Source organism: Erinaceus europaeus, chromosome X (assembly GCF_950295315.1).
Source record: "Erinaceus europaeus chromosome X, mEriEur2.1, whole genome shotgun sequence".
Lineage (NCBI taxonomy): Eukaryota > Metazoa > Chordata > Mammalia > Eulipotyphla > Erinaceidae > Erinaceus > Erinaceus europaeus.
In genome coordinates, this window is record NC_080185.1 from 91254187 (window position 1) to 91542544 (window position 288358).

Below are 288358 nucleotides of genomic sequence, written 5' to 3' on the forward strand. Positions count from 1 at the left end.
TTACAGTAATCAGATATCAGAGACATGTCTTTCGTGAGTGTTTCCTCGAGGATGTTGAACTTGGATGCCTGAGTTGCACAGCAGATGTCATCGGCGTAGATGAACTTCCTTGAAGAAGTTTCTGGGAGGTCATTGGTGGCCTGATAGTGACTAAAGAGTCATCGTTAAAAGTATGCCAGTCTCTTGCCCTTATTCAGCTTTTGCAATCCTTGCTTTGATAAGGTTAGCTTTGGAGTGAGTGAGAGAACTGTAATAGGAAGTAGGTGAGGAAGGTATCTAAGTCTAATTAGACACTATTTCATTAGGAACTTTATACTGACTCACTGCAGACTATTGTGTACTTTTGCTTTCAGGTATATATTTTGCCCTAGTTTATGGATACATGTGAACATATGCTCTATCTCATGGGACGTGGTCTATATCTAGGTTTTTGGACTTTGTTAGGAAGTGAACCTCCTGGAATGGAATTAGAGAATACTATGAAAGGAAAGGTCTCACCTGAGTATTGAGGCTGACCGGTTGACATTCCACACCTGACGTCTCTGGGCACAGTCTGAAGTGAAGCATGCTGAGGTGGTACACGTTGCATTGATTAGGTTGGGATTGGCAGATGCAATATCATTTGGTATGAATTGAGAGAAGCATGCAGGAAAGTGAGCCCCACTCTAGAGGTTCTAGTACTGGGGGAAATATAGGCTCTATAGAGGAAATGTGAGGTTCCTGCTGTCTTAGGGTTTAAGAAGAGAATAGATAGTTATTGCTATCATCACATTATTGGGCAATTGGGTTAACTTTGAAATATCCCTTTGTTAGGATTTGCTGTGTCATATGCAACATCACCATAATTTATGTCCTTTGACATTATTTGTATATAGCTGTGCCACCGGTTGCTTCTGTTTTCCCTGGTCTAAGCATTTAAGAGAGTCAACATATCAAAGACTCAGCTTATGTATTAAAAAGACTCAGTCTGTGCTTTTAAAAGTTTGAGACATTCAATCAGTTTTTCCCCTTTAACAACTTAATGTTGTTTCCTCCCCTTTCCATGCCCAAGCTTACCTGTATGTATTTTCATTTGTACCCACTTGCAAATTAGAAAAAAGGGCTCTGCTCTCCATTTTTCCCCTATTTTGCTTACCTTGTTTCTAAAGGATCCAGGAGTCTATAAAATAATCATTGTTGTATTTATATAGATGCTATCGTTTATGTGTCTTTGCAACAACCGGTCTTGTTTTATTTCAAATCTTCTCAAGAGAATCTTGAAATATTTTTAGGATTTTTAAAAGCAAACTTGGTATTTGGGGGGGGATGATAGTATTTTGTCGTTTTGTGAATTGAAAAATGCTCAAATACAGAGGAAAATTTTTCTTTATATTTGGGCAAGACTTTATTTGTGACCTGCACATGCATTTACTGAAGATGCTTTCTTTTAAAGACAAGATAGGGTGAAGATATCAACAGGAGGGATATACTGCATTGAAGCAAAGAAAGGACTCTGGGAAAGGAGGGAGATGAGGGAGGGGGTAAAGAGAAACTTGTGATCCTATTGCAAGATAATGGAAAAAAACCTAAGTTGTGCTTGAGTGTCCTGCAGATAACTTTCACAGGGAGATGAGAGATTGTACCCAGGTGTCAACAACTACACTGTAAACCACTAATCCCGAAAAAAATAATAAAAAAGGATATGCGGGGGCCGGGCGGTAGCGCGGGGGGTTAAGCACACATAGTGCAAAGTGCAAGGACGGATGTAAGGATCCTGACTCCCCACCGGCGGCGGGGGATCGCTTCACAAGTGGTGAAGCAAGTCTGCAGGTGTCTATCTTTCTCTCCCCCTCTCTATCTTGCCCTCTTCTCTTGATTTCTCTCTGTCTATCCAACAATGACAACAGCAATAATAATTACAACAACAACGATAAACAACAAGGGCAACAAAAGGGAAAAAATAGCCTCCAGGAGCAGTGGATTTGTAGTGCAGGTATGGAGACCCAGCAATAACCCTGGAGACACAAAAAAATAATATGCTATGGGGGGCTGGGTTAAGCAGGTTAAGCGCACATGGCGCAAAGCGCAAGAAACCTAGTTCTAGCCCCCAGCTTTCCACCAGCAGGTGGGTCACTTCACAAACGGCGAAGAAGGTCTGCAGGTATCTATCTTTCTCTCCTCCTGTCTTCCCCTCCTGTCTCGATTTCTCTCTGTCCTATCCAACAAGAACAACAGCTATATCAACAATAATCACAACAAGTGCAACAATAAGGGCAACAAAATGGTAAAGATTGCCTCCAGGAGCCGTGGATTCATGCTGGAACCGAGCCCTAATGATAACCCTGGAGGCAAAAAACAAAAAAAAAAGCAAGAAAAATGATATTCTATGAAAAAAGAAAATATCAACAGGAAAAAATTTAAATACTATAAAGTCTTCTGCCAGGATGGATGATGGGATGGGAGGGGCTAAGCTGAGTTGAAAAAAGAAGCATGGCTGATGACAGCCAGCAGGTGGCAGCAGGGGGCCATTTCAGGAGAATTCTATAACCTGGCAAGGCCCTCAATGGACTTGCGCTGCTGGGGTTTTGGGTGGGTCTAGGAACCAGCATTTGTGAAAGTTGTTAGAGGGTATGATATGGTTTCCAGAAGAAAAAGAAACAGTGGCAACCCATCCCCAGAATTCCAGGATTTGAATTTGTGTAAAATGAAGGGAAGGCCGGCAAGATGACTCACCTAGGAGGGTTTCTGCCTTGTCCTGTTCAAGACTCAAGTTTGAGTCCTCAGCCCTCCACTGCAATGGGGGAAGCTTCAGAGGCTGTGGTGTCTTTCTTTCTTTCTTTCTTCCTTTCTTTCTTTCTTTCTTTCTTTCTTTCTTTCTTTCTTTCTGTCTTTCTTCCTTTCTTTCCTTTCTTTCCTTTCTTTCTCTCTCTTTATTTCTTTTCTTTTCTTTATTTTTTTAAAAGATAGATCCAGAGTATAGAGAGACAGTGAGAGAGTATTACACTGAAGTTTCCTTCAGTGCAGTAGGGGCTGGGCTTGAACTTGGGTTGCACACATGGCAAAGTAGTGAACTATCCAAGTGAGCTATTTTGTGGCCCTCTGGTGTCTCTCTCTCTCAAAAAGCCAGTCTGAAGTGATGATACCGCAGCAATGACAAAATAAATAAATAAGTAATAGTACCATATTATAAAGTTCAAACTTCATTGTTCCCACCATAAAAACGAAATGACAGTTCCGTGGTAAAGCCTTAGACTCTCAACCATGAAGTCCTAAATTCAATCCCTGGTAGCACATGTACCAGAATGATGTCTGGTTCTTTCTCTCTCTCCTATCTTTCTCATGAATACATAAATTCTTTGAAAAAAAATGAAATGACGGGACAACAGTGGTGCACCTGGTTAAATGCACATATCATCCACCATGCCCAAGGACCCAGGTTGGAAGCCCTGCTCCCCACTTGCAAGGGAGGTTCACTTCATAAGTGGTGAAGTAGGTCTGAAGTTGTGTATCTTTCTTTCTCTCTCTCTCTCAATTTCTCTCTCTCAATTTCTTTTTAGCCAACCTAATAAAAATTAGGGGGAAAAAAAGAAAGGAAAAAATGGCTGCCGAGAATGGTGGATTTGTAGTGCTGGTACCAAGCCATAGCTAATAACCTTGGTGGCAATAAAATAGAAACGAAGAAAGGACCATTTTTGGATGGTAATAGAAGTGTTAGCTAGTGCTGTGGTGCTAATCATAACGTACTATAGAAATATACCCAATTGGGAGTCGGGCAGTAGTGCAGCGGGTTAAGTGCAGGTGGTGCAAAGCGCAAGGACCAGCATAAGGATCCCGGTTCGAGCCCCCGGATCCCCACCTGCCCGGGAATCGCTTCACAAGTGGTGAAGTAGGTCTGCAGGTGTCTATCTTTCTCTCCCCCTTTCTCTTCCCCTCCTCTTTCCATTTCTCTCTGTCCTATCCAACAACAACAACAATAAAACAACAAGGTCAACAAAAAGGTAAAAAAAAAAATAACTAAATATTTAAAAAAATATTTTTTTTATTAAAAAAGGAAATATACCAAATCAAGGGGCTGCGTGGTGGCGCATCTGGTTGAGCACACATATTACAATGTGTAAGGATCCAGATTCGAACCCCTGGTCCCCATCTGCAGGAGGAAAGCTTTGCGAGTGGTGAAGTAGTGCTGCAGATATTTCTCTGTCTCTTTTCCTCTCTGTCACCCTCTGATTTCTGGCTGTCTCTATCCAATAAATAAAGATAATAAAAAAATTTTAAAAAAGAAATACACTCAATCAACACAATGACCACCTTGAACTTATAGAACATTACATTCAATCGTATCTCAATAAAAACAAACCCAGAACTGGGGGAGGTTTACAAGGAACAGAGATCCATACAAGACTAAGTGGGGAAGCGGGGCCGCAGAATAAAGTCATAGAAGAAAGAGTGAAGGAGTCGAGCAGTAGTGCAGCGGGTTGAGCGCAGGTGGCACAAAGCACAAGGACCAGAGTAAGGATCCCGGTTCGAGCCCCTGGCTCCCCACCTGCAGGGGAGTCGCTTCACAGGCGGTGAAGTAGGTCTGCAGGTGTCTATCTTTCTCTCCCCCTCTCTGTCTGTTCCTCCTCTCTCCATTTCTCTCTATTCTATCTAACAATGATGACACCAATAACAACAATAATTACAACAATAAAACAACAAGGGCAATAAAAGGGAATAAAATAATAAACAAATAAGTAAAAGATGTTCCTTTGGGGGAAAAAAAAAGAAAGAGTGAGAGGAGAGTCAGTCTGTGACAGAAAGGTGACAACGTAGAATAGGAAGCAGGAAAGAGTGTGGCCATTTCTGTGTGAGCTGAAGGTGCTCCTGATTTTTAAGATCTCAGCGAGTAAGTGGAAGCAAGCCACATATTCACTGATGGATGAGTAGCTAAAGAAAATGTAGTAGATTTAAACAACGGAATATTATTCAGCCTTTAGGAGGCAGAGCATTGGGGGTCGGGCAGTAGCAGAGCCGGTTAAGTGCACATGGCACAAATCTCAAGGACCAGTGTAAGGATCCCGGTTCGAGCCCCTGGCTCCCCACCTGCGGCAGCGGGGGTCGCTTCACAGGCGGTGAGGTAGGTCTGCAGGTGTCTATCTGTCTCTCCACCTCTCTTTCTTCCCTTCCTTTCTCAGTTTCTCTCTGTCCTATCCAACGACAACAATAACAACAACAATGATAAACAACAAGGGCAACAAAATAGGAAAAAAATGGCCTCCAGGAGCAGTGGATTCGTGGTGCAGGCACCCAGCCCCAGCAATAACCCTAGATGCAAAAAAAAAAAAAAAAGCAGAACATTCTTTTTAAAATTTCTTTAAAAAATTATCTTTATTTATTGGCTAGAGATAGCCAGAAACTAAGAGGGGAGAGGGAGATAGAGAGGGAAAGAGAAAGGGGGACACCTGCAGCCCCCCTTCACTACTCCATCAGGGTCTTGAACCTAGGTTCTTGTGCATTGTAACAAGTGTGCTCAGCCAGGTGTGTATCACCTGGCCCCAAGGCAGAACATTCTGTCACATGCTATCGCATGAATAAACCTTGAGGACATCATGCTAAGTGAGCTAGGTCACAAAAAGACAAATACTGTGTGACTGCGCTAATATGAAATATCTACAGTAGTCAAACATTCATAAGAGACAGAAAAGACAACAGCGGTTGCCAGGGCCTGGAGGGACGAGAAGTTGTTGAATGGGATTAGTATTTGCAAGATGATCAAAACTCTGGAGGTTGGTTGTATAGCAATGTGAATATATTTAACACGACTGAGCTGTTCTTTTAAAATAATTAAGGTGGTGTGAGAATGGCCTACATCAACTAAACAGGGAATGATAAGTATTGACGAGGATGTGTAGAAAAACTAACTCCCGGGAGTCAGGCGTTAGCGCAGCGGGTTAAGCGCATGTGGCGTGAAGCGCAAGGACCGGCGTAAGGATCCTGGTTCAAGCCCCTGGCTCCCCACCTGCAGGGAAGTCGCTTCACAGGCAGTGAAGCAGGTCTGCAGGTGTCTATCTCTCTCTCCTCCTCTCTGTTTTCCCCTCCTGTCTCCATTTCTCTCTGTCCTATCCAGTAACGACATCAATAACAACAACAACAACAACTATGACATCAATAACAACAACTACTACAGTAACAATAAAAAAGACAACAAGGGCAACAAAAGGGAAAACAAACAAACAAATAAAAATAAAAGAAAAATTCTCTTCCACTCTATATGGGAATGCAAACTGGGTGCAGCCTGTATGGAAGATAGTATGGAGAATCCTTAAATGAGTAAAAATGGAAATACATTGTGATCCAGCAATACCACTTCAAGATATATGTCCAAAGACATGAAAACACTAATTTGAGGGGACATATACACCTCTGTGTTCATAGCTGTACTATTCACTATAGCCAAAGTGTAGAGGCAACCTTAATGTCTATCAACAGATGACTGGATAAAGAAGTTATTTGATGAGGGGCCAGGCATGGCACACCTAGTTTAAGTGTACACATGACAGTGCACAAGGACCCAGGTTCAAGCCCCTGGTCCCGACCTGCAGGGGGAAAAGCTTCATAAGTGGTGAAGCAAGACTGCAGGTGTCTCTCTATCTCTTTCCCTCTCTACCTCCTGCTCCCATCTCAATTTCTCTCTGTCTCTATCCAATAATAAATAAAAACTATATACATAATTAATAATTTAAAAAGAAAAAAACAAGTTATTCGATGGATGACTATTCTGCTCTCCAAAAAGATGACATTGTGTCCTTAGGGACAGAATGGATGGATCTGGAGGTGATTACGCTTAGTAAAGTAACTAAGGAGGTGAAAGACAAGTATCAGATAATTTCTTTTTTTTAAATTTATTTCTTTATTGAGGAATTAATGTTTTACATTCAACAGTAAATACAATAGTTTGTTCATGAATAACATTCCCCAGTTTCCCATTTAACAATACAACCCCCACTATGTCATTTATCATCCTTCATGGACCTGTATTCTCCCCACCCACCCACCCCAGAGTCTTTTACTTTGGTGCGATATGCCAATTACATTTCAGGTTCTACTTGTGTTTTTGTTTATCAGATAATTTCGATCATACGTGGAATACAGTGAACTGAAACACATGAACTTGCGAAAAAGAAAAAAGAAAGGATTGGGATTGGTGTGTTGTTTCAAAACAAAGGACTGGGGAGGGGAGCAGATAGAAATGACATTAGGGTCCTGCTGTATGGTGATGGAAAAGGACCTAGATTAGGGAAGACAGGTTTTTGCAGACACCTATCTTTAGAGAGGAGATGAGAAGTTGTACCCATGTGTCAACAACTGTACTCAAAATCACTACTACCCCTTCAGCAATAAAGTGATTTTTAAAAAGAAAAGAGAGAAAACAAACAAACAAGTTAAATTGTCTCCAAGACTTTATGAGAACTATGGAGGTTATCAGAAGGCGTGGACCCATAGAAATTTGGTGGTGGGAGTTGGGTGGTAGTGCAGAGGGTTAAGCACAGGTGACGCCAAGCAGCGCAAGGACCGGTTTAAGGATCCCCGTTCGAGCCCCCGGCTCCCTACCTGCAGGGAAGTCACTTCACAGGCGGTGAAGCTGGTCTGCAGGTGTCTATCTTTCGCTCCCCATCTCTGTCTTTCCTTCCTCTCTCTGTCCTATCTAACAACGACGACATCAATAACAACAACAATAATAACTACAACAACAATAAAAAAACAACAAGGGCAACAAAAGGGAAAATAAATATAAATTAAAAAAAAACTCTCTAAATAAAAAAAGAACTTCAGTGGTGGATGTAGTGTTAACTATTGATACCCCACCCCTGTAATTTTCTAATCCTTGAAACCATTATCAAATCACTAATAAATGTATATTAAGTTAAAATATGACTAAGGTGGTAGCTTAAGGTTACAACCCTTTATTAGGAGTTATAGGTCATTTCAAGAAAGGTGGTGGGACAGAATGTGCTATCCAGTTGATAGAAAGCTAATACTAATCAGGAAAGTTTGAATCACCTGGGAGTGTGCCTGCTTGGATGTGCCTGCAACCCAAATTCAAGCCCTTTGTGGGGGAAGCTTCAGTGATGTTCTCTCTCTCTCTCTCTCTCTCTCTCTCTCTCTCTCTCTCTCTCTTTCCTTTGATCTGAAAAAAAGTCAGTCCAGAACAGTGAGGTCCAGAACACAACAAAAATAGGAAAGAATAATAAAATGAAAAAGGGAAGGGAATTAATGGACAGGACAGTTCTAGCAAATGTTAGTTAATCAAGACCAACTTAAGCCTTTTTGTTTGTTTGTTTTAGATATATTAGTTATTACACTTACGGTAACCACAATGCAAAAAAAAAATTAACTGGTCCTGTGGAACTTACACAGGTCTATTGTGAAAACACCTTTCCTTGTCAACTCGTCTTGGAGTGGGGTGGGTTTGAAGCTTAGGATAAATGGGCGGTTGCATGACAGGTGTGTAAAAGAAGGCAGGGATGTACACAGTTGTATGAGGTTCACCACATTCACCCCCATGCCGTTGCACCCAAAACACCTCTCTACCTGTTCCCCTTACATCCCTTCCCCATTCCCTTTGACTGCTACCATAGTTTTCACAGGATCTAAGCACTGATTTTGCTATTCTTTACTTTTGCAAGGTTGTTTGCTTTAGCTCTCTCTATCCCACATATGAGTGTGAACATCTGGTGGTTGTAATTCACCTCTATTTATTTGACTTAGCATAATAGTCTCCAGTTCCATTCATTTATTATTAATTATTATTATAGTCGTTGTTGGATAGGACAGAGAGAAATGGAGAGAGGAAGGGAGGACAGAGAGGAGGAGAGAAAGATAGACACCTGCAGACCTGCTTCACCACTTGTGAAGTGACTCCCCTGCAGGTGGGGAGCCGGGGGCTCAAACTGGGATTCTTACACCTGTCCTTGCGCTTTGCACCATGTGTGCTTAACTCGATGCACTACTACCCGACTCCCTTATTTTATCTCAAATGCTACACTATCATCTTTTTAACTGCAGAGAAAATTTCCACTGAGTATAAGCCACAAACTCTTTATCCTGTCATCTGTTGATGGGAAGTTAGATTGCCTTCATACTTTGACTACTGTGAAGAATGCAGCTAACATAACATAGGGGTGCATATATCCTTTCAAATTAGTGTTTTCATTGTCTTTCGAATATAAGCCTAGGAGTGATGTTGATGGATCACAATGTAATTCTATATTTGTTTAAGGACTCTGTGTTTTTCCATAGGGGCTGAACCAGCATTCACATCTACAGTATTAACAGAGTTCCTCCCCCTCCCCATATCCTTACCAAGAAATTTTCCATTCTTTTTTTAACATGATGTTATTTTTTAATTCATTCATCATTATCATTATTTGCCACCAGGGTCACTGAGGCCCTTGATGCCTGCACAGTGACTCCACCGTTCCCAGTGGCCCTTCCCCCGCCTTTTTTTTTTATAATTTTTATTAGTGATTTGATAATGATCAACAAGATTGTAAGACAACAGGGGCACAATTCCACACAGTTCCCACCACCAGAGTTCTGTGTTCCATCCCCTCCATTGGAAGCTTCCCTATATATATATATATATTTTTTTTGCTTCCAGGGTTATTGCACAAATCCACTGCTCCTGGCATCCTTTTTAAAAAATTTTACTGGATAAGACAGAGAGAAGTTAAGAGAAGAGGGGGAGATAGGGAGAAAGACAGTCACCTTCAGACTTGCTTCTCCACTTGTGAAGTGTCCCCCTTGCAGGTGGGGAGCTAGGGGCTTGAACAGGGATTGTTGTAGAGGATGAGGGAGAGGGAGAGAGAGGGAGAGGGAGAGGGAGAGGGAGAGGGAGAGGGAGAGGGAGAGGGAGAGGGAGAGGGAGGGAGAGGGAGAGGGAGAGGGAGAGAGAGAGAGGGAGAGAGAGAGAGGGAGAGAGAGAGAGGGAGAGAGAGGGAAAGGGAGAGGGAGGGAGAGGGAGAGGGAGAGGGAGAGAAAGAAGGAGAAACACCTGTAGCACTACTTCACCACTCATGAAACTTCCCCCTGCAGGTGGGGGACTGGGAACTTGGAGCTGGGACTTCGCATGTAGCAGCATATGTGCTCTACCAGGTGAGCCACTGCCCAGCCCCTTGTTCCAATCTTTTTTTTTATCACTTTATTGGAGGATTAATGGTTTACAGTCAACAGTAAAATGCAAGTTAGTACATGCATAACATTTCCCAGTTTTCCACATAACAATTCAACCCCCACTACATCCTCCTCTGCCATTATGATCCAGGGCCTGAACCCTTACCCCTACTCCAGAGTCTTTTACTTTCTTTTTTAATTAATTAATTAATTAATTTATCCATCCACTTTTGTTGTCCTTGTTGAGTCTTCTACTTTTGTACAATACACCAACTCCAGTCCAAGTTCTGCTTAGTGTTTTCTCTTCTGATCTTGTTTTTTCAACTTCTGCCTGTGAGTGAGATCATCCCATATCCATCCTTCTGTCTCTGACTGATCTCACTTAACATGATTTCTTCAAGCTCCATCCAGGATGGAGCAAAGAAGGTGAATTCACCATTTTTAATAGCTGAGTAATATTCCATTGTGTATATATACCACAACTTACTCAGCCACTCATCTGTTGCTTCCTGGGTTGCTTCCTGGTTTTGGCTATTACAAATTGTGCTGCTATGAATATAGGTATACACGGATCTTTTTGGATGGTTGTGTTTGGTTCCTCAGGATATATCCCCAGGAGAGGAATTGCAGGGTCAGAGGGTAGGCCCATTTCTAGCCCTCTGGGAGTTCTCCAGACTTCTCTCCACAGGGGTTGAACTAACTGACATTCCCACCAGCAGTGTAGGGGGGTTCCTTTGTCCCCACACCCTCTCCAGCATTTGCTGCTGTTACATTTTCTGATGTATGACATTCTCACAGGAGTCAAGTGGTATCTCATTGTTGTCTTTATTGGCATTTCTCATAACTAAGTCATAAAGGCATGTGTAGCCTGCAAGTCAGTTTGTGATGGACTCTATCATGTGCCTCCCAGATATCCCTGTACCCCCCCCCCCGCCCCAGGAAGAACTAATTGGCCCAGTTGCCAGGTGTGCTTCAATGGACAGACTTCAGCTGTCAGCCCATTCAGAAATTGCTTTGGTTGCAAACTGCTTTGTCCAAGGTCACAGCCTCAAATCCAATGATGGATGGATACAGGTATATATCGCCTTATCATTTCTATCCAGCACACTGAGGAGTCATTTGATTTCTATTGCTTCCTCATGGTCAAGGTTGCTGGATCTGTTTTGCAGCTTGACCTTTCTCTGTTTCTCTGTGTCTACTTCTTCCTTTCTTTCTGCCCCAGGTGTTGTGTGGTTTTTGTTTTATTTTTATTTTTATTATCTTTATTTATTGGATAGAAACAGCCAGAAATCAAGACAGTACGGGGAGCTATGGAGAGAGACAGAGAGACACCTGCAGCCCTGCTTTACCACTCGCAAAGCTTTCCCCCTGCAGGTGGGGCCTGAGGTGTTGTTTTGTAAGGCCGGTCTTTCATAAACAGCCTGCACGCTAATCAGTCTCAGAGTCTGCTTCTTAGGGAACTCAGCATGTGACATGTGGCTGACTCAGCTTCACCTCCACATTATCTCCTTTTCCACTTTACCCTTGCTGGGGTCCACAAGTCTGGGCCTCTCATGCACTCTCTTCATGCTTTATCTCCATTAAGCCAAGGTCTGACCTAGCTTTAATCTCTACTTGGCTTTTTGTTTCATGGTTTTGAACTTGGAATCCTATCCTATGCTTCAGCCTTTAGTATGGCTTTAGTATACCCTTTGGGCATGCTCAGCAAGGAACATGGTGTTCATCAACATTAAGTACTGTACACATGGCCAATAATTGAGTGTGAATGGCTATGAGAAGAAGCCAATCTTTTTTTATAATTTTATTTTTATTTATTTCTTTACTTAAAATTTTTTTAAACATCTTTCCCTTTATTGGGGGATTAATGTTTTTTAATATTTATTTATTTATTCCCTTTTGTTGTCCTTATTGTTTCATTGTTGTAGTTATTATTGTTGTTGTTGTTGTTGGATAGGACAAAGAGAAATGGAGAGAGGAGGGGAAGATAGAGAGGGGTAGAGAAAGACTGATACCTGCAGACCTGCTTCAATGCCTGTGAAGTGACTCCCCTGCAGGTGGGGTGTCAGGGGCTCGAACGAGGATCCTTACTCCGGTCCTTGCAGGGGATTAATGTTTTACAGTCACCAGTAAATACAATAGTTTGTACATGCATAACATTTCTTTCTTTTTTAATATTTATTTATTTATTCCCTTTTGTTGCCTTGTTGTTTTATTGTTGTAGCTATTATTGTTGTCATCATTGTTGGATAGGACAGAGAGAAATGGAGACAGGAGGGGAAGACAGAGAGGGGGAGAGAAAGATAGACACCTGCAGACCTGCTTCACTGCCTGTCAAGCAACTCCCCTGCAGGTGGGGAGCCGGGACTCAAACCGGGATCCTTAATGCCGGTCCTTGCGCTTTGCACCACATGGGCTACCATTCGACTCCCCAACATTTATTTCTTTACGTTTAATGTTATTTTATTTGATAGGACAGAGAGAAATTTAGAAGGAAGAAGATAGTGAAGGACAGAGACAGAGAGACACCTGCAGACCTGCCTTTTCATTAGTGAAGCTTTCCCCCTGCAAATGGGGGCCTGGGGCTTGAACCCAGGCCCTTATGCACTGTAATGTGTGCACTTAACCATGTGTGCCACCACTCAGCCCCAATCTTAATGGTTTAGACTGCTTTAGGCTGCATGTAGCCAATGGTTTGGCTCACATGGAAGGCAAGAACATAGTTGCAAGGGGGAGCTCAGGCTCAATGTGTGTGCTCAACTGGGGAGCATACCCAGTTGAGCACACACATTGTCATGTGCTAGGACCTGAGTTCAAGCCCTCAGTTCTCACCTGCAGGGGGGAAGCTTCATGAATGGTGAAGCAGGTATTTAGGTATCTAGGTTTATCTCTCCCTCTTTATTTCTATTTCCCCTTTCCATTTCTCTTTGTTTTATCAAATAAAAAGAGTAAAAATAGCAGGGGTAGATAGCATAATGGTTATGCAAAGAGACTCTCCTGCCTGAGGCTCCAAAGTCCCAGGTTCAGTCCTCTGCACCACTATAAGCCAGAGCTGAGCAGTGCTCTGGTAAATAAAAAAAAATAATAATAAGAGTAAAAAATAAAATAAAGTAAAATAAAATAAAATAAAATAGGGAGTTGGGCGGTAGCGCAGCGGGTTAAACGCATGTGGCACAAAGTGCCAGGACCGGTATAAGGGTTCCGGTTCGAGCTCCTGGCTCCCCACCTGCAAGGGAGTCACTTCACAAGCGGTGAAGCAGGTCTGCAGGTGTCTATCTTTCTCTCCCCCTCTCTGTCTTCTCCTCCTGTCTCTATCTCTCTCTGTCCTATCCAACAATGACACCAGTAATAACTACAACAATAAAACAACAAGGGTAACAAAAGGGAATAAATAAATAAATAAATAAATACCAAAAAAATTTTAAAAAATAAACTAAAATGAAATAAATGGCTTCTAGGAGTGGTGGTTTAATCAAGCAGGCACCAGCCCCCAGTGATAACTCTGATGGCACTGATGAAACAAAACCAAAACCAAACAAATAGCATTTTTCTACATATGGCTGTCTAATTCTGCCAACATCACTTGTTAAAGAGACTTTCTTTTCCCCAATGGGCAGGCTTGGCCCCTTTGTCATACATGAGGTGTCTGTACATGTATGGATTGAGTTCTGGGCTCTCTATCCTATTCCATTGGTCCATATGACCATGTTTGTTCCAGTACCACACTGTTTTGATCACTACTGCTTTGTAGTATAACCTGAAGTTGGGTATTGTGATGCCTCCATTTTTCTTCTTTTTCCTTAGGAGTGTTTTTGCTATTTGTGGTTTTTGAGAGTTTCACAAAAATTTTTGAATAATCTGTTCAATTTCCTTTAAATATATCATTGGGATTTTAATAGGGATTGCATTGAATCTATAGATTGCTTTTGGCAAAATTTCCATTTTAATGATATTTATTCTCCCAATCCATGAACAGGGGATGTTCTTCCATTTCTCTGTGTCATCCTCTATTTTTTTTTAACAGTATCTTATAATTTTCCTTGAAAAGTTACTTTACATCCTTTGTTAGATTTATTCCTAGATATTTGATCTCCTTGGGTTCAATTGTGAATGGTATTGCTTCCTTCAGCTTCATAGCTTCTGACCTATCTTTTGCATAAAGAAATGCCATGGAGTTATGGGTACTGATTTTGTAGCCTGCTACTTTACTGATTTTATTGATGATTTCCTATAGTTTCTTGGCAGAGTTTCTGGGGTCTTCTAGGTATACCAACATATCATCTGCGAATAATGAGACTTCAACTTCATCCTTTCTAATTTGGATTCCTTTGATATCTCTTTCTTGTCTGATTGCTATGGCAAGGACTTCTAGGACTATGTTGAATAAAAATGGTGAGAGTGGGCACCCTTGTCTATTTCCTGATTTTAGGGGAAAAGCTTTCAACTTTCCCCCACTGACTATGATGTTAGCCATGGGTTTATCATTATTGCCTTTATTATGTTAAGGAGTTTTCCTTCCATTCCCAGTTTCTCAAGGGCCTTTGTCATAAATGAGTGTTGTACCTTGTCGAGTGCTTTTTCTGCATCGATTGATAGAATCCTGTGATTTTTATCTTTCCTTTTGCTGATATAGTGGATTACATTTACTGACTTAGGGATGTTGAACCATCCCAGTTTCCCAGGGATGAATCCCACCTGATCTTGATGGATTATTCTCTTAATATGTTGTTGTATTTGATTAGCCAAGATTTTGTTGAGGATCTTTGCATTGATATTCATCAGGGATATAGGTCTATAGTTTTCTTTTTTGGTGGGGTCCTTTCCTGCTTTGGGGATCAGGGTGATGTTAGCCTCATAGAATGTATTTGGGAGTGTTCCCTCTTCTTCTATTTTCTGGAAGAGTTTGAGGAGGATGGGTGTTAGTTCTTCTTTGAATGTTTTGTAAAATTTATTAATATAGCCATGAGGACCCGGGCTTTTGTTCTTGGGTAGGCTTTTGATTACTGTTTCCATTTCTTTACTAGTGATTGGTCTGTTAAGTTTATCTACTTCCTCTTGTGTCAAGGTTGGTAGTGGGTATGACTCTAAGAATGTGTCCATTTCTTCTAAGTTGTCAAATTTGGTTCCATACAGGTGTCCATAATATTCTTGCATAATCTATTGAATCTCTACCTCATCTGTTGTAATATCTCCTCTTTCATTTTTGAGTGATTTTACCATAGCATTCTCTCATTTTCTCTTGGTGATTGTAGCTAGTGGCTTATCTATTTTATTTATCCTTTCAAAGAACCAGCTCTTGGTTTCATTAATCTTCCTAATGGTCTTCTTGTTTTCTAATTCATTGATTTCTGCTCTGATTTTGACTATTTCCTGTCTCCTGCTGACTGTTGGTTCTTTTTGTTGCTCCACTTTTAGTTGATTGAGGTGGGTTGTTAGATGGTTTACTAGTGATTTCTCCTGTTTGTTGATGTGGGCCTGGATTGCTATAAACTTCCCTCTCAGCACTGTTTTTGCTACATCCCATAGGGTCTGGTAGCTGGTTTCTTCATTTACATTGGTATCGTGATAATTCTTAATTTTTTTTTTTATCTCTTCAATGACCCATTTATTGTTTAGAAGCATATTGTTTAGTCTCCAGGCTCTGGGGAAATTTCCTTTTTTGGATGATTTCTAGTTTCATGCCTTCATGGTCTGAGAAGATGCATTTTATAATTTTAGTATTTACATATCTGTTTAGACTGTCTTTGTGGCCCAGCATATGGTCAATCCTTGTAAATGTTCCGTGTGTATTTGACAAGAATGTGTATCCATTATTTTGGGGATGGAAAGTTCTGTATATACCTATTAGATCCATTTCATTTATGGTTTCAAGTTCGTTATTTCTCTATTGATTTTTTGTCCAGATGTTCTGTCTCTTGCTGTGAGTGGTGTATTGAAATCTCCTACTATTATGGTGTTGCTATCAATGTCTCCCTTGAATTCAGTAAGTGTTTGTTTTATATATTTGAGTGCTCCTAAGTTGGGGGCATATATATTAATGATGGTTATATCTTCTTGTTGGATTGATTCTTTAACCATTATGTAATGCCCTTCTCTATCTTTTTTTTTTTTGTCCTTCTATTTGATTACTTTCTTTGCCTGAAAGTCTATTTTATCAAAGAATAGGATAGCTGTCCCTGCCCTTTTTGTGAGTTATTAGCTTGGAACATCTTGCTCCAACCTCTTTTATTCAGCTTCCGTTTATCTTTTCTTTGGACGTGTGTTTCCTGAAGTCATATAATGGATGGATCCTGTTCTTTAATCCATTTAGCTACCTTGAGTCTTTTGACAGGTGAATTTAGGCCAGTCACATTTAAGGTGATTATTAATATATGTGGTTTACTTATGTCCATTCTGATTTTTGTTTTGAGTTTATTTTAAATTTTTGAGTCTTTTCCCATTCGTTTCTATATAACCTATTGTGTGGATGAGTTTCTGTAGTGAATTCCTCACTGATTTTTCTTGTGTTTTCTGTAAATTTCTGTTCCCTGTTTTGTTTTGTGGTTACCATGTGTGTAATAACTAGCATTGTGTATCTAGAAAAGTCTTTTTTTTTTTTTTCCTCCAGGGTTATTGCTGGGCTCGGTGCCTGCACCATGAATCCACCGCTCCTGGAGGCCATTTTTCCCCCTTTTTGTTGCCCTAGTTGTTGCAGCCTCGTTGCGGTTATTATTGCCATTGTTGACGTTGCTTTGTTGTTGGATAGGACAGAGAAATGGAGAGAGGAGGGGAAGACAGAGAGAGAGGGGAGAGAAAGATAGACACCTGCAGACCTGCTTCACCGCCCGTGAAGCGACTCCCCTGCAGGTGGGGAGCCGGGGGCTCGAACCGGGATCCTTACGCCGGTCCTTGTGCTTTGCGCCACATGCGCTTAACCCACTGCGCCACCGCCCGACTCCCAGAAAAGTCTTTTTTAAGTTGATCTTGATTAGCAAATATTTAATAGGGTTTCTTAGTCTTTGAATTCCCTCCCCTATTTGTTTGTTGTTCTTTCCTATTTTATTGTGTTTTTGTTTCTAGTCTACTGCTGTTCCCCTCGCTGAGAACATGTGCTCCTTTGCTTCCTCCTTCCCTGTAAGGCTCCGTTCAGTATTTCTTGTAAGGTGGGGTTGATTGTAGCAAATTCCTTTAGTTTCTGAATATTTGGGAATACCTTTGAACGATAATTTTGCAGGATACAAAATTTATGGCTGAAATTCCCTTTCCTTTAGTGCCTTGAATATGTCATTCCATTCTCTCCTTGCCTCTAGGGTTTGTGAAGAAAAATCTGATGAGAGTCTGATATTTCTCCCTTTGTATGTAACTTCTTTCCTTTCCCTAGCAGCTTGCAAAATTTTCTTCTTGTCGTTGAGTTTTGATAATTTTAAAATAATGTGCCTTGGTGTTGGTTGTTCTGGATTTGTGAACCTGGGTGATCGATCTGCCTCCAAAATAGGTATGTTCTTAGGATTGTCTAGGTGAGGGAAATTTTCATCTAAAATTTCTCTTGAAAATTACCTCTGGACCTTTAACCCTGTCTACTTCCTCAGGTCAAATATATAACTCATATATTCGACCTTTTTATGGAGTCTGCAATTTCATAGTGAGTAGCTTTATTCTTTCTAAACCTTTCCTTTCCCTCATCTTTCTTTGAATTGAAAAGTGGGCTTATTGTGTCTTCTAGATTGGAAATTCTTTCTTCTGCATATGTGAGTCTGTTTCTTAAGCTTTGTACCTGAGTTTGAACTGCACTGAAGGTGTCTTTTAGTCCTTGCAGTTCTGTTTGAAACTTTTCCTCCATGCTGCTTAACTGCTTGATGAACTCTGCTTTGACTTCTTCTTTCAAGCTTTGTAGCTTCTTATCGAATTCCAAAGTAAAGTGCTCTTTCAACTCTTGCTTATATTCATGTAGAGTTCTCAGAAGCTTTCTATAGTCTGTCTCTGATAGACTCTCTGCATCTGGAATTTCTTGGATTTTGTCTGATTTACTTCTCTCTGTGTGATGTGGCATGCTATTTAACTATCTACCTCTTTGCTTTTCTTCTTCTTCTTCTAGCGTTTGCCCTTCTTCTGTAGCCAGTCAACAGCGTCAGGTTGAGCCTGATGTAAAGTTTCGAGACCTCCTTTGAATCTGGAGAGGTGGCAGTCGTTGACTATGTGGGTCATAGTCTGTCTGTAGCCGCAGGGGCAGTTCGGGTCGTCTCTGGCTCCCCAGCGATGGAACATAGCGGCGCACCGGCCATGGCCTGTTCGGTAGCGATTGAGGAGGGCCCGATCATAACGTGCTAGGTCAAAGCCGGGTTGACGCTTGCAGGGGTCTGTGATGAGGTGTTTGTTCTTTACCTCAGCTGACTGCCAACTCTGTTTCCAAGAGTCTGGAACAGAGAAGTTCAGTGTAGGTGTAGGGGACCAGATTGGGTGACGAGACGTCAAGCGTTGGACAGGGTGGGCGAAGATATCCGCGTATATTGGCAGGTCCGGTCGAGCGTAGACGTGGGAAATGAACTTAGATGATGCCACATCCCGAGGAATATCTGGCAGGGCGATGTTGCTAAGAACTGGCAGCCATGGAACCGGGGTGGAATGGATGGTTCCAGAAATTATCCTCATGGAGGAATATAATTTGGAATCGACCAAGTGGACATGGGGGCTACGGAACCATACTGGGGCACAGTATTCTGCAGTGGAATAGCATAATGCCAGAGAGGATGATTGTAGTGTGGAAGTGCTTGCGCCCCATGAGGAGCTGGCCAGTCTTGCAATGATGTGATTCCTCGCGCCCACCTTTGCTGCAGTTTTTATGAGATGTTCGTGAAATGACAGGGTGCGATCGAGAGTAACGCCAGGGTAGACTGGCTGGGCTTCATGCCGGATTCTCGTACCGCCAAGCTGCACATTAAGCTCACGCGAGGCCAAGGCATGGTGTAGATGGAAAACAGATGATACCGTTTTTGCAGTGCTAGGGATTAGTCGCCATTTTTTACAGTAATCAGATATCAGAGACATGTCTTTCGTGAGCGTTTCCTCGAGGATGTCGAACTTGGATGCCTGAGTTGCACAGCAGATGTCATCGGTGTAGATGAACTTCCTTGAAGAAGTTTCTGGGAGGTCATTGCTGTAAATATTAAATAGCGTAGGAGCCAGAACAGAGCCCTGGGGGAGGCCACTTGAGACAAGTCTCCATCTGCTAGACTTGTCACCCAGATGCACCCGGAATCTTCTGTTTTGGAGAAGAAATGATGTAGTGTTGGCCACCCATGGAGGCAGGCATCTTGAGATCTTGACTAGGAGACCACGGTGTCATAGGCTGCTGTGAGATCAACAAAGACAGCACCCGTCTTTAAATTCTTCTGGAATCCATTTTCAATGTAAGTTGAGAGGGCCAGGGCTTGTTCGCAGGTAGATCTTCCTGGGCGGAAACCAGCTTGGGCGGGTGATAGGAATTTCTCTGTAAGAGGAGAAATTCGTGACAGGAGCAGCCTCTCAAGGAGTTTGTAACACACGGAGAGGAGAGAAATTGGTCTATAGCTAGCGGCCAGTGTTGGGTCTTTCTTTGGTTTCAAAACTGCTATTATCTTCATACGACGCCAAATTTTGGGCATAGATTCAGATTCCAAGATGTGGGACAGGAATGAAGCGAGCCACTTCTTTGCCGCGGGGCCCAAGTTAAGAATGAGTTCTGGGGTGATGCTATCATAGCCAGCAGCTGTTCCCGGTTTAACCCTCTTCAAAGCGTCTTCCAGTTCAGACAGTGTAAAGGGAGAGAGTTTTGGAGATGGACAAGATAAACGGAAGTGGGATGACTACTCAAGGGAAATTTCTCTTTCGCATGTATGGTGTTGGTTATTGTTGGCCAGCAGGTGGTGCTGTTGTGGTCTTTGCTTTCCATTTATTTGAATCTGCAGCAGTGGGTGGGGGGAGGGGTGTTTTGGGCTAGCTTATGGGCTGAGTTTTGTCTTTTTCTTAAACTCAGACTGAGAAAAAACAAAAGTGAACACTCACAAAAAATAATAAAAATTTAAAACCCTGAGTCGAAGATTGAGAGGTTTTAAGCTCCAGTTTCTTTTCTTTTTTTTTAACTTTATTTTTCCCTTTTGTTGCCCTTGTTTTATCATTGTTGTTGTTGTTATTACTGTCGTTGTTGTTGGAGAGGAGAGAAATGTAGAGAGGAGGGGAAGACAGAGGGGGTGAGAAAGATAGACATCTGCAGACTTTCTTCACCGCCTCTGTAGCGAATCTCCTGGAGGTGGGGAAGCCAGGGCTTGAACTGGGATCCTGATGCTGGTCTCTGCACTTTCTGCCATGTGCACTTAACCCGTTGCGTCACCGCCCAACTCCCCCAATTTCTTTTCTTCTGGGGAGTCTGATAACTATGTTACTGTCCAAGATGGCGCGGGTCAGTGCCAAATGCCATCCGCCAGAGCTCTCGTTTTGACTGACTGTGTCTTCCAGCCCACTCCCATTTCCCCAACCGCACTTGCTGACACTCACCTGAGGCTGTGGATTTTTTTCAGCTGTAGATTGTGTGTCCAATTTGACCTCTTGTTGTGTACAACAGTTGTATCAGGGAGAGTGACCTTCTCGTGGTGCATCCCGTGAGTACCCATTCATTGGGGAAACTGACGATCTTTTCTAGCCGACTGAATCCACATGGATCCCAGTCACTTTCAAAGCCAGCAACAAGCAGCTCCTGACAGCTTTCAACCTGACCTGTTGACTGACTACGGAAGAAGGGCAAACACTAGAAGAAGAAGGGAGAGTGACGGTCTGACTGCAGCTACTTCATAAACCATGCCTCCCGGAGGTCCTCATTTTGTCCTGCTTTATATCTTACTGCTTTTCACATATCAAGATGCCATCATGATTCCATCCTGACTTCCCTGGGCATATGGCCTCACCAATATGTCCCAGATCCTCACCTCTCCAGAGTTCTACCCCACTAGGGAAAGATAGAAACAGGTTGAAGGTATGGATCGACATGCCAATGCCCATGTCCAGAGGAGAAGAAATTATAGAAGCCGGAACTCCCATTTTCTGAACCCCAGAAGAATGTTGGTCCATACTCCCAGAGAGGGAGAAATGTTAGGGGAAGATGACCAGAGGACTCTGAACTCCAACTCCACCAGGACCCAGAGAGGGAAGAAGAAAAGAGGAAGGACAATTGGAAGTAGTAATAGGTGTGGGTTTGACTTGGAAGGTAAGAGAGGTCAGGACCATAGGGAAAAAAATGGGCAAATATATATGACTATAGACAGACAGTAATAGAAATAATAGTCAGCCCATATCAGCAACCTTGGGAGAACTACTATAGCTTCCAATGGAGGGAATGGGGATACAGACCTCTGTTGATAGAAATGGTGTAGTATTATACTCCTGTTATCTTATAATTTTGTAAATCAATATCAAGTCACTAATAAAATAAAAAAGAGAATAGCAGTCCTTCAACAGGGAATGGATAAGTCATTTTATAGTTATACAATAGAATAGTTAGTTCTCATCATTAAAAGGAAATAGGGAGTCAGGCGGTAGCGCAGCAAGTTAAGCGCACATGGCAGGAAGCACAAGGACTGGCTCAAGGATTCCCGTTTGAGCCCCCGGCTCCCCACCTGCAGGGGAGTTGCTTCACAGGTGGTGAAGCAGGTCTGCAGGTTTCTATCTTTCTCACCCCCTCTTAATCTCCCCGTCCTCTCTCCATTTCTCTCTGTCCTATCTAACAACACCACCACCAACAACAATAAAAAAAACCTAAAAAATAAAAGGAAATAAACTCCATAAGTGGTGAAACAGGTCTGCAGGTGTCTATCTTTCTCTCCCCCTCTCTGTCTTCCCCTTCTCTCTCAATTTCTCTCTGTCCTATACAACAACAGCAATAATAATAACAAGGGCAACAAAATGAGAAAAATGGCCACAGGAGTAGTGGACTCATAGTGCAAGCACCGAGTCCCAGAGATAACCCTGGAGGCAAAAAAAAAGGAAATAAACTCAATTCATAATATATTTAAAAAAAACAGGAAGTTAGTATAGACATATACACAGCTAGGAATCACTAGTGGGTTTTTTTGTTTGTTTGTTTGTTTGTTTTTTTTTATGACAGAGGGAAATGTTTGGTTCCAGATGCCTGAAAGGATTGCACTAATAGATACAGGGCTGTAAATAGTACATCTTAGAGAAACTCACACCTGAGCTTCTGGAAACTTAGCAATTTGGTGACAGAGTCCAGCGAAGATCAGAGCACTCAGACATAATGACAGCTAAGATCAGAACTCTCAGACCTACTCATAGCCCTTATTTCTCACTTTCATCTTGGTAAGGTCAACTCAGCCTGGGCTGAGAACATCCAAGCACTTATGGCTATGAGAATGGAATGAAAGACAGTGACCCAGACGTCTCTGGGCGCCATAGACTCGAGGTGGTCCTAGGGAAATGTGTTAAGGAGGGCAACAAGATAAAAATGATGTCCAGGATGATGACAGAGGTCATAAATAAGCTGAGACCAGGACAAGTACAAGAAACTAGGCCCAGAACTTTGGTGGTGGGTATGGTGCAGAACTATGCCTTGTACTCTTATCATCTTGTAAATCACTATTAACTGCAGATTAAAAAAATGGCTTAAAAAAACTAGCCCCAGTTAAGGGCCAGGCGGTGTGGCACACTTGGTTAAGCGCTTATGCTATAGTGTACAAGGATCCAGGTTCAAGCCCCTGGTCCCACCTGCAGGGGGAAAGCTTCACAAGTGGTAAAGCAGGGCTGCAGGTGTCTCTCTGTCTCTCTCCATCTCTATCTCCTCCTCCCTTCAATTTCTCTCTCTGTCTCTATCCAATAATAAATAAATAAGTAAAATTAGAACAACTAGCCCCAGAGACAACAATAACAACAACAAAGTAAAAATAAAGAGAAGATTCTAAGTGGCAGAGCAGCTTCGTGTGTCGTTCAACCTCCCTTTGTAATTCCCCATCCCCACCCGCACACATAGGTGGTTTACTTCTAATCCATATCATTTTAAATATTTTATTTATTTACTTTTAATGACAGAGAGACACACAGAGAAAGATACACATAGAGAGCTACCAGAACTCTGCACATCTCTGACTTATGGTGGTGCTGGAGATCGTACCTGGGACTTTGGAGCCTCAGGCATGAAAGTCTTTTGCAGAACCACTCTGCTGTCTCCCCAGCCCGTCATTTTATATATCTATCTATCCTGCCTATTGCCTCGTGGAGGGTTTCCAGAATTGTCCTTCTTTGTAGATAATATGGTGACTAATACCCTGGAGTCATGTGGGATTTGTCCTGGGAATTTAAGGCTGATTCAATATTCGAAATCAATCAGTGGATTATATCATATTACCAAAAGAACAACAAGAACAACAAAAAAAAAAACCATGGTTATCTGAGATTCAGCTAACTGATGCAGAAAGACATTTGACAGAATTCAACAGCTGTGCATGAAAAATAAAGAACCTCTTTGAAAAATGGGGATACGAGCTATTCTTATAACCTGCCAAAGAGGTCATGCTCATGCACAAAACCCAGGGAGCTTACATTACACCGAGTAGTGACAGTCTGAATGCTTTCCCCTGGGAGTGGGAGCAAGGAAAGAAAGCTCACTTTCCTCCTGCAACTTAGAATTATATATATTTCTTCCAAATTCAGCGCAGAGACCTTACCACCGTTGCCATGGGATTGGTTTCAGGCTGAGTGTAGGAGACTCAGAGTTTGAATTTTTTTAAAAATAATTTCATTAGGGAGATAATGATTTATAAGGTAACTGTTGTCACGAATGTACAATGCCTTATGTCCCCATAAGTGTGTGCATACCACTCCCACCACCAATTTAAATCCTTCATCATCATACACTGGAGCCCCAGTGCATTCTTTACTTCCTCCAGTGTCCCTTGCCCCCGCTAGAGTCCTCAACTTTGCTGAAATAAACCACCACTAGTCTGTGTTAACCCCTGTGCAGTCTCTCTCTCTCTCTCTCTCTGTCTCTCTCTCTCTCCTTCTTTCTCTTGTTTTAAAGATTTACTTATTTTACTTGATGGGACAGAGAGAAATTGAAAGGGGAAGAGGAGGTAGAGAAGAAGGAGAGAGAGAGAGAGAGGAGGAGAGGAGAGGAGAGGAGGGAAGGGAAGGGAAGGGAAGGGAAAGGAAAAGGGGAAGGGGGAGGGGGAGAGGGAGAGGGAGAGGGAGAGAGAGCTGAAGCACTTCTTCAACACTTGCACGTGTGAGGCACTGGGTTCGATGCTGGATACTGCATGAAAAGAGTGGAGAGATCTCCACAGGATATGGCCGAGACATGGACTCACTGTGGTTCTCACTGCCAGGGAGTCGGCAAAAGGGAAGCTAGACAGAGACAGACAGAAAGAAGAGTGACAGAGAGGAAAAGAGGATAGTGGTCAAACTGGGAACAGCTGCAAGCTAGAAGGGTCCTGCAACCATATATACCTTTCCAGGACTCCTGAGGTGGGTGCAGAGGGAACCCCGCACACATAGCCAACCCCAGCCTCCTTGTGCCCCTGCCCCCCCCACCACACTCATCTCCCCAAATCAGGAAGCCACACATGACACCCTTTAGGAAGCAAAACAGAAGCAGCTACTATTTTTGAAAAAGTCTTTTTTAATACCTTTGAGAGAAACAGAGAGATATCTGCAGTACTTTCTTTACCACTTGTGAAGCTTTCCCCCTGCAGGTGGAGAGCAGAGGCTCGAACCTGGGTCATAGCTCATGGTAATGTGAACACTTAATCAGGTGCACCACCACCCGGCCCCTGTATAGCATCTTTTAAGGGATGTTTTATTAGGTTATAAAATCATAAAGAAGAGCAAGAAAGCATTTCCATAAATGTCAGAGTAGTACTTACTTCCGGAAGGGGGCTGAGAAAAAGAGTAGGAACACATAGCAGGGGTGACTATTATGTCTTGTGTCTTGATCAAGGTGGTTGGTTACAAAGAAATGTCCCTTTTTGAGAACCCTCTCCACCCCACACACACTTTATTTGTGGGCTAATGGTTTCCTGCACATCTTCTGACACAGAGGTGCAATCTTTCATCTCTCCATGATTGGCTTGAAGTTCATCCAAGATATGACAAAGGAGATAACTTCATTGTTTTTAATAACTGCATAGTATTCTATTGTGTATATATATACAGCATAATTTTCTTAGCCAACCATTTTTTTTTGTTGGGCATCTGAGTTGCTTCCAAATTTGGATTCGTTGTGATTTTCAATAGAGTTCAATATTTTTGATGATTATTATTGTTGTTATTTTACCAGAGCACTGCTTAGCTCTGGCTTATGGTGGTGCAGGGGATTGAACCTGAGACATTGGAGCCTCAGACATGAGAGTCTCTTTTCATAATTGGGTTGATTTTTTAGGGTAAGTGGAAATAGAATTTCCTTTTAATTTTTTAAAATACTTATTTATTTTCCCTTTTGTTGCCCTTGTTGTCTTTTTCAAATTGTTGTTGTTATTAATTTCATCATTGTTAGATAGGACAGATAAAAATGGAGAGAGGAGGGGAAGACAGAGAGGAGGAGAGAAAGATAGACACCTGCAGACCTGCTTCACCGCCCAGGAAGCAACACTCCCTGCACATGGGGAGCCAGAGGCTCGAACTGGGATCCTTCAGCTGGTCCTTGCACTTCACACCACGTGCACATAACCTGCTGTGCTATTGCCCAACTCCCCGAATTTCCATTTATCCCTTAACCCGAAACACCCATAGTCCATCACTGTGGATAGCCACTGCAGAGTGGCACATTTGTTAAAATAGATGAACCAACTCTGACATGATTATCACCCAAAGTCCAGAGTTTGCATTAGGATTCACTCTTGGTGTCTTGCATATAATGGGCTTAGACAAATGTATAGTGACATATTCCCAAAGTAGTTGAATTGTCCTCAACATTCTCTGTGCACTTACTTCTCCTTCCCTCCCCCTCTAACCCTTAGCAATCATTGGTATTATTATTGTTATTATTATTATTTTACTGGCTCCGTATTTTCACCTTTTTCTAAAATGTCATGTAATTGGAATCATCATTTGCAGCCTTTCAGATTGCCTTCTTCTTTTCAGTTATTGTTTTCTCTGGCATTTCCCCATCCCTGGCTGACTTTTCCAGATAGAGAGATAGGAAAAGCAGCGGGGGGGGGGGAGGGAGAGAGGGAAAGGCATCACAGCATTGTTGCTTTCTCTATTGCCATAGGTGCTGGACTTGAACCTGGGTTACGTGGATGGTAAAGTGAACACACTCTTCAGGGGATTGATTTTGCTGGCCCCAGTATGGTTTCTTTCACTTAGTTGTAAAGGTGTAAGCCTCCTCTGTGCATTCTTCTGGCTGATAGCTCATTTCATTTTAGCATTGAAAAATAGTCTGTTGCCTGGAGGTGCCACTGCTTATTAATCCATTCCATTTTGGTTCCTTCCAAGTTTCAGAGATAATATATAAGGCTTCTATAAACATTTTTTAATTCATTTATTTTCCCTTTTGTTGACCTTGTTGTTTTTATTGTTGTTATTGATGATGTCGTCATCGTTGTTGGATAGGACAGAGAGAAATGGAGAGAGGAGGGGAAGACAGAGTGGGAGAGAGAGACACCTGTAGACCTGCTTCACCGCCTGTGAAGCGACTCCCCTGCAGGTGGGGAGCCGGGGGCTCGAACCGGGATCCTTCCACCAGTCCTTGTGCTTTGCACCACCTGCGCTTAACCCGCTGTGCTACTGCCTGACTCCCGGTTTCTATAAACATTTATATGTACGATAATATGTGGGTACAGAAGCATGTTTCCTTTTTTTCCCCCACCAAGGTTGTTGTTGGGACTAGATGCCTGTATGATGGATGACTACTGGATTCTGGAAGCCCCTTCCTTCTTTCCTTTCTTCCTTCTTTCTAATTTCTTTCTCTTTTTTTCCCTGATAGAGATCAAGAGAAATGGAGAGGAAGAGAGAAGCACTGCTCCATTGCTTGTGAAGCTTCCCTCCTGCAAGTGGGGACCAGGAGCTTGAACCTGGGTCTTTGAGCATGGTAACCTGTGCACTCTACCAGGTGAGCTACCACCCCCAGGAGTTTGCTTCTTAACCAGTTGATGAAATTCATATTTGTCTATTTCAGTGAAACATATTCCAGTAAGATAATACATAGAAATCATAGTACTTGACTTATAATAAAGGGTTTAAAATGCTTGTCAGGATTAACATTATTTACACTCGTCTTTAAAAAATGAATCTGGAAACCATTTCCAGCAAGAGGCCAGACCAGAGTCAAATGCCACACGCAGGCCTTTTTACACATTGTTTCTGCTAACAACCTATTTCCACTTGTCTGAAAGATAAGAGTCCGTTACGGTGCAAAAGCTTTATTGTGCCTCAGCAAGTACTTCCTTAAATGTACTTCCCTAGCCGTGTGCTCCTTGTTCCCTCTCTCCCTCTAAGTCATGAACAATGCAGACATCTTCATGCATTCAACAAGTTGGCTGAGTATAATCTCAAGCACCGTTTTAGAGCATTTGATAAGAGTTTTCTTTTAGACACTTCAACTGACTCTCACATTGCCAGGCTTGAACACAGCCTCTTCTCTCTTTCTCCCTCTCTCTTTCTCTCTCTCTCCCCTTCCTTCCTTCCCTCCTTTCTTTTAACCTTATTTTTTTTTAATGAAAGAGAGATACAAAAAGACCAGAATGGTGATCAGCTCTTGATTATGGTGGTGCTGGGGATTGAATCCAGGACCTCAGAGCCTCCTACATGAAAGTCTTTTTGTGAAACTGTTATGCTGTCTCCCCAGTCCCTCTTTAAGATATTTTATTTTGATTTATTTTGGATAGAGCCAGAAATTAAGAGGGAAGGAGTAGATAGATAGATAGATAGATAGATAGATAGATAGATAGATAGATAGATAGGAGAGAATTCTGTAGGACTTCATGAAGCTTTTCTTCTGCAAGTGGACTTTGAACTAGGATCCTTGTAACATATGTGCTCAGCTGCATGTGCCATCACTTGGCCCTATTTTTTTTTTTTTTTGCCAGAGCACTGCTCAGCTCTGGCTTATGGTGGAATGTGTGTGGGTGAACCTAGGACTCAGGTATGAGTTTTTGTAGAACCATTATGCTGTCTTCCTACCCCTGAACTCCCTTTTATTCTCAAAGATATGTACCCTTCCTATGTTTGAGATTGTGAAAGGCTGTGGATGTTAGGGCTGCATATTGACAACTGAGAAATGAAGGTTTGCTTCTCTTGGGCTTGGTTGTACTTGCTGTGTGCAAACATTGCTAGGCTTGCCCTGCACAATTCTCATTCCTGGAGTCCATTGTCTGCTTCAGTTTCTGTGTGTCCCACTTCTATGTTCATGCCTACTCTCAAGGCCAAGGACAATAGATGTTTACTGAGGGTTGTTCCCTCTCCACAGTCCTTCTATATGCTCCAGTAATATCTCCTTGACCTACGCACATGAACTTCCTGGTGAAGAAACTATACATCATAAGAGGATGTTGCATATAGTTCCACTTAGCCTTTTTGGCATCCAGGTTTTATTTTTCTTCTTCAAAGTTGAATAATTTTAATAGAAAACATCTTAAATAGGGAGTCAGGCAGTAGTGCAGCGGGTTAAGTGCACGTGGCGCTAAGCCCTAGGACCGGCGTAAGAATCTGGGTTCAAGCCCCTGGCTCCCCACCTGCAAGGGAGTCGCTTCACAGGCAGTGAAACAGGTCTGCAGGTGTCTTTCTCTCCCCCCTTTGTCTTCCCCTCCTCTCCTCCTCTCTCCATTTCTCTCTGTCCTATCCAACAACGACGACAACAATGATCTAACAACAACAATAATAACTACAACAACAATGAAGAACAACAAGGGCAACAAAAAGGGAAAATAAATAATTTTTTAAAAAAGTTGTTAATACTATTCTGCAAATGTCTCTTGTCATTGGACCAGTATATATTCAATCATTTCTGAGTGTCTTGAAAATAGACTATTCTCTTATATACACTATGCATAATGCTTCATATGTGGTAGGTACTCCCGAAATACTTCAGCTAAGTAGCATCCAATTAAAACAGTCCCAGTCTGGGGGTTGGGTGGTGGCTCACTCAGTACATTTTCATGAGAGAAGACCTGGGTTGGGTTCAAATCCCTGGCCCTCATCTATACGAGGGGAGCTTCATGAATAGCGAAGTAGTACTGCAGGTGTTCCCTGCCCCTCTGTCTTTCTCTTTTCCTTTCTCTCCAAATAAATGGCCCCTGAAAACAGTGGAGCAGGCACCAAACCCCAGTGATAACCCTGGTGGCAAGAAAAACAAAAAGATATCCCTAGTCTCAATAACTTACTAATTTAAAACTTATAATTTAAATAAATTACTTAAATAATTTATCTTTACCACAGTGCAGGCTTTTTTTTTTTTTTTTTTTTTTTTTACCAAGCTTTTATCTGAATAAGGTTAGAAATGACTCAGGAGTAATTTGGGGAACACCTCTGAGTATCCTTTCACAAATCTCTGGCTGCATCCCCTGTTTTTCATATGGCAAATTATCCTTTCCCACCCCAATTTCCTCAGTGTTGAACATTGTGCCCCCAGCCTAAACCAAATCAGAATCCTCTTCCTCCACTGATAGGAGATTTCTTCAGAACTGGGCACATGATCTAGCCAGACCCACTTAGTGTGAACTTTGGCAAACGCTAGAAGAAGAAGTGTGAACTTCCAGCTTTCTGGAAATGCTAGGATGAATAAAGATGCTTCCTTCGTGGTCCAGGAGGGGGCACAATGGATAAAGCACTGGATTCTCAACCATGAGGTCCTGAGTTCAATCCCCAGCAGCATATGTACCAGAGTGATGTCTGGTTCTTTTACTCTCTGCCTATCTTTCTCATAAATAATTAAATAAATTATTTTTCTTTAAAAGACACTTCCTTTCATTTCCTGAATATCAAATTGGAAGTTACTGGCCAGTGTGATAGCTCACCTGGGCAGTGCACCTGCTTAGTCATGCATGTTACCCAGGTTCTAGCCAACCCCACCACCACCACATTGGAAGAAGCTTTGGTGGTGTGTTCTTTGCTTCTCTTACTCTATTTATCTGAAATCAAGTCAGCCTAGAGTAGTGACGTTCCACTGACAACCAAAAAAGTTGAAAGTTACCTTTTTGCCTTGAGGTTGCCTTTTAAAATTTTATTTGGGGGGGTTAATAGTTTACAATATAGTCTTCAACAGATAGGTACAATCTCTCATCTCCCTTTGATTGGTGTCTAGGAGACACAACAGGACCTCAGTGCCCCTTCCTCCTGTCCTTTTCCCTCCTTCCCCAGAGTCCTTTGCTTTGGTGTAAGATGACACGCCCAGTCCAAGTTTCGACTCATGTTCTCCCTTATTTTGTCCTTTGTTCTTAAGTTCCACTTATACATGAGATCATTTGGTATCGGTCTATTTCTGGCTTGTCTCACTCAATATGATACCTTTAAGTTCTGACCATGATATTGAGGTTCCCTTTTATGAATGAGCCAACATAAAAACATGAGCAAAACTGTACTGAGTTATAGGAAATGGGACTTGATTATATCTTTGAGCCTCTGCATTCCTATGTCTGGCCATGCCTGAAGCCAGGTCTATCATTGGTCAGTTGAGAAGGTATTTTGTGTATATGTGGTATGTATGTCACAGAGAAAAGAGGGAGGGAGACAAGGAGAGAGAGAGAGAGAGAGAGAGAGAATAGTACCAAAGCTTCCTTCAATCCTTCAATGAGCTGGGGGCTGGGTTCGAACCTGGGTCATGCACATGGCAAAGCAGTGCACTATCTAAAGTGAGCTATTTTGCCCAGTCCCTACTGTTCAGTTTATTTATGAGTGGGCAGAATGATCATGAAGCAGACCTGACAAAGCCTCTGCCAACCTAGTAGGAATCCCTAGATCAAGTAACTCTGTCAGAGTTCAGGTGTCAAGGTAGGCGTTTATACCTCTGCCTTGCTCTGTCCTTGGTTGTGGATTCAGAAAGGGTCACTTCATCAGAGGAGTCCTTTTACGCCTGCAGCAGCACCAGAAGAAGTTGTCAACTGCAGTGTATTGATGACTGTCCTCCCTATAGCTGCAGGGAGTCCTTTAAGGTGACCAGGGAGAGGCTCATTTCCGTGCCTAGCACAGTTACATAAGCACCATTACCTTTATTATTGCTATTATGAACAACGAATTGGAGCTGAATTGCCAGCCACTTGCAGCTAAAAGAGCTCAAATTAATATGGTGATTATTGTGATAGCTGAACCCCCACTGTGATGTGATGGAGGCAATTCTCTCTGACTCAAAGAGTACTATTTATTTATTATTTATTTTTTATTTTTTAATTTATTTTTATTTAAGAAAGGATAAATTGACAAAACCATAGGATAGGAGGGGTACAACTCCACATAATTCCCTCCACCCAATCTCCATATCCCATCCCCTCCCCTGATAGCCTTCCCATTCTCTATCTCTCTGGGAGTATGGACCCAGGGTCATTGTGGGTTGCAGAAGGTGGAAGGTCTGGCTTCCGTAATTACTTCCCTGCTGAACATGGGCGTTGACTGGTCGATCCATACTCCCAGTCTACCTCTCTCTTTCCCTAGTAGGGTGGGGCTCTGAGGAAGTGGAGCTCCAGTACACATTGATGGGGTCGTCTGTCCAGGGAAATCTGGTCAGTATCTTGCTGGCATCTGGAACCTGGTGGCTGAAAAGAGAGTTAACATACAAAGCCAAACAAATTGTTGAACAACCATGGACCTAAAGACTGGAATAGTGGAGATGAAGTGTTGGGAGGTATTCCCTGCATGCTCTCGTGTACTTCTGCTTTCAGGTATATATTTTTCCCCTAGTTTATGGGCACGTGTGAACCTATGCTCTATCTCAGGGGACCTGGACTGTATCTAGGTTTGGGGACTTTTTTAGGGAGTGGAACACCTGGAATGGAATTAGAGAATACTATGAAAGGAAAGGTCTCACCCAAGTGATGAAGCTGAAAGGTTGTCATTCCACACCTGAAGTCTCTGGTCACACTCTGAAGTGAAGCATGCTGGGGTGGCACTCGTTGCGTTGATTAGGTTGCGATCCGCGGATGCAATATTATTTGATTTGAATTGAGAGCAGCATGCAGAAAAGTGGGCCCCACCCTAAGCTTCCAGGACTGGGGGAAATATAGGCTCTATATAGTGGAAATGTGAGGTTCCTGTTGTCTTAGGGTTCAAGAAGACAATGGATAGTTATTGTTATCGTCACATTATTTGGTGATAGGGTTAACTTTGGAAAGTCCCTTTGTTAGGGTTTGGGTTATAATACCCAGCATCTTGTATATAGCTGTGCTGTCGATTGCTTCTGTTCTCCCTGGTCTAGGCTTTTGGGAGAGACAACATATCAAAGACAGCCTATGTATTAAAAAGACTCAGTCTGTGTTTTAAGAAGCTCTAGACATATGATCAATTTTTCCCCTCTCATATTAATTAAATAGTGGCTTATATGTTTACACTTTAATAGGATTGTACATAAACACCACTCCCACCACCAAAAGACTGTGTCCCCCCATCCCCACCACCCACCCCCCGCCCCACCCACCCCTCTGCCGCGCCGGGAAGCCCAATGGCCACCCTCCCCTTCACCACAGTGTTTTTACATTGGTGCCCTGCTATTTATTTATTTTTAAAAATTTATTTTTCCTTTTAAAATTTTCTTTTTTGTTGCCACCAGGGTTATCAGTGGAGCTCAGTGAATCCATTGCTCCAAGTGGTCATTTTTCCCTTTTTTCTTTTCTGTCTCTCTTTTTTTCTTTGTTAGATAGGACAGAAAGAAATTGACAGAGGAGAGGAAGAGAGAGAGAGAGAGAGAGAGAGAGAGAGAAAGAAACATATAAACCACAGTAAGACTTCATAAGAACTCTGGTGGTTATTATTGGGAAGATGAGAACAAAGAACTTTGGTAGTGCGTGAGTTATGCAACTATATACCCTGTGACCACTTTACAATCTTGTAAACCACTGTTAATCAAAAGTAAATTAAAATATCTAAAATAAAAGGGGCAGGAGGTGGGCACATATTACCATGTGCAAGGACCAGGGTTCAAGCCAGCACTCCTCACCTATGGGTGGGGGGGAGGGTCATAAGTGGTGAAGGAGGTGTGCAGGTGTTTTTCTTTCTTTGTTGTGAAAACTATGGTGGTTATCATGAGGATGGAGAGGGTCACCAAGTGTTGGTAGTGGAATTATAGCCCTGTAATATTCTTGTAAAGAACTGTTAAACCACTAACAAAAAATAAAGTAAATCAATGTATAACAGTCCTCATTAGGTAAATGGCATTTAATGTAACCTTTATTATCAACAATTTTTTTAGAGTTTTTTTTATTTATAAAATGGAAACACTAACAAGTCTATAGGATAAGAGGGGTACAATTCCACACAATTCTCACCACCAAAACTCCATATCCATTCCCCTCCCTTGATAGATTTCCTATTCTTTAACCTTCTGGGAGTATGGACCCAGGATCATTGTGGGGTGTAGAAGGTAGGAGGTCTGGCTTCTGTAACTGTTCCTCGGCTGAACATGGGCCGTTCAGCCCATGGGTCCATACTCCCAGCCTGTCTCTCTCTTTCCCTAGTGGGGTAGGGATCTGGGGAGGCAGGACTCCAAGTCACATGGTGGGGTCCTCTTCCCAAGGAAGTTGGGTTGGCATCATGGTATCATTTGGAACCTGGTGGCTGAAAAAGAGTTAAGATATAATGCAGAACAAATTGTTGACTAATCATGAATCTAAAGGCATGAATGAACATTGCAGATGAAGTTTGGGGTCTCCGTTTTGGAAAAACTAGTAAGTCTGTTTTAGGTATATTCCAGCATATTACTAGTTTTTTGCCTGCACCACGAATCCACTGCTCCTGACGGCCATCTTCTTTTTCCCTGTTGTTGTTATTGGATAGGACAGAGAGAAACTGAGAGAGGAGGGGAAGACAAAGAGGAGAAGAGAAAGACATCTGCAGACCTGCTTCACAACTTGTGAAGTGACCCACCTGTAGGTGGAGATCTGGGGGGCTCAAGCCGGGATCCTTGTGCAGGTCCTTTTTTTTTTTTTTTAAATTTATTTATAAAAAGGAAACATTGACAAAACCATAGGATAAGAGGCGTACAACTTCGCACTTTGCACTCAGTGTGGCCCCGCTTGGCCCCCCTGCAATGACTGATTTTAAATTACTCAAGATGCAAACATTTTTTTCTCAGAATATATCAAAGTTGATTAAAATGTAATCTTTATGGGCTGGGCAGTGGGTTAAGCACACATGGTGTGAAGTACAAGGACCAGAGAAAGGATCCTGGTTCAAGCCCCCAGCTCTCCACATGCGGGGGGGGGGTGGTGGTCATTTCACAAGCGGTGAAGCAGGTCTGTAGGTGTCTATCTTTCTCTTCCCCCTCTGTCTTCCCCTTCTTGCTCACTTTCTCTCTGTCCTATCCAACAACAACAATAACAGCAATAACAATGGGGAAAAAATGGCCACCAGAAGCAGTGGATTCATAGTGCAGGCACCGAGCCCCAGTGATAACCCTGGAGGAAAAAAGAAAAAGATTAAAAACATGTAATCTTCTCCTATCATGAATTTTATATTGTACGTTTCACTGAAATACAAAAGAAAGAAGTCCACTCTCTGGAGATTTGCTCTTTTTGTATCTCTAAAACTAGTTTTATTATTTTTTTCTCTAAGGGTGATGATGTCATGCTTGATCCCATTAGATGATTTGGATATAAATGTCCTCTTATTTCTTTGTAGAGAGTTGAGAATATGAGGTCATAGTTCATCCTATTATTCCTTTTCGCATTAAAATTTATAATGTGATTTCACAAACACATCTCAATAAACCCTTACTTCATTGCTGTAGCAGAGCTTGGACAGGAATAGTTCTTTTCGCTATATGAACTCTTCCTCCAGGGGCAACTATGTATAAATGTGGATGGATAGTTGTAGAGAAGATGGTTGGCCCATGTTTAAAACTTTAGGGGAACTGTGGTGGATTGCAGTGGGGAGAGTGAAGATTCAGAACTCTGGTGGTGGGAATGGTGTGGATTCAAACCCCTGTCGACATGTAATTCTGTAATATAAAGATATTAATAAATTAAAAAAGAAAAATAAAGTCTTTCTCCCACTCCTATCTATAAGCATCATAGTTGGGTTATTTTGGAAAATGCTCTGCTAGATTTTAGGGCAAATTGAACCAGAATAGGGTTTAAAGTATTTTTTGTTTTATTTTGCTATGCAATCAGAACCCATTTTAAAGATGTGGAATTTTTTTTTTGCCTCCAGGTTATTGCTGGGGCTCAATGCCTGCACCATGAATCCACTGCTCCTGGAGACCCTTTTTTCCCCCTTTTGTTGCCCTTGTTGCTGTAGCCTTGTTGTGGTTATTATTGTTGTTGATGATGTTGTTCGTTGTTGGATAGGACGGAGAGAAATGGAGAGAGCAGGGGAAGACAGAGAGGAGGAGAGAAAGACAAGACACCTGCAGACCTGCTTCACCGCCTGTGAAGCGACTTCCCTTCAGGTGGGGAGCCAGGGGCTCGAACCATAATCCTTACGACGGTCCTTGCACTTTGCACCATGTGCGCTTAACCCGCTGCGCTACCACCTGACCCCCAGATGTAGAATTTTTTTCCTTTATTATTTTATTGGGGGAGTTAATGGTTTACATGATAGTTATTGACACATGGGTACAATTTCTCATTGTCTCATGATAGGTGTCTACAGGACACTCTCACCCCCAGCTTAGATCCATTGCCACCATCATGCACCAGGACCCCAAAGAACTCTGTCCCCAAGTCCCCTTTCTGCCTTCTGAGATACAGGAATTTTCTTACTGTAACGCACACACACACACACACACACACACACACACACACACACACACACAGTGTCAACTCGAGTTGATTTGCATTTCTTGATCATCAGTAATGTTGAACATTTGTTTCATGTTGGCTCTTTGTATCTATTATTTGAAAAAATGTTTACACAGGTTCTTTGCCCATTTTTTTAAATCAGAATGCTTTTCTTGACTATTGATTAGTGTCTCATATATTTTGGGTAGTTAACCTTTATCCTATAGACATTTCGCAAATATTTTCTCCTCTACATAGATTGTATTTCGTTTTGTTATTGCTTTCTTGTGTTGTGAAGAAGCTAATTTTTAGTTTGATGTGCTCCTTGCTGACTCATCTGTGAACACCTAGAAGCAAAGAAATGTGCCTTTTACAAATTAGTCTCTAACAGCCTAACAGAGTAGAGCACATGGCATCAGCATATGTTTAACAAATGTTAGTTACAATAAAATTCTGTAATTGTCTGCCTCCACATCTTCCCAACTCTGTGTATTTATTTTTTTCATGTTTGTCATGCTCTCCTCTAAGAAAATTTTCCCAAGATTAAATTATAGCATCCAGTAAGGTTCACCTTAAAATCACCTTTCAGTGAAAGATTCTTCCATTATGCCAGTTAGAACTAATCTGTCCATCCTTCAAATGTATTTATATGTAGCTCATTTGGAACTTTGGTTGTTATGTTGCCCAATGTCTGAACCCCTTACCTCTGTTGCTTATCTTCTAATTAAAAATATCTATTATTGGTTTACAATACTGTAAGGTTTTTGTAGTGTAGTTTTACACACAAACATATGTTCCTGTGCCATTAGATGGACCTTTCATCCTATCTCTCCTCCACCCTCATTCCCTCTGATAACCACCATAATTTCATGGAGTCTACAAGTTAGATTGCTGGGGAATTACGCAGATGCAGTCTTTGCCCTCAGGCTACTGCCACTTCCCCGAGTGTTATACAGTATTCTCAAGTACTTTTCCCAACCTATCCTGTCCTTTGACACGTCACTCCTGGCTGTTGCCCTATAAACAGCCCTCCTACTTTCTCTCTCTCTCTCTCTCTCTCTCTCTCTCTCTCTCTCTCCCCTCTCTCTCTCTCTCTCTCTCTCTCTTGGTTTTTCACCTGGGTGACGAAAGGGTGGTGCGTGTAGCGGGGCCAGCCATTTTTGGCTAGCTCCACGTGGCCCGAACCACTGCACTCAACCCTGAGGTGCCCGCTTGAATAAAGAATTGTGTTCCCTCTCCGCCCAGATTTTCTTTCCCTCTCTCCACCGTGTCCCGCCGCTGTAAAACGACATTAGATTAATCATGATTTCTGTCAATATTATTATTACAGCTTCCTTTGTATTAGTTATCTATATACCACATGAGTGAAATGACCCAGTTGTCGTCTTTTACTTCTTTTTTAAAAGATTTTATTTATTTATTAATAAGAAAGATAGGAGGAGAGAGAAAGAGCCAGATATCACTCTGGTGCATGTGCTGTTAGGGATTGAACTCAGGACCTCATGCTTGAGAGTCCAGTGCTTTATCCACTGCGCTACCTCCTGGACCACTGTCTTTGACTTCTTTACTTACTTCATTTAACGTAGTTTCTTCCTGTTTTACTAATTTTTGTCCTAAACATTCAGTGCCATCTTTTTTAGTGACTGGATAGCTTTCCACTGGGTATATACCACATAGCATCATATCCAGTTATCTGTTGAAGGGCATTTAGGTTGATTCCATATATTAGTTATATATATAACTAATATATAAAACTATATATATTAGTTATATATATAACTATATATATTAGTTATATATATAATATATATTAGTTATATATATAACTATATATATATATAACTAATATATTCCATATATTAGTTATTACTCTCGATCGCACTCTGTCATTTCACGAACATCTCATAAAAACTGCAGCAAAGGTGGGCGCGAGGAATCACATCATTGCAAGACTGGCCAGCTCCTCATGGGGCGCGAGCGCTTCCACACTACGATCATCATCTCTGGCATTATGCTATTCCACTGCAGAATACTGTGCCCCAGTATGGTTCCGTAGCCCCCATGTCCACTTGGTCGATTCCAAATTATATTGCTCCATGAGGATAATTTCTGGAACCATCCGTTCCACCCCGGTTCCATGGCTGCCAGTTCTTAGCAACATTGCCCCGCCAGATATTCGTCGGGATGCGGCATCAACTAAGTTCATTTCCCACGTCTACGCTCGACCGGACCTGCCAATATACGCGGATATCTTCGCCCACCCTGTCCAACGCTTGACGTCTCGTCACCCAATCTGGTTTCCTACGCCTACACTGAACTTCTCTGTTCCAGTCTCTTGGAAACAGAGTTGGCAGTCAGCTGAGGTAAAGAACAAACACCTCATCACAGACCCCTGCAAGCGTCAACCCGGCTTTGACCTAGCACGTTATGATCGGGCCCTCCTCAATCGCTACCGAACAGGCCATGGCCGGTGCGCCGCTATGTTCCATCGCTGGGGAGCCAGAGACGACCCGAACTGCCCCTGCGGCTCCAGACAGACTATGACCCACATAGTCAACGACTGCCACCTCTCCAGATTCAAAGGAGGGCTCGAAACTTTACATCAGGCTCAACCTGACGCTGTTGACTGGCTACGGAAGAAGGGCAAACGCTAGAAGAAGAAGTTATTGTGAGTAGTACAGCTGTGAACAGAACGGTGCATATGTCCTTTCAAATTCAAGTTTTATGTCTTTTTGGCATATGCCTAGGAGTGATGTTGCTGGATCATAAGGCATTTCTATTTTTATTTCTTTAATGACCTTTGAAAAAAATAGAAGCAAACTGTCAATGAGATTTTCAAAGTAAGGCAAATTTCCAAACAATTTGGTTATAACAATAACTATCTATTGCCTTCTTAAATCCGAAGACAGCAGGAACCTTCCCCTTTCTCTATAAAACCCATATTTCTCCCAGTCCTGGAACCTCTGGGGTGGGGCTCACTTTCCTGCATGCTTCTCTCAATTGACAGTGCATCTGCTGAGTTCAACCTAATCAATGCAACCAGTACCACCTCGGCATGTTTCACTTCAGACTGTGTCCAGAGACAGCAGGTGTGGAATGTCAACCCTTCAGCTTCATTACTCTGGTGAGACCTTTCCTAGTTCATAGAACTCCTTAGTTCCATTACAGGTGGTGCACTTTCTAACAAAGTCTCAGAAACTAGATATAGATCAGGGCCCATGAGATAGAGCACATCTGCACATGTATCCATAAGGTAGGGGAAACTATAGACCTTAAAGAAAAAGTGCACAATAGTTTGCAGTGAGTCGATAAGTGCAGCAAGTAAGTAGAGAGACCTAAAACAGACACCATAAATTATCTAATCAAAGAGTTTCTACTTAGACCTAGATACTCTCCTCATCTACTTCCTATTTCACTTCCCTCAATCACTTCAAGGTTAACATTGTCAGACAAAGTAAGGACTACAAAAGCTGGATAAGGACAAGAGACTGGCACACTTTAATGATGGCCCTTTTGGTCACCCTATCACCCAGACCAGGGAATCCTGTGGTCCCCACACAGACATGATGGACCTAGACCTCTAACAGATCCTTATCTCCTTTGTCAGTTGTCATCTCCATCAGGAATATCATAGTGTACCCCTTTGTAGGCCCCTGTAGGACCTTGCCCCCTCTAAGGATCAACAGTGGGGGGGGGAGGCAGCCCCATTCTCTGAGGGGAGGTTGGGCCAGTGTGCCATGCCACTCAAGGAAGATGGGTCCTGAAATTAGTGCAGCCTAGAATGTTCCTAGCCATGACCACAGAATGTGAGCTCAGACCTGCAGGTATTACACAGATTCCTGCGACAAATGTGGGCCCCAGATCAAATCAATGAGGTTTACAGTTAACAATATTTATATATTCTTCCCATATTTAGGAGCTACTCTCTTCCCTACTCCAGCTTTCTAGTCCTATCCCCAACTCTGACACCATCTTCCCAGACAATACCATTAGTCCACCTGCATGTTAATCTTTGCTCAGGCAAAGATTAATAAAGTCATGAGCCCCTTGGAATATACCTAAAATAGACCTACTAGCTTTTTCCACAATGGAGACCCCAAATCTCATCTGCTATATTCTTACTTTTAGGTTTCTAATTATTAAACACTTTGTTCTGCTTTATATCTTGGTGCTTTTTTGGCCGCCAAGTTGCTGATGCTACCATGACGCCAACCTGACATCCCTGGGCAGAAGACCTCGCCAATGTGTCCTGGACACCACCCCCTCCAGAGCCCTACCCACCGGGGAAAGAGAAAGACAGGCTGGGAGTGTGGACCTGCCAGCGTACATGTTCAGCAGAGAAGCAATTGCAGAGGCCAGACCTTCCACCTTCTGCACCTCATGGTGATCCTGGGTCCATGCTCCCAGAGGGCTAAAGAACAGGAAAGCTTTCAAGGGATGGGATGGGAAACAGAACTCTGGGAATTGTGGAATCGTATCCCTCTTATTTTATGGTCTTGTCAATATTTCCATTTTTAAAAACTTATTTATTTTTATTATTAAAAATATACCAAGGAACTTTTTTTTAAACCTGAGTGCTTACTCTGTCATCTTAATATCACTTATAGTCCTCGATTGCTATCTGTTTAATAATTAGTTATTTTTCCAAACTTCACTTTTAAATATCTCAATAAATTTTCATAAATATTTTTTTTAAAAAAAATGAGCCAAGTTGGAAAAAGGACTAGAAAACTGGATCAGGGAAGAGAGTAGCTCCCAAATATGGGAGTAATATATAAATATTGTTAACTGTAAACCCCATTGAGTTGATGTGGGGTCCATAGTCAGCACAGGAGCTCATGTAATCTCTGCATCCCTGTAGGTCTGAGCTCGCATTCTGTGGTCATGGCTAGAAACATTCCAGGCTGCACTAATTTCAGGACCCATCTTCCTCTAATTTCAGGACCCGTCTTCCTCAGGTGGTAGGTAGAGTATGTTGTCTGAACTCCCATTGGAGAATGGAACATTCCTTACCCTTGTTGATCCACATTGAGGGCAAGGTCCTATGGGGGCCCACAAAAGGGTCCATTGTGTTTTTCCTGATGGAGAAAACCAGTGACAGTGGCGAGAGGGATCTGTTAAGAGGTGTAGGCCTATCATGTCTGTGTGGGAATCCCAGGTTTCCCAAGTAGGGCCTCACGTGATGGGGTGGCCTAGTAGTGACTAAAGAGTCATCATTAAAGTCTGCCAGTCTCTTGCCATTATTCAGCTTTGGTAGACCTTAGTTTTTCTAACAAGGTTAGCTTTGGAGTGATGGAGGGGTGTGTAATAGGAGATAGGTGAGGAGGATACTTTATGGTGTCTTTTTGGGTCTTTTTAAAAAAAATATATTTTTCTTTCTCTCCCTTTCTCTGTCTTCCCCGCCTCTCTCCATTTCTCTCTGTCCTATCCAACAATGAACGACATCAACAATAACAATAATTACCACAACAAGACTACAGCAACAAGGGCAACAAAAGGGGGGAAAATAGCCTCTAGGAGCAGTGGATTCATGGTACAGGCACTGAGCCCCAGCAGTAACCCTGGAGGCAAAAAAAAAAATTATTCATTCCCTTTTGTTGCCCTTGTTGTATTATTGTTGTTGTTATTGATGTCATCATTGTTGGATAGGACAGAGAGAAATGGAGAGAGGAGGGGAAGACAGAGAGAAGGAGAGAAAGATAGACACCTGCAGACCTGTTTCACCACCTGTGAAGTGACTCCCCTGCAGGTGGGGAGCCGGGTGCTTGAACCGGGATCTTTGAGCTAGTCCTTACACTTTGTGCCATGTACACTTAACCCGCTGTGCTACTGCCCGACTCCCTTTTTGGATCTTTCTACTTGCTTGCTTCATTTATTGGCTAACTGCAAACTATTGTGCACTTTTGCTTTTAGGTATATTTTCCCCCAACTTGTGGGTACATAAATGTGTGCATATACCCTATCTCATGGGCCTTGGACTATATCTAGATTTTGAGGTTTTTTTGTTAAGAAATGTACCACCCAAAATGGAATTAAGGAGTCCTATGAGCTAGGAAAGGTCTCACCAGAGTAATGTCCCTGAAGGGTTGACATTCCACACTTGCTGTCTCCTGACACAGTCCAAAGTGAAGCATGCTAAAGGTGGTACTGGTTGCATTGATTTGGTTAGGATCAGCAGATGCAGTATCAGTTGGTATGGATTGGAAGAAGCATGCAGGAAAGTGAGCCCCTCCCTAGAGGTTCCAGGACTGGGAGAAATATGGGTTTTATAGAGAAGGGGGAAGGTTCCTGCTGTCTTAAGGTTTGAGAAGGTAATAAATAGTTATTGCCATAGCCAAATTATTTAGCAATTGGGTTAACTTTGAAAATCCCATTGTTAGGATTTGCTAGACCAGACCAGACCTCACCATCATCTGTGTCCTTTTGTTTATTTATTTTTATTTACTTTCTTTAATTTTTTTTTTTTTACCAGAACACTGCTCAGTTCTGGCTTATAGTGATGCTGGGGATTGAAGCTCAGACCTCAGAGCCTCAGGATTGAAAGGCTGTTTCATAACCTGTATGCTGTCTCCCCAGCCCATTATTTATTTATTTTTTTGCCTCCAGGGTCATTATTGGGGCTTGGCTCCTGTACTGCCAATCCACTGTTCCTGGAGGCCATTCCTTTCCGCTTTTTTTGCCCCTTGTTGTTATTGTTGCCATTGATATTGTTGCTGCCAGATAGGACAGAGAGCAATTGAGAGAGGAGGGGAAGACTGAAAGGGGGAGAGAAAGAGGCCTGCAGACCTGCTTCACCTTTTGTGAAGCAACCAGCCCCCCACAGGTGGGAGCTGGGGGCTCGAACCGGGATCCCTGCACTGGTCCTTGTTCTTCATGCCATGTGTGCTTAACCCACTGTGCTACTGCCCGGCTTTTGAGGACTATAAATTTTGATTAGTGCAGTTGAGTAACTGAAAACATAAGTTTATTTGTTTTTAATTAGTTCAAATAATAACATACTGCTACAACATCACTAGACTAATAATACCATCTGGGAATGTTATCAAGGGTAGTGTTTTCCCCCCCTCTATTTTCTGATAGAGACAAAGACAAATGGAGGGGAGAGACAGAAAGAAAGTTATCTGGAATGCTTCTCCACTGCTCATAACACCCTCCCCCCTGCAAGTTAGGACTGGGGACTTGATTCCAGGGCTTTGTGCATGCTAATGTGTGCACTTTACCAGCTGTGTCATCACCTTGTCCCAAACAAGCTCTTTGGGAAAGGGAGAGGGAAAGGAAGAGGGAGAGGGAGAGGGAGAGGGAGAGGGAGAGGGAGAGGGAGAGGGAGAGGGAGAGGGAGAGGGAGGGGTAGAAAGGTAAGGGAAAGGGAGGGGTAGAAAGGTAAGGGAGAGGGAGAAAGTAAGGGAGTCTGCAACCATTATATCTGCTTTTTGGCAGGACAAAGGAAGATGATAAAGAAGGGAAATTAGAAATCATTAGTATGTCTGAGAGCTGTTCTCAGTTGTAATGGATATTGATAAAGAAATGTAGTTTTAGCTTCTATGGTAGAGGTAGGCAAAAAAAAAAAAAAGAGCTTGGGTCAACCCATCTAAAATATCTGTCTCAACACCAAAGCTTCCCGAACCCTCGTGAATTACTGAGAATCTAAACATGTGCTTAAAGAAAAATAGCTGATTAGGTAGCAAGAGGACAGGCAGACTGTTGGAAGTTCCCCCAGGTGTTGCCCAGTTAAAAGGGATTGTGCCCATGATCAGTTCAGAAATCAGTGGGACTTAAGCACAGAAAAAAAAAAAAAAAAAGCTGACGCATCTAAAATGTTACAGATAATATGTAGAAGTTGAGAGTCTCGGGAGTTGGGCGGTAGTGCAGCTGGTTAAGTGCACATGGTGTGAAGCGCAAGGACCGGGGTAAGGATCCTGGTTCGAGCCCCTGGCTCCCCACCTGAAGGGGAGTCGCTTCACAGGCGATGAAGCAGGTCTGCAGGTGTCTATCTTTTTCTTCCCCCTCTGTCTTCCCCTCCTCTCTCCATTTCTCTCTGTCTTATCCAACAACGAACGACATCAACAATAACAATAATAACCACAACAAGGCTACAACAACAAGGGCAACAAAAGGGGGGGAAATGGCCTCCGGGAGCAGTGGATTCATGGTGCGGGCACTGAGCCCCAGCAATAATCCTGGAGGCAAAAAAACAAAGAAGTTGAGAGTCTCACCTTACTAGGGAAAGATAGAAATAGGATTGACCTGTCTATGCCCATGTCCAGCAGAGAAGCAATTATAGAAGCCAGACCTTCCACATTCTGTACCCCATAAAGATCTTTGGTCCATACTCCCAGAGGGGTAAAGAATAGGGAATGGAGGGCATGGGATGCAGAACTCTGGTGGTGAGAACTGTATGGAACTGTATCTTTATGCCACAATCTTGTTGATCATTATTAAATCACTAATAGGAAAAAAAAAAGTTGAGTCTCATCCTTGGTTGAGTAGTTGGAGAAGTTTTAGAAATTCTAAAACCTGTTGCCCTGATCAATTAATTTATTCCTGGGGTAGGAGAGGGTGAAGTACAGCTAAGGTTGAAGACTGAGTTGTGGTACATACTGCTGCATAACAAAGTACTCGGAGACTTTATGCCTTAAAACAACCTTCACTTTCTTAGGGTTTTCTGTAATGAGTGTTCTCTTCCATGTGGCATTGAGAGCAATTACTCCATGATGTCCAGTAAGCAGATGGTCTGATGTAGTTAGTCTAAAATGCGTGGTCTACTCAAGTGTCTGGCATCTTGATAGAAATAATTCAGTTCATGGCATGTAACAGATAAAATGGCAAAAATCAAATATGAAGAGGGGTTTCTGAAGACTGCTAGAGAAAATCAGAGTCATCTATCTATAAGGGAAATCCTATGAGAATATCAGCTGATAGTCTGTAGAGATATGGAAACACTGAAAACTAGAAATAACTGGCTAACTATATATTCAAATTTTTGAATGGAAAAGAATTCCACTTAGGACTGGAGAGGATAGCATGATGGTCATGCAAGTGACTTTTATGCCTGAGGCTTTGAAACCCCAAGTCCAGTCATCAGAATCACTATAAGTAAAAGCTGAGCTCTAGTTGATCTGTCTGTCTTTCTCTCTGTATCTCTCTCAAATAAATAAATAAATAAATAAATATTGAAAAATTATTATTTATTTTCCCCTTTTTTGTTGGCCTTGTTGTTTTATTGTTGTAGTTATTATTGTTGTTGATGTCGTTGTTGGATAGGACAGAGAGAAATGGAGAGAGGAGGGGAAGACAGAGAGGGGAAGAGAAAGACACCCGCAGACCTGCTTCACCGCCTGTGAAGCGACGCCCCTGCAGGTAGGGAGCCAGAGGCTCGAACCCGCATCCTTATGCCGGTCCTTGCACTTTGCGGTTTGCTTAACCCACTGCACTACTGCCTGACTCCCATAAAAATTGAAAATATTCAAAGACTTTAACCCCAGAATAATTTACCCTACTAGGTTATCTGTGAGGTTTGAAGGAGGGAATAAGAGCTTTTCAGACAAGCAACAGCTAAAATAATTGATTGCCACTAAATCAGAACCATTGATATAAGAAATAGTAAACAGGATTTATATAAAACAAAAATATAGAATGACCTCACTCATAGGGGGTGAGCCAACAAAACAAGAAAAATGAAATCCTTTGAAGATTGGACTCAGACTACAGTTAACAAAGGGAAAGGTAGGGGAAGGTGTGTGTGTGTGTGTTTGTGTGTGTGTGTGTAAATGGTCCAATGGACTTTGGTAGAGGGCTATTGGTACTTTGGGGAGGGGTGGTGGTGGATAATGTATCTTGCTTGAAGAGGTGAGATATTGATCTTATGAAACATTTATAGACTTGTAAACCAAGGTTACCTCAGAAACAAGATGAAACTATTATTTATAAAAAGAACAGTGATTCTCACACTTTAATCTGCATTTGAATATCCTAAGGGTTCCTATTTAAACATATGTTCTGATGTAGAGGTCTGAAATAGAATCTAAGTTTCTTTAGGTAGATATGCATTCTACTGGTTTTTCAAATCACATTTTTGAGTTGTAGGGATGTATGGGAATTCAGTCCTCAAGCTGGTCAGCTTTACTTTCTTACCACAAATACAGTTACTCAGAATATGCTTCTTGCTATGTTTGTGAATGTGTGCACTATAAATAATAATGGTTGTTAGAAAGGAATCCTCCCACCCCCCGGGCCAGATGGTGGGGTACCTGGTTGAGTGCACATGTTATGAATGCACAAGGACCCAGGTTTGGGCACCCAGTCCCCGCCTGCAGGGGGAAAGCTTCATGAATGGTGAAGCAGGGCTGCAGGTGTCTCTCTGTCTCTCACTTTCTCTATCTCCCCCTCCCCTCTGAATTTCTCTCTGTCTCTATCTAATAAATAAATCAATAAAAATAATACAAATTTTTTAAAGAAAAAAAGAATCCCTCCCCCGCCAAATTAGCTGTTTTCCAATGGATCCATTACCTTCTTTCTCATGTAGAAACCAGGAAGAAGATGGACATAGGAAAGATTTGGCTCAAACAAAGCTCTATTATTCATTATGCTTAAGCACAAAAGACTACAGTCTTGAGCTGGAGGTCCCAAGAAACAGTCCACCTAGGAATGTTGAGAGGTCCAGGTTCTGTAGGGCTAGAGACGGAGGGGGATCTTAGGGGAGGGACAGGATGCTGTTAAAGGATGAAGGGGTGAGGTGGTATCTTAGTGTTGTCTTAATTTGCATTTCTCTGACAATCAGTGACCTAGAGCAGTTTTTCATATGTTTGTTAGCCTTTTGGATCTCCTCTGTGGTTCATTTCCTCTGCCCATTTTTGGATGGGGTCATTTGCTTTTTTGCGGCTAAGTTTGCTGAGCTCTTTATATATTTTGGTGATTAGTTTCTTGTCTGATGTCTGGCATGTGAAGATCTTCTCCCATTCTGTGAGGGGTCTCTCTGTTTGTTTAATAGTTTCTTTGGATGTGCAGAAGCTTTTCAATTTGATGTAGTCCCATTGGTTTGTTTCTGCTTTGGTCTTCCTTGCAATTGGGTTTGATTCATCAAAGATGTCCTTGAGGTGTAGATGGGAAAGTGTTTTACCAATGTTTTCCTCTAAGTATTTGATTGTTTCTGGTCTGACATCTAGGTCTTTGATCCATTTGGAGTTGATTTTTGTTTCTGGTGAGATAAAGTGGTTCAATTTCATTCTTCTGCATGTTTCAACCCAGTTTTCCCAGCACCATTTATTGAAGAGAGCCTCCTTCTTCCATTTAATCCTTTGGGCCCCCTTATCAAAGATTAGATGCCCATAGGTGTTGGGATTTACTTCTGGGCTTTCAATTCTGTTCCACTGGTCTGTGTGCCTATTTTTGTTCCAGTACCATGCTGTTTTGATGATGATGGCTTTATAATATAGTTTAAGGTCTGGGAGTGTGATGCCTCCATTTCTGTTTCTTTTCCTTAGGATGGTTTTGGCAATTCTAGATGTTTTCAGGTTCCAGATAAATGATTGTAGTGTTTGTTCTATTCTCTTAAAGAAGCTTGGTGGAACTTTGATGGGTATTGCATTAAATTTGTATATGGCTCTGGGGAGAATGTTCATTTTGATGATATTTATTCTTCCAATCCATGAGCATGGGATATCTTTCCATTTCTTGGTATCAGTTTCTATCTCCTTGAGTAGCGACTCATAGTTTTCAGCATACAAGTCTTTCACTTCTTTGGTCAACTTTATTCCTAGGTATTTGATTGATTTTGCTGAAACAGTAAATGGGAGTGATTTCTGGATGTCTTCTTCTTCAGATTTAGTGTTTGCATAAAGAAATGCCACTGATTTTTGTACATTGATTTTGTAGCCTGATACCTTGCTATATTGCCTAACAACTTCCAGTAATTTTCTACTGGATTCTTTAGGTCTTACATCAAAAAGGACAGCATCAACAAATGCTGGAGAGGATGTGGGGACAGAGGAACCCTTTTACATTGCTGGTGGGAATGTAAATTGGTACAGCCTCTGTGGAGAGCAGTCTGGAAAACTCTCAGAAGGCTAGACATGGACCTTCCATATGACCCAATAATTCCTCTCCTGGGGTTATACCCCAAGGACTCCATAACACCCAACTAAAAAGAGGTGTGTACTCCTATGTTCATAGCAGCACAATTCATAATAGCTAAAACCTGGAAGCAACCCAGGTGCCCAACAACAGATGAATGGCTGAGAAAGCTGTGGTATATATACACAATGGAATACTATGCAGCTATCAAGAACAATGAACCCACCTTCTCTGACCCATCTTGGACAGAGCTAGAAGGAATTATGTTAAGTGAACTAAGTCAGAAAGTTAAAGATGAGTATGGGATGATCCCACTCATCAACAGAAGCTGACTTAGAAGATCTGAAAGGGAAACTAAAAGCAGGACCTGATCAAATTGTAAGTAGGGCACCAAAGTAAAAACCCAGTGGTGAGGGGTAGACATGTAGCTTCCTGGGCCAGTGGGGGGTGGGAATGGGCGGGAGGGATGGGTCACGGTCCTTTGGTGATGGGAATGGTGTTTATGTACACTCCTAGCAAAATGTAGACATATAAATCAGTAGTTAATTAATATGAGAGGGGGAAATCAATTGTATGTCTCAAAGGTTCTCAAAAGACAAACTGAATCTTTTTAATAGATAGGCTACGTATTTGATATGCGGACTCTCTCAAAAGCCTAGACCAAGTAGATTAGAAGCTTCCAATAGCACAGCTATATACAAGATACTGGGTACTGTACAGCAAACCATAACAAAGGGACTTTTCAAAGTTAACCCAATTAACAAATAATGTGATGATAATATTAACTATTGATTGTCTTTTTGAACCCTAAGACAGCAGGAACCTCACATCTTCACTATAGAGCCCCTACTTCCCCCAGTCCTGGCACCCTTGGATAGGGCTCACTTTCCCGTATGCATCTCCCAATCCATACCAAATAATATTGCATCCGCCGATCACAACCTAACCAAAGCAACGATTGCCATCTCAACATGCTTCACCTCAGAGTGTATCCATAGACTTCACGTGTGGAATGACAACCCTTCAGCTTCATTACTCGGGTGAGACCTTTCCTTTTATAGTACACTCTAATTTCATCTCAGGTAGTTCACTTTCTAACAAAGTCCCATAACCTAGACATACACCAGTTTCTGTGAGAGAGAGCGTATGTGCACACGTATCCATAAACTACTGCAAAATATATACCTGAAAGCAGGATTACACTAGAGTTTGCAGTGAGTACCTCCCTAACACTTCCTCTCCACTATTCCAAACTTGGGATCCATGATTGCTCAACAAATTGTTTGGCTTTGTATGTTAACTCTCTTTTCAATCACCAGGTTCCAGATGCCACCAGGATGCTGGCTAGGCTTCCCTGGATTGAAGACCCCACCAATGTGTCCTGGAGCTCAGCTTCCCCAGAGACACACCTTAATAGGGAAAGAGAGAGGCAGACTGGGAGTATGGACCAACCAGTCAACGCCCATGTTCAGCGGGGAAGCAATTACAGAAGCCAGACCCTCTACCTTCTGCAACCCTCAACGACCCTGGGTCCATGCTCCCAGAGGGCTAGAGAATGGGAAGGCTATCATGGGAGAGGGTGGGTTATGGGGATTGGGTGGTGGGAATTGTGTGGAGTTGTACCCCTCCTACCTTATGCTTTTGTTCACTAATCCTTTCTTAAATAAAAAATTTAAAAATTAAAAAAAAAAAAAGGATGAAGGGTTCCAATCATAAGATTATCTCTCTGGTGCTGGTGGTCAGTGGATTCAATTTGACCTTTTACATTGTGGAAAACAAAATATTCTTGTGCAAGGCCTGCATTTGTAGGTGTTCATGCTGGACGTCACAGACTTCCCCCAAGGACATTTCTTATTCTCTGCTCTCCACGTGCAGTACACAGTGAGAACATTTCCTTCCTAGTTGTTATAGCTAAGTAGACATAATATGAGAGAGCCAGAAGTGAAGGGCACAGAGAGGGTTGGTATGGCAAAGCAGAGATAGCTGGGAAGCCTCTAACTGAAGGCCAGGACTAGGGCATGATGACTTAAGTTCAAAATTGAAGTGCTTGGTTAGAAAAAAAAAATCAAAATATCAAATCAGGCTCAAGTAATGAGCAAAGAAATAGCAATTTGATTTTCAGCAAGAACCTGTGATTTTCTTAAACAGTCTCTATGGTTTAACTGAATTTTTTGTTTGTTTCTTTGTTTTGTTTTTAATGCTTGCTAGGGTCTTGTGCCTGATTGATTCCATTGCTCCTTAGTGGACTTGATTTTCCTTTAAAAAAATTAAAAAGAGAGAGACAGAAATAGAGAGAAAGAAATAGAGAGAGATGTAGAGACTCTTATCACTGTCCCACCATTAGTAAAATTCATAGAGCTCCCCTTATGTATGGTATTACATTTTGGTACTGGGAGTTTAAACCTGGATTCTTGTAACTGGTAAAGTGTGTGCTCTGCTAAGTGACCTATCTCCTATTCTCTGAATCCTTTTTTTTTTCTTCCAGGTTTATCACTGGGGCTGGGTGTGGGCATTATGAATCCACTGCTCCTGGTGGCCATTTTTTTCTATTTTATTGGATAGGACAGAGAAAAATTGAAAAGAGGGGGAGAGACGGGGAGAGAGAGAGAGAGGCAGGCACCTGCAGACCCGCTTTGAAGTGTTCTCCCTACATGTGGGGAGCCAGGTGCTGGAACCTGGATGCTGTGGGTCCTTGCACTTAGTAGTATGTGTGCTTAACTAGGTGTACCACTGCCTTGCCTCCCAACCGCACCCTCCCCAAATCCATTTTTAAAAGCAAAATGTATTTATTTAATGAGACAGAAGTGGGAGGAAGAGATAGAGAGAAACAGACCAGAATACCTCTCCAGCCATATGAGATGCCAGAGATCAAACCTTATTAAGTAGATCACTACTTATTCAGTGAACTCCCCAGTCACTAGCAGAATACTTTTTGTATATATTTTAGGACCCGGATCACCTGTAAGAACTGGGTTCTGATTCTGGATTTACCACCTATCACGTGTACAAGACGTGTACAACCTCTTCAAGGTTGCCTCAGGTGTAAAAATTAGGTGAATGTGGTCCGGGAGATGGTGCACTGGATAACGCACTGGACTCTCAAGCATGAGGTCCTGAGTTCAGTCTCTGGCAGCACATGTACCAGAGTGATATCTGGTTCTTTCGCTCTCCTCCTATCTTTCTCATGAATAAATAAATACAATATATATTTTTTAAATTTGGTGAATGCATATCTTCCTGAAATCCTCTTATAACTCAAACTGACCACGATCCAGTTTCAAAGAAGAGTCATTTTTTTCCCATTCTAAGTGTAACTCAAATATGAGGCCAACGAGACAATATAGTATATCTTTAGGGCATTTGGCCTGGTTTGCCCTTCTGTTTCAGGAGTTCCCACTACCCCAGTGAGAAGCACCTACCATAACCTTAATCCTGGTCAGAATTCTTCCAAGTCAGTCATAAGCCTTCCCGCCCCACCCCCACACACACACATCCCCGGCTCTTCTCTTGGAGAGTTCAGTCATAGACACATAGGTGAGACATTGAATGAGGACACTGAAATTTGACAGGGACAACCATTCCTCCAATAAAAAACATTTGATCCCAGGGGCCGGGCAGTAGCATAGCGAGTTATTAAGCACATGGAATGAAGTGCAAGGGCCAACATAAGGGTCCCAATTTGAGCAACCCCCTGCCCCCGGCTCCCCACCTGCAGGGAGGTCGCTTCACAGGCAGTGAAGCTGGTCTGCAGGTGTCTATCTTTCTCTCCCCCTCTGTCTTCCCCTCTTCTCTCTTTTTTAAAATAATTTTTTATCTTTATTTATTTATTGGATAGAGACAGCCAGAAATTGAGAGGAGAGGGGGAGATAGAAATAAGGAGACAGAGAGACACCTGCAGCCCTGCTCCACCACTCGTGAAGCTTTCCCCTTGCAGGTGGGGACCAGGGGCTTGAACCCAGGACTTTGCGCACTATAATATGTGCACTCAACCAGGTGCACCACCACCTGGCCCTTTGCCTTCCTTTTTCAATTTCTCTCTGTCCTATCCAACAACAACAACAATAACAATAATGGTAACAGAATGGAAAAAAATGGCCTCCAGGAGCAGTGGATTTGTAGTGCTGGCACCGAGCCCTAGCGATAGCCCTGGAGGAAAAAGAATAAATAAATAAACTAAAAAATAAAATAAAATAAAATAAAATAAAACAAAACATTTAATCCCCATGACAGAAATCATATACTGGAGAGTTTGGCTTCTGCTGTGATCATGCTGTATAACAAGCAATCCCCACATTCACTGGCTTATACAGGATTTGTTTTCACTTGAAGGTCTCAGTAATCCACTATGTATAACTATCACAACTTTTGACTTTCTTAGCCACTCATTCTGTTAGGGTTCATCTGGGTTGCTTCTAGGTTTGGCCAATTTACAAATTGTTCTGCTATGAACATAGGTACAGAGATCTCTTCAGATGGGTATATTTCTTTTCCAGCATATTCACAATGTTGTGTAACCATCGCTATCTAATCCCAAGACATTTCCATCATCTCAAAAGGGAAATCCTGATTCCATTAAGCAGTTGCTCCCCAGTCCCCCAACCCTACTCCCCAGTCCCTGGTAACCACCAATCTGAATTCTGTCTCGATGGATTTACCTATTCTGCATGTTTTGTCTGAATGGAACCATACCATATGTGACCTTTTGTGTTTGGCTTCTTTCGTTTCTCACATAATGTTTTCCAAGTTCATCCATTTGTGGCATGCATCAGCACTTCATTCCTTTCCCGTAGCTGACTATGAAAGGAGAATCCTCTTAGAAGAGGCAGTGCTCTCTCTCCTTGTCACATAAATAGTGGCTCCAGCAAAAAAAAAAAAAATCAGTTAGTTGCCCTTTAATTGGATATAATGTTCTGGAACTGTCTTGCTGAGGCATTCACTGGTTTAAGTACCAAGATGCTGGCAGAAGTACCCTTCTTCATAGCCCACTGGTGCTTAATTTTCTTTTGATGCCTCCCTATGCCCTGGCCAAACTCACAACTGTATTAAACCAGCTGTATTAAGCCTTGCCTCTTGTTTTCCCAGCCTTTTTTTGCAGGCAGAGGTGGCTACATAAGCTCTGGGCACTAAGACCCTAGCAGAAATCTGCTGGGTCCCAGGAAGCTTTTGCCTTTGATAAAAGAGAGAGGCCTTAGGGGGGCCTCTTCCTGCTCTGGCACTAGCCCTGATGAGTAGAGTTGAACTTCTTGCCTCTTTCAATCATAAAGGCTCTGTGGAGATGTGCTCCTTACATCTGAAAGGCACTGGGCCTGCACTAGAAGTTTCCTATTGTGAGGACTCAAGCGAACATGATAAACTCCAAATTGTTACAGCCATTGAGAGGCAGATTTTTCTTGCTATTTCAATAGAACCTAAAGAAATTAGGAGGTTGGGTAGTGGCGCACCTGGTTAAGCACATATTACTATGTGCCATGACCAGGGTTCGAGCCCTCTGCTCCTCACCTGCGGGGGGGGGGGTATGTTTCAGGAGCAGTGAAGCATACCTGAAGGTGTCTTTCTCTCTCTCTATCTCCCCCTCCTCTACTCTGCTAACTAATAAAATAGAAAGAAAAAAATGAAGAAAAAATGGCTGCTAGGAGCAGTGGATTTGTAGTGCTAGCACCAAGCCCCAGAGATAACCCTGGTGACAAAACAAACAATTAAACAAAAAACAACTAGGCATAGGGGCTGGATGGTGGCATACCTGCCCAGTCTCTTTTGGCTAGGAAAAGTCTTGTTTTGAAAATAGGAAATAACAGACATAGTACAATGTGGAGGTGGGAAGATCCCAAATCTCCCCCCTTTACCTGACTGTTCCTCCTCCTCCTCCTCCTCCTTCTTCTTTCTTCTTCTTCTTCTTCTCCTTCTCTTTCTCCTTCTCCTTCTCCTCCTCCTCCTCCTCCTCCTCCTTCTCCTTCTTCTTCTCCTTCTTCTTCTCATCCTCCTCCTCCTTCTCCTCCTCCTTCTCCTTCTCCTTCTTCTTCTCCTCCTCCTCCTCCTCTTCCTCTTCCTCCTTCTCCTCTTCCTCCTCCTCCTCCTCCTCCTCCCCCCTTTTAAAATCCCTTTTAAAGGTTTCCAGATTTCTGCTGCTTGCTAGCAGACTAGTCTGTTCAATGTCCTCATGGGAATGACTTCATTGTTTTCAGGTGTGAGGGCTGGTGGGTTGGCACTCCCTAGAGGTGGTCCATTTAATTTCTTCTTGGAAGTGCTCTTTTCCTAGGGTTCATTCAATGTGAATTGCTTGTTCTTTTCCCAGGTGCCTAGGTAGTGTTGGAAACACCAGTTTCCAGGCCTCAGGGCTGGCTTCTCTTATGCCTGTCACCTTCCAGATGTGGAGTTTGGAAATGCCAGTTCCCAGGTCTGCATGCTGACCTTCTCAGTTATCCTACTTATAGAAAACAGATTTATTTTTCTTTTTTCTTGTCTTTTTTTTCCTTTTGTCTCTCCCTCCCTCCCTTCCTTTAGATATAGATAGAGAAAGCAGGAATGAAGAGATAGAGACCACAATACTGAAGCTTCCCTTCGATGTGGGCTCAAAGCTGAGCTGGGCCAGAAAATATATTTCTAACAAGCCTGTTGAATTCCTTCAAAGGGATCAGCTCTCCCATATATTTCATGGGCAAGTCTACAGTCGCTATGAGAAGAAGGATGACGTCTGTGAATGAGACAGTTAAGGTAGATCCTCGCTAACGTCTGATTAGAGCCTGAGGCAGGATTGTGTTAAAATGGCTACTAGGGAGCCGGGTGGTAGCGCAGCAGGTTAAGCGCAGGTGGCACAAAATGCAAGGACCGGCGTAAGGATCCCGGTTCGAGCCCCCAGCTCCTCACCTGCAGGGGAGTCACTTCACAGACGGTGAAGCAGGTCTGCAGATGTCTGTCTTTCTCTCCCCCTCTCTGTCTTCCCCTCCTCTCTCCATTTCTCTCTGTCCTATCCAGCAATGGCGACATCAGTAACAGCAACAATAATAGCTACAACAATAAAAAAAAAAAAAACAAGGGCAACAAAAGAGAATAAATAAATATTTTTAAAAATGGTTACTAAATCATGGACTGATATTCGATGTGGTGTAATGGCAACTGTGCCCAGGTCTTCTTCCTGCTCCTCTTGCCTTAAGGAAGAGTTCAACCATTTATACCTATGGTAGTCAACACATTTGATGAAATTCTCCAGGGCCTGTTTGACCTTGACTGTCATCAACTCATAGAGTGGTGCACTGCAGTGCAAGCCCTGGATGGGAGCCCACATTTGGAGAATGATAAAAGGAGTTTAAAATGTGCAATACCCACATTTTGCTTAGTGTAGCGAGACAGGCAAAGGCAGTTAGAAGGAACCAACTTGAAGTTTTAATAAAAGCTGTAAGGAGTATCTTGAGCTCACTATAGGCTCTTTAAATATTTATTATTGTTATTATTATTATTATTATTATTATTATTATTATTATTATTTTGCTCCCAGGGTTATTGCTGGGGCTCAGTGCCAGCACTGCAAATACACTGCTCCTGGTGGCAGTCTTTTTTTTTTTCATTGTTGTTGTTGCTGTTACTGCTGTTGTTGTTGGATAGAACAGATTTGAGAGGGGAAGGAAAGACAGAGAGGGGGAGAGAAAGATAGACACCTGCAGACCTGCTTCAGCACTTGTGAGGCAGATACTTCCTGCAGGTGGGGAACCTGGGGGAATCCTTGTGCCAATCCTTGTGCGCTTAACCTGGTGTGTTACTGTCTGGCTCCCCTTTTATTATTATTTTAAAGCATCATGGTAGTAAGGGTATTTCACTCAGTACCTGCTTAAATCTCTCCAGATTATTGTAAGAGAGTGCAAAAATGAATCTCGGGGCTTCCTGGGGCTTTACTTAAATGACTCACATTTAGAGTAATCTCAATGTGTATAATGAGAAGTATAAGATAAAACTATGAGTGCCTAGAAATGACTTTGCTTTTCTTCAGAGAATCTGAGTAGAGTTTATATTTTGAAATAGAACTGGGAGGAATTTTTGACTTTTTAAACAAAGGCTAAAGCAGTCTGATTTGGAGGATAATCAAAATCATCGCAATAACACCCTGATGTTTTCTTTTACATTTAAAAATACCTTTTATTTAATTTGGATCATGTCATAGGTTGATAGCATTCGATGCAGAAATGGCTATTGTTCTAAGTCACTCTGTGGTGATTTGTGATGCAGCAGTAGAAAATGAAGGTGGGGGAGCTGGGTGGTAGCGCAGTGGGTTAAGCACAGGTGGCGCAAAGCGCAAGGACCGGCTTAAGGATCCTGGTTCGAGCCCCTGGCTCCCCACCTGCAGAGGAGTCGCTTCACAGGCAGTGAAGAAGGTCTGCAGGAGTTTTTCTCTCCCCTTCTCTGTCTTCCCCCTCCTTTCTCCATTTCTCTCTGTCCTATCCAACAACGACTACAAAAAAAAAAAAAAACAAGGGCAACAAAAGGGAATAAATAAATAAATATTTTTAAAAAAGAAAATGAAGATGGAATCATGTTAAATGAAATACACTCCAAAAGTGAAGGACGAATACTGGATGACCTCACTCATTAGTGGGACTTCAGGAACAAAGAAACAGAAAATACAGTCTGCTGTTGAATCCAGCCAGCCAGTTTGAAAAGTGCAGTTCTATTTTTCATTTATAAAATATCAGCTTGGTTCCTCTTCCTCTTTTCTTTTTCATTTTGCTACCAGGCTTATTGCTCCATTTCTGGCATTTATTTTGTCCTTTCTTTCTCCCTCCCTTTCTCCCTCCTCCCCTCCCTCCCTCCCTTCCTTTCTTTCTGGTAGCCTTTTAGCCCCCTTCCTTTCTTCCTTCCTTCCTTCCTTCCTTCCTTCCTTCCTTCCTTCCTTCCTTCCTTCCTTCCTTCCTTCCTCCTTCCTCCCCTCCCTCCTTTTCTTCCACTCTTTCTTCCTTCGTTTGTTCTAAAAGGTGAGAGACAGAGGTAAGTAGAGAGGGAGAGAGTGAGGGAGCATGTGACAGAAATGTAGAGACAGCTGCAGCACCACTTCACTGCTTGTGAAGCTTCCTCCTTGCAGGTAGGAAGTGGGGGGCTTGAACCCAGGTCCTTGAGCATAGTCACTTGTGTGCTCAACCAGGTGAGCCACTACCTGTCCCCTGGCTCTTTTTTTAGCCTATGCCTTTGCTGAAACTTCCAATCTTTCTATTCGTGTCAAATTTGTTTGCTTTTTCTTGTTAGAACATTTTTCTAACAGCGTTGCTTTAAAATATTTTAAAGATAATTACAACATCTGTTGTGTATGACATCTCAACAGTGGTGTTAACTCACTGCTTCTTTCCCATTTGAGATTTTTCATGTTTTTTACATGCAAGACATTTTGGGGTTGTATCCTGGACATTTTCATATTATGTTATGAGACCTTGTGATGGTTGAATCCTGTGGAAGGATGTTTATATTTTTGCTTAAGCTAGCAGTCAGACTTGATTTGGTTCAGATCACACGTTCTGATCTTTCTTTTTAGGGATCATGGCTCTTAAGTCAACTTTTTTTTTTTTTTGCCTCCACGGTTATCACTGGGGCTCACCTGCTCTACAAATCCACTTCTCCTGAAGGCGATTTTTTCCATTTTGTTGCCCTTGTTGTTATTATTATTGTTATAGCTGTTGTTGTTTCATAGGACAGAGAGAAACTGAAAGAGGGGAAGACAGAGAGGGGAAGAGACAGATAGACATCTACAGACCTGCTTCACTACTTGTGAAGTGACCACCCTGCAGGTGGGGAGCCAGGGGCTCAAACCGGGATTTTTTTTTTAATTTTTTAAAAATTTATTTTAAAAAGGAGATATTAACAAAACCATAGAATAAGAGGGGTACAACTCCACACAATTCCTACCACCAGATCTCCGTATCCTAAACCCTCCCCTGATAGCTTTCCTATTCTGTATCCCAAACCGGGGTTCTTATGCCAATCATTACAGTTTGTTCCATGTGCGCTTAACCCACTGTGCTACCACCCAGCCCCCCTACGTCAACTTTTAATTAATTTTAGTTAGTTTTTTTTTTTTTTTGCCACCAGGGTGTAATGGTTCTTGGTGCCTGCACAATGATCCCACTTCTCCCAATGGCCATTTATTTTTTTCTTTCTTCCTTTCTTTCTCTGTTTCTTTCTTTCTTTATTCTTTCTTTCTTCCTTTCGTTCTTTCTTTCTTTCTTTCTCTTGTTCTTTCAACAGAGATACAGAAATAGAGAGGGAAAGAGCTAACTCACTTAAAAAAAAAAACTTTTTTCAGTGCTATTTAATCTGTTCCATATGTGTTTTATCCAGTGATTAGTCTAGGATCTTGGTCGTGAACTGCTTTTTCAATTAGTTATGACAGTCACTGTTATGCTGTTTACAGTCAGATCCATGGGCAGGTCCTTGAATCAGGTTCTTTGGGAACCTAGGAGTTCATAAACAATTTCATGAAGTTGTCTTCCCAATCTTCTCCCTGTCTACATGCTCCCTGGTTCTCTGCAGCTTCTCAAGAGTTTCCTTTTGAACCTTGAGGAAGAAATCTGAGTCTTTATTTACTCCTTCCTGCTGTCAACTTTCTCTATCTCTGCCATGTCTCAAATCAGGCAGTAAGAGGAAAGAGAAAAAAAATTATATGTCTTTTAATTTTTTCCCATTTTTAATTATTCTTCTTTATTTGATAGGGCAGAGAGAAGTTGAGAAGGGGAATGAGACAGACAGAGAGAGTGAGAGAGAGAGAGAGAGAGAGAGAGAGATACTTGCAGCACTGCTCCACTGCTTATGAAGCTTCTTCCATGCAGGTGGGAACTGGGAGCCTGAACCTGGATCCCTGTACATAGTAATGTATGCACTCAATCAGGTGTGCCACCACCTTCTCCCTAAAAAATTACATGTTAATGTGAATTTGTCTCTCAGTGTTTGGGGGCCATATCCAGGGCAGTCAGAGAAGGGTCTCCCTATGCTCAGCATTTTAGATACTTGACAACGTTGCTTCCTCCATTGTTGTTGACTCAGATGTCATAGAGGGTTTGCCTATTGCCCCAGGTGTAAGAATGGAAAAAAGAACAGTGGCATATTTCCCCCACTTCCTCTGAATGTTATTTTATGTTTTTCTTAGTGTTCACTATGTCCATGTCTGTTTCTTTGAATTCAAGTTGTTGTTGTTGTTTTTAGATTCCATATGTGAGATCAAATGGCATAACTCTTTCCCTGTCTGACTTATTTCACTTAGCACAAGGCCCTTGAGGTTCAGTTATGCTGTTGCAAATAGTTACATGATGTTCAATGGTTTATCTGTGTGTTTATCTCTGCCTGCCTATCTATCTATCTATCTATCTATCTATCTATCTATCCATCATCTATCCATCCATCTATCTATCTATCTATCTATCTATCTACCTATCTATCCTGCAATCCACCAATAATAGGCACTTAACGTCCACCTCTTAACTATTATGAACAGTGCTACAGTGAACACGGGAATCAGATATGTCCCTTGAGAACCTATTTTAATTTCCTTTGAATATATACCCTGACGTGGACATGTTGGATCATATGGTAGAGCTATTTAAAAATGTTTGAGGAGTCTCCAGCACTACGAATCCACTGCTCTCGATGGCCATTTTTTCTTTTTAATCTTTTCCTTTTATTTTATTTGATAGTACAGAGAGAAATTGAGAGGGCAGGAGAGGCATAGAGGGAGAGAGAATGACACCTATAGACTTGCTTCATTGTTTGTGAAGTGGGGTGCAGGAGCTTGAACTCAGGTCCTTGAGCATGGTGACATGCATTCAGTCTAGTATGCCATCATAAGATTATGTATGTTTTAAGGTTACAGTATCACAACTCTTCCAGATATGTGTCATTTGTTACACCACGACCACCACCAAAATATCAATATCTCGTCACCAGAGTCTCCAAACTCCCTCCACCCCTGTAACTTTCCCTCCCACACCTTCCCAATTTAATAGCCTCTGTTTGAAGGATTTGTTCTCATTTGACTTTGTCCCTTCCCTTGTTTGCTTTCTTCATCTGCCACATATGAGCAAGATCATTCAGTATTCCAACTCCTCATTTAGGGCTGTGGTTTCCTCATTGATTTTCTGTCTAGTTGATCTGCCTATTGATAAAGAGCAAATGGCCAAGTCCCCTCCCACTATTTTGCTGCCCTCACTGTCTCTTTTCAGCTCTGTTAGTAGTTGCTTTATCTATCTTGATACTCCTTTCTTTGGAGCATCTGCGAATGAGTATAACACTACCTTGATGAACTGATCTCTCAATCATTATTCTTTGCTTCTGGTTCCCTATTTTAGATTGGATTCTATTTTGTCTGACATGAGCATGGCTGTCTTTGCCTTTTTTTTTTTTTTTTTTTTTGCTTTTTCTTAAATTTTTTTTTAATTGGATAGAGACAGAGAGAAATTGAGAGGGATGGGGTAGAGAGGGAGAGAGATACCTATAGCCTTGCTTCACCACTCATGAAACTTTCCTCTTGTAGGTGGGGAACAGGATCTTGAACCGGGGTCCTTACGCACTGTAATGTGAGTGTTTAACCAGCTGCGCCACCATCTGGCCCCTCTTTGCCTTTTTTTTCTAGGGTGCCCATTTACCTGTATGACTGTCATCCAACCTCTTAGTGTGAGCCCGTGTTTACTGTTGAAGGGCAAGTGAGTCATCATCTGCTTCACATCTAGAGGTTTTTTTTTTTTTGTTTTGTTTTGTTTTTGCCTCCAGGGTTATTGCCGGGGCTCGGCGCCTGCAACACAAACCCACTGCTCCTAGAGACCATTTTCCCCCTTTTGTTTTATCATTGTTGCGGTTATTATTATTGTTGTTGCTGTCATTGGATAGGACAAAGATAAATTGAGAGAGGAGGGGAAGACAGAAAGGGGGAGAGAAAGACAGACACCTGCAGACCTGCTTCACCACCTGTGAAGCGACTCCCCTGCAGCTGGGGAGCCGGGGGGCTCCAACTGGGATCACTACTGGTCCTTGCGCTTTGTGCCCCGTGCACTTAACCCTCTGTGCTATCCTTGGACTCCCCACATCTAGAGTTCTATGCTTAAAGCCTAAATTAAATTGAAAGCAAGTCCCAAGTTTACTAAGAGTCCCTGATATTACTTTACTCCTCTTTTTACTAGTGATTTAATAATGATCGACAAGGTTGTGGTATAAGAAGGGTACAGTTCCATACAATCCCCTCCACTGGAAGGTTCCCCATTCTTTATCCCCCTGGGAATATGGACCAAAGATGTCAATGGGGTGCAGAAGATGAGAGGTCTGGCTTCTGTAATTGCTTCTCCACTGGAGCTGGACATTGACAGATCAATCCATACCTACAGCCTGTATTCCTCTTTTTTATGTTTTTGCCTATCTTACTTCTTCTGAATGGGGGAGTTCTTTTTCGTTTATATAAGTCTCTTTAGTGTTCCTTGTATTGCTTTTAAAAGTCAACATTTATATATTTTATTTTTTTTCTTTATGGGGGGGTTAGTGTATGATGATAGTACAGTTGTTGATACATGGGTAAAATTTCTTATCTTCCCAAGATAGGTGTTTGAGAACACTCTCTCATCCCCAACTGAGGTCATTTCCCATTTTGTCTTTCTTGACACTGTTCCATTATCATAAGTATAGGATCATAGACTTGGGGTGCTGGCATCTTAAAATAACTCCCTGCTCCCCAGAAAAATGTCCTGTACCTTAGAAATCTCTTCTCAGGGGCTGAGTGTTGTTGCATCTGGTTAAACATAAGTACCTGCACAAGGAAGGACACACTAAGAATCTGGGTTCGAGCCCCCAGCTCCCCACCTGCAGGGGGGAACACTTCACTGGTGGTGAAACACGTCTGCAGGTGTTTTTCTCTCTCCATCTCCCCCTTCTTCTCTTAATTTCTCTCTGTCCTACCAAATAAAATGAAAAAAAGAATGGCCACCAGAAGCAGCGAATTTGTAGTACTGAGCCCCAGCAATAACCCTGAAAGGGAATAATAATAATAAAAAAAAATCTCTTACCCAATCTAAATTTTTTTTCCTTGTGGGGAGGTTCATGTAGTGGGGCTTCTTTCTTGGTGAGGAGTTATCCGTGTCTTCTCTCTGCCTGGATTCTGTCCTTTTGTCCTTTGCCAAAGTTTTGGCGAATCATTAGTAGTTCTGGCTATCATTAGTAGGTTCCAGGTCCATTTCTGTGTTGGTGGTGCCAATTTTTGGGGGATTTTTAATGTGATTATGGATGGAGGTAAAGACAGGTTCTCCCTAGTCCACCCTCTCTTTGCCTCCTGTCTTTTCGATGCTAGTCGTTCTAATAAGCATGAGGTCCCCTCTTGTCTAGATATTTAAATTAAAATTCACATCCCCAAAAGTGAAAAGAGGGCCAGTAAAATAGCTCACTTGGATAGTGTGCTACTTTTCCATGTGTGTGACCCAGGCATGAGCCTGGCTCCCAAATAGCTTTCCTATCTAATGTAATGTTGATCTTATTATTATTGTATTATTATTTTAGTTAAGCATTGCTCTCCTCTTAAAAATGCCAATTCTGGGAGTCAGGTGGTAGTGCAGCGGGTTAAGCACAGGTCGTGCAAAGCGCAAGGACCAGGTGTAAGGATCTCTGTTCGAGCTCCCGGTTCAAGCCCCCGGCTTCCCACCTGCAGGGGAGTTGCTTCACAGGCGGTGAAGCAGGTCTTCACGTGTCTGTCTTTCTCTCCCCCTCTCTGTCTTCCCCTCCTCTCTCCATTTCTCTCTGTCCTATCCAACAATGATGACATCAACAACAATAAGAATTACAATAACAATAAAAACAAGGGCAACAAAAGGGAAATAAATAAATATTAAAAAATCTTTTTTAAAAAAGCCAATTCTTCAAACCCTCTCTGGGAATATATTCCCTATCCACACCTATGTTCATACCAGCACAATTTGTAATAGCTTAAACTTGGAAGCAACCCAGATGCCCAGTGAGTGGCTAAGAAAGTTGAAAGTTGTAGTAGATATATACAGTGGAATACTATGCAGCTATTAAAATGACGAACTCATCTCCTTTGCCACATCTTGGATGGAGCTTGGAGCTTGGAGGTATCATGTTAAATGAAGTAAGCCAAAAAGAGAAGGACAAATGTCGATGATCTCATTCACAAGTGGAACTTAAGAAAGAAAAAAGAACAGAAGGGGAAAAGACAAAGTGAAACTGGGACTGGGTGTGGTATATTGCAGCAAAGTAAAGACACTGGTGAAGGATAGGGATGGGGTGGGATGGAGTGTCATTGGGGTCCCAATGATCATGGTGGAACATGACCTAAGTTGGGGAAGAGAGTGCATTATAGACACCTCTCATGGGAAGATTAAAAGTTGTACCTATGTGTCAGCAATTGTTCTACAGGCCATACACTTCCCCAAGAAAATGTGTGTCCCTGTGTGTGAGGGGGTGGGGAAGGAATGCCTACTCCTCTGGGAGAGAAAACACAGACAAGTTGGTTCAGATTTCAGAGTGGTTTACCAAACATTGATGAGCACAGTACTAGGCCCTGGAAAGCCAGTGGTAGTAACTTGGCCTCTCATTTTCTTCCTTTTACCAGAAGAACAACATGGGTAGGAAGTTCAAGTTCTTGAGTATTTGTCCCAAGAGGCTTTATTCTCTAGAGTCCTCTTTACAATATTATTTCAGAGATGGGCCTGGTTCTGAAAATCACTTGAAGACTCCCTGAGTTCTCAGAAAGTTAACATAGAAGTGCCTCAAGAGTAATCTAACCCAGTTCCCTGCCTGACCACCTACTGCTTATCTACCTAGAATGGTAAGTGTTCTGTTCCTTCTGATTCAACCTTCTTCTCCAAGAGAGCTAATTACACTGCCCAGAATAAGAAGTCAGTCTTATTTCCCAAGTTGTAAAGGAGCTATTTTAACACCCTCTCCCCACCCTAACCTCATTTTGCCACACTAGCTAGAGCAGAAGTTTGAGTGAAACCTGGCAGATTCTGGGAACCCTCACAGAGTTGGCAGTCTGAGGGATGTGGAAAGGCGTAGGGGGCTGAAGTGGTTTCAAGGCTCCTAGCTTCCCCCAGAGCCCTCTTCTTTGCTGGGCCCAGGGCAGCTACAAATAGGCCTGAGCCCCAACACTTCCCGTGGCCCCAGAAACAGAGATCGCAGAAAGAGAGAGCCAATCCTAGCGGATGCTCCTGCCAGACACAGGGGCCCTCTGGCGTCCGTTCAGGAAGCTCAGCAGCGACTGCCCAGGGATGGGCGCGGGACCCCAGACTGTCTGGCCAGGTGTGCCGGGACCCAGACAGGAGCGCCAGTGGCAAAGAAAGAGCAATGAGGCCAGAGCCGTTGAGCTTTCGGGCGGACGACTCGGTCCGGCCCTCCGGCTTGGCTGGAGGCGCGGCAGTGGCTGCCAGCGGAACAGGTGCGCGAGCGTGGGGGGGGGGGGGGCGGTGCTTGGGGATCCTGCGCACTGCGCGCGCCCCTCCCCCCGCCCCGCGCGAGGCTCCCAGCGCAGCCCCCGCCCCGGTGCGCGCGCGGGAGGAGGAGGAGGAGGAGCTGTGGCGTTCACAACCACTCGGGCAGGTCGGCGCCGCTGGGAAGCAGCAGACGGTGCGGGCTATAGTAGGTCCCTGCGTAGAGGTGCGGGCAGCCCTGAGGCCATGGAGCCGGGTGACGCTGCACGCCTTGGCCCGGGGCGGGTGACCCGGGCGCTGCCACCGCGGATGTGGCTGCTGCTGCTACTGGTGGGTTGGGGGCTGTCTGCTGGGGCCTTGGCCTCATCTTCTGGGGCGGCGGCGGCGGACAGCAGCGCCATGGAGGAGCTGGCCACGGAGAAGGAGGCAGAGGAGAGCCACCGGCAGGACAGCGTGAGCCTGCTCACCTTCATCCTGCTGCTCACGCTCACCATCCTCACCATCTGGCTCTTCAAGCACCGCCGGGTGCGCTTCCTGCACGAGACCGGGCTGGCCATGATCTATGGTGAGCACTCCCTCCCCGGGGCCCATCGCAGCCCGACACCCCTCTGGCTACGCGCTCCCCCTCGGCCCTGGCCCAGCATGGTGCTTTCATTTCTTTTCCGTTTCCCTGCTGCGACGCTGCTGGTTCCCAAGGTCAACTGTCTGTATTTTAGGAGGTGGGGGAGTGGCGGTGGTGGTGGTGATCATCATCTAAAAGAATTCTACCTTAGCGCTACGTTTCTTCTTGGGAAAAGTGGAGAAATGAAAAACACAGAGGTGGCTCGATTCTGCCCACCCTGCTGTACCCCACTTCTGCCCAGCATCTCGCCCTCGGTCTTCCACCCCAGAGTAGCTCAACAGGATGTGCATATGTGTGCACCTGTGTGTGTGACTTCCCTGGGGACCTCGCCATCTCCCCCCTTTCCCCAGGAAGCACCATCCCAGTGAAGCCTTGGACTAGGGTTGAGGGGTTCTGGGCTTGGGTGTGGGCTGGACGGGCCTAGTGGATGCAACATTCATGGTTAGCCCGCGGGGTGGGGCGCCCACTTTTGAGATCGGGGTTGTAGGGGCTCTCATTAATCTTCAGATCTGAGCTTGAAGTGCTGCGAAGAAGTGCTCCCCCACAATGCGGGGCCTAGTGGGAGGTGGCACACTCTTCCCGCCCTTCTGTCCGGGTGGGAAGTTTTACTTGTTTTATCCAAGTGAAGATATATACATACACATACACACATACATATGTACATACGTATTCATATATATATTCACCCCTGATTGTATCCTGCATGCGACTTTGAAGACACGTTTCTGAGCATATGAAGAGGGAAAGTAATGACTGATTCTGGCTGGACTCAGCCTTCTTTTGTTGTGACAAAAGGTAGGTTGGTGGATGTCACCATCCTCTGGATTTGATGGCATCCGGGAACAATGGTCAGTACAAATATGTTACCTAGTCTCAATCCGAATCACCCTTCTTCCTTCACCTGTGACTCCAGCCTCCCCACTCCCCATAACTACAGCTGGAATCCAGTATTTCTATTAAAAAAATCAGTCAGGGGCTGGGGGCTGGGTTGTGGTACACCTGGTAGTATGCACATAATAGAGCAAGCAGGGACTTGGGGTCAAGCTTCCAGTCCCCAGCTGCAGGGGAGAAGCTTTACTAGTGGTGAAGCAGTGTTGTCAATGTCTCTCTCTCTCTCTCCTCTCTCTCTCTCTCTCCTCTCTCTCCTTTCTCTCCTCTCTCTCTCTCTCTCTTTCTCTCTCTCTTGTTCCCTACCCCCACATTCCCTCTCAACTTCTCTCATTCCTATCAAATAAATAAATAAAAATAAAATGGAAATTCAGTACAGCAGAGTTAAGGCCCAAGTTGGTGTCTTCCTATGAAAAAAATACATGAGCCCGCTTCATGACTTGCCAGTAGGGAACAATTACTCCTTCGCTTATAATGGACAGAGCTCTCCATTCAATTTCCATTCAGGGCTCACTGATAGAGGAATGGAAAGCAAGCACCTTAATTTTTAATGTGAAAATTACCCTGGGCCTTGCTTCCATGGTTCTTGCTTGGTCACTGACAAGTCCCGAGATTCAAGGCAACCCAGTCATATCAGGCCCCAATGTTCTCCTGGAACACTCCAGCTTTGAAAGAGGTAGTGGCCCAAATAGATCTTAAATTGAAACGGTCAGTGTCACACTGAGTTTGGTCATTGCGAATTATAGGTGTAGACACAAACTTTGGCCTCCATACCTGTCAGTCTGGAGCTCTGTGATTGGTTTCACTGGGTGGGGGAGGGGGGGAGGGGAGGGGGGAGGACAGATGACTGACAAATGACAGGGATTCCGGTAAACAAGAAGATTCCCTAAACAGAGACCAGAGACCGGGGACTTGAAATAAATCATCTGAGCCATAATGCAAATCAAGATTGCTTTTATATATAGCCATGAAAATCTTTTTGTTTTAGCCCCTAGCATCAGTTCGTTAAAGTCCAGTCCAAAAGACTTTCAGAAGGTAGATTCGATGTTCAAGTGTATGGACAATAAACAGATTTAGAAATATGTTTTCTGAGGAGTACTCTATGTTCTTAGAAGTTCAATCACCTTTTCTCTTAAGGCTTAAAAGCAGCAGTGGAATTTTCCTTCCCCGATAGGTACTTCTGAAATGCATCTTAACCTCTTAGTCACTGGGGCCCGTTTCATTTTGCATTACTGAAATCTGGTTGAACTGATGACACTTGTTCAGAAACAACTGAAACAAGTTGTTTCAACAAGTACCGCCTCATAGAATTCTGTGCAGTTTTTGTTCTTTGGGTTTTCATGTTGCTTTGAAATGTAGTAGGAAATTTAGTTTGTCGACGTGTGATGGCCTCGCTTATGCCAAATATTCACATTTTGCCTGTAACTGAGAAAAGATTGCTCTCTTCCAGAGATATTTTCTCTCCTGTTTCAAGACTCCCCCAATCTGAATCAAATGTCAGTTGATTCTCTAATTACTATGTCAACTGAAGAAGATTGCAGTAGGGATTCTGGACAAAAAAAATCTTTGCACATTTATGTGGATAGAGTGTAGGTTTCAGAGCTGCTCTTTCTTAATAGTAAGAAATCAGTTTTCACTTCTTAACAGGAACAGAGGAAGTGAGTAACTGTCCAGTTGCATCTGAGTAACACAGGATGAAAAGACCCAAGGAAACATGTGCCAAGTAGCTGCTGTGTGTGGGTGTCTGAGGCAAACAGTTTGATTTGTAGGTATCTGTGGAAGGGTTCCACAGAAGATTTCAAGGTTGTTAGAATTTTTGACAATTCAGAAAGTACATGCACATTTTAAAACATCTGATTTCCGTCTTTTTTTTTTTTTTGGTATTTCAGTGACATTTTAATCTGAGAGAAATGACTATCATATTTTCAATGAGTTGTGATGTGCTCAGTAATGTACAGCAATGTCTGTAATCATAATAGTGAAATGAACTGTGATATGTGTCTAGTTGTATCTGTGTTTATATTTGTTGGCATAGTCATCAGATGTCTCTAGGAGGACATGTAATAGAGTAGTAAGTAACATTGATTTCCTTGTAGGAGAGGAGCTAGGTGCCTGTGATGCGGGGTCAGGGACTAGAGACACACACTGACCCTTTTGTACTTTCTGATGTTTGAACTATGGACATGAAGTGCATGCATTCAGTAGGCTTTCTGATTCCATTGGCAAGTCTTCCCCAAATCATCCAATTTGACGCTTAATTCTCCGGAGGGACATCACAGTATGCCGTCAGGTTTTGTTCCCTTTCAATCATTTACCTGCACCCATGGAATTTGGAGTTGCCCTGGTTGCCTGAGTAAGAGACAAAATAGGGAAAGGGAAAGAGATACCCCTTCCCTTTAACCCCTCATCCCCACAGAAGAGCTGCTGTGTTATAAGAAGCAGTGCACACAGATCCTGTGCTTGCTTGCTTGCTTGAACGCAGATGAGCTCAGTTAGGATCAGAAGAGGCGCTGGGGATGCTTAGCATTATAATTAGGAAGATGCAGTTCTGAGTACTCCTCCCAGGCAGTGACAAAGCAGCCCCCGCCCCCGCCCCCGCCCAGACAATGCCATGGGGGTGGGGTGGGGGATACATGACAACAGTGGCAGTGGCAGCAACGGGCAAGGCGCTTGCCTGGTACTAGTCTAACCTGTTTCATCAGGGCAGGGAGTTCCCAGCTGCCCAACTCTGGACATCTTTAAGTGACACCCTATAGTGACTGGGCCCAACAGGGCTGTGTAGCAGAAACAACCAGTGTTTGAGGCAGGAAATGGTGTGTGTGTGTGTGTGTGTGAAGGGAGGTAAACACTGGCAGTTAACTGTGGTTGTCTGCCACATGTCCAGGAGTTCCACCCCCCCCCAGTGTTTTTGTGAAAAGGGATGTGGGTCCAAAAATATCTAGCTCTGCCCCACTAGCCTGTCATCTGCTACCTGCTCCCTACTCCCCCCTGAACCCCTCCTTCTCTGCCCCCTGCACATGCTGTGTTCCAATGCTATACCTGTCAGACCACCCCAGCCTTCTGTTTCTGTTTCTGTGGACTGTGGGCTCCTTGCTGCTTTGTTGGAGTTTTATCATGGGCTCCAGACAGAGGCCGAGGGTAGGGGTGGGTGGGTGAGAGTTCACAGGCAAAGCCTGAAAAGGGGAAATGTGATCCTCTGTAGCCTCAGGCAGTTCATGTTGGAGTCTGTGAGCACATGTTTGGGAACAGCCCTTCTGATTCTGGTCCTCTGGGAATCCTCCCTTTGTGAGAGGCCTCTCACTTTTGGCCCCAGGTTGGATTGGTTTCATTCCTGTAGTCTCATTTTGGTACCCTACTCCCTGGGTTCAAATGGTACTAACACCCTGGTACTAATGAAGCTGTAAGATTGGAGTTGTTGTCTGTTAACCTCCTACTTCCCTCTTTTTTTTTTTGACACCAGGATTATAGCTGGGGCTTGGTGCCTGCAGGATGAATCCATGACATCCGGTGGCCGTTTTTTTCTTTTTTTCTTCCTTTCTTTTATTTGATAAAGAGACAGAGAGAAATTGAGAGATTTAGAGGAGATAGAGTGGAGAAAGAGAGACACTTGCAGACCTGTTTCACCACTCGTGAAGTGTTGTCTGCTTTACAGATGGGGACCAGGGGCTTAAACTTGTGTCCTTGCACTTGGTAATGTACGTGCCACCACACAGCCCCCTATTTGGAGACCTTCTTTTCCCTTTTTCAAACATGAAGACCATGGGACTCACTTTGCAGGGTTATTTTTCACTTTTGTTGAGAGATGGTGACATTCAAACACAGTATAGGGCCCTCAAACACTTGGTATATGTATTCGTTTCCCCTTTCACTTGGGGATGTGGTTCTTTGACAAACTTGGCTATTTGAACCTCAGGAAAGGTCTGCTGTAAGTTACAGCATGCAGTAGGATGCTGTGTGTGGGAATGAGAATTGCCTTTTTTTTTTTGGGTGGTCTATTTGTTAATAACTAAAAAACAAACAAAAACTCATCCAAAAATGGGGAGAGGATATGAACAAAATATTCACTACAGAAGAGATCCAAAAGGCCAATAAACACATAAAAAAATGCTCCAAGTCATTGCTTGTCAGAGAAATGCAAATAAAGACAACAGTGAGATATCACTTCATTCCTGTGAGAATGTCATACATCAGAAAAGGTAACAGCAGCAAATTCTGGAGAGGTTGTGGGGACAAAGGAACCCCCCTGCATTGCTGGTGGGAATGCCAGTTGGTCCAACCTCTGTGGAGAGCAGTCTGGAGATCTCTCAGAAGGCTAGAAATGGACCTATCCTAGGACCCTGCAATTCCTCTCTTGGGGATATATCCTAAGGAACCCAGCACACCCATCCAAAAAGATTTGTGTATTCCTGTTTTCATAGCAGCACAATTTGTAATAGCCAAAACCTGGAAGCAACCCAGGTGTCCAACAACAGATGAGTGGCTGAGCAGGTTGTGATCTATATACACAATGGAATACTATTCAGCTATTAAAAATGGTGATTTCACCGTTTTCAGCCGATCTTACATGGGGCTTGAAGGAATCATGTTAAGTGAGGTAAGTCAGAAACAGAAGGATGAATATGGGATGATCTTACTCTAGACAGAAGTTGAAAAACAAGATCAGAAGGGAAGGCACAAAGCAGAACTTGGACTGGAGTTGGTATATTGCACCAAAGTAAAAGACTCTGGGGTGGGATGGGGGGAAGGTTCTGGTCCTGGAACATGATGGCAGAGGGGGGCCTAGTGGGGGTTGAATTGTTATGTGGAAATCTGGGAAATGTTACACATGTACAAACCATTGTATTTACTGTCAGCTGTAAAATGTTATCCCCCCAGAAATTTAAATAAATTAAAAAACAACCCTGGTTAAGTGCAGGTGGCGCACAGCACAAGGACCTGTGTAAGGATCCCGGTTCAAGCCCCAGGCTCTCCACCTGCACGGGAGTTGCTTCACAGGTGGTGAAGCAGGTCTGCAGGTGTCTGTCTTTCTCTCCACCTCTGTCTTCCCCTCCTCTCTCCATTTCTCTCTGTCCTATCCAAAAATGACGACATCAATAACAACAACAATAATAACTACAACAACAATAACAAGTACAACAAAAGGGAAAATAACTAAATTAAAAAAAAAACGCACAAAACTCAGACATGGCAGCACATTCCTACTGTGGAATCCTATGCAGCAGGTAAAAGACTGTCTGTAGTGTTGTGGGGTAGATAGGCACTGAACAGTATGTATAGTATTATTTCACTTAATCTTTAGAAAAAATATATTCATTTATATGCAATGTGTGCTTCTCTGGAAGGGTCTACAAGCTTATCAGTGATAGGGCTGGTCACTTGTCATGTGTGTGACCCAGATGTGAGCTCGGCCCAGAGCACACTGGAGAAAACTTTGGTGCTATAGTCTTCTCTCTCTTTCTCTCTCTCCCTCTCTCCCTCCCTCCCTCTCTCCCTCTCTCCCTCTCTCCCTCTCTCCTTCCCTCTCTCTCTCTCCCTCTCTCCCTCCCTCCCTCCCTCTCTCCCTCTCTCCTTCCCTCTCTCTCTCTCTCCTTCTCTCCTTCTCTCCTTCTCTCCCTCTCTCCCTCTCCCTCTCCCTCTCCCTCTTTCCCTCTCCTTCTCCCTCTCCCTCTCCCTCTCCCTCTCCCTCTCCCTCTCCCTCTCCCTCTCCCTCTCCCTCTCCCTCTCCCTCTCCCTCTCCCTCTCCCTCTCCCTGACTCTGCCTTCCCTGTCTGAAAAACAAATACCCTTAGTAGTGAGGATCCTTTGGAAGAAGGACCAGTTGTTGGGGGAGAGGAAGAAGAGTTGTTGCTTTTTCCATTTTAACTCTTCCAAAACTTTCTGTAACACCGACACATTCCTTTTGCAATTGGAGGACTGTTTTATTTTTCCCCACGTTGAATTAAACACTGCTTTAAAATAAGATAAACTTCACTTTTATGCATTAGACATGGGAAATGACAGGTACTTGGATAACATTTTTCTTGGATGTTAAGGCGTTCCTTTTAAGGGAATTGTTGGATATAACATTTTTATTAGTGATTTAATAATAATTGACAAGATTGTGGTTTATGAGGGGCACAATTCCATATAATTCCCACCACCAGAGTTCCATACCCCTTCCATTGGAAGGTTTGCTTTTCTTTATCCCTCTGGGAGTATGGACCAAAGATCTTTATGGGGTGCAGAGGGTCTGGCTTCTGTAATTGCTTCTCCGCTGGACATAGACATTGGCAGGTCGATCCCCAGCCTGTTTCTGTCTTTCCCTTCTGGGGTAGGGCTCTGGGGAATTGGGGTTCCAGGACACATTGGTGAGGTGGTCTGTCCAGGGAAGTCAGGTTGGCGTCATGGTAGCATCTGTAACTTGGTGGCTGAAAAGCACCAAGATATAAAGCAGAACAGATTGTTTAATAATCAGGAACCTAAAGGCAAAAGTATAGCACATGACATTTGGGGTCTTCATGATGGAAGGAGCTAGGAAGTCTAGTTTAGGTCTATTCCAAGGGGCCTATGGCTTTACTATTTTTTGACTGAGTCCAACAGCTAACATGCAGGTGGGCTAGGAGTATTGTCTGGGAAGATGTCAGAGTTGAGGAGGATATAAAATTAAAAAAATTATAAATGGGGCTGGCAAAATATAGCTCGTTTGAATAGTGCACCTGCTTTGCCACGCACATAATGCAGGTTGGATCCCAGTCCTATTGCACTGGAGGAAGCTTAAGTGTTGTGCTGTGTTCTCCCTCTCTCTCTCTCTCTCTCCTCCCTCCTTCCCTCCCTCCTACCCTCCCTCTCCCTCTCTCATTCTCTCTCTCTCCCCCCTCACCCCCTCTCTCCCTCTCTCCCTCCCACACTCCTTCTCCCTCTCTCCGTCCCACCCTCCCTCTCCCTCTCTCATTCTTTCTCTCCCCCCTCACCCCTCCCTCTCTCCCTCTCTCCCTCTCTCCCTCTCTCCCTCTCTCCCTCTCTCCCTCTCTCCCTCTCTCCCTCTCTCCCTTTCTCCTCCTTCTCCCTCTCCCTCTCTCATATCTGGAAAAGTCATCCCAGAGTTGTGAAACCCTGGTTGCAACATCAACAATAACATTTTAAGTGGCCTTTGGCCACTTCTGTTGGACAGAACCTTATCATAATACCACTTCTATCTGGAAGGGAGGCCTAGCAGTGTAGTGTAGCTGAAGAAAAAGAAACAAGTTTGGGCCAAAAGTTAACCAATTTCCAATGCAGTGATTGGTCATGCATAACCATGAAAAGAAAAATCATAGGGTTTGTGTATGCAGGTCTTTTGTTGTTTACTTGTTTGCTTCTTTTCAGAGCACTTCTCAATTTATGATGATGATGGGGGTGGGGGGGGGCGGGGGGATTGAACTTGGGACCTCAGAGCCTCAGGCATGAAAGTCATTTTGCACAACCATTACACTATCTCCTTAGCCCATGGGCAGTTTTTCTTCTTGTTGGAAAGCTGATTTTCTTACTTTTTAAAAAAATTATCTTTATTTATTTATTGGATAGAAACAGCCAGAAATTGAGGGGGAAGGGAGTGGTAGAGAGGGAGAGGGACAGAGAGACCTGCAGCCCTGCTTCAACACCTACAAAGCTTTCCCCCTGTAGGTGGGAACCAGCAGCTTCAACCTGGGTCTTTGCGCTCTATAACATGTGTGCTCAACCAGGTGCACCACCACCTGGCCCCTGATTTTCTTATTTTAAGTACTATAGTTTGAAGAGTGTGTTCATCTTGGGTTTACTATATTGTTTCATTAGGCATATCAGTACCATCTGGGAGCTTGTTAGAGCTAGCAGACCTTGCTCTGTCCAGACTGACATATTAGAATGTCTTGTAGTGGGGCCCAGAACTCTATTTTAGTGCTTTGTCAGCTTTTCTTTTATATACTGAAGTTTGGAACTTATAATTGCATTAACCAGATTGCTTGTAATTATTACTTTTTATTACTTATTTTAAATAGAGACAGAAATTGAGAGGGAAGGGGGAGATAGAGTGAAAGAGAGACATGCGGCACTGCTTCCCTTCTTTTTAGGTTTCCCCCCCCCCACTGCAGGGTGGGGTCTGTGGGCTTGAACCCAGATCCTTGCACATAGTGCCATGAGCGTCTAACCAGGTGTACCACCACTCGGCTCCTATTGCATGTAATTAAATCATTGCAGGAAATAGTGTTGGGCACCTGCTGTCATAGTCAGGCGCTGTCTTGAGAGCTTTGCATGCTTCCAATCACTCACCTTGTGCCATTTTGACAGATAGGGAAATTGAAAGTTAGATTTTACTACATCATTTGTTTAGGACCACATGCTTCATGTTGGTAAGTGGGGATATGCCGAAGGCTGACTTGAAGCTTCCCAGAGGATAAAGCAAAGTAAGTGACCTTTTTAATTGGTATATTTATTTTATTTTACCAGAGCACTGCTCAGCTCCTAAGCACTCATAAGCACTGCTTATGGTGATGTGGGGGATTGAACCTGGGACCTGGGAGCCTCAGGCATGAGAGCCTGTTTGTATAACCCATTATGCTGTTTCTCCCAACCCTGACCTTTCATTGTTAACTGGGACTTTGGCACCAAATTCCAGCAGACTACTGCAAGGAATGGGGCTGACTAATTAGAAAGACTCAATATTTCTAGGGTGGGTTGACCAGGAGTCTTTGAACTCAATTGGGGCCAAAATGTCTGCTGCATTTCACCGCCAAAGCTAACTGCTACCGTTCTCTGTTGATACGTGTTAAGGACTATGATATATTGTTTGGGTTCTCTCACAATTTACATATTGAAATTCTAACCCCCTCAATGCAATGATACTGGGAAATATGAAGTTTAGGTCCCCATAAATGGGACTAATGTCTTCATAAAAGAGAGCCCAGAGGATGAGCTTTCCACCTGTGAGGCTACAGAGAAGCAGTAGCTTATACCCAGAGGACTCTCACTTATACCCAGAGGAGGAAACAGTCATGCTCTTCCCCTGACCATTTTGTTTTTAATACTTCATTCTTTATTGCCACCGGTGTTATCACTGAAGCTCATTGGCTGCAGAACAAATCCACTGCTCCTGGTTGCCATTTTTCCTTTTTAATCTTTCTTTTTTATTCTACAGGACAGGGAGAAATTGAGAAGGGAGGGAGAGACAGAGAAAGACATCTGCCAACTTACTTCACTGCTTGTGAAACTTGCCCCCTACAAGTGGGGGTGGGACCCTCACGCATGGTAATGTGTACACTTACCGAGTGTGCCACCACCTGGCCCTACTACCCTGATCTTGTACTTTACTAGGATACATTACAAAGTAGACTCCATGCAGTCAGGACTGTCTTTTGTTTGCTGATATCTTGCCAAGCATCACTCTGGTACACGTGCTGCTGGGGATTGAATGCAGGACCTCATGCTTGAGTGTCCAATGCTTTATCCACTATGCCACCTCCCAGACCACACACTTTTTCATAGCAGCACAACTTACTTATTTATTTATTTGTTGATTAATTTATTGGGGGATTAATGTTTTATAGTTGACAGTAAATACAGTAGTTTGTACATGCATAACATTTCTCATTTTTCCACACAACAGTACAACCCCCACTAGGTCCTCTGCCATCTTGTTCAAGGACCTGAACTCTCCCCCCTCACCCACTCCAGTCTTTTACTTTGGTGTAATACACCAACTCCAGTCCAAGTTCTAATTAGTATTTTTCTCTTCTGATCTTGTTTTTCAACTTCTGCCTGTGAATTAGATCATCCTATATTCACCCTTCTGTTTCTGACTTATTTCACTTAACATGATTACTTTTTTTTTAAGTTCATAAAAATAGTTTATTTTAAAAATTATTTTTCCATATGTATTTAAATATCTTTATTTATTATTGAATAGAGACAGAGAGAAATCAAGAGTGGGGAAGACAGAAAGAGACAGAGACATCTGCAGCCCTGCTTCACCACTCATGAAACCTTTCCCCTGTAGGCGGGGATCAGGAGCTTGAACCTGGGTCCTTGAACACTGCAATGTGTGTGCTTAACCAAGTGAGCCACCTCCTGGCCCCTAGTTTAAAGACTTCCTAAGACTTTAACATATTTTTAGATATACCAAGCAATCTGTGTACTCAGTATATTTTAACCCATGATGGAAGTTGCTCAAGATTATCATATTCATATATATATATATATATATATATATTCATTCAACTGAGTAAAGATGGGGAAAGCATCAACCTGAAGCTTAAAGTACTACATAATTGAATTTTCCCCCCAAGTATCTGAAGTGAAACTTTAATATAAATACAACTCCACAAAGTTTACAAAGATATACATATATCTATATATTATATAGATATAGATATAGATATCAACTAACTTACATCTAAAGGAATCATCTAGTACTTTGTGAGTTTTGAAATCTAGCTCCATAACTTTTTTCAAAAAGACCTCTTCCATATAATATAAAAAGTCTACATTTCTCTAGAAATACATACATTCACCTAGTAGTAAGACCCAAAATGAGAACTACTATCTCCAGAAGAAGAAGACAGAGGCGGTGGTGGGGAGGAGGGGGGGGTAAGGAGTAGGGTGAGAACAACAGGTGAGGTGCCGTGTTTGGTGCAGCCCAGCCCATATTTGCAGGTGGGGGGAGGGGGAGGAGGGAGAGTGGGGAGTGAAAAGCCATGCACGTCATACATTGGAGGAGGAAAGGGATACTGTGGCAGGAAAGGATTATCTTGTCTGCGTGGTGGATATCCGAAAGTGTCATGAGGTGCCATATGTCCTAGGTTATGAAACTGTGGGGGTGGGGGTGGGGGCCTGCCCTGGTGAGGCCGAGGGTATCTACCCCAGGAACTGCCCGGGGTGAAGTTTCTTGTGAAATCCTCTTGAATGTTCTGACATGGAGCCCTGAGCATTCCAGTTCTGATGGACTTCTGCAAAATCTGCACCTGGTTCACTGAAATGCGGCTTGGGTTTTTTCCGCCCCTGACCCTGAGATTTCTTCTTCTGTTTAGCTTCTTTTTCTTTTTCATCATCACTAAAATCTAAAGCATCTGATGGTGGTTCCTGATCATTCTTCCATGATGCATCTGACCCCTTTTCCTGATTAAGTCTTTCCGTGAATATATACTGAGTGAAGTCTTTCATTGATGGAGCAAAAAACATAGTGTCACTTATTTTAATACCTTTACTCTCAATGTGCTCTGAAGAACTGAACTGTAACACATAAAATGGATGCGCAAGAGGTCCAAATATCTCAAATATCTATAAGAAGGAAAAGAAAGAAAGAAAGAAAGAAAGAAAGAAAGAAAGAAAGAAAGAAAGAAAAAGGTCTCTTACAACATATGAAACATCTTGAGAGGTTATTGCTAAGATGACAGACTGATAATTGGTTTTGAAATGTCTTGAGAAGTTTATTTTTTTAAGAAAGGAGACATTAACAAAACCATAGGGTAAGAGGGGTACAGTTCCACACAATTCCCACCACCCGATCTCCATATCCCATCCCATCCCCTGATAGCTTTCCCATTCTCTGTCCCTCTGGGAGTATGGACTCAAGGTCGTTGTTGGTTGCAGAAGATGAGAGGTCTGGATTCTGTAATTGCTTCCACCCTGAACATGGGCGTTGAGTGGTCAATCCATACTCCCAGTCTGCCTCTCTCTTTCCCTATAGTAGGGTGGGTCTCTGGGGAAGCGGAGCTCCAGGACACATTGGTGGGGTCGTCTGTCCAGGGAAGTCTGGTCAGCATCTTGCTGGCATCTGGAACCTGGTGGCTGAAAAGAGAGTTAACATACAAAGCCAAACAAATTGTTGAACTTAACATGATTTCTTCAAGCTCCATCCAAGATGGGCTGAGGAATGGTGAAATCACCATTTTTACTCTGAAAATGACCCCTAGTTCCAGTTTATCTGTCTCTTCATTTATCTCCCTTAATTCTTTATTGATTTTTCTCCCTGGGTCATCTGTCAAGTTGAGAGAGTGGGGTTTTGAAGTCCCCTACTATTACTGTAATATATCGCTGTAGCTCTTTCAGTAGATGCTTGATGTATTTAGATTGGCTCTCCTTGGGTGCATAGATGTTGATAATCATTAAGTCCTCTTGATGGATTGATCCTCTGAGCACTAAGTAATGTCCATCCCTATTTTTTAAAATTTTATTTATTATAAGGTCTATCATGTCACATATGAGCATAGCTGTTCCTGCCCTTTTTTGTGGTTATTCGCTTGTATGGTAGTTTTCCATTCTTTCACTATGAGCCTGTGTTTGTCTTGTTGAGTTAGGTAGGATTCCTGCAGACAACTGTCGCTTTCTGCAGTGGCGGCGGGACGCAGAAAAAGGAGGTGGAGCAGCAAGGGAACACAATCTTTTATTTGCGCAGGGACCTCAGGGTTTGGGTGGGAATGCAGCAGTTGGGGCCATGTGGAGCTAGCCAACATGGCTGCCTGCACTGCACCCTTCTGTCACCGAGGTGAAAAGCGGGCAAGAGAGCGAGGGGCGGAAGAAGAAGGGCTTTTATGGGAATAGCTCTCGTGAGAATAAGAAGGGGGAGGAGTAACCATAGCATTCCAGGGTAGGATAATAACTTTCACAGGAATGGGAAGGGGGGGCAGTAACCAAAGCACTCCAACTATCGCGGGGAATTGACAATGCCCTGAGGGCACAATATGGCAGAACAGGCGCTCCGAGAATGTCCCAACTCTCGCGGGAACTAGCAATAGCCTTAGGGGACAACATGGCAGATGTGACTGCATCTGCACAATTTCCCAGCAGACAACATATGGTTGGATTGTGTTTTCTGATTCATCTTCCTATTCTGTGCCTTTTAGTAGGTGAATTCAGGCCACTGACATTTATTGATATTATAGATTGATGATATTTTAATGCCATTCCTGTAGATGTTCAGAGTGTTCTGATATATGGCATGTTTATGATGATCTGATGGTTTATAGGAGACCTTTCAGAGCTTCTTTTGGGGCAGGCTTGGTGATATTTGATTCCTTCAACTTTCACTTGTCAGACAATGTTTTTATGCCTCTAGCTAGTCTGAATGACAGTCTAGCAGGATACAGTAGTCTTGGTTGAAAGCCTTTCTCATTGAGCACTCAATAAATATCTTGTCATTCTCTTCTGGCCTGTAGTGTTTGTGTGGAGAAATCTGCTGCTAATCTTATGGGTTATCCTCTGTAAGTGACTCTTTGTTTTTCTCTTGCAGCCTTGAGGATCCTTTCTTTATCCTTATTCCTTTCCATTCTGAATATGATATGTCTTGGTGTCTTTAAGTCTGGGTTAATTCTGTTTGAGACCCTCTGGGCTTCTTGAACCTTTATGTCTTTTATGTTGTCTAGACTAGGGAAATTCTCATCTATTATGTCCTGTAGAATGCTTTCTTCCTCTTCCTCTTTTTCTTCCTATGGTAGGCCTATAATATACATATTTTTTCTTTTGAAGTCATCCCATATATCTCTGTTGTTGTTTTCAGTATCTCTTAATCTCTTTTCAAGATCTCTTACATCTTTCTTTGTTTTCTCTAATGCATCCTCAATCTTGCTAATTCTGTTTTCAGCCTCATCTATTCTATTCTCTCTCCCCTCTGTTGTTTTCTGTAGCTCAGCTATTTTGTTACCCTGTTCTGATACTGTTTTATCAGTTTTTATTTACTGTTATACTGTTTTTATTTAGCTCAGCTATTTCAGCTTTCAGCTCTCTAATTACCTTGAGATAGTGCTTTTCTTCAGAGTCTCATTTGTTGTTTCTGCATTTCTGGTGATAATTCTTTCAAACTCTTTCCTCACTCCTGTGACTAATTCCTCAATTAGTAATTGGATATTGATCTCATTCTTCTGAGCTTCTACCTTTGGGGTTTTTTAGCTGGGCTTTTGTCTTGGTTCATTTCTACAATGTTTCTCCTTGTTTTAACCATTATTATAGTATGTTATGAGGTCCTTCTCTCAGCACTTTTCAGTCCACTGATCACTCTTGCCTGGATTGCCTTGTGTCTAAGTAAGGTACTTAAAGAGTTCACAGTTGTACAAATTAACAGTTGTTTCAATGTTGTCAATGTTATCTCAATCCCTGAGTTGGAGCACAGTGGCTATAAAAGCCTCTTTTGTTCTTTTTCTTCCCTGTAGGCTATGGTAGCCTGAGGGCTTTTAAACTATAAATAGGATTTTTAGCTTAATCACTCACTCCTGACCAAGTAATAAAGCAGAGGAGAGGAGAGATAGCACAGTAGTTATGCAAAGAGACTCCCACACCCCAAGGATCCAAAGCTCTGGGCTCAGTTCAGGTGCTCTACCAAGCCAGGCAGCACTGCTGGGCCCTGTGAGTTTCTAAACAAGTCCCATTTATAGTCTGTAGGTTCTGAGGCAATTATTCACCATGTTCTCATCAGGAGAACAATGTCAAAGGCTCCCACTATACAACCTCACTGCTAGACCACCAGGGTGTAGATCTCCTGAGTTTCCTGCCCCCTGATGCCAGCACAGGGTCTCTCCACTCCTGCTCCAGCCTCGGAAGGCAGTAGCAATGGAGACTCACAGTTGCATTTGGTGAGTCTTAGGGGAGTCCTCTCCTCCCTTCAGCAGTCTTTTTGTTGCTAAAACTAATTGGAGGTGGCTCCTCAACTGGCAACTGCCAGACTGTTACAAGCAGCTCAGGAGTAGATATGGGCTTTAGCCCCAGTAATCTCTCCTTAGGCTCCTCTCTGTGCACGAGCCACATGTGTTTTCACTCACTGGTGACTTGATGGGTTCCCAAAGTAGTCCCAGTCTCGTCTTGTTGCAGTCTCAGATGATCTTCGATATTCCTTATTTTTTAGAGAAGTTTCTCAACTGGGTAGAGCTGGAGGTCTGGGCAGAGTTGTGGTCTCTAGATGCTCTGGCAATTTGGTGGGTTCACGCCACGTACACTTAACCTGCTGCACTACTGCCCAACTCCCTATGAGTACAATTTTATATCTCTGCTTCATGTATGTTTCTATACCATGCCCTCCACCAAAGTACTAATAGCCTTCTACCAAAATTTACTAGACTCTCTCCACCCTTATGATCCTGTTTCCCTTCCCCCTTTGACTTCAGTTCTGCCATCTGAGTCTTGGGGCTTGTTTTCCTTTGACTCAATTCCCTTACTTTACTTTTCTATCTCCCCTACATAAGTGTGGATCATCAGGTATTTGTCCTGCTCCCTCTGAGTTAGATATATTATTAGAAAATCCTCTCCAGTCTGAATGACAGTCTGGCAGGGCAGAGTTTCTTGGCTTGATAGAATTTCTCATTGATTCCTCGGTATATATATATATATATATATGTGTGTGTATATATATATATATATATATATATATATATATATATATATATTGAGATCTATGCACACCTATGCTCATAGAAGCAGTTTTTTTATTTTACCAGAGCACTGCACAGCTCTGGCTTATAGGTGGTGTTGGGTATTGAACCTGGGACCTCGGAGTCTCAGGAAGAGAATCTATTTGCATAACCATTATGCTGTTTCCCCCACCTTGCAGCACAGTTGATAATAACCCAAACCTGGAAACAACCCAGGTCCATTACAGATGAATAGCTAAGAGAGTTGTGGTTTATATACAGAAATGGAATACTACTTAGCTGTTAAGAATGTTCACGTCGGGGACAGGTGGTGGTGCACCTGGTTAAGCACTCATATTATAATGTGCAAGGACGCAGGTTCAGGCCCCTGGTCCCCATCTGCAGGGGAAAAGCTTCACAAGTGGTGAAGCAAGGCTACAGTTGTCTCTCTGTCTCTCTCCCTATCTCCCCCTCCCTCCTCAGTGTCTCTCTGTCTCTATTCAATAATAAAATAAGTAAAAATAATTAAAAAATAATGTTGAAGTCATCGTTGCTTCATTTTGGATTGAGCTTGAAGGAATCTTGCTAAGTAAGATAAGTTAAAGTGAGGAGGATGAATACCAGATGACCTCATTCACAGGTGGAACTTCAGAAACAAGGACAGAAAGGAAAGACACAAAGTAAAACTTGAACTGGCTTTAGTGTATTGCACCAAAGGAAAGGACTCTGGGGAAGGAGGGCAGGGATGGGACGGAGAGGGCTTTGGGATCCTGGTGCCTGATGGTGGAAAAGGACTTAAGTTGAGGGCGAGTGTTTTGCAGACACCTATCACGGGGAGATGAGAAATTGTACCCATGTGTTAACACCTGTACCGTAAGCCATTAGCCCCCCCCCAATAAAATGATATATAAAAAGAAAATCGTCTCCATATCTACCCACACTGTCAAAAAAGGTAAGATCTCATTCTTTCTCATAGCTGAGTAGTATCCCATCATGTGCATATACTGCAACTTCTCGATCCACTTGCCTATTATTGGGTACTTGCGTTGATCCCATATACTGGCCATTGTAAGCAGCGCTGTAGTGAACATAGGTGTGAATGTATCTTTTTCAATCAGTATTTATGTGTTCTTTGGGTAGATACCTAGGAGTGGAATTGCTGAATCGTATACGTGATAGTACAATTTCTAATTTCCCAAGAAACCTTAATACTGTTTTCCATTGGAGCTGAACTGCTTTATATTCCCACCAGCAGTAGAAAATCTAATCTGACAATTTTGCCTTTTGCTGAGGTGTTTCTGTTCATTTACATTTTATATGATTATTAAAATGGCTATTTTGATTTTTTTATTTGTTCTTTGCTTCCTTTCCCTAACTTTTTGACCGCTATTTCAAAATGGTCAGAATTGTTGATTGACTATCCAACAACGACGACATTAACAACAATAAAACAACAAGGGCAACAAAAGGGAATAAATAAATATTAAAAAAAGAATCCTTGATTGGATATGGATACTAATAGAATTTCCAAATTGTCTACGCATGTATGATTAACATTTTCAAATAATTATGACTAATATAATTTGCATGTCCTAATTTTTAAAAATATCTTTATTTGATAGAGACAGATAGATATCTAGAGAATGGGGAGATAAAGAGGAGGAGACAGAGAGACGCTTACAGACCTGCTTCACCGCTTGCTTGAACCTGGGTCCTTGCACATTTTAACATATGTGCTCAACCAAGTGCACCACCACCCAGCCCCGCTTGTCCTGCTTTTTAAACAGTTCATCCATTCTTCACAGGAAAAGGTTGCATATAAGACCCAACTCTTGAAAACTAATAAACCTTCTGGCTTCAATTCAGAGATGTAAACTATAGAGCTCCCATCCTTACATCTAGAAAACATCTGGACAAATTTCAGAGGAATGACTTTAATTGAACCCAACAGAAAATTGAGGTTTCAGGGCAAACAACAGATTCCAAAATCAGGAGCGAGATAGGGGGTCACTGAAGGAAGAAACATGGACCAAGCGTATGTTTACCTCTGAATATCACAGAAACCAATGAGACAAAACTAGAACATCTTAATTGCTACAGGTTGGGGGGTGGTCACTGGTGTTGAAAGTCTTCAGCCTCCTCACCAGGTGCTCCCAGGAAAGCTTAGAGAGAATTTTTTTAATTAATTAATTAAAAAAGGAGATTCTTAAGAGAGTTTCTCCCAGATGCTGCCTGGAAGAGAAAAATACAACCACTGCCCCAATCCTCTCAGTATTGTCTCCTTTCATCTGTTGCTTTATAGGAAGAAGGGTAGCAAAACCTTAGGGCACTGATGGAATCCACTGTAGCAGGGTAAGGAGAACTGGAAAAATATAGAAGCTCTAATCCCGGGGGAAGAAAGTAAGTAACCCCTTGCCGATGCCAGAATTACCTTTGAAGGACAATCTGGAATGCTTCCGGAGGCTACTACCCCAATACCCAGACTTACAGGGCTTGCCGGATATTGAGGGTTATTTGCCTCCCCCCCAAGACTAGGCTAACAAACATCAAGTACAAAACATAAATAATAGACATACTAAAGCGGAATCATAAAAAATGCTTATCAAGACCTAGGGAAAGTAGAAAAAGAAGAAGAAAAAAAGAGAACACACCAGATAGAAAAGTCAATAAGAAGTACAAAACGAATCCCACCATATCAGATAATATTTTAATTATGGTATGTATGTATTTAAAAAGACACAACTGTGTGCTATCTATAAGAAACCCCACTTTAGGTAGAGAGATTCAAAGTAAAAAGGAAGGTTTAAAAATGCACCAAGTAAAGGGGGTTTTAAAAAAAATGCACTAATTAGGGGCCGGGTTGTGGTTCACCTGGTTGAGCGCACATGCTACAGTGCACAAGGACCCAGGTTCAAGCCCCCGATCCCCACCTGTAGAGGGAAAGCTTTGCGAATGGTGAAGCAAGACTGCAAGGTGTCTTTCTGTCTCTCTCTCTCTCTCTCCCTATCACCCCCTTCCCTCTAGATTTCTGCCTGTCTCTATCCAATAAATAAATAAAAACAATTAAAAAATGCACTAAGTAAACTAAACAAAAGAAAGCTGGAGCAGCTCTAATAAATTCAGTTGGAGTAGATTTCATAGCAAGGACGAGTAGGAACTTTATATCTGCAGAATCAGTTTGCCTCTGCGATTAATGTAAAATAATTATAGGACTGGTATCCCATTGCCTTTGTCATATTTGATTGGAAGCAAGTGAGAGTCCTAGCCACCAAATTGTAGGCAGTCCTCTCATTGTGTTAGCTTGATATATAATTAATTTGTTAGCATGGTTTATTTTCAAAGCACCACTCTAGTTAACATGGTTCACATTTCTAGAACCATGAGCTATTAACTGCGTGGAAACAAATGCACACCGAGGCCCTCGACCAGTCATGTTTTGGGTTGTCAGAAGAGTCAAGATGCATTTTCACAAAGAAAAACATATATCATGACTTTCCCCAAAACCCAGAGATTTTTTTCTTTTTCTTTTATTTTACTTATATTTTGATATTACAGAATTACATGTCGACAGGGGTTTGAATGCACACCATTCCCACCACCAGAGTTCTGAATCTTCACTCTCCCCACTGCAATCCACCACAGTTCCCCTAAAGTTTTAAACATGGGCCAACCATCTTTACAACTATCCATCCACATTTATACATAGTTGACCTTTCTTTTCCTGATTAACTCCTCTCTTTCTCTCTAAGCCACTCATGACATTGTAGCTACTTCCGAATGTCCCTTTCTTTTTCCTTCTCTCTCTGGGTGCTGATGGAGCTGGAGTGCAGAGTCCTCTTATCTTCATCCTATCACTTCTCCCCCACTGGGAGTATGGATCAAGGTTCTTTATGGGGAGCAGAAGGTAGGAAGGAGTTCTGGCTTCTGTAGCTGCTTCTCCACTGAGCATGGGTGTTGACAGGTCGATCTATACCCTCAGTCGGGGTGGAATCATGGTAGCATCTGTAACTTGGTGTCTGGAAGGTGGCATGACCTAAGTTGAGACAAGATGGTTAATGAACAGGAACCAAAATATAGGATCAGAGCAGATGAGATTAGGGATTTGGGGGTAGAAGAAAACTAGGAGAACCATTTTAGGCGTGTTCCTAGGGACATACAACTATAGTAGTGTTGCTTGAGTTTGGTAGCTAGCCTGAGGTTGGATGAGAATATTGTCTGAGAGAATGGTGTCAGAGTGGAGAAAAGGGCTAGAAAGTTGGATTAGGGAAGGGAGTAGCTCCCATTCTTATAAAAAAAAATCATGGCTAAAATGGACTATTTAACCCCATCCGCCTGCTCCAGGGCCCATATGTAAATACATATTTATATTTAGTGTCAGAGCCTGTGTAACCTCTACGTCCCTATTGGTCTGAGCTTATAGCTCATGGTCATATCAGAGGAACATTGCAGGCTGCACTCATTTCAGGACCAATTTTTTTCAAGTGGCAGGCAAGATACCCCCAGCCTCCCTTCGGAGACTGCCACCCAGTAATTTTTTCAAAGTTTTTTTTTTTCTTTTTATCATTGGGGCTAAGTGCCAGCATTATGAATCCACTGCTCCTGCAGGCCATTTTTTTTTTCATTTTATTAAATAGGACAGAGAGAAATTGAGAGAAAGATAGACATCTGCGGACCTGCTTCACCGCTTATGAAGTGACCTGCTGCACATAGGGAGCCGGGGGCTTGAACCAGTATCCTTGAGCAAGTCATCCTTGTACTTTGTACTATGTGCACTTAACCCGGTGTGTCACCACCCCTCCCCCCCAAGGTTTCTTCATGATTGGCCACCATTCATCTGTCATTCAATTTAGATACAGAGAGCAGGGCATATAGTTCTGTTGTCTCCTTGCCTCCCTGTGAGAAGCCCAAGTGACATTTTATCAAAATGGAGAACTGAAAGAGGAAATTGGCCAGTAACGATGAAAGGAATTACAGCAAAGAACTAAAAAACGATAATACTGAAAGACATCTGTAGGTAGAAGTGTTCATGCCCTTGCAGTCCTCTGAGAAACTGTAGATAATAGATCCAGAAGGACTTGGTGAAAGGAGACATGTTGATATAAATCAGCTAAGTGGTTGTAACAGAAAGGATTATGATATCTCAGGGGAAGTGGTGCCAACAACAATAACAACAACAAAAAATCTTCAAATTGAAGTAACTCTTAGAGACATCTCAAGATACTGAAAGTGCTAAGGAGTGAAAGTAGAGACTCGTCCTAACCTAGAAAAGATTGTGACAAGTTGGTCACAAAACACAGAAGAAAAAGATGTGCAGTCTGTATTGTAAGTTAATTGTTAAATGATCGGGGGGAGAGACACTCTTCAAAACCTCCTTCACAGTTAAGCGCACATGATGCGAAGCACAAGGACCGGCAGAAGGATTCCAATTCGAGCTTCCAGCTCCCCACCTTCAGGGGGGTTGCTTCACAGGTGGTGAAGTAGGTCTGTAGGTGTGTCTTTCTTTCCACCTGTCTTCCCCTCCTCTCTGGATTTCTCTCTGTCCTATCCAACAACTACAGCAATAACAACAACAATAAACAAGGGCAACAAAAAGGAAAAAAAATAGCCTTCAAGATCAGTGGATCTGTAGTCCCAGTGATAGTCCTGGAGGCAAAAAAAAAAAAAAAACCCTCCTTCACAAGTTAACCAAGAAACACACATTTCAATCCTCAGTATTTATGATATTGAAAATGACGATGTGATGTACTAAATAGATATTCATTTTCTACCTTCATTTCCTTTTAAATTTATGTTTGAGTGTAAGGGTATTTAATGCCTTTGATACATTTTTTTTTTTTTTTTACCAGAGCACTGATCAGCTCTGGCTTACGGTGGTAGGGAGGATTGAACCTGGGACTTCAAAGCCTCAGGCACAAGAGTCTCTTTACATAACCATTATGTTATCTCCCCACCCCTTTTGATACAGTTTTTTAAGTACAATTATATTTTCCCATTGATTATTGAGATCACTTTTCATGCTTTCAGCTTGCACAGTAATTTGAGGTCTTCACTGCCATACAGGTCTGTCTTGTACAGTGATTTAAAACATGGATAAACCTCAAGAACATGTAAAATGAAAGCAGCCATGCAGAAAAGGCCACCTACCATGTGATTCATTTATGTGATTTTTAAAATATTTATTTATTTTCCCTTTTGTTGCCCTTGCTGTTTTTTAATTGTTGTTGTAGTTATTATTGTTGTTGTTATTGATGTCATCATTGTTAGATAGGACAGAGAGAAATGAAAAGAGGAGGGGAAGACAGAGAGGGGGAGAGAAAGACACCTGCAGACCTGCTTCACCGCCTGTGAAGGGACTCCCCTGCAGGTGGGGAGCCGGAGGCTTGAACCCGCATCCTTACACTGGTCGTTGATCTTCCTGCCATGTGCGCTTAACCTGCTGCGCCACACCCAGTTCCCAAATATATATATGTATTTAAAATGAAGTAAATAAAGTGTAGAAACAAAGCCTAATAAGTAGGCAGAGAACTGACACAGTAGTACAGCTCCTGGACTTGGAAGCATTAGGTCTTGAGCTTGATTGCCAGCACGGGGAACAGATTTGGAAAGTGATAGACAGTATTTTAGCTGGAGCATGCTGACTAGACATGCTTGTAAAGGAGACTCTGAGGGGCCACGTGCGCTTAACCCTCTGCGCTACCTCCCGACTTCCAGTTTTCTAATTTTTATAGCCCCAGTGTCTGTGACTAGAAGATAGCTCACTTGGTAGAGCATGCATCTTATTAGGAACAAGCTCCTGGGTAGTACAAGGTTCTTAGGAGTACTATGGACAGTGCCAGGGGGAATTCCAAAAATGGTGCACTGGTACTAGGGTGCCTCTCTCTCTCTCTCTTAGTGCGGTGAAAATTGGGGGGGGGCTGGGCTGTGGTGCACTTAGTTGAGTACAGGCGTTACCATGCTCAAGGACCCTGGTTCAATAACCCTCTCCTACCCCCTGCAAGGGGGCTACATCAAGCAGTGAGACAGGTCTGCAGATATCTTTATGTATCTACCTGTCTGTCTGTCTATCCGTCCATCTGTCTCTATCTTTATCTCTATTTGTGTGTATGAGTGATATGATTCCATCATCTTTGTCTCAGTTAACCTCACAACTTTTATAACCACACATTCCTCCCTTCCATGCCACTCTGGGGGTTATGGAATCAGGTCCTATTGCAGACCGTGCATGAATTTGATTGAGGGTCTTCAATTTTAGCTCCAGCTCATGTGCTAGTTATCTCATCTGTTTAGTTGAGTCGGTCTTTGTCCCTTCCTCTGACTCATTTAACTGTTGCACAAGGCCTTACAAATCTATTAGAATGAAGATGTATATATACCACAACTTACTCAACCACTCATCTGTTGTTGGATACCAACGTTGCTTCCAAGTTTTGGCTGTTACAAGTGTGCTGCTATGAACATACGTATACATACATCTTTTTGGATGGGTGTGTTTGGTTTCTTAGGATACATCTCCAGAAGAAGGACTGCTGGGTCATAGAGTAGGTCTATTTTAGCCTTCTGAAAGTTTTCTAGACTGCTTTCCATAGGAGCTGGACTAATTTACATTCTTACTAGCAATGCAGGAGGGTTCCATTGCCCCCACAACCTCTCCAGCATTTGTTGTTACTATCCTTTCTGATTTATGACATTCTCCCAGGAATGAAGTGGTATCTTGTTGTTGTCTTCATTTGCATTTTCTCTGACCATCAATGACTTGGAGCATTTTTTCATATGTCTGTTGGCCTTTTGGATCTCTTATTTGGTGTATATCCTGTTCATATATTCTCCACATTTGTGGATGGGATCATTTGATTTTTTGTTGTTGTTGCTGAGTTTGGTGAGTTCTTTGTTTACTTTAGTTACTAGTCTCTTGTCTGATATATGGCATGTAAAGATTTTCTCCCATTCTGTAAGGAGTCTCTTTGTTTGGGTGATAGTTTCTTTCTTTTGCTGTACAGAAGCTTTTCAATTTGTTGTAGTCCCATGGGTTTATTTTTGATTTTTCTTCCTTGCAACTGGATTTGTATCAGTGAAGATGCCTATAAAATTTAGATGGAAAAGAAAGCTGCCAATATTTTCCTCTAAGTATTTGACAGTTTCTGGTCTAATGTACAAGTCTTTGATCCATTTGGAGTTTACTTTTGTGTGTGGTGAAATGTAGTGGCTCAGTTTCATTCTTCTGCATGTTTCAACCTAGTTTTTCCAACACCATTTGTTGAAGAGACTCTCTTTTCTCCATTTAATAGTTTGGGCCCCCTTGTCAAAACTTAGATGACCATAGGCATGGGGACTTTATGTATCTTTCTTTCTTTTTTTCAAAAATTTTCAAATCATTAAGTGGTATCTTTATTCTTTTAAATATGCATATCTTTTAAAATCTCTGCCAAGTAATCTCTAATAACTTGTTAGTCTTTGTAACTAGTTTTATTTATTTATTTTAAATTTTTTTATTTATAAAAAGGAAACACTGACAAAAAACCATAGGATAAGAGGGGTACAACTCGACACAATTCCCACCACCAGAACTCCATATCCCATCCTCTCCCCCTGATAGCTTTCCTATCTATGTCTATTTCTATCTCCTCCTCTCTCAGTTTCTCTTTGTCCTACTTAATAAAATAGAATGAAAAAAGGGGGGAGGAAATGGTTATTGGGTGTGGTGAATTCATAGCTCTGGCACTGAGCCCCAGCAATAACCCTGGTGGGAAAAAAATGAAAAGAGGTGAAAATTGACCCAAGGAGGCTGCCCAGTCACAGTATCACACATGGGCAAGATCCTAGTTCATTTCCCTAGAGTCACATAAAAAGAAAGCTCCAATGTCCAGATGACAGTGAAGCCACATGAAATGTTCAAGATGACATGTTTCATCCATGTCAGTCTTATCTCCAGAGGAGGAAGCAGCAGCCCCCAATTACGATCCCCAGAGGAATCATAAAGTTAATTTCCTAATAACTTTTCCACAGAGGTTATCACAACAGTCCTTATGGGTAGGATATGTGACACTGTATAAAAAAGTCAACAGGTTTCACTCATGTGGAATCTAGAGATCTGATACACATGAACTTGAAAAAAAAAACAAAACTGAAGCAAACAAACTGTTTCTAAGACTTGCGAGAACAATAGTGGTTTTCTTTGGGAGGTGGAAAGTGGGAACACAACTCTGGTGGTGAGCGTGGTATAGAACTCTACATTGCAATCTTATAATCTTGTAGCCTACTATTAATTACAAATAAAAAATTAAGTCAAAGAATATTCAAGTATTCAATATATGACTTAGCTGTATAAAAATTATGATTGTACTTACTTGAGCCTCTCCATGAAAAGGTAGGTACCTATTATTAACAAATGGTATTATGGTATGGAGACAGTTCACCTGGTAGAGCACACACCTTACCAAGTGCAAGGCTATGGGTTCAAGTCCCAGCACCACATGTGAGCACCCCAGCAGTGTATGGTGAAGCAATGTTGTGGTGTCTCTTTTCTGGATGTCTTTCTAACTCTCCTGCTCCTGTGCCCTGTCTCAAAATAAAGAGCTATGTATAAGAAGACCAATGAGTGGGAGTCGGGCGGTAGCGCAGTGGGTTAAGCGCATGTGGCGCACAGTGCAAGGACCGACTGAAAGATCCCGGTTCGAGCCCCTGCTCCCCACCTGCAGGGGCGTCTCATCACAGGCGGTGAAGCAGGTCTGCAGGTATCTATCTTTCTCTCCCCCTCTCTGTCTTCCCCTCCTCTCTCTGTCCTATCCAACAACGACAACATCAGTAAAAACAATAATTACAACAACAACAACAAAAGAATAAAGGTAGTTAAAAAAAAAGAAGGCCAATTAGTATAAATCAGGGGTATCCCAAAATATGACTTAGGCAGGAATCAGCTGTAGTGTTCAGAAACAACAAAACTTCTCCTGTAGTGTCCTTTTTGTTATTATTTAAGTATTAGTGATCAAAGAACACGTGGATATAGGATGCCATCAGAGGTAGCCATCATGACAATGTGAGTAATAAAAATAAGGCAAACCTTATACATCTACTAAGTTTATTTGTAACCCAGAATAAAAATTGCCTTAAAAATATTTTACACATAGAAATTCTACTAGTCCCTTGAGCAATGTAGTCATCCTTATTATTGTAAGAATGAAATGACTAATGACTGTGAGCGCCATTAACTTTATAATAAAAAAAAACAGTTGACTTATTAAGAATGTGTTGAGATGGACACACAAAAAGTACAAACCATCAAGGGAAAACTCATAAGCTGGATCAACATGTAAAACTCCTGCACTTTTGCTCTTCAAAAGATACTGTTAAGGAAATGAAAAAAAGATAAACCATAGATGGGGAGAAAACACTGCAAAATTACTTCTCTGATAAAGGATCTGTACCCAGAAAATATTGAAAAACTATCACAATAAGAAAGCAGAAAGAGAAGATTAAAAAATGGGCCCAGATCTGAACACATCACTGAAGATTTAAGTATAAGAAAAGATGACCAGCATCATTAGTCACTAGGGATATGCAAATTAAAATAATAAGATACTACTTCACGTAAAAAAAAAAAAAGGCCCAACTTAAAAATTCCCCAAAACAGGGAATTGGGCGGTAGCGCAGCCAGCAGGTTAAGCGCACATGGTGCAAAGTGCAAGGACCAGCATAAGGATCCCAGTTCGAGTCCCTGGCTCCCCACCTGAAGGGGAGTCGCTTCACAGGCAGTGAAGCAGGTCTGCAGTTGTCAAAAAAAAAAAAAATACAAAAATTCCCTAAAACAAAAGTTGTCAGGATGTGGAACCATTAGAAATCTTATCAAATGCTTCTGAGAAAAGGAAACTGTCAGTCCCTTTGAAAAAAGGTTGCCAGATTTGTATAAAGTTAAGCACACACTTACCATGCAACCCAGAAAATCATCTCACTTTTGGTTATTTATCCAACAGAAATGCAAATACATGCCCACAGAAAGATGTGTGGGCAAATGTTCATAGCAGCTTTATTTTTAATACCCTACACTGAAAAACAGCCTACATGTTCAGTGAATGGTGAGTGTGTGAGTAAGTAAACTGTGAGACGTGCATATGTGGACTACTACTCAGTAATAAAGAGGGACACCTGCTAGGATAACTGAGATGAATCACAAAAGCATTATGCAAAAAGAAAGAATCCAACCAAAGAGGGTTGCCTAATATCTGACTTCATTCACATGAAGATTCAGAAAAGGTGAAACTGTAAGGATGGAAAAGAGAGCACCCATTGCCAAAGCCTAGGATGGATGGAGGGCGTGGTATATGGAAGGGACATGAAGATTTTTTTGAGATATGTATTTTTTTTTTTTTTTGCCGCCAGAGTTATCTCTGGGGTCTTGGTGCCTGTGCTACGAATCCACTCCTGGAGGCCATTTTTGCTATTTTATAGGGTAGAACAAAGAAAAATTGAGAGGGGAGGAGGAGATAGAGAGGGAGAGAAAGATAGACACCTGCAGACCTGCTTCACTGCTTGTGAAGCGGCTTTCCACAACTGAGGGGGTGGGGTGGGGGGCTTGAACTGGGATCATTGTGCAGGTCCTTGTGTTTCGTACTATGTGAGCTTAACCCAGTGTGGTACTGTTCGACCACCCGGTTGCGCAATGTTCTATATCTTGATCTGAGTGATAATCATACAAATATATACACATGCCAAGACTCATTGAACAATGAATTTAAAAGGTGTGAGTTTTGCTATATGTAAATGTCACATCAATAAACCTGTTTTTTATTTAATTTCTTATTTATAAAAAGGAAACATTGACTAAACCACAAGATAAGAGGGGTGCAACTTCACACAATTCCCACCACCAGAACTCCGTATCCCATCCCCTCCCCTGATAGATTTCCTATTCTTTAACCCTCTGGGAGTATGGACCCAGGGTCATTGTGGGATGCAGAAGGTGGAAGGCCTGGCTTCTGTAATTGCTTCCCCGCTGAACATGGGTGTTGACAGGTCGATCCATACTCCCAGTGTGTCTCTCTCTTTCCCTAGTGGGGAAAGGCTCTGGGGAAGCAGAGCTCAGGACACATTGGTGGGGTTGTCTGTCCAGGGAAGTCTGGTTGGCATCCTGCTAGTATCTGGAACCTGGTGTCTGAAAAGAGAGTTAACATACAAAGCTGAACAAATTGTTGACCAGTCATGGACCTAAAGGTTGGAATAGTGCAGATGAAGAGTTGGGGGGTCCTCCATTTTGTAAACAGCTAGTAGACATATTTTAGCTATATTCCAAAGGCCTTGTAGCTATACTAGTTTTGTTTTGTTTTGTTTTTTTGCCTGAGCTTGAAATCTGATATGCAGGTGGATCCTAATTATTGTCTGGGGAGGTGGTGTCATGACTGGCAGAAGGACCAGAAAGCTGGATCAATGTAAACTTGTTTTTTAAAAGTATTTTAAGAAACACAGAGCTAGAGTCAGTAAATAATTGTTGAATTAATTAATCAGTGAAGAGTGCAATGGCTAATAGTTTTTTTTTTCCTTAATAACTTAAGAAAAATAATATATTGGGCTAACAGGTATTTAAATTTCAAGTAACAAATTCTAGTCTTCCCAGAACTGCTTGAGGCATTAACATTCAAAACAGTGAAAAGCAGGCTTCCAGAGTTTCATTTAATTTCTAGTGATCTCTTTGGTATCACTCACACAATCAAACGAACTTCCACAGGACCTAGCAGCTAATAGTACTGATAAATCACACACAGTGGTGCCAAACTTCAAACATATGACTGACATTTTTTAATAAAGTTGCAGAAATAATGTGACCTTCAATAGAATCCCAGACCTATTTAATTCAGAAGTTCATTCTAAGTTGGTGATAAAAATTTCATATTATTTTAGTATTAGCTGCTACAGTAGGGCAGTATCCATCAAAACCCATGTCAGGAAAAGTCTGGGTTCACCCTTCTCTGCCTTCAAGCACATATGACCAATCCACCGTCACTGATACTTACACTAGAAACTCTTGTCCACTTTCAGGACTTTGATGTTTCACATTAATTTCAGGATTGCTCATTACAAGGCAAAATAGATTTAGAAAAAGGCACTTAATGATTTTTCAGGAAATAGTCTAAGCTATGAAAATGAGAGCAAGGGAAAAATGAAAAAGAATATCACTCAACACATTTAAAAGAAAAGAAATACAGAAACCATGGGGTTGAAAGATGCAATGAACAATGAAGCCTCATTTATAATAGTAACACAAATATGAATCAACCTAGGGAAATGGGAAACAAGAAATGTGCAAGACTTAAGAGAAAAACTAAAGACTACACCTGGGGGGGTCTGGCGTGGTGCACCTGGTTGAGTGCACACATTACAGTGCACAAGGAGCTGGGTTCAAGCCCCCAGTCCCCACCTGTAGAGGGAAAGCTTCATAAGAGGTGAAACTACTGCAAGTCTCTCTTTCTCTCTCCCCCCTCTGCCCCCCCTTCCCTCTTGATTTCTGTCACTATAATCAATCAACAACCAATCAACCAATCAAATGTTTAACTAAAAGAAGTAGGCTTGAAGAACACAAGCCTTGAGAAATGCAAAGGGAAAGGCGATCCTTGAATAGGATGTCAAGATCTTCATGAATGATTCTTCCTGGCTAGGAGACAGCTCACCCAGTAGACCACATACTTTATCATTCATGACCATATGGGCTTGGCCCGCCAGCCACCAAGTGGGAGCACTATGCAAAGGGGGGAAGCTTTTTTTTTTTTTTTAAAAAAATTATTTATAAAAAGGAAACACTGACAAAAACTATAGGATAAGAGGGGTACAACTCCACACAATTCCCACCACCAGAACTCTGTATCCCATCCCCTCCCCTGATAGATTTCCTATTCTTTAACCCTCTGGGAGTATGGACCCAAGGTCATTGTGGGATGCAGAAGGTTGAAGGTCTGGCTTCTGTAATTGCTTCCCCGCTGAATATGGGTGTTGATAGGTTGATCCATACTCCCAGCCTGTCTCTCTCTTTCCCTAGTGGGGCGGGTTTCTGGGGAATTGGAGCTCCAGGACACATTGGTGGGGTTGTCTGTCCAGGGAAGTCTGGTTGGCATCATGCTAGCATCTGGAACCTGGTGGCTGAAATGAGAGTTAACATATATAGCCAAACAAGTTGTTGACTAATCATGAACCTAAAGGCTGGAGTATTCTTTATCCCTCTCGGAGTATGGATCCAGGATCATTAATGGGGTGCAGAAGGTGGAAGGTCCGGCTTCTGTAATTGCTTCCCCGCTGAACATGGGTGTTGACAGGTCGATCCATACTCCTAACCTGTCTCTCTTGTTCCCTAATGGGTCAGGGCTCTGGGGAAGCAGGGCTACAGGACACATTGGTGGGGTCATCTGTCCAGGGAAGTCCTGTTGGCATCATGCTAACATCTGGAACCTGGTGCCTGAAAAAAAGAGTTAACATATAGAGCTGTTGTTTTCACGGGCTATGTTGTTTTCGCCGGGCTGACTTCACGGGCGGGTAACAGACGACCAGGGACTCATGATTGAGCTGTAGGCAGTATCTCTTTCTTCATGCAAGACACAGCACAATCTAAGCCGAGCTAAGCTAAACTCTACTAAAACGAACAATGTTGTCTTTATATATACTTCCCAAGTAGGGCGTGAACAGGATGTGACATAGAGAGGGTGGAGAGAAAAGTGACTGGTGAAAATCAGAGTGTGACAAGGAGAGGGGGCAGAGCAAAAACATATCATGAAACAGTGGGGATTGAACCAATGCCCTGGAGGGAGGGTGGTGCTTGTTAACAGCGGTTATGTAAATAGAATGAAGTGGTTATGTAAATAGAATAGTGTTAAGCAGGGGGGGATTTAAACCAAATGAAACAGAAGGGGTTTTTAAAAGCATACCAACACAGAGCCAAACAAATTGTTGACTAATCATAAACCTAAAGGCTAGAAAAGTTCATATGAAGAGTTGGGGGGAGGTCTCCATTTTGTAGATAGTTAGTAGTCCTATTTTAGTTATATTCCAACAAGCCCATGACTATACTAATTTTTTTTCTGAGCCTCACATCTTATATACAGGTGGATCTAAGTTATTGTCTGGGTAATATGATGTCATGGCTGGAAAAAGGACCAAAAAGTTGGATCATGGAAGAGAGTAGCTCCCAAATATGGGAAAAATATATAAATATTATTGACTGTAAACACCATCAATTTGATCTGATCCGGGGCCCATATTCAGCTGAAGAGTCTATGACCTCTGCATCCCTATAGATCTGAGCTCACATTTGCTTAACCAGTTGTGGAGCAGTGCTATGGTGTCTCTCTTTTTCTGTCCCTCTTGGTCTCTCACCCTCTTTCTGGAAAAAAGAAAGAAAGAAACGAAGGAAGGAAGGAAGGAAGGAAGGAAATGAAAAGAAAGTAAGGATGGACGAAGGAACAAAGGAAGGAAGGGAGACCGGGGAAGAAAGAAAAAAGGGAGTCGGGTGGTAGCACAGCGGGTTAAGCGCCAGGACCAGCGTAAGGATCCTAGTTCAAGCCCCCGGCTCCCCATCTGCAGGGGAGTCACTTCACAGGCGGTGAAGCAGGTCTGCAGGTGTCTCTCTCTCCCCCTCGGTCTTCCCCTCCTCTCTCCATTTCTCTGTCCTATCCAACAACGAGGGCATCAACAGTAATAACTACAACAATAAAACAACAAGGGCAACAAAAAGGACATAAATAATATTTTAAAAAAGAAAGAAAGGAAGGAAGGAAGGAGGGAAGGAAGGAAGGAAGGGTCTAGCAAGAGAGGTGGAACTACATAGGTATAAAGTCCCGCAGGGAAAAAAAAATACATGATTTTTGTTACACTGACTCAAATTCAACATTATTACAATAAACGTTATCAATAGGCCTAAGGGAGTACAGTGGAGGTAGCACTAGACTCTCAAGCATGAGGTCCCAAGTCCAATCTCTGACATCTCCGTGTGCCAGAATGATGTTCCAGGTCTCCCTCCCCCTCCCCCCTCTCCCACCTCCTCTCCTCTCTTTCCCCTCCTCTCCCCTTCTCCTCTCCTTCTCTCCACCTCACTTCCTCTTCTCCTCACTTCCTCTCCTCCAGAGTCTTTTGCTATGTTGTTGGTTGTGATGGAGCCGGAAATGCTCAAACAGCTGCACCAGATTATGTTCCAGGGCAGTTTGCAGGGAGCAGACTCCGTACATGGCATATAGGTGAGGGTACTATAGGCTTTGATTAGTAGCCCTGTCCTACCGCCAGTGAAGGCCTGGCCTGCACTCATAGAACCTCATAGCACATCTGGTGAGCCCATTTGCTACAAAGACCACTGTTGCTTAACATTCATGGGGTTAGGAGGTGTGTATTTCCTTCTCCCCCAGATAACCACTGCCGGCTCTCAGCTCCCATCCACCTGCCATCTCCAGCTTTGTCTGTGTGGCAGAGTCGGGGAGTTCATCTCAGGAGGCAGTGCCTGCAAGGTCTGAGCAGTGGAAATGCGCACAGGGCTCTCTAAAAAATTCACATATGACTACTTCTCCTCCTCTCCCCCCTCGTCTTCCTCCTCCTCCCCTCCTCCTCTTCTCCTCTTCCTCCTCCTTCTCTTCTTCCCTTCCTCCACCCCTCCTCCTCCTCCTCCCCTTCTCCTTTTCATTCCCTTCTCCTCCTCGCCTCCTCCTTCTTCTGTTTGTCCATCTGCTTTTTGTTTTTGTCTTTTCTTGGGAGAATTTGTTGTTGTTAATGGCATTGGCTGCCCTGCCCAGGTCCTTTAGTCATAGTGAAGGAAGTAAACGGTTCCTTTTCAAAGAAGATGAGCCTTTACAATACACGGGTTATTCTATTACCTATGACAGGAAATCACTGTTATGGGCAGTGATTAATTTAGGCTTTGAATTTTTTTTAATTTTATTATTCTTTCTTTTTCTCAGCGGGCAAATTGATCGTGCTTTCTGTTCTTTGCTGCAGAGCAGTGATGTGCTCGCTCCATTGGCACTGTCAGCACCGTTGCTTTATCACAGCCTTCCAGCTCTCTCACACTGCTGGCTGAGCAGGTGCTACTGAAAGCCATCGATCGAGTTGTTGACTTTCTCATTATCACATTCTGTACAGAGTAAGGCATGGCATGTCCCACTCTCTGGCTGAAGCTGTGAGTGACAATTGGCTCCATGTAGTGACCTGAAATGACAGAAGGCAACCTGCTTAGCAAAGAAGAATCCTGTGGATGTTTCTCCTGTACCTCGCTGTGAGCTCACAAAACTTGCGGAGAGCATCTGGGAAATTGCTGTTCTTTCGTGACAATGGCCCACAAACACAAAGAGGGGAAAACCATGTCATATAAAGCCTCATAAACCTTAGGCCAGAGAAATAGTTTACTGGGTAGGGTGTGTGATTTGCCATGCATGTGACCTTGGTTTAAATTCTAGCCCCACCTTGAAGGTGCTATGGCACCAGAGGAAGATCTGGTTCTATAATGTTTCTCCCTCTCTATGTCTTTCTCTCTGAATGAAAATGCAGCCTGGAGTGAGGTCTCAGTTCTACAAACAAAAGTAAAAAAGGAAAGAAAAAGAAATGCAGTTCTGACATTCTCAAATCCCCTACTTGAAATTCTTTTTTAATGGTTTTACTCTGAAAGGACTTTGTGATCAATATCCATCTCTTATTTGCTTGCTTTTCTTTAAAACTCCAGTTCTGGGGAAGCAATTACAAAAGCCAGACCTTCCACCCTCTGCAACCCACAACGACCCTGGATCCATACTCCCAGAGAGATAGAGAATGAGAAGGCTATCGGGAGGGGGTGGGATGTGGAGATCGGGTTATGGGAATTGTGCGGAATTGTACCCCTCTCATTCTATGGTTTTGTTAATGTCTCCTTTCTTAAATAATTTAAAAAAATAGAAAAATAAAACAACTCCAGTTCTGGAGGCCAGGCAGTAGCACAGTGGGTTAAATGCACATGGCACAAAGCGCAAGGACTGGCATAAGGATGCCAGTTCAAGCCCCTGGCTCCCCACCTACGGGGGGGGGGCGTCACTTCACAATCGGTGAAGCAGGTCTGCAGGTGTCTATCTTTCTCTCCTCTCGGTCTTCCCCTCTCTCTGTCCTATCTAACAATGACAGAAATAACAATAATAATAACAATAGATAACAAGGGCAACAAAAGAGAAAAATAGCCTACAGGAGCAGTGGATTTGAGTGCAGATACTGAACCCCAGCAATAACCCTGGAGACAAAAGCAAAAGCAAAACCTAGTTCTTTTTCTTTTTTTAAAATATTTATTTATTTTCCCACTTTATTGCTGTTGTAGTAGTTGTTGTTATTGATGTTGTTGTTATTAAATAGGACAGAGAGAAATGGAGAGTTAAAGGGAAGACAAAGAGGGGAAGAGAAAGATAGACACCTGTAGACCTGCTTCACCACCTGTGAAGTGACCCCCCTGCAGATGGGGAACCAGGGGCTCAAACCGGGATCCTTACACCGGTTCGCACCGTGTGCACTTAACCCACTGTGCTACCACCCAACTCCCCAGTTCTTTTTTTTTTATTTAAGTGATTTACTGACATATCATTGGTTTATAACATTAAAAAATCTTTAGGTCCTCATAACATTACATAGATTTCAGATGTACATTGTTAAAACTTGACCCCCGAATACACTGTATTATGATCCTCACTATAAGTTTAGTTTTCATCTACCAATTATAATATACCCTTTAACCTGGTTTATCTACTCCACCCCTTCCCCTCCAAGTAACCACCATTCTTTTGTCATTCCCAAGGGTACAATTTTGCGACTTTGGTTTTATTCTGTTATATTTCACTGAGTATAATACTCTCTAGGTCCATTCATGATACAAATAGCAAGATTTATTTTTTTCCCTTATAGCTGAGTAGTGTTACATTGTGTGTGTGTGTGTGTGTGTGTGTGTGTATCACATCAGTTTTTTTTCCCCTCATCAGGATTATCATTGGGGCTTGGTGCCATGCCTGCACTACGGACCAATGCACCCGGCAACCATTTCTTTCCATTTTATTTGATAGGACAGAGAAAAATTGAGAGGGGAGTAGAAGATAGAGAGGGGGAGAGAAAGATGGACACCTATAGACCTGCTTCACCACTTGCGAAGCAACCCCCCTGCAGGTGGGGAGCCAGGGGCTTGAACTGGCATCCTTGTGCAGGCAGGTCCTTGCGCTTCATAGTATGTATGCTTAACCCAGTGTGCTACCGCCTGGCCCCCTATATATACCATCTTCTTTATACACTCCTCCATCTTTGGGTGCTTGGGCTATTTCTAAATCTTGGCTGTTGAAAATAATGCTACAGTGAACATATGGATGCTTGTTTATTTCTGAATTTGTGTTTTTGTTCTGAATGAATACCTAGAAGTAGAGTAAACTGGATAGTATGTGGTTGCTATTGTCTTGATTTTTTTGGAGGCGCCTCCATACTAATTTCCATAATGGTTGTATCAGCCTGCACCCCCATCAGTAGTGTATGAGTGTACCCTTTTCTCCACCCTCATCAATTCTTGTTTTTCTGGTCTTTTTGGTAATAGCCATTCATAGTCTGAATTCACAGTTCAAACAGCACAGGATCATCAAAATTGATTTTCAGCTTATGAACACTTAAAACTAGAGGAAGAAACCCATGCTTATTCTGACAGTTGTGTAGTTAGCAGTTCAAGCCGTGAAGTTATGGGTTGACCAAGGATGTGAGAAGCAAACTGGGAAATAGTCTTTTTTTTTTTTCCCTCCATGGTTATCACTGGGGCTTGGTGCCTGCACTACAAATCCACTGCTCCTGGAGGCTATTCCCCCATATGTATTGCCTTTTTTGTTGTTATTATTGTTATTGTTGTTGTTGTTGTTGGATAGGACAGAGAGAAATGGTGAGAGGAGGGGGAGAGAAAGATAGATACCTGAAGACCTGCTTCAACACTTGTGAATCGACCTCCCCTGCAGGTGAGGAGCTGGGAGCTTGAACCGAGATCCTTACGCCAGTCCTTGCACTTTGTGCCATGTGCACTTAACCCACTGCACTATGGCCCAGCCCCAGAAATAGTCCTTTTAATAGTGACAGTCACCAACTTCACTAACTGCAGTTCACAGTGTATAAATACCTCTTTACTTTGATTACCTATTTATTGACTACTCATCCCTAGTGACATTAGACCATCAGGTTCGTAAAAGCAAGGTTCCTGATCACCTTGTTCATTGTTGCTCAAATACTGGTTTTGTGAAAGTCACCATAGTCTTTGGTGGGTTCGTGCTGATGCCTGGTGGGGAGAGTCTCTTCTCAACTCGGACCTTCACTTTGGAATCCAAGTTATGTTATGATAGTTGTGATACTAATAAAAAAAAAACCTATTGGATTTGAAGATGAATTTGGGAGACTGAAATTTGAAACAAACCCATTTATTTCTTGAAGTAGATGATATTTTAAAAAAACTATTTATTTATTTATTTATTTTCCCTTTTGTTGCCCTTGTTGTTTTATTGTTGTAGTTATTATTGTTGTTGTTATTGATGTCGTCATTGTTAGATAGGACAGAGAGAAATGGAGAGAGGAGGGGAAGACAGAGAGGAGGAGAGAAAGATAGACACCTGCAGACCTGCTTCACCGCCTGTGAAGTGACTCCCCTACAGGTGGGGAGCCAGGGGCTGGAGCCGCCGGCCTTTGCGCTTTGCACCATGTGTGCTTAACCCGCTATACTACCGCCCGACTCCCAAGTAGATGATATTTTTAAGGGAAGAATTTGCTTCTAGCTTTGGAGACCAGAGAAACCAGAGACTGAGGGGTGGGGTGGGGTGGGGTGGGGTGGGGTGGGGTGGGGTGGGCCCTCCCCCACCCTCCCCTCCCCTCCCCACCCCACCGCTCCCCAGTCTCCTATTCTCTTGGAGCTTTGATTTCTATCTAGGGTAACATGACCAGGGCAAGTATTTGCAACTTTGACAATTCTACTCTTCTGTCAGCTGATTGGAATAGTAAAGGGAAAACCCATCTTGGAAACACTTGTGTTCTCTTTGCCATTCTGGAGAACTATTAATAAAGCCTCTTTCTGACTGTTCTTGTTCAATGATTTAATGCTGTAAGTGAAGATTCTTACCTATCGGGGCACTTGAATCTAAGCAGGCTATGTTATTAATCTACATTGAGAATCAAAATTATTGTCTCCCATATATGAGACCCTGGGTTTGATCCTCAGCATCCAAAAAAAGAGTTAAGAGTAAAGATCATTTTCTGGAACTTTGTAACATCAACTCAAATTTAAATCAATTTAAATCTTCAAATAGAATCATAAAGATAACCAGCGGTAAGAAAAATATTTTAAGCCATTTCTTTAATGTTAGATATAGTGGGCTGTTGGAAAAGTCATGACATATTTTTGCTTTGAAAAACACAGACAAAGTGTCATGACTTCTCCAAACAGCCTGATATTTGGGCCACAGGTTATTGTTTTGTGGCAATGCTGCTTTGGAGTCCATTGTCCTTTCTTAAAGTTTTGTTTGTTTGTTTGTTTGTTTGTTTATTTAGAGAGTGAAGCCAGAGCACCTGCTGTGGCTTAGGCAATTCCATGAATCAAACCTGAGGCCTCATGCATGCAAGTTCTTCACTCACTCTACTGCTGAGCTAGCTATAGTCCTTTGCTCTTAAATATCTTTTTTTTGGGGGGGTGAGGGAGATTATGAGTAAGACCAGAGCAGTGCTTCATCATTTATTATTGTCTTTCTTTAAAAAAAAATTTTGGGGGGGGAGTCGGGCTGTATGTAGCACAGCGGGTTAAGCGCAGGTGGCGCTAAGCTCAAGGACCGGCGTCAGGATCCCGATTCGAGCCCCCGGCTCCCCACCTGCAGGGGAGTCGCTTCACAGGCAGTGAAGCAGGTCTGCAGGTGTCTGTCTTTCTCTCACCCTCTCTGTCTTCCCCTCCTCTCTCCATTTCTCTCTGTCCTATCCAACAACAACGACATCAATAATCACTACAACAATAAAACCACAAGGGCAACAAAAGGGAATAAATAAATAAAATAAAATAAATTAATAAATTTTTTTTTTATTGTGAGAAGTACTGAGATAAAGTTAGAGATATCAGAACACTGCTTAGCTCTAGCTTATGGTGGTACGGGGGGCAGGAGGGGTTGAACTTGGGACTTTGAAAGCTCAGGCATGAAAGTTGTTTTGCATAAGTATTATGCTATCTTCCCTGCCCCCATTGTTGTCTTTCTAGTTGTTATGAGGTTATGGGCATCAAGGACAGAACCCAGGGTCTCATGCATATAAGGCATGCACTCTTTCATTGAGTCACCTCCCTGACCCCTGAAATTCTCTCTTCTTGAGTTGGGATTTCCTTGAACTATTATAGGTATAGTTCACTTTCGATATGTAGTCAGGTGATGCTTTCTCATTCTTTGGAGAGATTTTACTCAGTGAATTGATGATATAGTCTTGGCAGTCTAGATGCATATGTGGTCTTTTCAGAGATCACCAAGATTTGTTTGGACTTCCATCAGTTGACATCCCCCCTCTCCTTTTCTTTTTTTAAATTTTATCTATTTATTCCCTTTTGTTGCCCTTGTTGCTTTATTGTTGTAATTATTATTGTTGTCTGTCTTCATTGTTGGATAGGACAGAGAAATGGAGAGAGGAGGGGAAGACAGAGAGTAGGAGAGAAAGATAGACACCTGCAGACCTACTTCACTGCTTGTGAAGCGACTCCGCTGTAGGTGGGGAGCCAGGGCTCGAACCAGGATCCTTATGCCGGTCCTTGCGCTTTGCGCCACCTGCGCTTAACCCGCTGCGCTACAGCCCAACTCCCATATTACTTGTTCTTAAAAAAGAAAAAGTCGTGGCTGGAAAAAGGACCAGAAAGCTGGATCAGGGAAGACAGTAGCTCCCTAATATGAGAAAGGGGTATAAATATTGTTGACTGCCCCAGACAATAACTTGGATACACTGGCATATCAGATTTTAGGCTCGGGCAAAAAGAAAAAGAAAAAGAAAAAAAAACAAACTAGTATAGTCACAGGCCCTTTGGAATTTAACTAAAATATGCCTACTAGCTATCTACAAAATAGATATACTCTTCATCTGCACTATTCCAGCCCTTAGGTCCATGATTGTTCAACAGTTTGTTTGGCTTTGTATGTTAACTCTTTTATCAACCACCAGGTTCCAGATGCTAGCATGATGCCAACCAGACTTCCCTGGACAGACAACCCCACCAGTGTGTCCTGGAGCTCTGCTTCCCCAGAGCCCTTCCCCACTAGGGAAAGAGAGAGACAGGCTGGGAGTATGGATTGACCTGTGAACACCCATGCTCAGCGGGGAAGCAATTACAGAAGCCAGACCTTCCACCTTCTGCATCCCACAATGACCTTGGGTCCATACTCCCAGAGGGATAAAGAATAGGAAATCTATCAGGGGAGGGGATGGGATACGGAGTTCTGGTGGTGGGAGTTGTGTGTACCCCTTCTTATCCTATGGTTTAGTCAATGTTTCCTTTTTATAAATAAAAAATTTTAAAAAAAAGAAGCAAGAAAAAGTTGAAATGTCAGGAAATGAGAGACAACATAGTGTTATTTTGCCCTCCAATATCTCACCTCTAGAATTATCTTAATAGTATGAAACTAACATTATGTTTTTAGTTTTCACTGAGGACTACTTATATGTGAAATACCTTAACATTTTAGAGAAGAATGATATTAAGGCTGCTACTGATCTTAGTGACCTCCTTACTTCCAATTTCTACATAAGCCTAAGGCAGATTCTTCTTAGAAACCAGGATCAAAAATATACTTTATTCTCTTTTTAAATTACCTTTCAACCTTTAGGCTAAAATGGGAGAAATCATGTTTTATCTCATATTTTCCATTTCCCCATGTCAGTTAAGTTTTAATGTTGTTCTCTTTGGTATTTTTTTTATTTCATGAATTGATGAGTACTATTTTTGTACTTTTGATGAGTACCTTTTAATTATAAGCACTATTCTGTTACACACCTATAAAATGATTTATCTATTCTCTATTGAAGGATATCTGTGTTATTTTTTAATTTTGTTAGTGACTTAATATTGATTCACAAAATTATAAGATAACACTGGTATAACTCTGCACGGTTTCCACCATCAGCGTTTTGTGTCCCCATTTCCTCCATTGGAAGCTACGGTGAGGTTCTCTCAAGGTTGCAGACTATTATTTTTATTACTGTCTGTCTATGCTTATATATATTTGTCCATTTTTTCCCAATGGTCCTGACCTCTCTTGCCTTCCAAGTCACACCCACACCTATTACTACTTCCAAATGTCCTTCTTCTTTTCCTCTTCCTTCTCTGGGTTCTGATGGAATTGGAATTCGGAGCCCTCTGGTCATCTTTCCCTAACATTTCTCCCCCTCTGGGAGTATGGACCAAAGTTCTTCTTGGGGTGCAGAAGGTGGGAGTTCTGGCTTCTGTAATTGCTTCTTCTCTGGACATGGGCATTGGCATGTCGATCCATACCCCCAGCCTGTTTCTGTTTTTCCCTAGTGGCATAGGGCTCTGTAGAGGTGAGGTTCTGGGACACATTGGTGAGGTCATATGCCCAGGGAAGTCAGGATGGGATCATGATAACATCTGCAACTTAATGGCTGAAAGGCAGTAAGATATAAAGCAGGACAAAATGATTAATGAACAGGAACCAAAAAGTAGGAATAGAGAAGATGAGAATAAGGATCATAGATGAAAAAAATGAGGAAGTATTTTTTGCAGTTTTTCCTTCAGTTTGATAGCTGACATGGAGGTGGACAAAAATATTGTCTGGGAAGATGGTGTCAGAGGTGAGAATAGAGCTAGAAAGTTGGATTAGGGCAGAGTAGCTCCCAAACCTGAAGACAAATCTATGAATAAAATGCACTGTTTACCCCTATCCACCTGACCCAAGGCCCATATCTATTCATATTTAGTATAGGAGCCTGTGTAACCTCTGAGTCCCTGTCGGTCTGAGCTTACAGTTCTTGGTCACAGCTGAGAACATTCTAGGCTGTACTCATTTCAGGACCAGTCTCCCTTGAGTGGCAGAGTAGGATGACCCAGCTTCCTTCTGGGCATTGCTACTTTATAGTGTGGGCAAGATCCCAGAGAGGCCCATGAGAGGACTTATGCTGACGTTCCTGATGGAAGTGAGTAGTGATGGTGAAGAGAGAGATCTATTAAAGGTCTAGGTCTTCAGGAAATTTTTTTAATGGCTTTTCTCCTAGTCTTAGTGTGCTCATTGATGTTTTAACTGGATTTGTATTTTCACTTTATTTCACTTTATTCAGCTGGATAACAATTTAACGTGTGGCTCTAAGGACAACAAAGGTTTTGAATGACTCTAAGTCTATATTTCAGAAGATGACAATTTAGACTTCTTTGACTAGTATTTTTAAAAATAATTTTATGGAGAGTAATGGTTTATAGTACAGTTGTTGACACATGGTTAAATTTTCATCTCCCGGTGATAGATATTTTTCACCCCCAACTAAGTCCTTCTCCACCATCATGCACTAGGCATCATTTTGAGTCAGATAAGCCATAAAGAGAAGGACAAATACCAGATAATCTCACTTAGAGGGGAACTTAAACAAGTACAGAAAGGGAAAACACAAAGTGAAAATTAGACTGGGTGGGGTGTATTGCTGCAAAGCAAAGGACTCTGGGGAATGAGGGGGGAGAGAGGTGGTAGAGAAGACTTGAACAGCATTGCCCCAGCAGTAACCCTGATGACAGTAAAAAATTAAATTAAAACATAAAAAACATCATTACCTCAGCATCTAGTGAGTGAATAATTGGCAACAGGGAGCCATTTCTGGGCTTATTTCCATCTGTTATAAGGTAGGTGCTCAAAAAATAAGCATACCAAAACCAACCAAACAAAAGCATACCTCCCACCCACTGTTATTGAAAGACCATTCTCATAAGGCCCAGAAATGTTACCTTTGCCCATTAGCCATTTGACTGTGTGTTGTGCATCTACTACTCTGCACAGGAGCACTGCCTTAGGAGTCAGAAGCCACAGAGCTGGGTCACACTCTCCAGTTTTCCCCACCCTGTACTTGACAGACCATTTAATCTTTCGCTTTGGGGATCCTTGTTTATAAAATAAAACCACTAAGTGCACTGCCTGCTGTAGGATGCTTTGGACAGGAATAAAATCAAGTCCATATGTGTAAAGACCTCTCAAGGTAAAAATACAGGGCCAGGCTGGGTCTTCTGCACAACATATGCCAGTGTTGGGTGGTGCTCTGGTCATTCTGTCTGTCCTTCTGTGTCACAAAAGTAAATAAATACATGGTCTAGAAGGTGGCACAGTGGATAAAGCATTGGACTCTCGAGCATGAGGTCTCATCTCAAATTCAATCCCCAGCTATACATGTAGCAGAGTGATGTCTGGTTCTTCCTCTCTGCCTTATGTTCTTCATGAATAAAGAAATACAATCTTAAAAAAAATCTTCAGTACTAAATGCACTGTATGTAACATTTGTCATTCATTCTTAACCAGGGATGATGTCATCTTTCCTAAATTTTGTTGTTGTTATTATTATTGTTATTATCATTACTAGAACAATGTTCAGCTTTGGCTTATGGTGGTGTAGGGAATTAAACTTAGGACTTTGAAGCCTCAGGCATGAAAGTCTTTTTGCAGAACCATTATGCTATCTCTCCTACCCCTTCTCTAAAATTTCACTAGATTTAGATCTAACCTTATGTCCCTGGAATCACATTTTTTTAAAGCTAACTTTTTTTCCTTTAAAAATTTTTTTTCCTTGTATTTATTTATTTTCCCTTTTGTTGCCCTTGTTTAACATTGTTGTGGTTATTGATGTTGTTGTTGTTGAATAGGACAAGAGAGAAATGAAGAGAAGAGAGGAAGACAGAGAGGGGGAGAGAAAGATATAGACACCTGCAGACCTGCTTCACCGCCTGTGAAGTGACTCCCCTGCAGGTGGGGAGCCGGGGGCTCGAAGCAGGATCCTTATGCCGGTCCTTGCGCTTTGTGCCACATGCGCTTAACCTGCTGTGCCACCACCCGACTCCCTGGAATCACTTTTTTACAGTGCTGAAGACTTAGAAGGAACTCAGGAAATATTGGTACGAACTTGTGGTCCATAAGTATACAGGCAGCAATGAATTCTATCCCTTCATATTGGTGGTGGTGGTGGGGTCCTTGTACAGTACAGGACATAAGATTGTTGGGGAGCTTCTGTTTGGCCAAATTGTAGAGGTTAGCCTGTGTTGAGGGGAGGTCTAGGGAATTAATGCAGTACACAAGATATTTGTAAAGCTGAGTAAAAATTTACTTCTAATTCACTTGTTGTCTAGAAGGCATCAGGACCTAGTAGGAAGGACTCTGGCTTTGGAATTGAACTACATACATTTGAATCTTAATTGTGGGGGGCCAGGCATTGGTGAAACTGGTTAAGCACACATGTTACAGTGCGCAAGGACCCAGGTTCAAGGCCCTGGCCCTCACCTGCAGGGGAAAGCTTCACGAGTGGTGAAGTAGGCCTGCAGATATTTCTCTGACTCTTTATCTCTCCCCCTCTCAATCTCTCCCTGTCTCTATTCAATAATAAGTAAATAATAAATGATTTTTTTAATGAGAGAAAGAACAAAAGGGGGAAAGAGAATCTTAATTGTACAGTTTATGTGACCAGGCAGCTGTGTGGCATTGGGAAAGTTTATTGCTTTTGAGGATGCAGTTTCCTTAAATGTAAAGTGGTGCTCATAATCTACCAGATAATATTGTGGCGACAGTTAAGATAGCATCAAAAAGTCAAGCCTTTTTTCAGACTCAAGAAATAAGTATTTCTTGGTCTGAACTGATTGGAAATGATTACAGACTAAAATGGATTTATTTTTTTCTGTTTGGAGAACATTACTTAAAGTATTAAGAAGAAGCAGACATTAGGACCTGCTTCTTACTGTAACTATAGCTTCAGAAAGAGAAAAAAAATAGAAAAAAAATCTAAACTAAAATACAAGTGAAAACAAAAAGAAAGAGACTATATTTAGGTGGTTTACAGTCATGAGAGAACCCACAGAGATAACCAAGATTTTTTCACTTCTCCAAAATGGTTTGAAATCCAGAGTTAATTATAGGAAAGAGCAAAAGCCCCCTGAGGGTACGAGTCACTAATAAGAGCTTCAAAAGTACCTGACCATAGACGTGTCACCAATCTCTGGGAAGAACCAGCCTTTCCTGAGAGTGGCTTGGTTGTCATGGATACCACTCACCCTGAGGCAGGAAACTCATTGATTTGAACCTGATCCTCTGCTGAAAAATCCCCCCACACCCCCATCCTGAGGCAAGAAGCCCACACTGCCATGAAACTGACCCTCTGCTGACATAGAAATTGCAACATTGAGGAAACCTCCTGGGAAAAAAAAGGAGAAAAAAAAAATTCTGTGTGGTTGCTGAAGAGGTTATCCTTTCTTGCTAATTGAATCTCAGAGAATGGCTCTTGTGGCAGATTTGTCTAAGAGTTAGGGTTCAGCAGACATTTATTTCTCTTAACTGCTGCATTTCCTTTTATCTGATGCTGCAAAAACAAATGGAGCACAGTGTTTCCTTTTGGTTACAAGACACCCAGAATATGTAACACTTGAGTATACTAACAGTAAGTCCAAGAGGGCTATACATTTAATTCCTCCTTCTGTGTAGTCTAGTCTTACTGGCTTCTGTTTTAATTGGCTTGCTGTAGGGTACCTTCAAGGCTCTGCCAAACAAGCAGACTGTATCAGAGAGTGATTCCTATAGTTTAGCATTAAGCTCATTTCACATTTGCTCTGATGTGATCTAAAAGTATTATAAGATAGTATATGTTCAGAAGACCTAGGTGTCTAGCAGCAGGGAATTGGTTTCAATAAATATGATGCCTTTGTAGATACCACATTTAGAATTTAGATGCTGAACACTAAAGTACATCTGTCACATGAGCCTTTATAAGTTGCAGAACATACAACTGGACAGGGATGAACTTGTATGTTTCAAGCAAGTAGCTCTCAAAAACATACTCTTTTGTTTTTTAATATTTTATTTATTTATTCCCTTTTGTTGCCCTTGTTGTTTTATTGTTGTAGTTATTATTGTTGCTGTTGATTTCGTCATTGTTGGATAGGACAGAGAGAAATGGAGAGAGGAGGGGAAGACAGAGAGAGGGAGAGAAAGATATATACCTGCAGCCCTGCTTCACCGCCTGTGAAGTGACTCCTCCCCTGCAGTTGGGGAGCCGGGGCTCGGACCTGGATCGTTCGTTTCACACCATGTGCGCTTAACCCGTTGTGCTACCTCGGGACTCCCGAAAACATATTCTTAAGTGGGAAGTGAAGGGGGTGCATACTGACTTTCTTCTGTAAACATAGCAGAAAATACTACTCCCCCCATATCTGCTTTCTGTATCTTCCTTAATAATAGAATTTTATAAGTTAGAAATGACTTCTCAGGGCCCCAGTGGTGGTGCAACGGGTTAATCTCACATATTAGGAAGTAAAAGGACCTGAGCAAGGATTCCAGTTCGAGCCCTGGCTTCCCATCTGCAGGGGTGTCGCTTCACAAGTGGTAAAGCAGGTCTGCAGATGTCTTTCTCTCTCCCTCTCTGTCTTCCCCTCCCATCTCAATTTCTCTGTCCTATCAAAAAAAAATTGAAAAAGTGGCCACAGGAGCAGTGGATTCATAGTGTAGGCACCAAGCCCCAGCGATAACCCTAGAGGAAAAAAGAAAAAAAAAATAGAAATGACTTCCCAGCGAGGAAACTTCCTTTTTAAGCCCCTCTTGTAGCCTTTTCTTCTATGTTCTCCATCCTTTATCCCTGAAATGTGGGCCTGATGCTGGGGGGGAGGAACACCCCATGAATAGTAGAGCAGTCAGACCTGGGGAGAAACCAGGGAGGACCTATATTTCAGAAGAGAAATAATGAACTTCTTTAATGTTTAAGCCACTACCACTCGGTTTTTGTCCCAGCAGCAGAATGCAATTTCCTGGTTCTACATGATACTGTTTATTCAAGCCAAACAAAGCTTGATGGGCGCACTTAACCACAAAGCCTTGAGCTGGCTATAGATGGTAGTGAGTGGTGTCTCCTTCCCCCCAAGGCAGAGGGGAAGCCACTGGAGTAGGGAGGGGGAGACAGCAGTGAGCCATAGGGGCTCCACTCTCTCTAGTCATGGCCAAGTAAGTCTGCTAATTCAGCAAAGAATGCCATGTCTATATGTCTGAGAATTTTTGTGACGGCTTATGCTAAGCTGTTTTCTGATGCCCCCTCCTCCCACTGAAGCATATCTTATTGTTTCAATAGTTTTCACACTGATTTATAGTAAATATTATAAAATGTCAGGAATGGAGCTTCATAGTTAACATTTCTTTACTTGGGGGATTAGTGTTTTACAGTCAACGGTAAAACACATTAGTTTGTACATGTGTAACACTTCTCAGTTTGCCACATAACAATTCAACCCCCTCTAGGTCCTCCTCTGCCATCATGTTCCTGGACCTGAACCCCCCACCCCACCCCAGAATCTTTTACTTTGGTGCAGTACACCAAACTCAGTCTAAGTTCTTTGTTGTGTTTTCTTATTTTTTTCAGAGTCTCTCTCTCTCTCTTATTGTTAATGATTTAATACTGATAGGCAAGACTTAGGATAAGAGGGGCACAATTCACACAACTCCGACCACCAGGAACTTCACACTTCTCTCTGTGTACAAATCTTACCACACCCACCACCACAAATCTAGTTTTACCTCACTGTCAAATATATATATATATATATAATTTTTAAAAAACCTTCTAGTCTTTCCTCCTACTCTTTCCCTTCCTTCCCTTAACCATCATAATTTTCACAGCATCTGAGAGTCTTCATTTTTTTTTTGCCAGTTCATTTAAAGAAGCTGAGGGAATCTCTCTCTCTCTTTCTGTCTCTCTGTCTCATATGTGTGCCTGTACACATGAGCCCACATAGTCTTTAAATAGAACACTACTCTCCAGTTTGAAAAGATAAAATCAGCCCTTTTTGGCCTAAAATGGATAGAGCGAACAAGTGAAAGACATTTTCCAAATGGTTTCTGTCATGTGTGGAACATAGAACAAATGATTTGATGACTTTAAACAGTGACTTTGACCCCAGTATGAAGTACCAGGATTAGGAGAAAAACAGGAGGATTATGAGATAACTTTAAAACACCTGTGGGCCATCGCTGCATTACAGGAGTGAGCAGTGAAATAGAGATGGAAGAAGAGCTGTCGGTGCAGTTGGATGCTAAGAACTACAACACTGGAGTTGTCAGGGACACACCGCTGGCTGCAGGAGGCACACAGGTAGTGTGTACATTGGCCCAGACTCCAGCTAATGACAGAGCTGGCTCAAAAGCTGAAATGATCAGCAGCCCGAGTCTGCCCGTCTCTGTCTCTGTCTCTTTCTCTCTCTCTCTCTCCATCTTGCCAGGCTCAAAGCACCCACACTGAAACCGGAGCAACAGTTTATTCATGTGTGACTAAGGAATGAACAGCAGAGCGTTATCTCTGTGTAGTCAAGCAGCAGGGGACCCTGAATTTGTCACTGGAAACTTGCTTAGCGAGGATAGAACAATAAGAGAGGCAAACGATTGTGACGTGCTTATAGAGAGACTGGAACAGGCTGATGGCCCTGTCTCTGTGGTAGAGAATAACTTTGAGAATAACTTTGACTGGGTTCTCTCCAAAAGCCAGTGCTTGCATGGATGATCATACTGCCTGATTTTTAGAGGGTTTCTTCTCTTTTTATTTGAGAGATTTGACATGTCATTATTGTATACATTTAAAGTGTGCCATGTGTTATTTTGACACTTTACCACATCCGGTTATGGTTGTCGTATTGCATATAGTGCAAGGTTCTGGTCTGTGTTCAACATACTGGCTATTACATTTTAAATTATTTTTATTTATTTATTTTTTTATTGCCTCCAGGGTTATCACTGCAGCTCAGTACCAGCACTACCAATCCACTGCTCCTTGTGGCCATTTTTTCCCCCTATTTTATTAGATAGGATAGAGAGAAATTCAGAGAGGAAGGGGAGATAGAGAGGGAGAGAGAAAGATAAACACCTGTAGACCTGTTCACTGTTCGTCGCCCCTGCAGGTAGGGAGCAGGTCCTCAAACCCAGATCCTTGTGTGGGTCCTTGTGTATAGTACTATGTGTGCTTAACTGGGTGTGCCACCATGTGACTCCTAGGACATTTTTATTGCCACCAAGGTTATTGTTGGGGCTCAGTACTGCTGGCCATTTTTTCTTTTTTTTTTTTTCTTCCTCTATTTTTATTAGCAGGGCAGAAAGAAATTGAAAGAGGAGGGGGAGAGATAGAGGGAAAGGAAAAAAAGAGACACTGCCAGACACACTCCACTGCTTGTAAATCATCTCCCCCCATCCCCCCCGCAAGTGGGGAGCAGGGGCTTGAACCTGGGTCCTTGAGCATGGTGACATGTGCACTCAACTGAGTGTGTCAGTGCTCAGCCCCTGTATTTCTATGGTGATTTTAGTACTCACTACAATATTATATCCTTAAGTGTTATCACATCAGCCTGATTACCACTATTTCACACTCTTTGGAGATTTTTTTTGTTTGCTTTTTAATTTCACATGTAAGTGACATCATGTCTTTTTTATTCCCTCCGTTTTTAAGGAAGTAACTCACCGACAGTCACCAGACTCGTCTACCACAGTAGAGGTAGGCCTCAAAGTTGGATTTTTTAAAGCATTTCTTTTTTTAATTTTATTTTTAAATCTTTATTTGTTTATTGGACAGAGAGAGCCAGAAATCGAGAGGGAAGGGGTGATAGAGCAGGAGAGAGACAGAGAGACACCCGCAGCCCTGCTTCAACACTTGCAAAGCTTTCCCTCTGCAGGTGGGGACTGGGGACTTGAACCCGGATCCTTGTACATTGTAACATGTGCACTCAACCAGGTGTGCCACTACCCGGCCCCCAAAGCTGGATTTAAAAAAAGTAATACATTTTAGGGAAGGGGTGGTAGCGCAGCGGGATAAGTACACATGGCACAAAGCATAAGGACTTGCATAAGGATCCTGGTTCGAGCCCCTGGCTCCCCACCTGCGGGGGGGGGGGGTCGCTTCATAAGCGGTAGAGCAGGTCTGCAGGTGTCTGTTTCTCCCCTTCTGTGTCTTCTCCTCTCTCAATTTCTCTCTGTCCTATCCAACAACAACAACAGCTATGACAACAATAACAACAAGGGCAATAAAATGGGAAAAATGGCCTCCAGGAGCAGTGAATTTGTAGTGCAGGCACCGAGCCCCAGCAACAACCCTGGAGACAAAAAGTAAATAAATTTTATTTTTTATTTGATAGAATAGAGAAAACTTGAGGGAGGAATAGAGAGGGATAGAAAAAGAGACACCTGCATCTCTGCTTTACCACTTGTGAAGCTTCCCCCTTGCAGGTTGGGGCTTGGGGCTTGAACCCAGGTCCTTGCTTGATAACGTAGAGCTGTACCAGTTGTGCCACTGTCTGGCCTGGTATCATTTTCTGACTTACCTTGTATAACATAACATGTTAAAGGCCCACCTATGCCAGTGCAAATGGCTGGATATTCTTCCTGATGCTGAATACTATTCCATTGTATTATATACACCACATTTTCCCACAGATGACTTTTTTTTTGCCTCCAGGGTTATTGCTGGGGCTCAGTGCCTGCACTACGAATCCACTGCTTCTGGAGGCCATTTTTTCTCATTTGGTTGCCCTTATTGTAGTTGTTATAGCTGTTGTTGTTGGATAGGACAGAGAGAAATCAAGAGAGGAAGGGGAAATAGAAGGGGAGAGAGAAAGATAGATGCCTGCAGACCTGCTTCACCACCTGTGAAGCGAACCCCCTGCAGGTGGGGAGTTGGGGGCTCGAGCCGGGATCTTTACACCAGCCCTTGCTTTGTGCCATGTGCACTTAACCCACTGCGCTACCGCCCAGCCCCCTCCCCATCCACTTCTTGACGGGCACTTGGGTTGTATCTTGGTTATTGTGAGTAGTGCTGTGATGAACGTACGCAGGTGCATTTATCTCATTGCATTCTCATTATTGTTTTTCTGTGTATTTCTACAAGTGGAATAACAAGGTCACACTACACTACAGATCCATTGTAATAAAATCAGTATGGTGCTCTGCTTATAGAGCTCACCTGGAAGGATGCTTTCTTCACCAGGAACATAACCAATGGAGCCGAATAGAGAGTTCAAAACTAAGTCCCAACATTTGTGGTCAACTAATATTTGACAGTTAATACTCCCAATGGGGAGAGGATAGTTTCTTCAAGAAGAGATGCTGCAAAAACTAGAGAAACACAGGCAGAACACTGAGATTATTCTATTTCATCCCATTCACAAAAATTAATTTAAAATGGATTGAAGGGACATATGCAGCCTTATGTTCATAGCTGCATTATTCCCATCAACAGATGACTGGTTAAATAAGTTATGGGATATATATATATTCCATGGAATACTACTCTGTAATAAAAAGAAAAGATGGTATTGTGTCCTTTGGGACAAAATGGATAGAAATGGAGGTGAGTATGTTTTAGCAAAGTAAGTAAAAAGATGAAAGACAACTACCAGATGGTTTCACTTATACATGGAATCTAGAGATCTGATACATAGGAACTTCGGGGGGGGAGAAAAAAAGAAACCCACAAACTTCTAAGCCTGGTGAGAACTCTGGTGGTTATCTTTGGGAGGTGGGAGGGTGGGGATACAGGACACTGGTGGTGGGTGTGATGTGGAGCTATATACATTGTAATCTTATAATCTTGCAACCTACTATTCGTCACAAATTAAAATGAAAAAGTAAATATTTAAACAATCTAAAAAATAGATCAAAGAAGAGACTGAGAGATAACTCACCCAGCAGATCATGCACCTTCTCATGTATGAGGTCCTGGGTTCAAGTCCTGGTAGCACATGCAAGTGACATGGACAACACAGAGAGCTGCATGAATGGTGCATGAATGGTGCTGGAATGGTGCTGGAGTGGTGCTGAGATGTCTTTCTTCACCTCTGTCTTCCTTTCACTCTCTCCTCTCTCTCTAAATAAAAGTTGTAAAAATCTTGGGCCTGGGAGGCCCGTCAGTGGTAATGCACATGCAAGAAATCCTAAGCTTATTTCCTAGCGCTGCATTGAAAATGAGTCTTTCTTTCTTTCTTTCTTTCTTTCTTTCTTTCTTTCTTTCTTTCTTTCTTTCTTTCTTTCTCTTTCTCTCTCTCTTTCTCTCTGTCTCTCTCCCTCTCTCCCTCTCTCCCTCGATTTCTCTGTCTCTATCAAATATATAAATAAATATATTAAAAACAAAAAATAAAAGTGATTATCTGATAAAATAACACATACAGAACCCTAAATACCCAAGAGAAGGCAACTGAAAAATAGACCTTCCTTTGTTATTTTTTTCCCCATTGCATTGCTCAGCTCCGGTTTATGGTGGTGCAGGGGATTGAACCTGAGACTTGGGAGCCTCAGGCATGAGAGTCTGTGTGCATAACTATTATGCTGTCTCCCCAACCCAACTTCCTTTGTTCCTAAATGGTAATTTATCCCATCTTCTTTGGAAGCAAATGCTCTTTATTATTTGGGTCATTTACACACACACACACACACACACACACACACACACACACACACACACACACACACACACCCCTCCACTGCTCGTGAAGATCTGCGATTTCATGTTTGCTCCCATGTCATGAACCCAGATCTTTGTGCATGGTAAAGTGTGAGCTCTATTGGGTGAGCTCTCTCCAGATACCAGCACCTTCTGCTTCTAAAACTTGTGTTCCCACTGGACAATCTCACTTCTGTAAAATGATAACCGGATCTTAGCAATCATGTAATCACAAACCATTGGTGTTATCTTCTTTTTTTTTTGGACAGGGACAGATAAATTGAGAGAAGATAGGGAGATAGAGAGGAGGAGAGACAGAGAGACCCCCACAGTCCTGCTCCACCATTAATGAAGCTTCCCCCCCCCTCAAGTAGGGACCAGGGGCTTGAACCTGGGCTCTTATGCATTCCAGTGTACTCTACCAGTTGTGCCATCACCTGGCCCTGCATCTTTTGTTTCTCTTAGTCCAGTTTTCTCATCTACATCTTCTCAGTGACAATATTCCTTTGCCACTTTCTTTATGGTATACTTTACAGCAGCTTCTCCATTACTGCTGCACTAGATTTCCGTCAGCACCCAGTTTCTATGGGCAGGTGACATTGTTAACCCACTAAGCATTCGCCTGCCTGATGATTCCTCTGGAATCACGAGCATCTGAGGGATGTCCAGTGGAATCTTTATCTGGTGCTTCTTATATATTATTCTCTCTCTCTCTCTCTTCCTCTCTCTTCCCCCCTCCTCCCTGTCATCATTGGGCTGACTTTTTCAGATAGAGACAGAAACAAAGACACACACACACACACACACACACACACACACACACACACACACACACACACACACACACACACACTATAGTTACCAAAGTTTCCTTCAATGTGGTGGGAACTGAGCTCAGACCTGGGCTGAGCACATGGCAAAGCAGCACACTATCCAAGTGAGTGATTTTTGCCAGACCACTACAGTCCACTTTCAACTGGATTATTTATGGCCTCGCAGAGGACAGGAATCATTGTATACTGTTTCTGGCATATCTCCTTTAGTGTTTTACACATTCTTATGCGAGAGGGTGTTCTCAACGTATACTCGTTAAATGATGAGATGAATGGTATTTTTGTCTAAGTAATTGAGACATGGATATATATATATATATATATATATATATATATATATATATATACTTTTAAAACAAGCAACATGGGAAAAGTATCTGGCAGAGAATATAGCAGCAAGAAGATGAGAAGATAATCTGGTATATTTATGATGGTCCGTCACCTTCTTTTCATTGAAATATCTTTTTTAAAAAAAAATTATCCCTATTTGATAGAGGCAGCTAGAAATTGAGAAGGAAGGGGGTGATAGAGAGGGAGAGAGACATAGAGACACCTGCAGCCCTGCTTCACCACTCATGAAGCTTTCCCTCTGCAGGTGGGGACCAGGGGCTTGAACCTGGGTCCTTGCACACCGTAACATATGCACTCAACCAGGTGAACCACCACCCGGCCCCTCATTGAAATATCTTTCCTGACTCTATGACAGGAACACTACTTTTGCTCTTCTCTCCTTTGTTTTCCTCCTTAGTACTTACACTACTTCGTTCGCTTAATCTTGCTTTTAAGACACTCCCCCCTTTACTAGAATGTAAGCCTTATAAGATAAAGATTTTTGTCACCATATTGAATGCTGTATATCCAGTGCCTGGCCATGTGCTAACCTGTTGAATAAACACCTGTTGAATGTATTAACCTGGTGAGTTACCAGCTGTGTGTCACCATTAGATCAACAGCTATCACCACTCTTCGATGTCTCTTTGATTAGTTCAGTGTTAGTGAGAGGCACAAGGGAGGAAGAAACAGTCAACACAGTTCACGGTGCTAGAAAAAGAGACCTTGGCTTCCCATGAATGGCAACAGGCACAGTCTCCAAACACTTCCTGCTTGCATTTTGCTTGCATGTCTGTAGTACCTTTAGTAAATGTGATTTGTGCGTTTTGTTGTTCTTGCCACAGAGTATGTCATTTCCCACAACTTAATCTCTCCTCCGTTTATGTCTGTTTGAATGCCTTTGCTTGGGTGCTGTCACTCTGATACTGAGACGACCAGTAGATTTGAATTTGAGTTGAAGATAGATTAGTTAATCTCACAGAGGGAAGTTCTGTTTTGTGGCCACATTTGACCCATCCAGTCAGTCAGCTACTGTGAATAGATGAGCCTTGGGTCCTGTCTTGTGTGGGGGGAGGTCTGGTAGGCTGGAGCATAACTGTAAATGCATGCTTTGTCATGGGTGTTAACCGTTCACCACGTTAAGAGTGCTATAGTGTCAGGGGAACTGTGGTTTCTCTCTCTTGCTCTTTTGTTTGATCTGAATGAATATGTGACCCTCGAGCAGTGAAATCATGCATGTTCAAGGCAACACACACACACACACACACACACACACACACACACACACACACACACACGTATCAGGAAAACCTCAGGACTTAATAAGCATGAAGAGATCAATAGATTGTGCTTTGCTGAGGAGTGGAGGCTTTTGTTGTGCTATGGTGAAGAGCCATCAGAAGACTTTGAGTGAGGCAGAAATGTTTTATTTCCCATGTTTTGTCCTCAGGGTGGTTTTGAGAGAGACTGCTGAGGAGTGAACAAGTGGATGCTGGGAGGCTAAGGAGACAGGAAAATAAGTTTCTATGAGATGAATGGCTGCCACTGTGTAGAAATAGATAATGGCCTTGTGTGTGGGTGAATTAGACAAGGGTGACTCACAGGTTGCCAACTCTCATGAAGACAAGGAATAGGGAAGAGAAAAACGGTTCATAGGGAGGTGTGTTGCCTGTGTTACCTCTCAGACCTGTTGAATTAGAGATCTCAGGGAGATGTTGAGCAGATATTTGGATATAGAGTTCTGGAATACAGGAGAGATTGCCATTTTAAGACCATGAATTGTATGACTGTTTATGTTTTTTGTTATGGCTGCTTTGGAACACATGGAAGTCCAAACAACAACATTATAATATTGTGATTTTTTAATACTGTGTACAGTGGGAGTCTTGTTTTCTGGTACAAAACTACTAAAAACTTTGGAATTTCCAAAGGTGAGATCACTAAAGGCATCTTGATGTTCATCATGACCCCTTTTCCACCACACCTGACTTAATTTTAGTGCGGTAACTTTTGGAAAGCACCTAAGGATGGGGCTGGTTGCCAGAGAAACCAGCCACATGATTAGAGCATTGGCACTTCAGTCCATTAATATATTTAGGATATATATATATATATATTCCAATAATATATATTAATGATTTATCAGTGTCCTACAGAATTATAAGATTTCAAGAGTGTTTTTTAAAATTTTTTTATATTTATTTATTCCCTTTTGTTGCACTTGTTTTATTGTTGTAGTTATTGTTGTTATTGATGTCATTGTTGGATAGGACAGAGAGAAATGGAGAGAGGAGGTGAAGACAGAGAGGGGGAGAGAAAGATAGACACCTGCAGACCTGCTTCACTGCCTGTGAAGCGACTCCCCTGCAGGTGGGGAACCAGGAGCTGGAACTGGGATCCTTCCACTGCTCCTTTTGCTTTGCGTCTCATGCGCTTAACCAGCTGTGCTACCGCCCGACTCCCAGGTTATTCATTTATTATGGGAGAAGACAGAAAGGGGGAAAGACAGACAAAGTATTGCTCAGTTCTGGTATAAGGAGGTGCTAGAGATTGAACCCGCAACCTACTTAATATGTTATTGTCTTGCACACTGGGTTGAGTTAAATGCAGTGAGAAATGATATTTTATTCTTTGCTGAGTGTGGGTTTCTTGTGTCATTAATACTGATTCTGGTTGTTGGCTTTGGATACTTCCCAGAGAGCAATTTCATGACTCAAGAAATGGCAGCAAAACCACCAAAATTATAATCTTTCCAGATACTGTCTTGCGTGCCTGTCACCAAACCCAGACACAGATTGCAGGGGGTGGAGAAGGCGCTATGGTCAGAGTTTAGGGAACTGACACATCCACGTGTGGATAATCTGTTATTGGTCATCAAATGACAGTCTGTGATTTCATTCTTTCAGTAAGAATTTATTCAGTGACGGCCACACTTCTGACACTGTGCTAGATTCAGCTGAGCTCCTGGTCTCATGGAGAGAACAGACAGGCAGGAGCAGTTGTGTTGGCACCAGAGACACAGAGGAAGGAAGAGTCGCTTCATGACAAAGGTGATGTAGTGTAAGTGGGCAGACGAGTAGGAACTGAATAGTTAGACAGGAAAGTGCTGGGTGGGATCTGAGGGAGACCTGACAGCATGGAGCACATGTACCAAAAGCTGATTGGTAGGAAATGGTGTGTATGCATATAGATAAATAACACCTGGTACAAAATTCAGAGGTTTCACCAAAGAAAACTAAGTGCAGTGACCCTCTCTTCCAGCCATTCAGATCCCCTTCCTATAGATAGCTGTGGTTATACTTCCTTGCATATATCCTTCTAGACAGTTTGCATTTATAAACTTAAAATATGTTTTTGTGCCTATATTGTATAACTTATTCTGCTTATTGTTTATTATAATTATAATTATAATAATAATTATTATTATTATTTTGCCACCAGGGTTATCTCTGGAATTTGGTGCCTGCACTACAAATCCCCTGCTCCTGGAGGCCATTCCCTCCCCCACCCATTTTGTTGCCCTTGTTGTTGTTATTGTCATTGTTGTTATTGGATAGGACAGAGAGAAATGGAGAGGAGGGGAAGACGGAGAGGGGGAGAGAAAAATAGATACTTGCAGACCTGCTTCACTCCTTGTGAAGTAACACCACCACCACCCCCCCCCCGCAGGTGGGGAGCCAGGGGCTTGAACTGTAATCCGTATGCTGGTCCTTGAGCTTCACGCCATATGAACTTGACCTGCTCTACTACCACCCAGCCCTCCCTTTTTTTTTCCTTTCACTTCATGCACAGTATATACATTGTTGCATTCTTTTTACTTTAATGACTATAGACTTTGTGATATGAAGGATCCACAATTCATTTAGCCAGTATCCTTAGGATGAGACACTTAGTCCTTTTATAGGACTAACAAATCATCCATCCCACAAAGTACATTGGGCAATAGTCACAGACTGCAGAACCGAGGACTATAAATATATCTGCTTCTTAGTTCCTATTCTGTTAACAAACAAAAAGTCAGGTATACTTGGAAAAGGTACCAAACAAAAAGTCAAGAAACGAAAAATAGTCACCGAAACCACAAACCCAATGGCTAGGATAGAGAACTGAAGAAAGAATAGACAAAGCAGATAAAGGATCAGAAACAAAGAAGCACAAAGCAGCAGAAGGAAAGTGTAGCCTCACACTGAAATAGAACACAGTGGTTAAGACCACATGTACTGGGGTCAGGTCCCAATTTGGAGGACATATTAAAGGGTTGTAAAAAAGCAAGTTCCTGAATAATTCATGCTGTATATAATTTAAGAACATGCAAAAAAAAAATCAAACAGCATACATCTATGATACAATTCTAAGGGCAAAAGAAACACCAAGTTCAGGAGAGTGGTTTCCGAGGTGTGGGCGGAGGGAATGAGGGTCTTGGCTGAGATGAGTACAAAGGGTTCTTAGCCTTCTAGAGAATGAATGCTAGTGATAAAGCTGGGTGAGCAGGGCAGGGTGGTAGCTTACTTGGTAGAGTGCATATGTTACCATGTACAAGGACCCAGGGTTCAAGTCCCTGATCCCCATCTGCCTGAAGGGAAGCTTTACAAGCAGAGAAGCAGTGCTATGGGTCTTTCTTTCTCTCTCTTCCTATCTCATTTCTCTTCTGTCTTTCACTTTCTGTCATCAAAGAAGTGGTGACGAGGATCAGTAGAGTCATGCAGGCACTAAGCTCCAGTGATAACCCTGGGGCAAAATAAAAAATTAAAAAATAAAACTGGGCTTACAGACTGTTTGCTCCCTTATTATAACATTTTGTGAAAGGTAAGTATACAAGATAGTATATAACATATACAGATAAAATAGAATAAATGTCTCTTTACTGACTACCCTGCTTATCAACCAGAAAATTACTAGTACTTTTGTATCCCTTGATGTGTCCTTTATGAATGCATCATTTTTTTTTTTTTGCCTCCAAGGTTATTGCTGGGGCTTGGTGCTTGCACTGTGAATCCACTGCTCCTGGAAGACATCCCCCCCCCTTTTGTTGCCTTGTTGTTTATCGTTGTTGTTGGATAGGACAGAGAGAAATTGAGAGAGGAGGGGAAGACAGAGAAGGGGAGAGAAAGACAGACACCTGCAGACCTGTTTCACCACTTGTGAAGCGACCCCCCTGCAGGTGGGGAGCCGGGGGCTCAAACTGGGATCCCTACACTGGTCCTTGTGCTTTGTGCCATTTGCGCTTAACCCGCTGTGCTACCTCCTGGCCCCCTCATTATTTCTTATATGTACTATGGCTGCACTTTTATGTATCTACTATATTTAGCAAGAGTTTTTTTTAATTTAGTCTTTTAAAAATATATATATATTTTTTTTTTTTTTTTTAATATATTTATTTTATTTATTTATTCCCTTTTGTTGTCCTTGTTGTTTTATTGTTGTTGTCGTTGTTGGATAGGACAGAGAGAAATGGAGAGAGGAGGGGAAGACAGAGAGGAGGAGAGAAAGATAGACACCTGCAGACCTGCTTCACCGCCTGTGAAGCGACTTCCCTGCAGGTGGGGAGCCGGGGTTCGAACCGGGATCCTTATGCCGGTCCTTGTGCTTTGCGCCACCTGCGCTTAACCCGCTGAGCTACAGCCCGACTCCCTAAAAATATATATATTTTTTATTGGCCCAAGACAGACCGAGATGGAAGGGGAAGATAGGAAGGTAGAAAGGGAGACACCTGCAGCACTGCTTTAATGCTTGTGAAACTTCCCCTACAGGTGGGGACCAGGGGCTTTGAACCCAGGTTCTTGTGCATGGTTTTTAAAAAGATTTTATTTATTTATTAATGAGAAAGATAGGAGGAGAGAGAAAGAACCAGACATCACTCTGGCACATCTGCTACTATCAGGGGTTGAACTCAGGACCTCATGCTTGAGAGTCCAAAGCTTTATCACTGCACCACCTCCCAGACCACGTCTTGTGCATGATAATGTGTGTGTTCAACTGAGTGTGCTACCACCCAGCCCCTATAATAAATAAAGTCTATTCAGGAGATGCTCTCTAGTCTTAGAGTGATTGATTTGCATTTAAATCTTTTCTTCTCTCTCTCTTTTGAATTGCTGTATTGGTCGTATATGTAACAAACTATGTATTATGTGCCCATGACAATTTTTTGCACTAGGTTTATCACTGGGCTCAGTGTCTGCACTGCTCCTGGTGGCCAAACTTTTTCTTCTTTTTTAAAATATTTATTTATTTATTTATTTATTCCCTTATTGTTTTATTGTTGTAAGTATGATTGATGTCGTCGTTGCTGGATAGAACAAAGAGAAATCAAGAGATGAGGGGAAGGTAGAGAGGGGGAGAGAAAGACACCTGCAGACCTGCTTCACCACCTGTGAAGCGACTTCCCTGCAGATGGGGATCCAGGGGCTGGATCCGGGATCCTTACGCCAGTCCCTTCACTTTGCGCCACCTGCGCTTAACCTGCTACCACCTAACTCCCTTTTCCTTTCTTTCTGATAGAGGGGGAAAGAGAGAGATGAGAGAAAAATAGAAATATAGATAGATGGAGAGACACAACACTTGCTGCACTGCTCGTGAAGCTTTTCCCTTACAAGTGGGGACCGGGGATTTGAAACTGGAGTCCTACTCACACATAGTAATTAATGTGTATACTCTACCCACTGCTCCCCATAACTAAATTTCTAAGCAGAAGACAGTTTCAACATCTTTCCAAGCATGGAATATTTAAAAATAATATCTCAGAGTCAGGCGGTAACGCAGAGGGTTAAGTGCAGGTGGCGCAAAGCGCAAGGACTAGCATAAGGATCCCGGTTGCAGTCCTCGGCTTCCCACCTGCAGGGGAGTCGCTTCACAAGCGGTGAAGCAGGTCTGCAGGTGTTTATCTTTCTCTCCTCCTCTGTCTTCCCCTCCTCTCTCCCTTTCTGTCTTAGCCAACAACAACGACATCAATCATAACTACAACAATAAAACAACAAGGGCAACAAAAAGGAATAAATAATAAATATTTTTTAAAATATATATATTATCTTTCCACTCGCCCCATTTATTTTGATCAGGGAGAACAGAGTTAAGATATTTTATTGGTTAGTGTTATTAATGGAATTCACTTCAGATTAACACCGTGGTGACATTTTCCTTTGGAAAGCTCAGAAAACTCATTGTGTGACTGGTGAAATAGCTCACCTGGTTAGTGTACTGTTTTTGTCACGTACCCGACCCAGGTTTGAGCCTGGATCCCACCACATTGAAGAAAGGAAGGAAGGAAGCAGGCCAGCAACCTCATTGTGATAGAGAAGAGGAAAGAGACACTGGCAAAAAAAAAAAAAAAAAAAAAAAACCCAAACAACAACAACAAAAACCCGGAACAGATTATTTCCCATGTGCAAGAGTGTAAGAGAACTGTTGCCTGGTTGGGCAGTGGGGTATTTATGGTCTGGGGAAGTCACCTGCAGTTTCTCAGAAATGCAGTGTGGTAGTCAGCTCAGGCTGACGTAAAAACACCACAGACTGGATGGCTGTAAAGCCAAAGTGGATTTTCTCACAGTTCTGGAGGCTGTGAAGTACAAGATTAGGTTACCAGCAGGAATTGGTTTAAGTGTGAATGCTTTCCCTAGTCTTTCCTTGTTGTCTGGAGAGAGGGAGAAATAAAGAGGGAGGGAGGGAGAGGAGAGGAAGAGAGAGAGAGAGAGAGAGATTTGTTTTCTTGTCTGTATGTTTTCCTGTCTTTCTCTTCTTCTTTTTTTTTTTTTTTTTTTTTTCTTTTTGCCTCCAGGGTTATTGCTGGGCTCAGTGCCTGCACTACAAATCCACTGCTACTGGAGGCCATTTTTTTTCCATTTTTGTTGCTCTTGTTGTTACCCTTGTCGTCATTATTATTGTTGTCATTGCCGTTCTTGTTGTCGGATAGGACAGAGAGAAATCGAGAGGAGGTGAAGACAGAGAGGGGGAGAGAAAGACACCTACAGAACTGCTTCACCACCCATAAAGCGACCCCCCTGCAGGTGGGGAGCCAGTGGCTCGAACTGGGTTCTTTACTCTCTGGGCCATGTGTGCTTAACCAACCCCCTGTGATACCGCCTGGCCCCACCCCCCTCCCTCTTCCTCTTCTTAGAAAGCTACCAATTCTATTGGTGCCCCCTCCCCCCCTTAGGACCTCGTTTTGCCTAATTAATTTCTAAAATCCCTCTGTCCGCATACAGTCACATTGCAGACTGGGGTTTCTGCATATGAAGTTTGGGAGAATACAGTTCAGCGCATAGAAGATAGCTAACTTTAGTCTCTTTAACAGATTACTTTTAGTTATTTTATGAGGGCCAAGGCACAGATCACTGCTCTAGCATATAGGATACTGAGGATCAGTACTGCAGCCTCAGGCATGTGAGTTCTGGGCTCTACCTGTGGGCCAACTCTTCAGCTGCCAGGTGAATTTGTAAATAGGTTTATATTACCTTAACTTTTAAATATTTATTTATTTATTTATTTATTCCCTTTTGTTGCCCTTGTTGTTTTATTGTTGTTGTTATTGATGTTGTTGTTGGCTAGGACAGAGAGAAATGGAGAGAGGAGGGGAAGACAGAGAGGGAGAGAGACAGATAGACACCTGCAGACCTGCTTCACCGCTTGTGAAGCGACTCCCCTGAAGGTGGGGAGTCCGGGGCTCGAACGGGGATCCTTACGCCTATCCTTGCACTTTGCGCCACGTGCGCTTAACCCACTGCCCTACCGCCTGACTCCCATTATCTTAAGTTTTTAAAAGATGCCATCAAGTATTAAAACCAAAGTAACCACAAGCCACTTTACTTTGTTCATTAATTTTTGTCATGTATTTTGGAAGCCCTCCCACCTCGCATGTGTATACCCATATATTTGCATTTGTTTTAGTTTGAAGACTCATCCATCCTTTAGTAATTCAGGTAATTGGGACAGCAAATGTAGCTGGTGTTGTGCTTCTGTAAGACATGTGGTTAGTACATGCATTCGTTTGCTGTGTTGCTTAACTTTGAGGGCTGGAGAGACAGCATAATGGTTCTGCAAGTGGATTCTTATGCCTGAAGCTCTGAGGTCCCAAGTTCAATCCCCAGCACCCCCATAAGCCAGAGCTGAGCAGTGCTCTGGTGTGTGTGTGTGTGTTTCTGTCTCTGAGTATTTCTCTTTCATTAACAACAAATAAATAAATAAATAAAGTTTTTTAAAGAAGGGAGGTTGATTTTGGAATATACCTCAGTAAATCATTGGTAGGTTTTTAACCTGTAGAGCACTTGAACTATATTCATTTGAGCCAAATTCTAAATATGTGTGTGTGTGTGTGTGTGTGTGTGTGTGTGTATACTAAGACTGAAAAAAATGTTGTTCCTTCAGAGTCAGAATTAAACATCTTTTCCTATAACTCATATAAAATTTTCTTTTTTGTTGTCTAATCTTCACTGCTCTGGGCTGATTTTTTTAGGTAGAAAAAGAAAGAGGCAAAAAGAGAGGAAGGAAAGACACCAGAGCTCTGAAGCTCCCTCCAATGTGGCGAGGGGGTGGGGAGGAGGGGGGGTTCAAACCTGGTTCAGTCCCATGGTAGAGCAGATGCTCTATCCAGATGAGCTATTTTTCCAGCCCTCCACATTAAGTATTTATTTGTCAACAAGTGACTGTGACTACTTTAGTTCCCCTAGACTGCAGACATTTATTGAGGGGCTGTGGCAGGTCAGGTGCAGAAGTGAATTGTGAGCACTCACCATTGCCCTTGGGAAAAGTAGATTAGGGTTAGAGCGAGGGACTAGCAGTTAAAAGACAATAACAGTGTAGAGTACTCTGCGACACAGAGACAGTGTTCAGGAAATGCACAATTAGCAGGAAGACTGCAAACAGCACAGGGATGCATAGATTGTGCCCAGATAAAATTCTGGGGAGCATGCTGAATTCTGTGAGGGCAAGCCTGATATTGTGGCAAATCCTATCTAGTCTTAAGGTGTCAGAAATGATCCCTACCTTGTGACTTGAAGGGTGAGTAGGAGTTAATGAAATGAAAATGGTTAAGGAGGAGAAAGTGAGAATTCTAAGCTGAGGCTCAAGGGAAAAATCAGTCAACTTATTTCAAAGAGAAACTGGTGTTTAGCTGAAAAATCTCGGCCTGGGATTTTAAACACTGTCAGACAGGTCAGTAAAGTGGATGACAATTCATTGTAGTAACCTTTTCTAGACTCGTCCTTTGGCAGTTCGTTTGCATTAGGTTAACATGTTTAATTGAAAGGGAAATGCACAGAAGATCAATCAAAATATGTCAGCCACAAATCCATTGTTCTTCATTTGGGGAAATGTCGCCATGAAACCAAACACCAGAGTTGAGTTCCTCAGGAAAGAGTTCGGGTGTTGGAGGTAACAGCCATCCTTCTTGGGTGAAGAAGGGTGGAGGAAAGTATCTTGAGAGTCAAGAGATGCTCCAAACTTCCAGCTCCATCACCCACCCAGAGATTTTAAAATAACCAGGTGCTGGGAAGAGGTAGAATGTTTTGTGGGAAGGCCTCCATCCTCAATAATATATATATATATATCACAAAATATGTAGAGTCTTGACTTTTTTTGTGGCACCAACCTGGTAGACATTTCTGGACTATTTCAATAGTGGGACTTTTTTTTCCTCTTGTGTAGCTTTCTCTTTTTATATATTTATTTATCTATTTATCTATTATTTATTCCCTTTTGTTGCCCTTGTTGTTTTATTGTTGTAGTTATTGTTGTTGTTGGTGTCATTGTTGTTGGATAGGACAGAGAGAAATGGAGAGAGGAGGAGAAGATAGAGGGGTGAGAGAAAGATAGACATCTGCAGACCTGCTTCACCGCTTGTGAAGCGACTCCCCTGCAGGTGGGGAGCCGGGGGCTCAAACCGGGATTCTTTTTTTAATTTATTTTTAATTTAAGAAAGGATAAATTAACAAAACCATAGGGTAGGAGGGATTCTTAAGCCGGTCCTTGCGCTTTGCGCCACCTGCACTTAATCTGTTGCACTACCACCCAGCTCCCCATGTCTAGCTTTCTAAGTAGATAGGACTGAAAATAATGTGTGCTCTCTTATTCCTAGTGTGAAATTCCACAACTGGGGACACTACCTAATATTGGTTGTGACTTTAAATCATACACACTTACTCAATTTTTGTTTTTAGTTAAATCTTGGAAGTTTCAACTGTTGAAGAAAAGGAGGGGTGCGTTGGATTGGTGGTTAAACTCTTGGCTGATAGTTTTGATTTTATTTCCTTTCCTTTCCTTTCCTTTTCTTTTCTTTTCTTTTCTTTTCCTTTCTTTTTCTCCAGAGAACTGCTCAGCTCTGGTTTATGATATTTCTAGGAATTAATGGGAACTTTGAAACCTCAGGCATGCATATATGTTGTGTAAACCACTGTTAAGCTTAATTTTCACTTTTTAGTGTCTCTTGTAATGATAAGTTGATAGGGACAAGACAGAATTTCTGTCTTGATAAGCTACAAACTTGATTTATTTATTTAAGCTCGGGCTCAGGCTCTGTCATCACAGTGAGTTTACTAGATTTATCATTTGGTGATGCATAGATTTTTCTATTGTATTGTCAAGAGATATCAGATGCAGAGGAACAAGAATTTTCATACATTGTTTGAGGTGTGGTTGTCATAAAAGGGTATAATAAGCCTGGGAAATGTTTTGGTGGTCTCTTAAAAGTTAAGCGTCACAAAATAAACACATAAGTGTATAAAATACACAAAAGAAAAACATAGGTGAAGTACTTCAGGACCTGAACATTAAATGTGTCTTCAGAAACTCAACCCCATGGGCAAGGGAAACTAAAGAAAAAATAGACATATGGGACTATATCAGATTAAAAAGCTACACACTGAAAGAAATTCCTGCAAAGATTTCAAAAAAAAAGAAGAAAAGAAAGCAGCCTAACAACTGGAGAAGATATTTACACATCACACATCTGACAAGGGATTGATATCCAGAATGTGTAAAGCAACCACACAGCTCAACAATAAAAAAAAAACTACTAAAAAAGTGGGTAAAAGATATGAATAGAAAGTTCTCTAAAGAAGACTTTCAGATGACCCACAGACATATGGAAGGAAGAAGTGTTCCCCATCACTTACCATTAGAAAGTGAAAACGAATGTCACAATGAGATACCACATTAGACCTGTGAGAATGACCTATATCTACAAAACAGGAAATGACAAGTGATGGCAAGGAATTGGAGATAAAAAGGTCTCTGGTACACTGTCGGTGGGAGTGCCCATTGGTGCAGCCTGTATGGAAAACAGTAATGCAGTGTCTTAGAATAGTACGCAGAATTACCTTGTGACACAGCAGTTCCACTAGAAAAATGAAAATGTATGTCCGTGCAGAGTTGCATGTGACTATTTATGGAAGCACTGTTCACACTAATAAAAAAGTGGAAGCAACCCAAATTTTCATGTTCTGATGAATGGACAAGCAAAATATGATATATTCATAACATGGAATGCTATTAGACAGTACAAAACACCGAGGTACTGATAACTTCCTTTAGCTTGTTTCAATATTGATAATATTATGCTGAGTGAAAAAAGGTAGACATAAGGAACTATGTATTATAGGATTCCATTTATATGAAAGATCCAGAAAGGGCAAGCCTATAAGACTGAAAGTAGATCAGGAGGGAATAGGTAACAAAGAATTAGTGCAAATGGAAATGCTCTAAGATTAGATCATAGTGACAGTTGCACAACTCTGGAAATATACTAGAAACCGTTGATCAGCATACTTGAGTGAATTTTCTAGTATGTAAGTTGAACCTCAATAAAGTCATCTTAAAGTGGCCTGGGAGGTGGCACAGTGGATAAAGCATTGGACTCTTAAGCCTGAGGTCCCGAGCTCAGTCCCCAGCAGCACATCTACGAGAGTGATGTCTGGTTCTTTCTCTCTCTCCTCCTATTTTTCTCATTGACAAATAAATAAAATAGATATTTTTAAAAAATAAGCAGTGGGGGATTTGGGCAGTAGTGCAGTGGGTTAAGCACAGGTGGTACAAAACTCAGGGGTCCAGCATAAGGATCCCAGTTCGAGTCCCTGTCTCCCCACCTGCAGGGGAGTCACTTCACAAGCAGTGAAGCAGGTCTGCAGGTGTCTATCCTTCTCTCCCCTTTTCTGTATTCCCCATTCTCTCTCCATTTCTCTCTGTCCTATCCAACAACAGTGACATAAGTAACAACAAGGATAATAACTACAACAATAAAAAAGCAAGGGCAACAAAAGGGAATAAATAAATATTAAAAAAGAAAAAAAAACAGTGAAACTGTACCCCTAGAAAAAACAAGTCTTGTAAATCAGCATCTTCTCAATAGAGTCGTTAAAAAAAACACACTAGGCAATGCAATATCTGTGAAACTAATATATCAATGTATAACACAGCTGTATAAAGAGCAGAGTAAATAGAAAAAGACATTAAAATGGCTGTAGCATTCTTTCTCAAGACCAGTCATGTAAATTTAGGCCCCCAAACCTAAAAGTCATTGTCATTGCTGGAACTCATTGTGTGCTTTTTGTTCACTGAATTGCAGAAATACTATTTTCAATTATCGTGTAGCTGAATGTGAAATGGGATGCTTTCCCTCCCCTTCATAGTTCCATATGAAGCTTTAGAACTCAGAGCAGCCTCTATAATATTGTAGACAACTCCAGATCCAACTGGTGAACATGTACTCCCAGAAGCTCCTGTAAGGGGGGAAGGGAGGCCTCACTAGAGAACATTGCACACACGCACCTGTTCCCCCACATTATTTAGAAACATCTAATATTGCAACAGGTGAAGGATTGTCTAGAATTACATGTAAGAGTTTCCAGTTGTTCAGTTGGCTTCCCAACAACTTCAGTCATAAAAGCAGAAACCGGCACGAGATTAATGGGGACTGATTTCTTGAACAGTCTCATGAGATTTTCATTTGAACTACACTTTGTCGATAATTAAATTCCTCATACCACCCATTATTGACTGGACACTTTAATACATTAACTACACATATGTGTTTTATTTTTATTTTTTGCTTGCAAAGTAGAAAAGTTAGCAGTTGTATACCAACAGCACAATGTTTTAATATGGCTATCAACAGAGTATTTTTTTGTGCTCACTGCTTGAAAAATTCTTGATTTTTCAATTGAAAAAAATCTCAAATTTTCATACCTTTAGATTTTATCTTATTTTAAGGCACATGAAATGTGAAAGGGTTCCCTCCTGCACTGCTGGTGGGAATGTCAAATGGTCCAAACCCTGTGGAGAGCAGTCTGGAGAACTCTCAGAAGGTTAGAAATGAACCTTCCCTATGATCCTGCAATTCTTCTTCTGGGGATATATCCTAAGGAAGCCAACACACCCATTCAAGAAGATTTGTGTACACATATATTCTTAGCAGCACAATTTGTATTAGCCAAAACCTGGAAGCAACCCAGGTGTCCAACAACAGATGAGTGGCTGAGCAAATTGTGGTCTATATACACAATAGAATACTACTCAGCTATTAAAAATGGTGACTTCACTGTTTTCAGTCCATCTTGGATCGAGCTTGAAGAAATCATGTTAAGTGAAAGAAGTCAGAAACAGAAGGATGAATATGGAATGATCTCACTCTCAAGCAGAAGTTGAAAAACAAGATCAGAAGAGAAAACACAAGTAGAACCTGAACTGGAATTGGTGTATTGCACCAAAGTAAAAGACTCTGGGGTGGGGGGTGGAGAATACAGGTCCAAAAACGATGACAGACGACCTAGTGGGGGTTGTATTGTTATATGGAAAACTGGGAAATGTTATGCATGTGAAAACTATTGTATTTACTGTTGAATGTAAAACATTAATTCCCCAATAAAGAAACTAAAATAAATAAATAAATAAATAAAAAGTTAAAAAAAAGAAATAAAAAAAATGTGAAAGAGTTCCAAAGTTGGTCTCTGTTGATTTCTGTAAAGTTCTTTCTCCACATGAATCTCTTATCTGTGGAACTACTGAATCTCTCTTCTTCAACTGACATTTTATGTGCTTGATTTTTTGACTCACACATGTGATAGGCTATTTCTTTTTTGCAATCTGGAACACTGCTATTGATCCAGTAAATGTATTAATGGCCTCTGTTGTTCGTCATCATTTTTATGAATATCGAACCTCCTTGCCAGCAGGGTTAACAATCTGAGACTTGGTGCCTGCATGACTCCATCATTTTTTTCTTTTTGATAGAGGGAGAGACAGAGAACTATAGGGAGGGAGGGAGGGAGGCAGAGAGGGAAGAAGGGGGGAGAGAGAAACATAACAGCACCATTCCACCACTTATACATACACACACACACACACACACACACACACACACACACACACACACACACACACACACACGTTCCTATGTGGTTGTCAGGGGCTCAAACTGGCCCTCAAACTGAAGTGTATAGTAATGTGTGTGCTCAACTAAGCAGTCTACCACCAAATGCCCTGAATACTGAAATTTTAAGATATATTAATGTCATGTTTTAATTCCTTTTAGGTATGATCTCTTTATAGTTCCCTATCAGAGGGCATTTTCCAGATCTAAAGATGAAAATATGCCATTCCTGTTTTCTCCAAGTCATTATGAATGTTCCACCAAAATATCCCTCTATAGTTGATGTATCATTTTCATTCTTGAAGTGGAAAACATGAAATGTGAACTTAATGCCACAGCAATGATTCTTTCCCTTTGCCATGCATGACAGTGAGAATAAAATTGCATGGAAAATGTCTGAGGAGCCACTCAACCCATTGCTTGGTATATATTTGGCCAAAGTATCAAAAGGATGTTAAACATGTGTCCTTTCTGTGGTGTTTTATGTTACCTTAAGGAGGCAACAGCATCACCTTCACTGTCTCCCTTCCACCTTTAATATGGGCACATTTGGTTCAAGTTGGAGGAGAAAGGTTTTATAAGTAAATGAAAGTATCATTTGTCATCTAAAAATATTTCTACCTGTACTGGTGATCATTGCTGTGAGAGAGTGAGAGGACATTTTTTTTTGTGAGTGGGTAATTTTTTTCCCATTTTTTGTTGTTATTGTTTCATTATTGTATTGTTGTTGCTGGTTGTTGTTGTTGGACAGGACAGAGAGAAATGGAGAGAGGAGGGGAAGACAGAGCGGGGGAGAGAAAGACAGACACCTGCAGACTTGCTTCACCGCTTGTGAGGTGAAGCCAGGGAGCCAGGGGTTTGTACCAGGATCCTTGTGCTGGTTCCTGCGCTTCACGCTATGTGCGCTTAACCCAGTGTGCTACTTCCCAGCTCCCGCGAGTGGGTAGCTTGTCTAAAATATAAACTCCACGTAAGGAAAAGTTTCTTCTGTTTCCCTCAATACTCACTTTAGACTACCATGACCCCATACAAAGCAAGTTTCCAGCACTCGTGTGAATACTGTTTGTTCTACCACTGAACTCCGGGCTAAGGATTCAGTCCCACAAGACTGCCGTCCTCTTGACTTTAGAGGCCAGTCACTAGTCCAGTGAGATACCTATGCTTCTAACTGGTTCCCATGATCCCCTCCTTGGATTTGATCATTTGCTAGTATGACATAAGGAATTTGAGGATGACAGTTGACTTATTATGTTAATGATTTACTATGAAAGAATACATCTAAGTAAAAGCCTTCTAGGTTGGATACATAAGACAAAGTATATGGGAGGAGGTACAATACCTCCTTGCCCTCTCCATGTACAACTTGTCTGGTTCCAGCTAGGCCTCCAGGCTTTGTGACCACCATCTTGTACCTGACACCCACTACCTGAGCCATCTTTGTAGATAATCAAACATAGTGGGGAAGGCAGTGAAATTTGTCTCTACTGGTGAACCAGGACAACAGCTCAAAGAAAACTCCAAATTAAACAGAACTATATAAACCTCCTGATAAAGATCTTGAAGCTAGTATGCTAGAGATGTTCACTGAATTGGGGAGAATTATGGAGGACCACAAAAAAACTCAGAGAAATAATGAAGAAATCTATGGATAAATGCATAATAGCTCTCAGAGGAATGAAGAGTAAAGTTACAAAGCTAAACAAAAAACAAGCAAGCAAGAAAACTAATAATAATAATAATAATAATAATAATAATAATAATAATAAAACAGCAGAGAAAACCTACAAGAAGACAGATACCAAAGACCAAAGTGGGGATTAAGAAGTTGTGGTAAAAGAAGCCACACACATCCCCACATCCCCCGCCCCTCCCCCCAAAAGATAGCAAACAAAAAAAAACACACTAGAAACTAATGAGAATTATGGAACTGCATCAAAAACACTATTTAAAATACAGGGGTATAATGGGGGGAAGAAGAGAGAGAGAAAGAGAACTAAAATTCCTTAAATTCATGAAGAGGAGGAATTCTCAAATTCAGGAGACTCAAAGGGCTCCCAGAAAAATGAGTAGAGGAGTAGAGAATCCAAATGTAAGTGCCCCAAGGCACATAATAGTTAAAATAGCAAATATCAAAGACAAAGAGATACTTCTGAAAGTTGCTAGAGAAAAGCAGAGTCACCAATAAATGAGCTCCCGTAAGACTGTCACTCGATTTCTCAGCAAAAACTCTGAAACCCAGGAAGGACTGACAGGATATGTTCAAAATTCTGAATCGAAAAAGTCCTCCATCCAAGAATATTTTATCCTGCTGAGGTGTCAATCAGGCTTGAAGGAGGCGCAAAGAATTTTTCAGATAAGCAACAACTGAAGGGATTCATCATCACTGAACTGGACTTCCAAGAGATACTAAAGTGACTCACATGAAATGAAAATGTAGAATGTTGGGGGGCCAGGCAGTAGCGCGGCAGGTTAAGCTCACATGGCATGAAGCGCAAGGACCAACATAAGGATCCCGGTTCGAGCCCCCAGCTCCCTATCTGCAGGGGAGTTGCTTCACAAGTGGTGAAGCAAGTCTGTAGGTGTCTTTCTCTCCCCCCCATCTTCCCCTCTTCTCTCCATTTCTCTCTGTCCTATCCAGCAATAACAACAGCAACAAAATAGAAAAAAATGGCCTCCAGGAGTAGTGGATTCGTAGTACAGATACAACCCCAGCAATAACCCTGGAAGCAAAAAACAAAAAAAACAAACAAACAAAAAAAACACCCTGCATTGTTCTAGATTTTTTACTATTATTTGTTTTTCAACAATGTCTTTTGAATAATTTTGTGTTTTCGTAATAAGAAATATAGAACAGAGGTGGGGAAATAGCACACATTTCCTATTTTCAGTCCTTGTAGTACCATAAGCCAGAGGTGAGCAGTGCTCTAGTAAAAAAAAAAATTAGATAGAAAAGAAACAGAACATTACGTAGAGATACAGTAGACCTTGCTCTCATTCTTATGTTGGTAAAATGAGATGGCAGGGCATTTTGTCATTTGATCTTTTCATATTTCTAAGAGGAAAAAGTCTGAATATAGACATCTGAAATTTTTCCCCTATGAGAATTCTAAGAAATATCTGCTAGTGGCTATTTTTTTTTTTTTTTGGTACACAATTCAGTCATTTCTACCTGAGGAGTTTGACTCATGTCCAGAACCAGGGGAGAAACATGTTTTCCTTACCATAAAATTCAACTCAATGCTTCCACCTGGTTTTTATGGTTGTTTTTCCTAATAAGAAACTTCTTCTAAGGAATTCCATCCTAAGGATGAGATGAGTCTTAAAAACCAGAATTGTAAGAAATATCTGCTAGTGGCTATTTTTTTTTTTTTTGGTATACATTTCACTCATTTCTACTTGAGGAGTGTGACTCATGTCCAGAACCAGGGGAGAAATATGTTTTCCTTACCACAAAATTCAACTCAATCTTTACACCTGTTTTTTCTGGTTCTTTTTCCTAATAGGAAACTTCTCCTAAGTTAGGAATTCCATCCTAAGGATGAGATGAGTCTTAAAAGCCAGACCTTCCACCTTCTGCACCCCATAATGACCCTGGGTCCATACTCCTAGAGGGTTAAAGAATAGGAAAGCTATCAGGGGAGGGGAGGGGATACGGAATTCTGGTGGTGGGAATTGTACCTCTCTTATCCTATGGTCTTGTCAGTGTTTCCATTTTATAAATAAAAATTAAAAAAAAAAACCTTGCAGCTAAGTATCTTGATTTTTTTTTTTTTGTAGCCACAGACCCTACTCATGATTATAAAACATTGCACTATGGTGTTTAGCTCCCACAGGGATGTGATTATTTTCTCTGTGACACCCAGTGCTTGAAATGACCCAAGCAAAAATACTCGCCCCCCCCCCCTTTTTTCCCCTCCTGCCTTCCACTGCTACTTGGCAAAGCAAATTGCATTTGTAGCCACTAGAAATTCTCTTATCTTTGTGGGCAAATGGCAGCAGGACTGGCTTGAGGGCTGTTACTGGTTCAAATCAGAGAACTCAGCAGCTTTGCTTTGTGTTTTCCTTGCAGGAAAGAAAAAAAAATGCTTCATATCTCCCACCACTCAAAGCTTGAGAAAGACATGATCAGTTGTTAAAAGTTCTGAGTGCCAGGGACCAGGTGGTAGCTCACCGGGTAAAGTGCACATAGTGTAAAGTGCTCCGACCAGCTCTAAGATCCTGGTTTGAGCCCCTGGCTCCCCACCTGCAAAGGGGTCACTACGCAAGTGGTGAAGCAGGTCTGCAGGTGTCTATCTTTCTCTCCCCCCTCTGTCTTCCCCTTCTCTCTCAATTTCTCTCTGTCTTATCGAACAACAACAAAAAACAAGAACAATGGAAAAAAGGTGGCCTCCAGGAGCAGTAGATTCGTGGTGCAGGCCCTGATCCCCAGCAATAACCCCACAGGCAAAAAACAGAACAAAACAAAATCTGAGTGCCGTAATAGTCACCAAATGTACTGTTCTGCCTTGTCTCCCTGGTGACTGGAGGATTTAAAGCAGAATCATTAGGACGATAACCCTTCTGAAAGACAGTGCAGTTGCTCCTGAGGTACACACCCTATTATACCTGCTCCCTACAATTACTTCTGAGTTTCCTAGCTATTGTGCATCAACCCTGCTATGATTTCCATGCTCTCTCTGACCTTCCACTGACCTGATATTTTCTTCTACTCTTTTTTTTTCCAGGGCTCATTGTTGGGGTAATCCTGAGGTATGGCACCCCTGCCACCAGTGGCCACGACAAGGCTCTCAGCTGCACTCAGGAAGACAGGGTCTTCAGCACGTTATTAGTGAATGTCAGTGGGAAATTCTTCGAGTATACCTTGAAAGGAGAAATCAGCCCTGGCAAGCTCAACAGTGTAGAACAGAATGACATGCTGAGGAAGGTGAGCAGGGGACACTTGGTCATGCCGTCCTGACATGGATTTTGATTTTCTTTTTCTTTCTTTCTTTTTTTTTGGGGGGGGGGTGCTTCCGGTAGAGACCGGAAGACCTGCTAGACAAATTCTAAAAGAGCTGTAACACTGGATTTTGATTGTCCATGTCCTCCTTGATTTTGCTGAGAGCAATCTCTTCAAACTGCTGGCACAGCAGCCACTTTTCTGGTTCTCGCTTTGACTGGGAGGTTTGGGAGTTCTGCTGAGGAGCAAAAGGAGCCCAGTTTGAACTTGAATCTCACAGCTTTGATCCATTACATGGTCAGTAGCTGGTGTGGGATGCTGATTGTGCAGTGGGCTTGCACATCCCTACACAGCTTATCCCCTAACCCCATTTCTTTACTATGTCCCTTGCTATGATTCAGGAATGGGTGAGTGGTGTTTGTTAAGATTGGTTTGCATTTTCAGCTTACTGGTTTGGTACTCAGGAGTGTAATTTTCACTTCTTCATGGTTCTGTTGCCCTATTCCACAAATATTAATCAAGTACCTACTCGGTGATTGATGCCCAAGGCCTACTGAATTTTTCAAGCAGGAATGTCTTCTTGTCCTATTATTGAAGTTTAAACACTTTTTTTTTTAATTTGATGTTGTAGGTTGCTAAAACACTCCACATGAAACAGGATTATGTGTCTCCTCACTTGACTGCCAGACTAAACAAGAGAGCTGTATTTATCCACATACATTTTATTACTACTTTGCAGACTCAGAGTCCACTATTCTCAGAGTCTACCCTAATCCTTAAAGACAATTGTCAGTCTAAAACACTATATGTGACTACCTTCTCTGTGTCTGTATCTAATGGACATTCTAATTAGTTACATATATATATATAGCCTCCAGGGTTATTGCCGGGGCTCGGTGCCTGCACCATGAATCCACTGCTCCTGGAGGCCATTTTTCCCCCTTTTGTTACCCTGGCTGTTTTACCATTGTTGTGGTTATTATTGTTGTTATTGATGTCATTGTTGTATGATAGGACAGAGAGAAATGGAGAGAGGAGGGGAAGACAGAGAGGGAGAGAGAAAGATAGACACCTGTAGACCTGCTTCACCCGCCTGTGAAGCAACTCCCCTGCAGGTGGGGAGCCGGGGGCTCGAACTGGGATCCTTCCTCCGGTCCTTGTGCTTTGTGCCACGTTTGCTTAACCCACTGTGCTACCGCCCGACCCCCTTTTTTAATATTTCTTATTTATTTTTAAAATTTTATTGCTGCCAGAATTATTGCTGAGGCTCGGTGTCTGCAAGACAAATCCACTACTCCTAGTAGTCATTTTTCTTTTGTTGATAGAAATAGAGACAGAGAAATTGAGATGGAAAGGGGAAGTAGAGAGGGAAAGTGACACCTGAAGCACTGATTCATCATTTATGAAGCTTCTGCCCTACAGGTGGGGCCAAGGACTTGAATCTGGGTCTTTGCACATGGTAATGTGTGTGCTTTACTGGGTGGGTCGCTGCCCAACTCCCCCACCCCTCCAGTTAGCTTTTTTTGTTCATAACTCTCTATAAGAAAACATGACAATTCCATACCCATCTATAAAGCTAAATACAGTTGAAAAATATACCCAGTGCTATTTTGAAATGACCACTTGAGTCCTTTGTACTGAATAGGGAAGGGGACAAAAAAAGAGAGAGAGATCCCAACCCATATTCATCTTTTAGGCTATAATAGAAGAGGGAGAACTGACTTTTGCTTTGTTATATTTTGAAAAATGTTCGTTCAGCTACCCTGTGTTTAAACTTTTGTCACACAAAGCAGAGGCAGGAGAACAAACTAGGTCGAGATTATTGTTGAGAGAAGTTCTAGGCATGTTCAGGCAGCTTGATTGATGCAAAGAATTTTGGAATGGAGGGCATCAGGAAACCACCCTGATGGCTATATACTGTTGGGCTTGGTGACTCCAAGCATATGTCATATTCTTTAGCCTAGGTGCCTTCATCTGAGTAGCTTTTGTCCAATACACCTCCTCATTCTGACAACTCTTGTGTATCACAGGCCAATCTTCTTTTCAGCAGGAAGGCAGAATAAAATAAAGCTGGAAAGAGCCATCTTGCTTTTAGTTAGGGGGATTAACATGCTCAATTTCTGAAGAGAAGCACTAACATGTAATAATCAGAATGAAGATTTAAACCAGTTAATTGAAATAGTTAATCTACCAACATGAAAAAAAAAGCCTTTAATAGGTTGAAAGGTTCACAGAATGCTTTATTCTTTTTTTAAAATAAATTTTATTTTTTATATTCATTTATTTGTTTCCTTTTGTTGCCCTTGTTTTTTTATTGTTGTAGTTATTGTTGTTATTGATGTCATTATTGTTGGATAGGACAGAGAGAAATGGAGAGAGGGGGAAGACAGAGAGGGGGGAGAGAAAGAGACACCTGCAGACCTGCTTCACCGCCTGTGAAGTGACTCCCCTGTAGGTGGGGAGCTGGGGGCTCGAACCGGGATCCTTAAGCCAGTCCTTGCGCTTTGTGCCACGTGCGCTTAACCTGGTGCGCTACCGCCCGACTCCCAGAATGCTTCATTCTTTTCTGGCTATGAGAAGACTTTGTCTAATGGTTTTGTCCAATAGCTTTCAGAGTGATTTTCCTGTGTCAGCCCTACAAGTAATTTCAGTCATCTTGGAACTGCTAAATTTCTAGGGACCAGGTGGTGGTGCACCTGGTTAAATGCACACATATGCACAAGGACCTGGGCTCAAGCTCCTGCTCCCCACCTGCAGGAGGAAAGCTTCACGAGTGGTAGAGAAGAGCTACAGGTGTCTCTCTGTCTCTTTCCCTCTCTATCTCCCCTTCCCTTCTCAATTTATGTCTCTGTCCAATAATAAATAAATAAAGATTTTTAAAAATGAAAAAAAAACATGCTAAATTTCTGCTGAGTTTCTAGAAGCCCCTAGCATCACTGGAGTATTTCATGTAGATCACATCACATGTCACAGAAGACTGCTCACTCAAAAAAAAAAGGCATATTCATCAGTATAATGTTTATAAATATGGGAGAATCCAGAAAATCAATGAAGAATCACACTCGCATCTTCTTTGCAGCTGAGACTTAAATTTGAAAAAAGATTAAAATGGTTTTATTTCTTATTTGATACCACTGACCAGAAACTTTCTCCAAGTTCTCAAAACTACATTCACCTGTTGCATCATAATATTGTCTAAAACACACACCAAGAACAAAACCAATGACGCGCCAGTTCATAGAGGAGCTGTGGCTCTCCTGTAATGAATCCATGACTTTACACATTTTTTTGGTATTTCCTTTAAATATTCCAACTTTAATCAGTGACTTAAATGGCAAGCATGTATTTGTGTTTGCGTGCATGTGTGTGTGTGTAATATGTATATGTGAGCAATTGGTCTTATTTTCTTTCCCTTTTCAGGTGACATTTGATCCAGAGGTGTTTTTCAACATTCTGTTGCCTCCAATTATTTTTCACGCTGGGTACAGTTTAAAGAAGGTAAGAGGTTTTTTTTTTTTTTTTTTTTTTACCAGTATTCCTTAAAGCAGGGGAAGCTCTACATTAATTCACCTACCTTGTGAATTCCTTGTTTGTTTGTTTGTTTCCTTCTCTGCAGTTATTGATTACTTTATCTTGCACCCAACTCATAGACTTGATCATCATCAGTGATTCATTTGTGTTTTAATATCTGCAGTGCCAGTATATTGCTGCTGGGAACTTAAGGTGATAACAGTCACTCTAGAAAAACAGACACCTAGTCTGTCATATGCACAACCCAGGTTTGAGCCCAGCCCCTATTGCACGGGGGTAACTTCAGTGCTAGGGTGTCTTTTACCTCTCTTTGTTTCTCTCTTTCCATCTCAAAAAGTTGCCTGTCGCAATGAAACCCTGGAAACAATGGCAGCAAAAAGATATGAGATTATCTTATCTGTCTGTCTACCTATCTATCTAATCTGTCTATCTTGTGTAAGTCCAGATGGCCTCACTGGTGATCTCTACTGAAGGAAGAATTGACGCCAGTCCTTTACAGACTTACTTAGAACACTGAGACGGGCACACTTTGCAGTTCTTTTGATGAGAGGATACCCACTCATCAGTTTGGTTCCTCCACTAAAGCAACTCTGTAGTTTTCAGACTTCTAAGCTATTTCTAGCCAACATAGATATAGTTTCAGTTTAGAGAGCATCTGATCTCTATACAAGGAACTTTACATATATTATCCATATTCTCTTTTTCCGGTTTTACATAGATTGTTTTCCCTCACCACAGAAACCCTGTAAGAATATAAGGGTGGTTTCAGACTCGTTTCCATTGTCCAGGTTTCTGACCCTTTGATGAAACTGAAGTCAGAATGACTCAGTGACATGTGAGTTTACAGAGATGATGCAGGACTGAGTCAGTGTTATGCCCTGTCTGACCCCAGTGTCCAGGGTTGTACCTCTGTGAAACAGTCCTTCTGGATTTAGGCCTTTTGTATAAGTAACCTTTTCCAATGATTACAGGCTTATCAAAGATAATCTGAATTTATATGTTAGCTACCAGTGTGTAATAGAATGATTTCAGGGATGTCATTCAATAGATGGTTTCATGAGTATGTATAATATTCTCCTTCTAAATAGAGAATTTAGGAACAAATTTTCAGAGCAAATGGGTGATGAATAATTTGGTATTTTAAATAATGAATCTGAAGGTCTAATCAAAGTCACAGTTGATTTAAAATGTTAGCTGCAGAAAAGCCAGTCTAATTGTTTGAAAAAAACACCCTGGTTTTTCCAGAGCTGCCTCTTTGCCAACTTCTTTTTCTCCAAAGAAAAACAAATAACAAGCATTGCTAGCTTCTAATTTGTTTTGGAAATGCTCGGCTTTCAAAGTATCAGCTGTTAATTTAGCCTATTTCCTTTTTAAATAGTCTTTAGAACTCAGATAGATGGTTCTCAGATGGTTGCTGCCTCTGATTAAACCTGCTGTCAATTAACTATGCAATAAATATCTCACCATTTAACATCAGGTGTGAAAACACATATCCAGGCCCTTTTGACTTCTATATCTATAGTGGTCACACAGATGTGTACTTTTATTTCTGACTTAGGAAAAATATCATTAAAATCAGGTTTGATTTTTGTGCTGCCCCTTGTAATTTACTTAAAGGGCATTGGCAGGGCAAGAAACATCAATAGAAAACTTCATATATATTTTTTTGGTCAACCTCGCCACCACACACTGTGACACATACACACACACACCCACACACACACACACACCACACACACACACACACACACACACACACACGGGGGGGAGTGAATTAAAACATGTTAGCAGGGAACATGACAAAGTAGAGTTTCCAAGGAGAAGAATGTATTCATGGTACAGATAGAAAGTGGGATGTTAAGTGGATTTAATAAAAAGCAAACTCTCTTATCCTGACCTGTTTTAGGCTCATTTCCTTTCTTTCTTTCTTTCTTTCTTTCTTTCTTTCTTTCTTTCTTTCTTTCTTTCTTTCTTTCTTTCTTTCTTTCTTTCTTTCTTTTTTTTGCCTCCGGGGTTATCGCTGGGGTTTGGTGCCTGCACTAGGAATCCACTGCTCCTGGAGGCCATTTTCCCCATTTTGTTGCCTTGTTGTAGTTGTTACTGTTAATCTTGTCATAGCTGTTGTTGCTGTTGGGTAGGACAGAGAGAAATCGAGAGGGATGGAGTAGACTGAGAGGAGGAGAAAAAGACACCTGCAGACCTGCTTCACCTCTTGGAAAGCAAGCCCCCTGCAGGTGGGGAGCTAGGGGCTCGAACCGGGATCAAACCGGCCCTTGCGCTTTGCACCATGTGTGCTACCACCCAGATCCTGGCTCATTTCTTATAGACTTTCCTAGAGACTATCTTCTCCTTTTGTCTGTCTTGCCATTCTACAACAGAGAGGGAAAAGTAGGGGAACATGCTATCAATCATGGCCATGTGAGCCACAGGTGACTGTGAACCAACATGACCAACTAATAAGAGGATAAAAAGATTATGATTCCTTTACAGTCTAGTCTTTCCTTTGAAGAATGTGGAGGAGTGGAGGAGGGTGGCCTGGCAGTGAGAGTCAGCCTGACAGTGCTGTCAGAGCAGAGTTGGAGTTAGGTGGACATGCAATTTCAGTCACTTCACATCACCCTCTTAGGGCTTAAAATGATCTCATATAAAATGATCCAAACACAGTCTTCATGATATGGGACATTATATGTGAACGTATACAGTTAGGTGCTATGTGTAATAATGCAAAAATTAATTCACGACTGTACTGTGTGTGTGTGACATATACATGATTCCACCACTTCCACTTCCAAGCCAACATTTTCACTCTTTTTTTTTTTTTTTTTGCTTCCAGCATTATCACTGGGGTTCAGTGTCAGCACTTTGAATCCACTGCTCCTGGAGGCTGTTTTTCCCATTTTGTTGCCCTTGTTGTGATTGTTATTGTTATAGCTGTCATTGTTGTTGGATAGGACAGAGAGAAATTGAGAGAGGAGGGGAAGACAAGAGGGGAGGAGAGACAGATAGACACCTGCAGACCTGCTTCACCACTTGTGAAGTGACCTCCCTGCAGGTGGGGAGCTAGGGGCTTGAACCAAGATCCTTAGGCTGGTCCTTGTGCTTTGTGCCATGTGCACTTAACCCACTGCGCTACTGTCCAGCCCCCCCCATTCTTTTTTTTAATTTCAGATAGAGAGGGGTTGAGTAAAGAGACAGAGAAACAGGGAGTGACACCACAACTCCACCATCTGTGGGAGCTTCTATGGTGTCATTCAAGATGCTTCTATGTGAGGCTTGAGGCTAAGACCTCATGTGTGTATGCTCTGCTGAGTGAGTTATCACTCAGCCCCTATACCATATATATTTTTAAAAAATATTTTTATTTAATATTTATTTATTCCCTTTTGTTGCCCTTGTGTTAGTTGTTATTGTTGTTGTTATTGATGTCATCATTGTTGGATAGGACAGAGAGAAATGAAGAGAGAAGAGGAAGACAGAGAGGGGGAGAAAAAGATAGACACCTGCAGACCTGCTTCACCGCTTATGAAGCTACTACCCTGCAGGTGGGGAGCCGGGGACTTGAACCGGGATCCTTATGCTGGTCCTTGTGTTTTGCATCAGTGGGCGCTTAACCTGTTGTTCTACTGCCCGACTCCCCTATATCATATTTTTTAAAGTTCAATAAAACTAGCAGATACAATTAGGATACAATTAATATATCAACATATATGAATAGGGAGGGATTGGTAACTTGTGTGTGTGCGTGCAGAATATGTTATGATTGAATTTTTGGTGACAGCTTCACATTCCTGATTTCTTACTTTGCCTAATACTGTGAGTATGAATTTATGTAATATAGTCAAATGAACCATAGGGATGTTTACAAAAAAAGAAAACTGAGTGACAAAGAGAAGCACATGTGGTATTAAAATTTATTCCTGGGGGCTGGGCGGTAGCTTAGCGAGTTAAGTGCACATGGTGCAAAGCGTAAGGACCTGCATAAGGTTCGCACTTCAAGCCCCCAGCTCCCCACCTGCGGGGGGGGTCACTTCACAATGAGTGAAGCAGGTCTGCAGGTGTCTATCTTTCTCTCGCCCTCTCTGTCTTCCCCTCCTCTCTCCATTTCTCTTTGTCCTATCCAGCAATAGCTATAACAACAATAACAATAACAACCACAAGAAGGACAACAAAATGGGACAAATAGCCTCCAGGAGCAATGGATTCGCAGTGCTGGTACCGAGCTCCAGCGATAACACTGGAGGCAAAATAAATAAATAAATAAAATTTATTCCTGATAAAATTTATTCATGAGTTTCATTGATCTCATGTCTGGCCTTAATCATCCTTGCTTTTCTCTGAGTTAAGCCCTTGATAGAGCCTTTAAAGCCAAATATACTTGTTTCACTAATCCTCCCCAGTTGCATTCATGTTGTAGCCAACTAAAAGATTTTTATCTTTTCTTAAAGCTGAGTAGTATTCCATCACACACACACACACACACACACACACACACACACACACACACACACACACACACACACACCACACCTTCCTTGTCTACTCATTTGTCGTTGGGCACTTGGGTTGCTTCCAATCTTGACTAATTATAAACAGAACTGCAGTGACCATAACTCTGTGTATATCTTTTCAGATTCATGGTTTTGTGTTCTTTGGATAGATACTTAGGAGAGAAATAGCACTTTGTTGGTGGATGAGATAGGCTAGCATGTGTATGTGTTATGGGGAGGTGTAAAATTGAATCCAAGACGACAGTCTTGTGAAACAAATTTCTCTCAGTAAAAATCATTTAAAAAAAATAAAGCAAAATCAACTCACAGTTACTGCTTTTCTTCTTCCTCTTCCCCTTTTTCTTCTTCCTCATCATCATCTTCTTCTTCTTCTCCTCCTCCTTCTTCTTCTTCAACACTGGTACTCAAAGCACATTTGCTTAAGAGAAGACCAGGGGCATTGACTGGGTTAAGAGGCAGACATAAGGGAGTTGGGCGGTAGCACAGCGGCATGGCGCAAAGCACAAGGACTGGAGTAAAGATCCCAGTACGAGCCCCCAGCTCCCCACCTGCAGGGAAGTCGCTTCACAGGCTATGAAGCGGGTCTGCAGGTGTCTGTCTTTCTCTACCCCTCCCTGTCTTCCCCTCCTCTCTCCATTTCTCCCTGTCCTATCTAACAACAATGACATCAATATCAACAGTAAGAACTACAACAATAAAACAACAAGGGCAACAAAAGGGAATAAATAAATATAAAAATATTAAAAAATAAAATAAAAAATAAAAAAGAGGCAGACATAAGAATATATGTACAAGCAAAACCCTCATGGGTGACTGTTAGCATGGCAAGCCCTTGAAGGATTGTCTTCTGAGCGGAGAGGTACTAAGGCATCCTTGACACCTTCATATTCACAGAGGGGCAAGCCTTGGGAAAGACTAAAGCCAGGGTCTGGAATGAAGACCAAAGGACCCCACAGTCCTTTGATTCTACTTCATGGTGGTGGTGCTTGATCCAACTGTTTTTCCTGTGCCCTGTTTTGTCTTAAGCTTTCATTATTAATGAGACTAAGAAAGAAAACGGGAGTTGGGCGGTAGCACAGCGGGTTAAGCGCAGGTGGCACAAAGTGCAAGGACCAGCGGAAGGATCCCAGTTCAAGCTCCCGGCTCCCCACCTGCAGGGGAGTCATTTCACAAGCGGTGAAGCAGGTCTGCAGGTGTCTATCTTTCTCTCCCCCTCTCTGTCTTCCCCTCCTCTCTCCATTTCTCTTTGTCCTATCCAGCACTGACAACATCTATAACAATAATTAGTACAACAACAAAACAACAAGGGCAACAACAGGAAATAAATACATAAATATTAAAAAAAGAAAGAAAATACGAACATCAGTCTGGCACATAAGATGCCAGGGATTGAATTTAGGACCTCATGCTTGAGAGCCCCACTCTACTCACTGCACAACTTCTCAGGCTTTTTTTTTTCTTTTTGTATACTAGAGCATTTCTTTCCTTTTTTTTTTTTTTTTTCTCTCTCTCTCTCTCTCCAGGGTTATCTCTGGGGCTTGGTGTCAGCACTACAAATCACTGCTCTACACTGCTCCTGTGGCCATTTTTTTTTTGATATTTTGCATAGGACAGAGTGAAATTGAGAGGGGAGGGAGAGATAGGGAGACAGAGAGACACCTGCAGACCTGCTTCACCACTTTTGAAGCAACCACCCTGCAGATGAGGAGCCGGGGGCTCGAACTGGGATCCTTGTGCTGGTGCTTACACTTCATACTATGTGTGCTTAGCCTGGTGCACCACCGCCTGGCCCCCCACCGGAACACTTCTCAGCTCAGATTTATGGTGGGCTGAGGAATTGAACCTGGAACTTTGAAGCCTCAGGTGTATATATATATATATATATATTTGCATAACCGTCATACTATCTCCCCAGCCCTTGTGCCTTTCACTGGTGTTGCTCAGCTGGCATGCTAAAAACTCTCCTGTTAATCTATTTATTTGTTTATTTGTGATTGACAGAATTATGAGATAATAGGTGTATAATTCCACACCACTCCCTCCACCGAATTTCTGTGCTTCCTCACCAAACCTAAGCCCTATATGTCACCCAAAGTCTTAGAGATGAGTCGGCTAGTTGTTTTCTGTTTTGTTTTGTTGGGAGTTCATGTGTTTCAACTCTATATTCTACATATGTGTGAAACTGTGTAGTAGTTGAGTTTCACTTCTGTACTTCACTAAACATAATCACTTCCAGTTCTATCCATTTAGTCCCAAAGCACACAATATCATATATTTTTTTTTAACTGCTGAGTTGTACTCCATGAGTCCCATAACGTCTTTATCCAGTCACCTGTTGATGAACATTTAGTTTGTGACAATATTTTGACTGTTATGTATAATACAGCTGTATGGGAATGTATATGTCCCTTTGAATTAGTGTTTGCATATGTCCCTTCAATTAGTGTTCTCATATCTTTTGGGTATATGCCTAGGGGTGGTATTACTGATTATAAAATATTTCTATTTTTGGGAGTCGGGCTGTAGCGCAGTGGGTTAAGCGCAGGTGGCGCAAAGCGCAAGGACCGGCATAAGGATCCGGGTTCCAGCCCCCGGCTCCCCACCTGCAGGAGAGTTGCTTCACAGGCGGTGAAGCAGGTCTGCAGGTGTCTATCTTTCTCTCCCCCCTCTGTCTTCCCCTCCTCTCTCCATTTCTCTCTGTTCTATTCAATAACAACCACATCAATAACAACAACAATAATAACTACAACAACAATAAAAAAGACAACAAGGGCAACAAAAGGGAAAACTAAATAAATAAAAATAAATAAAATAAAAATAAATAAATTAAAAAAATTCTATTTTTATTTGTTTCAGGATTCTTTATACTGTTTTATTTATTTATTTTCTCTTTTGTTGCCCTTGTTTTTTTATTTTACTGTTGTTGTCATTATTATTTTTGTTGTTATTGATGTCATCGTTGTTGGATAGGACAGAGAGTAATGGAGAGAGGAGGGGAAGACAGAGAGGGGGAGAGAAAGATAGACACCTGCAGACCTGCTTCACCACTTGTGAAGCAACTCCCCTGCAGGTGGGGAGCCGGGGGCTCGAACCGGGGTCCTTACGCCAGTCCTTACACTTTGCACTATGTGCACTTAACCCGCTGCACTAATGCCCGACTCCCCATACTGTTTTTTTTTTTATGGATATGCAATGTCTTTTAAACTTTTTATAGGGTGTTTCTGGCCCCTGGGCATTTTGTTTGTTTGTGTTTATTTAGTATTTCTCATTGTGAGATGAGAAGCGTAAGCTTAAACTTATGTCCTGAGTAAGAACCATGATTTAGCATCTCAATTATAGGAATTTCTTTTTGAAAATATCCCACAGACCTAACAACTTAATGAGGAGAGAGTGTTGAGTGTGTTAAGGAAATCAATGAATGTGCAGAAGCCTTGAGGAGATTGCAGATTTGACTCCTCTTTAAATTGCTAACTCTTGTGGGCTGGATATTGGTATACTTCATTGAGCATACCTCACTGTACTAAAGGATCAGGTTCAAGCCCCTGGTCCCCATTTGCAGAGGACAAGCATCCTGCGTGGTGAAGCAGTAATGTAGGTGTCTCTCTTTCTCCGTCTCTGCCTCCCCATCCCCTCTCAATTTCTCTATATCCTATCAAACATAAGATGAATAAGATAAAGCAAAAAAATATATACTAGATCTTATAAGTATATACATATATATATGGTTATGTATATATTATATATAAACTGGTCCATCTAAAATGGAACTGTTTCACATTTCTTATCTTTGATCTCAACTGTCTATATTTCTCAAGCTCCAGAGATTAATCCAGATGAATATCAGGAAATGCCTCAAATCTCATGAGTAGAAACTTAAGACATTCTCTCTTCTGACACTGAATTAAACAGAAAGCTCTGTCGATTACACTGTCATTCTTTATTGATTTCAAGCTTGTATCTGTACTGGCTATCTAAGGTACCACCAGAACTATTGAAAGTAACTAGCTGAATCACTAGAATGAAATAGTTTGGGTTAAATATATTTAAAAAAAAGATTGACCTACTTATTTAATCATGGTTTCTTCAATTTCTCTTTAATTTATTGTGATTAGCCAGAGTAGTTTCTTGTGAAATTTATCCTTTGATTGCTTTCTTACTTCCTGGTAGGACGAAGAATATATATATTTTTAATTATTAGTGATTTAATAATGATGAAAAAGATACAAGATGCTACCACGACACCAACCTGACTTCCCTGGGCAGGTGACCTCACCAGTATGTACTGGGACCCCCACCTCCTAAGAGCCCCTACCCCATTAGGGAAAGAAAGAAACAGGCTGGGGGTGTGGATCGACTTGTCAATGTCCATGTCCAGTGGAGAAGCAATTAAAAAAGCCAGACAAAGTATATGTTTAATACTAAATAACATTATCTAGGTGTAACTCCAGGTATTATAGCAGAAGTAGTAAATGGTTCTTGCTTTTTAGTCAACATTAATGTGTTTCTTATATTCACTGTCAAAAATCACAATGTAATTCCTGCTTTTTTTTTTTATTCAGAGACACTTTTTCAGAAATCTGGGTTCTATTCTTGCCTATGCCTTCTTGGGGACTGCTGTTTCCTGCTTTATTATTGGGTAAGTGCCTCTCGGTCATAGAACCTTTATCAGTCCATTGTCCAATGAGGTAATATATAAGATGCATATGGATCCAGAGTCCAAGATGTTTTTTTCCTCTGTTTTCTTAAGAGTCTAGTTATTTGTTTCCCAGATTTATTGAGATATAAATTGACACATAATATTGTGTAGGTTTAAGGGAATTTCTTAAACCTACAAAATCCTTCAAAGGATTAGCTGTACCACTTCTATCTAGTTACATATTTGCTATTCCTGTCTTTGTAGTAAAAACTATTGAAATCTACTCTCTTGGCAACATACAAATATGTGATATATAATTACCAATAATATACATCATGCTTAACATTAGACTCTCAAACTTGTTACTCTGTTTTAAAAAAATTATTTATTCCCTTTTGTTGCCCTTGTTTTATTGTTGTCGTTATTATTGTTATTTATATCATCATTGTTGGCTAGGACAGAGAGAAATGGAGAGAGGAGGGGAAGACAGAGAGAGGGAGAGAAAGATATATACCTGCAGACCTGCTTCACCGCCTATGAGGCGACTCCCCTGCAGGTGGGGATCTGGGGACTCGAACTGGGATCCTTATGCCAGTCCTTGCTCTTTGCACCACGTGCGCTTAACCCGCTGCACTACCGCCCGACTCCCACTTGTTACTCTTATAAAAAGCTTATGCCTTTTCACTGATATAGCCCCATTTCCCCCACCCTCCAACATTTGGCAACCACTGGAGTTCATTATTTTCATGTTTGTGAAGATGGCAGTCATGATCTGGCACTGTATTGCCCAATGTGGTAGTTACTGACCATGTGGGGCTATTTAAACGTAGATTAATCAAAAACGAAATAAAATTATGCCTAGTCCCCAGATACTGGTTGGTTTGTTTGTTTTAGGATTTATTTATTAATGAGAGAGCAAGCATCACTCTGGCACAGATAATGCCAGGGATTAAACTCAGGGCCTCATGCTTGAGAGTTCAATTACCTCCTTCACTGTGCCGCCTCCTTAGTAACAAGGGCTTGGTTTATAGCAACAACTAGGACTTCTTGCTCAGATAGCTGATTTTAGGACTGCAGCAATCAATATACAAGATGAGACTGGAGTATCTTACGGTATCCTGAAGTGAGGAGATGTGGTCAGAAAACATCAGACATCAGACCAAAAGATGCATGTCAAGGAGAGCCACGTCAAAAGCGTCCCCACTGGGCAGAGATCATCAAAATATATAGCATTGTATGGGATTATTGTCCAAAGTATAAAATTAACATTTCTGAATCTATAGTGACAGGAAGAAAAAAAAAGGTTGTATGGATAACTAAATGGAGCAGAGGTGCCCAAATATCTTATGGAGAATAATTCCAAATAATTTATTTTTGGAGCTTATTTATTTTGGATTGGGAATGATGTCTATACTTTCTTCCAAAGAGTCAAATGTTGGCAGAAGGAAGAAAATGTTACTTTACAGCAGAGAAATCTGACATAACACCACCTCATTCAGGCGATCAAGATGAACTCTGATAGAAGGCTGATTACTGTACTCTGTGCCCTTGATAATTCGGTGACAAGGATGACACTGTCCCTGTGTCTTCTTCCGAAACATGGGATCTTAGTCTAATCATGAGAAGAGATCAGATACTTTCAAGTTGAGGGTAAAGCGACAGGTCAATGTTCCTCTAAACTGCCAAGGGCACTAAAAATAGGCAGAGTCTGAGAAACTATCATAGTCAAGAGGCAATTTGATGACTAAATGTCATGTGCGGTTCTAGATGGGGTCTTGGGGCAGAAAAGGAACACTTGGTACAGGCTAAAGAAATCTGTATAAACTGCAGTTTTTTTAGTTCATTGAACAAGTAGCTGGAGGGGCTTATCTGGTAGAGAGTACACACTACCAGATGCAAGGACCCAAATTTAAGGTTCTGATCTCTCTCACTCTGTGTCTCTTTTTATTTTTTAATTTTTTTAGATTTATTTATTTATTCCCTTTTGTTGCCCTTGCTGTTTTATTGTTGTAGTTACTGTTATTGATGTCATCTTTGTTGGATAGGACAGAGAGAAATGGAGAGAGGAGGGGAAGACAGAGAGGGGGAGAGAAAGATAGACACCTGCAGACCTGTTTCACCGCTTGTGAAGCGACTCCCCTGCAGGCGGGGAGACGGGGCTTGAACTGGGATCCTTCCGCCGGTCCTTGTGCTTTGCGCCATGTGCGCTTAACCCGCTGTGCTACCGCCTGACTCCCTCACTCTGTGTCTCTTTACCTCCATAATAGAAAATAGAAAACGGAAAAAAAATGGCTGTCAGGAATGGTGGAGTCATCATGTAGACACTGAGTTCCACTGATAACCCTGGCCACAGTTAATAAAACAGTAATAAAAAATAGCTGAAGAGGGGGTCAGGTGGTAGTACAGCGGGTTAAGCACACATGGCACAAAGCACAAGGACTGGTGCCGGGATCCTGGTTCGAACCCCGGCTCCCCACCTGCAGGGGAGTCACTTCACGAGCGGTGAAGCAGGTCTTAAGATGTCTATCTTTCTCTCTCCCTCTCTGTCTTCCCAATCTCTCTCCATTTTTCTCTGCCTTATCCAACAACAATGGCATCAATAACAACAACAATAATAATCATAATAATCACAACAACGATAAAACAAGGGCAACAAAATAACCTCCAGGAGCAGTGGATTCGTAGTGCAGGCACCAACCCCCAGCAATAACCCTGGAGGCAAAAAAAAAACAAAAAAACAAACAAACAAAGAAAAAATAGCTGGAGACAAAGGCAAGGGCCTCTTATGCATTCCTGCACACACACACACACACACACACACACACACACACACACACACACACAGACACACAGTAGAGTGGGCTTGGATTTTTGTTCTGTATAAGAGACAAATCATAGGAAAATGATAGATAATTAACTGGCATTGGATCTGAGAGGTGGTGCAATTTGTAAAGTGCACAGGTTACTATGCTAGAAGACCTGGGTTTGAGCCCCTGGCCCCCACCTATGAGGGCAGGCTTCAAAAGTGGTGAAATAACACTGCAGGTATCTCTTTTTTTCTCTTTCTCTTTCTCTCTCCCTCTCTCCTGTCTCATTTCTCTCTCTCTCTCTCTCTCTTAAGCAGCCATGCTCTAGTACTACTTTACTTTCATATTTGTTAGATCACTCAGTTAGGATGGGGTTTTCTTTGCTTTTAACATTCTGACATAGTTTACCTTCCCTTCTTACAGAAATCTCATGTACGGTGTGGTGAAGCTCATGAAGATTGTGGGACAGCTGTCTGATAAATTTTACTACACGGACTGTCTCTTTTTTGGAGCAATTATCTCTGCCACTGACCCAGGTACTTGCAACTTTGACTGGATCCTCCGTGGGCTTATAAAGATTTCTTTTGGAGTCGGGTAGTGGTGGCACACCCAGTTGAACACACACCTTCATCACGATGCAAATGCCGTGTCTTTGGGAAACAGGGTTTAAAAGTCGAGAGCACTTGCAAAGCCTCACTCTGCTAAGTGTGGGTGTGTCAGAGTGGGTGGCTGTGTTGGATAGCCTCTTTTGCCTTCACAGATCGACTCATTGTCCTTCTTCACCCTTCTTGTGAGACCAGGAGGTTGACTTGTATGGAAGATGTCCAGCTACCCTTGGTCTTTTATATCCAGTTATTCTTTACTTCTCCTCAGTGAGCAAATGAAACGTTTTGGAAAGGAAGCCATGTTGTTTTTGAACATTCCTTATTTCTTACATGGAAACAGAAAAAGAAATAGAGAGAGAGAGAGAGAGAGAGAGAGAGAGAGAAAGAAAGAAAGAAAGACAGCCAAATTAGTTGACAAGGTGTCCCGTGAATCCCCCAATACAAACTGCTGGGTCAAACCGATAACAGTGAGACTTAGAGAAACAACAAGGAGGACGAGTAGGCAAGAAAAGGGGCCTGATGATATTGATTGCTAGAGAGCCCAGAAACTTTCTATAAATATTCATACCCATAGGGAGGGACCTCCAGTCTAAAGAAAGAAAACTTTGTGGTCAGGGCTGCTAACAGCTGTGAAAACTGGGAAGGGATTTTTTTTTTTTTTTTTTTTGCCTCCAGGATTATCGCTGGAGCTCAGTGCCTGCCCCCTGCTCCTGGAAGCTTTGTTGCCCTTGTTGTTTATCGTTGTTATTAGAGTTGTTGTCATTATTGTTGGATAGGACAGAGAGATCAAGAGATGAGGGGAAGGCAGAGAAGGGGAAAGAATGACACTTATAGACCTGCTTCACCACTTGTGAAGCGACTCCCTTGCAGGTGGGGAGCTGGGGGGCTCGTACCGGGATCCTTACGCCAGTCCTTGTGTTTTGCACCAGTTGCGCTTAACCTGCTGTGCTACTGCTTGGCCCCTGGGAAGGAATCTTTTAGGTTCCCATTTGTGGGAGAGTACAAAGGAGACTGGAGAGGTTCTAGGCTTCTAGAGTGACACAAGCTCTCAGAAAAGACCTGGGGAAACTCTCTGGAACAGACACCCCCCCAAAAAAAATGAACTACTAGGAATAGAGGTACTGACTGGCATGGCATAAAAGAGAAAGAAAACCCATACTAATGGAGGAGGAGACCTGAGGAAGTCAATCTCAGAAAGCATTGGGGAAGTGACTACACCCCAAGACCATTAGTTTTAACACTTCAATGCAAGACCAGAAGAGGGAGCTCTAGAGCCGTGAAACTAGGAAAGCTTTTGTAGGCTTCTTTCTACCCATTACCCACTTCATTGAATATGAACAACACAAATGGAATGAGGTAGAACTTCAGGCAAGTCTACTGTAAGAAAAAGAAAGAACCCTCTAAATAATAAATTATTTGATGATGGAGTCGTGTGCTGAAGAGATGGCTTAATGGTTCTGCCAAACACTTTCATGCCTGAGGCTCAGAGGCTCCAAGTTCAATCTCTAGCACCACTACAAGCCAGAGATGAGCAGTGTCCTAATCTTTCTGTCTCTCTCTTTCTCTTTCTCTCTCTCTCCCCGCTGTACCCATTTTCTCCCTATCTTTCACTGAAAATAATAAATAAGATAGATTTTTTAAAGTTAATGATGTCATAATAAAATCAGGGTGCCAAGGTAGATCAGTGTCACAAAGGAAGCTAAAGGACATCAAGAAAATGATAGAAATTGGGGCCAGGCAGTGGCATGCCTGGCTGAGTACTCACATCACAGTCCACAAGGGCCTAGGTTCAAGTCACTGGTCCCTAAATGCAGAAGGAAAGCTTCACGAATGGTGAAACAGGGCTGCAGCTGTCTCTCTGTCTCTCTCCCTCTCTGTCTCCCCACTCCCTTCTCCATTTCTCTCTGTTTCTATCCAATAATAAATACAAATAAATTTGGGACCAGGTGGTGGCACACCTGGTTGAGGCCCCTGGTCCCCACCAGCAGGAGGGACATGTCACAGATGATGAAGTAGCACTGCAGATGTCTCTCTTTCTCCCTATATACCTCCCCTTCCCTTTCAGTTTCTCTCTTTGTCTATTAAAAATTATAGAAATAAAAAAAAAAACTGCATACACCAGTATGGGAAACTTAAGGTAGGAGAGGATTGAATAATAGGGTATTATGAAAAGAAAGACAACAGAAAGGAATGAAGGGGGGCGGCCAGTGGCACAGCGGGTTAAGCACACGTGGCGTGAAGTGCAAGGACCGGTGAGGATCTCGGTTCAAGCCCCCGGCTCCCCACCTGCAGGGGAGTCGCTTCACAGGCGGTGAAGCAAGTCTGCAGGTGTCTGTCTTTCTCTCCTCCTCTCTGTCTTCCCCTTCTCCTTCCATTTCTCTCTGTCCTATCCAACAACGACAACATCAATAATAACAACAACAATAATGGCTACAACAATGGAACAACAAGGGCAACCAAAGGGAAAAAATGGCCTCCAGGAGCAGTGGATTCGTAGTGAGCCCCAGCGATAACCCTGCAGGAATTAAAACAAAAAAAGAAAGGAATGAAAGGGTAACATATAGAGCAAAAGAACAATTAAAAGCCCTTCAAAATGAGAAGTGTGCAAAAGCAATAGAAAATTTTAGGGAAGAGGCATTGAGTGATCAAACTATTAATAAATGCAAGGAAATGATCACTGTGAATTACTTTTGAGCAAAGGGAGAGGTTTGAAATTGGGATGGGACATAGTACTGGAGCTTTAAGGAGGGGCTAGTAAAGTCACCTTTCTTTAGTTTTATTTTTACTTCTTTTGTGTTTCTTTGTTTATTTTTGTTTCTTAGCTGCACCCTGGCCACTCAAATGGAGTCCCTCATACAATGGTTAATTCCACTACTCCTGGGTCAGCTTTTTTTGTTTTCTTTTTCTTTTTTCTTTTTGTTTCAGTAGAAAGGGAGAGGGACAGAAAGAGACAGACACCACAGAATATACCCCAGTGATGCCTTTCTGCTGGTGCCAGGACTTGAACCCTGAGCCTTATGCATGGTAAAGCATACTCTACAGGGTGAGCTATTTCCTGACCCAAAAGTTCCATTCCATTACTGGATAGTGATTACAAAAGGCTCTTATTGTAGCTCTCTGAAAAAAAAACAAACCAAAAAACAATTGATGTTTTCCTTTCCTGATTGTATGTCTGCAATGCTTTGGGCTAGAAATAACAGCAGAGGCAGACTAAAACTAGCTAGCTAACACATAGAAGTGTTTCTCTCTGCTAATGTCCTGAGCAGGAACCCCAGCTCCCACTGCCATCAGGCATCCAGGCACTCAGCCTTTCCACAACTCCACCTCAGAGTTTCAGACCACACCTTAGTCATTCTTAGGGTGGGAGGCAACACGACCTACCGACCTGCCTACCTACTGTGCTGTATTCAGTCTCTCCACCCTCTTATCAGGTGGGAAGAAATTGCATTCATTGTGAGGGAAGCAAGGGAAGTAAGTTTTTTTTTTAAAGATTTTATTTATTCATGAGAAAGATAGGAGAAGAGAGAGAAAGAACCAGACATCACTCTGGTACATGTGCTACCGGGGGGATCGAACTCAGGACCTCATGCTTGAGAGTCTAACGCTTTATCCACTGTGCCACCTCCCAGACCACGGGAAGGGAGTTTGTTTTTTTTCTTCTTTCATTTTTTTAAAAGCCCCTTTTGTAAAAACTAAACTAAAGTCGAAGGAAGTGCATGTGGAGAGAGCAGACCACTGCATGAATGTCTGAAGAGCAGGGGTCCTTACCTGGGGGTGATTTTTGTCCTGGTAGAGACATTTGGAAATGTCTACAGACAATGAGGAACTTGTGTGCAAACTATGAGTATCTAAAGGGGCGGGACCCTTTGAAACCTCCTACAATGTATGTAAAGAAGGCTTTGGGGGTCCTGGTACACGATAGTGGCAAAGCACCTAAGTTGAAGGTGAGAGTGTTTTGCAGACACCTATCACGGAGAGATGAGAAATTGTACCCTTCTGGCAATAACTGTACTGTAAACCATCCCCTTTTCCTCTTTGCCCCTCCCCCCCAAGTGATATGTGGAATATAGGAAATTAAAGCATACGGACTTAAAAGAAAAGCAAGTAAAACCAACAAAAGAATCATTACACCAAAGAATTAACAGGCCCTTAATTGTCAAGAGACCCAGAGACAGAAACTCTAAAACCCTATCAGGAGGTCAGCAAGCTCCAGTCAATGCAGTAATAATGGTAATACATGGTTTGTCTTTTTTTTTTTTCCCTTTCATTTTTCTCTCTCACGTGTTTACAGTACAGTGGAGTTTTCCAGACACTGTGTAACAGGTGCTATTAACCTGATCAACTGCAGAAACGGCTAGGAGAACCATTTGTCTTCTATTAATCTAGACGTTAAAGAAATTTGAGGGAGTCGGGGAGTAGTGCAGCGGGTTAAGCGCACGTGGCACAAAGCACAAAAACCGGCATAAGGATCCCGGTTCGAGCCTCCCGCTCCCCACCTGCAGGGAAGTCGCTTCACAGGCAGTGAAGCAGGTCTGCAGGTGTCTATCTTTCTCTCCTCCTCTCTGTCTTCCCCCCCCCTCCATTTCTCTCTGGCCTATCCAACAATGACGACATCAATAACTACTACAATAAAACAACCAAAGGGAATAAATAAATAAATATTTTAAAAAGCATTTTTTAAAAAAGTCAATGATTCTCTTTTCACTGCTTTTTTGTGTTTTGGAAAATATAATTACTTCACATTCAAATATATTAACATCATGAGTTTATTGTTAGTTGATATCCCCCCCCCCAGGGTTATTGCTGGGGCTCGGTGCCTGCACCATGAATCCACTGCTCCTGGAGGCTATTATTATTTTTCCCCTTTTGTTGCCCTTGTTGTTTAACGTTATTGTGGTTATTGATGTCGTTGTTGTTGGATAGGACAGAGAGCAATGGAAAGAGAGGAGGGGAAGACAGAGAGGGGGAGAGAAAGATGAACACCCACAGACCTGCTTCACTGCTTGTGAAGCGACCCCCCTGCAGGTGGGGAGCCGAGGGCTCGACCGGTCTTTACATTTTCCGCTATGTGCGCTTAACCCACTGCACGACCACCCGACCCCCATGTTTTTTTTTTCATTATTTATTTGTGATTTAATAATGATTGACAAGATAGTGGGATAAGAGCGGTATAATTCCATACAATTCATGCCATCAGCGTTCCATATCCCATCCCCTCCATTGGAAGGTTCCCTATGTTTTATTCCTCTGAGAGTGTAGACCAAAGATCTTTATGGGGAGAGAAGGTGGAAGGTCTGACTTCTGTAATTGCTTCTCTGTTGGACATGGGCATTGGCAGGTCAATTTTTATGCCATTCAGGGAATCAACACAGAGCTGTACTCATGATACCTCTGATCCATTTCCACAGCCTATTTTTTATCTGTCTGTCTTTTAAAAATAATATATTTATTCATTGGGTAGAGACAGAGAGAAAGTAATAGGGAATGGGAGAGAGAGAGAGAGGAATAGAGAGAGAGAGAGAGAGAGAGAGAGACCTGCAGCATTGCTTTACCACTTGTAAAGATTCTCTCCTTGTAGGTGGGGACCAGGGGTTTGAACCTGGGATCCTTGCACATGGTAACATACATGCTTTACCAAACATGCCACCTCCCAACACCTCCCATTTTTATATTATTTAATTTTTAGTTTGGGTAAAGACACCTACACACCACTCCACCATCCATGGAATCCCACCAATTTTGAGTTTTGGTGCTGTCATATGGTACCAGGTGACAAACCTAGGCCCTCACACATAGAAGATACTTATTCTACCCACTGAGTCACCTCCTGAGCTCCGAATTTCAAATTAATATTGACTTTCCCTATTTCCACACTACATATCGATTGTTACAACTCCCAAACCTAAAGGTCTTAGGCACGTCAGTGATTTTCAAGAGTTCTGAGACTGAACGATTGACAACCATCGATCTTGGTAATAAGTAAGGTATTTCTATTTTGGTTTTGTTTTCGCTAGGGCACTGCATAGCTCTGGCTTATGGTGGTGCTCAGGATTGAAGCTGGCATCGCAGAGCCTCAGGGATGGAAGTTTTCTTACTGGGCTGGGTGGTGATGCACCTAACTGAGCGCACATGTTACAGTGCTCAAGGACCCAGGTTCGAGCCCCCAGTCCCCACCTGCAGGGGGAAAGCTTTGTGAGTGGCAAAGCAGGCCAGAGGGTGTGTCTCTATCTCTCTCCCTCTCTATCACCCCTTTCCCTCTCAATTTCTTCCGAGATCAGATGAGATCGGGCGTGTTCAGGGTGGTATGGGCATAGACCCCCTCTCAATTTCTGACTGTTTCTATCCAAAATATAAAGATAAAAAAATTAAAAAGAAAAAAAGTTTTTTTTTACATAAACTTTATGCTTAATGCCCAATAAATGTGAAGACTGTAAGAGATATAATGATGTGTGTGCCATAAATGAAGACTTTTGCTTGTTCACACACCCCTTATTACGCCGGTGCTTGCACTTTGCACCATGTGCACTTAACCCACTGTGCTACCACCCGGCCCCCTTACACACACCCCTTATTAAAGTCTTCTGTGCATCTTGACCCTGAACTGAATTCTGGGAGCACGATGGTCGCTGAAATTGGGTTTCTGCCTTCAAATAGCTTTCCACCCAGCAGCAGAAGCCAATTATATGAATTGTGGTGATTTTTCAAGTTCTATAACCTTTCTCAAATCTTCAGAGTATAAAGGGATGATAGAGGGGAAAGGCAGTGTTTTTGCTGCACTGTAATTGGGATTTATTGTTCAGGTTATGAATTCTCATTTCTGTCACAGACAGACAATCCATTTTCTATTCTACTCCTAACTCCAAACCACCAGACTCCACCAAGAATAGGAATCACCCGAGTAAATTTGTCATTGATGGCTTATGATGGGGTAGGGAGCGGCCGGCCCATAGGCATACATAGCCCTCGAAATTATTTGGTTTGGCCTTGCCAAGGCAGCTGGAGCTTTTTTTCATCTCAGCAACAAGTGCTAATCTTTAAGTTGATGATCTTGCATGGCTCATGAATGATGTTATAAAATAAGATCCAGGGGAGTCGGGTGGTAGTGCAGCGGGTTAAACACAGGTGGCGCAAAGCACAAGGACCAACCTAAGGATCCCGGTTCGAGCCCCCTGCTCCCCACCTGCAAGGGAGTCGCTTCGCAGGCGGTGAAGCAGGCCTGCAGGTGTCTGTCTTTCTCTCCCCCCTCTCTGTCTTCCCCTCCTCTCTCGCTTTCTCTCTGTCCTATCCACAACGACATCAATAACAACAATAATAATAACAACCACAACAACAAGGGCAACAAAAGGAAAAACAATAGCCTCTAAGAGCAGTGGGTTCATGGTGCAGGCACTGAACCCCAGCAATAACCCTGGAGGCAAAATAAATTAATTAATTAAAAAAAAATCCAAATGGCCCAGGGCAGGAGAAAAAAAAAGAAAGAAAGAAAAAAGTTCCCCACCCGACTCATGGTCAGGAATGAGAATTAATGCTTTTGGCTCACTTTGCAGTGACCGTGCTGGCAATATTCAACGAGCTACATGCAGACGTGGACCTGTACGCACTGCTGTTCGGAGAAAGCGTCCTCAATGATGCTGTTGCCATTGTGCTCTCCTCGTAAGTAGCAACAACGCTGCTCGGGACAGAAATCGGGTGGCTTCCTTTCACATTCTGGACAACATTCAGATGCAGCCTTAAACAGGTCCAGTATCGAACTGGGGCCTGAAGTGAGGTTTAATACATCATGGGAGGACTGCGGAGTAAAGTAAATAGATCCAGCATGGTGATGCTTACAAGAGTGGAGATAGCTGTGCTTCTTGATATTCTTAGATAGCACAGTGTAAAACAAGTACAGTCCTTTTTTTTTTTTTTGCAAAACTCTCTTCCTTTTGAAACTCCAGGTCGATCGTTGCCTACCAGCCTGCAGGACTGAACACTCATGCCTTCGATGCTGCTGCCTTTTTTAAGTCGGTTGGCATCTTCCTAGGTATATTTAGTGGCTCTTTTACCATGGGAGCTGTGACTGGTGTTGTGACTGCGTTGATATCCTTTCTGTAGATTCTTCTCCTGCCTGGGTATGATTAGTGATTTACACTTTCAGAAAGTTTTTTTTTTTTAGCTCTTCCTTTCAGATCAGCATAATTTTTTTTCCATTGTCAAAACTCTCCTTTTAAACAGAATTCTTTTACATTGTTTTCTATTATTATCTTTATTTACTTATTGGATGAATGCAGCCAGAAATTGAGAGGGGAGAGAGAGAGACAGACAGAGACAGAGAGAGACTCCTGCAGCACTACTTCACCACTTGTGAAGCTTTCCCCATGCAGGTAGGGACCATGGGCTCGAACCTGGGTCCTTGGGCACTATAATATGTATACTCAGCCAGGTGCACCACCACCCAGCCCACATTGTCAAAACTTTCCACTTGATTCTTACAAGGGAAATATCACAGAAATGTCACTTAAAAACCCAAAAGTTCATAAAGGTACTAATTTAATAATATTTGACAAATGGCCTGTTTTGATGTGGCATGAGCCTCCTAAGATCTGTCCCATTCATTGGTTGAGTCTTTAGTTAAGAGTCTGAGGAAGCATTTGGGAATGTAAGAGTATGCTTAGCTCTGGTCTCATCTGATCAGTTCTTGTCTCTCCTTACGAACCAGACATGAGAGCTTGGGAGCCGGGGTAGGGGGATCAGTTTCAGGGAGGGAAAAAAAAAACTGCTGAAGAGTCAGGAGGAGGTTGGAAGCAGGGACCACCTTCCAGAAGGAAGCAGGCTGGGAAATACTTTAGCCCCAGATGTGCCACTGCTACCAGCTGCTCAGGGCCATGCAACTAGCTAGGGCCCATCAATAGAAATTACTACAAAGTGGCCTTCCTTCCTCAAAGGACTGCATAGTGTTTTGTTCAAAATATACATTAAAATTGAATGTAGAGTGAGCAGGTAATCCATCCACAGGTATGCAGAGTCCTTGACCATATCATCTTTTAGGAGCATTTAGATGACTACTATCCAATGTAAATCCCACAAGAGCCACAGATGCAAGCCACATTTGTTCCCAGAACTTATAGAAGTCGTTGAGACTTTTTTTTTCATACATTCCATTTTTGTACCACTTCTTTGAAAACTATGTGTTTTTGTACCAACAGCACCTATGGCTAGTGGCAGCCATGTTGGATGGTGCCGACTTTCATGGCATTTTCTTCATAGAAGCCCTTTTGGTGTCTTGGGGACTTATTCAGTGTGATCACTCATGGGATGATTCCATGATGGCCTTATGGAGAAGGACAGTGGCAGGCAGGGACTCTGTGGTCCTCCAAGGTGACACCAGTCCATTGTAGTTGCCCCTGAAGTTGTGCGTTTCTTTTTTGTGTCTCCACTAGAAACCTCCTATGGGATCACGCCATAGCGGTCCAGAAAGGTCAGGATCAAAACCAACATTATCTTTCCAGACCTGACTGAGGCATTTCCAGCACTGCTAGGACCAACTCACTGTTCATGCCTTAGGCCACGACTGCACTTCTCAGAACCGTGGGCATTGCAAGGAATGCAGAAAACCAGTTTCCAATTTCTTTTTCAAATGTAGCTTTATTGAGATAAAGTTTCATTTATAATGCACAATTCAGTGCTTGATCTTGGGAGGGTATCACAGTGTTAATTTTAAAAACTGCCGTGAGTTGTCATTTAAGTGTATAGTCCAGTGGCACTCAGTAAATCGAAGTGTTAGATAATCATTCCTATTATTCCCAAACATTATCAGCATCCCAGTCATACCCATTAAACAGTATCCACCCTTTAGCTTCTCTCGCTCTCTCCCAGCCCACACTACCTCTGTTGTGCTGAAAGGCTTGATTTGATTCCTTTGAGACCACAAAAGACAAGTTCAGAAGGAAAGGACTTAACACTTCGAGAGACGGGGGGGGCGGGGTGGTCCTGTTCTCATCCAGTGTGGTTCTGGGTGACCTTCAGACTTGTGTCTGGAGACAGTTCCTTGACAGAGGCTAACGTGACCAAGTTCACCAAGCTGCACTGCTTCCCCCTGCTGGAGACAGCGCTCTTCTTCCTGATGTCCTGGAGCACGTTCCTCCTGGCAGAAGCCTGTGGCTTTACAGGTGCGTCTTCTCAACTCTTGGGCCAGCCTTCCCCCCACCCCCCTCTCTCTGTAGCAGGGCCGTGGGAGCTGGAAGGGAGGGGAGACTTCTTCAACAGCAGTTACACTGAGTTAATCAACTGCGCACAAAGTGCCCTTATGAAAGATTACTGAGCAAGACTGCCTTATGAATGATTTAGTTTCCTCAAAGCTGCATATTTTTCCTCCCTCTGTCCCTCCCTCTCTCCCTCCCTTCCTTTCATTCCCAACTGTCTTTCTTCCTTTCTCCCTTTCTCTCTCTCCCTTCCTTCCTTGCTTCTATCCATCCATCCATCCATCCATCCATCCATCCATCCATCCTTTCTTTCTTTCTCTCTTTCTTTCCTTCCTTCATCACCGGGGCTTCACTACCCCATGCTAACTTTTTTAAAAAAAACATTTGTATTTCTTTATTTATTATTGAATAGAGGCAGAGAGAAATTGAGAAGGGAGGGGGAGGGAGAGAGACAGAGAGACACCCGCAGCCCTACTTCACTACTCATGAAGCTCTCCCCCTGCAGATGGGGACCGGGGGCTTGAACCGGGGTCCTTATGCACTGTAATGTGTGCACTTAACCAGGTGCGCCACCACCTGCCCCCCCCATGCTAACTTTTTTACAAAGAGGCCACAGCACTGGAGCCCTCCCCCCAATGTCATAGGGCATTGTATGGTATGGTATGAGGGCTTGAACCCAGGTCCTTGTGCATTGTAACACATGCACTTAAGCAGATGTGCCACCACCCAGCCTATTTATTTATTTATTTATTTATACAAACAGCAACACTAAAGAAAGTATTTGCTTGTAAAGTTAATTTTGTATCTACTCAGATACATATGAATACTTATGAATACTTATTTTCCTTAATATATGTCTGGTCTGTCCAGTCATTATGTTATTTTAAATATACTTGGTTGCCACCAGGTTTATTGCTGGGGTTCAGTGCCTGCATGATGAAACCACCACTTGTGGTGGCCATTTTTTAATTTTTATTGAATAGAACAGAGAGAAACTGAGAGGGGGAGGGGAGAGAGAGGGGGAGAAAGAAAGTGAACATTTACAGCACTGCATCACTGCTCATGAACTCAGGCCCTTGCACATCATAATGTGTGGACTCAACCGGGTACACCACTGCCCACTCCCTGGGGGAAGCTTCATTGTCATGGTGTCTCTCTCTCTCCTTCACTCCGTCTGTGTCTATCTCTCTTTGAAAAAAATGAACTTGGAGTTGTGAAGCCCTAACAATAGTAAGTATATATTAGAACATTGATTTTGGTATCTCAGTGTGGCTTTAATTTGCATTTCTCTAGTGATGAGTGAATTAGAGCATTTCTGCATATGTCTGTGGGCCATGCGTATATCTTCTTTGAAGAACTGTCTATTCATGTCCTCCGCCCACGTTTTTATTGGGTTGTTCTTTTTCTTTTTATTGAGCCGAATGAGTTCTTTATAGATGTTTGATATCAAGTGCTTGTCTAAAGTATAATGCGTGAATATGTTCTCCCATTTGCTGGGTTTCCCGTTGACCTTTATGGAGTTTTCTTTTGGTGTATGGAAGCTTTTTAATTTGACATAGTCCCATTTAGAACATTAAACAGAGAGGACTATGACAAAAGTATATGTCTGGTCCTCATAGTCTCTTCAAGGGAACAAATGCTAAATGGTGACTATGGACGGTAAAGTCATTAGGTATTTAGAGAATGGGAGACAGAGCCCTCAAAACTGCAGCACAGGGCCACTAGGGGCCTTGTTCTGAAGAAAGGCAGCATTGGGAGAAGGAAAAGTTGATATGAATCATGGAGGGGTGAGCTTTCTGTAATCGGAAACTTTAAAAAATGTTCAGGCAGGGAGTCGGGCGGTAGCGCTGCAGGTTAAGCGCAGGTGGTGCAAAGTGCAAGGACCAGCGTAAGGATCCCGGTTCGAGCCCCCGGCTCCCCACCTGCAGGGGAGTCGCTTCACAGGTGATGAAGCAGGTCTTCAGGTGTCTCTCTTTCTCTCCCCCTCTCTGTCTTCCCCTCCTCTCTCCATTTCTCTCTGTCCTATCCAACAACGTTGATATCAGTATCAACAACAATAATAACTACAACAATAAAACAACAAGGACAACAAAAGGGAATAAATAAACAAATATTTAAAAAAATGTTCAGGCAGGTAAGTATGCCAAACTACCTACATGAACGTTTTGTTTTAGTAAGGTTCTTCTCTGCTGCTTCCCTTCCCATTGATTTTTTTTTCCATTCTCTTGCCAGGTGTTGTAGCTGTCCTTTTCTGTGGAATCACACAAGCTCATTATACCTACAACAATCTGTCGGTGGAATCAAGAAGTCGAACCAAGCAGGTGTGAGAGACTACCCCCCCCTCACCCCCCACCCCCAGTCCTCAGAACTAACCGTTAATATGCAAAGGAGGAGACCCAAAGGGTTCATGGCTTCATGTTCATCTTCCATACAGCTCTTCGAGGTGTTACACTTCCTGGCCGAGAACTTTATCTTCTCCTATATGGGCCTGGCGCTGTTTACCTTCCAGAAGCATGTTTTCAGCCCTGTGTTCATCATTGGAGCTTTTGTATCCTTTTTGGTGCCACCATTATCTACTTGGGGGAAGCAGTCGTTTCTCAGAATGTTCTAATGAACATTTAATTTCTGTTTGGGTTGGATAAGCTGGTCATTAAGAAATCTGTGAAATTTTCACAAGGAGAAAAACCAGAAAACTCCAGCCTAGTGTATTTGAGTGAATTTGAGGATTGACATTGGTCCAGAGGTTGTTCTTTCTGTACTTTCTGTGTTGGGTGACCTTGCTGTTACACTGTTGCCTGGAAGGTTCTTTTTTCTTTTCTTTCTTTTTTTAAAAAAAATTATTATCTTTGTTTATTTTTATTTAATTTTTTTAAATTAACTTTATTTATTTATTGGATAGAGACAGCCAGAAATCAAGAGGGAAGAGGAAGATAGAGAGGGAGAGAGATACCTGCAGCCCTGCTTTCTGCTCGTGAAGCTTCCCCCCCTGCAGGTGGGGACACGGGGCTTGAATCTAGATCCTTGCACATTGTAACATGCGTCCAACCAGGTGCACCACCACCTGTCCCCTTATCTTTATTTATTGGATAATGATAGTCAGAGATGGAGAGGAGTGGAGAGGTAGAGGGAGAGAGACAAAGAGACACCTTCAGCCCTGCTTGACCACTTGTGAAGCCTTCCCCCCTACCAGGGGCTCAAACCCAGGTCCTTGCATATTGTAACATGTGCGCTCAACCAGGTGTGCCACCACTCACCCCCACGGGTTATTTTTCTAAATCCCCTTCTCCCCTTCTTAGAAGACTTAGAAGTTGGCAACCGTGCCAGTTCTCAGGATTATTTTTATGACATTTTTGTGTGAATTCTAATCAAAAAGATCCCCCCATTTGTAAGGCTTACAGGTTCTTTTTCCCTTGCTCTGGAATGCACAATTGTGTGGTCAGCCCTTGCTTGCACCACCAAGGCAGGCCTACGGGCAGCGAGCAAGACCCTCCTGAGCTTCCTTACTGTACATAAAGATCAAGGTAGAAAACACTCTTCCTGGAGTCGGGTGGTAGTGCAGCGGGTTAAGAGCAGATGGTGCAAAGCACAAGGACCAACATACAGATCCCGGTTCGAGCCCCCAGCTCTCCACCTGCAGGGGAATCTCTTCACAGGCGGTAAAGCAGGTCTGCAGGTGTCTATCTTTCTCTCCCCCTGTTTTCCCCTCCTCTCTCCATTTCTCTCTGCCCTATCCAACAACGACGACATCAATAACAACAATAATAACAACAACAATAAAAAACAAGGGTGACGAAAGGGAGTAAATAAATAAATAAATATTTTTAAAAAGAGAGGAAAAAAGAAAACACTCTTCCTAGGTTGGGCAGTAGTGGTACATCTAGTTGAACACACATATTACATGCTCAAGGACCTGGGTTTAAGCCCCCCAGTCCCCACCTACAGGATTGGGGCTGGGAAGCTTCTGAGTGGTGAACCAGTGCTACAGATGTTTCTCTTTCTTTCTCTCTATCTCCTCCTCCCCTCTCATTTCACTCTGCCCTATCAAATAAAACAAATATACTTTAAAAATAAAACACTCTTCCTACCCCTCCATTATTGCCACTACCACCCCCCTCCAAAAAGGGGGTGGGTAGGTGGGAGAGCAGGGTGGAAAGGATAAAGTAGAAAAATATTTGTTTTCTTAATTTGTAGGCACAAGTTTTGGAAGAAAAACACCTATCCGTGGGATTGGCTTCTCTCGAGAGGAAGGGTGTGAATGTTCACAGTAGGTTGACAGCTGAAAGTTCTGCTCACTTGGATTCAGTGAAATCCAAGTGAAATCCAAGTTTGTTTTGATGAAAGCCAGCTTCTCGGGGGCCAGGATCTGGGATGCCCCAGCCCTGCCTGGATGGCACAGTACTGAGCCAGAGCCCTCAGTTGGTGGACGTTCGCTTTTGCCTTTTTTCTCTGCCTTACGAATAGCCTTCGGTCTTGAGCTGCTGGCATAAAAAAAAGGACCATTTTTTCTCTTCCGGGCTTCTTGTTTCTTGTACTATTCACTCAAATACTAGATCGAAGTGAGGGTGGCCTGCTGCCATACCAGAATCCTTCCAGCTAAAGCGCCGTCTGCTTCAACGGGGCTCATTTCCTTACACATGCACCAGACTCCCTGCTAAAACTCTAAGGGCTCAGTGTTTTTGTTTTGTTTTGTTTTGATCCCGGATTCAGAAGGCTCTTGCATGTCATTTGGATTTGCATTTCTAGCACTGCATCCAGGCAAGCAATAAGAGAGCAGCCCTTGTTTGTTGACGTCCCTTCTGGAAGAGAGAGAGGGAGGGAGGGAGGGAGGGAGGGAGGGAGGGAGGAAGATAGGCTGTTTATCACTTAAGGACCTCTACATGGCCCCTGGGATAGAATGTTCTGTAAGTACTACCTGTTTCCTTTGGTTCAGAACAAAACAAGAAAGATGAAGACAAACAAAACAGTCAGTCCATTACCACAGAAGGCAGGAGGAAGATAGTACTGCCCTGGCTTCTGTCTGAAACAGCTGCAGCTCTGGCAGCTGGTGCTCTGCTGAAACGGAAGTGCCCTGTTCCTCTGGCTTCCCTGCCGGTTTCCTCCTGTAACCGGAGGAAGCTTGTATCTCTCTGTGGGACTCTGTCTCAAGGGCAACAAGTGACCGAATGACTGGCTTCCCTGAATTCTTTATTCCCCATAGTAGCTTCCTTTTTCTCTATCTTTCTTCCTTTTCTTCTTCTTCTTTTTTTTAAAATATGTATTTAATAAAAGAGAGATACAGAGAGAGGGACCAGTGCACTGCTCAGCTCTGGCTTATGATAGTGCTGGAGATCTGAACCTGGGACCCCAGACATGAAAGTCTTTTGCGGGGGGTGGGGGGTGGAGGGGGTATTCCACCTGATTAAGTGCACATATTACCATGCTCAAGGACCTGGGATCCAGCCCCACTCCTCGCCTGCAGGGGAGAAACTTCACAAGTGGTGAAGCAAGTACTGCAGGAGTCTCTCTGTCTCCCTCCCTCTCTATCTTCTCCTCCCCTCTCAGTTTCTCTCCTGTGAAAGAAAGAAGAAAGAAAGAAAGAAAGAAAGAAAGAAAGAAAGAAAGAGGAAGGGAAGGAAAGGAAAGGGCGAGCCACTGGGAGAAGTGGATTCATCTTGCTGTCACCGAGCCCCAGCAATAAGCCTGGTGGATATACAAAAAAAAAAAAAAAATACAAAACAGTCTTTTGCAGAACCATTACGCTGTCTCCCCAACTCCCGAGTTTTATTTTGTTTTTTCCCCCACTCACCACCTTTCCCATTTCTGAGAGTTCCTCCAGGCATGTCAGCCACTGAAGTAAAGAAATCATCTCCAGGCTGGTTCTCTGAGAAAGAGAAATACAGTCTTCGTATGAAGTTTCCTCCCCTCTTATTTGTAGGATTTTCCAGGTCATGCAATCATTTGAATCCCTGCTATTTACTTGTTGTTGTTACTGAGGCTTTACCCCTGACTTTGTTCAGATATATAGAGAGGGAGGGGCGGGGGTGGGGAGAGGGAAAGGTACCACAGCACCTAAGCTTCCCCCCAGTGCTGTGAAGGCTGGGCTTGAATCGGAGTTGTGAACGTGACAATGCAGACACCTTCCCACATAAGCTGTGTTGCTGGGCCCCCTGCTGTTTACATTCAGCTGAAGTTTACACGCCCCTGCTACTCAGCAGATTGTCTCTGTAGAATTTCCTCCTCGGAGATACAGTAATGCTCTCCTTGCTGAGTCTCCTTCCTTTAGAACCCAGTGCATGATTTGCTTCTTTTAGCTTGTTCCTCCGTGCAATAACATGGTTTCGGGCAGATTGGAGACTTGGTCTGTTAGGTCGTTTAAGGAGAGTTGGGTATTCCAGTTCATTTAACAGGCTAGAAATTCATCTCAAAGGTGATGGCTTCTTCATTTTAACAGCTGAGTAGTATCTCAGAGGAATCCTATCAAGTGAGAGAAGCCAAATGGAGAAAGATGAAGACCCAGTGATCTCACTCATAGGTGGAACTTTAAAACCAAGGAAAGAAATGGAGGACATAGTATGCTGTACTGCACCAAAGAAAAGATCTCAGGGGAGTGGGGTCAGGTGGGAGGGGAGGAGTGAGAGGAGGTGAACAGGGTATTGGAGTCTTGGTGCATGATGAAGGGAAAGAAGTAAAATTGGGGGTGGGGTGAGAGGGTTTTGTGGCCACCTGTCATAGGTGATGAGAGATTGTATTCATATGTCAACAACTGTACTGTAAACCACTAGCACTATCAGCCTTTTTTAAAAAAGTATTCTCTGTGCCAAGAGCTAGGAAAGCTGGCCAAGCAAATCCCACTTGTTGCTGAAGCTTGTTTGGAAGAAACCTAGATAACCTGGCTTCAGTATGAAGCTCTTTCTTTTATTTATTTATTTAGTCCCTTTTGTTGCCCTTGTTGTGTTATTGTTATAGTAAGTAATGTTGATGTTGTTGTTGGATAGGACAGAGAGAAATGGAGAGGAGGGGAAGACAGAGAGAGGAAGAGAAAGATAGACACCTGCAGACCTGTTTCACCGCTTGTGAAGTGAGCCACCTGCAGGTGGGAAGGCGGGGGCTCGAACCAGGGTCCTTATACTGGTCCTTGCGCTTTGCGCCACCTGCGCTTAACCCACTGTGCTACTGCCCGACTCCCTTTTTTTAAAATTTGTTATTTATAAAAAGGAAACATAGACTAAACCATAGGATAAGAGGGGTACAACTCCACACAATTCCCACCACCAGAACTCTGTATCCCATCCCCTCCCCTGATAGCTTTCCTATTCTTTAACCCTCTGGGAGTATGGACCCAAGGTCATTGTGGGATGCAGAAGGTGGAAGGTCTGGCTTCTGTAATTGTTGAAGCTCTTCTTGATCATAACAAGATCCCAGGGCATTGCTACGGGTCTCCTCACTCTGAGTCTGCATGACTGTGTCATGATGGGAACTTGTTGGACCCTTAACCTCCATCTGGTCAGGTTGCCATCTTCCTGGGCAGAGCCGCACATATCTACCCACTCTCTTTCTTTCTCAACTTGGGCAGAAGACACAAGATTGGCTGGAATTTTCAACATATGATGATGTTTTCAGGTAAAAGGAACTATGAATGTGATGAACATGAGCCTCGTTGAGAAGATGATAGTAATAGGATTTCAAAAATGTTAACCAGCAGGTTTCATAAAAAAGAGAACAATTCAAACATTTGGTTCTTTTGCGGTCCCTTGCAACGCTGAGGAGACAGCTGAATATATTGCACTGAGTGAACACTGATTCCTGCCGAACAATGTGAACACTCTGCTTGGGCAGGATTTAAGGTGCTTAGTTGTTATCCAGTCGGTGTTCACAACATTTTATTTCCTTGGCTCTGAGTTTGAATTAGGAGGGACCTTAACTAACCAACTGGTTCAAGGTTATCCATTGACAAACGAGATACCACTGCCATGGACTTGGTCCGTGTTCTTTTCCACAAAAGGTCTATTACCCTTCTGATTTTAGATCTATCTCTTGAGTTTGTGATGACTAGGTAGTGTTTGGAGCACAGACACAATTTATATTACTTCCTTCTTAGTACCTAATGCTACTAAGCAAGCAATTATTTCAGAAGCAAAAAGAGTGCTGTTAGTCTAAAATGGGCTGTAAAAAGTAGAGCAAGACTCTCCTCACTACACTGGGGCATTTGGGAGAAAATCCTACTCCTTCAAGGTTCTTTCTGAATAAAACCGCCTGACTCCAGAAGCTTATGTGGGTGCATGGTATTAACCATGTAACCCATGTGGCAGCAGTGTGTTTGACGGCACCTTGTCACATGTCCTGACACTCAGGAGCTCTTCCTCTTGGTTCCTACAGGCCTCAGGGGAGCAATGGCATTTGCGCTGGCCATCCGGGACACAGCCTCCTATGCTCGCCAGATGATGTTCACGACCACCCTTCTCATCGTCTTCTTCACTGTGTGGATCATTGGTGGAGGCACGACACCCATGCTGTCGTGGCTTAATATCAGGTCAGTTTCAAAGCAAGGCCAGTATGGCGGTTGTGTCACTGTCCCATGCAGGGAATGCTACGGCACACTGCACTGGGGCCTTTCACAGAGTGCTTTTTTCCTTATGGGAAGGCTTTGAACCTAACAAAAGGAAGAACCAGAATGTTGACTTCCCTTAAAGAAGAAGCAGTCTCATTAAGTCTTGGACTGGCAAAATAACTCACTTGGATAGAGTGCTGCTTTGCTATGTGTGTGAACCAGGCTCAAGCTGGGCCCCCACAGCAGTGAAGAATGCTTCAGTGTCGTGGTCCCTTCATTCCTCTCTCTATATCTATCTCTCTCTCTTCATCTCTCTATCTCTGTCTAAAAAATGAATTCAAGAAGTCTTAAGACTGGGAGAGAGTCTAGACATAGGTGTTGGCAACGTCTACTATTTCACCTTCCTTTGAAATCAGCTAAGACCTTGGAAATAAATTCATTACTGGGAGCCAGGCCATGGTGCACCCAGTTAAGAGCACATAGTACAAAGTTCAAGGATCTGCTCACGGATCTGGGTTTGAGCCCCTCCTCCCCACCTACTGGCGGATGCTTCACAAGTGGCAAAGCATGTCTGCAGGTGTCTATATTTCTCTCTCCCTCTATCTCCCCATCCCTTTCAATTTCTCTCTGTCCTATCCAATAAAATGGGGAAAAAATAGTCCCCAAGAACAGTGGATTCACAGTGCTGGCACTGAGCCCCAGCAGTAACCCTGGAGGCGAGAGAAAGAGAGAGAGAGAGAAAGAAAGAGAGAGAAACTTATTCCTAAATGGGGAGGCAGGAGGGACTGTAAGAGGTGGGGAATGAGGGGGTGGTAGAAAAAGGAACCCAATCCCTATGCTAGATGGAGGGCAAGGGCACTCCGTGCTGGGCAAAGGGTCCTGACACTTATTTGGGTTCTTATTTTGGGAAGATATAAAATTGTATCTGTGAAATAGCATCAGTCGTGTGGAAGTTCCTCAGCCAGAAATCAAAGGAGGCAACTAGAGTCTATTCCTAGGAGGAAACTGTGTCCCTGCCTGCTTGCATGTACTGAAGAGGTTTTGTAGCTGTGTCAGGACATAGGTGCATAGAACAAACTTTTTTTTTAAAGAACATTACATTCTTTTTTAAATGTTTTTTTTATTTATTTGCTTATTCCTGTTTGTTGCCCTTGATGTTTTTTTTTTAATTTTTGTAGTTATTATTGTTGTTGTTATTGATGTTGTTGTTGTTGGATAGGACAGAGAGAAATGGTGAGAGGAGGGGAAGACAGAGACGGGGAGAGAAAGACAGACACCTGCAGACCTGCTTTACCACCTGTGAAGCGACTCCCCTGCAGGTGGGGAGCCGGGGGCTCGAACCAGGATCCTTCTGCTGCTTAACTCACTGCGCTACCATCCGACTCCCAGAACATTCAAGTCTTAACTGTGTTGTGACCTAAAAGAGTCAGGAGACCCTCAGCCTAGCTCTGGCTCTAGATGAAGACAAGTGCCTTCTGGATGTGGGCCTCAGTTTCACCCAGTGTTCAATGAAAGGCCTCTCTAGGGTTTTCTTTTCTTCTCTTCCCTTCTCTTTTCATTCCTTTTTTTTTCTTCTTCTCAGCTGTCACCAGAGTGGCTGACACTATGAAGGAAGGCACTGCTTCAGGTGGTCCTTTTTTTCCTTTTTCTCTTTCTATTGTATTTGATAGGACGAGAGAAATTGACAGAAGAAGGAGAGGTAGAGAGGGAGAAAGGAAGAGAGATGTCTGCAGACCTGCTTCAACACTTCCCCTGCAGATGGGGAGTGGAAGCTGGAAGCCAGGCCCTTGCATATGGTAATGTGTGTATTCAACTAGGTGAGCCACTGCCCAGCCCCCTCCTCTTAGCTTTTCTGCAGGATCCTTCTACATGAAGTCAACTCAGCCTCACTGGAACCCCCTTCCCTGGTTCCAGGTCTTCAGAGGATGAGCAGGTTAGGAAAGAAAAGGCACTTAGATGATCCATAGGTTTGAAAAGGAATTATCTGAAGAGCCACAAGATGGCAGTGGTCTTTCCTGCCTCTGCTGGCCGTCAGTTTGTGCTTATTTGTCTAGAATATGAAATGCATGGGACTGATCGTGATTGCTGCAGAGCACACGAGTTTGGAGGAGTGAAGAAGTACAAGTGTCGTAAGGTCATCCTTGGAGTTAGAGAGAAAATGACAAATTGAGAGCCGAGTTCCCCCCACCACCACCCCCCTGGGATTTTTGTACTGATGGCAGGCAGTGATCCCCAGGCCTGGCCCTTTCCAGCTACACCATGTGTGTTTCAGCCTCAGGTCCAGGTGCATCGCCAGGACCCCAGGATAATCATCAGCAATTGTCTGTGATGTTTCAGATTCCTCGTGCACATTAAGATAGTCCTCACAGCCCCCCCCCCCATAAGGGAGCCACTGCTAATATCTTCATTTTATTTTTCTTTATTTTTAAAAATCTGGTGCCAGGGTACAAACCCAGAGCTCCCCATATCCGTGATGTTGCTGAACAGCCTCCCCAGCCCAGTGTTTTCTTTTGTATTTGGAGGAGGACACTGATGCACTGTCTACAGAGCTCCTGCCGCTGCCATTGGACCTGTCCGTGGTACTCCAGTGTGGTGCCGGAGATGGAACTTGGGGCCTCAACCAAGGCAAGCACTCTGTTGCTAAACTGCCTGATGGGTCCCAGTCCTTTCATTTTAGAGCTGAGGAAACTTGAGACACAGAGCAGTGAATTTGCCCATGATCACAGAGCTTTAAGTGACAGAACTGGGATTTGAACCCATTCTTGCCACAGGGCTCACACTCCTAACTAAACTACTGCACCACACCTCTTGGAGGAAGGATTGCTTTGTTAAGGACTGTGTTGTAAAATGTGGACTGGTTAGAAGGGTCAATTTCTTGGCATGGATCTCCAGAGGCATATTAAGGAGAATCATTCACCTACAAGAATGTAAACAGGAAAAAAAAAGAGAATAGAGAATATTTTGACTTTGAATTTGAGACATAAGATAGTTCCCTCAGTGTTCTATGTAGCAGAATATATGAGCAAGAATGACAGTTTAGCCTATGCACAGTTGAGAATCTTTGCACCTTGATCCTTGAGCCTACTTCTTGTTTGACTGTCATCCTGTGGGTGCCCCATGCGTTAGTTTTCCCTGATATTTTATAAGTCCCTTTCTGGTAACCCTCCCCCCAACATATGTGGAACAAATACTTGTCCACTGAAAGTAGAGTTATCTTGTGACTCTCTCTCTAGTCCTTTTCAAAAAGTAGACAATTAAAATAGACCTCCTGGGAGTCAGGCGGTGGCGCAGTGGGTTAAGCACACATGGCGCAAAGCGCAAGGACCGGCGGAAGGATCCCAGTTCAAGCCCTGGGCTCCCCACCTGCAGGGGAGTCGCTTCACAGTCGGTGAAGCAGGTCTGCAGGTGTCTTTCTCTCCCCCTCTCTGTCTTCCCCTCCTCTCTCCATTTTTCTCTGTCCTATCCAACAACGACATCAGTAACAACAATAAGAACTACAAAAATAGGGAGTCAGGCTGTAGCGCAGCGGGTGCAAAGCACAAGGACCGGCATAAGGATCCCGGTTCGAACCCGGCTCCCCGCCTGCAGGGAAGTCGCTTCACAGGCGGTGAAGCAGGTCTGCAGGTGTCTATCTTTCTCTCCTCCTCTCTGTCTTCCCCTCCTCTCTCCATTTCTCTCTGTCCTATCCAACAACGACAACAACAATAATAACTACAACAATAAAACAACAAGGGCAACAAAAGGGAATAAATAAATAAAATAAATATTTTTTTTTAAAATCCCCCCCAAAAAAGAACTACAAAAATAAAACAACAAGGGCAACAAAAGGGAATAAATAAAATAAAATAAAATAGTCCTCCCTGGAGCTGAGAAAATGGACATTTCCTGAACCATAAAAGGTGCTTATATACAAATCCAGTAATTGGTTTGTTGGGAAAACAGTGATACCATATGGAGATAGTCCTTAGAACATACCAAGTGGCACAGAGGGAAGCATGAGGAGGTGGCAGTCAGAGAGATCCAGCTCCTCTCCATCCTGGCCAGCATTTGGTATTGTCAGTATATTTCATTTTAGCTATTCCAGTAAATGTGTGGGGTTACCTCGTCATAACATCTATGTACAAGTTGTAGCTAATGGTATTGAGAATACCTTTTATGTGCTTATTTGCTATATATTTTTGATGGTATAATTTGTTCAAGTCTATTGTCCATTTTCTAACTGGATTTTTTTTTATTGAGCTTTAACCATTGTTTATTCTAGATGGTAGTTTTTTTATTTCTTTTCTTTTTGTTGTTGTTTTTTCATTATTGTTGTAGTTACTATTGTTATTGATGTCCTCGTTGTTAGACAGGACAGAGAGAAATGGAGAGAGGAGGGGAAGACAGAGAGGGAGAGGGAAAGACAGACATCTGCAGACCTGCTTCACCACATGTGACTCCCCTGCAGGTGAGGAGCTGGGAGCTCAAACCGAGATCCTTGTGCCAGTTCTTGTGCTTTGTGCCACATGCGCTTAACCCACTGCGCCCGACTCCCAGTGTTTTTTTTTTTTTTTTTACTACTTCAGGATGGCTTTTTCAGATACAGAGAAAGAGAGGGAGAGAGAGAGAGAAAGAGAGAGAGAGAAAGAGAGAGTAAACTTGACTACAACACCGAAGCATCCTTCAGTATGGTGGGGCCTATGCATGGCAATGCAACACACTATCCAAGTGAGCTGTATTGCCAGTCCCTAGAGATCCTAGGCTTGGCAGATATGGGCTTTACAAATATTTCCTCCCAACCTTATCTTTTAATCTTCTTAGCAGAATATGCTATAGATTCAGAAGTGTTGATTTTCATGAAGTGCAATTTAGCTTTTTTTATTGCCACCAGTTTTATTGTTAGGGCTTGGTGCTGGCACTGTGAATCCACTGCTCCCAGCAGCCTTTTTTTTTTTTCATCATTATTGGTGATGTTGTTATTGTTATTAGATAAAAAGAGAGAAATTGAGAGGAGAGAGCAAGCTAGAGAGGGAGAGAGACACCTGCAGATCTGCTTCACTGAAAATAAATAAATAAATAAATAAATATCTGCTTTACTGCTTGTGAAGCATCCCCCCTGCTTCTAGGAAGTGGGAACTTGAACTTGGGTCATTGCGCATGGGAATGCACGCAGTTAACCAGGTGCACTACCACCTGGCCCACTTTTTTTTTCATTTTTCATTTATTTATTTATTTTTATTTAAAAAAGGAAACATCAGCAAAACCGTAGGATAGGAGGGGTACAGCTCCACACAATTCCCACCACCAGAACTCCTTATCCCATCCCCTCTCCTGGTAGCTTTCCTATTCTTTAACCCTCTGGGAGCATGGACCCAAGGTCATTGTGGGATGCAGAAGGTGGAAGGTCTGGCTTCTGTAATTGCTTCCCTGCTGAACATGGGCGTTGACCGGTCGATCCATACTCCCTTCCCAGTCTGCTTCTCTCTTTCCCTAGTAGGGTGTTGTTTTTTGTTGTTGTTGTTGTTGTTGTTGTTTTTTAATAAGTGTGCTCTCTGTGTATGAGAACACTTCAGCAAATTCTGGGTCCTGAAGATGTTCTTCTCTAGTATTTTCACTGCAATATATATATGGAAGATTAATGGTTTAAAGTGAATTCAATTGTGTAAAATTTCTCCACTTTCTGCAAAACCCTCTCGTGTACCCCTGCCCCACCTAAGTCCTCCTCCACCATCAGGCCGGACACCAGGACCTGAAAGCCTCCCCCAGGCTCCTGAGTCCTTTACTTTGCTGCAATACACCAAACCCAGTCCAAGTTCTACTTTGTGTTCCCCCTTTCTGTTCTTATTTCTCAACTTCTGTCCATGAGTGAGATCATCGCATATTCATCCTTCTGTTTCTGACTTATCTCACTTAACACGCTTCCTTCAAACTCCATTCAAGCTGAGGCAAGGAAGGTGAATTCATTTTGTGGTATCTTCTAAAAGTGGTTTAGTTTTAAATTTTACATTTAAAATTACTGATCCACAGTTAATGCCAAACATATTCAAATTAACACCCAAGGTGTCAGGCTTAACTCAAGATTTGATTTGACTTTACTTCATTTGCCCCTGTGGGCTATCAGTATTTTAAGCATGACTCAGCTGAAAGATTATTCTTCCTCCATTGTATTTTTTTTTCTGTTTTGCCATAATTCAGTGACTCCACATACATGGGTTTGTTTCTCTCTTGCTCCATGGCTTTGTATGTCTATTGCTCCACCAAATTCACGTTGTCCCGATACCTATATAGGAGTTCTTACCACCTGGTAGAGCTAGTCCTAGTATTTTATTTATTCTTTTTCAAAACCAATATAACTATTCTACTTCCTTTCCGTCTATATTTTAGAATAGCCTGTCTCTATCTGAAAAAGTCTTGCTGGGATTTTTCATAGGAATTGAGTTACATCCATTTATCAACTTGGGGATAATGAAAATTTTTACTCTAGTGAATATTCCATTTCATGAACATGGCATATTTCTCCATTTATTTGGATCTCCCTTGGTTCCTTTCATCAGTATTTTACTGTTTTCATTATGGAGTGCCTGCACATAGTTTTTTTAATGAATTGTATTTTTAAAATTTATTTACAAAATAAAAAAGTACCAACACGACTATAGGATAAGAGGGGTACAATTCCACACAATTCCCACCACCAGACTTCTGTATCCCCCCCTCTCCCTTTGAAAGCTTTCCTATTCTCTCTCTGGGAGCATGGACCCAGGATCATTATGGTGTGCAGAAGGTGGAAGGTCAGGCTTCTGTATTTGCTTCTTCGCTGAATATGTGTTGGCGTGTCAGTTCATACTCCCAGCCTGTCCCTGTCTTTTCCTACTGGCGCAGGGCTCTGGAGAGGTGGGGCTCCAGAGTACATTAGTGAGGTCATCGGCTCGGGGAAGTCAGGTTGGCATCGTGGTAGCATCTGCAACTTGGTGTCTGAAAAAGCATTTAGGTATAAGGAAGAACAAATTGTTTAATAATCAGGAACCTAAAGGCAAGAATATAACAGATAAGATTTGGGGTCTCCATTTTGGAAAAAGCTAGTAGGTTTTATTTTAGGTATATTCCAAGGAGCCCATGACTTTACTAGTTTTTGCCTATTCCCGATAGCTAATATGCAGGTGGACCAAAGGTATTGTCTGGGGAGATGATTTGTTAAACTTACATTTAAGTATTTCATTTTCTTTGAACAACTGTAAATGTTAAACTGTCTTGGTTTCAGTTTCCATGCATTCATTGCTAGGATATAGAAATACTATTGGTTTTTATATGCTAATAATATAATCTGTCACTTTTCTGATTTCTGGGGATGCAACTGATTTTTGTAACTTAAAAAATTATTGGGAAATGTATTTTAAGGCAGTTATTATCTCTGGGGTACAGTTTCACATCTCTCCAAAATACGTGTTGGCACACCTCACCCACCACTGAAGTGCTGTCTCCCTCCACCACAGGGCACAGTGCCCTCAACTAGAACATCGTGTCGAGTTGTCAAGCCATTTCTTCTCTTCCAACCAGCATAGTTTTTATTTCCGCTTCATGGCTTATTATTCTGGCTAGGATTTTCAGTATTATATTGAATAAGAGTAATATAAATGAACACCTGGGAGTCGGGCGGTTAAGCGCACATGGCGCAAAGCTCAAGGACCGGTAAGAATCCTGGTTCAAGTCCCCAGCTCCCCACCTGTAGGGGAGTCGTTTCACAGGTGGTGAAGCTGGTCTGCAGGTGTCTATCTTTAGCTTCCCTTCTCTGTCTTCCCCTCCTGTCTCCTTTCCTCGTCCTGTCCAACAACGACTACATCAATAACTACAACAATAAAACAACAAGGGCAACAAAAGGAAATAAATAAAAATAAATTTTAAAAAATAATAATAAAATAAATGGACACTTGTCTTGATCCTAATTTTAAAAGCAAAGCATTCAGTCTTTCACCTTTCTGTTTAGTGTCATTGATTTTTTTTTGCTCCTCTGTCTCTGTATCTCTCTCTCTCTTTCTCTCTCCCTCCTATTTTTATTGTTTCCGTCTTGCTATCCTTCTCTACCCAGATAGCATAATGAAGTAAAGAGTACATGATAAAAGAATAAAAAGCATGCATGGCATGTCAGTTCATTTGAGCAGGTTTTCCAGATGTGTGCTGTGACTTTGTGAGTATAGAAACTGACATTTACAGAGATGACATCAAAAGAAATTCCCTCCGAAATAAGGTAATGAGACCAATTGGTTTTTCTGGTTTAAGGCTTTCAGTGTTACTACATTGTCATGAATCATTTATGTAGGAAAGGTTCTTATTCAAAATTGACTCAGAAAATCCCCTGAAGTTCAGTGTGGCTTTTTGGTTTCTGTGACCTCAGTGAGCTCGATGCCTCCTTGCTCCTCACTTCTCCCAGCTACTGAAAGAAGCCTCAGTGAGCTTGCTGCTAAATGACTAGTCCAAAGTCAGAAACTCAAAAGGGCTGAGGGACTACATTTCAAAATAATAATCACAAATGAATAATTTGGACACAAACAATTAGGACAGGGATGGATTTCTGACTTATTTTATTTTATTTTACTTTGTTTTCTTTTTTTTGCCTCCAGGTTATTGCTGGGGCTCAGTACCATCTCTACAAATCCACTGCTTCGCCACCCCCCCACACACACAGGTGGTGAGCAGGGGCTTGAACCCAGATTCTTGCGTGGGTCCTTGTGCTTTGTACTATGTGCGCTTAACTGGGTGCGCCACTGCCCAGCCCCCGTCAGGAAAATGAAAAGACCAGTGAAGGGCCATTTGAACACAGATCCCATGTGGAAGCCGATGCCAGTTTTTTTTTTTGTTTGTTTGTTTTTGTTTTTTTTACTTCTCAGTCCCTGCCTTCACTTCCTTTCTAAGCTACACCTACACCTATTATAACTTCTGGTTGTCCTTCCTTCTTCCCTCTTCCCACTCAGATAAGGAAGACAGGGCCTGACTTCCAAAGGTTCCTGGTCACAAAAGTTTTGGATCCCAGTAGATAAAGGGTTCAGAGCCCTCTGGTCATCTGCCCCTAAAATTTCTTCCTCTGACAGTATTAACCAAAATTATTTTGAGGGTACAGAAGAAAGGGATTACAACTTCTGTAATTGCTTCTCCACTGGACATGGACATAGATAGCCCCAGCCTGTATCTTTCCCTAGTAAGATAGGCAGAGCTGGATTTCTCTATGGCTAGTTTCCAGTCTGTCTACAATAGAAAAATGACTGTAATCACAAATCCAAAGCCAGGTCACTTCTTTCCGGAAAGCCAACTTGTCTTTATACATTGGTGTTTTGTGATTGCTATTTTGAGATGTACTGGGAAAATACTCAATTTTTGCTATTAAATCACAAACTGCAAAGTATTTTTTCTTAGTTTCTTGAGCAAGTGTTGTTATTTAGAAAGGACAAAAAAATGGCAACTGAAAAAAACTGGTCACTGATGCCTGGGAAATGGCATACTGGATAAAGCATTCAACCCTCAAGGATGGGGTCCTAAGTTCAATCCTAGGCATCACAAAGGGATCCTCTGGTTCTTTTTCTCCCTCATGTTCTCTGTCTGTCTGTCTGTCTGTCTGTCTATCTATCTATCTATTAATCTATCTCTATCTCACTCACTCATAAATGAATGAATAAAAAGTCATCACAGATGGAAGTGTCTGTCTGTCTGTCTATCTATCTCTATCTCACTCACTCATAAATGAATAAAAAGTAATCACAGGTGAGTCGGGCGGTAGCGCAGTGGGTTAAGCACACATGGCGCAAAGTGCAAGGACTAGCTAAGGATCCCGGTTTGAGCCTCCAGCTCCCCACCTACAGGGGAGTCGTTTCACAGGCAGTGAAGCAGGTCTGCATGTATCTGTCTTTCTCTCCCCCTCTCTGTCTTCCTCTCCTCTCTCCATTTCTCTCTGTCCTATCCAACAACGACGACATCAACAATAATAACTAAAACAACAATAAAAACAAGGGCAACAAAAAGGAAATAAATAAATAAATAATTTTTTAAAGTAATCACAGATGGAAGTAACTTAATGGTAGAACACCGGACACTGCATTTGATCCCCAAGAGAGGACTGGAATGCTGACCTTCCTCCCCCTTATGAAATAAGTAAATAAATAAAAAAAAAGTTACAGGGTTATTCCAGAAGGTGAGCCTCATTCGTGCCCTGAGCACAGCTCTGCAGGAAAGTGTCTGTCCTCTTAGAGCCCCCACCTTCCAGTGACATACAGGAAGTGGTAGTGAATGGTACATCCCTAGGTCCTCTTCTCAGCCCAAAATGCAGTAATCCGATCACTCGAGGACAAAGAAGGGCAATGCTCAACACAGTCCTGTTAGAATTAATGACAAGGCTCCTTGTAAAATAACTTAAAAGAATAAAGGCCGGAATAAGCCCTGAGCTCCTTATGTAATGGCCTTTGTAAATGGATATTTTAAGAGGTTAGAGGTGCCACCTTAGACTCAAAGGCAATGTCCTATAAACATTGAAGAGCTGAGGTTCCAGGATTTAATAGCCTCAGTCACAACTTGGGTTCCACCACCAAAGTTGAGTAACTTATTAAACCTCTCTCACTCAGTTTCCTCACTGATTTAATGGGAATAGCAATAGTGTAAGGAAAATATGATAATAAAGTGTAATGTTCTCTCATCAAATATACTGTCTGGCACATGGTAAGCCTTTATATATTTGGTCTATGACATCATCATCATCATTACTATTCATAGCATTACTACAGCTAGTACTACTGTGTTTTTTTTTAATTTCTTGATTGGGAGATTAATGTTTTACAGTCAACGGTAAATACAATAGTTTGTACATGCATAACATTTCTCAGTTTTCCACATAACAATAGTACTACTGTTTTAGTTTCTCATGACTTACATGAATAGAATCCAGCTTGCTTTTCTGGAACTTGTTACAATTTTTCAATACTATAGCATTGGATAGAGTCTGGCCTAAGTCACATTAGGAACATGTGATTGATTAGAAGCACCATTAAGATTAAGAAATATCACATTTTGACTTGCGTGTTTTAGGGGATATTAGTAGCATGAGAATTGGAGCATCTCTCTCTCTCTCTCTCTCTCTCTTTCTCTCTCTCTTTTGCCTCCAGAGTTATTGCTGGGACTCGGTGCCTACACTAGGAATCCACTGTTCCTGGAGGCTATTTTTCCCCCTTTTCTTGCCCTTGTTGTTTATTGTTGTTGTGGAATAGCATAATGCCAGAGATGATGATCGTAGTGTGGAAGCGCTCGCGCCCCATGAGGAGCTGGCCAGTCTTGCAATGATGTGATTCCTCATCACAGACACCTCATCACAGACCCCTGCGAGCGTCAACCCGGCTTTGACCTAGCACGTTATGATTGGGCCCTCCTCAATCGCTATCGAACAGGCCATGGCCGGTGCGCCGCTATGTTCCATCGCTGGGGAGCCAGAGACGACCCGAACTGCCCCTGCGGCTCCAGACAGACTATGACCCACATAGTCAATGACTGCCACCTCTCTAGATTCAAAGGAGGTCTCGAAACTTGACATCAGGCTCAACCTGACGCTGTTGACTGGCTACGGAAGAAGGGCAAACGCTAGAAGAATTGTTGTTGTTGGATAGAACAGAGAGAAATTAAGAGAGGAAGGGAAGACAGAGAAGGGGAAAAAAAAACCTGCTTCAGTGCTTGTGAGGTAATCCCCCTGCAGGTGAGGAGCCAGGGGCTCGAACCGGTATTCTTGCGCTGGTCCTTATGCTTTGTGCCATGTGCACTTAACCCGCTGTGCTGCCACCCAGCCCCCAGAATTGGAGCACCTCTAGCACAGTGTGTCTCAACTTTTGTTTTGCCAGTAGGGTTATTGCTGGGGCTCAGGGCTGGCACTATGAATCCACCACTCACAGCAGCCATTTTTTTTCTTTCTATTTTATTTGATAGAACAAAGAGAGAAATTGAGAGAGTAACACTCCCCTGCAGGAGGGGGAGTGGGAGCTCGAACCTGGCCGTTGTGCATGATACTGTGTGTGCTCAATCTGGTGTGCCACTGCCTGGCCTCCTTCACCGTGTGTGTGTGTGTGTGTGTGTGTGTGTGTGTGTGTGTGTGTTATTCTTAAAGGAGCACTGCTCAACTCTGGTTTATAATCATGCTGGAGATTGAACCTGAGGCCTTTTGTGCATTAGGCATAAGTCTTTTTGTATAACCATTATGCTGTCTCCCAAGTCCTATGTACATTTTTTTCACCAATTAAGCCTCTCAGTGAAATATTCACACCAGAGATCTACCCTACATCTATGTATGATGGTGCATTAGAGGGCCACAAACCATCACACCATCTACACTGGGACTCACAGGCACCAATTTTCACACCCAACTGGGAAAATATCCCATCCACAAACAAACTGAAAATACACATTTCCTTGCCGTGATTCTTAACTGAGGACAATTTTGCCACCACCACCACCACCACCACTCCTACCGCCCCAGGAATACTTGCCAATGTCTAGACACCCTTGATGTTGCCTCAGCTGGGTGAAAGCATGCTCTTGGTGCCTTCTTAGTAAAGGGGAAGGCCCAGAATGTCATTCATACCAAGGTTATGAGATTGTTCTTTGTATAGCGGTAAAGTTCAAATGCACTTTGAATAAGTCCACACTTGTTCATGAGTGTAAAAATTGGCCTTGTCAAGTCTAAGGCCACAGGGTAGAGAAAATAGCAGAAGCTAAGTTCCTGACCTCAGGTTGATCCTGTGCGTAATGTGATTTGCTTGTCTATGGGGGGGAAAAATCAGCGTCTTTGTGATCTATCGTTATTTTCAATAACACTGTCATTTTTGTTGTTGTTGTCAAGTATGTGTAGATGCATGTGTAACTACTTCAGATATGATTTTCTTTTTGGCATAGGTGTATCTTTATGAGAGTGATTATTGCCAATGATTTTTCTATGCGTTATGTTTCTTACTTGGGTTTCATTACCTGATACTTTGAGAGTTTTGTCTTCATTCCTAAGCATGCCTCATTCCATCTGACTCCTGACATTGTTGCTTTTAATTTAAATGGAGTCACCTCTGTGCCTCTTTGTTTGAAAGTGTGGACAGTTTAAAAGAGCAAACTGGTTAGTGTTTAAAGTAAGACAGCCTTCCTTTGATGGACACAGTCCAGGTCAGAGGCCCAGAGCTTCCTTATTGCTTCGTTATTGTCCCCACCACACTCACATTCCCTTCTTCTGCTGCCCAGAGTTGGCGTCGAGGAGCCCTGTGAAGAGGACCAGAGTGAACACCACTGGCGGTACTTCAGGTGAACTAAGGACATCCTCAGAAAGCGAATTAACCAGGGCTGCCTTTTCTCTTGCTAACCAGAATTGTTTCTCTTTCTGCTGTTTGTCTCTTCTTTCCAGTGTGCACCAGCCCCCTGCCCCTTTTAGCAGAGACAAAAGGTCCAAGCTGATCTTTCCCCTACCCTCTCTCTGTGTCAATGATCATGTCAGTGTTCTGAGATTCTGTCCCTTTCCCAGCCAGAATTAGCAGTGAGCTTAGTGTCTAAAATTGCCCATTTTTAAAGCCAAAAATGCCTTTTTTTTCTTTTTCAAATAATCCTCTTATGATCTAGTGGACATTTTTTTTTCATAAAGAGAACTAGGATTTTATATTTCATCTATGACTGGGGTATGGTTTATACATCTTCATTAATTACCTTGGCTTTTTGGTTTTTTTTTTTTACCTATGTGTTTGTGTGTTCTTGTACTTTATTATGATGAATCAAGAAGATACTCTCCCCCCCAAAAAAAGAAAAAAAAATCCAGATTTTAAATGAGAAGATAAGTAAGACTCCTGATGCAATTTGTTTCTCAGTGTCCACCCAAGTGTATGATTTGATTATGCTTAAGGGTGACAGTATTGGGTAATCCAAATAAAGACTTTCTTATTTCCTTTCTATATCTGTAATCAGTATGCTTTCTCCCTAATCTGACTGGGTGCTGGTGGATAAACCCCAGGCAAAATAGGCTTGAGTTCTATTCTTGGCATTGAGGATGTGTTTCACACCAAGGTCCCTGATAAAAGCACTAATACTTGGGTAGGGGAGACAGCTAAATGGTTATATAAAAATACTCTCACGTCTGAGGCTCCCAGGTCCCAGGTTCAGTTTCCCTTCATAACCATAAGCCAGAGCTGAGCAGTGCTCTGGTAAAAACAGAACAAAACAGAGCTAACAGAACAGCAATACTTATCAGGCACAGATCTTATTAAACACACCAGGCTCCAGTCTACTATAATGAGCTGCATACAACTAATTGAAGGAAGTAATTGTCCTAGACTCACTTGTTTCACTATTGAAAGTGAACACACATAGCATTAATTTGTGAGACCTGACTTTTGACACCAGTTAAGTTGCAGAGGAAACTCTTTTAGAAAGAAAGTTCCTCAGGCTAAGAGCGAAGTAGTTTATATTTGGTATATGAGAGAATTCAGAGCATGGTTGCATGGTGAAGGTTTTAGATGAAAACACATGGCTCATATGTCTTAATTTAGGCTTTCAGGTATATTTATACCAGAAGGGATATTGGGTGCATTTTTTCAACACAGACCGAGCACATCAGTTTGACTGCTTTACTTTCTCTCTTACTCTAGAGTCTCTTTTAATCTAGAATAATCCTCTGTCCACCCTTTACTTATCTCTTATAACATTGAGTGTTTTTATACCGAGAATTTTAAGAGAGTTACCTCACAGAATGCCCCATAGTCTATATTTTTTTTCTGATTTTTCTCATGGCTAGAAATAATCTTTTTTTTTTTTTTTTCAGAAAAGAGAAACCTATTAAAGTGGTATGAAACATTTTTTGGACATATCACATCACAGATGGTGCATATTGTGCAGGCTGTGCCTTTTTTAGTGATGTTAAAAACCTGATCACTTTAGAATCTAGGTCACTACGGTATAAAAGTACTGTTTTCCCTTTCTAACTGAAAAGTCATCTGGAGCGAGATGACTGGATATATATGAGTATCCAGATTCCCCACAACCTCTCACCTGTACTGGTAAAATCAGCCACTGTCAGTACTTGTTTGAAGCAGTGACGGCACTGTAAGTAGAAGACTGCAGTATTCTAATTCTGTCATTCTTTTAATGCTTTTACGATGATGATTACCTTTTTAAAAAAATTTAATGTTTATTCCCTTTTGTTGCCCTTGTTGTTTTATTATTGTAGTTATTATTGATGTCGTCGTTGTTGGATAGGACAGAGAGAAATGGAGAGAGGAGGGGAAGACAGAGAGGGGGAGAGAAAGACAACTGCAGACCTGCTTCACTGCTTTGAGGTGACTCCCCTAAAGGTGGGGAGCCAGGGGCTAGAACCAGGATCCTTACGCCCATCCTTGCGCTTTGTGCCACCTGCACTTAACCCACTGCGCTACCACCTGACTCCCACAATGATGATTATCTTAAAGAAGAGCTTTCAGGGGTCGGGAGATAGCTCACACAGTGGAGCACACACTTTGCTGTGTGTGAGGATCCAGGTTCAAGCCCCCAGCTGCCACCTGGGAATGCATGCATAGGGGAAATTTCATGAGCGATGGCGCAGTGTTATAATCTCTCACCTTCTCTGTCTCTCATCCTGTATCTGGAGAAGAGTCCACTGAGAGCAGTGGAATTATATAGGGCACAAGTGTGGATACATTAAAGCTCTCTCTATTGTCTGAATAACCAGTTCATTACATTTTTATAGGACCAGGTATTGGTACACCTGGTTGAGTGCTTATGTGACCATGTGTGAGAACCTAGGTTCAAACCTTCCAGTCCCCAGCTGCATGGGGGAAGTTTCATAAGCAGTAGAGCAGTGAAGAAGGTATTGCTCTTTCTCTGTCATCTCTATGTCTCCCTTCCTCTCTCCCTCCCTTCTCTTTCTATTTCTCTCTGTCTATAAGAAAAAGGGAAAAAAATAAAAGGCCATCGGGAGTGGTGGAGTCATCATGTAGGCATTTGAGCCTCAGTGATAATCCTGCTGGCAAAAATAAATTATAAAATATTTCTTAAAAATTCAAATAAAAAAATTTTTAGAAATTCAAATAAAGTTTTTAAAATATTTATTTATTTATTTTCCCTTTTGTTGCCCTTGTTTTTTACTGTTGTAGTTACTATTGCTGTTGTTGTTGTCATCATTGTTGGATAGGACAGAGAGAAATGGAGAGAGGAGGGGAAGACAGAGGGGGGGGAGAGAAAGATAGACACATGCAGACCTGCTTCACCGCTTGTGAAGCGACTCCCCTGCAGGTGGGGAGCTGGGGGCTCGAACCAGGATCCTTATGATGGTCCTTGCACTTTGCGCCATGTGAGTTTAACCCACTGCGCTACCGCCTGACTCCCTCAAATAAAGTTGTACTTAGTATTTGTGAGATGTGGAGTTGCATCTTTATAAGATCCAAGCAGGAATCTTGGCACTTATCAATGAGAAGGACAAAAGATAGCAGCCAGTTGTCTTTTTTTTTTTTTTTTTTGCCTCCAGGGTTGTTGCTGGGGCTCAGTGCCTGCACTAAGAATCCACTGCTCCTGGAGGCTTTTTCCCTTTTGTTGCCCCTGTTGTTTTATCATTGTTGTGGTTATTACTGTTGTTGTTATTGATGTCATTGAAATGGAGAGAGGAGGGGAAAACAGGGGGAGAGAAAGATAGACACCTACAGACCTGCTTCACTGCTCGTGAAGCTACCCCCTGCAGATGGGGAGCCAGGGGCTCAAACCAGGATCCTTAAGCCAGTCTTTGCACTTAGGGCCATGTGCACTTAACCCACTGTGCTACCGCCCGAACCCCCCCCCCCAGTTGTCATTTTTTTTTTTTAAGAACAGAAAATAAAAAGATGATGCTAAAAAGAGAGGCTGGAATGAGTACTCCCTAGAAAATCCACAGTCTGACTTGACAGCCACTAGCCGCATGTAGATATTTTAGTTTAAATGAATTAAAACAAAAAATACAATGGCTTTGCGCCACCTGCACTTACCCCGCTGTGCTATCGCCTGACTCTCAACCTCTTAGTTCTTCTAAACAACTCTTACTAGCAGAATTTACTTTAATTCTCGTCAAACAAAGTTTCTCCTAGTGAGGATTAGGTTTTTGTATTTTTTTTTCTTTTCTTTGCCTCCAGGGTTATTGCTGGGGCTCAGGGCTTGCACCATGAATCCACTGCTCCGGGAGGCCATTTTCCCCCCTTTTGTTGCCCTTGTTGTTGTAGCCTTGTTGTGGTTATTATTGTTGTTGATGATGTCATTCGTTGTTGGATAGGACAGAGAGAAATGGAGAGAGGAGGGGAAGACAGAGGGTGAAGAGAAAGATAGACACCTGCAGACCTGCTTCACTACCTGTGAAGCAGTTCTCCTACAGGTGGGGAGCTGGGGCTCAAACCGGACCCTTATGCCGGTCCTTGTGCTTTGCGCCACGTGCGCTTAACCTACTGCACTACCGCCTGACCCCCAGGTTTTTGTATTTTTTTAGAGAAGTCTATATTTCATTTTGTCAGCTTTTATTGCATTCAATTTTCCTCATTGTAGGACAGGGCACATTTAAGCCTCTTGTCCTGCCTGTAGGTTTCCTATTTCATCAAGGCTAATTTGCTTTGTCTTGACTAACATGGGACTGATAACAAAGACTAATCCACCTGTTTCAAGACTCAAAGTTCAGAAAGGAGAGCTCATTGCTAGTAGATCTGAACCACCACATCTTTCACCATAGTGTATTCCATGCCTTGCACATGACATAGTCTACTTCTTGCAGTTTCCATAATAGCTGAGGGCTGCCATGTTACCTGGTGTTCTGGTAGACTGTTTAGGAGAAGTTGGGGAACCTGCCCCTCTAAGTCTTTCAGGGGAATTCATCCTAAATAAATCAATCAGGAATTAAGTGTCTTGGCTGCTATTGAATTCACAGAATGAGGCCTAATATTAGATTCTTAGCTCTTGATCTTGCAAATGCTGGCAAACCACTATATATTGACTTTCTTTCTTTCTTTTTATTGGATAGGAAAGAGAGAAATTGAGAGGGGAAGGGTAGATGGAGGGAGAGGGGGAGAGAAAGAGAGACACCTGCAGACCTGATTCATTGCTTGTGAAGCAACCCCTCTGCAGGTGGGGAGCTGGAGGCTCGAACCTGAACCCTTGCATGGATCCTTGCACTTAGTACTATGTGCGCTTAACCCAGTGCACCACCGCCCGGCCCCCTGATTCTTTCTATGCATAACGTGCATTAAGAGATTCTAAAAACAAGTGAGGTTCAAGGTCAACAATGAGGATGAACTTAATGTGTGACCTCTCCTCTGTACTATATGTTGAAATATCAGAGTCTGGGTGCTCCGGGGCTCTTATGTCAATTGTGGACAACCCTGGACTGCCTGAATTGGACTGATTTCATGCCAAAAACATCTGAAATTTTTTTTTCTCAGAAATCACCCTCAAATAATGCCTAAGCATGATGACAATATTCCTATCCTCAGAGACTCTTGTCTGGAAGCAGCTTCTAGACATATAGCAACAGTATGTTTCAACCATGACAAAAATCCACTGCAGAAAAAAAAATCTCATCAAATGTCAGAAGAAATCTGGGGGACTAGGTGGTACCGCAGCAGATTAAGCACACATGGCACAAAGCGCAAGGACCGGCATAAGGATCCCAGTTCAAGCCCCTGGCTCCCCACCTGCAGGGGAGTCGCTTCACAAGCAGTGAAGCTGGTCTTCAGGTGTGTCTATCTTCCCACCCCCACCTTCCCCATCTCTCTCTATTCCTTTCTGTCCTGTCCAACAACAACAACAGCAGTAGTAACAACGACAAAGGCAACAAAATGGGGAAAATGGCCTCCAGGAGCAGTGAACTTGTATTGCAGGCACTGAGGCCCCAGTGATAACCCTGGAGGCAAAATAAATAATTATCTAAAAAAGAAGAAATAAGGCACATGATAAGTTTTGACTAAGTTCTCAGAATCGTGCATGACACAATATACATTCAGCGTATATTGGTGGAATAAAGGCATTCAACTTGAGGTTATAAGCTTTGCCTTCAGTAAAATATGGGGTAACAGTTCCCTGTCCTGCACTCCCCCCCTTGCCAGGATGCACACTGTGGGCTAGCCCTGGGACAAACCAGATTAGAGTTTGACGGTGAGAAAGGGGCCCCATCTGTGGTATGATCTATCCCCCCTTTCCATTAGTTTCTTTGCTCAAGAAATATCCTAAGCGTCACAGGTGGGAAGGAGGGATATTAAGGCGCGCACTCACAGGGATTTATGCACCTGCTGTCTGCTCACTGGAGTCAGTGTCCTGGATAACACCTCTGGTCGAGGCTACTGGCTACCTCCAGCCTCAGACCACATCCAGTGAGAGCTGTGTTCTCAGTTTACCTTTTATGATATCATCTGTTCTTCGCAATTCTGAAGGGGAGAGACGGGAGATAGCAAAGCGTCTTATCCCATGTTATCCATGCCCTTGATGCCACAGCTTCCTGCTTGCAGAATGAGAAAGGTCCAGAGGTGAAGAACTATCAGCAACATCTGGCAACAGGGCATACATTACTATGCCAAGACATCTACTTAGTGTCTTTATGGAGTTCTAAAAGAATATTGGCTACTTCTCTTTGGCTTTCTGACTTCAGTTGTTGTTTCTCAAATGTGTCAGTTCTCAAATCATCTCTGTTGTGGGAGGCCTTGGGGGGTGGGGCTGGATTAAAAGGTTAACTATTTGCACACTGAAGTATTTAGAAAGATATCTACTATTTTGTTTGAACTCATCTAAATCATCAAGTGGAGGATGGAGAGATAAAAATCAACATGTGACAGAGAATATGGCAAAATGTTAAAGGGAGAATCATGCCGGTAGGGATATAGGTGTTAGCTGTGACTCCTTTCAACTTTGCCGTGGATGTATGAGAAATGAAATAACAGAAGGTCAGGAAAGTAAAGACAGGTCAGGGCAGGAGTGAAGAAGAGTGGTGCAGTTGGGGCCCACTTTTTAATAACGGGGGGCATTTAGTGTGGAAAGGCAGATTGACAGCTGGTATGGCTCCCCAACGGCCTTGCTTCTGCTTCCTGGGTGTGCTCTGGTTATCAACTTCTTTCTCACTGGCTTTGCATGTCAACCTTCTTCTTTCAGCTAATGACTGCTCACTTTGGGAAGATAGTCAGCCTCTTAGGAGCTGTCAGCAGCCTAGATGCCATTGTCTGAGCTAACCCTCTCTGTTTTTCTCCTTGTCTTTCTCCCTGCTGACTGATACAGAGTTGGTGTGGACCCAGATCAAGACCCGCCACCCAACAATGACAGCTTCCAAGTCTTACAGGGGGTAAGTCATGAGAGGTGCTTCTTCCTGAGAAAGGCATTATTTAAAACTGAATTACACTGAGCATTTACTATACTCCAGACACTACATGGATCTCTTCATTGTGATGCTGATGCTGACCCAAAGTGGCTGATACCAGTAACCCCATTTTACAGATTAGAAGTCAGAAGCATGAGAGTCATCGAAGACCAGAAAATGGTGGAGCCAGAATTTTACCCCAGGCCCATGTTCTTAAACAACATAATAAGGGGATAGGCCACCCAGAAAGAGTGTCTGTTTGCCTGTCTGTCTGTTTATTGGATGGAGACAGAAATCAAGAGAGAAAGAGCTGGAAAGAGGGAGAGGGAGAGAGAGCACCAGGCGATGGTGTGCACCCAGTTAAGTGCACGTAGTGCTATGCGCAAGGATCTGTTCAAGGAGCTGGATTCGAGCTACTTCACAAGCAGTGAAGCAAGTCTGCAGGTGTCTCTCTTTCTCTCTCTCTCCCTCTCTATATCTGCCTCTCCTGTCCTATCCAATAAAATGGAAAAAAAAGAAAAGAAAAGATGAACTCTAGGAGCTGTAGCTTCATAGTGCTAGCCCTAAGCCCCAGCAATAACCCTGGAAGCGAGAGAGAGAGAGAGAGAGAGAGAGAGAGAGAGAGAGAGGCGAAAGAGAGATACCTGCAGCACAGCTTTACCACTTGTGAAGCTCTCCCCCTGCAGGTGAGGACAGGGGGCTTGAATCCAGGTCCTTGCATATTGTAACATGTTCCCTCAACCAGGTGCACCACCGCCTGCCCCCTCCCCCCAAAAAAGAGTGCTTAAGATAAATCCCTAACTCCAAGAATCAGTATGTTGGATACAATGGTAGCTGTCTTGCCGTCATTTCCTATCTCTCAGTGGTGCCTGCACAAGGGAAAGAAGAAGCATGTGATCTGACTCTCTAGCCTCAGGAGTGGAAGGAAAAAAGGGAGAGACATTGACCTTCCTGTCCCTCCTGGACTGGAGATCGTCTTCAGGGCTCCCAGTTCCCCTGCACTCCAATAATTCAGAGCATCAGCCTACACCCGCTTAGGGACTAAAAGGCATAGTAAGTCTAACAAGTGAAGGCTTGTGCAGAGCTCAGTGCTGGTGAGGGAAGTTTGTAGGGGCAGTGGATGGAAGGCCCCTAAGGCAGGGGGAGCAGGCTTTCCCATTTGCTCCAGTTACCTCTACAGCATTACATACAGCCTCATACACAAGGAAGTGAACAGTGATTTGTTTTTTTTAACGTTTATTTTAAACTCTTCTTTAATGTACTTATTTACTATTTATTGGATAGAGAATGAGAGAAATTGGGGCAGGGTGGTAGCACACCTGGTTGAGCGCATGTGTTATAATACTCAAGGACCCAGGTTCGAGCCCGCAGTCCCCACCTGCAGGGGGAAAGCTTTACAAGTGGTGAAGCAGTGCTGCTGCAGGTGTCTCTCTCTCTCCCTCTCTGTTTCCCCCTTCCCTCTCGATTTCTGGCTGTCTGTATCCAATAAATAAAGAGAGTTAAAAAAGAGAACGAGAAATTGAGAGAGAAGGGGGAATGGAGAGATGGAGAGGGAGGGAAAGAGAAGGAGAGAGAGAGGCAGGGAGAGGGAAAGAGGGAGAGAAGGAGAGACCAGCAACATTGCTTCATCTCTGGTGAAGTGCCCTTCTTGTAGGTGGGGGCCGGGGCCTTGAACTTGGGTCCTTGCATTTGGTAATGTGTGTGCTCAACCAGGTATGCTACTGCCTGGCCCTCAAACAGCAATATTTTATACTGCTCTATGAAGAGGACTGGGGGGGGGGCAAGGGGTTACTCAGGGACCATCCTCTTGGGGTGAGTCTTTGAACAGACTTAACCAAAGGCTTATTGGTTTAGAAGGGACACAAAGCTTGGACTGCTGACTAAACTACCAGCTGCCCACGTGTGGTTTCTCCATATCACCTCAGGCAGTGGGGTTTCATCCATGATGGTTCAGGGGCCCAGAGACAAGTTTCCCAGCAAGTGAGGTAGAAGCTACACTGCCTTTTCAGACCCCACCTGGGCTTTCTCACTGCATCCTGTCTGTGATTATTGGTTATACTGGGCTCAGACCAGCAACCATAACCCCTGAATAGTAAGAGTGTCCAAAAAAAAAAAATGACAGACCTGGCTGGTAAATTGAATCTGTCTCTGAATTTTGCCCTCTCCCCAGGTTGGCATTTCCAGGGTAGAGAAGCTAGAGGCAAGGAGAGTTCTCAGGAATTTGGAAAGTGCATAGTAGAGATGACTTGATATTCTATGATTTTATAAGCTATGATAAAAACAGAAATTTGGGATTGGGCAGTGGCATGCCCAGTTCAGAACACGCTGCCATGATCAAAAGACCCGGGTTTGAGGTCTCACCTCCCCACCTGTAGGGGAGACACTTCACAAGGGGTGTAACAAGTCTGCAGGTGTCTCTCTCTCTGACTAGCTCTTCCTCCCCTCTCAATTTTTCTCTGTCCTATCAAATAAAAGTAGAAAGAAAAAAAAAGAAAGAAAAATGAGTGGTGGATTTATCCTGCAGGCATTGAGCTTCAGTGATAACCCTGGTGGCAATTTAAAAAAAAAGTATAGGGTGGGGATAGATAGCATAATGGTTATGCAAAGACTCTCATGCCTGAGACTCCAAATCCCCTGGTTCAATCCCCCACACCACCAAAAGCCAGAACTGAGCAGTGCTCTGGTAAAATAACAACAATAGTAATAAATATATATGTAGATAACAGATAGATATTTAGTTCGGCATTCAGCACCCTGGGCCAGTGGCGGTGCTGGAAGGTGGAGGTAATGGTTAGATTAGGGGTATCTGAGAGCCAACAGTGCAGTACAAAGCTTTGCTGTCCCCCAAACCGTGTCAGGTATTTCTGTTTCTCTCTGGTCAGCTTTGAACCATCCTAACCCTGTACTTAACACTAAATCCATGGTATATATTTCAGATTGAATAAAAAGCTTTCAATGACTCCAGCTAGCAAAGGAGGCTTAAAACATCTTGCAAAGTATAGTGCTATGTTGGGCCCATGAGGGGTGTCCCTCAAGCTTTTTTCCTTTCTCTTTGACGGTGTGATAAGGCATTCCTGATGTTGCTGCTTCCCAACCTCCCAAGTCCTATAAACATTTTGGGAAGAGCCTTCAAAAACATCAGTGGGTATGTGGTGCCCATTTTTATTTTGTATTTTTACTATTTTTAAAATAATAATGAAAGAGAGATACAGAGAGAAAGATAGTGAGAGACAAAGACCAGAGCGCTGCTCAGCTCTGACTGATGGGGGTGCTGGGGATTGAACCTGGGACCTCAGAACCTCAGTCATGAAAGCCTTTTGCAAGGCTGTTATGCTGTCTTTCCAGCCTATAGCACCCATTTTAATATTTCTCCAGAAAACCTTTAAGATCATGTTAGAACTGGCCATTGTGCCAACTGGGAACATGAGGCTTCAATGGGAAGTTCATTCTTGAACAGCTGGCGTGTGGGCCTAGCTTTGATTAAGAACTTAAAGTAATAGGAGTTCAGCTTCTGCACCTATGAGCTGATTTAGACCATGATGGCTGGGGAGAGCTTGATGTTTACCTTGGGTGAAGTCACATGATGACCACCTTTCACTTTTCAAACTGGCAGGAGAGTAAGGGTTCTGCTAGGATATCACTGCTCTCTTATTGCACCTCTACAGAGCTGCAGTCAGGCAAGATGGGCTTTATAAGAGAAGCAGGCTAATATTCTAGTGGGATGATCAACATTTGGAGAGGTTTCATTTTGACCATTCCAGAGCAAACACTCCAGCCTGGCACTGCTCTCCATTGCTCCTGCCTCCGCACTTCAAGCACCTCCCAATGGAAAATGGGTGGAGTGATTTGGTTCCATCTAGCTGAATTTACCATACATCTTGGGAAGAGCCACACTTGGGGACTCTGAGCATGTCACTGGAATTAGTACCAAACTTGCGGTCATTTGTTCCATGGAAATGTTTGAGAAAGCAATGGGTCCTCAGCACTAAGGGTTCCAGAAATCACAGCTAAGATGATTACCCTACTCCCACCCCTACCTCAGAACCCTGCATGCATGGATTGGAGGGGTGAAATCTGTGTTGTTGGGAGCTGGGCAGGTGGCGCAGCGGGTCAAACGCACACGGTGCGAAGCGCAAGGGCAGGTATAAGGATCCCAGTTCGAGCCCCTGGCTCCCCACCTGCAGGGGGTTCGCTTCACAGGTGGTGAAGCAGGTCTGCAGGTATCTATCTTTTTCTTCCCCTCTCTATCTTCCCCCTCCTCTCTCGATTTCTCTCTGTCCTATCCAACAACAACAACAGCAATAATAACAACAACAACAATAAACAACAAGGGCAATAAAAAAGGAAAAATAAGAATAATTTTTTTAAGAAAAAAAGAAGAAGAAATCTGTGTTGTTAAAGGTTCTCTGATGCTGTGCTCCCAGTTGCACCCCAATGGCTGGCTCTAGCTAGGAGCTGTGTCATAGCTCCCTTCTCCTTATAGTCATAGAAGGCCTTTCAAAGACTGGGTGTGTGTGTGGGGAGGGGGGGGTGACTGGGTAAAAAGTGACCTTCAACCTTTAAACTTGGCTCGCCAAGACAGACATCTTAAAAAGTGACTCATGTCTTTGTGTAGAACACACTTGATTTCTCTCAGTCCTCCTGGCCTGACCTTCCTGGGGCCAGTGAGCCAACCACACGAGGAACAGCTGATGATGGTCATAAAAAGCAGGAACCTTGTTGGGTGAAACCCTGGGTTCTTGCAGTTTCCCTTGAAATGGGTCCAGGTCACATGCTCAGTGTTGTCATGCAACTGAAATCAGAAGTGGGGGAAGTCCAGATGTTTGTTCCCCATTAGTAAAGACAGGGCGGTTCTCTTTGCCTCGTGTTCTAAATGGCATTTCTAAAAGAACATGCAAGCTGACAAACAAAAACAGTACTTTATGACAGGAGTGTACTACTTGTGCCAAGCAGAGCTTTCCTTGCTATTCTAGAAGCCCAGGGTTGTAAACAGTCATGACCACAGAGCTACAGAATGTTATTAGCTCCCGTGGGTCTAGGGAAGGAGCCGTGGGCTAGAATGTTCTGACTTGATGTGACAGAAGTGTTAAGAATATTATGGGGCAGATTTCATGTCCCTTGGCAAGTTTGAGTCATTCAAACAAAACAAAATTAAACGAACAAACAAACAAAAAACAACCCTCAGTTGCTTTGTTTCGCCAAAGATCTTGGTGACTTTGCAACCAAAACAAACAAAAAATAAGCCCAGCTGGAGGCAAGCTGCCATTCAAAGGGGGAGGCGAGGGTTGGGGGGGTAGGTTCATGCCAGACACAGCTGAGGTTTATGTTGCCTGGAGGAGCAGACACTTCATTCACTTCCTTCCTCAAGTTTCCAGAAGAGCACTCATTGATAAGATAGCTTGGGAGTAACTTGGAGCCTGGAGCTCAAGTGTTTGTATCCAGGCTTTATCATCTCAGTAGGACATAGTCTCAAGCAGGATATTAGTGGAATGTGGAGGAAGGAAAGCTACTGTATGTGTGTGTGTGTGTGTGTGTGTCTGTCTGTCTGTCTGTCTGTGTGTGTCTCTGTGTGTGTGTGTGTGTGTGTGTGTGTGTATGTGTGTAAACTGCAGAGAATCAACTTTCTAGCTGTACTGACCTATATCTTTCTCCACTGCTTTTTTAAAAATAGTTTAAAAAAAAAAAAGCTTTGCCCCTGCAAGTGGGGATAAAGGCTCGAACCTGGGTCCTTGCGCATTGTGACGTGCACTTAACCATGTGTGCCACCACCTGCTCCCCACTTTTTTTTTTACTGCTCAGCTCTGGCTTTTGGTGATGCTAAGGGTTGAACTTGAGACTCCAGAGCCTCAGGCACATGCCTTATACCTCTTTCTGGGCAAATGGATTTGTCTGTGTCTGAATCCTCTTACAGGCTGAAATCTGACACCCAGGCAGAAATGTTTAACTTCACAAAAATGCCCTTCCTCAGGTGACTGCACTCCAGCCCTACCCCACTCCATGATTTTATCCCTCTCTTTGTCTTTCTTGGCTCCAACTATCCCTTCCTAGTCTTTTATTTTTCTTTCCTTATAAGTTCAGTGTGACAGTAATGTGCTCAGGTATCTGTTGAGCACCTGTTAGATCGTAGCCATATTTTTGGGTTCTGGGGGGGAAATATCTGCAAACAAGACACAAATCTCCAGTTCCTGTCTCCATCTTTGTGCTTAAGGGCTCAGTGACAATGTCATGAGAGGTAAGAGGGTAGAGTGGCAGAGGTGATATGTCTGGGGACCTTGTCTGCTTCTCCAGTAGGGATCCTAGACCTGTCCTCTCCACTGCCAGTGTCCCCATGGACCCACAGCCTTGAATTTGGAACCTTAAGATCTCATGTAGATCCACAGAATCATAATTGGCATTTTAACCAATTCCTTAAAGGGGGATATGTATAAATATGCAGTGTTGATGGCATTTTTTTTTTTTTTTACTTCCAGGGTTACCACCGGCATTCAGTGCCTTCACTATGAACCCTGCACTCCTGGAGGCCATTTTTCCCATTTTGTTGCCCTTGCTGTTAACTGCTGTTGTCGTCATTGTTATTGTTATTGGTGTCATTGTTGTTGGATAAAACAGAAAGAAATTGAGAGAGGAGGGGAAGACAGGGGGAGAGAAAGATAGACACCTGCAGACCTGCTTCACCCCTTGTTTAGTGCCCCCCCCGCAGGTAAGGAGCCGGGGGCTTGAACCGGGATCCTTATGCCAGTCCTTGTGCTTTGTGCCACCTGCGCTTAACCCACTGCCCTACCACCTGGCCTTCTGGCATTTGCTTTCTTAAAGGGATTTCTCTTATTAAGCATGTCAGTAAAATGTTTTTTTAAATCCCTGGCATGATTCACCAAACAAAGCATAAAGTAAGAGCATGGGGGTTCTGGTATGAACATATACAGAGTAGAGAAATAAATTCCAGAGATCTAATGGTCAGAAGAGTGAATGTGACAAACAGTACTGTATTATTACAAATTACAGAGTTGCTAAGGGGCTCCATCTTAATTGTTCTCATCGCAAAAGATGGCAATTATGTGATGGAGAAGCATTACCTAATTAATGCTATGGTAGTGATTCTGTTGGATTCTGTATATACATTTGTCAAACCAGTACAATGCATACCTTAAACTTACACAGTTGACAGTATATTAAGGATATCTCAACAAAAGATAACATTTTATAAATCCTTTGTGTGAAATGTCACACAGGATAGACACTTGGTGCCAAAGGGATAGATTTTCTTGAAGAAGACATGCTCCCTGGAAGTGAACTGAACCAAGTATGAGTTCTTACTTTAATGCTGGACTCTGTGCTAGCTGTTTAGCAAATGCTAGTCAGCACACACACACACACACAAACACACATGCGCACACGTCTGTCTCATGGCTAATAGTAATGATGATGATAGTCTGGGGTTGTTGACTGCTTTCCACATAACAGATACTTCTGGAAGTGCTTTAAATGCAAAAATACTTTATACCTTTTTAAAGATAGAAATAGGCAGAGAAGGAGAGAGAGAGAGAGAGAATGAGAAATCATGTAACCAAGTGGTAGAGATGAAAAAGCAGTTAAGAAATTTAGTTCACATCTATTATTGTTAAGATAGAAATGTTGGTCTATATCTGTTACTGTTTATTAGTGCTAAAAGGATATTTTATTTACATCTGCTAGTGTGGGGGGGAAAAGACTGTAGTCTAAATAACGATTGCTAAGAAAAAAGCTTTTAAAAACAGAGAAAGAAAGAAAAGAAGGAAGAAAAAGAAAAAAGAAAGGAAGGAAGAAACAGAAAGAACTGGGGTGGGGCTAGAGAGCATAATGGTTATGCAAAGAGACTCTCATGTCTGAGTTTCCGAAGTTCCAGTTTCAATCCCCCAACCACCACCAGAAATCAGAGAAAGAAAAGAAAAAGAAAGGAAAGAAAAGGAAAGAAGAGGGAAAAAAAAGGAAGAAGAGAAAAGAGGAACTATAGTTTGAATGTCTATTAGGGCTGGAATTCTTACTACAGAGAAAAGAGCTGTAGTTTAAAAATAACTATTACTACCAAGAAGAGAACAATAGTGATCTATTAACACATTTATCTTTAAGAAAAGGAACTCTGGTGGTCGGGCGGTAGCGCACGTGGCCCAAAGCGCAAGGACCATTATAAGGATCCTGGTTCGAGCCCCCGGCTCCCCACCTGTAGGGGAGTCGCTTCACAGGCAGTGAAGCAGGTCTGCAGGTGTCTGTCTTTCTCTCCCCCTCTCTGTCTTCCCCTCCTCTCTCCATTTCTCTCTGTCCTATCCAACAACGAACAACATCAACAACAACAATAATAACCACAACAAGGCTACGACAACAAAGGCAACAAAAGGGGAAAAAATGGCCTCCAGGAGCAGTGGATTCATAGTGCAGGCACTGAGCCCCAGCAATAACCCTGGAGGAAAAAAAAAAAAGGAACTCTGGTTTAAGAAGATGACTCTAGTTTAATCTTTTTTTAGTATATCTAAACTGCAGAAGAGGCTCAAGCTTTGCAAGTAGACCTTTTAACATATGACTTACTCAACAGTCCTGACCAGTAAGTGAAAAGGAGGAGACTTTATTAAAAGAATATGGGGGGTCGGATGGTAGCACAACCGGTTATGCACAGGTGGCGCAAAGCGCAAGGACCGGTGTAAGGATCCTGGTTCAAGCCCCCCCCCCCCAGGCTCTCCACCTGCAGGGGAGTCACTTCACAGGCAGTGAAGCAGGTCTGCAGGTGTCTGTGTTTCTCTCCCCCTCTCTATCTTCCCCTCTTCTCTCCATTTCTCTCTGTTCTATCCAACAATGACGACATCAATAACAACAAAAATAATAACTACAATAATAAAACAACAAGGGCAACAAAAGGGAAAATAAATATTTTTTTAAAAAAGAAAATATATTTTTAAAGAGAGAATACTGGGAAGAGGGGATTTTTGGATTTTAGAAATGATTTGAATAACTAACCTGTGCCCCCCCCCCGCCTCCACACATACACACAATGCTTGCCCATGGAGGGGCTGATTTGAGCCAATGGCTTTCTCCTTTTGTGTAATCATCATGCTATCTCCTCAGCCCCCCACTTCTCCTTTTTAAATAAAGTTTTGTTTTTCCTTCCATTACCAACAGTTCTGTGTATTATTTTTTAGTTTTAGAAATATATTATTTTCCAACTCTGTTTCAATTGGAGCTTCATCCGATGTGTTGGGGTCATGCACATGACTAAGCAGTATATACTATCCAAGTGACCATTTAGAAAATATCTTTAAAAATATTCATTTTTTTGTTTTTGTTTATTTATTATTGGATAAAGACGAAGAGAAATTGGGAGGGGAGGAGAGTTAGGGAGAGGGACACCTGCAGCACTGCTTCACCACTTGTGAAGCTTTCCCCCTTCAGGTGGGGACCAGGGGTTTGACCTTGGTCCTTGTGCATTGTAATGTGTGCACTTAACCAGGTATGCCACCACCTGGTCCCCTTTTGTAAACCAGAGCACTGCTCAGCTCTGGCTTATGATTGTGGAGGGAATTAATGAACCTGGACCTTTGAGGTTCCGACACAGAAGTCTTTTGTAGGACCAGTATGCTGTCTTCCTAAGCCTTTTATACTGTCTAATGTTCTTAGGAGACAGGTGATTATGAAGGCACTTGCTACCCCCCTAAAAGTATTTTCCCTGGGAAAATGGAGACATTTCTGTGCCCTCTTCTACATCATTTACAAAAATGAGAACTAAAAATTCATCTCTCTAGAAATCTTCCCTTGCTCTCATTTCCTTATCTGCATTGACCACTACCACAGGGACTCAGATTGTAAAGAGAATCTTTGCTGTTGTAAATGTTAGTCCAGCAGCTCTGTTAATTGTTTTACTTCTTTTTAAAAAAATATTTATTTATTCCCTTTTGTTGCCCTTGTTGTTTTATTGTTGTAGTTATTATTGTTGTTGTTATTGATGTCATCGTTATTGGATAGGACAGAGAGAAATGGAGAGAAAAGGGGAAGACAGAGAGGGGGAGAGAAAGACAGACAGCAGGTGGGGAGCTGGGGGCTCTAACTGGGATCCTTAGGCATGTCCTTGCGCTTTGCGCCACGTGCGCTTAACCCGCCCGACTCATTTCTGTCATTTTTCTGCCTGTGAAGCGACTCCCCTGTAGGTGGGGAGCCGGGGGCTCAAACCGGGATCCTTACAATGGTCCTTGTGCTTCGTGCCACCTGCACTTAACCCGCTGTGCTACCGCCCGACTCCCAATTGTGCTACTTCTAATGCTTGCAGTATCCCCTCCTTGTCTTGGTCTTATCTTTCCCTCTGTCTCTCACTCTCTACCTAAAAGGAAATAATTATCTCTAGAAGCAGTGGAATCATGGAGGCATGGAATTCCAGCGATAACCCTGGTGGCAAAGAAAGGAAAAAAATCAGTTAAATCTCAACTAAAGGCTTAGTAAAAAATAAAAAATAAAAAGTAAGGTCATTTAAAATGGGTCATTTTAAAGTGAAGTGATGGGGATGTTTGAGTTTGAGTTTGGAAAGGCATAAATAGAAAGAAACCTCTAAACTGAGAGGAGGTAAAAATGACAGAAATGAGTCGGGCGGGTTAAGCGCACGTGGCACAAAGCGCAAGGACCGGCGTAAGGATCCGGGTTCGAGCCCCCAGCTCCCCACCTGCAGGGGAGTCAATTCACAGGCAGTGAAGCAGGTCTGCAGGTGTCTGTCATTCTCTCCCCCTCTCTTCCCCTCCTCTCTATTTCTCTCTGTCCTGTCTAACAACGACGACATCAGCAGCAACAACGATAACTACAACAACAATAAAAAAGGGCAACAAAAGGGAAAATAAATATTTAAAATTTTTTTTAATGACAGAAATGTTAGCCCTAGCTCTGGTTCCCATGTCCAGTATCCTCTTATCACTCTTATCAGTGTTCTCATGTCCTCTTATCACTACAGCTATTGGGGCAATAGTAGTGACTTTTCTGGTCGCTTTCTCCACCTGGAAAGCCAGGTAAAGCCCATCGAGAGCCCTTGACTCTGTTAGGAAACTCAATCACAGGTGGTTTCGTCAGCTTCAAGGAAGGAGAGGGGCTGGAAAGTTGACTTTGCAGAAACATTCTTTAATATTTCCTCTAACTCAGTTTTGATCCGTTAGGATCTAGCCTCTGCTAAAAGACACTGAGAAAGATTTCAGAACTTCTTGGTTTCTTTAGGTTTTCTTTATTTACCAAAGCATTGAATCTGGGACCTCGCAACATCAGGCATGAAAGTATTTATTTTGTGCATAACCATCACACACAAAACTTTGAGGAAAATTACAGTGATAATGTCAGCAGCACAGGAGGTGGTGCAGTGGGTCAGATGTTGAACTCTCAAGTGTGAGGCCCTGAGTTTGATTCCCAGTGCCACATTTGGCAAACTGATGCTCTTTGCCCCCCATACACACACACACACACCAATTAATAATAAATAAATGTAAAAAAAAAAGGATTACCAAAAGGAAATTAGGAAATTTGTACTTCGCTAAGTTGATCTAACCACAGACATCAGCAAACCCTTTTACTTTGAGGGTTGATTTTAATCTTCCATATGGACTTATTTATTTTCTGCTCAAAGATGACATCTCTGAAACTTTGGTGGCTTGGGCTGTTTGACTCTAAGCTCAAAATCTCTCAAAGTTATGCTATAAAAAGAATCCCCCCCTTCCCTAGTCCTTACAGATTTCTTTCCAGCAACTCAGTATCTCTCTTCTGGTTGGTTCCTAGGATGGCCCAGAGTCTGCTGGAGGTAACCGGACAAAGCAGGAGAGCGCATGGCTATTCCGACTGTGGTACAGCTTTGACCACAAGTATCCTTTTCTGTTGACCTCCCTTCATTTGTGAAACCTCAATGATGAAATCCTCCTGTCTGTGAATGACTTCCGATGTGTAAGGAAAACTAGCGGCTTGGTACAGTTACAGTCAGTCTCTCTTGGGATATGGTGCTGCTGAGTATACAGTGGATAGTAGCCAACCCACAGCTGGCTAGACTCATGTGGCTCGTCAGAGCTTTGTGTTCAGTCAGTCACTTAAAATTGAACAAGGGAGGGCCGGGCGGTAGCACAGTGGGTTAAGCGCACATGGATCCTGGTTCAAGCCCCCGGCTCCCCACCTGCAAGGGAGTCGCTTCACGAGTGGTGCAGCAGGTCTGCGGATGTCTGTCTTTCTCTCTCCCTCTCTGGCTCCCCTTATGTCTCAATTTCTCTCTGTCCTATCAAGCAACAACAACAGCAATGACAACAATAATAATAATAACAATAAGGGCAATAAAATGGGAAAAATGGCCTCCAGGAGTAGTGGATTTGTGGTGCAGGCACTGAGCCCTAGCAATAACCCTGGAGGGAAAGGAAGGAAGGAAGGAAGGAAGGAAGGAAGGAAGGGAGGGAGGGAGGGAGGGAGGGAGGGAGGGAGAAAATTGGACAAGGAACCACACTGTAGTCAGGAAGGGAAGTGGACAGGGCAGTTAGTCATGTGGGGAGGGTAATTCTTACTGGTTGAAGAAGGACTGGCCCAGGCCTCCTTGATCATACTTGGCATAGGTGAAACACAAGCAGGGAAGACTGGTCCAGTATGTTGACTTGGTGCCAGATGAAAATTAAAAACCCTGGGAGTTGGATGGTAGCGCAGTGGGTTAAGTGCACATGGCACAAAGCACAAGGACCGACATAAGGATCCTGGTTCAAGCCCCCAGCTCCCCACCTGCAGGGGAGTCGCTTCACAAGCAGTGAAGCAGGTCTGCAGGTGTCTATCTTTCTCTCCCCGTCTTCCCCTCCTCTCTCCATTTATCTCTTTCCTATCCAACAACAACATCAATAACAAAAACAATAATAACTACAACAATAAAACAACAAGGGCAACAAAAGGGAAAATAAATAAAGAAAATTAAAAAAAAAAAGAAAAAAGAAGTGGTCCGGGATGTGGCGCAGTGGTTAAGGAACTAGACTCTCAAGCATGAGGTCCTAAGTTCAATCCCCAGCAGCACATGTACTAGAGTGATGTCTGGCTCTTTCTCTCTCTCCTCCTATCTTTTTCATTAATAAAATAAATAAAATCTTTAAAAAAAAAAATTAAAAACCGAAAAGTTGCAACATCACAGTGTCTAGAGTTGTTAGATGGAACAAGTGGAGCAGGTTGTTGATATATGGCCTGGGGACTTCGAACATGTTTAACAGCTTTTTTTAATTTGAAGATAAATATATGAGAGCATGCAACTTGCAGGTGCTCAATGAATCATTACAAAATGAACATGGTAGGGGGCTGGGTGGTAGCACAGCGGGTTAAGCACACATGGTGCAAAGCTCAAGGACCGGCCTAAGAATCCTGGTTTGAGCCCCCAGCTTCCTGTCTGCAGGGGGGTCGCTTCACAAGCGGTAAAAGCAGGTCTGCAGGTATGGCTTTCTCCTCTCCAAGTGTAGTCTCTCTCTGCTGACTTATAGGAATGCTCAATTACTTTATCTGTTTCTGAGATTTCTATAAATAGAATTGCATGCTTGTTTGACTTGATTACATTTGTGTCACAAACAACTGTAGTTCATCTGTTCCCGTTGCTATATAGTTGTGTGGCTATGTCATAATCGTGTGCCATCTCTATTACTGACTGTTTCTAAGTTGAAGCCACTGTGAAAAATACTACTACAAGCATTCTGATACAGGACTTTTGGCTCATTTTCATTTGAAAAATCCACGAGTGAAATTTCTGGATCATCAGACAGATTCAACTTCAGAAGATAGTGGTAGGTAGTTTTGCAAAGTGACGGCTTCACTTCACATTCAGCTTGAATATATGAGAGTTCCAGTTGTTCTATATCCTCACTGAGAGTTGGCATTCCCAGTCTTTTTAGTTGTCACCAGTGTGCATTCCTCTGATGTCTAATAAGATCACACCCCCTCCCATATGTTATCAATGATCAATTGGTATGTCCCGCGTTCCTTGCCCATTTTTCTTTTATTTACTATTATTGTATTCAGTAAAACAGAGAGAAATAGAAAAGGAAAGGGGAGATAGAGAAGGAGAAAGAAAGAGAGACACCTGCAGCACAAGGTCATTGCTCATGAAGCTTCCCCCCCCCTGCATGTAGGGACCAGGAGCTTGAACCTGGGTTCTTGTGTATGGTGACATTTGCCTACGACCAGGAGTGGCATGGCCTCCCCCCCCATTTGTCTATTGATTTGTCTGCCCTATGTCTTACAAACTTGTAAGAGTCCTTTATGTATTCTGCATATGAGTTCATTAAACTTTGTTTTAAAGATTTTATTTATTTATGAGAAAGATAGGAGGAGGAGAGAGAGAACCAGACATCACTATGGCACATGTGCTGCCAGGGATTGAACTCGGGACGTCATGCTTGAGAATCCAAAGCTTTATCACTGCGCCACCTCCCGGACCACTCATTCATCTTTTTATGAGCAAAATTACTTAATCCAATTCACGTATGTTTTCTGTTTTAGGTAGTTAAGCTGTTTGTGTCCAGTTTTAGAAATCTCTGTTTACCCCGTCATCATCTAGAAGTTTTATTGTTTATCATCTGTGCATCTGGTTGGGTTTTGTTGTTGTTGTTGTACTTTGTTTTGTTGCTGAGTGACAGGCATGGGTAGTGGAAAAGTATAGCAATAATTGAAGACACTGCAAATGAGGTTATTGTCATCCTTAAGAGATTATATAACATACATCTGACCAGTGGCTAGGCAATTCCACATCATCTTAATCCAGTGAAGACTAAAGTTTACATGAAGCTGGGCTTTATCTACTGTGCAGATTAACTGTTAGCCCTTTTTCCTAGGGTTCCAACCTAAAGACCAGACTTTTAAAAATATTTATTTATTTCCTTTTTGTTGCCCTTGTTGTTTTTATTGTTGTTATAGTTACTGTTGTTGTTATTGATGTCATAGTTGTTGGATAGGACAGAGAGAAATGAAGAGAGGAGGGGAAGGCAGGGGTGGGGAAAGAAAGATAGACACCTGCAGACCTGCTTCACCACCTGTGAAGTGACTCCCTTTGCAGGTGGGGAGCCAGGGCCTCCAACTGTGATCCTTGCTCCAGTCCTTGCGCTTTGTGCTACCAGCGCTTAACCCGCTGCGCTACTGCTTGACTCCCAAGACGAGACATTTTTGTGTATTCCTCAGAGGGTCTGGATTTCCAAGTTTTTAGCCTCACTGGTTTCCTAGCCTGGTAGACATTCTGCTCAGCTTTTCTCGGGTGATTCTAGGGTAAGTGCAGTTCCCCAAGTACAAGGCTGAACTCTAGAGTTTGTTGCTCCCAGAGTCTGGCCCACTGCATTGACTTGGTAGATGTGTGATGCTTTTATTCTGGAGAAGACTTTGTTGTGTTTTGTTTTGCCCAGCCTTTCTGTTGGTTTTCAATGAAAGCACTAGTCCAGATTACTTTGTTTGCGATCAACTGAACCAGAACCCCCAGGGATCTTTTTAAAAAGCTAGTGAACTTTATCTATAATGGCTATGCAAACAGTCATACTTGAGACTCACAAGTCCTAGGTTCAATCCCCTGTACCACCATAAGCCAGAGCCAAGCAGTGCTCTGGTTAAAAAAAAAAAAAAAATATATATATATATATATATATATATATTATGCATTAGTGATTTGATGTTGATTTACAAATGTGATTCTTTTTAAAAATTTTATTATCTTTATTGAATAGAGATAGTCAAAAATTGAGAGGAAGGGGTAAATAGACAGACACCGCAGCACTACTTCACCACTTGTGAAGCTTTCCCCTTGCAGTTGGGGACCAGGGGCTTGAACCTGGGTCCTTATGCGTTGTAACATGTGTGCTCAACCAGGTACACCACCACCTGGCCCCACAAATATGATTCTTAATGCATGTTACTCATTGGACTTGGAAAGGATGTAGAGAAAATTGGAAAGTGTTCACAGGACAAGGAAATGCTAACAAGAAAATTATTTTATTTTATTTTATTTTTTGCTACAAGGGTTACTAAGCTGTAACTTGGTGCCATCATAACTCCACTATTCCTGGTAGCCATTTTTGTCTTTTTTACGGAGAAGTGAGATACAGGGTGTGCTAAAGGGGAGCAAAGGGGGGAGGGAGAAACTGATTCTTATTGGCATTCAGTACCCCACTTCAATAATGAATACATGACCCAGACAGAAAAAAATAATAAGGAAATACTACAACTATACTTTAGAACAAACGAACCTAAAAGACAGAACATTCTCTACAATAGCAGAGGCACACACATTCTTTTCAGTCACATAGAATATTTTCTAGGATACACCAGATGTTATCTTATAAAAAAAGTCCTAGAAAATTTAAGAGGAATAAAATCATGTATCTTTCTGACTACAATAAGATGACACAAACCACTTGAACAGTTTTGGTAGAGAAGGTTATAGCAATATCTTCCTACACTAAGAAGGGGAGGGAAAAAGAAAGAAATGAACAGATTGATTTTACACTTCAAGGAAACTAGAAAGAAGAATAAACTAGACCCAAAATTAGTACAAGGAAAGAACTACAAAGGTCAGAACAGTAACAAATGAAATAGATCACTAGAAAAATAATAGAAAAGATGAGTGGAGCCTACACTTGGTTTTTGAGAGCTGGAGAGATAACACAATGGTATACCAGAGGTCCCAGGTTCAGTTCCCAGCACTACCATATACCAGAACTGAGTTGGGAGTCAGGTGGTAACACAGCGGGTTATGTGCTTGTTGTTGATGACATCAATAACAACAACAATAATAACTACAACAATAAAAACAACAAGGACAACAAAAAGGGAAAATAAATACAAAAATTATATAAAAAAAGAAATGACTATATGGGCTTTCTCTGAGTCTATGCTATGGTTTCTCTCACACAAATAGATAAATCTTTTTAAAGAGTTGGGTTTGAAAAGATAAAATTGACAAGCTTTATTGCTAGATTGAGAGAAACATAGGATCCAATCAGAAATGAAAGAGGAGGCATTACAACTGATAGCACAGGGTCTCAAGAGACTATATGCTAAAGAAAGATACACATGTCCAGCAGATTATACATATATATAATATATATATATATATATATATGAAATATTACTAAGGATAACCGATCATTAGGAGGGTACATATAAAATCACAATGAAATATCAACTTATATTTGTTAGGATGACTTTTTTAAAATTTATTTTCCTCTTTTGTTGCCCTTGTTTATTATTATTATTATTGTTGTTGTGGTTATTATTGATGCTGTTGTTGCCAGATAGGACAGAGAGAAATGGAGAAAGGAGGGGAAGACAGAGATGGGGAGAGAAAGATAGACACCTGCAGACCTACTTCACTGCCTGTGAAGCAACCCCCCTGCAGGTGGGGAGCCAGGGGTTCGAACCGGGATACTTATACTGGTCTTTGAGTTTTGCGCCATGTGCACTTAACTTGCTGTGCCACAGCCTGACCCCCTAGTATGACTTTTTATCAGCAAGTCAAAGGATAATGATTGTTAGTGAGGATACGTGGGGGGAAATAGCCCTTATATGCTTTTTTAAAATGTATTATTGGATAGAAACAGAGAAATTGAGAGGGAAGGGGGAGATGGAGAGGGAGAGAGACAGAGGGACACCTGCAGTACTGCTTCACCACTTGTGAAGCTTTCCCCCTGCAGGTGGGGACCAGGGCCTTGAACCTGAGTCCTTGTGCACTGTAATGTGTGCATTTAGCCAGGTGCGCCACCACCTGGTCCCTACACTGTTTGTATAAATGTAAATTGGCATAGCTATTACGGAAAACACTATTGAGGCTCCTCAAAGATTAAAAGTAGATCTACCATATGAAGCAGTAATCTCATTTCTGGGTATACGTCCAAAGGAAATGATTTGATTCTTAAGAGGGTTGTCTGCATTCCTCCCATGGCCATAGCAACATTATTCACAGTGGCCAAGCTATGGAAAGAATTCAAATGTCAAATGAACAAAAATGGTTATGTATATAACAGGGTATTATTCAGCCTTTTAAAAAGAAGGCGGAACTACCATTTGTGACAACATGAATGAACCTAGAGGTAGAGGACATTATACTGAGTGAGATATGGTATACATAACGAGACAAATATTGGGGCCAGGTGATGGCGCACCTGGTTAATCACTCACATTACAATGAACAAGGACTCAGGTTCAAGTCCCTGGTTCCCACCTGCAAGGGGGAAAGCTTCATGAGTGGTAAAGCAGGGTTGTAGGTGCATCTGCCTGTGTCTCTCCCTCTCTATCTTCCCCTCCTCTCAGTTTCTGTCTGTCTTTCTCCTTCTCTAGCTCTACCTCCCCTCTCAACTTCTCCCTGTCTCTACCCAATAATAAACACTAAAAAAGATAAATATTGGGAGTCAGGCAGTATTGCAGCAGGTTAAGCGCACGTGGCACAAAGCGCAAGGACCAATGTAAGGATCCAGATTCGAGCCCCTGGCTCCCCACCTGCAGAGGAGTCGCTTCACAGGCAGTGAAGCAGGTCTGCAGGTGTCTTTCTCTCCCCCTCTCTGTCTTCCCCTCCTCTCTCCATTTCTCTCTGTCCTATCCAACAACGAAGACAGACAACAATAATAACTACAACAATAAAACAACAAGGACAACAAAAAAGGGAATAAATAATTTTTTTTAAATATTTTTTATTTTATTTATTTAATCCCTTTTCTTGCCCTTGTTGTTTTTTTATTATTGTAGTTGTCGTCGTTTTTGGATAGGACAGAGAGAAATGGAGAGAGGAGGGGAAGACAGAGAGGGGGAGAGAAAGATAGACACCTGCAGACCTGCTTCACCACCTGTGAAGCGACTCCGCTGCAGGTGGGGAGCCGGGGTTCGAACCGGGATCCTTATGCCGGTCCTTGTGCTTCGCGCCACCTGCGCTTAACCCGCTGCGCTACAGCCCGACTCCCCGGAATAAATAATTTTTTAAAGACAAATATTGTAATCTCAATTATATGTAGAATCTAGAGATCTCAAACTTGTAGTAACAAAGAGTAGAATGTTGGTTCTCCAGTAACTGACAGGGAGTGGGACTGGGGTGGAGGAATAAGGTAATGTTGATCAGAGCTCAACATTTTTTTTTTGCCTCCAGGGTTATTGCTGGGGCTCAGTGCCTGCACCATGAATCCACTGCTCCTGGAGACCATTTCCCCCCTTTTGTTGCCCTTGTTGTTGTAGCCTTGTTGTGGTTATTATTGTTGTTGTTGATGTCGTTCGTTGTTGGACAGGACAGAGAGAAATGGAGAGAGGAGGAGAAGACAGAGAGGGGGAAAGAAAGATAGACACCTGCAGACCTGCTTCACTGCCCGCGAAGCGACTCCCCTGCAGGTGGGGAGCCAGGGGCTCAAACCAGGATCCTTATGCTGGTCCTTGCGCTTTGCGCCATGTGTGCCTAACCCACTGTGCCACCGCCTGACCCCCTGAGCTCAACATTTTTAAGGGATAAGATAAGTTAGTTCTGGGAACTTAATGTACAACATGGTAATTATAGTTAATCATACAGGGTTTTATATGGGGACTTTGTTAATAGAGTGGATTTTAAGTGTTCTCACCACAGACACAAAAAGTGACTATATGCAGTTATTGATATGTTAATTAGCTTTATTGTGGTAATATTTGCATATTTATCATTGGTTTGCATATGTGTTATATATATGTATATATTACTATATATGAACAGGTTGGGTACACACACACACACACTGAGAGAGGCTAGGACAAATCTGGATGTTAGGATTTAGTTAAGAAACATTAGCATTCTAGGATGAAAGTCTAAGAATCTGAACGTAGAATTCTACATCCAAGGTATTAACTGAAAATGAGAGGAGAAACAAAATAGTAGGGTGACTTTCAGATGTTCAGTAATTCAGAAAGTTTAGCACCAAACTGATTGTATTAGAAGAGAGAACAGCAGCAAAATGATATCAAATAAAATCTAACAAAGGAGACTGGAGACTGCATTTGAAGTAGTGATTTATTATAACCCCAAAGAAGTAAATGCAATAAAAAAATATGCTTTATCTAGCAAGAAACCTAAGTGTTCTGACTGACAAGAGTTTAAATGGCATCATATTGTATCCATTTCTTTTAATACTGCCTTTAAGCTTTTAATCTGCTTGGTTAACATGAATAATAGCATTACTACAACTGCTATATCCTATTTTTGAGTGCTTAGACTCAAGCTTTAGGCAATGAATACATTTACTTATTACTTACAATAAAAAACATTATCTATTATATAATGTGAATTTTAATACATTAGAAAGAAGAGGCAGTAATATAAATGAATTAAACTTAGCATCCTTCATAGAAAGAAGTTGAAAGCTTCTGACTAAAGTTTATAAGCCAGAAAATAGGAGAAGGAAAATGCTGATAGTTATTATCAGAACAACTGGGTAGGAAAGAGAACTATTTCTTTTTTTTTTTTTTTGCTCTTCTAAAAATTTAAATATTTATAAATCTATGTGCTTATATAGTCTCTTTTGTTTTAAAAAGTGATTTAAAGAAAGGGAAACTCAAAGCAGGATTTGACTGAATTTGGAGTAGGGTACCAAGGTAACAACCCTGGGTTGAGGATGAGGGTGGATGTTTGGCTTCATGGGGCAGGAGGGAGGAGGAAGATGGGATGGGACACAGTCTTTTGGTGGTGGGAATGGTGTTTATGTACACTCCTATTAATTTGTAGTCATATAAATCACTATTAATATGAGAGGGGAAAATTGATTGAATGTCTCAAACTTTTTAATGCACAGACCATAAAAATCTAAAAAAAAAAGTGATTTATTGATTGATTAACAATGATTCCTCCGTTCCTTTGACTTTTCATGCTCTTTTGTGGTTCCACACAAATCTTTGGTTGTTTGCTCTACTTCCTTGAAACATGTATTTGGGATTTTGATAGGGATTGCATAGAACCTATAATATATAAATTATTTTAGGTAGTATAGCCATCTTAATAATATTCATTCTTCCCATCTATGAACAGGGACTATCCTTCCATTTCTTTGTCTCTCCCCATTTTGTTTAGCAGTATCCTGATTTTCATTGTAGAGGTCTTCTACCTCTTTTGTTACATTTACTCCAAAGTATTTTATCTCTTTTCAGTTCAACTGTGAATGGGATTGCTTCTTTTCACTTCCCTTTCCTCTGACACATCCTGTGTGTACAGGAACGTCACTGATTTGTGCATTCTGGTTGTATATCCTACCACTCAGCTGAATTTATTGATCATTTTTCAGTAAGTTTTTGGATGGAATCTTCAGGGTTTTCCATATATAGTATCATGTCACCTGTAAGTAGTGATGATTTGACTTTTTCCTCTCCAATTTGGATTCCTTTAATGTCCCTTTCTTGCCTGATTGCTCTGATGAGAATTTCCAGGACTGTGTTGAACAGAAGTGTGAGAGTGGACATCATTGTCTAGTGCCAGATTTTAGAGGGAAAGCTTATAGTTTTCCCCCTGTTAAGTGTGGGGTTATTATATATGACCTTTATTATGTTGAGGAATGGTGAGGGGGGGGAGGGAAGGGAAGGGAAGGGAAGGGAAGGGGAGGGGAGGGGAGGGGAGAGGAGAGGAGAGGAGAGGAGAGGAGAGGAGGGAAGAGAAGAGAAGAGAAGAGAAGAGAAGAGAAGAGAAGAGAAGAGAAGAGAAGAGAAGAGAAGAGAAGAGAAGAGAAGAGAAGAGAAGAGAGAAAGGGGTGGGGAGAGAGAGAACATACCAGAGCAACACTCTGGCACTTGTGATGCTGGGAATTAAACTCAGGACAGTACTTTGTGCTTTGAAGTCCAGTGTTCTAGCCACTGTGCCACCTCCCAGTTCAATTTTTTCTCTTCTGAAGAAGCTTATAGGGTCTTAAATATTTGGGGAAGAGGAAGTTTTCTTTAAACAGCTAGGAGTAGGGAAGTCTGAAAGGTTGCTTCTGGGTTCCCCTGTGATATTTGTTTGTTTTAGTTATGCTGCAAATCCAGCTTCTGGAAGGACAGAAGGCAACTGAGAGGCTTGTAGGAGCTGTTTCAGGAGTGGAAGTAGAAGGCAGTGGCCACAGCAAACTTGTTTTGCTTGTCAAGAGCTCCAGCAGAGTCTGCATGATACTTTTGTTGAGTAATTCCCACCTATAAGCACTTCAGTTTCTCTCTGTGCTTCTTTAAGTGAAAGCAGGAAGTGGTGGTACTCCTACACAAATAGATAAATGGGTGTTTTTTTTAAGAGTTGGGTTTTAAGGTCCACCTTCTGCACCCCATAATGTCCCTTGGTCCATATTCCCAGAGGGATAAAGAATAGGAAAGCTATCACAGGAGGGGATGGGATACGGAGATTTGGTGGTGGGAATTGTGTGGAGTTGTACCCCTCTTATCCTATAGTTTCTGTCAGTGTTGCCTTTTTATAAATGAATCTTTTTTAAAAGTTGGGTTTTGAAACGATAAATAAAAATGACAAGCTTTATTGTCATCTTGAGAGAAATGCAGGCTCCAATCAGAAATGAAAGAGGAGGCATTACATCTGATAACAGAAATACAAAGGGTCCTAAGAGACTACTATGGGCAATTATATGCCGAAGAAGACATACACATGGCCAGCTGATTATATATGGAATTTTGCTAAAAATCACTGGTCATTAGGAAGGTGGACATCAAAATCATAATGAAATACCACCTCCCATTTGTTAGGGTAACTTTTATCAGACAGCCAAAGGATAGTGATTGTTAGTGGGGATATGGGGGGGAGTAGTCCTTATACACTGTAAAAATGTAAATTGGTGCAGCCATTATGGAAAAGACTATTAAGGTTCCTCAAAAATTAAAAGTAGGTCTACCATATGAAGCAGTAATCTGATTTCTGTGACACCTTCTCACTTTTTCAAAGTCCTTTAGTCATCCTTGAATTTGAGGGAGCCTTGTAAGCCTCCACATTGTCCAAATTACTTAGCTGTGGGACTCATATTGTAGTCTCTATGTTATTATAACATGACACATGTTTCATGGCGCTTCCAACATAGGGCCGTATGGTTGACAACATACATGTTCACAGACTGACAGACCCTCAGCTCTCTACATAACAAGTTGACCTTCCTGTTAGGGAGTTGGTCTCCACCAAGGGAAAGTTTACTTCTCATGGGACATTGGCAGAGACTGGTGACATTTTTGTTGCCACATGTGTGGGAGGTGTTAGAGTGTTACTGGCATCTAATGAGCAGAGGCCAGGGTTACCGCTGGATATCCTATAATGCATGGCACAGTGCTCTGCCCTCCAGAACACACACACAGAGAGAGAGAGGGAGAGAGAGAGGGAGAGATGGAGAGAAGGATACTAAGATGAAATAAATCTTTATAACTGAAAATACAGCATCCCTAACTTGAGCGTTGACTGAGGCTGTTGGGACATAGTTTTTTTGGGGTTGTGTGTGGGTGTATGTGTTTAATTGGGAGGATTAATGGCTTACTGTTGGTATGCTTCTAAATTCTGCTTATAAGACCTTCTGTTTTGATCATCACATTAGGTTCGCTTGTATTACTTACGATGTGGTCTATTTACATAATCACTGTTTTACCTGGGTCGCGCCCTGCCTGCAGGGTATTGGTTTAATCCCCACTGGTTAGATGGAAGCTTTCTATGTTCTTTTTGCGCTCTTTTTTTTGCTCCACCCCCTCTCCTAGTCATTTTCCTTTCCCTTGCCACTTCCGGTGAAGAGATGCATAAAAGGTGATGTATCTGATTAATAAACGAGATACTGCTTCCCAGCTCGGCCATGAGTCCCTGGTCATCTCTCTACCGCCCGTAAAGCTAGCCCAGCCTGGCAGATGTTGCCTGAACAGGGACTGGCATATGGCACCCCTTTTCCGGTCTAGCTCAGGAGCCTCAGGCATTAGAGTCTTTTGCATCACCATTATGCTGTCTCCCCAGCCCTCAGTCCAAATTCTGTTTTGTGTTTCTAATTTCTGTTCTTATTTTTCAACTTCTGTCTATGAGTGAGATCACCCCATATTCATCCTTCTCTTTCTGGCTTATCTCACGTCACATGATTCCTTCAAGCCCCATCCAAGATGAAGTAAAGAAGGCAACTTCATCATGCTTACTAGCTGAGTAGTATTCCATTGTGTATATATACCACAACTTTCTTAGCCACTCATATGTTGTTGGATACCTGGGTTGCTTCCAAGTTTGGACATAGTTTAATCTGTGACTCAGGATGTTGAAGATCACAAAAGTGGAATAGCAGATGATTTTTCTTGTTGGGACTTCTCAATGCATTGTATGTGTGTGTGTTTGGGGTGGGGGAGGGTTTGTTTTGTAGACATTGTTCCTTAATTCTCTTTTTAAAGTTACTTGAAGCCCATCCTGACACACAGTGGTCCCCCATTAACCACCACATTGCCAGCCTGGTGTGGATTACTGGCTCGATGTCTGACCAGCCCTCAGGTGTATGATGTAAGTACTACCTGGCAGGGTCTTGTTTCTGTTCACCATGCCCATGTAGTTCCTCCACATGCCCAGGAAGAGGAAGCCTGCTGTACTCAAGTCTCCCAGATCTGAGATTCAGTTTTTCTAATAAAATGGTTCAAAATGGTCAACTTAGATACGTCTGTATACCTGACACGGTAACACAGGAAGTCTTTGAGCAGGGTTCTGGGCCTCCGCAGTGTCAGCAGTTGTGGGGCAGCAACAGTACTGGATTTCATAGGAATGTTACGTAAGTCAAATCCAAGCCCTGAAAGGTCTCTTGTTTTCCCACTTGAAATTGATCTACTCCTACAGGTTGGTCATGAGGGTGAACTTATAACATTCTGAGGAATACTCTGTAAACAGCAAAGCATTTGGGTTAGTGCTGTGTTTGCCAGGTGCCTGATCCAGGTTCGAGCCTGGCTCCCATCACATTGAGGAAGCTTCAATACTGTGGTTACTCTCCCTCTCACTGCATTTCTGTCTCGATCTGGAAAAAAAAATGAAGAAAAAAGAACCACAAGGCAGGTCACAAAATGCCCTAATGTGTTTTTTTACACAAAAATGCAGAATGATTTATCTGACAACCCAGTAGTAAGAGCCTTTTACTTCTTTCTTTTTTTAAAATTTTATTTATTAGATAGAGACAGAGAAATTGAGAGGGGAGGGGGAGATAGAGAAGGAGAGAGACAGAGAGAGACATCTGCAGCTCTACTTCACCACTCATGAAGCTTTCCCCCCGCAGGTGGGGACCAGGGGCTTGAACCTGGGTCCTTGTGCAGTGTAATCTGTGCGCTTAACCAGATGTGCCACCATCTGGCCCCTCTTTCTTTTTTTTTTTTTTTTTTCTTACTATCACCACGTTATTGCTGGAGCTTGGTGCCTGTACTATGAATCTATGGCTCCCAGTAGCCTTTTTTTTTCTTCCCTTTCTTTCTCCCTTCCTCTTTTTTTTTTTTGGTTAGGACAGAGCGAAATTGAGAAGGGAGAAGGAGATAGAGAGAAAGAAAGATAGACAGTTGCAGATCTGCTTCACCACTCATGGAGTCACCCTGCAGGTGGGGAGTGGAGGCCCACACATGGATACTTACAACATGGTCATGTGTGTGTTCAGCTGGGTGTGCCACGGCCTGGCCCTTTTTCTTGTCAACTTTCCAATCCTAGGAAGAGATTCAACACAGTGTGAAAAATTTCCACAGCAGCAGACAACTTACATTTAGCTCTTAGACTCTGGGCTTCTCCTGTAGGTTGTGAGGCAGAGGGGTGGAGAGCAAACAGCTACCTCCGTAGAAGGACTTGACTAGGAAAGAGGGGAGGCCCTTCCTGCTTCCCCACCCCAATCATCTCATCTTTGACACAACCATGACACCCTAGGAGAAAAATCCACGTGAAATTTGTGTAGAGGGTTCCAACTCCCCAAAGCTAGTCTGACTCTCTTAACTAGACCACAAGGGAGCAAGCACCGCAGTGATACACCGGAATAAAACCGCCAAGGCCCCACAATTAGCCATTGGGCGAGCTGAGGCCTTAATGCAGATTTTCAGTCATTCCTCAAGAACCTGCACTTGACCTGATTGGCTGAGAGGGAAGAGTCCCACCAGGTAAGGTCTAATAAGGCCAGGGGCCAGGGGGCTGTGGGTATTCAGGAGGCAAAGAGGGAGGAACAGGGACCTGGTGATGGCGCACCCAGTAGAGTGCACATTACCATGCACAAGGCCTCGGGCTCCAATCCCTACCTGTAGGAGAAGGAGCTTCATGATCAGAGAAGCAGGCTTGCAGGTGTCTCTCATTCTCATTCCCTATCTCCCCTTCCCCATTGCAATTCCTCTCTGTCTGATAGTGAAAGAAAAAAAAATGACCACCGCCGAGGGCAACACACCTGGTTAAGCACACATAGTACTATGTAGAAGGACCCATGCAAGGACCGGGGCTTGAGCCCCCACTCCCCATCTGTAGGGGGGACACTTCACAAGCAGTGAAGCAGGTCTGCAGAGGTCTATCTTTTTTTTTTTTTAGTTTTTTTTAAAAATTATCTTTGTTTGATAGAAACAGCCAGAAATCAAGAGGGAAGGAGGTGATAGAGAGGTAGAGAGGCAGAGAGACACCTGCAACACTACTTCACCACTTGCAAAGCTTTCCCCCTGCAGGTGGGGACCAGGGACTTGAACCTGGGCCCTTACGCACTGTAATGTGTGCGTGCTCAACCAGGTACACCGCCGCCTGGCCCCTCTCTCTCTCTCTCTCTCTCTCTCTCTCTCTCTCCCTCTCTCTCTCTTCCTCTCCCTCTCCCCCTCGCCTCTCAATTTCTCTCTGTCCTAGCCAATAAAATAGGGGAAAAACAAACAAACAACAACAAAAACAAAAAACAGCCTCCAGGAGCAGGGGATTTATAGTGCGGGCACAGAGCCCCAATGATAACCCCGGAGGCAACAGCAGTAACAAAAATGGCCACCACTGGGAGTGGTGGATTCATCATGCAGCCACCAAGCCCTAATGATAACTCTGAGTTGGCAGAAATCAATAATAATAAGAGAAAGGAAATGGACGTGGCCACTGTAGGCAGGGCGCTAGAGAGGAGAAGAGCAGACTCTCTAGTGCAGAGATGCCAGCCCCATCAGAGCCCCCCATGATGTGAGGATGCAGCTCCGTAAACAGCAGGCTCTTCCTGCAAGAACAAGTGTTAACAACAGCCCAGACACCACACAGGCAGCACCCACTGCTGCTGCATAGAGAGGAGGTGTTTCGTGACACCTGAGGCCTTCAGGGCCCCTCCTCAGCTCCCCCAAAAGTTAGACAAGAACTGACCTGCTAAAAGGGCCTGGTAAGCAGGGCCAGCCCTGCTTGTGCCTGCAAGCCCAGCTGGGCTAAGGTTCAGCCTGATAGCAGTCCTACTGCTGCCCCTCATGAGCCTTTCTTTGCATTTCAAAGAGCAGCATCAAGGACTTCCATTTATTTGAAAACAACAACAACAAAATAGCAGAGCACTGCTCAGCTCTGGCTTATGGTAGTCCCAGGGACTGAACCTGGGACCTGCAGAACCTGAGGCAGGAAAGTCATTTGCCTAACCACCCTGCTATCTCCCTGGCCCTAAGTGAATCTTTCTGAAAGGCAATTGAGTCCTCCCAAGATCGTCAGTCCCATTGCATATAAGAAACCTTTACTGTGCCACCTCCAATAAACTACTTTTAAATTTGAAGGAAAAAAAAGCAAATAAAATAGGATGGCGAGAACACCATTTCTTTTATATATTTATTTATATATATATTTATTCTAAATATTTATTCCCTTTTGTTGCCCTTGTTTTTATTGTTGTAGCTATTATTGATGTCGTCGTTGGATAGGACAGAGAGAAATAGAGAGAGGAGGGGAAGACAGAGATGGTGGGGAGAAAGATAGACACCTGCAGACCTGTTTCACCGCCTGTGAAGCGACTCCCCTGCAGGTGGGGAGCCGGGGACTCGAACCGGGATCCTCATGCGGGTCCTTGCACTTTGAGCCACCTGCACTTAACCTGCTGCACTACTGCCCGACTCCCGAGAACACCATTTCTTCAGAAACGTACTCAGTGATACAGTTTGGGTTGCCAATAGAAATCACCTTGAGTCAGATAAGCAGTTCATGAGGTAGGACGCCTGCGTGGCCGTGCGTGCAACCCAAGCTCAAGCACTCAGTGTCACGTGGGAGGGGCTAAGGCACTAGAGGAAGTTGCTGTGCTACAGTGCCTCTCCTTACTGTCTCTCTGTCAGAATGTAAAGGCAGCCCAAGTGGTGAAATTGTGCATGTGTGAGGCTTCAGTGTTGCAAAAAGGGAAAGGAAAAAAAGGAGGGAGGAGGGGAGGAAGACCATCTAGTCTAAGACTGCAATAAAAGACTGCAAAGGAAAATTAAGGAGCCCAAGAGGCCGGGTGGTGACATTCCCGGTTGGGCACAAATGTTACAATTCATGAAGACCTGGGTTCAATATCCAGTCCTTACCTGCAAGGAGAGAGTTTTAAGACTGGTGAAACAGTGTTGCACCTCTCTCTCTCTCTCTTTCTCTCTCTCCCTCTTTTTCTTCCTTTGTTTTGCCCTCTAGCCAAAAGCAAAAATAATAGCTGCAGGTGTGGCGGAGTTGCACTGAGCCAGTGATAACCTTGTTGGCAATAAATAAGCAAACAGAAAAATAGAAGCTCCAAATGGTGGAAGGGGGGTGTTTTCAAGATTGAAGCTCTCCTGGCAGGGGGGGGGGGTCACACCCATCACCTGCTAGGCATTCTGTGCTTCAGCAGAAAGCTCGTTTTGGAGAGCAGAGATGTCCGTGATTCATAATTTCCATGAGCTCTACTTAGGTTTGATATCTATCTAGAAAACATGGTCTGCCACTTATGAAAATGACTTCTGGTTGCTCAAAACACACACGTTCCCACAACACCCTGCAGCTAGGGGGTTATTTTAGTGTGTCTTCACAGCAGGCTTCACTGGACGGCTAGTTATATTTCCACACAGACCTTCAAGCCTGACAAAAGGTTTTTTTTTTTTTTTCTTTTAGTGCCATCCTTTAGAATTTGAGATAGTTGCTTGCTTTCATGATCTACATGAAACTTAATTGTTTTTATTTAGAATCATTTTATTGGGGGAGGGGGAATAATATTTTATAAGGCAGCTATAGTCACACAGCCTACAGTCTCGTCTGCCTGCGATGGGTGTCTGCACACCACTCCCACCACCAGCTGGGTCCCCGCTCAGTTCCTTTCTGACCCCACCTCCTTAGAGTCCTTGGTTTTGGTGCAGTTGACCACACCTCATCTCACCCAACTTTCCCACTGTGTTTTCCCTTTCTTTGTTTCTTAAGTTCCACCTATAAGTGAGGTCACCCAGTGTTTCTCCTCTCATCAAGCTATGATTTGGGACACCCCCCCTCCACACACACACACACACACACACACACACACACATAGTGGGTTTTGCTCTACCCTTGTTCCTGAATGACCTTTCCTTGGGTGCAGTTTGGTTGGCTGGCTGGCTTTGTGAGTTTCGCAATGCAGTGGGTCAGCATCCAGCCTTTCTTCCTCCTGTTGGGGTGAATTTTGGTTTGCTTCCCACTGTGAGGGGTCAAAGCAGGCCATGTGTGTGTGGAGGGGTGGATGGGGGGGATGGATGGAGGGCTCTGCTGTGCAGCTGGCATTGGGGTGAGGGGTGTGGCTCCAAACCATTATACAGTAAGCCACATGCCAGGAGATAGAGTCTCCCCCTGAAAATCATGAGCCCAGAGCCCTGGATGAGTGTCTTGACAGAGATGAACAAAAGTGGGGCTTAGCACATGCGCATGCCAGAAAAACGTAGGGAACGTAATGGCATGTGTTGATCAGAAAATGATCACAGAGCACTTAAAGCCTCAGGACTTTGTAACTGCTAAAAGAGAAGAGGACATATGAGAATTCAGTTAGAATAACAACTCTGCATGACCCAGGAGGTGGCATAGTGGATAAAACGTTGGACTCAGGAGTCGGGCGGTGGCGCAGCAGGTTAAGCGCACGTGGCACAAATCGCCAGGACCTGCGTAAGGATCCCAGTTCAAGCCCCCGGCTCCCCACCTGCAGGGGAGTCGCGTCACAGGCGGTGAAGCAGGTCTGCAGGTGTCTGTCTTTCTCTCCTCCTCTCTGTCTTCCCCTCCTCTCTCCATTTCTCTCTGTCCTATCCAACAACAACGACATTAATAACCCACAACAATGTTAAACAACAAGGGCAACAAAAAGGAAAATAAATAAATAATAAAAAACTTAATTTATTAAAAAAAAGAATCATTTAAAAAAATTTAAAAAAAAACGTTGGACTCTTGAGCTTGACATCTTGAGTTCAATTCCTGGTATCACATCATCATGTGCCAAAGTGATGCTCTGGTGTTCCCCCTCCCCTCTCTCTCTAACATATAAAAACTTTAGGGACTGAGTACTAACACACTTGGTTGAGCACATGTCCAAGGGCTCAGATTCAAGCCCCTGGTCCCCACCTGTAGAAGGGAGGCTTCACAAGTAGCAAAGCAGTGCTGTAGATGTCTGACTTTTTTTCAAATATTTATTTATTTATTCCCTTTTGTTGCCCTTTTTATTGTTGCTGTTATTGATGTCATCGTTGTTGGATAGGACAGGGAGAAATGGAGAGAGGAGGGGATGACAGAGAGGGGGAGAGAAAGATAGACACCTGCAGACCTGCTTCACCGCCTGTGAAGTGACTCCCCTGCAGGTGGGGAGCCAGGGGCTCCAACCCAGATCCTTACACCCATCCTTGTGCTTTGCGCCAGGTGTGCTTAACCCACTGCGCTACCACCTGACTCCTCTTCGTGTTTGTCTTATCTATCTATCTATCTATCTATCTATCTATCTATCTATCCACCCCTCCCCTCTTGATTTCTCTCAGTCTCTACCCAACAAATAAAATATTAAAAAATAAGAGTCTCTAAAAAAATGACACAGGGCACAGCCAAGATGGTGACTTGCAAGTAGCGGCTGCTGCGAGCTCCAACAAGCAGAATTTTGTGACTGGGGATTCTCTGGATAGGGTTCCAGATGCTAGCATGATGCTGACCAGACTTCCCTGGACAGATAACCTCACCAATGTGTCCTGGAGCTCTGCTTCCCCAGAGCCCTTCCCCAGTAGGGAAAGAGAGAGACAGGCTGGGAGTATGGATCGGCCTGTCAGCGCCCATGTTCAGCGGGGAAGCAATTACAGAAGCCAGGCCTTCCACCTTCTGCACCCCACAATGACCTTGGGTCCATACTCCCAGAGGGTTAAAGAATAGGAAAGCTATCAGGGGAGGGGATGGGATACAGAGTTCTGGTGGTGGGAATTGTGTGAAGTTGTACTCCTCTTATCCTATGGTTTTGTCAATGTTTCCTTTTTATAAATAAAAAAAATTAATTTAAAAAAATGACACTGCCAGAGTAGAGGGCCTTAGTTCCATTATAGTTTACCCCTTGCCTCCTGTCAGTGAGGATTCAAGGTAGGAAGTGGCACTGCCTGCTACCCTGCTTACAAAGCTGGTGCACTGATGCAGTCACGTTGCAGAAAGGGGAGAGGTCAGCGTCACTGAGGAACTGTGCAAGGGAGTAGCCTGGGCTTGTCCCCAATGATGAGCTCTGGAAGCAGGACCAGGGAATCCACCTTAGGCTGGGGTGTTTGGCGGGCACCCTTGTAGCACCTGCTGTGAGTTGTGGCTCCCGAGGAAGAGAGAGTACTAGAAGGAGGATGCCACTTCCTTCCCTGACTTTTCTAGGCGGCTTCTTCTTCTTCTTCTTCTTCTTCTTCTTCTTCTTCTTCTTCTTCTTCTTCTTCTTCTTCTTCTTCTTCTTCTTCTTCTTCTTCTCCTTCTCCTTCTCCTTCTCCTTCTCCTTCTCCTTCTTTTTAAATATATAATTTATTTATTTTCCTTTTTGTTGCCCTTGATGTTTTATTGCTGTTGTTATTATTGTTGTTACTGATGTTGTCCTTGTTGGATATGGCAGAGAGAAACAGATAGAGATGGGAAGACAGAGAGAGGGAGAGAAAGACACATGCAGACCTGCTTCACCATTTGTGAAACGACTCCCCTGCAGGTGGGGAGCCGGGGGCTCGAACTGGGATCCTTATGCCGGTCTTTATGCTTTGTGCCATGGCTCGACCCCCTGACTATTCATCTTGATGCAGAGCCCACGGGCAGACCTCAGAATCTGCCCGGTACCCCAGGGGTCCATGAGACTGTCAGGGAAGCCATTTCTGCATCCTGGATAGTGAAGACACAGCATGGGGGTGCTGTGGGCTTTTCACACAGAAAGATGGGTCACACTGAGGTAATTAGGCAGGAAGCAGCATTTATTGAATGCCAGCATTATTGACTCACTGGGTTCATACAAAAAAAGAAAAGCCTTATCTCCTTTGTAAGTTATGCTAAGAACCCTAATTAAATAATACATGTAAAATAAATTTAAAAAAAACCTGAGCCCCAGCACAGTGGGGCTTGTCTATTTATACAGTTTTCAACTTTCCCATAATTACTTATAGCAACAAGCTAAACAGGGTTTTTTTTTTTTTTCTTTCTGTTATCAGACTCCTGGGCAGAAGTGGCAGATTTTTAGGCCATTGACCAAGGCCACTTTGATGACAGAGGTAGAAAGGCCCTTTTATGTTGAGAGGAGGGGAAAGATTGCTTATAGCTGCATTTTTCTTTTTGTCAACTAAGAAGTTAACCCCTAACTTAGTGAACCCTTGTTTCTCTGCCTCAGGGGGGAACAAGGACACAGGACAGAGGAACTGGGCATGATAGATAGGAAAGGGCAGTTTGCCCCAAGCAGTATGAAAACAGGTGTCTGTCCTTCAAGAAGGAAGTTAGCTCACAGCAACCTTGGGCAGATGTGCAGATTGAGCAGGGAAGTGGTGGCCCCCTTGCTTTGCATGGGGTGGGGTGGGTGGCAAAAAGCTGTGTCCGTCCTCACCCTGCTTCCTCACACACCTTATTCACTTCCTTGGTTTTTTTTTAAAAAAATTATACTTATTTATCTTCCCTTTTGTTGCCCTTGTTCTTTTTCATTGTAGTAGTAGTTATTATTGTTGTTGTTATTGCGGTCATCGTTGTTAGGTAGGACAGAGAGAAATGGAGAGAGGAGAGGAAGACAGAGGGGGAGAGAAAGATAGACACCTGCTTCACCGCCTGTGAAGCGACTCCCCTGCAGGTGGGGAGCCAGGGGGCTCGAACCAGGATCCTTACGCTGGTCCTTGCGCTTTGCGACACATGCGCTTAACCCGCTGCACTACCTTCTGACTCCCACTTCTTGGTTTTAAAGGGCTGCCAGCTAGCTCACATCTGCCTTGCTCAGCCTCTGTTTGTTGCATTCCAGGTGTTGCTTAGTGTAAAGAAGGCCATGTCTGTCCTCATCCCAATGGGGGGCTTTTAAAAATTTTATTTACTAGGACAGAGAGAATTTAAAAGGGGAAGGGGAGAAACCTGCAGCACTGCTTTACCTCTCATTAAGCTCCATCCCCCCACCCAAACCTGGCAGGTGGGGACCAAGAACTTGAACCCAAGTCCTTGCACGTCCTGGCTCATGCACTTAACTGGGTGCACTACTGCTCGGTCCTAGGGTTTTTTTTTTTTTTTTAGTGATTTTTATCATGTTTACAAGATTATAAAATTACAAGGCTATAGCTCCATACCACATCCACCACTGAAATTCAGTGTCCCCCAACTCCCACTACCCCCCCCACCAATTATAACTACCACAGTTCTCCTAAAATCTTAGTGACAGGTTGGCAGCTTTTTTTTTTTTTCCAAATTCATGTGGTTCAGTTCTCTAGACTCCACATCTGAGCAGAACTGTCTGGTAGTTGTCTTTCATCTCTTCACTAAGCACAGTTACCTCCAGTTCTGATGGGATTGTCACTTCCTTTCTGTGTGGAGGAATTATAAATCCACACTCTTTTTTTTTTTTCTTTTTACCTCCAGGGTTATCACTGGAGCTAAGTGCCAGCACTATGAATCCACTGCTCCTGGAGGCTATTTTTTCCCTTTTGATGCCCTTGTTGTTTATCGTTGTTGTTATTATTGTTGTTGGGTAAGACAAAGAAATCGAGAGAAGAGGGGAAGACAGAGGGGGAGAGAAAGATAGACGCCTGCAGACCTGCTTCACCGCTTGTGAAGTGACACCCCTGCAGGTGGGGTGTGGGGGCTCGAACCAGGAGCCTTACACCAGTCCTTGCGGTTCATGCCATGTGTGCTTAACTTGCTGCACTGCCACCCGGCCCCCCAAATTCACACTCTTGTCAGACAGCTTGGCGTTTTGAGCTCAGGTCTTCTCTGTGACCAGAGTACTGGCATACTTGAGACATGAGACCAGGTGATAGTCCTGGGCCCATACTAGGATGTCACAATAAAATGTCCTCTATTTCTATCTCTTTGTATCTGCCTCAGGGCTTGCCACAAGGGTATCTCAGTGGGAACAGGAAAGAAGTCCTAAGTAGGGTTTGTCCTCTTCCCATAATTGCTGACAAAGACAGAGTTGTCCAAATGTAAATCAATTGGGTTTGAAGTGGTTGGTGTAGGGTAGGAGGTCAATCCAAAAAGACCTTCCCAGAAAAGACCCCAAACCTTACTTTGTAGGTTTGCCCACTAACCATACCCCCCCGTTTTTTTGTTTGTTTATTTGTTTTTTTCTTTTGTGGCTGAAAATCCAAGCCACTCTCCTTTCTCCCCTTTTGTCACTGACCCCAAGCAGTTAGGCTTTAAGGTTTTTTGTTTTGTTGTTAATGAGAGGAAGGACAAAGAAAACAAACCAGAGCATCACTCTAGTACATGCAGTGCTGGGTATTTGGACTTGGAACCACATGCTTGAGAGTCCAATGCTTTATCCACTGTGCCACCTCCCAGGCTACTGAGCTGCCAAGCTTTTAAACCCCACTGCTTTCTGGTTCAAGCAACAGTGCCTTATAGGGACTGCATAGCACTTCCTCAGGAGGCTCAAGGCAGACAAGTGTGAACCCCCACCTTTCAGATAAGGAGTTGAGGTGATGTTGGAGTTGCTTCCAGTCATGAAAGATATCAGTCTCCCATCTTGTTTTTGTTGTCCTTTTCAGAACCAAGAGCCCCTGAGAGAGGAAGACTCTGATTTCATCCTGACCGAGGGTGACCTCACCTTGACCTACGGGGACAGCACAATGACCGCGAATGGCTCTTCAAGCTCCCATGTGGCCTCCCTGAGCCTTGAGGGCAGCCGGAGAACAAAGAGCAGCTCAGAAGAGGTGCTGGAGCACGACCTGGGAATGGGAGACCCAAAGGTTTCAAACAGGGGCACCCGTTTGGTGTTCCCCCTAGAGGACAATGCATGACTCCACACCACCCCTCCAAGAAAAACAACCCTGAAGTGAGGGGTGGGGTGGGTAAGGCCCACTGGTCAGGTGAGATTGGCTGCAAGACCAGAGTTGTTGGAGGTGGGGCACTGACTGAATGGAACTAATGCTTCTATATTATTGGGGTCTGAAGATCTCTTAATGCTTAAAATTTAACCCAAGATGCAGATGGTGGGGCTAACATGTTTCTCAACCCAGGTCTGAATCGCAGACCTATTCCCACTTTTCACATAGTAGTGCGCTGTTCAGAGTTACTCAAACAAACAAACAAACAAAAAAAAAACATGCTTTCATGATCTCTTAATCATTCACCTGCTGATCTGACCAAGGTGTGGCAGGTGCAAGTCCAGCTGGTTGTAGGAATAGCAACTTAGGGGGAGGCCAGAGCACAAAGATAGACAATTTACATTGGAACCCCCCCCCAAAGGACTATGGGAAGCCAATGTGAGATGCCACAGAAAACCTGGAAAACCAATCTGAGTGAAGACTCCAGCGACCAGGGTGGCATGAATGTAGCCTCTTGTCAGGACTCCTGACTTTTTTTTCTTTTTGCTACCTGTGTTTCCTCTAGACTGAAGATCAGAATAAGACATCTGTTGAAGCATCAACATTAGGAAAATGGTCTTGAAGACGTTACAGGAATTTTCAAAACCAAAGGCAAATATATATATATATATATAATTTTTTTTTAATCTGAGGACAAGAAGAAACTGTTCAGAAAGCATGGTATCAGTGCAGAAGATCAGTCAGCCCCTGAGGGCTGCCGTGCTAACTGACTGCCTGGGCAATGAATCATAGGACTGAGATAGTGCCTGTAGGTTTAGATGTGGCACCCACATTTTGTGGGAGGCTTTTATCTGAAGGAAGAGAAGGCGGCAAGAAGAGTGGAACTAATGATCTAGTGTTCATAGGGAAGAACTCTCACTGTGAAGTAAAAAAAAAAAAAAAGCAAAAGAAATTCAAGCTAGTATTCTAAAGACTGAGTAGTTTGAGCTACCAAGCTAATACACATGCACACGGTTTTGGTGGCCACATTTCATTTCAAGTCAATGAAAAGGGAAACCTTTAGTGAGAGGCTCTGTTATTCTAAGAATCCAGAAGTCTTAGCACTGTAGAGAAAAGCTATCTATCATCTTAGTGTCTGGCAGGGGGTGGGGGTGGGGCTTGTACCAGCTTCAGAGATAAGTGTGGTTTGAAGTTTAGGTTTTTATCTTGGGTTCTTTGTGAATGAGCTGTCTATAGCTGTTCTGGGTGAAATATGAAGACTGCTTAGCAATTAAGTTGGAGATTCTCTGCATTTCTCTCTGCTTCAGTGCTATTGTATTTGAAAAACTCAGTTTTTTCAGAACACACTGTTGGGCAATGTGGGTATTTTTCTTATTGCAGTAGACAACATAGTAGCCCAGTCTAGTATATCCATCGTGAATCCAGTTGTATAATCTTAATTTGTTTTTTTTCTTAATGGTTTAGTTCATAAATAAGACACTGCTCCATACTTTGAAAATTTGTAAAAATACCAGAGAATGTCTATTTTTAGGTTGAGTCCTATGACATTGCTGATATTCAGCTATTCAAAAAGCTGAAATGGCAGTTTCCTGTGGTTCAGTGTCGTAAATTGAATGGTTTTTAGTGCTGTACCTACTGTACTATGATTAACTCTTTTTATCCTGGAAGTCCTTCTTTCTTTCTTTTTTTTGGAATATTTTACTTATTTATTATTGGATAGAGAGAGAAATTGAGAGGGGAGAGGGAGAGAGACAGACAGATACATGCAGCCCTACTTCACCATTTGTGAAGTTTTCCCCCTGCAGGTGGGGGACCAGGGGCTTGAACCTAGGTCCTTGCACACTTTAATGTGAGCACTTAACCAGGTGCACCACCACGTGGTCCCCAAAGTCCTCGTTTCCTTGTTCTTTTTTTTTTCAAGATTTATTTATTATTTACAGGAGTTAGAGGGAGAGCAAACCAGAGCACCACTACAGCATATGCTGTGCTTGGGATCGAACCCAGGACTTCATGATTATAAGTCCTGCACTGTACCACTGAGCCACCTGTAAACTAGATCACAGACTGCTGTAAACTAGATCTTCAGTCCCTTTTTTCCCCTCCTTTTCTCTCTGCACTTGAGCCCATTTTGATTGTATGGTCATCCATGGGCTTTGAAAATTAAAGAAGAAAGAAAGAAAGAAAGAAAGAAAGAAAGAAAGAAAGAAAGAAAGAAAGAAAGAAAGAAAGAAAGAAAGAAATAAAGAAAGAGAGAGAGAGATGGTGGGAGGGAGGGAGGGAGGGAGGGAGGGAGGGAGGAAGGAAGGAAGGAAGGAAAGAAGGAAGGAAGGAAGGAAGGAAGGAAGGAAGGAAGGAAGGAAGGAAGGAAGGAAGGAATGTATCTAACCCTGTGAGGCCTCAGGGTTATCCAGGCTAGTGAAGGACGTTAAACCCCCCAAAACAGCTTTCTTAACCTCCAAATAAGAGGTCATATGCCCAAGGCTACAGAGAGCAGCTGCTGGCCTGGACAGGAAGCTGGAGATGTGTTTATGTATTTGCACATGGAAACAGCACATGGCTTCTTATTCTGTAGTTCTCTTTATAGTGACAGGCACACCACATAAATTTAAAAGGTGAGACGTGTGTGTGTGTGTGTGTGTGTGTGTGTGTGTGTGTGTGTAGGCTAGCTCATTGTTTGGTTTATAAAGCCCTATTATCTCTCGTGTTGCTTACTTACTTCATTTTGGAGGGTGGGAGCCCTACCGGGGATTCTTGAATAGAGCCAGCCAGGGAGGACACAGTCTGTCTTCATCAGCCTCAAGGCTCTGCTATGGCTCTGGGTTTCTTTAGCACACTGAAAGAAATTATCCTCATAGAAGGAAAATGTCAGCACTGAATTCCCCATTCTAGTCTCAGATTAAGCTGTAAATAGTTATGTTTCTGCTCCTCTCCACCACCGCCCCGGACTCTTAGTCTCCACTGCAAACATTTTATTCTGACCTGCTTAAAATTAGTCAGTGGCTACTTACTTGCCAAGACCACAATTTCCCTGGGATTATAGTTCAGCGGGTGTAGCTATCCTTCAGTGAATCAGTGTCAGTTAGTAACCCGTGGCCCTAAATTTTATTTACAAGATAGGGAGAATAATCTGGACCTTAGCAGGGGTCCCAGCAAGTGAATCCATATATCAAAAAAGGTCCCACCTGTAGAAGCATTATGTCTGCTGATGGGGTGTGAGAAGGCGGAGAGTAAGTCACCATGAAGCCCCAGAAAGAATCCATCTAGCTCCTGGCTGGCCTGAATCAAATTTGGCATAGATCAGGCTGAGTAATGGTATGTCCAGAATTCCTCTGGGAGAGCAACCCCAAGACTTCTTGTAAGCATAGTTCTTAGGGCCAAGGACACAGCAGAGTGGTTACATAACAGACTGTCATGCGTAAGGCTCCCAAGTCTGAGGTTCAATCCTCAGCACCACAAGTCAGAACTGAGCAGTGCTTTGGCAAAGGGAGGGAGGGAGGGAACGAAGGAAGGAAGGAAGGAGAGAAGGAAGGAAATACTCCCCCCTGGTTGGAGTTCAGCAGAGTCAGAGAACAGAGGTGCCTAGTCCTGGTTGCACATTTGGACTGGGGGCCTGACTCCCAGCTTTCTTTGGGACCCTCATGGATTCTAATATGACGCAAGGGTCAGGAGCCTTTAGTCTAGAATTTTCAGTGGGACCTATTTAGAACCTTCATTTTAAGCAATGGCTTAGCAAATGATGTGTCATGCAGTATGGGCAGCTGTTAGTACTCAGACATGTATTCTGTAAAGTACAAGGGAATAATCAAGTCACTTTTTTAGAATGTGAAAGGGAAAGTTTGTGCAAGAGAGAGATTTTAAATCTGTCATCTTAGCCCCCATTTGTGATGGTTGGGTTGGTTGCAAGTAAATAAGGAGCTGCAAGGTTCTGTATAGAACTAGCAGAAGGAAGATAAAAGGCTTGATTTAGCTTTTAACAACAACCTTTTGGAGAAGAGGAAGCAATAGAGAGCTCACCTGGCAAGGTGTGGTGTACTGGCACCACATGGCAGCACTGATCCTCATGTCTGACTAAGGAAAGCCAAGTGGGCCCTTTGACAATCCTTTCAAGACAAGACCTAGAAATAAACTATTTTTTCCTCTTTAGTTTTCATAGGTAGGTTTTTTTTTTAATTATCTTTATTTTATTTATTGGATAGAGACAGCCAGAAATCTAGAAGGAAGGGAGTGATAGAGAGGGAGAGGCAGAGAGACCCTGCAACATTGCTTCACCACTCACAAAGCTTTCCTCCTGCAGGTGGGGAACAGGGGCACAAACCTGGGTCCTTGCGCATTGTCACATGTGCACTCAACCAGGTGTGCCACCACCTGGTCCCCCCCTTTTTTTATTAGCAAACACATCTCTGACTTGTCACCCAGCGTTAACAGAAGCTGTAATGAGCAAAGCCAAAGTTCTGAATGTTCATTTTTATTTTTGTAAGCAGGAGATGCTATAACCTTGGCCCACATGGGATGCACAGGCAGCCAGTTTTCTGCTATGTAAGGCTTGGAGATGAGAAGGCAGGCCTACCTGTCCTGCTGCCTTTTGACAGAATCAGAAACAGACGAGAGCAGTTGAGAGAGGTCACCTTCTCGTTTAAACAGCCCCCTTTTGAAAAGGATCAATAGAATTGCCAAAGGTTATGATCCCTCAGCTTGACACTGGGCAGGAAATTACCAGGGCTGCATATCTTGGTATACTCTAGAGGAACTCAGAAACATTCAGGAAGCATTCTCCATCTGCTATCTAAAGGCAAAAAAAGATTAAGATTCAGTGGTACTGGGCAGTAAACTGCATGGACACGTGGGGGTTGGCATATGTTGGGACTGTCCCAGTCTTGGATTTGCATTCGTGTAGGGTATTAAATCTATGGTTTGAGAATATATCTTTTTTTTCCATTTTTTTTACCAAAATAAATAAACACCATGACTACTTAGGAAGTTTTGCTATCCACAAAATGATTATGTTGGGAGGCCACTAAGGCTCATTAAAACTTTTTTTAAAAAAATAGAATAAGGTGGACTTATAGAAGCTGATGTAACCTTCTAGGGAGCTTTTTTTAATAGTGCGCTTACAAACTGTACTTGGGGAGAATTTTGTCTTCTACTTCCAATCAGTAGTAGCAAACTGGTGGTTTTGTAAAAATGAACATTATAGTATATTATATAAATGTGTTATATAAAGTAAGATTCAAGTGCATTTAACTGTGAAAAAGTGAAGACTTGGAGTAACCGCAACTTTTATGTGCAATAATAAGGAGAACTCCTATTAGTCCCCCAAAGTGCTACCTTTCCCTGGCATTTTGCTTAATGTCTGCCTTTGTGTGTACGTTTAGATTGATATTGTAAAACTCCTGCCCTTTACTGATATTTAATGTTTTTTTCTCAAAGCCTTTTGTGTTTTCTCTTGTTTTTTACAGAGTTCAAAATAAAATGATTCACTGGCTGAGCTACCTTTGCTTGGTATTTGAAAAGCGAATGATCTCTTGGTAGGAGAAGGATTCCCTCCTGAATCTGACCCTGCCCTCATTCAACAGTTCTTTTCTAGAGAAGCCTTGCTCTCCAGCTTCACTTAGACCAGGCAGGAATAAATTACAACAGCCCCTCCCCCTCCCAACCAAATCGGATCTCCCTGTTTTGTAAATAAAGTTTTATTGGCTTAGCTTATTGAAGTGTACATCTGGGGCTGCTTCCTGGCAAAGCTGAGGAGTTGCAACTGCAGTAGGCAATTCTTTGCTTGTAAAGCCTAAATGGTTTCTTATCTGACTGACAGAAAAGGTCTTTGCTGACCTCGTCTTAGATGTTGTTAACAGCTTTCAAACAGGATCTAAAAACACAGCAACAGATTTCTGAGATTTTTTTTTCTAAATGTACCTTATGGTTATTAAAAAGAGAGAGAGAGAGAGACATAGAGAGAGAGAGAGAGAGAGCCAGGTGGTATGCACACATCCTAGTTGTCCAGGGACCTGAGTTCAAGCCCTCACACCCTACATATGGGGGAAACTTAATGAGCGGTGAAGCAGCTTTGCAGATCTATCTATATTTCCTCCTTCCCTCTCAATTTCTGTTTCTATTAAATAAATTTAAAAAAATAAGTATACTTTAAAACTACAATTTAAGGGGGTTGGGCGGTAGCGCAGCAGGTTAAGCGCACATGGCACCAAGCACAAGGACCGGAGTAATGATCCCGGTTCGAGCCCCCGGCTCCCCACCTGCAGAGGAGTCGCTTCACAGGCAGTGAAGCAGGTCTGCAGGTGTCTGTCTTTCTCTCCCCCTCTCTGTCTTCCCCTCCTCTCTCCATTTCTCTCTGTCCTATCCAACAATGAACGACATCAACAATAACAATAATAACCACAACAAGGCTACAACAACAAGGGCAACAAAAAAGGGGAAAAATGGCCTCCAGGAGCAGTGGATTCATGGTGCAGGCACTGAGCCCCAGCAATAACCCTGGAGGCAAAACAAAACAAACAAACAAAAAACCCCTACAATTTAAATAAGAAAACAACCATGTTATAACTGGACTCTTATGATTTAATCTCCTGACCTTTACATTCTTTAGCAAGCTATGAATGTTGGGTAACTGCTGATATTCTTAAACCCAAAATATGATTTCCTTCAGAGTCTTCATGATCCTTTGTATGTGGGCTAGATTCTCCCTGAACCATGCAGTTGACCTACATTATAAAACCTACTTCCTGGCAAAAACAAAACAAATCCTGTCATTAACATGACTCCAGGGTCGTTTAATGGCATAATTACAAAAACCACAGAGTAAGTCAAAAGCAAAGGAGCTGTTGCATTTCTTTAGCTCCCCCCCATCTTAGCAAGAAAAATTACTGCTTTCTTTTTCCTTTTTTTTTTAGGGTTGGGGGCAGGGAGGACCTATCTGAGGAAGGAAAGCTGGCTGAGCCAGGTTTAAAACAATACTGCCCATTGCCTTTTGTTTAGCACTAAGTCATTTAATCAAGGTACACAGGACTGCACTTTTGCCTTGTTCACATTCATGGTTTGTCCACACACCTCCTGGTGGGAATTGGTACCAAATCACTTCTCTTCTTTGTTCTGAGGCTGCCTTGTGGAACTGGCTCCAGCAGAGGCACGTTTCAGCTGGGCATTCATGTGCTTTCAGCTGGGAATTCAAGTTCTTCCTGTTTTATGCTCGCAACTATCTGCATTGCACTATCACTTCCTTACTGGAAACTTCGTTTCAGCCAGTGTGTTGGTCATTATTCAGCAGCTCATGATATCCCCACTCCTCTCCGAATTACACAGCAGTTTGGTACCAAGTCAGGGCCCAGTCTCTGAGGGTCTGATCGATCGCCTCTCCACAGTGTAACTTCTCTGCTGCTGGGACAACATGCCGAATGCTCCGTTTATGGCGACAGACCTAGAAGGGGCAAACAAAAATGCTTATTACACTTAACATAGAAATCCACCACCAGAAAGCCTGTGGACTGTGGGATGGACCTGTCAGACTTCTTAAATATGACACCTATACTGTTCCTTATCTGAACTACCTTATCCAAATGCTGGAAAACTACACCTGACGAGTGTCTGTGACTTCTGCTTTGTAGAGACAGGCCAGGGCAAAATGTGATTTAAGAGGTATTCCTCTGAGGAGGGGAAGACAGAGGGGGAGAGAAAGATAGACACCTGAAGACCTGCTTTACCACTTGTGAAGCGACTCATCTGCATGGGGGAAGCCAGGGGCTCGAACCGGGATTCTTGAGCTGGTCCTTGTGTTTTGCACCATGTGTGCTTAATCCGCTGCATTACCACCTGACCCCCCTGTCTTTCTATTTTATTTTATAGGACAAACATAAATTGAGAGGGGGAGGGGAAGACAGAGGGAGAAAGAGAGATACCTGCAGACCTGCTTCGCCGTTCGTGAAGCTTCTCCCCCCTGCAGGTGGGGAGCAGGGCTGAAACCTGAATCCTTGTGCACTGTAATGTGTGTGCTCAACTGGGAGCGCCACTGCCCAGCCAGTCTGGGCAACCGGCCAGTCTTCCACTGTGTACCGTTTCTTATGTGCAGCAGCCATCATGCCAACAGTTGGCTATTCTGGAAACTGAGGCTGCATATGAACAACAGGTTTGGTTATCTACTTTTGTGGCACGTGCAATTTTTCCTTTCATTCACATGCATTATGAGTTACTGAGGGTGGTCAGACTCTGGGTACATTTTTACTCTGTCACCAGATTCTTGCTTTCTTATGACCCTCCGATCATGGATATGAATCATATTTGGAATATATATTTTTAAATATTGCCACTAGGGTCATAGCTGGGGCTCAGTGATTGCACGATGAATCCACTGGTCCCAGAAGCCCTGTTTTCCTTTTCTCCTTAATAGTTGTTTGGACAGAGAAAAAGTGAGAGGGAAGATAGAGAGGAAAAAGTGAGACACACCTGCAGCACTACTTCACCGTTTATGAAGCTTCTTCACCATAGGTAGGGACTAGGGGCTTGAACCCTGGTCTGTGTACATGTTAACACACTCTCAACGATGTGTACCACCACCTGCTCCTTAGCATACTTTTCTAAAGTGGTTAAGTTGAGTCCTACCAGGAGTCAGGCGGTAGCACAACGGGTTAAGTGCATGTGGCACAAAGCTCAAGGACCGGCAGAAGGATCCTGGTTCGAGCCTCCGGCTCCCCACCTGCAGGGGAGTCACTTCACAGGCGGTGAAGCAGATCTGCAGGTGTCTATCTTTCTCTCCTCTCTCCATTTCTCTCTGTCCTATCCAACAACGACGACATCAATAACACAACAATAACTCCAACAACAATAAAAAGACAACAGTCCCCAGCTCCCCACCTGCAGGGGGGTTGCTTCACAAGCAGTGAAGCAGGTCTGCAGGTGTCTTTCTCTCTCCTCTATTTTCCTCTCCCCTCTCAATTTCTCTTTGTTCTATCCAATTAAAAAAAAAAAGAAGAAATGGCCTCCAGTCTAGGAGTAGGGATCGACCTGTCAACGCCCGTGTTCAGTGGGGAAGAAATTACAAAAGTCAGACCTTCCACATTCTGCACCCCATAATGACCCCGGGTCCATACTCCCAGAGGGTTAAAGAATAGGAAAACTATCAGGGGAGGGAATGGGATACGGAGTTCTGGTGGTGGGAACTGTACCCCTCTTATCCTATGGTCTTGTCAGTGTTTCCATTTTATAAATAAAAACTTAAAAAAAAACAGCCTCCAGGAGCAGTGGATTTGTAGTGCAGGCACCAAGCCCCAGTGATAACACTGAAGACAAAAAAGGTAAAATAGTACTGCTGATTCAGGATTTGGGAAAGAAGAACTTTCAAGATGATGAAAACTGCAGTAAAGGTTCATAATTTGCATTAAGGAAAAGCTAATTTCAAAAATGCCTTGAGGCCTTTCTGTGACTCTTTAGTGTTTCCTGTTCAAACAAGTTATTACATAAAGAACCACCACATCATGTTTCAGTATCATTCCCTAGCTTCTATCCCCCCCAAAAAAATCCCTATTCCCATCTGCTCTATTCCTACTTTTTGGTTCCTGTTCATTAAACACTTTGTCCTGCTTTATATCTTACTGTATTTCTCTCATTTAATATGAACCAGCTTCTAGACTTCTGGATCTAGAGAGATGGAGTAGGCGCTTTCTCCTTACTTCCCCCTTGAAGTTTAAATAGAATCTCCAAAACGTGATATATGAAACACAGGCAAGGCTCTGAAAGGTGGAGGGGGAAAGAAGTAGGGTGACTGGGGACTTTGACAAGTGAGGCACAACACAGCCATAAGTAAACCATAAGGGGGAGTCAGACGGTAGCACAGCTGGTTAAGCGCAGGTGGCGCGAAGCACAAGGACCAGTGTAAGGATCCTGGTTCGAGCCCCTGGCTCCTCACCTGCAGGGGAGTCCCTTCACAAACGGTGAAGCAGGTCTGCACGTGTCTATCTTCTTCTCCCCCTCTCTGTCTTCCCCTCCTCTCTCCATTTATGTCCTAACAATGACATCAATAACAACAACAATAATAACTACAACTACAATAAAAAGGGAAACAAAAGGGAAAATAAAAAAATATAAAACAATTTTTTAAAAAGAAAGAAAACCATAAGGTTTTCTTCTGCTTCCTCGGTGCCATAAAATGGGAAGAAGACATCAGTAGGCCCGAACTGCCAGTGGTCACAGGCCAATGAATGAATGAATGAATGGCCTCTACAAAAATCCTGTTCTCTCTAGCCAAAGGGTAGGGAAAGGAACATTTTTGAAAGATAGCAAGCAAGCACTTCAGGGGAAAAAAATAAATCCTTCCTGTTAGCAGAGGCCTAGTGGGAAGCCAGGCCTTCCGGAACACCGCCCACCTCCCGCAGCAACTAGGAGGGGTCCGCTATCCTCCACCAGTGTGGATGGGCAGCTGCTGAAACGGAAGTCAGAGAGCCATCACATCATACTCCATGAGACAATGAGAAGAGTTCGAGGCGTTGATGAAAATCGCTTTCTCACACATATACATTTATAACAGTAATAAATAAGAAAGAATGAGTAGTGTAAGCAGCCATCAGAAAAAAATTGCTTCTGTTGGCAATGGCAGGTGGCCCTGGAGCAAATGAAAGAGTGGCAAATCTATAAATAAATAAGTAAGTAAATAAGATCTATTGATTGAAATAGCTATAATAGAACTGGGGGGTCAGGAGGTGGTGCACCTGGTTGAGTACACATGTTACTACGCGCAAGGACCAGGGTTCCAGGCACCACTCCCTACCTGCAGGGGGGAAGCTTCACAAGCCATTAAGCAGATCTGCAGGGGTCACTATCTTTCTCTCTCCCCTCCCCTCAATTTCTCTCTGTCCTATCAAATAAAAAAGAAAAAAATATATAAAGGAAGACATGGTTGCCAGAATCCACCACACCCCCAGTGATAACCCTGGTGTCAATTAAAATAAAACAAAAACAAAACAAACAAACAAAACTGAAGTCGTAGTTTTAGACCTGTCAAATGTAACAACCAGAGTTGAAAAAACAACAACAACAACAAACACTTCACTGAATAAGTCTAATAGCAGAATAAGGATGATCAAATAAAGAATTGGTCAGCCATGCAGTCAGGAAAGTAGTTCAGATGTTGAGCATAAGACTTACATGTGTGAAGTCCTGGGTTCGATCCCTGGCAAAGCATGTGCTGGGATTAGTAAATCTTAAAATAGAGCTACAGAAATACCTAATTGGAATTATAGAAAATAACAGCGAAAACCAGATGAACAGAGTCTTGGGAACCTCTAGTAGGTTATAAATAACTGCCCTACTGTTTTGTGTCATGAAGGTTCCAGAAAGGGGGTGTGTGCCCAGCCAGGGACCTGGTTTGAGCACCAGCACCACATAGGAGAGATACCTGCATCACCCTAGTCAGCGATCTATCTTTCTAGCCCTTGAATTTTTAAAAATCAAATGATAAGGGAGGTAGAGAGGGAGACACCTGTAGTACTGCTTTCCAGTTTCTTGAATTTTTAAAATTAAATGTAATTGTTGCAACAAGAATTACAGCATGGATCCTACTATATGCAGAGAAAATATCATTAGAAATTTATAATAGACAAGATTAAGGAACCAAAATGGAATTAAAGGCTTATATACCTCACTTGGGGTATGAGATGATCAGACCAGTAGGCTGTGATATTTTACATATGTATAAGTTAAAGAAACTACTAAAATATCCAGGAGGAGATCATTTCAATGGGAATTATACCAAAGGTTCAAAGTAAAATTAACACACATTCTACACAATCAGTATCTTCTCTAAAAATCTCAGATCAATAATACTAAAAGCAAAACCACACACACACACACACACACATACACACACACACACTCACCACTCACTCACAATCTACTGAGAAGTGTCTCTCATAAACTTAGATATAAACATTTAATTTTTGCAGGGGCCAGATGCTGGTGCGCCTGGCTAGGTGCACACATTACAATGCACAAGGACCCAGGTTCAAGCCCCTGGTCCCCACCTGCAGGAGGAAATCTTCCTGAGTGGTAAGCAGGGCTACAGGTGTCTCTCTGTCCTGTTCCCTCTCTAACTTTACCTCCCCTCTCAATTTCTCTCTGTCTCTATCCAATAATTAATTAATTATTTAGTTAAAAAATAAACATTTAATTTTCGCTACCAGGGTTACTTCTGGATCTTGGTGCCTTCCATAGTTTCCTTTTCATTAGATAAACAGGGTCAGAGAGAGGGAGAGAGGACAGATATTGCAATATAACTCCACTGCTCATGAAGCTACCTCCCTGTAGAACCTCCCATGTGATGACCTGGGGCTAGGAATATGTGTGCTCTACTTGGGGAACCATCTACCAGCTCCTGAACATTCTTTTTTTTGATTTTTCTATTGTTTTTTGTTTTGTATGGGAGGGTGATGCTTCCTATGATAGTAGTTGACACATTAGAAAAGTCCTCATCTCACCATGCTAGTTATCTACAAAACACTCTCACCCCCAGCCTCGCCATTTGTATTGGGTTGTCGGCAAAGTTATGATGCCTTTGGGCCTAGAAGGAAAGAAAACTACATTATGACTTTTTCAAAGACCCAATAGTAGCCAGCCAGAAAGAGAAGGATGAATATGGGGTGAACACTCCATTTTATCAGTCAGTGTAGTGACTGAGTAGCCAACTTGACCCTTTTTTCCTAACCACAAGAGGTTTGACAATGAAAGGCTCAGTTTTAAATGGGTACACTTCTTGGGTGAAACTCTTTCTGCCTGGAGATGGCTCAGTGGATGAAACACTGGACCCTCAAGCATGGGGTCTTGAGTTCAATCCCCAGTGTCATATTACCAGAGTGATGTTCTGGTCCTCCCTCTCTCTCCTGTCTCCTCTCATAAATAATTTAATACATCATTTTAAAAACTATTTCTGCTCACACAGAGTCTAGGGAAAATGACACCTGCTACCACTTGCACCACATGAAATGAGTGTAGACCCTTCTGGCCATTCTTAAGTCTGAACTATTGAAGGCATACCCTAGCAACGTGTTAATAGCAAGCAGATTAACTGCAATTGGGTAATTGGTGCAATTAACTTTCAGAATTACGGGGGTTTATGCCTATGGGTGTTTTGTGACGTGTGCATGAAAGGCTTTTGAAAAATGTGGCATTGAAGTGTGAAGTCCTTACAAGAACTATGCCCAACAACTCACAGACTTACTTAGCACTTATAAAAAAGGGGGCAGGAGGAGGGGACTGCTTACTTAGAGATTCCGAGTTTGAGCTGGGAGTACATTATCTCTTTTTGGTTTTGCTCCCCTGAGTATCTGGATGGCCAAACAGGTCCTGAGTGCAGCTGGCTGGCTGACCTAACCACCTCACGGGTACCAAAGGGAAACTGCACTGTGGCTTGGCCTGGGCTGCCTGCATCTGGCTGAGCTGAGGCTCCTAGGCTACAGTGGAATTCACTCAGGAAGACACACTCAGCATTTTAATCAGACTTTTGTTTTTTCCCAACCTTCCAAGGGGGTGAGGTGGGGGGGGATACAGAGGAAGAATCAATTTCCTGCTGGTTTTCAAGTTGGGAGAACAGAAGAGCCAGCCAATCCTGCTTGCTTGCAGCTCGCCCTCTCTCCCTGGCCTTCCGGTCCTGTTTCCAGTCAGGTGTGGAGCCATGGGCCTCCTCCATGCAAATCTGGAAATAGTAGGGATACCTTGTTCCCATCTTGAATGGCGTTTGTGGAATCCCCCAACCACCACCCAACCCCCCCACCCCCAAAAAAGATATATCCCTCCCTTCTTTTCTTCACTGTTTTCTTGGTTTTGCCTCCAGAAAATATGTGACTGTCCCTGCCCACACGCTTGGACCAGGTGAGGCATCCTGGCTTTACCACCCAAAGTTCTTTCCCAGATGCTGAGAGTTGGTGTTGGGCCTCAGCACTTGGGTTGAGGGGACTAAGGTTTCCGGGTATTCAGCAGGGCTTGCTATTGGGGCCTGGATTACTTTCCAGTCCATTGTAACAAGCCTTCCTCCTGGAGCCGCTCCAGACCCCAAAGGGGCTGGGGTGAGGCTTTCAGCCACCTTTTAGATAATATCTCCTGTCAGCTCAGCCTCCCTAGGAAGCACTGACCCTCCAGGGGCCATCTCACCATCTCAGCTTATCTGTAGGTCCTGCTTTCTTAACCTTCCTGTCCTCACCCCGAATCAATGAAACTCAGTGCTGAGGAAAACCGAAATGACTGGTACTGTTTACAGTGACTGCAGTCTCTAGTTGTTGTTTCTAAGGAAGCTGTTTAGGGATGATGGTAAAAGTATACTTGAATTACCAGAAATGTCAGAATACAAGCAGCCCCTCACTGTGAAGCTGAAGCCAACTGTTAACTGGCCACGTTCCAGTGGCTAATGTAGCTGTGCTGCCACCCCCACACAGCCTAGGGATCTACTTTAGGCAGCAGAAATATCACAACCCTTTCCAGACTTGCAATCTGGAAAATTAAGTAGTCTGTGGTGGTGGCTTGGGAAGGTGGTGGTGGAAGGGGTATACTTGGCCATAAGCAGAACAGTTTCAGTCACAGTTAATAGTTGAAACAATTCTTATTTCAGGTAAAAGCAAGGAGTTGAAAAGTATGGGGGTGGTGGTGGTAGCACAACAGGTTAAGCGCACATGGCGCAAAGTGTAAGGACCAGCGTAAGGATCCTGGTTCGAGCCCCCGGCTCCCCACCTGCAGGGGAGTCGCTTCACAGGTGGTGAAGGAGGTCTGCAAGTGTCTATCTTTCTCTCCCCCTCTCTGTCTTCCCCTCCTCTCTCCATTTTTCTCTGTCCTATCCAACAAAGATGACATCAATAACAATAATAATAACTACAACAACAATAAAAACAAGGGCAACGGGCTGGGGAGACAGCATAATGGTTATGCAAAAGCCCTTAGAGCCTGAGGCTCTGAGGTCCCAGGTTCAATCCCCAGCACCACCATAAGCCAGAGCTGAGCAGTTTTCTGGTTAAAAAATAAAATTAAAATATAATAAATTAAAAAAAACAAAAAAACAAGGGCAACAAAAGGGAATATATATGAAAGAAAAGTATGGAGGAGGGGTGGGCACCAAGTTAAGTACATATGTTAGTTACCATGAGTAAGGACCTGGGTTTGAGTCCCCGATCCCCACCTGCAGGGGGGACACTTTAAGAGTAGTGAAGCAGGTTTGCAGCTCTCTCTCTCTCCTCTCTCTCTCTCTCTCCACCTCCTCTCTCAATTTCTCTCTACCCTATCAAATAAAATAGAATGAAAGGTGGGGGGGAATATGGCTGCCAGGAGCGGTGGATTTATAGTGCTGGCACCAATCCCCAGCTAACCCTGGTGGCAATTAAATAAAGGAGTGTAGGGCTGGAAGTGCACATGTGACCGTGTGTGAGGACACAGCTTCAAAGCCCTGGCCACCATGTGGGAGCACCATGTGAAAAGGAAGCTTTATGAGTGTTTGAATACTACTCTGGTTTCTCTCCTGTTTATTTTCCTCTTTCTTTCTGTCACCCTCTATCTGGGAAAGAGGGGAGGGAGAGTCTTCTGGGAATGGTAGAATCATGCAGGCATGAAGTCCTGGTGGGAAAAAAATTTATATATATATATATCTTGCTTGGAGAAGCAGGAGGGAGAAACAAGGAGAGAAGCCAATTTGCCTGAAATGTCCAGAGCCAAGCCCCCCTCCTTAGCCCATTCCTGCTTGGGGTGAAGGGACCCCTGTGCTCTGGCAGAGTCCAGAGTAAAGCTTCAGTCCACATGTGTCAAAGGTGAAGTCCCAGGATCAGCTAGCGCAGAAACCACTACCACCTCACATACTCAAAGAACACAAAGGAATAGCAGGCTTCCAGTTATATCATACCTGCTCCCCACCTCCCACCCCCCGGATAAAATTTTTCCAGTTCACTCCATGAGACCAGACCAGTACGAATACAACTTCAAAAACAGAGCTTGCCTGGTTCACTTTTGTTTGTTTCCCTTTCCTTGAGCTGCTTTGAGAGATCATTGTGCTTTTCTGAGCACAGGCATGTAGACCCGACCTTGGACCTGCCCCATTGGCTTTGGGGTTCACAGATTAGGATGACTGGTCTGTGTACAGTCCAAGTCTAGTGTAATGTTTCTGGCATCTCCCACTGCAGGGCAAGGCTGCGGGGCTGTTTTATCCCCTTTCCTAGCTCTGCCCACAGTCCAGTGGGACTAGAATGGCCCCATGACCAAGGGTAAGTTCGTGTTGGCACAGAACATGGGCGTATAAACCATTCTTCTCCTGGCCTGGATAACTGCCAGAGACTGCCATGCTGACTGAACAGCAGGATATAAATTTCCATGAGGCCCCAAACTCTTCCCCCTTTTGACTATTGAGAAATTCAAATAAAATAAGCATCACTGGTCTTCTCTAATGCTAAGGAGTTTTGTTCTATGGGAGGGAGCATGTGTGTTTCTATTAGGCCAGAACCGCGCCCCCCCATCACCACTGTGACCCTGGGGGTGGGTTGAGGGGGAGGGGGTGATAGAGGACACCAGACCTGAAGCATGAATTCTTTTTATCACATCCCTGTGGGTAATATCCTTTATTAGGATGAAAGACAGCGTCTACTCCTGAAATCTGTGTTAACATATGCCAGCACTAGCCTGTCTGAAAAGAAGTCCTATTTTTAAAAACATTATCTCTAGTATTTTTGGCTTACTGTTCCTATAATCTGGCCAAGGCAGTGATGAATCTTCTTGGGTCAAGTCTGGTCTCACTCCTGGGGAAAAAGATCTCAAAATCCTGGAACATTTTCCCCAAATGTTTACCTTATTTGTATCTCTCAGGACTTCTCTGAGCCTCCCAGGGCATTCTGGAGGCTGCTCCTGCCATTCCCGTTTTATGAAAAGCCAACAAGACTCAGCCAGTTCTCTGTCTGACTTATAGTTTCTGCTGGTTTCTCTGCTTCCAGTCAGCTAGCCACCCACGAGCAAATTTTAGTCCTGAAGTCGAGTCTCTCTACGCAGCCTCTCTCGGGGCATTTGGATTCAAGGTCAGACTTAAGGCTCCTAGCTAGAAGGGCCCTCACCACAAGTCCCAGCATCTTCTGGAGCTCATGTGAACATTTCCACCAGAGCTGAGCTAAAAATTTCTGCTGGAAGCTGCCGGGTTGCATAAAGGGCTCTGGTTCTGTGAATGGAAAAAAAAAAAAAAAACACCTGTTTGCCCCAGTGGCCCATTTCAAAACACGACTCTCCAGCAAAGCACTGGCGACTCACATCCCCTTTCAGGGAAGAGGAAGCTGTTCACTTTGAGGATGGTCATCATTTGAACCGGTGGGCACCTTTCCCAGCCCCCCTCTCCCTATTTATTTATTTATTTATTTATTTATTCTAATCTCCCATTTGAAAAACATTTCTGGGCTATTGAAATAGCTTACTTTGCCGTGAGTACTGCTTAGCCATGTGTGTGAGCCAGGTTCAAGTCTGCTCCCCACCACACTGAAGGAAAACATTTGTGCTGTGATCGCGCTCTCTCTCTCTCCCTCTCCCCCTTTCAGTCCCCCTACTTCCTTTCTCCTTTCTTTCTCTCTCTCCCACTCTATGTAAAACAAAAATGAGCTAAGCATAAAAGAAATTAAAGGAAAAAAATTTGCCACTGAGGCTGTGCGGTGGTGTGCCCAGTTAAGCCAGGCTTTCACTGAGGCTAGGCCCTGGGTTCAAGTGAGCAAGGCCCTGGTTTCACAGTGAGCAAGGCCCTGAGTTCAAGCCCCCCAGTACCTACCTACAGACAGAAAAGTTTGCAAGCGATGAAGCAGTGCTGAGGATGTCTCTCTTTTTCTCTCCCTATCTTTCCATTCCCTCTTCTTTTCTTTTTTTTTTAATTTTTAAAATTTATTTATTATTGGATAGAGACAGAGAAATTGAGAGGGGAGGGAGAGATAGGAAGAGGGACAGAGAGACACCTGCAGCTCTACTTCACTTTTGAAGCTTTCCCCTTGCAGGTAGGGACCAGGGGCTTGAACCTGGGTCCTTATGCACTGTAATATGTGTGCTTGACCAGGTGTGTCACTACCTGGCCCCCTCCCTCTCATTTTCTGTCTCTATCGAATAAATAAGAATGTAAAAAACTTTTTTAAAAATCCACCCCCAGCCAGCACCCCAATTTCTTTCTTTCTTTTTTAAACTTTTAAATATTTATTTATTTTCCCTTTTGTTGCCCTTGTTTTTTTTTATTGTTGTTGTAGTTATTATTGTTGTTGTTAGATAGAACAGAGATAAATGGAGAGAGGAGGAGAAGACAGAGAGGGGGAGAGAAAGAGAGTCACCTGCACACCTGCTTTACCACCTGTGAAGCGACTTCCCTGCAGGTGGGGAGCTGGGGGTTCGAACCGGGATCCTTACACCGGTCCTTGAACTTGCTTTGCACCATGTGTGCTTAACCTTCTGCGCTACCTCCCGACTCCCAACACTGCAATTTCTTTTCCAAATCCAGATTGATTGGTCTCTTAACATCAGCTGAGCAGGTTACAGAAAATGTCACACAGAGTCACTGGCTCGGTGCCTGTGGAGTAAAGATGAAAAATTCCAGTTCTCACGAAGACACCCCTGAACTCGGCAACTTTTCTCTAATTGAAACAGCTTCCTGTTCAGCTCCCAAGCTTCTCCACTTCCCTGTGTTCTTGAATGTAGGCTAGAATGGTTTCTTTGTCCTGACTACATTGCACCTAAGCAGAAATGGGTCTTTCATTAGGGCAAGCTCCTTGGTTCGTTCCACTACAAGCACAAGGATCAGGAGCCAGGAGACCTCAGAGAGAGAGAGAAAGCCTCATTTACTGGTTACCTTATTCCGCGGGAACATTGGGCAGTACACACACAAAAGCGAGACCACTTTAGCTTGTTTGTGTTTCATTCCTATTTGTGTAGCTCATGCTGAGAGCCGGCTGAGAAAGAGGCATACTGAGGAATTTTTAAGCCAGCTGCTCATAAAAGTTTTTTTTTTTAAATTGCTCCCAACTATTTATATATTGCATTTGTGTTCATGGGAAGAGAATCTACATAGGCTTAAAAAAAATCTGTGTGAAAACTCCTTGAATCTTGCTTAGACAACTGCAACACACACACTCTCTCTCTGCATGACAATAAGAGTACAGAGAACGGGGAGTCGGGTGGTAGCGCAGCGGGTTAAGCGCATGTGGCGCCAAGCACAAGGACAGCGTAAGGATTCTGGTTCAAGTCCCGGCTCCTCACCTACAGGGGAGTCACTTCACAGGCGGTGAAGCAGGTTTGCAGGTGTCTATCTCTCTCTCCCCTTCTCTGTCTTCCCCTCCTCTCTCCATTTCTCTCTGTCCTATCTAACGAGGACAACAACAACAACAACAAAACAACAAAGACAACAAAAGGGAATAAGTAAGTATTTTTAAAAAAGAGTACAGAGAACGATCCTATGGTCTTGTTGATGTCTGCTTTTTTAAAATAAATAAATTAATAAAAAAAAGAGTACAGAGAACAGAGATGAAGGATTAAATCTTAATTTTAAATCATCCTTTATTGTTATTATTTTTAGATAAACAGGCAGAGTGAAACCACAGAACAGAAGCTTCCTTCAAAGCCGTGGGGGCTGAGCTCAAACCTGAGTCGTGCACATGGCAAAACAGTATATTATCCAAGTGAATGACTTTAAAGGTCCTTAAATGATCTTCATCCCCCCCCCCCCCAAGGATGATGTCCTCAAATAGCTGAAGTTGAAAGAACAGGTACTGGCTGGTCGTGCACCTGGTTGGGAACACATTATGGTGTGTAAGGACCTGAGTTCAAGCCTCTGATTTCCATCTGTGGGAGGGGGGGGGAGGAGCTTCATAAGAGGTAAAGCAGTATTGCAGGTGATCCTCCCCACGACCTTCCCCTTCCATTTCAACTTGCCTCTGTCTCTATCAGAAAAAATAATAATAATAAAGAAAGAAAGAAAGCAAGGAAAGAAGGACAGGTGGACAGACAGGTACAATCCACTAGCCAACACGAAAAATTAGATTTGATCTGTGTTACTCCAAGTCTGTGAGAAAGACACTACATGGAACAGTTGGAAGAGTTTTACCTCTCCACATCTAAGAAGTGTGTGCTCTCTGCTACACAAGGTTCCACCTATTACTATAAATATAGATGTTTTCTCTTTCCTTCCTTCCTTCCTTTCTTTCTTTCTTTCTTTCTTTCTTTCTTTCTTTCTTTCTTTCTTTCTTTCTTTCTTTTTTCTTTACCAGAGCACTGCTCAGCTCTGGCTTATCTTATAGTGGTGCTAAGAATTGAACTTGGGACCTCAGAGCATCAGGCATGACAGCTTTTTTTTGGCAGAACCATTATGCTATCTCCTCCATGCACTATTTTTCTTACAGATAGACTTTTATATGTGTAAATGATGCTATTAAAATGTAGGAAAGAAATGTTGGGACTAGAGATCAGTTAACATCATTTCAAATCATTCCCATGATGAAATATTATACGGCCATTAAAAAGAATATAGGGGAGGATTTTCTTTGGAGCCTCGTTAGTTTTACTTCTGTAACCTTTAACTCATACCTCACAGATTTGATTTTGTCAAAACTCCACTTGGTGGAAACTGAGGAATTAAGTTCATTCACTACTTTCTGAAACACCATCACAGAAAAGGGACATCAACGTAGAAAATTACATTCATAAAAAAACACCACCAGAAACTCCCTATGCTGTGGCCCGGGAAAACATAGTTCAGCTGGTAGAGCACAGGACTTGCATGCCTGAGACTCCTGGTTTAAGCCCTGCTGCTACCTGTGCTAGAGTACTGCCCTAGCTCCTCTCTCTCATGGAAACTCTATCTCATATGAAGATAAGTAAAGTAAATATTTTTTTATATTTTATTTATTTTCTCTTTTGTTGTCCTTATTGTTTTTCATTGTTGTTGTAGTTATTATTGTTATTGATGTTGTCGTTGTTGGATAGGACAGAGAGAAAAATGGAGAGAGGAGGGGAAGACAGAGAGGGGGAGAGAAATATAGATGCCTGCAGACCTGCTTCACTGCCTGTGAAGCAACCCCCCCGCCGGTGGGGAGCCGGGGGCTCGAACCCGGATCCTTAGGCAGGTCCTTGCGTTTTTGCGCCACGTGCGCTTAACCTGCTGCGCGCTGAGCTACCGCTCGACTTCCAGTAAATCTTTTTTTTTTTCCAGATAGAGAGAGAGGGCAGAGGGTGATAGTGAAAGAGACCACAGCCCGAAGCTTTCTTCAATGCAGTGGAGGCCAAGCTCCAACCTAGGTTGTATACATGACAAAGCAAAGCACTTTCCAAGTGAGCTATTTTGCCAGTCCAGTAAATCTTTATTTTTCCTTAAAGAAAAATCCCCTGGGGGGAGGGGTATATGTTGCGTCACCTGGTAGAATACCCATGTTGCCATGCATGAGGACCTGGGTTTGAGTTCCAGGCCACCACATCAGAGTGCCTGCAGATGGGGAAGCTTCAGGAATGGTGCTGTGGTGTCTTTCCTCTCCATCTCTTTTTGTCTTTCACCCTCTATCTAAAATAAAAGTATATGACTGCCAGAAGTGATGGGATCATGCAGCCACGGAGCCTCAGCAATAATGCTGGTGGCAAAAAAAAAAAAAGTCTCTAAACCAAAGTCAAATAGCTAAGTTAAATTCTGTTTGGTAAAGCATGTTATTACAACTAGCTGGTATGCAGTTTCCTGCTTAAGCTCATAAAGCTTCCCTAAACATTACTAATCCTTTGCTAAGGATACATGGATTAGCCCAGTACATGCATAGCTTGCTGCTGGAACAGTCCACAAAAAAAAAAAAAAGAAAGAAAAAGGAAAATGATTTTGTAAGAACATGATGGCCACAGGCAGCAGCCAGTATTCTCAGACTTTCTAATTACCAAAAGCATATTTTATTCTATTTATAGAAACTAGTTTCTAAAGCTGTTGGGGGGAAAAAAGCTTAGTTTTCAATAATTCTGACCTAGAAAGTCAGTTTTATAATATTAAAATCTTCAACTGAAAAGAACTCTCATTGGCAGTTATACAATGAGAAATAGCCCCTAAAAATCTGACTAGTTAGGAGCTAGAGAGCTAGTGTAATGGTTTTTTTTTTTTTTTTTTGGGGGGGATTGCTTACTAGAGCGGTTTCTTTCCTGGTTATAATTCATGATGGGGTATAAAATTAGGAGTGAAATAGATAAGTACAAGCATATATTTAACTAGGTGTGTGTTCACATTAGGGATATATATATGTGTGTGTGTGTGTGAGAGAGAGAGAGAGAGAGAGAGAGGTAGAAGAGAAGGAAAAAACTATTCCAGCATAGCCTGCTTATATGCAATTTTTAATTTATTTTTTAAATATTTATTTATTCATTAATATGGGAAGTGTAACAGCTCTGCAAGAAGACCTTTCATGCTTAAGGTTCCAAAGTCCTAGGTTCAATCCCTCTACACCACCATAAGCCAGAACTCAGTACTTCTCTGGCAAAAAAAAAAAAAAAAGATTTTAATGAATTTGTGACCCATTTCAATTGCTATTAAAAAAATCTTACTATCTAGTATATGGAAAGAAAACATGATAGTCTTATAATAATGAAACAGGACTCTTCCAAACCAGGAGACATTCCTCAGCTCGACTGTCCCCAGACACAAAAGCAGGTGGCTGAAAGCAGTGAACTTGCTGGATGGGCACACTCCTTCCAACTACAAAGCCTCATCTGAGCTGGCGATCATCATCTCACATTGAATCTAGAACTTTCTGATATTCTCCACAACCTTCAAAGACACATTAAAATAAATAAATAAATAAATAAATAAATACCTCATCTTTGCCATCATGTTTCTGTGTCACCTTAGTGGCAAAATAATAAATATAATAGTAATCTAAAAAATTTAAAAAAGAAAGTAACACTATTCACGGTAACTAAGGCACGGAAGCAGTTGAAATGTCCGTCAGGGAATAACCCTCGAGAAAAGCTATACATTTGTTTGAATCTGCATATGATATTTCTAGACACATATGACAGGAAATGTGGTGGTCGTTCCACCAGTGTGACCCTGGCAGGTATTTTATATCCTGCCATACTGTCACTGAATGTTCACATTAAAAAAAAAAAAAAACTGGAGTCGGGTGGTAGGTAGCACAGCAGGTTAAGTGCACGTGGGGCAAAGCACAAGGACCGGCATAAGGATCTCGGATGAGCCCCTGGCTCCCCACCTGCAGGGGAGTCGCTTCACAGGCGGTGAAGCAGGTCTGCAGGTGTCTATCTTTCTCTCCTCCTCTCTGTCTCCCCTCCTCTCTCCCTTTCTCTCTGTCCTATCTAACAATGACGACATCAACACTACAACAATAAAAAAGGGCAACAAAAGGGAAAATAAATAAATATAATAAAAAGTAATGTTGATTTCAAAATAGAGAGCACCTGATTTTCTTTCCTTTATTTCTTTTTGAGCAACTGATTTTATTTTGTTATTTTTTAAAATTTCTTTATTGGGGGATTAATGTTTTACATTCGGCAGTAGAGCAATTGATTTTCTGCCCCTTGCTGGGTTGTTCATTCTCTCGTGAGTTTGTTTCACTGTCCACACAATGAGAGTACTATTTTCCCAATAAAGTGGAGGTGAAGACTTTTTCAGACAAACATGTATTAAAAGCAAATAGTAAAATGTACAAAATAGGCACTCAATAAATGCCACCACCCCTAGTGCCAAGGAACCTGGGAAGTCCTCTTGATTCAACCTCCTCTTCTTATTGGTATGGATACTAAAAAGCCTCAAAGGTTTAGATACTTGCCCAAGGTCAATAAAGTAGCAACCAGAAAAGTCAAGCCTTGCACCTTAATATGACAACCAATGCCATAGGTGCCAAAGAAAGACTCTATTACTACCCGGTGGCCTCTTCTCACTACTTGGGATCAGTCCCCTGCCTCACTTGCTAAACTGACTGAGTCTTGATATTTTCCTCAACACCAAATCCACCATCAGTGGAGTAGTTCTACCAGCATGGGACCTCTGAGAACATCTGGATCAAAACCAACCTCTTGATAAAATCCCTCATAGGGGATGATAAGGATTTGGACATGGATGTGCTTTATGCTGGGAAGACAGGATAATGGTTATGCACACGACAATGCCTGAGGCTCTGAAGTCTCAGGTTCAATCCCCAGCAGCACCATAAACTAGAGCTAAGCAGTGTGCTGGTAAAAAGAAAATGAACAGGGAGTCGGATGGTAGTGCACGTGGTGCAAAGCGCAAGGACTGGCGTAAGGAACCTGGCTCCAGCCCCCCGGCTCCCCACCTGCAGGGGAGTCGCTTCACAGGTGGTGAAGCAGGTCTGCAGGTGTGTCTGTCTTTCTCTCCCCCTCTCTGTCTTCCCCTCCTCTTTCCATTTGTCTCTGTCCTAGCTAACAACCATGACATCAATAGCAATAATAAATAACTACAACAACAATAAAGAAACAAGGGCAACAAAAGGGAAAATAAATACTAAAAAAATAAAATGAACATATAAAATACTGTGCCTACCTTACTGCAGGCCTGTCACCCAGATAGACACACACACACAAACACACACACCATCCTAATTTCTAGTCCTTTGGTTTGAACAGTCCACAATGAGGTACAACTGGGAGTGCAAACAAATTTTGTTGAAAGAGAAAGTCTATGTTGGAACAATGTGTGATAATACATGCTTATTCTTCAGTCTGTGTTTAAACAAGAGGGTCTCCATTATCTTGAGATAGAGATAGAGGCGGTGAGGGTAGATGACATAATGGTTCTGCAAAGAGACTCTCATGCTTGAGGCTCCTAAGTCCCAGGTTCAATCCCCCTGCACGACCATAAATCAAAGCTGAGCAGTGCTCTGGTGCAAAAAAAAAAAAAAAAAGGCAGAGGGAGATCGTGAAAGAGACCATAGCAGCAAAATTTCCTTCAGTGGGATGGGGGCTTTGCTCGAACCTGGGCCTTACACATGGCAAAGTAGTAAACTATTCAGAGGGTCTCTTTCCAGTGGAGCAATAGTATCTGAATTAAAACTGAGTACCATTCAAAAGTCTTAGGGGTTTTGACCAGTTGATCCTTCCAACCATCCCCCCCCCCCGACTCTGTGAATCATTGCCCTTGAGAAATTTAAAACTGAAATTTGAAAGAGACGGCTTCTTGGGGGACAAGGGCAAGGTTCTCAAAGGTTGTTTACCTCAGTGGTCTATTATTTTAAAACACTGACAAGTGAGAAAAAAAAATTTTTTAAAGCCTTAGGAAGTGGCGACTGGGCCTTTCGTTTTCCATGTGGACAATTTCTTCTTTAAAAAAATATTAATTAATTAATTTATTTATTCTCTTTTGTTGCACTTGTTTTTTTATTGTTGTAGTTATTATTGTTGTCATTGTTGGATAGGACAGAGAGAAATGAAGAGAGGAGGGGAAGACAGAGAGGAGGAGAGAAAGATAGACACCTATAGACCTGCTTCACCGCTTGTGAAGCAACTCCCCTGCGGGTGGGGAGCCAGGGGCTTGAACCAGGATCCTTATACTGGGTTCTTGGACTTCGCGCCATGTGTGCTTAGCCCACTGTGCTACCGCCCGACTCCCATATGTATATATTTTTAAAAATCACTGTCAGGAGGCCAAGGCAGTGGCACACCTGGTTAAGTATACATAGTACCATGCAGAGAACCTGGGTTCAAGCCCCTGCTCCCCCCCACCCCCACCCCCGCAACAAGGACACTTCATGAGCAGTGAAGCAGGTTTGCAGGTGTCTATCCTTCTCTCCCCTTCTTTATCTATTTCCTCTTCTCCCCTCTCAATTTCTCTGTCCTAGTGAATAAAATAGGAAAAGAACAAAAAAGATAAAATGGCCACTAGGAGTAGCGGATTCATAGTGCAGGCACCAAGCCCCAGCAATAACCCTAGCGGGGGAAATTATTGACTGTCTGGGGATATAGCATAATGGTTGTGCAAAAGATGAGGCTCTGAGGTCTCGGGTGCACTCCCCAGAACCTTAATAAGCCAGAGTTGAGGAGTGCCTCAGGTTGAACTCTCTCTCTCATTAATATATTTTTAAATCATTGTCCTACTGTCAGATCATAACACGCACTTTATTAGAACCACTGGTTGGTGGTGACATGGGAAGTGCTCAATAATTCCAACAGAAATGTGGGAAGGCTTCAGTCCCCAAAGTATAGAATGGGGAAAATATGTTCCCTGCAGTCCTACAAAGAGAGTCAGTCCACTGGCCTTTTAAACGGTAAAGGCTGTCTTGCTTCACACTCACTCCTCTCTATTGTCTTTCTTACCTCAACCCAGTCAGAACTCAATAAGCGCGTCAGTAAGAATGAAAAGTCTCAATACCCATCAACAGAAGGCTGGATAAAGAAGTTTTGGGAGTATGTACTCGACAGAGTACTACCCTGCCATTAAAAAGAGAGAGAGAGAGAGAGAGAGAGAGATGTGATATTATGTCCTTTGAGACAAAGATGGGTGGAACTGGAGGTGATTATGCTTAGTGAGGTAAGGAAGGAAGTGAAAGATAACTACCAGATGATTTCCCTGATATGTGGAACATAGAAAATTGAAATACATCGGACTGCAAAAAAGGACAGCCGAACTGTACCTAAGACTTTGTGAGAACTATGGTGGTTATCTTGGGGAGGGAACTCTACTCCAATATTCCTATAATCCTGTAAGCCATTATTTAATCACTATCAAAAAGAAAGAAAGAAAGGAAGGAAGGAAGGAAGGAAGGAAGGAAGGAAGAAATAAGTAAAAGTTTCTGGGAGGTTGTGGGTTCTGAAAGCCATAAAATGCTGCAGCATTTGCCCTGGAGAGGCGTTCCCTCTCACCAGTAAATGAGTGCTAAATTCCTTACATCTGTAAATCCAGGATTAGCAGATGAAAGGATGTTTTGGTTAACATGTGACATCACCCTGCGCCTTGACTTCCTTCACTCTGGAAATCAGGAAGGAGCACAGGCTTCCTAGAAATTACAGAAACTGACAGAGAAAGCCACTTGATTGCAGTGAAGAAGAAAAGGGAAAAAAAAAAGAAGAAGAAAAGAAAAGGAAAAAAAAATAAAGAAAAGAAGCAAACTGCTGCTGAAATCATTCTGAACCTCCTGGCTCTTCTCAACCAAATCCATCTTCATTAACATCATCAACTTTGGCCTCTGAGCTTCACCCAAGGGGAATACCAAATGACACTATAAAATAATGAATAGAAACTGAAGTCACATCCGCCCACCCTGCACTGTTTTTTCTCCTCCTCTGGCCTGCACAGTGCACCTACTGCACTGGTCCAGCTCACGTAACCTTTATGGAGACATATTCCATTACCGAATCACTCCCTAGACCCTAAGGTCAATGCCATGCAGAATAAACTTTCCCCTTGGTTCAGGCTGAGCCAGACACTGACCTCCCTCTGAGAGACCATTTAGACTCCGTTTTGACACTTTAGGAAATATGCTTTGTAGAGAAAGGGGAGGAAGAAGAGGGGAAGAATCTTTTTCACACCGCTCCTGCTAATGAATGGAGTGAAGAAGTGTTTGAGGGGGGGCAGCGGAGGGAAGGACCCAGCCCTGAGGTCTTGTGGGTTCTAGAAGAAGGTGACCATGTAGTTTTTGTGACCTGATGTGAATGGAATATGGTCGTCAAATATCCTACAAACGTGAGAGCCACTGGGGGTGGTGATGGTACAGGAGCCAGGGGCCAGCAAAATCGATTCTACTCCGCTACAAAGTGGCATGCACACATGAGCAGAAAGGACTGCTCTGAGAATGGCCTGAGCAAGTTAGGAGGCTTGGCGACTCAGGAGAAAGATCTCAGGGCCTGTATATCAAAGAGGCAAAGGAATGTGTAATTTAACATCATGGGCAGGAAGGACAAGATGCAGTAACTTTCCAGCAAGTTCTGGTTTGGGTTTTATAAATCCTTACAGACGCTAACACAGAAGGTTTCCCTGCGGGACAAACTGGGATAATCATCAACCTCAAATGGTCCTCCAAATACTGCATTTTACATGTCAATTACCAGTTCCAGAATAATTTTCTCCTCCCTCCCTCCCTTCTTCCTTTCATAGAGACAGGGAGAAAGAAAGAGACCTAGCACTGAAGCCTCCTCCATGTGGTGGGAGCTGGGTCAAGCCCGGTCCATGCACATGGCAAGGCAGCGCAATAAGTGAGCTACTCTGCCCGCCCCCTGATGATTTCTCCAATGTTTACTCTTCAACAGACTTGGGATCCCTGCTTCTCTCTCTACCCTTCTCTGGATTCTCAACAGATGCCCGACTCCCACCGGTTAGTATAGGCCACTGAGGGTGCCCCAGGACCCGGGCTCTGCCTCTCTAGCTCCAGGACCTCCTTTGAAAAGGAGGCAAATGGCGAGGCTGGGGATCCTGATGGATGTCCACAATTCCACCCGCAGTGCTTACCCACCAGCTCAGAATGGAGTTGGCAGAGCTATATCTGCGATGGCACCCGCCCTGCGGGTGTGTATGCGGGGCGCAGGGGGTCAGCGTGTATGTGCATGCATGTTTGTGTGTAGGGGGGGCTAGTTCAAATTCCCACTTTTCTCTGTCCCCGCCCTCCTCCCCGGGGGCCACCTTACCCTGATCGGATCCGGGGATGCAGGTGATGTGGGCTACGTGGCACCTTCAGCCTCGGTCTCCAGCGGCGTGTCCTGGTCCCGGGGCAGCTCGAAGCCGCCCTCCTCCCCGCTGCGAGGGTAGGCCAGGAGGTGCATGGCCGGGCCGCAGGCGGCCTCCACCTGGCGCACCTGCTCCTGGCTCAGGCGCTCGCGCCAGGCGTGCACGGCCTCGCGGGCGTCGCGCGCAGACAGGTGGAAGGGCCGGTCCGCGCCGTAGGCCGCGCCTCGCGTCATGTTGAGCGCAAAGGCATCCAGCGCCGGGAGCGTCCGCAGCCCGGCGAAGCGCAGCAGGCGGCGCAGCTGGGCGCGCGGCTGGCCCACCAGGTCCTCGTAGCGCAGCCGCAGGTAGCGGCGCCTCAGCCAGGTGGGCGCGGCGCGGGCGAACAGCAGGTCTCGCAGCCAGGCCTCGCAGATCACCTCGAGCGCGCCCGTCAAGAAGAAGTCGGCGCGCGGCGCAGGGTTTAGCGCGCGGCCGGGTCCCCCCGGCCGGGCTCCTACGCCGTGAGCCAGCAGCACCCGGTGGAAGCGGTCGCCCCGCTGGCGGGTGCGCAGAACCTGGATGCTCTCGCGAAGCAGCCCCTGCCTGGACTTGAGGCGCGAGTTGTGCACCGCCCGCGGGTCGCGGAAGAGCTGCACCACCTTCAGGTTGAGGCCCGGGTCACGCAGCAGGGGCACCAGCACGCCCAGGTCCAACAGGCGCACGTCCTTGATGACCACCACCGGGTACTTCCGGCACTCGGCCTCCAGCGCGCGCAGGGCCACGGGCGGGCAACTGCGCTCGCAGGCGGTGTCCTCCACCAGGCCGACGTCGGCTCGGGCGCGGGGCGCGCCGGGACACAGAGGGGGCGAGCAGATGACCTTGTTGGTCCGCCAGCGGAAGAGCGCGGCGGTGGTGAGGTTGGCGGCGTCCGAGGCGCGCGCGGCGGGATCCCCCGGAGGCGCGTACAGCTGCAGCACCGAGAAGTCGCAGCGAAAGAGGGAGCGTAGCATGTCCCGCAGGGCGCCCTGGAGGCTCTCAGCGTCGCCGGGGTACAGCGCCTGCCACAGGTGCCACATGGGCTCGTACAGGTAAAAGACGTCTGGGTGCTGGTTGAAGAGCTCGCCCAGGAAGGACGAGCCGGTGCGCCAGGTGGCATGCACGTAGACGTGCTGTTTGGCGCGGGGCCCCGCTTCCCCGATGGCGGCACTGGAGTTGCGCGGGGCCCCCGGGGCATGGCCCGCGCCCCCCTCGGCAGCCGGCTCGCGCTCGCCCGCCGCGGCCGCCTCGAGGCTCCACATCCCCAGGCTGCGTTGCAGGCCCGGGCAATGCCCGGCGCCCCGGGTTGAGTCTCGACCGCCGTCCAGCACGGAAGGGGCGAGCAGCAGCACTAGCGTGTACAGCACCAACAGCAGCGCTACCTTGCAGTACTCACGCCGCCGCCGCCGCCGGCTCTTCATTGCTCGCCGCTCCCGCCCCTCGCGCCCTCACCCTTCTCTCCAGCCCCGCAAAGCCCGTTCCCAGCCCGCTCCCCGGGGTCCTTCGGAGGCCTCCGCGCCGCCGGGAGGAACGGAGCCTCCCACCGGGTTGTGCATCCACAAGGAGGAAACCTGGGAGGTTGTGGAGCTGAGTGGCTGAGGCCGGACTCTTGGGGCTTTGCCGCAGCCGGGGAGCCGCCCATTGGCCGGCCTGGTAGCTGCCCGCCCCTTCCAGTCGGCTGCTTCTCCCCGCCTCTCCGGCTCTGCCAGAGCTGGGCGGGGTTGGTTGCAGCGGGGCGGGGACGCTTGGGAGCCAGACCCCACCTCTTCCACCCCCTTCCCCAACCCGTTGGTAAAGGAATCAAGGCCACCAGAAGGGATTTCCCCCTTCCCCAAACTCTTGGTAAAGGAATCAAGGCCACCAGAGGTGACTTCTGGGAGGGGAGTGGCTCGTGCGTACAAAATGTTCCCAGTGACTAGACGTGGATCCCACCCGGGGAACTCCTACGGCCTCTCTGTTGTAAGGCCACTTCACAGGCCATCTCTGTCATGGGCAGACTCGTCCCCTTCTCGAGCACCCATCAGCTCTGGGATGGGTGACTCTAATTCTGGATGAAAAACCTCCCCTGAGTGACACCCGATCACACATTGCAGAGGGAGCTGGAGACGCCGCTGCACTCAGGCTTTGCATCTTTTCTTGTCCAATTGCAGCCTTCTTGAATATTATTTTATTTTATTTTATTTCTCTCTCTCTCTGCCTCTTTCCTTCTCTTTCTTTCTCCTCCAGGGTTATTACTGGGGCTTGACACCTACAATACGAATCCACTGCTCCTGTGGCCATTTTTTTCCCCGATTTACTTTTTTTGGATAGTACAGAGAGAAATTAAGAGAAGATGGGAAGACAGAGAGAGAGAAACACACCTGCAAACCTGCTTAGACGTTTGTGAAGTGACTGCCCTGCTGGTGGGGAGCCGGGAGTTCGAACTGGGATTCTTGTGCGGGTCCTTGCGCTTCATACTATATGCACTTAACCTGGTGCACCATTGGTCGACCCTCTATTTTTCTTAATTTGTTTCTTGCACCATGGTTATCGCTGGGGCTCAGTGCTTGCATGATTCTGCTCTTCCCGTGGCAATACACACACGCACACGCACACTCGCGGACCTGCAGCACTGCTCCATCGCTTGTGAAACTTCCTCCCTGTGAGCTTGTCCCCTCCCACCAGGTGGCATTGGGCTCTTCAAACTGGGTGCTCACACATGATACACTCTGCAGCTCTACTGGTGAGTCACCACCCAGTCCCAGTGGTTTATTGGGTGAACTGCCACAAGGACCCTATCTTTGTGAGAATTTTATTTTTAGTGTTGCTTTATTTCAGGCTTTGCCCACCGAGGTCTTTATGCACTGTAACACATGCGCTCAACTGAGTGTGCCACCTCCTGGTTCCACTGTTGGTATTTTATTTTTTATTCCAATAAATAAGAAAGATATCTCCTTTTTGGGAGTCGGGCGGTAGCTTAGCGGGTAAAGTGCAGGTGGCGCCAAGTGAAAGGACCTGCGTAAGGATCCCAGTTCCAGCCCCTGGCTCTCTACCTGCAGGGGAGTCGCTTCAGAGGCAGTGAAGCAGGTCTGCAGGTGTCTATCTTTCTGTCCCCCTCTCTGTCTTCCCCTCCCCTCTCCATTTCTCTGTCCTATCTAACAACAACGACATCAATAAGAACAACAATAATAACTACAACAACAATTAAAAAATAAGGGCAACAAAAGAGAAAAATAAGTAAAAAAAATAAAATAAAAATTAAAGATTTTAAAGATACCTCCTTTTCAATTTTTAAATTATCTTTATGTATTGATTAGATAGAGACAGCCAGAAATCGAGAATAAGGGGGAAGTAGAGAGGGACAGAAACAAAGAGACACCTGCAACGCTGCTTAACCACTAGCAAAGCTTTCCCCCTACAGGTGGGGGGGTTGGGGGCTCCAACCCGGGTCCTTATGCAATATAACATGTGCACTCCACCAGGTGCGCCACCACCTGGCCCGAAAAGATATTTCCTTAAAAGTAAAAGGGAGTCGGGCGGTAGCGCAGCGGGTTAAGCTCAGGTGGCGCAAAGCGCAAGGACTGGCATAAGAATCCCAGTTCAAGTCCCCGGCTCCCCACCTGCAGGGGAGTCGCTTCACAGGCGGTGAAGCAGGTCTGCAGGTGTCTATATTTCTCTCCCCCCTCTGTCTTCCCTTCCTCTCTCCATTTCTCTTTGTCCTATCCAACAACAATGACATTAATAACGATAATAATAACAAGAGCAACAAAAATGGGGGGGAATAGCCTCTAGGAGCAGTGGATTCGCAGTGCCGGCACCAAGTCCTAGCAATAACCCTGGAGCCAAAAAAAAGGTAAAAAATAAAATAAAGGAAGTCCAGCGGCAGCGCAGCGGGTTAAGCGCATGTGGTGCAAAGCGCAAGGACCGGTGTAAGGATCCTGGTTCCAGCCCCTGGCTCCCCACCTTTGGGGGGGTGCTTCACAGGCGGTGAAGCAGGTCTGCAGGTGTCTATCTTTCTCTCGCCCTCTCTGTCTTCCCCTCCTCTCTCTATTTCTCTCTGTCCTATCCAATAACGACAACATCAATGACAACAACAATAATAACTACAGCAATGAAACAACAAGGGCAACAAAAGGGAATAAACAAATAAATATTAATAAAATAAAATAAAAACCAAGATCAATGAATGACATAACTCCAGGGATAGAGAAAGCCTAGGAATTGCCAAGGTTAATTGTCATTCCAACAGAAAGGGACTCCATGAGAATGCAGTTTCCTTTAAATTGATCTTCAATCCCACCTAAATTGGCACATCTGCTACTTCCCCATTTTTATATATACAGTGCCGTAGACTACAGTTTCCCCTGGCAAACATTATTTCTCCACACTCATCTATCTTCTCACACCCTCTCAACCGGATTCTCAATAGTAGAATTAAGCAGGGTGAAGTGCCATATCATCCCCCCTCAATCCAATTAATTTACATCCTCCGCTAGTACAGCTGCTGTGGTGTGGACACATACAACACCTTTGTTGAGAATCAGAGCGTGCTGCCTCTAGACAGATAAATTACCTAAAAGAGGCTAGCCACATTGGGGTGAAAAAGTACCCCTTCCTTCAGACCCACAACCTTGGGCCCCAGGAGAAATGGACAGTTGGAAAGCAGAACTTGAATTCCAGTTCACATTTACATCCTTAACTGGGGCACCCACCACACCCTTGCCACACCCGTGTCTTGACACCCCCCCCCACACACACACTCTTTGAGGCCCACTTCTCAGTTTAGTTGTAAACACTTGGTCTCTCTCTGCCCCCTCACTTCCTCAACCCTCAACCATCACACTCTAGTCTGGACCACCAAGCCTTGCCCCTAGTGCTATGTAAACATCTCTCTCCAAACACAACAAGCGCTTCCGGTTTATTGAAACTAGAGCGTTGTTTCCTGTCCCAACTGATCTGACCTTGCTATAGCATTTAGCCTTGAGGACACTTTCCACCTTCCCATTCTCTTCCCCTTTTCCCTTTTTCAGCTTCGATGGTCTCACACTTCCCTTCCACTGCCGGACCATCAGAGGACACTGGAAGGCCAGGCTTTGTGAAACAGTGATGTGTTGCAGGCTGTCTGTAGGACTTCAACCAATGTGCAACAACAGTGTATGGCAGGGCAAAGTATTACCAGTGGCTGCTATTTTTCCCCCTAATGTTCTAGGGAAGCTCATCCCGCTCTAGTAAGATTCGCAGAACTCTTTGGTGCTAAACCCTCTCTTTAGTCTCATTCTGGGATTTTCTTCATTAACCCCAGATGGGCATTTCCTGGACCTCTCTTTGAAGCTCTAGCTCTAAAAGTCACTTTGTTAATTACAATCCACATATTCTGATTTATAGTATTTTCATCAGCGTTTTTCACTCCACACTGTTTCCTGAGTGCCGTTCCCCTCCTCCCAAGAATTGCTAAAGAGAAGTTAGTTTAATTTTCAGGCCAGATTTCTTTCCTCATTGTGATCAGAGAATCTTGTTTTTAATAGCTCTCTTTGATGTAACTTACAAATACACCCTTTGTGACTTAACATATGGCCAGTGTCTCTGATATTTTGTGTATGCTTGGGAAGAAAATGATTCTCAATTACGATGATGGAAAAGTTAATCAGCAAGTTAATGCTGAACACTCTCACCTCAAGACCCTTAACTAGATTTGTAAATTCTACCATACCTGTGAATAAAATCACAATTCATAAGGTGGTTTGGGAGGTGGTACAGGGGATACATTGTTGAACTCTCAGGCATGAGGTCCTGAGTTTGATCACAGGCAATGTATGTGCCAGAGTGATGTTTCAATTCCCTCACCCTCTCTCTTTCTCATAAGTAAATAAATATTAAAAAAAATTAACATTCATGGGTTCCAAGAATGAGGGCAAGGGTATTTTTAGAGGCCACCACTCTGTTTCCCACAAGATACCAATTTAAAAAACAACAAAAATGGCAGTCTAGTCTAGTGGCTACAGAGCTGGACTCTCAAACATGAGATTCTGAATTTGAGCCCTGGAATTTCACCTGCCAATGATACTCTGTTACCTCCTCTCTCTCTCTCTCTCTCTCCTTCCAATTAATAAATAAAAATAAACCTTAAATTTTTTTAAATGATCCCATTCAGCTTTTTCCAACCTTGGTTCTGGGGAGCGTTTCTGCAATATCTGTGGATGTGTGGTGGGATAATAAACCCACTTGTACTTCCCCCAAGGTCAGGGATAGATTGTAATTCCTTGACCTTGGCTGAAGTGAAATGGCCCTGCTCAGGAACACAAGGTTCATGATGACTGGGGGATTTCTAGGTATGTGCTTGCTACAAAGGCCCAGCTCTGATTCCCTTAACATAAAAGACATTTAAGGTCACCAACTCCACCCAGCAGCTTCTGAGGGGTCTGGGGAAATGCTGAGATCCACGGGATGTTGATAAAGGTGCAGGAAGTGGGAGCGGACCTTGTAAAAAGTTCAGCCTGCCCTTTCCTGTGCCCTTTTAAGGTTGATACAGTGTTTTTTAATTTGTTTTAAAATATTTATTTATTCCCTTTTGTTGCCCTTGTTGTTTTATTGTTGTTGTTGGATAGGACAGAGAGAAATGGAGAGAGGAGTGGAAGACAGAGAGCAGGAGAGAAAGATAAGACAACTGCAGACCTGCTTCACCGCCTGTGACCTGCTTCACCGCCTGTGAAGCGACTCCCCTGCAGGTTGGGAGCCGGGGGCTCAAACCAGGATAATTAGGGGGGCTTGAACTGGGATCCTTACGGGTCCTTGTGCTTTGTGCCACCTGCACTTTACCCACTGCGCTACTGCCCGACTCCCTATACAGTGTTTTCAGAGATGAACACAGGAGGGTGAAGTAAGTCTTCCTAAAACCAAAGTTCCAAAGAAGAGATTGCAAAACTCTTCTTTGGAACTTGTCTGGAGTCATAGCTGAAAAAAAGAAGAATTAAATGCAAAAGTAACAGAGATGGCCTGGATCTGTGTACTGAAACAACAGAACAATGGTGGAAGGGATCAAAGAGAACTAGAAGACTAAATACAGAGAAATAGATGTATCATATTTATGCATTGGAATATTCAATATTGGAAAGCTGTTAGTTCTGGACAAAAAGAAATTCTTTTCTTTCAGTGCCAGGGAACAAACTTAAAGCCTCATGCATACACCGTTCTTTAAGTCACCTCCTAGGACTAACTTTCATTCTGTACATCTTTTAGATGAAGTAGGGGATGGGGGCAGGGAGAAATACATCAAAACACCTCTCCATCATCCATGGATTCCACCTGTTTTTTTTTTGTTTGTTTGTTTTTTGCCCTTGGTGCTGTCCATTGTGCTTCCAAGGTGGTTCCGGGGATAGAACCCAGGGCCTCACACATGGAAGGCATATGTTCTACCACTGAACCAACTTGTGTGTACCATTAATCACTACAAATTTATCTTTAGATCCAACTTAATCCCAACCCAACTCACAATGGACTTCTTTTTATGAAAGCTACTTCCATTCAGAATGTTGCCCCATCACATGATGATAGAACCTAAAACTCCAGACATGCCAGACTTATGCTGTACCTTGTTCTCTACCCGATGCTTTACTGAGCCACTACCCCTCATCACCTCACCAGCATTGTTTATAGATATCAGCAAAGTAATTCCAAAAGTCATTTGGGAAAGTTAAGGGATTAGAATGTTCAAAACAATTTTTAAAAGAACAAAATTGAAAACTTTCATAACACTTGATTTTGAAATTCACTATAAAGTCATGGTAACCAAAACAGTGTGTCATTGGTGAAAGGACAGACAAAAAGTCTTTCTCTGTGACAGAACAGAGTCCAGAAATTGACTAACAGTACTAGCGGTCAACAACAGATTTGTAACAAGGTTACAGTGATGATTTAATGAAGAAAAGACTGTCTCCTCAACAAACAGAGCTAGCACAATTGGATGAACAAATGAAAAAAGTGAACCCCAACATATATCTCTGTGTTTTTGTTGTTTTTTTTTGCCTCCAGGGTTATTGCTGGGGCTCAGTGCCTGCACCATGAATCCACTGCTCCTGGAGGTCATTTCCCCCCCTTTTGTTGCCCTTGTTGTAGCCTTGTTGTGGTTATTATTGTTATTGTTGATGTCGTTCATTGTTGGATAGGACAGAGAGAAATGGAGAGAGGAGGGGAAGACAGAGAGGGGGAGAGAAAGTCACCTACAGACCTGCTTCACCGCCTGTGAAGCGACTCTCCTGCAGGTGGGGAGTCGGGGGCTCGAACCCGGATCCTTAAGCCCGTCCTTGCTCTTTGCTCCACGTGTGTTTAACCTGCTGTGCTACCGCCCAACCCCCGTGTTTTTTTTTTTTTAAATAAAAATTCACTTAACTTTCATGCCTGAGGCTCCGAAATCCCAGGTTCAATCCCCTGCACCACCATAAACCAGAGCTGAGCAGTGTTCTGGTAAAAATTAATTAATTAGGGGAGTCGGGCGGTGGCGCAGTGGGTTAAGCGCACGTGGCGCAAAGCGCAGGGACCGGCGTAAGGATCCCGGTTCGAGCCCCCGGCTCCCCACCTGCAGGGGAGTCGCTTCACAGGCGGTGAAACAGGTCTGCAGGTGTCTATCTTTCTCTCCCCTCTCTCTCTGTCTTCCCCTCCTCTCTCCATTTCTCTCTGTCCTATCCAACAACAAAGCAACGTCAACAATGGCAATAATAACCGCATCGAGGCTGCAACAACTAGGGCAACAAAAAGAGGGAAAAATGGCCTCCAGGAGCGGTGGATTCATGGTGCAGGCACCAAGCCCAGCAATAACCCTGGAGGGAAAAATAATTAATTAATTAATTAATTAGTTAAATTAAAATCCACTTAAAAGCAATCAGAGATAACTGTGCAATGTAATTTTGATAATGTATTCATTTAGTTTTGAGGTGACCTTGGTTTATAAGAATATACATGTTTCAGAAATACAATTTCAGCTCCTTAAGATATGCTATCATATCACACCCACCACTAAAGTACCCATGTCTTGCCACTAAAGATCATTGGACCTCCCCTGCCCTTGCAACCCACTCCTTTCTCACTCCCTTTAGTAAGCTCAGTTCTGCAACCCCAGTTCTAATATTTATCTTGATTCTGTTTTCCTTTGTTTCTTTATTGATCCCAGAGATCATTCAGTATTTCCATTTAAGTTTGCTGGAGGACCTTGTGGTCCAGGAGGTGGCACAGTGGATAAAGCACTGGACTCTCAGGCATGAGGTCCTGAGTTCAATCCCTGGCAGCACATGTACTAGAGTGTTGTCTGGTTCTTTCTCTCTCAGCCGATCATTCTTCATGAATGAATGAATGAATAAATGTTTGTTGGAGGGCCAGTTTTGTGGTAATGAATTCCTTTAGCTGTTGTTTGTCTGGAAAGCTCTTCACCATTCCTTCAAACCTAAGTGATAATCTAGCTGTATAGAGTCTTCTTGGGTGGAGGTCTGATCATGTCAGTTCTATATGGCCATTAGTTGATAGTCCCATAGGAATTACCTTGTAAATGACTCCATTTTTTCCCCCCTGGATGCTTCTTTCTTTCTTTTTGTTTAATTATTATCTGTTTTGGTATGCTTCAGTATGGGTTTATTTTATTTTATTTTATTTGGAATTCTTAGTGCTTCCTGGATATGATTGTCTTCTTCCTCAGTTTGGGGAAAATTCTCAGCTGTGGCACACCTTGTAGAGCATAAGGACTAGGGTTCAAGCCCTTGGTCCCCACCTGCAGAGGAAAAGCTTCATAAATGGTGAAGCAATGACGCAGCTTTCTCTTCCTCTCTACCTCTCCCTTCCATATCAATCAATCTCTCACTGTCTCTATTAAAAATACACACACACACACACACACACACATACACACACACACTTACCAGACCAGTGTTCAGCTCTGGCTTATGATCATGGACTAAACCTAGGACCTCAGATCCTTAGATATGATTAGCTTTTTTATTTTTTTTAATTCTTATTTTTTCTTTTTTTGTTTGTTTGTTTTTGCCTCCAAGGTTATTGCTGGGGTTCAGGCCTGCACCAGGAATCCACTGCTCCTGGAGGCTATTTTTTTCCCTTTTGTTACCCTTGTTCTTTTATCGTTGCTGTGGTTATTATTATGCTTGTCGTTGATGTAATTGTTGTTGGATAGGACAAAGATAAATGGAGAGAGGAGGGGAAGACACAGAGGGGGAGAGAAAGATAGACACCTGCAGACCTGCTTCACCGCCTGTGAGGCGACCTCCCTGCAGGTGGGGAGCTGGGGGCTCAAACTGCGATCCTACGCTGGTCCTTGCGCTTTGTGCCATGTGCGCTTAATCTGCTGCGCTACTGCCTGACCCCCAGATATGAGAGCTTTTTTGCATAGCCATTAAGCGATCTCCCCTCCCAATACAATATTTTAATAATAATTCTGTCCCTTTATCTTTTTCTCTTCTCCTTCTAGAGTTCCTATTGTGTGAATGTTGTTCCTCTGGATAGTGTCCATAACTCTCTTACTTTTGTTTTCTTCTGGTTTTTTTTTTTTTGCCTCCAGAGTTATTGCTGGGGCTCAGTGCCTGCACCATGAATCCACTGCTCCTGGAGGCCATTTTCCCCCCTTTTTTTGCCCTTGTTGTTGTAGCCTTGTTGTGGTTATTATTGTTATTGTTGATGTCATTCGGTTTTGGATAGGACAGAAAGAAATGGAGAGAGGAGGGGAAGACAGAGAGAGGGAGAGAAAGACAGACACCTGCAGACCTGCTTCACCGCTTGTGAAGCGACTCCCCTGCAGGTGGGGATCCGGGGGCTCTAACTGGGTTTCTTATGCCGGTCCTTGTGCTTTGCACCAAGTGCGCTTAACCTGCTGCGCTACCTCCCGACCCCCTGTTTTTTTTTTATTGCTTATCTCTATCCTGTCCTCCAGGCTACCACTTTGACCTTTGTCTATCTTTCAGCTGGAGGTCCCTTCTATTGCTTTTTTAAAAAAATATGTTACTCTATTCTTTATATATCTGATTTCTGTTATGACTTGTCTCATAATTTCTTGGACTTTTCTGGGTTTTTTCCCATTGAACGTCTCATTTCAGTGAGCATTTTTAGGACCATAGTTTTAATATCCTTTATTATTATTTTTTATTTGATAGGACAGAGAAATTAAAAGGGCAAAGAGATATAGATAGATAGATAAATATATAGATAGAGTGAATGAGTGAGTGAATGAGTTACACTGTACAAAGACCCTTCCTTGTTCAAGCCCCCAGTCCCCACCTACAGGGAGGGAAATTTGCAAGTGGTGAAGCAGGTCTATAGGTGTATTTCTGTTTCTCCTTCTCTCTATCTCCCCTGTTCTCTTGATTTCTGGCTGTCTCTACTCAATAAATAAAGAAAAAAATAAAATGAGAGAGAGAGAGACACACACACTTGCAGCACTCTTTCACCGTGCAGGTGGGGACTGGGGACTTGAACCTGTGTCCTAGTGCATTGTAATGTGTGTGATCAAACAAGTGTGCCACAGCCCAATCCCTTGATATCCTCCTTAGGAACTTTAAACAGCTCTGTTGAGTTTGAATATTTCTTCAAATTACTCTTTTATCCCAATAGTATCGGTAATTTCCTCTGTCTTCTTGTTATGTTTAATGTCCTGTGAAGCAGAACATTAGCAACCAGAATTTCAAGGTTGCTAGTCCTCAGCAATCTCAGGTCTGATACAGCTGGGATCCCAATTCCTGGTAGTGACAGTTCTGATCACACTGGGGCCAAGGGTGTGGTTCTTCTTCTAGCGTTTTGCCCTTCTTCCGTAGCCAGTCAACAGCATCAGGTTGAGCCTGATGTAAAGTTTCGAGACCTCCTTTGAATCTGGAGAGGTGGCAGTCGTTGACTATGTGGGTCATAGTCTGTCTGTAGCCGCAGGGGCAGTTCGGGTCGTCTCTGGCTCCCCAGCGATGGAACATAGCGGCGCACCGGCCATGGCCTGTTCGATAGCGATTGAGGAGGGCCCAATCATAACATGCTAGGTCAAAGCCGGGTTGACGCTCGCAGGGGTCTGTGATGAGGTGTTTGTTCTTTACCTCAGCTGACTGCCAACTCTGTTTCCAAGTGTCTGGAACAGATAAGTTCAGTGTAGGCGTAGGGGACCAGATTGGGTGACGAGACGTCAAGCGTTGGACAGGGTGGGCGAAGATATCCGCGTATATTGGCAGGTCCGGTCGAGCGTAGACGTGGGAAATGAACTTAGATAATGCCGCATCCCGACGAATATCTGGCGGGGCGATGTTGCTAAGAACCGGCAGCCATGGAACCGGGGTGGAACAGATGGTTCCAGAAATGATCCTCATGGAGGAATATAATTTGGAATCGACCAAGTGGACATGGGGGCTACGGAACCATACTGGGGCACAGTATTCTGCAGTGGAATAGCATAATGCCAGAGATGATGATCGTAGTGTGGAAGCGCTCGCGCCCCATGAGGAGCTGGCCAGTCTTGCAATGATGTTATTCCTCGCGCCAACCTTTGCTGCAGTTTTTATGAGATGTTCGTGAAATGACAGTGCGATCGAGAGTAACGCCAAGATAGACTGGCTGGGCTTCATGCCGGATTCTCGTATCGCCAAGCTGCACATTAAGCTCACGCTAGGCTGAGGCATGGTGTAGATGGAAAACAGATGATACCGTTTTTGCAGTGCTAGGGATTAGTTGCCATTTTTTACAGTAATCAGATATCAGAGACATGTCTTTCATGAGTGTTTCCTCGAGGATGTCGAACTTGGATGCCTGAGTTGCACAGCAGATGTCATCGGCATAGATGAACTTCCTTGAAGAAGTTTCTGGGAGGTCATTGATGTTATAATATTAAATAGCGTAGGAGCCAGAACAGAGCCCTGGGGGAGGCCACTTGAGACAAGTCTCCATCTGCTAGACTTGTCACCCAGATGCACCCGGAATCTTCTGTTTTGGAGAAGAAACGATATAGTGTTGGCCACCCATGGAGGCAGGCATCTTGAGATCTTGACTAGGAGACCACGGTGTCAGACCGTGTCATAGGCTGCTGTGAGATCAACAAAGACAGCACCCGTCTTTAAATTCTTCTGGAATCCATTTTCAATGTAAGTTGAGAGGGCCAGGGCTTGTTCGCAGGTAGATCTTCCTGGGCGGAAACCAGCTTGGGCGGGTGATAGGAATTTCTCTGTAAGATGAGAAATACGTGACAGAAGCAGCCTCTCAAGGAGTTTGTAACACACGGAGAGGAGAGAAGTTGGGTGTGGTGATGGTTTATAACAGAATATAGCAGATTGTAAATCAGCTGGGGAGAGCTCCTCCTTGGTCTGCCCCCAGGATCTGTGACTATGGAAATTGAATTCTAATCTGGCAACCATCAGAGCTCTGGCAAACTACTGAGGTCATCAGGAGAGTAGCTGCTATAACTTACCTCTCCTCTTATACAACTTTTAATCACTGTAGAAATAGGACTCCTGTGTCTGGATCTCAGCATAGCTTGCCCTCTGCTGCCAGATTGGAGTCCTGGACTTTAAAGATCCTTTGTAATGTCCTCTATTGGAATGTGGAGGGGCTTTTCTTCTTGAGGGAGGGCAGCTCTCTGTGTAACTGCTGCCTGGATGTTGACCTTTGGTCTCTTAGTATAGAAAGAGCAGGGGGTAGGGCGGTAGCACAGCGGGTTAAGCACACATGGCGCAAAGCACATGGACCAGCGTAAAGATCCCCATTCGAGCCCCCGGTGGGGATTCGCATCACAGGCTGTGAAGCAGGTTTGCAGGTGTCTGTCTTTCTCTCCTCCCTCTCTGTCTTCCCCTCCTCTCTCCATTTCTCTCTGTCCTATCCAACAACGACAACATTAATAACAACAACAATAATAACTACAACAATAAAACAACAAGGGCAACGAAAGGGAAAATAAATAAATATTAAAAAAAAGAAAGTCCATTTCTATGTAAGTTTTCCAATGTATGGTTGTGGCTTTGCTGTTGATGCTGGGAGGAGGAAAACACTGGTCCTTTCTATACAATCATCATGGCTCCACCCCCAAGATGTGATACTTTTAGAAAAAAAGTCCTGAGATTTGGCAAAAGTTCTTTACACAAGACCTAAAGCACTATCTATAGCAAAAAAAAATTTTTTTCCTTTGAACTTCATGAAATATAAAATTATTTGCTCATCAAAAATTGTGTTTAAGATGATAAAAATATAAACTGTTGTATCTAGGAGAAAGTTTAGCGGACAAAATGCAGGACTTGCTTGCCTATGTTTCCAGATAAGAACCTCTACATCACATATGCCAGAGCAGTTCTCTGGTCTCTATCTCTGCCTCTGTCTCTATCATGAAGTAAATAAAACTTTTAAAATCACACATACTTAGAAAAGAAAAAAAAAGATTAAATAAATGAGACTGCATCAAACTAAAAAGCTTCTACACATTGGAAACAAACTACACAAGGATAAACAGACAACCCAATAATTAGAAGATATTTATACATCACACAAAGGACAATTGATATCAAACATCTATAAAGAAATCAGACAGCATAACAAAATAAAAAATAACCTACTCAAAAGTGGGAAAATAACTGGTAAACAGTTTTCTATAGAAAAGATACACATGGGGAGTTGGGTGGTAGCTCAGCGAGTTAATTGCACATGGCGGGAAGGGCAAGGGCCGGTTTAAGGATCCCGGTTCCAACTCCCAGCTCCCCACCTGCAGAGGAGTCGCTTTGCAAACAGTGAAGCAGGTTTTGCAGGTGTCTATCTTTCTCTCCTCCTCTCTGTCTTCTCCTCCTCTCTCCATTTCTCTCTGTCCTATCCAACAACAACAGCATCTATGACAACAATAACAAGTACAACAAGCTCAACAAGGGCAACAAAATGGGAAAAAAAATGGCCTCCAGGAGCAGTGGATTCGTAGTGCAGGCACCGAGCCCCAGCGATAACCCTGGAGGCAAATAAATAAATAAATAAATAAATAAATAAGATACGCATGGCCCACAAGCATATTTTTAGCAAGATGCAAATTAAAACAACACTGAGATTCCACACACCTGTGAGAATGTTCTACATCAACAAAATAGGAAATGACAGGTGTTGGTGAGGGTGTGGAGAAAAAGGGACTCTGCTGTACTGCTGGTGGGCATGCGCACTAGTGCAGCCCCTTTGGAAGACTGTATGAACAGTCCTTAAATAAAAATGGGAGTAACATTTGATTCACCAATACCACTCTTAGGCATTTACCCAAAGAATGTGAAAAACACTAATTCTAAAGGACATACGCACCCCTATATTCATACTTTTATTACTCACAATAGCCAAAAGGTGGAAGCAATAAAAATGTCCATCAACAGAAGACTGGATAAAAAAAATAGGACATATGCCCCCATGGAATACTATTCTACAATCAAAATATTATATTGTGTCCTTTGGGACAAAATAGATGGATCTGAATGTGATTGTGCTTTGCAAAATAAGTAAAGAGGTGAAAAACAATTCCTAGATGGGTTCATTCGTGGAATCTATAGACTTTGAATACATGAACTTGCAAAAACAAAAAATTAGACCAGAAGTAAACAAACGGTTTCTATGACTTTGCGAGAACTGTGGTGGTGAATGTTGAGAGGGTGGGGGGCACAGAACTTTGGTGGTGGGTGAGGTGTGGAACTATACCCCATAATTTTATAATCTTATAAACCATTATTCATCACAAATAGAAAATGGTTGGGGACCAGGCGGGCGGTAGCATACTGTATTAAGCGCACATAGTATGAAGCATAGGGACTGGCTCAAGGATCCCGCACATAGTATGAAGCATAAGGACTGCATAAGGAAGCATAAGCACACATAGATTGAATAAGCATAAGGACTGCATAAAGAAGCATAAGTATGAAGCATAAGCGCACATAGTATGAAGCATAAGGACTGGCTCAAAGATCTCAAGGAGCCTCTAGCTCCCCGCCTGCAGCCGACTTGCTTCACAAGCCGTGAAGCAGGTCTGCAGATGCCTATCTTTCTTTCCCCCTCTTTATCTTCCCCATCTCTCTCAATTTCTCTCTGCCCTATCCATCATTATCATCTCAACAACAACAGAAAAAAATATATATGGCCTAAAGAAACAGTGGATTCGTAGTGCAGGCACTGAGCCTCAGCAATAACCCTGGAGGCAAAAAAAAAAAAAGGTTTGGGGAAAAATAAAGTGGACCCGTGGTTTGCCTAAAGTCCATGAGTTCAGTCCTCATATAGACTGGGTTCTCTATTGATGCAGATGGGTAGATGGAGATTACTATGAAAGAACTTCTATAGAGAGTTTTTGGGATTAGCCCCTGTCGAAGGAAGTTTAAGATTCTGGATTGGGGAGAGGAGGGAGCTGGGTTCTACTAGCAGTTCAACAGTTCTTTGAGTCTGCTTGCATAGTCATCTTTGAAAATGGAATGGCTATTCAAAGTTATCCCAAGTTGAGAGGGATGTGCCTCTTGCCATTCAAAGTTGTTCTTTTTTTAAATTATTTTTAAATTTTTTATTTAAGAAAGGATTAGTGAACAAAAGCATAAGGTAGGAGGGGTACAACTCCACACAATTCCCACCACCCAATCCCCATAACCCACCCCCTCCCATGATAGCCTTCCCATTCTCTAGCCCTCTGGGAGCATGGACCCAGGGTCGTTGAGGGTTGCAGAAGGTAGAAGGTCTGGCTTCTGTAATTGCTTCCCCGCTGAACATGGGCGTTGACTGGTCGGTCCATACTCCCAGTCTGCCTCTCTCTTTCCCTAGTAGGGTGGGTCTCTGGGGAAGCTGAGCTCCAGGACACATTGGTGGGGTCTTCAATCCAGGGAGGCCTAGCCAGCATCCTGGTGGCATCTGGAACCTGGTGATTGAAAAGAGAGTTAACATATGAAGCCAAACAATTTGTTGAGCAGTTCTTTTTTTTTAAAAAAAAAGTATTTATTTATTCCCTTTTGCTGCCCTTGTTGTTTATTGTTTTAGTTATTACTGTTGTTGTTATTGATGTCACTGTTCTTGGATAGGACATAGAGAAATGGAGAGAGGAGGGGAAGACAAAGAGGGAGAGAGAAAGACAGACACCTGCAGATCTGCTTCACCGCTTGTGAAGGGACTCCCCTGCAGGTGGGGAGCCGGGGGCTGGAACCAGGATCCTTACGCTGGTCCTTGGCACTTTGCGCCACCTGCGCTTAACCCGCTGCGCTACAGCCCGACTCTGTTTCTTAGCCTTCTTTATGGTGTCCACCCACCCTGAAATATTGGTAGTTCCAAGTCCCCGTTTCAAGCCCCTCCTCCTTTTCATTGTACTCAACCACCTGAGACTTTCAGTTACTATGTCTTTTCCTAGCAAGTTTACACTCACTGTTCAGTTAAAACCATTACCAAGAGGGGGTGGAAGATGGCTCACCCAGTAGAGTGCATACTTTACCATATGTAAGAGCCGGGGTTCATAGCCCCTGGCCACCACATGGGAGAATGCAAAGGAGAAGCTTCATGAGTGGCAAAGTAGTGCTGTGGTTTATCTCTTTCTCTCCTCCTCCCCTCTTTTCTTCTCTGCCTTCTACCTTCTATCTTAAAAAAAAATAGTGGGGGCCAGGTGGTGGCGCAACTGGTTGAGCACACTTGTTACAATGCATCAGGACCCAGGTTCATGCCACCAGTCACCAGCTTCAGGGGGAAAGTTTTGCAAGCGGTGAAGGAAGGTTGTCTCTTTCCCTATCTCTCCTCCCCACTTGATTTCTGCCTGTCTCTATCCAATAAATAAATAAAGATAATATAAAAAATAATAAATAGCATGCTGGAAATGGTGGTATCATGCAGGCACGGAGCCCCAGCAAAACCTTGGTAGCAAGAAAAAAACAAAAACAAAACACTTCCAGATATCTCTTGTGAATACTCATATCTCTTATTTTCACTTCTGTCAACATTTTCCCCCTGAGTGCCTTCCCACCCCTGTACTTGCAATTCATGTCATCAAATTCTCAACAACCCTCTGTAAATCTGCTTTGCCCCAATGAAAACTACGTTGGACTGATAAACCTCCCAGTCACCTTTATGCATATCTACCCTTTCTCTAATTGCCACATTCACTCAGTCACCTTTGTCTACTAGTCTTAAAATTAGGCCTCCACCACAAAGATTTCCCCTCCTCTAAGATGCCACCAATCACAAGTCTACAGTGAGTTTTGAAAGATCCATTCACTTTATGAGACACACACACACAGAGAGAATGCAGAACAACGTTTGGTCATATGAAGTGTCAGGGATCGAACCACAGCTAGCATGTGCTCTTCTCACTCTTCTCTTCTCTCTCTGGGCCCTAATGGAATTGGATTTCAGAGCCCTCTAGTGATCTTTCCCTAACATTTCTCCCCCTCTGGGAGTGGGGACCAAAATTCTTTTTGGGGTACAAAAAGTGGGAGTTCTGACTTCTGTAATTACTTCTCTGCTGGATGTGGGTGTTGTCGGGCCTATCCATACCCACAGCCTGTTTCTATCTTTCCCTAGTGGGGTAGGGCTCTGGAGAGGTGAGGTTCCAGGACACATTGGTGAGGTCATCTCAGGGAAGTGAAGTAGGGAGGAGAGCAGGGCGTCTAGGCCTAAGTAATAAATATTTGATTAGAAAATTTATGGTGCCGGGATTCGGGTAGTAGCACTGCAGGTTAAGCACACATGGCGCAAAGAGCAAGGACCGGCTTAAGGATCCTGGTTCGAGCCCCTGGCTCCCCACCTGCAGGGGAGTCACTTCACAGGCAGTGAAGCAGGTCTGCAGGTGTCTATCTTTCTCTCCCCCTCTCTGTCTTCTCCTCTCTCCATTTCTCTCTGTCCTATCCAACAATGACAACATCAACAACAACAACAATAAAACAAGAAGGGCAACAAAAGGAAATAAATAAATATATTTTTAAAAAGAACATTTATGGGGGGTAGGGCGGTGGCGCAGAGGGTTAAGTGCATGTGGCGCAAAGCGCAAGGACCAGCGTAAGGATCCCGGTTCGAGCCCCGGCTCCCCACCTGCAAGGGAGTCCTTCACGGGGGGGGGGGGGGTGTGAAGCGGGTTTGCAGGTGGCTGTCTTTCTCTCCCCCCTCTGTCTTCCCCTCCTCTCTCTCCATTTCTCTCTGTTCTATCCAACAACAAACGACATCAGCAATGGCAATAATAGCCACAATGAGGCTACAACAACAAGGGCAACAAAAGGGGGCGGAAATGGCCTCCAGGAGCGGTGGATTCATGGTGCAGGCACCGAGCCCAGCAATAACCCTGGAGGGAGAAAAAAAACATTTATGGTGCCTTCTTTAGGCCATTCTACTAGATTACTGAGCTTATTCAGTCTAAGTCTAGCCGCAGAGGACTATTTAGCACTTTTACTTCGAGACATATAGTTGTCCCTAACTTATGGATATGGGTATAAATATACTCAGCCTCAAAGGCCCTAGCCTATTATATAGGATCATAACTTTGTTAGAGAGTGCACCATCTGAAACAGAACTGGGTAGTCCCATGTGTCAGGAAAGGTCTCATCAGATTATTGAAGTTAGAAGGTTGACATCTCAGACTTGGTGTCTCTGGATAGAATCCAAAGCAAAAAAGGCAGTGGCAGCATAATATGGCATGGTGGCATTGGTTGTGCCTAGTTGAGGTCAGCAGAGGCGGTATACTAGAATAAGGGATTGAGAGGAGAGGCATCAAGAAATACAAGCATTGGGAGTCGGATGGTAGTGCAGCATGTTAAGCACACATGGCAGGAAGCACAAGGATACCAGTTTGAGCCCCTGGCTCCCCACCTGCACGGGAGTCGCTTCACAGGCAGTGAAGCAGGTCTGCAGGTGTCTATCTTTGTCTCCCCCACTCTGTCTTCCCCTCCTCTTTCCATGTCTCTCTGTCCTATCCAACAACAAGGACATCAATAACAACAACAATAAAAACTACAATAATAATAAAATGGGCAACAAATGGAAACAAACAAATAAATATAAAAAAATACAAGCATTGTCTTAGATGTTCCTGGACGGAGAAATAACAATTTTATTTTTATTTTTATTTTTTGCCTCCAAGGCTATTGCTTAGGGCTCGGTACCTGCATTACAAATCCACTGTTCCTGGAGGCTGTTTGTTCCTTTTTGTTGCTCTTGCTGTTTATGGTTGTTGTTGTTATTATTATTGTTAGTATTGTTATTGTTATTGCTGTCAGATAGGATAGAGAGAAATCGAGAGAGGAAGGGAAGACACAAAGGGGGGGAGAAAGAGAGACACCTGCAGACCTGCTTCACCACTTGTGAAGCGAGCCCCCTGCAGGTGGGTAGCCAGAGGCTCCAACTGGGATCCTTACACTCACTGTTCCTTACACTTAGCGCCATGTGCACTTAACGCACTGCACCCCCGAAATACCAAGTTTTAAAGAGAATAGGGAAGGTTCCTTGTGGTCTTAGAGTCTAAAAAGGCAATAGATAATTATTATAACCAAGTTAGTTGGGAGCTTGTTTTTCTTTGAAAAAATCCCATGATTGGGATTTACCATATTATAACTGTCCTCACTATGCGAAGATGAACAATATTTAGAGACAGATCTTCCCAGTGTATCATTTTATCTTTGCTGTTTTATACTTGTATATAGAATGAGGTGACATTATGCTCATTTGACAATGAGAAAATATCTGGTAGACACACCAAGCAGCTAAGTATTGAAGAAATAGAGTTTTTGTTGTCTCTATTAGCCAAGATTTGTTTTTGTTATTATTAAGTCCTTTTATAGATATAGCTAACTGCATGATGAATTTTTGCAAGTGAATACAAGATACAGATAAAGGAGAAATAAAATCTAGACAATTATAATTTAGTCACCTAGCTGCTGATTCATCTGAATAATTGAATCATGTCCGATAAAATGTCACCATCTGCTGGGGAAAGAAAGTATGCGCAATTCAACTTTGGAGTCTGAAGTATTATTTCTCCTAAACATGATGAACACTTAGAACTACAGAACTTTCTTTTTAAAAATATTTATTTGTTTATTCCCTTTTGTTGCCCTTGTTGTTTTATTGTTGTAGTTATTATTGTATTTTTTTTTTTTAACCAGAGCACTGATCAGCTCTGGTCTAAGGTGGTGCAGGGGATTGAGCCTGGGGCTTCGAAGCCTTAGGCATGACAGTCTGTTTGAATAACCATTATGCTATCTACCCATGCTGTTGGATAGGACAAAGAGAAATGGAGAGCGGAGGGGAAGACAGAGGGGGAGAGAGAAAGACAGACACCTGCAGACCTGCTTCACTGCCTGTGAAGTGACTTCCCTGCAGGTGGGGAGCCAGGGGCTTGAACCGGGATCCTTATGCCGGTCCTTGCCCTTTGTGCCACCTGCGCTTAACCTGCTGCGCTACCTCCTGACTCCCTATGGAACTTTCTTTTAGCAAGATGACCTGATTAAGAACCCGATCACATAGGCAACTATTAGGCACCACTCTGCTGTGTTTGAAGAAATGTTCTCTCCAAACAACAATTTGGGTTAGTGACCTTTACGGTGTTTTAACAATTAGCTATTTTTCAGGGCAATTTGCCCTCTGTTTTCAGATATTGTTGACCTGGAAGTATTATGTATTAAATAAGCAACTGTAGAAGTTAAGCTTCCAAAATGGCTTGGCAAAAATCTTAGCAAATCTCCATTTCTGAAAGCAATCATAAAACTGACAAAATAGCAAAACAAACCAAACACTGAACGCTTCAGGATTATGGAAACTGACAAGAAAGAGAGGAAAGGATCTGAAAAAAAATTCTCAAACTGGGAGTCAGGCAGTAGCACAGTGGGTTAAGCTCAGGTGGCAAAAAGCACAAGGATCAGTGTAAAGATCCCAGTTCGAGCCCTGGCTCCCCAACCTGCAGGGGAGTTGCTTCACAGGCAGTGAAGCAGGTCTGCAGTTGTCTATCTTTCTTTCCCCGTCTCTGTCTTCCCCTCCTCTCTCCATTTCTCTCTGTCCTATCCAACAACAACAACATCAATAACAACAACAATAACTACAACAGTAAAACAAGGGCAACAAAAGGGAATAAATAAATAAATGTTTAAAAAAATTCCCAAACCATCCCAAATTTGATGAAAAACATTATGAATACAAATCCAGTGAATTCTATGTAGGGTAAACACAAAGAGAACTATACCTAAATATATTATATTCAAAACGTCGAATGTCAGAAAGAAAATCCTATAAGTCACTAGAGAAAAATAACTCATCATGTATAAGGGAATGGACTTCCAGGATGGAGCTAAGGTGACCTAGCCTTGGGAAGTTGGCTCTCTCCAAGAAAACAAGTATTAAAACAAAATAGTTCAGTGAATTCTATCATAGCACAGCTGGAAACAAACTAATCACCATCTGAAGGTTGGTGATTATATGTGGACAAGAGAAACAGGAGAGAAGGGAGAAAACAGCTCTGGTGGAAACATGACACTACATTTCCAGCAGGCGCCATATTTGCAATTGCTTCTAATTTGGAACAGCTCAGGAACTGAACAGCTTAAGAAAAGGAGTTTGAGGGAGCCAGACGGTAGCACAGTGGGTTAAGTGCATGTGGCACAAAGCACAAGGACCGGTGGCTTAAGGATCCTGGTTAGAGCCCCCGGCTCCCCACCTGAAGGGGAGTCGCTTCACAGGCAGTAAAGCAGGTCTGCGGGTATCTGTCTTTCTCTCCCCCTCTCTGTCTTCCCTATCTCTCTCCATTTCTCTCTGTCCTATCCAACAATGATGACATCATTAACAACAACAATAATAACTACAACAACAATAAAAAAAACAAGGGCAACAAAAGGGAAAATAAATAAATAAATATTTTAAAAGTATTAAAAAAAAAGAAAAGGAGTTTGGAACTGCTGTTTAGAGTTGCAGAAGAGAAGCCACAGGAGCTTCTAGGGGAACCAGGAAACTAAACATTGTAGCACTGTGGCAGATAGGAAACCAAACTCCAAAGCAGAACTTGGACTGGGTTTGACATATTGCACCAAATGAAAGGACTGGGCCAGGGGCGGAGAGTTTCAGGTTCTGGTGCATGACAGTGGAGAAAGACCTAGCCTGGGGGTGAGTGTCTTGCACAAAACTGTTTTTTTTTTCTTTTGTGCCTCCAAGGTTATTGCTGAGGCTGAGTGCCTGCACTACAAATCCACTGCTCCTGAAGGCCATTTTCCCGTTTTGTTGCCCTTGTTATTGTTATTGTTGCCATTGCTATTGTTGGACAGAGAGAAATTGAGATATGAGGGGAAGATAGGAGGAGAGAAAGATAGACACCTGCTGATCTGCTTCACTGCCTGTGAAGTGACCCCCCCTGCAGGTGGGGAGCCAGAGGCTCAAATCGGGATCCTTACTCACGTCCTCACGCTTTGTGCCATGTGCATTTAACCCGCTGCACTACTGCCCAGCCCCCAAAATTGATAAATTTTACACATGTATCAAAAACTATATTTATTGTGAACCATTACCCCCCCCCAAAAAAAAAAAAAGCTGCTCTGAACCACTCTGTGAAGCAATAAGCCAGGACAGGGAAGATGTCCATAAGACACAGATGGTTAATTGACTGGGCAGGGGACAGGCTGCATCAAAATCTTGGTACCTCAATGTTTTTATAAAAATATTTTGTTTATTTATTAATGAGAAAGATAGGAGGAGAGAGAGAAAGAACCAGACATCACTCTGGTACATGTGCTGCCGGGGACTGAACTCAGGACCTCATGCCTGAGAGTCTAATGCTTTATCCACTGCGCCACCTCCCGGACCCCATTGGTACCTCAATCTTATAATTTGTGCCTATAACTTTACTATGGTAGAATATGAGAAATAAAAACTGTAAACCACATGGGAGTTGCAGTGACAGTCTTTCAAATTACCAAGGCAGCTTAAAAGCTGTCATATTAAAATTCAGTTTCTATAGTAGCAGACCATGGTGGTGGAGTCAGGAAGAAGCACACTATTTTTGGCACACAGCCGGCAGAGTCTGCTCTCCTATTAGTATGCAATGCACCTACAACTTTAAACTTCTGGTTTGGTGCAAAGTTGGTGCTATAGCCTCAGGCAGGCACTTGTGACTGAATCCCTGGTCTCTGCACATGCCCACTCAAATATAGACCCCATACCCTAGTCCTCATAAAACATCAAACATAATGGAAAGAGGAAACCCCTGCAGTGATGTTCCAAGATTGAGCTTAAGTAAAACCTCTAGTTTAAAAGAAATACCTAAATTTCCTAAAGATTTTAAAATTACAGTTCCAAAGATGCCTAGTGAAATGAGAAGTTTAATGGAAGAAAAATTTAATGAAAATAAAGTATTAGCAAATATATGAAAGTATAACAGAATCAGAGACAAAGAATAGAGTAACCCGGACTTGCAGGAGTATGGAAGTAACAGCTGCTGAAACATCATTCCTAATCCCAACCCTAACCAGATAAAGCAATGAAAATATCAACTGAAACCTCCCCAGATTATATCTGGGACTTCTAAAGAAATTCACTGAGCGAAAGGTGGGTGCAGATTGAGGTATAATACAGACTGAAACAAAGTAGCAAGACATTTTGTCAACACAGGCACTTAATCTGCACAGGGACAGACTTAGTGGCAGAATCCACCCGCCCTGCCCCAAGGCATATAAACAACATAGTCACAGTGCCACATGCTGGCTAAATGCAGAAATCGTGGTCAATGAGCAACCTTAGAAGCAATTTAGATCAATTTGTTAATTAATTCATTTATCTCTGGGTCACACTTTAGTCAGCACTAGGAAATTCACACTGGATAGAAATCTTATTGAAGGGAGTTGGGCGGTAGCGCAGCGGGTTAAGCGCACGTGGCACAAAGCGCAAGGACCAGCGTAAGGATCCAGGTTCTAGCCCCCGGCTCCCCATCTGCAGGGGAGTCGAGGCGGTGAAGCAGGTCTGCAGATGTCTATCTTTCTCTCCCCCTCTCTGTCTTCCCCTCCTCTCGATTTCTCTCTGTACTATCCAACGACAAAGACATCAATAATGACTACAGCAATAGAACAACAAGAGCAACAAAAGAGAATAAATAAATATTTTAAAAAAGAAATCTTACGAAAGAAAGTAACATTGAACTCTTTCAGTAAATACTCACACCTTTATCAGCATTAGATAGTTTATGTTGGACAGAAATCCTGAGAATGTGTTGAATCAGCCAATCCATGTGTCTGAAGTACTACCGTAGTATTCATAATGAAGTAAAACTATAGTTGATATTAATGAGAAAAGATCTCTAGACATGATTTCACCCTCACCAAACTGGGGAGAAACTTTTGAAAAATGCACTGAATTTGAGAACTACTTTAGACATGGCTTTACTGTTGCCATGTGTAAAAGAAATCATACTGGAGAAACACCTATAAATGTAGTCAACGTGGATAGGAGTGAATACGTTAATTTCTTACTCAACATGAGAGAATTAACATAAATTAGAAATAATGAATTTGGGAGTCAGGCGGTAGCGCAGCGGGTTAAGCCTACGTGGTGCGAAGTGCAAGGACCCGCGTAAGGATCCGTGTTGGAGCCCCTTGCTCCCCACCTGCAGGGGAGTGGCTTCACAGGCGGTGAAGCAGGTCGGCAGGTGTCTTTCTCTCCCCTTCTTTGTCTTCCCCTCCTCTCTCCATTTCTCTCTGTTCTACCTAACAACGACGGCATCAATAAGAACAATAATAACTGCAACAACAATAAAAAACAAGGGCAACAAAAGGGAAAATAAATAAATATTAAAAAAGAAAGAATGAACTGACTATATTCTCTTAACTGTAGTATATAATTTATTACCATATGACTGCTGTTAATAAAATTTAAACAATTGTAATTTATGGGTCAAAACTAGCTCATTATATGTAGATAGACATTAGTAATTTTGTGATACAATTTTTTTAACTAACTGGAAATTAATCCAGAGATAAATAATGTAGGAAGAGGTGTAGAGATAGGGTTGCGGTAGATAGCATAATGATTATGCAAAGAAACTCTCATGCCTGAGACTCCAAAGTCCCAGGTTCAATTCCCCACACCACCATAAACCAGAGCAGAGCAGTGCTCTGGTTAAAAAAAAAAAGTGCCCCCATAGGACCTTGCCCTCAACTTGGATCAACAATGGTAGAGAATGCTCCATCCTCTGAAGGGAGGCTGGACAACACACTCTATGCTACATCTGAGGAAGATGGGTCCTGATATTGGGGCAGCTTGGAACGTTCCTGCTCATGACCACAGAATGGGAGCTCAGATCTACAGGGATGCAGAGGTCACATAGGCTTCTAAGCTAATTATGGGCCCCAGATCAGATCAAACCGATGGAGTTTACAGTCAACAATATTTATACACCTTTCCCATATTTGGGAGCTACTCTCTTCCCTGATCCAGCTTTCTGGTCCTTCTGCCAGCCATGACATCATCTCCCCAGACAATAATTAGGATCCACCTGCATATCAGATTACAGGCTCAGGCAAAAAACAAAACAAAAAACCCACTAGTATAGCCACAGGCCATTTGGAATATAAATAAAATATGTCTACTAGTTATCTACAAAACGGAGACCCACCCCCCAACTCTTCATCTGCACTATTCCAGCCTTTAGGTCCATGACTGGTCAACAATTTGTTTGGCTTTGTATGTTAACTCTCTTGTCAACCACCAGGTTCCAGATGCTAGCAGGATGCCAACCAGACTTCCCTGGACAGACAACCCCACCAATGTGTCCTGAGCTCTGCTTCCCCAGAGCCCTTCCCCACTAGGGAAAGAGAGAGACAGGCTGGGAGTATGGATCGACCTGTTAACACCCATGTTCAGTGGGGAAGCAATTACAGAAGCCAGACCTTCAACCTTCTGCATCCCACAATGATCTTGGGTCCATACTCCCAGAGGGTTAAAGAGTAGGAAAGCTATCAGGGGAGGGGTTGGTATACGGAGGTGTGGTGGTGGGAATTGTGCGAAGCTGTAAGCCTTTTATACTATGGTTTAGTCATTGTTTCCTTTTTATAAATAATTTTCTTTAAAGTGTAAAGATATATCTGATCACAAGTAATATTTTTAATATATTAACCAATGTCATTGCAAAACTTACCTTGTGATGATTCCTTTGGCAAAAACAATTGTTAAAACTATGTGAGACAGGGACTTCAACATAGTTGACAACTAGGGCAACAGAACAGGGGGGTCGGGCAGTAGCGCAATGGGTTCAGTGCACATGGCGCAAAGTACAAGGACCGGCACAAGGATCCCGGTTCAAACCATTGGCTGCCCACCTGCAGGAGAGTCGCTTCAAAAGCGGTGAAGCAGGTCTGCAGGTGTCTATCTTTCTCTGCTCCTCTCTGTCTTCCTTTCCTCTCTCGATTTCTCTTGGTCCTTGAAACAACAATGAAAGCAACAACAACAATAATACAACAAAGGCAACAAAAGGGGAAAAATTACCTCCAGGAGCAGTGGATCCATGCAGGCACTGAACCCCGGCAATAACCCTGGAGGCCAAAATAAATAAAATAAATAAATATAACAGAAGAGACCGACAAAGATGATAGCACCTTCATTTCTGATTATACCAGCTCAACTCCAGAAAGCAATGTAGTTCTGCAGATAACTGCTTGCTGGAAATGAACACGTGCAAACTGGCTTTCCCTTCCCTGTAGGAAATCAGGTATGTCAGATCATCAAGGTACTGCTTGATAGTCCTGGTGGTACAGTTCCTGCAGGTAAATCCTCCAGAAAGAGGGAGATATCATGAACTCTCAGCATAACACTACACCACAACAGTAAAGTAACTTTCTGCCCACCTAAGTGCACTGGACCTCTAAAAGGTGAAAAAAAGAAAAAGAAAAAGAAAAAAAAGCATAGCAGTGCCCTCTGGTGGCTGCTGCTCAGTATTACAACTTCTTGACAAATACCAAGCAAGGGCATTGCTGAGGAGAGTCAAATTACATTTGGTTGATGGGAAGGTATAATTCAAAAGTAGATCAGAAATCAGTGAAATAGAGATCAAAAAGACAATTCAAAAGAAAAATGACACCAAGATCTGGGTTTTCGAAAAGATTAACAAAGTACACAAACTTTTAGCCAGATAGAAAGATAAAAAAAAAAAAGAACAAATGAATACAATTAGAAACTGAAGTAGAGAGGGCTGGGGAAATAGCAAAATGGTTCAGCAAGCAACTTTCTTTTTTTAAATTTTTTTATTTGTAAAAAGGAAACATTGACTAAACCATAGGATAAGAGGGGTACAACTTCACACAATTCCCACCACCAGACCTCCATATGCCCTCCCTTCCCCTGATAGCTTGTCTATTCTTTAACCCTCTGGGAGTATGGATCCAAGATTATTGTGGAATGTAGAAGGTGGAAGGTCTGGCTTCTGTAACTGCTTCCCCACTGAACTTGGGCGTTGTCAGGTCGATCCATATTCCCATCCTGTCTCTCTCTTTCCCAGGTGGGGAAGGGCTCTGGGGAAGCAGAGCTCCAGGACACATTGGTGGGGTTGTCTGTCCAGGGAAGTCTGGTTGGCATCCTGCTAGCATCTGGAACCTGGTGGTTGACAAGAGAGTTAACATACAAAGCTGAACAAATTGTTGACCAATCATGGACCTAAGAACTGGAATAGAGCAGATGAAAAACTGGGGGGTGGGTCTCCATTTTGTAGATAGCTAGTAGGCATATTTTAGTTATATACATATATATTTTTTCTTCTTCTTCTTTCTTTTTTTTTTTTACCTCCAGGGTTATTGCTGGGGCTCAGTGCCTGCACCATAAATCCACTGCTCCTGGAGGACATTTCCCCCCTTTTGTTGCCCTTGTTGTTGTAGCCTTGTTGTGGTTATTATTGTTATTGTTATTGTTGATGTTATACATTTTTGGATGGGACAGAGAGAAATGGAGAGAGGAGGGGAAGACAGAGATGAGGAGAGAAAGACAGACAACCTGCAGACCTGCCTCACCGCCTGTGAAGCGACTGCCCTGCAGGTGGGAAGCCGGGGGGCTCTAACCCGGATCCTTACACCAGTCCTTCCACTTGGCACCACATGCGCTTAACCTGCAGCGCAACCGCCCAACTCCCATACCATTTTTTTTAAAGGTTGAGTGTTATCTGTATTGAAATAGGAATTTATGTTAACACAGACCAAGAACCTTCAAAACTACTGAAGAGTTAAAAACTGAGATCTAACGAGAGAAAACATGCCTGTGTGACTCATTCCACTTGACTTCCCAACCAGTGTCTCCTCCCTCACCCGACCACTGGATTGTATATGGGGTATTTGTGTGTGTGTGTGTGTGTGTGTGTTGATAATAAAGGAATGGCTGTTGTTCAAGGTCAGATTATTTAAGAATTTACAAGGAAACTAGGCGTGATTTATATTCCTTAACACCACTCGTGTTGTACGAAACACAAGACTCAGCTGCTCGAAAGGATCTAGCTGTAGTGAATTCAGGAGAGGAGTCAAAATAGGTGTTTTCGCAGTTCCACATACCTATGTATGCACCATCCTGGGGACAGTGGAACCACAGGGGTCTCTGAGATGGAGGTATAGACACGATCTTTAAGCACAGTTGCCTCTTCACAAACTCCATGGACTATCAGTAACTAGATACATGCCACAACTATTGTACTGGGTTGTTGGACAAGTTGCAACACATTTTTTTGCATAGAAAGACATAAAAAAATATGCCGTGACTTTTTTAATAGCCCGATATTAGTCTAGGTAAACCACACTGTTAGAATAATTGCACACAAATTATAATGGTTTAGATAAGATCCCTTTCTTGCTCACTTCAGAATCAGCCACGGGTATTCCTAATTACAGGTGGCATTCAAACACCTGAGCTATTTCCACCACTGCCCTCTTCAACATGGTTTCCAAGGCACTCTTGTTATCATTACCCGAAGTGGGGGTTAAGATGGAGGAGCACGGGAGCTCCCACCAGCCCTTAAAATCAACATATGGAGAAGTCAGGAAGTCTTTCTTTCTGCCACATAGAGGTCAGCAAACTACAGAAAATCATTGCCGACAGCATGGGTTCCTTTTTCTTTTTTTTAATATTTATTTCCTTTTGTTGCCCTTGTTGTTTTATTGTTGTAACTATTATTGTTGTTACTTATGTCATTGTTGTTGGATAGGACAGAGAGAAATGGAGAGAGGAAGGGAAGACAGAGAAGGGGAAAGAAAGACATGGTATTCCAACAGTAATATATATATTTATGTAGTATTTATATATATATTTATGTAGTACAACTTTGAAAATCCTATAAAACTGAAAGATTGTTCTCTCTCTTTTCTTACTTCCAGATAGACACTGAAGTCCATGAAAGCCTCTAGAGTCACTGCAAATGAGGACTCATCTACTGAGGCAAGCAACAGTAGTTTGCATCATAAGTTTTTCTGCTTTTATTCGGGCTCTATAGTGTCTGGATAGCAAGTGAGCCCCAGTTCATGTTTCCTACTATTTTTTTTTTTTTGTCTCCAAGGTTATCACTGGGGTTCGGTGCCTGCACCACAAATCTACTGCTCCTGGAGGCTATTTTTTCCCCTTTTGCTGCTCTTGTTTATTGTTGTTATTGTCATCGTCGTTGGATAGGACAGAGAGAAATGGAGAGAGGAGAGGAAGACAGGGGGATAGAAAGACAGACACATGCAGACTTGCTTCACTGCTTGTGAAGAGACACCCCCTGCAGGTGGGGAGCTGGGGGCTTAAACTGAGATCCTTAACACTCGTCCCTGCGCTTCGCACCATGTGCACTTAACTTGCTGCGCTACTGCTTGGTGCCCCTACTGTTTTTTTTTTCTTTTTTAAAAATTTATTGATAATTTAATAATTATGAACAATATTGTGGGATAAGAGTAGGTACAATTCTTACCACCAGAGTTCCGTATCCTATCCCCTCCATTGGAAGCTTCGCTATTTCTTATCCCACTGAGAGTATGGACCAAAATTCTTTTTTTTAAAGTAATTCTTAT

At 43.0% G+C, this 288358-nt stretch overlaps 2 protein-coding genes, 2 non-coding genes and 1 pseudogene across 7 annotated transcripts; 2 read left to right on the forward strand and 3 right to left on the reverse strand.

Annotated features, from left to right (window-relative positions):
- The first annotated feature begins 64568 nt into the window (after nt 1-64568).
- On the forward strand, nt 64569-230525 carry SLC9A7 (solute carrier family 9 member A7). Of its 3 annotated transcripts, XM_060182489.1 has the most exons (18): nt 64569-65024; nt 138169-138368; nt 141804-141881; nt 150982-151058; nt 154289-154401; nt 162018-162123; nt 162408-162554; nt 164518-164618; nt 166884-166972; nt 167086-167199; nt 172139-172250; nt 173007-173160; nt 186403-186462; nt 193411-193474; nt 205256-205338; nt 217820-217925; nt 228518-228682; nt 229362-230525. In XM_060182489.1, the coding sequence occupies exons 1-18, from the start codon at nt 64706-64708 to the stop codon at nt 229416-229418; spliced, it is 2145 nt and encodes a 714-aa protein (XP_060038472.1). In that variant the 5' UTR covers nt 64569-64705; the 3' UTR covers nt 229419-230525. The 3 variants fall into 3 exon arrangements, with proteins under 3 accessions (XP_060038472.1, XP_060038471.1, XP_060038473.1); XM_060182488.1 differs by having other exon boundaries at nt 228518-230525; XM_060182490.1 differs by lacking the exon at nt 186403-186462 and having other exon boundaries at nt 228518-230525.
- Nucleotides 76472-82362, reverse strand: LOC103119371 (H/ACA ribonucleoprotein complex non-core subunit NAF1-like; annotated as a pseudogene).
- Nucleotides 138447-138509, reverse strand: LOC132536038 (U7 small nuclear RNA). The gene has a single exon (XR_009547730.1). It is a non-coding gene; the product is annotated as a U7 small nuclear RNA (small nuclear RNA).
- Nucleotides 230526-235552: 5027 nt separating the features above from the next.
- On the reverse strand, nt 235553-259055 carry CHST7 (carbohydrate sulfotransferase 7). Of its 2 annotated transcripts, XR_009547427.1 has the most exons (3): nt 257372-259055; nt 236701-236910; nt 235553-236222 (listed from the first exon to the last, which is right to left on the reverse strand). XR_009547427.1 is itself a non-coding variant. In XM_007529626.3 (2 exons), the coding sequence occupies exon 1, from the start codon at nt 258845-258847 to the stop codon at nt 257405-257407; it is 1443 nt and encodes a 480-aa protein (XP_007529688.1). In that variant the 5' UTR covers nt 258848-259054; the 3' UTR covers nt 235553-236222; nt 257372-257404. The 2 variants fall into 2 exon arrangements, 1 of the variants encoding a protein (XP_007529688.1); XM_007529626.3 differs by lacking the exon at nt 236701-236910 and having other exon boundaries at nt 257372-259054.
- Nucleotides 259056-264232: 5177 nt separating this feature from the next.
- On the forward strand, nt 264233-264358 carry LOC132536081 (small nucleolar RNA SNORA26). The gene has a single exon (XR_009547761.1). It is a non-coding gene; the product is annotated as a small nucleolar RNA SNORA26 (small nucleolar RNA).
- The last annotated feature ends 24000 nt before the right edge of the window (nt 264359-288358 follow it).

Coding starts and splice junctions, on each gene's coding strand:
- SLC9A7 (XM_060182488.1), top strand. CDS start 64,706: ATGGAGCCGGGTGACGCTGCACGCCTTGGCCCGGGGCGGGTGACCCGG. Junction 162,124..162,407: donor GTTGCCATTGTGCTCTCCTC/GTAAGTAGCAAC, acceptor TTGAAACTCCAG/GTCGATCGTTGCCTACCAGC. Junction 193,475..205,255: donor GCTTCCAAGTCTTACAGGGG/GTAAGTCATGAG, acceptor GTTGGTTCCTAG/GATGGCCCAGAGTCTGCTGG.
- CHST7 (XM_007529626.3), bottom strand. CDS start 258,847: ATGAAGAGCCGGCGGCGGCGGCGGCGTGAGTACTGCAAGGTAGCGCTG.